At 41.7% G+C, this 234375-nt stretch overlaps 4 protein-coding genes across 9 annotated transcripts; 3 read left to right on the plus strand and 1 right to left on the minus strand.

Annotated features, from left to right (window-relative positions):
* The first annotated feature begins 42090 nt into the window (after positions 1–42090).
* On the plus strand, positions 42091–49421 carry PFN2 (profilin 2). Its single transcript, XM_077826352.1, has 3 exons — positions 42091–42391; positions 44881–45073; positions 47425–49421. The coding sequence occupies exons 1-3, from the start codon at positions 42260–42262 to the stop codon at positions 47520–47522; spliced, it is 423 nt and encodes a 140-aa protein (XP_077682478.1). The 5' UTR covers positions 42091–42259; the 3' UTR covers positions 47523–49421.
* An 11864-nt stretch (positions 49422–61285) lies between these two features.
* On the minus strand, positions 61286–165524 carry RNF13 (ring finger protein 13). 6 transcript variants are annotated; one of them, XM_077825702.1, is made up of 12 exons: positions 165447–165521; positions 164873–165152; positions 162200–162350; positions 155046–155173; positions 150927–151007; positions 135723–135848; positions 100314–100401; positions 97595–97685; positions 94544–94649; positions 86233–86326; positions 65529–65609; positions 61286–62759 (listed from the first exon to the last, which is right to left on the minus strand). In XM_077825702.1, exons 4-12 carry the CDS (start codon positions 155157–155159, stop codon positions 62395–62397), a joined length of 1146 nt encoding a protein of 381 aa, XP_077681828.1. In that variant the 5' UTR covers positions 155160–155173; positions 162200–162350; positions 164873–165152; positions 165447–165521; the 3' UTR covers positions 61286–62394. The 6 variants fall into 6 exon arrangements, with proteins under 6 accessions (XP_077681828.1, XP_077681829.1, XP_077681830.1 ...); XM_077825703.1 differs by having other exon boundaries at positions 164873–165015; positions 165447–165507; XM_077825704.1 differs by lacking the exon at positions 162200–162350.
* A 16900-nt stretch (positions 165525–182424) lies between these two features.
* On the plus strand, positions 182425–212174 carry ANKUB1 (ankyrin repeat and ubiquitin domain containing 1). Its single transcript, XM_077827285.1, has 6 exons — positions 182425–182532; positions 183395–183538; positions 192534–192750; positions 199412–199526; positions 201725–202654; positions 212090–212174. Exons 1-6 carry the CDS (start codon positions 182425–182427, stop codon positions 212172–212174), a joined length of 1599 nt encoding a protein of 532 aa, XP_077683411.1.
* Positions 212175–216401: 4227 nt separating this feature from the next.
* COMMD2 (COMM domain containing 2) lies at positions 216402–221722 on the plus strand. The gene is made up of 5 exons (XM_077826573.1): positions 216402–216564; positions 216994–217071; positions 218722–218804; positions 220359–220532; positions 221133–221722. The coding sequence occupies exons 1-5, from the start codon at positions 216498–216500 to the stop codon at positions 221328–221330; spliced, it is 600 nt and encodes a 199-aa protein (XP_077682699.1). The 5' UTR covers positions 216402–216497; the 3' UTR covers positions 221331–221722.
* Positions 221723–234375: the final 12653 nt, after the last annotated feature.

The following is a 234375-nucleotide window of genomic DNA, read 5'->3' on the forward strand; positions in this document are numbered from 1 at the left end:
CTGTTTTCCTTAATTGCTGGTGAAAGAACACCCTGGAAAGTGGGTAGAGGTGTGGGGAAGAATTCATAAACAAGCATCCATTTAATGTAAACAGATGTTATAAAAAAAGAGAGAGAGAGAGAAAAATATGCAGTGAATCAGCTTCATTGCTACATTATAGGTGCTTTTTTCAGTTATGCAAAATAGCCATAAACCCAGTTTAACTGGCCAGTTACCAATTGCAATTGTTGGAGATTCACAAGGTAGCTGGAGTGTACTCATGAATCTGGTCCTATATTTGCCAGACACTGATCTCACTTACATCAGTTTAATCAGGAGTAACTCCCAAGTTTTTCTTGCAAATGTTTTCCAACAGGTTGTGGTCTGTTCTTATTTTCTTTACCTATTGCTAAAGAAAGATGATGAACAAGTACTAACTCAAAATTAGGAAAGATATTGAAGGACTTCTGTACACTCAGAAGCAGCATAGTTTAACTCAAATTGATTTAAAATGGACTTTGTGCAACTGCTGTTTAAACCCCTGTATGGGCACACTTTTATCAGTTTAAGACTGGTTGTATCAGTTTACCTTGTGTGCTAAACCAAGTCAGATTTAAACAGACTTAAGAGTGCCTGGACACAAAGTTGTACCAGTTTAACTAAATCATTTTAAAACCACATTTCTCTTTTAAGCAACATAACATTGTGTGTAGACAAGGCCAGAGAGTAAGAGAGAGTGAGAAAGAGAGGAGAGGTATGGTCTAGTGACCTGAGCAGAGGACAAGTAACAGGTACTATTTAGACTTGATGAGCCATTATCTTCCACAGTCATGCAAATGTGCACACAGTGAGTGTGACGTGGGTGTAAAATGTTACCAGATCAGACTAATAGCGTTTTACACTCGTTTTGTACAGGTGTAAATACCTACCCAAGATGCAAGAAGCAGAGAACCAGGCTCCTCAGTGCTAATATTATCTAACATGGACACTGACTCCCTCTGAGCTTGCATAAATCACAGAGGCTGAAATTTTCAAAAGGTGTTAGGCACCCTAATCCTTTTGAAACTCAGTGGGAATCAGCAAAAAGAATGAGGAGTACTTGTGGCACCTTAGAGACTAACAAATTTATTTGGGCATAAGCTTTCTTGGGCTAAAACCCACTTCATCAGATGCATGGAGTGGAAAATACAGTAGGAAGATATATATATATACACAGAACATGAAAAGATGGGGGTTGCCTAACCAACTCTAATGAGACAAATCAATTAAAGTGGGCTATTATCAGCAGGAGGAAAAATCACTTTTATAGTGATAATCAGGATGGCTCATTTCAAACAGTTGACCAGAAGGTGTGAGTAAGAGTAGAGGGGGAAATTAGCATGGGGAAATAGTTTTTAGTTTGTGTAATGACCTATCCACTCCCAGTCTTTATTCAGGCCTAATTTGATGGTGTCCAGTTTGCAAATTAATTCCAGTCCTGCAGTTTCTCGTTGGAGTCTGTTTTTGAAGTTTTTTGTTGAAGAATTGCCAATTTTAATGTCCAGGGGGGTTGAAGTGTTCTCTTACTAGTTTTCTAATGTTATAATTCTTCACGTCTGATTTGTGTTCATATATACTTTTGCATAGAGACTGTCCAATTTGGCCAATGTACATGGGAGAGGGGCATTGCTGGCACATGATGGCATATATCACATTGGTAGATCTGCAGGTGAACGAGCCCCTGATGGTGTATAATTCCCTTTGGTCCATTTGAAAATCCCAACCTTGACCTTTTTGCCTCAATTGCTGCCTCAGTGCAGTGGGGATTCTCAGAACTCTTGCCTGTGTCGAGTTTGTAAAGATTTTTGCAGCTGGTTGTGTGTTCTGTGGTATCTTTATTTTTGTAAAACTAATTCTTCATCACCTTTATTCACTTGAATGAAAGACTGGAGTGCAGAATCCCAGCTATTATCTTTGAATTCCACTCACCCCCCACCTAGGCCATTGTCATATTTGATCTTTCAGTAACCTGGAAAGATTCCCTACCTCTTTTTTACTTTTTTCTTAAAAATTTCTTTAAAACAATTTTTAAAACTAAGTACCTATTTCAACACTGATAAACCACGAAGGAACATACTGGATGCACAAGAATATTTGTCACGTTTATCTGAATTTTATCCATTACACAGTAGGATGCTCTCATTCCTCTCTAATACCAAGTTGCACTGACAATAAACATGAGAATCATAAATTCCATATTGTGGAAAAAGATCTAAAGATTTGCTGCTCTAGTGTACAAATTTTCCACTGAGCCTACTATTCTTATTGAAATTGTCACTGGCATCTTTTTTGGTACAAACAGGGAATATGGTAATTGCTCTGCAACTAGTAACACCTGAGCTGGTTTTATATACACTGTCTGCAGCCACTATTGCAACCAGCAGAGTAATTTAAAAATATAATAACGAATGATGACTAAGCCATTAATGTATTTCTCCCTTAGGAATATTAACCCTTTGTGTTTTGCTTCTACTTCAGAACTTTTGTTGTTAGGTGCCTGGCAAAAAGATAAGTTCCTTTATGCTACAAAAACTAGGAATAGATCCAGTGTTTAGGGGAGGGGAAAGAGTAGGGACTGTAGCTATTTTCTAATATCTGTGACGTTCCCCAAACTGAAGTGAAAGGCACATCACATGCCAGCCTCTTTCAGTGTCAGGACACAGCCCTTATTATCATTTTAATGATCACCTCTACACAACCTTTTTAACCCTTTTTATTTTAAAGGCAAGACATTAATTTCTTAAAACCAAAACACGTTTTTTTTTCTTATTTCAGCCTCAAACCCTTGAGAAGGACATTACTTTTGATGGTTTTTCCTGCCCTTATAATAATATCAAACCCACTGAAATGACAGGCATACCAGATACAGTAGAACCTCAGAGTTACAAACACCAGAATTATGAACTGACTGGTCAGCCACGCACCTCACATTTGGAACCGGAAGTATGCAATCAGGCAGCAGCAGAGACAAAAAAAAAAAATTTTTTAAATGCAAATACAGTACAGTACTGTGTTCAAAATAAACTACTAAAAAAATAAAGGGAAAGTTTACAAAAATATTTGACAAGGTAAGGAAACTGTTTCTGTGCTTGTTTTGTTTAAATTAAGATGGTTAAAAGCAGCATTTTTCTTCTGCATAGTGAAGTTTCAAAGCTGTATTAAATCAAGATTCAGTTGTAAACTTTAGAAAGAACAACTATAATGTTTTATTCAGAATTACGAACATTTCAGAGTTACGAACAACCTCCATTCCGGAGGTGTTTGTAACTCTGAGGTTTTACGGTACTGGCTTCTTGGGGACAAATATTCAGCAATGACTTAATGAAACTGCTAAGATACAATAGCAGAAATGACTGTGAAAAAGAAAATCACAGAATGAGTGTGTTAGAGCAATAGTTTTTAATTTTTTTAATATTCTGTATCACTTCTTAAAATAGAGCCTAATTCAAAATACATTTAAATCAATTGGGTAATTTGCTAAAAGTCCACCAGTCTACTCAATTCAGATGTTCCTCCAGGGCTTGGTTACATATTTATGATTAGGACAGTATTCAGGAGACCAGGTAAAATTAACTCACTTTAATATATTTTTAAGTGTCCAGGTTTTGTTCTAAATTTAGACTGAATGTATTTCAAATGGGGTCTAAATTTGAACAAACAGGTTTGTCCCTTCCCATTCTACATTAATCGTGCCATTTTAAAACAGTTTTGTAAAAAGGAGCCCGGAAATCTATTTGGTCATGAGCAACTGCAACAGAAACAGATTGATTGCATTAGTGTAACCCATTTTTCAAAAAAACAACCCTCAGAGAAATCACCTGTTAGAAGGATTCTGCACTTGCTAACATGGACTAACAAAGTTCAGATTTTAAGTTTGTGTTAGTGATTTCTGCAAGCCCCTTGGTATTCTGTTTGTCCCTAATGGGGAGGTCACATAGGACATTATTAAAATACCATCTGTTACTAGTGTGCCCCTGAAACACTACTGCCTGTCAAAGATGAGTCACTAGATTGCTACAAGAGTGCTAATATGCTGCTATACCTACAATAATGACCATTCACAGCTCAACTGCATTTAACAGTATGGGTCACATTTTTCATATGGGACTCTGAGTTTCCTCTTGGCTTTGGTCACTCAAATTCTTGTGTGCCCCCAAATTCTGCTTTGCTTGCACAAACTATCGCTTCTGCAAATCTGAATATTTGAATGCACAAAATGTGAGCAAAAGCTGGGGCCCTGTAAAGAAGGGCAGTAGAAGAAGCCAGCATGTGGTAGGGCTTTCACAGTAGGAAAAGACATAAAATCCTGCATATTCGGTTGTGAAAACCTTAACTCCTTGATCACGGTATTGACTTTAAATAGCCTCTTTCCTCACTAGTTCCCTTCATGCTAAAGAACTAGAGGGCCTGACACTCTTTCCTCCTTCCCCAGTTTCAGGCTTAAAATTCCCACTAATGCCCCTAGTTGTCCAATACTACTACAATTGTGATCTGAAGTGTGGAGAAAATTTTCAGTGTCTTCCAGCCTCTGGGGGGGGGAAGGGAGAGGAAACGATACCTATGGACTCCATTAGAGTTTACATACCACTTGGAGGACAAATTCATACAGTAGCTGAAGGACAAATCAAAAGAAAAGAACAGGTGACCCAGAGAGAGTTGCCCATTGTCATTTTTTCCAAACCTGATTTCCCTTGTGCCAGATAAATGCACTACATGCCCCTTATTTTAAGAGAGATGACTTCAAAGTTTGAAACCAGATCTGAACTCCCCCAAAGCTTGGGGGTTTTGGATCTAGGGTTTTCATTCAGGTCCATTATAGAGAAGAGTTATCCCTAAGTTTGGATTCAGAGCTCTCCCCTAAATTCAGGGGTGCGTTAGCCCGCCTTTGGTTTTAATAAACAAAAATTATTTTTCTTTCAAAGCAAAATTTCAAAATTTAAAGCACTTGACCAGCAATCAGGTTTACGGTCTCTCCACTTCCTCTTTTTTCAAGCTTTTGGTAATATGAGTAAAGTATATGCCTCTATAAATAGGCTTGTAGCTTTGTTAGAACAGTAGTAAGGGGTCTTTAACTGGCACCCAGACAGTCATCAGTGATGGGCAGAAAGGAAGCCAGTTTCATGTCTCATCCAAATGAAATTCTCATCCAAAGGAGCATTTTGTCAGCAGAATGGGAAGCACATTCCTCCTCCTTCACATAGCCACAGCTATTAATCTGCACACTTGGCACGTGGTACAGAGGAACACACTGTGACAGCATATACCACAAACCATTCATTCTAATGACTCACAATATTGAAATAATATTTATTAAATGTCCAGAAATAACTTTTAACAAAGTTTTCACCAGCAGCATCAGGCATAAAAATGAAGCCCTTGGCACGTGTCCAGTGTAAGTGGGAACTTCATGGGCCAAATTCAGAATGTGTCCCCTTCTGTCATTTGGTTGTCAGAGCCCCTGTCATGTCTCTCATTCCCAGAAAGTAAGGGGTGAGGAATGTGGACCATTCTTGCTTGTGCTTTCCATGTACTTTGCATAGGGGTCTCAGCAATTCTCACTGAAGAGGTGACCACTGCTTCCTTAGGGGTGGTCTTCTTTTCAAGGGGCCTTTGTTGTTCCTATCACAAGATCAAATAGATCATCAGTTTTCAGTAACACTAAATGGGAGTTGAAAAAGAAGACGATAACCATAGCCCCAGAAGAGAGAGTTTCCTTCCCTACCTGATAGGATTAAACTGCTCCCACATGAAGTGTTCATAGAATATCAGGGTTGGAAAGGACCTCGGGAGGTCATCTAGTCCAACCCCCTGCTCAAAGCAGGACCAATCCCCAATTTTTGCCCCAGATCCCTAAATGGCCCCTTCAAGGATTGAACTCACAACCCTGGGTTTAGCAGGCCAATGCTCAAACCACTGAGCTATCCCTTCCCCCTTAATTTTTGACAGTGACGACCCCCTTTGTGGGGCAGGGCCGGGGACCAGAAACCCGCCTGCCTGGTCCTGGGCAGGTCTGTCACCCCTCGCAGTCTGGGAGCCTTCCCCGTGGCCCCCCAGCTTCTGCCTCCCCACTAAATCCCCTGACTAGCGCTGATCATAGAATCATAGAATATCAGGGTTGGAAGGGACCTCAGGAGGTCATCTAGTCCAACCCCCTGCTCAAAGCAGGGCCAATCCCTGCCCCGATCCCTAAATGGCCCCCTCACGGATTGAACTCACAACCCTGGGTTTAGCAGGCCAATGCTCAAACCACTGAGCTATCCCTGCCTCCCCCTTCAGTGTTACATCCTGAAGCACTGAGTCTCTGTTTTCACAAAAGAAGATGCTGTGAAGGAGGTGAGGTGAGATGATGGTTGTAGGCTCGTTCCAGTCAAGGCATGTGACTTCTCCAGTAAGGCAGACTGTCCTCTCAGTAGAGCGATTTCAAGTGACTCATTTCACAGTTGCCAACATATCCCAAAATGTTATTGGGATAATTCAGAGAAGAAGCCACGGTTCTGGGGCTCCCCAGGGAGGGGGATGTCATGTGTGCATATTAGGGAATTTTAGGTGATTGTTAGTGTGAATATCTCAGTTCCTTTGCAAGGTTTCATAACACTGGAAGTTCAGCTAAGCAGCCAGAGTCCATGGAGGCCACCATCTCTCCTCAAAAAACCTTCTACATCTTCACCAGAAATTAGGAGGCCCACTGGCTTGCAAATCAGGCATCCTCTCACCCAGTTCTTTAGAGAGTCATAGCAGACTTGTTCACCTCTCTGGCATCTTTGGAGTTATCTCACACTCTCTTTACACTGGATGGGTAAAGACGTGTGGGGCCTCTAGGCGGTGGGAAGTGGTATATCTCCCTACTTTCTCAATTGGGGGACTTACAGGCTTATGCCCTGTTAAATTTGTTAGTCTCTAAGGTGCCACAAGTACTCCTTTTCTTTTTGTCTGCGTTAGGATTTGTAGAGTTTCCCTTCATCCCTTAGTGTCTCTCCTGCATTTCTCCATCTCCCATTTAAAAAAAGATTGTGAGCAGTGCAAGACGGCACAGACAGGCTCCAGCTTCCTCCGGGTCCCGGGAGTGCTCAATCCACCACTCCGCTCCAGGCCTCCCACCCACACCCCTTCTCCCAAGCCCCCGCCACCTCTTCCTGCCCAATTCCACCCCTCCCCCGAGCACGCCCTGTCCCCGCTCTGCCCCCTCCCCCAGCTTCTCCTGCAAGCCACGGAATAGCTGATCGCAGCAGGTGGAAGACACTGGGAGGGAGAAGGAGGAGTTGATCGGCAGGGCCGTCAGTAGATGGGAGGCGCTGGGGGAATGTGGGGGAGCTGGCTACCAGTGGGTGTTCGGCTACCAGTGGGTGCATTAATTTTTTCTGTGGGTGTTCTAGCCCAAGTGCCGGCTCGCCCTGCTGCAGGGCTATGTGTGACCCACGACTGATAGACTCACCCCTGATAGAAAAAAGTTTCCCCATCCCTGCTCTAGTGAGCGCTCAGAGACATCCTCAAAATAACCACTTATGTAAATGTCAGGTCTGATTTTATGCACGAGTTTTCAGTCTCAATCGCTCTCTTTAGAGGGCAGGAAGAGATAGTGTTCTCTGCAGTTCTCCCATCTCTACTTACTTTCTGTGCCAGCATGACTCTCTCTCCCTTTGACCCTAGGAAGCCTGGACACTGTTCCCTCTAAAGGTCATCATTGCTGCTCCATGAATTAGCAGTGGAGTTGGTGGTCACTCAAGAGTAATGTGTGAGGTATTCCCCACCCTCTGGAGCAGAGGTGGGCAAACTACGGCCCACGAGCCACATCCGGCCCACAGGACCTTCCTACCTGGCCCCTGAGCTCCTGGCCCAGGAGGCTAGCCCCCAGCCCTTCCCCTGCTGTTCTCCCTCCCCCACAGCCTCAGCTCACTGCTCTGCTGGCACAATGCTCTGAGCGGCGGGGCTGTGAGCTCTTGCTGGGAGGTGGGGGGGCAGTCAGGAATGAGAGGAGGGGTTGAATGGGGTGGCGGGGGGCAGTCAGGAGACAGGGACGGGTGAATGGGGCAGGAGTCTCGGGGGGACCATCAGGGGACAGGGGAGGTTGGATGGGGCAGGAGTCCCGGGGGGCTGTCGGGGGCAAGAAGCAGGGGGGGTCGGATAGGGGTCGGGGGCCGGGCCACGCCTGGCTGTCTGGGGAGGCACAGCCTCCCCTAACCAGCCCTCCATACAATTTTGGAAACCAATGCGGCCCTCAGGCCAAAAAGTTTGCCCGCCCCTGCTCTGGAGACTCATACACACAGCTTCTGACAGTGCTCTCAGCTGCCTCCAGTGCAGCACTCTTGGGAATGCTTACACAGCCACGAGTTCATAAATATCTCTGTACTTCTCCACTGCCTAGAAGACTCAGCAAGAGAAAAAGAAAAAAAAAAGTGCCCACTTTTCAGAGGATTCTTGGGGAGAAAGAAAATGTGGGTTGATGGTCCAGTTGAGCTATTCACTGATACTAGATTTTAAAGTACAAAATTCCAGGTCTTTATTATCCAAAAGGTAATAGCTTTGAGAAGTCCTGAAAATGTGAAAGAGATCGAAGTGGAGGGATTGATTATGCATTTCTAATATCAAGCCAGTGTAACAAAGAAGCTGAATAGGCTGTTAAAAAAAACAAACCTAGGAGACAGGCTGCTGAAGAGACATGACTCATTGTTGATTCAGAAGCACTGTCATTAGCCTGGAGCGAAAAGAAATAAAATGAGGCGGTAGAGCACTTGGCGGAAAGAATATCCTCATTTGTTTAATTTGATATTTAAAAGATATTGCTACCTGCTAGTCTAATCTGTGGCAGCCTGGAGAATGTAAAGAATTGTGCTTTGAAAGTGTGGTTCAGTATGTTCAAATATGTGTATGGTTTTTATTCCTGGGTGTGTCATGGTCACTGCTTCAACTGATGTAAAACAAAGAGTTACAACCAGTTTTCTCATTAGGTAAGTGTAGATGAGTTACACTCGAGGATACACGTTGTTGACATATTTCAGAGTAACAGCCGTGTTAGTCTGTATTCGCAAAAAGAAAAGGAGTACCTGTGGCACCTTAGAGACTAACCAATTTATTTGAGCATGAGCTTTCGTGAGCTACAGCTCACTTCATCGGATGCATACCGTGGAAACTGCAGCAGAGTGTTGTTGACATATGTGATATCATAGCTTAGGAACGTCAGTGCTGCTAGCAGAATAAAGAGACATCTGTCACGTTTACATCTGGAAATGTTGGACGTACTATTGTTGTTCTCAGGTCTGCGTAAAAGACCCTTTAACAAACAGGCAAGCAGAAAATCTTTAAAATTTTTAAAGAAATTTTTCAATGAAGCAAATTCAGGAGATATTCTTTAAAAGTTGCTCTTTAAGGCCTGATTCTGCAAACAGTTACACACTGGCATATTTTTTCTCGTATGAGTAGTCTATTGATTTCATGGGAATAAGTGTTTGCAGCATCAGGCCTCAGTTATAACATAGCGTTTAAAATAAACCAAACACCTGGGCCATTAAAAGAACAAACTCTCACGTTGACCCTTTAAATATATTAGAACCTCCCTAATCTGCAATTCACTAATTTGCATACTACTGGGTGAAGATTTAATAGCAAATGCTATGGTAAAATCTTTTGTCATTAAAACATCATTATTTTCACAGAAATATGTTATAGTAAATTAACCAGCACATTATTAATTATTATAAATAATTAAAACTAACCTGCAAGTGTCAAAATCAGTGAAGCAAGAACATTTTGTAAACCATTATCCTTCTTATCCTACTTGCTAATTAGAGTAAAATATTGACTCAGAATCTGTTTAAATACAGTATGGAATTTGTGTATATTTTATTAATTTGGATAGCACCTCAACTGCAAAAATTTAAAACACAAATTACATATAGCACTCAAACAGTCAAATTTAAAACAAAACAATGACAGTCATTCAAATACTACACAAAATTAATGGGTCTGACATCATCCCCTGCAGATCTCAAAGGTGGAGACCCTTAAATGAGAATGTTCTGTTGCCAGTCATGGAATGTTCAGTCCTAAGAACTGAGAGTAAGAGCTTCCCAGCCACTCCTAACTGCTGCAACAAAATAAGGGGGTGAAGGGTGGTCTCTCTAGTAATCACACCCAAGACTCCTCAGTGCTTTAAGGATTAAAAGTGTATCACAGGTGAACGGGACCTTAGGCATGAAAATGTCTCCTTTAAAGCACTTTAGATGAGATACAGTGGCCAAGTGCAGAATAAGGAGAACTAATTTATGTTCTCGAATCTACCACTAATTTGCTGTGTGAACTTGGGCAAGTCACTTGGTATCTCTGTGCCTCACTTACTCCATCTGTAAATTGGGGATAATAATGGACGCCTGTTCTTTAAAAACACGTTAAGTCAAGATTTACCATCGTGACTAGCAATTTGGGGTGTCTCAATTTCTGGGTGTCCAATTTCACATACCTTAAAGGGGCCTGATTTTCAAAAAATTCTAAGCACCCACCCTCCAAAAATCAGGCCGCAAATCACTAGTGATTTTGGAATATCTTGACATTTGAGACTTACAGACGAAAAGAAATGTTCAGGTGAAACGTATTATGATTAATATCAACCAGCAACATAAATATTTAGTGGGTTTTTAAAAACATACCAAAGATGCAACCCATACTCCAGCTGTCTCTAAACCTCCAACGCCAGAAGTTGGGATTGGGCATGACATGATCACTCAAAATTCCCCTGGTCTGTTCATTCCCTCAGAAATATCTGGCATTGGCCACTGTTGGAAGACAGGATATTGGGCTAGATCAGTGGCCCTCAACCTTTCCAGATTACTGAACCCCTTTCAGGGGTCCGATTTGTCTTGTGTACCCTCAAGTTTCACCTCACTTAAAAACTACTTGCTTACAAAATCAGACATAAAAATACAAAAGTGTCACAGCACATTATTATTGAAAAATTGCTTACTTTCTCATTTTTACCATATAATTATAAAATCAATTGGAATATAAATGTTGTACTTACATTTAAGTGTGTAGTATATAGAGCAATATAAGCAAGTCATTGTCTATGAAATTTTAGTTTGCACTGACTTCACTAGTGCTTTTTATGTAGCCTGTTGTAAAACTAGGCAAAGATCTAGATGAGTTGATGTACCCCCTGGAAGATCTCTGTGTACCCCCAGAGGTACATGTACCCCTGGTTGAGAACCACTGGGCTGTATGGACCATTGGTCTGACCTAGTATGGCTGTTCTTATGGTTTTTATGCAGCCATTGTAAAGTCTGTTTGCTGTATTACTTCAATCAATAGTGTCAAATTGTTTTTGCAAGGTTGTTTTTTTTTTTTTAATATCTTCAGGTTCATTGGAAAAGCAGATTTTCTTTGTTTAGATAGACGTAATAAAGCATGATAAAAACTGCTGCTTCGTTATCTGCCAGGCTAATTCTGTATTCTGCTGCCTCACTTTTCTTATCTTGCTGGTCAGTCTTGTTGTAAGTGCCACTTCGTGCTTTTCACCTGCCATTCTTTTTTTCTTTTTCCTTTTTTTCTCCTTTGTAAGATTTTTATTTCCAGGAGGAAAAGCTCCAGCTACACTATAATGTTTTGTGATCCATCCCTCCCCTGTGGGAGGAGAGCACATCCCACTGCCAAGTTAGGGTCAAATGCTGCGCTCCTTATTTCTAGTGAAGCTACAAGGTAGTGAATTTCTTTGCCTAGAATCAGTGGTTCTCAAACTTTTCGGCATCACGCCCCCTTTTTAATATTCGAGAAATCCTTACGCCCCCCCCACCTCTCCTTTACCATCATCCAACACCCCCCCATCCTTGTTCCCTGACTGCCCCTTCCTGGAACCCTCTGCCCCTAACTGCCCCTCACCCCTGGGATCCCACTCCCTATCCAACCCGCCCTGCTCCTTGTCCCCTGATCGCCCCCCCTGGGATCCCACCCCCTATCCAACCCCCCAGCTCCCTGTCTCCTGACTGCCCCGACCCCTGTCCATACCCCCACCACCTGACAGGCCCCCCAGGACTCCCATGCCTATCCAACCCCCCCTGCTCCCTGTCTCCTGACTGCACCCCCAGGACCTCCTGCTCCTTATCCAACCCCCCTCCCCGCCCCCTTACTCAGAGCAGCAGGACTGGCTTATTGGAAAGCCTGGGAGGTGGGCAGGTGCAAGCCATGCTGTCCGCGTGGCGGCGTAACTGCAGAGGAGGGTGGACAGGAGGGGAAGGGCTGGGGGCTAGCCTCCCTGGCCGGGAGCTCAAGGGCCGGCAGCCTCGTACCTCCCTTGGAATTTCTTCACGCCCCCCCAGGGGGGTGCACACCCCCCACCCAGTTTGGCAACCAATTGCCTAGATCATCCCCTCTGTCACCCTGCCTCTGTGGGTCACAACTGAGAATACCAAATTCAGGACCAACTGCTGAGGAATAGGGCAGATACACCCCAAAACTGGTGGTTATTCTCCCTTAAGACAGAGGTTCTCAATCTTTTTCTTTCTGAGGCCCCTGAACATGCTATAAAAACTCCGTGGCCCACCTGTGCCACAGTAACTGGCTTTTTGCAAAAGCCAGGGTTGGCATTAGGGGCTAGCAAGCAGGGCAATTGCCGAGGGCCCCAATGCACAGGGGCCCCCAAGAAGCTACATTGTTCAGGCTTCAGCTTCAGCCTTGGGTAGCGGGGCTCAAGGACCTGGGCTTCAACCCCATGCGGTGAGGCTTTGACTCTCTGCTCTGGGCCCCGGCGAGTCTAATGCTGGCCGTGCTTGGAGGCCCCACTGAAACCTGCTTGAGGCCCTCTAGGGGGCCATAGACCCCTGGTTGAGAATCACTGCCTTAAGATATACCAAACCAGCAACAAAAGTAAACTTCTGTTTCACCACACTGGCTAACAAGAAGTCAGGAAAGCAAAAAGAACAGGAGTACTTGTGGCACCTTAGAGACTAACAAATTTATTAGAGCATAAACTTTGTATCACCACCAAAAACACCAGACTTAAAGATGAGTGGTTCTTTAAAACCAGTCTCATTAAACAAAATGTTCTTCTGATCCCAAAGGACCAGCCACACACCCAGGTCAATATATAACTCAGATCTTACCCAATAATCATGCTGTTGCCAATCCTTTAGTATCTAAAATCTAAAGGTTTATAGAAAGAAAGAAAGGTGAGAGCTGAAATTGATTAAAGGAAACAAATTCATACAATAAATGCAAAGTTCTTGAATCAGGCGTGTAGCAGTGATTGAATAAACTGTTGACTTGTTAAGTCTCTGGTTGCTTCCATATCATTGGAGGGTCCTCAGTCCGTTGGTTAGGATGCTCCCATTAGTATAAGTTCATAGTCCAGAGGTTTGAGTAGGAAAGAGGCAAAATGGAGATGTTTCCATGGCCTTTTAGAGCTTCTGCCATGTGGAAGGAAATCCATTGTTTGAAACAAAACCCTCAGTCAAATGTCCATGAATGACTTTGCTTACTCATAGCAGGAAGTCCATTAAGAGTAGATTGGCATCTTCCATTGTAAGTTAAGTGTCCTTGAATGGGCCATTCTACTTGAATAGGTTTCAGAGTAGCAGCCGTGTTAGTCTGTATTCGCAAAAAGAAAAGGAGGACTTGTGGCACCTTAGAGACTAACAAATTTATTTGAGCATAAACTTTCGTTCCTTCACAATGTGCTGACTAGACACCTTGTTGGTGCTACCCAGAAGCAAACACCTTAGAAATACAGGTACATAGTTAATATTCCTAACTTCAGCTAAAAAAATGATACATGCATACAAATAGCATAATCATATCCTTTCCATAGATATCTTACATGCCACATCTTGTGCAAGATTTGTTGCCATTATATAACAGTGGTAGCAACAATGATCTACATTGTCATAGTTTAATCAGATAATACCACATCCTCCCACTGAAAAACCAACAGGGGCGGATTCCTGGGGCAGGAAGTCTCTAAGAGGATTCCCTTGAAGAGATTCCCCCACATTGTCTGGTTATGGAGTTGGCTTTGACTCCCCACCTTCTCCAGAAAGGCCTGTGGACTTTGTTCCCAAATATGGTAGATCCCCACAGTTCTGTGTAAAAAGAAAAGGAGTACTTGTGGCACCTTAGAGACTAACCAATTTGTTTGAGCATGAGCTTTCGTGAGCTACAGCTCACTTCATCGGATGCCTACCGTGGAAACTGCAGAAGACACGGTATGCATCCGATGAAGTGAGCTGTAGCTCATGAAAGCTCATGCTCAAATAAATTGGTTAGTCTCTAAGGTGCCACAAGTACTCCTTTTCTTTTTGCGAATACAGACTAACACGGCTGTTACTCTGAAACCGTTCTGTGTGAGGCCAGAGCCATCAGCACAGAGCCCTCTACATTAGCTCTGGCTCCTGGTGGGCCCTCAAGCTCACCTGGGTTCTTGGCAGCATAGCAGCCACACTAGTGTGGCCCCTCCCTGGCCATGTTGGTGCCTATGAGTCCAAGGGGGAGCTATGTGGAGAAGAGAAAAGGATTAAACATTTCTATGGACAATTGAACAGTTACATTAGATTGAACAGAAATTACATGAGATGCAAACCCTCTTGTTTCATAGCATAAGCCAGCCACCAGCTGATGGGGGTTAGGGCATGAGCAGTGATAGAGAATGGCCTATGGGCAGGCTATGCCATAACTGTCTGATGCAGGATTTCTGGCACATTCCTCTGAAGCATTAGATGCTAGCCATTGTCAGAGACAGGATATTGGACTAGAAAGGCCACTGCTCTGATCTGGTACAGCAATGCCGATGCTTCCCTAATAGTGCCTTTAATTGGAAGGGAAGATGACTTACATTCTCCCTCCCCCACAGCCTGCCCACAACCCCTCTCATAGCACAGACCCCAGACTGCATGAAGAGATTTCTGTTATCTGGCTAGGGACAATGATGATGCGGGGAGGGGAGAGGCAGAGCTAAGCCCTTCTGGAAGTGAAGAGATCTGTACATGACTGGTTCCCTCCATCACTAAGTCACAGTCTGGGTCCACAGGTGTGGGCCCTTCAGTGAGAAAGCCTGGCCAGGGCGTGTTCAACTTCAGGAACTGACTGTAGAAGCATCCCACACCATCTGTGCCATCATGGGGTGAGAAGTCAGTGGAGCTGCAGTGGAGATAAGCCAGGTCAGCTTTTGGCACTCAACTGCTTATAATACTATTTGTTATTTCTTCAAAGGACAGGATTTATTGCTGAGTTAATTGCAGCTGGCTTGCTAAGATTCCTTCCCAACAAGCATCTGTACCCATCAGGAATTGTTAATCACATTAACTCCCTTGGAATGGTTTGCCCAAGGAACAGATTAAAAAAAGGAAGTGAGACCTACCTGCTATTTTAAAAATGTATTGTCATCAATTTAAAACTACTAAAGAAACAGTGGAATCCTTGGGGCCTTAAAGCTCCAATCACTGCTGAACTGAATGTGATGATTCAGCCCCAGTCCAACCCACCATGATGTCTTCTAAGGGAGGCCTTCAAAAAACCATAGCTACAGCTGAATTAGGTCAGATTTATCTAAACAGAGAAACAAAGACTTTTCAAAAAGGAGATAGATTCCAAGGCCAAAAGGGACCTTTGTGATAAGATATTTTAAATTGCAAAGAGGGCGGCTATATTCTGATGGTATGTCCTTTATCTATATCTAAGTGTTGACAACTGTGTACAGATGTTAGAGCCAGATTCTTTCTTGTTTGTCTAATGGTTAAAGCAGAAGACTGGGAGTAAGACATCTGAAGGATTACAGTTGAAATAAGTCTACTGAGAAGAGGGTGAGGCTTGTTGTCTCAGATCCAAGGGCATGGCCATGTGGGGGAGACCCATTTCTTCTTCCCACACCCCTAAAATGTAGTGCCGGCTGTGTTTTGGTTGGGTCTCTTCAGATGTTTGACTCCAAAATTCCAGCTGTGGTCACTAAACCATGGTCTTTCCTAGGACCACGAATAGAAAACAGTCCTCGGAGTTAACCTCTAGTTCACTCTCCCCTGAGTCCGCTCCCAAAACCCACCTGGACTAGACTGCATAAGCCATACTCTGCTCTAGTTGCTAGAGAACACACTCTCTCAGAGCTAGGAATAGAACCCACAAATCCTCAGTCCCAGTTCCCTTCGCTAATCACTTGTCTCTAGTTACTGTGTCACAACCTTAACAAGCAGCTGATGTGGTAAATCATTTATGCCCTGATTCATGTGTCAGTGCAGCAACAGAGGAGAGGCAGATTGCACCTCCCCAAGTCAGGTCTGTAGGGGCCATGCAGGTTAGGATTACCTAATTTATATCCCTGCTCTCCTGGTCTCTGCAGGAGTACAGAATTGCTGAGATATGGGTGTATCTTGGCCACACCCAATCCCACCTACACACTGAATTATCCCTCAGCCTCTCTGCCATGCTGCCTGCCCCATGGGCTCCTGAGGCATAAACATTCCCCGTGCTGAGGGCTATTCCCCAGTATGGGGGAGTTATGCCTATCTTACACCTAGGCTAGCACAAGGAAACATACAGGGGTGAAAGTAACTCCGAAGACTTACCGTAACGGGGGCCGGGACCAGCTCCGGCTCCCAGAAGGGGCGGGGCCTCAGGTGGAAGGGGCAGGCCTGGGGGGGGTCAGTGGTGATTTAAAGGGCCCGGGGCTCTGGCCGCTGCTGTAGTAGCGGCAGCGGTGGCCAGAGCCCTGGGCCCTTTTAAATCGCTGGCCCCGGGGCAGCTGCTCTCTTTGCTCCCCCTGCCCCCCCGTCAGTGGCGACTGACGGGGGGCACAGCAATGTTAAAGCGCTGCCATGGCAAAGGAGCCTCCTTAAAGCACTGCCCCTTTTGCCTCCCCTGTCAGTAAGGTCCGTACTGGCAGGGCCCCCGATGGGGAAGGGGCAGCAACGTTAAAGCTGCCCCTTTAAAGCAGCGCTTTAAGGACAGTCCTTTGCCAGGGCAGCACGTTAACATCGCTGCCCCTTCCCCTTTCTGTCAGTGGCCCTGCTGGTACGGACCCTACCGGCAGGGCCGCCGATGGGGGAGGCAAAAGGGGCAGCCATGGCAGCGCTTTAATGTGGGCTGCGTACAGGCGGTTACCGGCTTCTTACCGGTACGCTGTACCGGCCTATACCAGCTCACTTTTGCCCCTGGAAACATAAGGCAATAATGCATTGAGCCCTTTCAGCCTGGCAGTTATGCTAAAGCCCTGCCTACAGTAGATTCAGGTTAGCTGTTAGCTATACTGAATAAAAGACCGGTTTGACTCAACACAGCTTTAAGGCATTTTTCTGAAAGCATGGTAGACCACTGTAGGAAACCTAACCTTACAGTTTTTCATAGTGAGCAGGCTCCATGTCCTAAACCTGTGCTATACAGAACTCGTTTTCAAAAGTGGGATAGACTAATACAGGTTTCTTCTAGTGTAGATGGGACTTCAGATGCTTGGGTGTATGATGATGTAAAGGACCTGCCTTACTCAGGCAGATCTCCCACTGTCGATGGCCCTGGTTATCCTCACACCACTTTTATTCTGATATAGTTCCCCTGGTATCTGTGTAATGATTCCTGACTTACAGTGAGTGGAGTGAGAAGAAAATCAGGCCTCGTGGGAGTTTTGCCTAATAAGAAAGGAATAAGTAGTTCTCAGCTGGGCCCTAAAAGGGGAAACAGAAAACTACTTGCACTTGTCTCAAAAGAAGCAGCTTTGCTTCCTGAGCAAACAGCAGCTCTAAATAAGCCGCCTTGAGTAATTAACTGAATGTTCTTTGGACCACGCTTCCAAAAGGAGCTTATACACATTAAACCAAAAAAAGAAAGATCTACTGTCTGTAACTTGCACTTTACTAAGGAACAAAAAGCTTGGACTGCATCCATTTTAGGGCAAACTTTACAAGGGCTTACACTAAGTTATTCAATGGAAAGAGAGTTGAGCAGAGCCTTGGAGTGTCTGTTGGAGATTGATTACAAAAAGCAAGGAATTAAAAAAAAAAACAGGAAAAATAATCAAATACTCTCTCTTTGGCTTTGGCAGGAGGACAGGAAATAAGGCAATAAAAGGGCTGTTTCTGAAGGTCCAGCAGCAGCACTGTGCTATCCTACAGGAAACCGCTGGAGCTACAGATCCCTGGGCCTGGTGGGCTGCTGGGGGTGAGTGCGATAACAGCTATGGAAAGGGCTGGAATTGAAGGGGAGAAGAGGAGAATTTCTTATGAAAAGACAGGAGGACAAAGGGAGTTTGTTCTTTTAAGGGCTTGATCCTGTGGTGCTGAGTGTTGGAGTTGAGATAGCTCAGCACCCCACAAGATTCGCTCAGCGCCTTGCAAGATTGGGCCCTACACACTTACCTCTGATTATTGGGGTAATACTTTTTTTTCCTAGGGAAAGGTAAAAGCTACCCTATGAAGCAGGAATTATTATTAATAATAAACAATAACATATAGCACATTTCCTTCCAAAGGAAACCACAGTCATTGCTTTACAGTCTGGACAGGGGTAATCAAACAAGCCACTGAACTGCAGCCACCTCTGGGGTGGAAACATAGCAACCATTCAGCACTTACAGCACTACAAAATAGTCAGACCCTCTGTCCCTGTACTGACAACTACACCGGTGCAGGAATGAATCTGTCCCTAGGCATGGGGGGGATTGAAAGGAGAGACGGTAAGGGTCAAATCCTATAAATGCACAGTGTAGGCAGAAAACTTGCTTCCACTGCATTCAATAGGAAAACTCCCATTGATTTCACCAGGAACAGTATTTTGGCCCTTTAACTTGTCATATGGTCTTTATAAAAAGCCCCAGACAAAACCCTAGCCCTCCTGTTGCCTTTGCCCTGGATCTGATATTTCATTTATGCAGAGGTGAAGCCAAAGGGAGAGTCAGATGGCAGCATGTAGGATAGGGACGCTGCAGGCTGCAAGTGCTGTCAGTGGCCACAAATAAAAAAGGCAGCCTGACGCCTACAGAGAACAGAGGAGTACTGTTACACGGCACTGCCGACACGTGCTGAACACTACTTGGTTGGTTAGTTGCTAACTACTCCAAAAAGCTGTTGCATTCTCCTGATAGCCATAGGAAGCTTTGATGGTGTGACACTTTGGCTGAGTATAAAAGGTCAGACTGAGATTTATCCAGGACATATTCTGTATTCCTGACAGCTTGTTTCATGCCAGTTTTTGAAAGCAAGTTCAGTCAGAATGACCTGGTGATACAGACATTTTCACTAACAGGTTGTGAGAAACACGAAGGTCCAGGGGCTTGAGCAGACCCTGGGGGAGACATGAGTTCAATTCCTGCTACAAATACCCTGTGTGACCCCGAGCTAATCACTCCATTGTTCTGTGACTCAGTTCCCCTTCTGTCCAATGGGACAATGGTTTCCCTGTCTCACAGGGGTGGTGTGAGGATAAATACATTAGAAATTGTTAAGTACTTAGATGATGCAGTGATGGGGGCTGTATAAGTACTTAAGACAGATACAATTTAAGGCCCTGATCCTGCATATACTTATGTACCTGCTTAACTTTACACACTGTGGGCTTGATCCTGCTCCTGTTGAAGTCAGGAGCAGAACTCACTTTGATGTCGATAGGGCCCTAGTCCAGCAGTTCTCAAACTTCATTGCACCGCGACCCCCTTCTGACAACAAATTACTACATGACCCTGAGGGTGGGAGAGGAGGAGCCCCACATCCCTGGGTGTGGGGGAGAGGGGCCCAGAGCCTGAGGCCCGCCGCTCCAGATAGGGATGAAGCTCGGGCTTCCGCTTCAGCCCTGGGTCCCAGCATGTCTAGTGCTGGCCCTGGCAACCCCATTAAAATGGGGTTGCAGCCCACTTTGGGGTCCTGACCCACAGTTTGAGAACGGCTGCCCTTGTCTCACTAAAACACCATTGGGTGTGACTCCAGATTTACACTGGTGTAAGTATGATTAAAATACAGCTCCTACTTCATTATTATTAATATTTCAAATAATAATAGCAGCAATCTTTCTGTTTAATCAGGAGATAGCAGATCTTGTTTTAAAATCATGGATGTATTAATAACTATTATAAGCAACAAGGGCATGATCCTGTGAGTTTTTGAATGTGTTCAATCCCGTATTACTTACAATGAAAATCATTAAAAAGAGAGGTGAGTAAAGGACAATATCATAAGGTCTTTCTGCAATTTTTGCTGTGGAACCCAATCTTTTATTTAAAATAAAAATAAATTTCTTGCAGTCTTTCCTGTGGAGAAGAAATTGTAGCATGTAAATGGATGAGCTGATGCTCTGGTAAACCTGGCATGCAGAAAACTGTCTATTACAGAAAAGAGCAGTACTGAGAACTCCCTCAATGTGCTGTTAAAGGTGACCTGCAAAGGAAACAAAGGTTTCAGAGTAGCAGCCGTGTTAGTCTGTATTCGCAAAAAGAAAAGGAGTACTTGTGGCACCTTAGAGAAGAACAAATTTATTTGAGCATAAGCTTTCATGAGCTAGAGCTCACCTGTAGCTCATGAAAGCTTATGCTCAAATAAATTTGTTAGTCTCAAAGAAAACAAAGTAATTAGACTTGTGTCCTTATTTACTTCTTTGTGGTGCATAAAGATGGATTGAAGGGGCCATATACTTTCTTTTCAAAATTAAAAAGCCTTTTTCCCCGCTTACTTTTACATTAGAAATTGAAGTCTTGTTTAGGTTGGAAGACTCTATAATGGCTGGAGAACTAGTGAAATGGTGAAAGATTCAACTAAAGTGGGACAGCTCATGTGTGAGACCCTAAAAAGCCCTCTCCTAAATCTCAGATCAGACTTGACATTCCAGATATTTCTGAGAAAAATAAAAACAGACTTATTTTATTTAAAAAAAATCTTGTATGTCTTCTGTAACTGGGTGGTCTTCCCCTTTAAGGGCCAGAGACCTGGGGCCAGCTATCTTTAGTCAATTATCAGACCCAGCTGGGAAGGGATCAAGTGATTATAAAAGCCAGCAAGTGGCTGACTCAAGGAGGAGTTGTAGGAGAGAAATGGGTTTCTGTAGTAGGCAGGGGATTGAAGAGCGAGGAAATGTACATCCTCTTTTTAGCATTGAGAGAAACTAGGGAAAAAGCCTCTGGACAGAATTGCTTTGTTTTGCCTAAAGTTTTATGTTCAAAAAATAGAACTGTGCCTTGGAGGAGGGGCAGTTTTTTAAAATTTGCGCCAAGGCTGAGCCCCAGCACCTCTAGGTTTGGTTGCCCAGAGTCCCAGTACCTCTGGGCTTGCTGAATCAGTTATGAGTGTAAAAAATTAATTGAGCACTGGCACCTCTTTCATATTAAGCACTGAGGAGGGGGGTTTGAAAAGCATCTGGGTGCTGTTATACATTTTTTTTTCTTTTTTTTAAAGCCACACAGCCATTTGTAAAAATAGTTTGCTGGTCACCTGTAACTCCATACTCTAGTTGGGCCTATGAGTAAGCTGGTATTATTAATAATACTGCAAAAGTGGTGTGTTTCATGCATCTGTGACTGTCATTTTATGGTGGGGTGGAGGTGTTGCTTTGAAATGACTCACTTAAGAAGCATTTTCATAAACCTTACTGCCGTTTGATTTTACTGCTTTGAGCACAGCTTCTCTTCTGCTAGATGTTGGTACAACTACTAATGTTTGCCAGTGCAAAAAAGGTATTTCACTGGAAGATTACCACTTACCACTTGTTCTCAGGCAAAGCCCAGTGAAAAGAAATGGGTGGCACACCAGACTCTAAAGGTCAAGACTCAAGACCAGTTGAAGAAAAACATTTTTACTTATATTAATTCAAAATGGAGCATAAAAATTTGATAATGCTTCATCAGAATAAGTTCCCTTTTCTTAAACCACACCAGGGTTTTTTTTTGTGCATGTGTTTGTTTTTAAAACCTAGAATCACTGTAATGATAGAACAAAAAGTTTTTCCTCCTTGCCATTTAATTGTAACTTAGCTGGAAAGAGAACTGAAACACTAATATTCAAGGGAGCAAACTCAGTTTTCAGTTATGAGCTTCTTGCTGTGGCCTTTTGTTGCGGTTACTTTAGGCCCAATTCTACTCTGTCACACTGATGTGAATTTGGGGTACCTCTGCTGAAGTTACTGGAGTTACCTCAGTGTTAAACTGGTGCAAGATTAGAATTAGGCCCTAATTGTATGAGTAATACAGTAATAATAATATGAGTAATTGATCTTAATACATTTTTTCTGTTTCCATATTTCATCCATAACAGGGTCTTTATGCCAGACTGACAAAAAGCACCAATGAAAGGATTTAAGGGAAACATCTCCAGAAGTGTGGCTACCTAAGAAGTTCTATGTACCTCAGCTCTTTGAAGTGGCGGGTCAAGAAATGTCCAGTAAAAATGGTAAATAAAATATTACAAGGCTCAGTTCTTAAGCCAGCACTCAAGAAAAACATGGCACTCAAAGATAACTCAATGTTTTCTGTCACTTCTGTCTTCGGATATAATAATTAATTATGTTTAAGAATCCCAGTAAGAGAGTTAGAGCTTTCCCTATGAGAAAGGATGTTAACATGTACACCTGTCCAGAGTTACTCTATTCAGGTTAATGGATTATTTTGGATTTATACCAACATAACAGCAGAGTTTAACACAGTCACTTCTGCTACATTCCCCACTTGCTTGATCTCATTATCCTGATGATAAAGACTAGTGTGAATTATTCTGAATTAGATGAAACTCTGTAGTTTATTTTAACTTCTCTGGGTGGCCAGTTTAAATGTGTAAGATTAGTTTAAGTGATTTGTGCATGGTGACATGTTTTATATTTATGGAAGGATGGTAACATCCTTTAAAGCGAATCTTGACAGTTACACAGAAGTGCTCCCCTAAGTATTATGTGGAGAAAGATGGATTAATTGCTCTTCTAATCACTGATTTCATTTCAAACTTGTATAAGGAGGCATTTGAGCTCTTCAATTTAAGAGTTCTGTGGGGCAAAAGGGAAACATTGTGGCCCCATTTTATCAAGGGCAGTGGAGCTGCACCTGCTTCCACTACGGGTGAATTTGACCCTATGGTTCTCCTGCAGTTAGCTGAACTCCTTATCTCCATAAACACATCTGCACTACAGTTACAGCCTCAAAAGGAGAACCTCAGTACAATATTGTTCCAGTGTGTAGTGCACCCCAGAACTTAACTATACACCTGAACCAGGTTAGATTTGGTTGTCTAAACTTTTAACATGATGCAAGAATACCAATACACAGTTAAATCAGATGTACACTGCAAAATGGATCTCTGACGTAAGTGGGTCAACAGTACTGTAGGTGAGTTCTTAGCCATCGTTGTTAACATTATAGAGCCCAGTTCAAAGTCTCTTGAAGTCAACAGGAGTCCTTCCATTGACTTCAATGGGCTTTGACTCACCCACAGAGTGTATTGTGAAGCAGCGGGGCTGGCTGGCTAGGGAGCTGGACTGGGTTTTAGGAGACATGGGTGCTGTTCTTCTACTTGCTTTTTGATCTTTGGCAAGTCTTTTAATCTCTCTGTCTTGGTTTCCCCAATTATGAAATGGCTTTTGATTTACTCATCTTTGTAGAGTGCTTTGAGATCAACAAAGGATAACTGCCAAATATTATTAGATCAAAGAAATGTAGGACTGGAAGGGACCTCAATACGTCATGTTATCCAGTCCCGTGCACTGAGGCAGGACTAAATACTATCTAAAGGGGACACTTTATTTTGAATACAAACACATCTTGTGTGTATTACCAATATATTTTTATCTGGAAATATCTTGCATGCTTTAACATAGTTGAGATTACATTTAGATGGGACTGAGGGTAATTTGACACGAGGAAAAATACTGAGTCCTAGCATCTGGCGCAGAGGTTAGAAAACTTATTTTAATCAAGCCATTGTATAAGCACATGTAATTTTCCAACACAATACTGATCCTGTGCCCATGAAGCCAATGGGAATTTTGCCATGCTTCAAGGGGAGAATTGATCCTTCATACAAAGACCGCAGGAAAAAGCACCTCTTGCACTCTACGTACAGTAGCTTCTGTTTTATTTTATTGGTCATTCCAAGATCACAAAACAAAATTAGATGGCTCCCAAATATATGTTGTGGACATGCCTATAGCCAAAATGTTTACAAAGCTAAGGACAGGTCAAATATATTCTGCAGTGTGCCTGTCCTTAGTTCCTCTTTTCAGAATGATCCCCTCTCCTGACAGAGAGTTAGATGACCCTTAGCAGCAGTGGTATAACAGAGCACCTAAGATGTCACACCCCCTGGCTTAAAGTGGTTTCCATTATATGCAGGGTTTTCAGTTTGGTTCACGGCTCTCAGCTCCCCCATTATAAAAATTGTTCCAGGACCCCTGGATGTGGGGTTGTGCAGCAGGACTTCTCTTTGTTAAATACTGAGCTCTTCTGTTATGCCTTCTTCACTGGGCTAGATTATGGCACTAGCCACAGCGCACAGAATGTGGCAACGAGGCTCAGGAGGTACAATACGGTCTTCAGCTACTCAGCATGCAGGGGGAGTGTGTAATCTGCACTGTCCTTTCAGATGGTGCCTCTTGCTCCCCAAATCACATGCAGACATGATCATCTCTACTGTCCAGGATGAAGCAGATGCAAGTTGTACTTGTAGGAACAATTTGTGCTCATTGGCTGCACTGAGGTTCCCACAGGCCAGGGACTGCATTTGTCCCTGGCTCACCAGCAGGGTGTGTGAAGCAAGGAGGGAACAATGCTCCTTATGTTCTCCCCCATCACTAGTGCCCCCCAACCTATAGGCACTTGTACTAAATCCAGGGACAGGCTAGCTCGTAGTCTCTTCTGTCAGACACTCCATGCGTGTCATGGTCATTGAAGCTTTACAATATTCAGGCATCCTAGTGGACAAGAATCTTAATATGAGTTCCCAATATGATGCTGAGGCAGACAGTACTACTGAGATCCTTGGATGTATAAACAAGGGAGTAGTGAGTAGGAATAGGGAGTGATTTTTCTCCCTATGGATACAGCACTGGCGAAACTGATACTGAAATGCTTCATCCACTTCTGATGTCCACATTTTAGAAGGGATGTTGAAGAATTAACAAGGGTGTAGAAAAGAGCCACAAAAATTATTTGAGGGCTGGAGAAAATGCCTTATAGTGAGAGAATTAGAGTTCCAATGGCTTAGCTTATTAATAAAAAAAAAAAAATAAAAATAAAAGCGGTGACTTGATTACAAATGTATAAGGACCTTCACGGACAGAAAATAGCAGGTAGAAAGGGCCCTCTGTCCAGTGGAGAAAGGCAGAACAAGAACCAGTGTCTGGAAGCTGAAGCCAGACAAATTAAAATTAGACACAAATTCCTAATTGTAAGGTGAGAAACCATTGGAACAAAACTGCCAAGGGAAGAGGTGGAGTCTCCATCTCTTGGTGTCTTCACATCAAGACTGGAGGCCTTTCTGGAAGATCTGCTATAGTCAAACACACATTATTGGACTTAGTACAGGGGTAGCTGGGTAAAATTTAATTGCTCTTGATATACAGGTCAGATTAGGTGATCTAATCAACAAGGAGTCTAGTGGCACCTTAAAGACTAACAGATTTATTTGGGCATAAGCTTTCGTGGGTAAAAAAACCACTTCAGATGCAATTAGGTGACCTAATGTTCCCTTCCGGCCTTAAACTCTGAGTATGCTACACAGCAAAAAACAAACTATGGCTGAGAGTCTCGGAGCCTGAGTCAACTAAATATTTTTAGGCCTGTACTGTGAGACTGAATCAGGTGACCTAGGCTCCGAGGGGTTTGCTGCTGTGGGGTTTTGTGTGTGTGTTTTTGCAGTGTAGCTGTACCCTCTGAATCTATAAATCCTAACAGAGTAGGTAAATATTATCCTCGTGTCACAGATTGGAAAACTAAGGCACAGAGGGTTAGATTCAGATCTGACATAACCAGGGGCAACTCCAGTAGAATCTCACACACTTATATCAATGCTCTGAATTGGGCCCTGAGCGGTTACAGGCCTAACCCAACTTTTACTTCAGTCAAAAGGTGTCTTTCCATTGTCTTCAATGGTGCTAGATTGGGCCCTAAGTGGACTTGCCTTGATCCTTCAGTGTATGCTGTGAAAGCAGACCGGATTTGCATGGCACCCCACTGAAGTCAAGAGGGACTAATTGTAATCTGTTGCCGGGTTAGCGTCAGTGCTAGGATTAGAATCCAGTTTACATTCTGTCACCACAAATCCGTGCTCCCTCCCTATATTATTTTTTAAAATAGCTTTACTGTTGCATGTAAAATACATTAGCACAAGACAGTAATTCTTATGTAAGCACAGGACCAAATTCTATCCCCATTGAAGTCAGTGGGAACAGAAAGGGACCCTATTGTCACTATATTCTAAATTTCTGATAGACATATCAAACAACAAACAACCATGGTATTAGGTATCCTTTGATCCTTCTCTTTCCCTTATCAAAGAAATATTTAAACTTTTCAAAACTTTATTTTATGCACTAGAAAATAAAACCTGTATGTTTAGGATTTTTTAAGAGTTTTATTTGTGTATAGTAACTTGAATACATAAGTATTTCCAGTAACACACTGTAGAATTCGATATAGCAACTTACAACAGCCAGCCAGACCTAATGCTATAGGAAAATGACCTGAAGTGAAAGAATATAAAACTCAAACAGAAATGCTAACAGGGTTGCTTTTAATTGTATTGTTTTAGACTAACATTGGAGGGTGGGAGATGGTAGAGTAAAAACAAGCCTTTTTATCCCTTTGTTGGTGTTGCTAAACTACTCCAGCTTTGCCCTTTTAAAGAGCAGGAAATGGAAGTGGGCAGCAGGGGAGAATTTCCCTGTATAAAAATTTTGGGGAATGATTGGTCTTGGCATTATATTCTAAAGAATTAAGGGTCTTGACCTATTTTAAACACTGATTATAAATGAATGAACAATGGCAGCTGGAACCACTACTCAGTAACAGTATCAAATAGATCAGAATCAAATGAAGACCATTAACCATGTGTAAATAGCTTATAAAAGTGAATCCGTATCTGCAATTGTTAAATTAACTCTTCCCTTTGGCAGGACTCATGCCCTCCCACCCAAAATTGTCCTTAGCCCTTCTCCCACCCAATCTAATTGCCTCACTTTAGCACCTCTACTGCACGTTCAAATTCAGAAAGAATTTCTCCTCCACACAAATATCTCCCATCTCCGTTACCTTGATGAGAGTGGCCCAAGGTAGTTTAGTTAGAGGCATGCAATGAAATTAAGCAAAAGCAAAGGATGAATATCAGAAAAAAATTCATACCTAAGATCTAGTAGATTAAAGTAGTTTCTCAAGTGAAATGGTGGAAACCACATACTTGGGGCAATTACAATTGGACTGGGCAAAACAATGGAGAATACAGAACTATATTTCAATATCCGGTGTTGGTCCCTGAGTCATGTACTAAATGACTTAATACTTTTTTGTGCGTTAAACTTTTTTGCGACTGAAACTCCTGATCCCATTTATTTTCTCCTACCAGTAAGGGTATTGATTAATGATGGGCATACCTCAAAGGCCTCAACTGCTCATTTTAATGTTAAAATTAACTTGAATCCTAACCTCCACATTTAGAGTAAATTTTCAACTTTCTGTGGTCAGTGGGAATTATGTGGCTCTCTTTGAAAATGTCAGGTAAGTATCTTCTGGTCCATTTGCTAGATGAGATGAAGCATAGTCCAGCCACGGTAATTGGTATATGAGACCATAAGAGAACCTAAAAGAGAAAGTAAAAGAAAAGTTAGTTCACCAATTTACTGTACCATCATTTAAGTCTGAGTTGTTTGTTACGTGATATTTATGTAAGAATGTAAATTTTAAAGGGCAGATTATCAGATGGTGTAAAAGAGAGTAGCCCATTAATTTCAATGGAGTGATGCCCACGCACCTCAGAAGAGGATCTGTTCCAAGTGCTCGAGAGATGCTCAACGCATTGCATTTGTGCTTAATAGCTTCATAATATCTTTATAAATAGAAAAATATATAAATAAATGAAAATATACCCTTACTATATACCTTGTAGGTGGGGCATCTCCAAGTAGCCATGATTTCCTTACTGCTTCCCCCAAATCAAGCTGAGGATTTGAACCATGGCCCATTTCCATTTGCTTATTGCTTCTCACCACTCGAATGTGCGAGGGTGACATTTTAATTTGTTTGGAAGGGGAGACAAGATGCTTCTTTTAAAGCCAGTGCTAATGTCACTCGTGGATAGCAGATAGACAATATTCTCAAAATGGCCATGAAACTTTGGCCAAGGTTCCAAAGAAACCATGCTAGCATCTTTCTAGAATACAGTTCTGAAACAATCCTTCCTAGAAAGTTGCTTACACTGGTTCCTGAGATGGTACTGCCAACTCCTAACCATGCTATAAAACTGGTGTACAAATGATGCTTTCTGCAGTATTGTTTGTGCATTTTCTATACAATAACATGGTTTCTGGAAAAGTTTCACAGCACAGTAAAATCCTGCCTGTATGAGACAAAGAAACCATGATAGTACCTTTCTAGCAAGACCTGCATTTATGCGGTTTTCTAAAGAGATGCCTCATCCTGCAAGATGCTGAGTGGTCTCACCACCTGTTAAATTCAGTAGGGGCTGAGGATGCTCTGCACAGCAGAGATCTAACGTGATCTTTGTTGTTATGATCTGCTTTGCACTGGCTGCAGGATAATATGCCTTGTGGTTTCTCCCAAGTATAGATTTCCTGACTTACTATATTTAACTATTTAATAAAATGGTACAGAAGCACTATATGGAAGCAAATTAAACATTTCAATATGGACAGTGGTTTTGGCTAGACTACCTTCTATGTGCCTCAAGGAAACATAAGCAACAAAACACATCTTGTGATAAAAGGGTATGTCTACACTGCAGTGTAAGCCCAGGGTTTGAGCCCAGGCTCAATCCTAACCCCCTTTCCATCTACATGCAAATTGTCCTAACTCAGGGCTTGGCTCCCAGCACCCCACAGGGGTGGAAGATCTAAGGTGGGATCTAAGGTAGTCGAGGTGGGACCCCAGGTCCAAGCCCTCTTGCTTTGAAATGTAGACACAGCCCCACTGGACTCGTGCTCTGGGAGTCCAGCAAAAGTATCCCACAATTCTATGGGTCAACTTTTTGTCCTCTGGACAGTCAAAATTTCCCACATTGCCCCATGAACAAAGGGCTAGAGCCAGCCGCGTAGCCAGGTGGAGGGAACAGGGGGAGCGATCCAAAAAAAAAAAAAAAGCGCCACCTGCTGCCGTGCTTTTACTCACCCAGCGGCGCTCTGGCAGCCAGCCCTCACTCACTCCAGGCGTCTTCGGCACTGCAGGTCCCGCTGCCGAAGACCTGGAGCGAGTGAAGGTCCCGCCGCAGACCCGAAGCACCGCCGGGTGAGTAGAAACGCCGCAGCAGGGGGCGCCTTCTTTTCGGATCGCTCCCCCCATTCCCTCAATAGGGAAAAATGTAAAAGGCGCCCAAGAAATTGACAAGGCGCCATTTGTGCTCAGTGGGGGAGCGGCCGCTGCCCTGGTCCCCCCCTAGCTCCGCCACTGGCTAGAGAGGTCACAGTTTGGGAGGGCGCTAGGAAGTCTGGGATATGGGTGGTTGGACTCAGAAGCATATAATACAGTGTAGTACCTAGAGTCCCGTTGGGACCTAGGGTTCGACAATTCCTAACCTAGAGTTCATGCTCCTGGTGTACAGCCTGTTAAAGGATGCTGGCAAAGTGAAGAGTACAAAAACTATAAGCAGCTATAAAATTATGGCTTTTATCTATTGATCCATTGTTTCTAAGGCTAATGTACTCAAAGAAAATTAAATGACTGAGAGGCTAAGGCCAACGTTTTCAATGTTAATTTTAGGTGTCACACATGAGACATCTTAAGCCTCATTTTGAACACCTACAATTCCTACTGAAGTCAGTAAGAGCTAGACGTACTCTTAAAAATCAGGTCCTGTGTCTCCAGTTGAGCATCCAAAAATTTAAAATTAGTAGATACTTTTGGAACTTTGGGCTTGAGTGATTTGCCTAAAGTCACCATAGAAGACCAAAGCAAACAAAAGGGCGACACCCACAGAGTCTTTACCCAACAAAACTTCCTTTGCCACGAGTTAGCATAGCAACTCCACACAGTGGTTTACCATGCAGTCTTATCCCAAATCAAAATGAGAGGAGTGTCTGTAAATAAACAAGCCATAAAGAAACAAAAATAAACAAAGTATTTTAAGACCAAAGTATGTGAACATGTAATTAAAGCCTGCGTGATAGCTTGGGTATAATAAAGGTTGCACAGGCAACATTATTTCTTGCATTTCCTAACTTTTGAGTGTTGACTTTGCAATTTTAAACACTCTTTTAACAATTTTTTGTTGTTGTTTGTTTTTAATGCAGTAGTCTATAGAATACCAACGTGGCAACGATAAGGATTTCCCCCCCTGCAATTTGTGCTAGCTAAACCATCCTATCAATGCTCTAAGGCAGTGGTTCCCAAACTTGTTCTGCCGCTTGTGCAGGGAAAGCCCCTGGCGGGTTGGGCCAGTTTGTTTACCTGCTGCGTCCATGGGTTCGCAGGGGAAAAATGCCAGAATTCTGCTAGAAATATCCTGGTTTTATCACAATTCTAGCTAGTGTGGTTCTGATCCCAATGCTGGCAGGGCCTCTGTTGGGTCCTCAGTTCCTCTCATACACCTCTAGTGATGTCAGCGAGGTTGCAAGGGAAGAAATGAGAACAGGATCTGGCCCAAATCAAAGAACTCAGCACGATGAACGAATACACACGTGCACGTGTGCACACACACCCCTCTTCACATTGTTTGGTTAAAAATCCAAAGGTTTGGATATGATTATATGTGCACTTTATTTTCCCTTTTCTTTTAAAGGAAAGTATTTCAAGCTGCTAATTACAAAAAAAAGTAATTAAAATGGCTATTTTAGTTTTGAAAGGGATCTTGCAATTTTAAGTGTTTTATAATACATGCATACTGCCGAGCAAAAGGTATTGTGTTTACTACTGAAAATATTTCAATGGTAGACTTAATCATAGTTTTCAAAAATATAATTAAAAACATTATCTGGAAATGATCTTTGCACACTTCATAACACATTCCACATTTTTCTATACAAAGCCTTTGTTCTTTGAGATTTATTAAATAAAAAAAATTGGCAAAGAAGATAGCTTGGATCAGTTAATCTTAGTTAAAGCTCAAGCTGTTCCTTACGTATAAGTTAATCATTTATACAATGATTAACTCAGTTCGGGCATGGCTACACTTGCAGATGTAGAGCGCTTTGAGTTAAACTAGCCTTCATAGAGCGCAGTAGGGAGGGCGCTGCAATCTGTCCACACTGACAGCTTCAAGCGCACTGGCGTGGTCACATCTGCGGCACTTCCAGCGGCATTGGGAGCAGTGCATTATGGGCAGCTATCCCAGCATGCAAGTGGCTGCAACATGCTTTTCAAATGTGGGGGGGGAAATGGGGTGAAGTGTGACAGGGAGTGTGTTGTGTGTGTATGTGGGGGGGGAGAGTGGGTTTTTGTGGGGGCTGAGAGCATGTCAGCATGCTGTCTTGTAAGTTCAGACAGCAGCAGACCCCCCTCACCTCCCTCTCTCTCACACAGCATTCCAAACTAATGGCTTGCTTTGTCTCGGAGCAGATAAGCAGCTGGCTGTCAGAAACGGAGCTTTCAAAGGGCATTTCCGCATTCCTACAGCTGATTCCAAACAATGACAAGAGTGGCCACTTGACTTAAGGGGATTATGGGACATTTCTGGAGGCTGATCAGAGCGCAGTAAAGCAACACCTCGTTCACACTGGTGGCGCTCCAGCGAGGGCGCAGCAAATGTTATTCCACTCGCCGAGGTGGAGTACCAGCAGCGCTGTAGCTGCGGAGTCAGAGCGCTCTACATGCCTTCCCAGTGTGGAGGGGTAGTGAGCTAGTGCGCCTGGGGCTCCTTTATTGTGCTGTAACTCGCAAGTATAGCCAAGCCCTTAGTTATTAAAAATGAAATACCTCAAAAATGTGGAAATACCTCAAAAAGTACTATATATAGGTTTATTTATACCAAACACTTTCCTAAAATAATAGATTTCATAAAAGTTTGTACATGACTATTTTAAGTGGAAAAATGTTTTCCCAGACAGCAATTAATGGACGTCATTATTCTTTGACACCACTGTAAATCAGGAATGACTACCAAGGCCCATGGAGTTAAAAATCTTGCACCAGCTTGGAGAATGGGGTCCTATATGTTAATGATTCACACAACTAAATAACTTTTCCTTTAAAAATGTCTTATTTAATTGGAAGGTCACAGAAACACAAAAGAAGAGCAAAATTCCATGTTTGGGAGACAGGGAGATGTTATGGACAGAAGAAATAATGTGAGTGTGAAATGTGGTATTTCCTCAAATAAAACAGGATGAGGAGGGAATAGCTTTATAATTGACTAACATCTCAGAAAATCTCATGCCAATGTTTGATTTTGAGATACACCCCCACATTTGCCTACATGGTGCCTCCAGGCTATAGAATGTCAGTACAACGCTTCAATTGTCTTTCAGATCAAATGCTCGGGCAGTGCACACTCCAACCCACTCAACCAGTCTACACCTAGAAAATAGAATGTCAATTGTTTTTAAAGGATTAGGCCCTTGCTGTTTGCAACATTGCTCTATCCTGATTTCTATACAGTACAATTATCACTAAGATGGATATACTAGAATATATTTTAAAAGGAAAACTTAGCTTAATGTTACAGTGTAAGCCAATGTGCACAAAGCTAGGAGTTGCTTTCCTTATACTTCTAGTAACATTTGACTCAGATTATAAACAGTCAATAGAGTTTACCACTATTTTGCTTGATGGATGGCTATGGAAACTAGTGTACATAGAAACATCCAACTAGTGGCTTTGCTTCCTTCCCCCTCGAAGTTCTTCCAGTCCTAATCACTAAAAGTGTACCTGTTAGTGGCTTTACCACAGGAGACATGTTGGACATCACAGCCACCACAGCTCAAGTCTTCTGTTGCAGTAATGATAAAATTTGTATAACAGAAAACAGTTAAGATTCTAGTGGAAAAATAATATATATATGTCAGATATTCTTAAATAGACAAAAAAATGTGGACCCCATGCTCTACTCTGCAACTGAGTTCCTCTGGATTCTTTCAGCTCTGTACTGTTGAAACCCCATTTACAAGGACTTTCAAGGACAGCTGCAATAATGGGAATCCTAATAGCTGAGTTCAACAGGTGCACCCCTGTTCAAATTGTGCAGGAGCTGATGGAGTTAGGAAACACTGAAGGTAAATGATATCTGTATAGATACCCCTTGCTGCCTGAATTCCCCCCAAAATCAAAGGGGGCCTTGGGAAATTGGTGTGAAGAAGTGGAATCAGAACCTTCTTTCACAGGAGAGGCAAACTATGCCCTAATGAAAGAATGAGTAGGAAACTCCATTAGTTGAACCTAATGGTGTTTGCTTTGTTCCTTTTTTTTTTTTTAAAGCAGTGCTGAACAACAATGCAGAAAGCTGAAATTTAGCACAGAGATGGCCCTCATCAAGGAGAAATGCCTTTGAGCATTTCAATGACATTTGGTTTTGATATAAAGGAGTCAGGAGCTTTTGGTGTGTGTTTTAGCATTATTCAGAGCGAAGATAGGCTGCTGCAGATCCCTCCCTCATTCTCTGCACATCCAAACATGCACTGGAAAATACACGCTCTAGAAAGCGTATATTAGTTTAAATCACAAAAGTGCAAATGGACAGATGCAGACTTTATAAAGTGTGCAATGAAGGAGAAAGGATCCATAGGATTTAGATCTAAATAAAATCTGGTCACTCAGTGCACTTCAAATTTCTGGATGAAGAATTTAGGAGGAGGGATGGGAGTGTGAACAGAGCCATAACTAGAAGATTATTCTTATCATACAATAGTGCCCTGACAAGAGACCCCCAACTAGGACCATACCAGGTGGTACAAACAGAAGTAAACATGGTCCCTGCTTTGAGGGCTATACAACCTCAGGCCAGATCTACACTACAGACCTATATCAGCCTAACTACGTTGCTCAAGGGTGTAAAAATCCAGACCGCTGAGCAATGTAATTATACCGACCTAACCTCCCGTGTAGACAATGCTACCGCCTTTCAGGGAGGTGGATTAACTACACTGATGGGAGAAGCTCTCCCGTTGGCATAGTATTGTCCTCATTAAAGCAGCTACAGCACTTCTTCTTTACGTGAAGGCAAGGGCTAAGACTGTAAAAATCTCAGATTCTGCTAACCCTTGTTCATGTTGATTAATAATGTACTCTGTGATTAATGGGACAATCTGTGGGGGAAGATACTACTAAAATAAGTATCCGAGTACCTGAATCTGGGTCTAAGAAGAAATGTCTGTGAACGATAGGTACCAAGGTAGAATTACTTGATTAATCAATTATACTGTGTTGAAATACTTATCCATACATTTTTCTGTATGCTGTTTTTTCATTATGGATAATAGTTTTGTGAGGTTTAAATACGATAGAGAAAGTCTTCTGTTTCCTGAGTTTCAGTGGGACAGTACAAATAAAAATAACTAGAAAATATTATACAAGAAATGGACACTTCTCATTATGCCATTTTTTCCTCCTTTCTTCCATTCATCTTTTCCCTGTTCCTCTGTGTTTTTTACTGTTTCCTTTCATCCTCACCATTGTTGCTGCTACACTTCAATTCAGTAGTAGTAGAATTTAAAACTGACGCCTTTTCTAATGAGCATTCATTGTCTGATTTAATTTTTCTTTGTCCTTCTTTGGTGATTGTATGCAGATGATTCTAGACAGAACTGTTTTTCACTAATGGGTTCATCCCTCTTCTTAAGAGACCCTGCATTTGGCAGTGGTGGTAGAAATCATTCTTCCAGACTAAGTAGCCTTTTCAGTGTACCAAAATTTTGTTTGATATAAACTGCTGTACCAATCATGCTTTGCAGAGTGGGGCAGGCCATTCCACTACTAGACAGAGCTAGAACTTGATATTTTGGGACTAGAGAGTAATTTACTACTAAATGCCAAAAACTGACAGACTAAACATAGAAAAGAGAAGTGTGCAATATTTTCTGCTTCATTCTGAGAATACCATATGCTTGCAGCTGTATGGAGCAGAATTAAAGTTATGGTTGTTATTTGAGTTCAAGTTAGTGCTTTTGTTTGGGAATTAAATTTCCTGGATTTCTAAAATGCAACCTTAAATCCATCTTAAGACTTTTGCTTGGCAATTTTATAAAGAGATAAATATTGATATGGTTCTATAATCCAAAAATCCTATAACAATTTAACAAGTATTAAGAAGTGGCAGGACTAACAGCAGAATATTTTACTATCAGCAAAGGAAATGACCAAGACAGTCAGATTTTTAGATATTTTGGCTAAGAGATTTATTTAGAAAATAAAATGCAATAAAGTTCTAACAAAACTAAGTTCACTGGCAAGTTATCCAGCAGACGGTAAAAGAAATGAGCAGCAGCAAACAGTCTAATAATGATTACATAAAGTAAATGTCAGAAAGAAAAACATAAAGCCCTGCCAACTTAATAATAGGAACATGACATGACTCAGAAGACCAAAGCTGGACATAGACTATGACAAGCGTATGATCTGCCAGAAAGATGCTGCTGATATTTTGATCAGCATTAAACCTGGAAGAGTGACACAGTCACCTGATGATAGAGCACTGCACTCAGAATGTGATACTGTTTCCATTTACATATACCAAAGGGGCACAAAAACTGCAAAACATAATGGACCATTAGAAAGCTCCATTTAAAATGCCAGTGGACTTTCATAGAAAATGGAAATGAAGCCTTAGGCAAGTCAAAAACAGTTCTCTTTAAGTTCTCACTGATGTCAATGGGAGGCTTACACAAATAACAGAACTGTTAGTTATCAGTTAAGTCATGCTGAGCAACACTCAATGGAAAAATATGCTTCCATGGAAGACCCCTGCTCTGTCTGCCCTTCTGCATCTCCTTCTGTGTTCCATCCTCCTTCTCTATCTGTGTGTGTATCCTCGCTTCTTTCTCTGCATTTCCTTACCTGCAGCAGCTCACTTTTTACCCCAGAGATTCACTCTCACTGACTTCCCCATTCCATCCATTAAAATAATTTGTGATGAAATAGTGATGACATGTAAAGTCTCCCACAGATGGCTGATCAGAGTGGGGAAGTTCATACCTCAAAGTCATTGTTTCAGGCTCTCTGTAGACTCAGGAAGACATCTCTGCAGCGACTTTGTATTTGGAAGGTTAAATTCATAACCAAGAGGGCTAGAAATGTAGGGTTTGGTGGTGGCGGTGGGAAGGGAGGTTAAACAAAAGCTTAGGGTTTATCTACATGGTGGGGTAATTTATACTATGGGGTGTGATTTCTAAAGTGCACCAATATATTGTATGTTAATTGGTCCGTAGTGCACATTGCTACACTGTATAGACAAGCCCTTAGAATCTGGTGGCGTTTTTCTTGCTCCTGGGGTTTTATTCACCACAACTGAAACTGTTAATTCACAGAAGCGCTAAATCAGTTTCACCCTCTCTACTTCCGAAAGCACTTGTGGTAAAGCACACAGATTGTCACAGGAAACACGATGTGGTTTACAAAGGAAGTATCAAAAGTAACACATGAAATGACTAAGTTTAATTGCCAACTGGAAGAGAATAATGCATCAAACAAGATTTGTTGGTTTAAATGTGTTAAAATGAATAGCAATAGTCAAGGCACTAGAAATCCACAAGTGTGGGATTTCCCGCTTTCTGTAGTTTCAGGGTATCCCCATAGACTTCTTGTATCTGTGGTTTCTACAGAGTTTACGCTTTCATTTGCAAAATATAGGGGCACCATCAATTTGAAAATCATATTTCTATGTGAAAAGTCTGTACCTACTACAGTTACCTTAGATTACAAAAACTGAAAGAAACTGGGGGAAGGGGAAACATTTTGTTTCCTATTAATTTACTTTGTATATTTGACTGCACTTTGTGTATAGTCAGTGTCATTGTTTTGTTGATGTTCAGTTGCGCTCCCTCCTCATACACTGATACCACACTTGACTGTGATGACAACTGTTACAGGGCTTTGGAGAGCTAAGGTTCACGCTCTTCCCTGGACCTCCGTCAGCCTGGTATCTGAGCATCACTGTGGAATGTGGTGCTTTGAAAATATGAAGTGCTACATAAACAATAAGTAGTAGCCAAATTCTGCACTCGTTTACATCCCTATGTAACCCCACTGAAATAGTATTTGGTCCATCAATGAAGAAATACATGAAGTTACAAACAGCTAGTTTTAGTGACAAGATTGGTAATATTCTAATTGTCACTGGAATTTTAACATTCTCATGGTGGTCCAGTACTTATGGACATTAGGGGATGAGACAGACTGAGCTGTCAGTCACCAGGAGCCCCTCTGGACCTCAGCCACCGTGCGTCGTTGAGCCAATATGTCATGCCTCTAAGAGGAAGGGCAGTGAAGACTAAGTGCTTTCAGTGAGAGTCTCCTTCATGGACACACCAGCAGGGATTATACTTCTCGAATACCTCAAAAAATATAATGCCCTTTGAGAAAATACCGTATGTAGCCTTTTAGAGCAAAAATGTCAGTGTGGCTGAATTTCCCCATCTCTGGCCAAAGAGGCACCAAGATGGCTGCCAAAGTAGCAATGGCTCCCTTGAGCCCAACCTGTCTCCTAGCTGGCAATGACAGCTGAGCCTCTACATAGGCTGAACCACAAGAGGATGTTAGGTGCCACTGCTCTGGTTCAGACCACTGTGGAGATAAATTCAGCTGATAGAGTTCTTGGTCTTCCTGTTCAAGAGAAGTTCCTCTTAAACATATCTGGCCCTAATAAAGTGAGAGAGTTCCAGGTAGGAGGTTCATTCTGTAGTTCTTTACTAACACCCTTGGAATCTGAGGTTTCTATTCATACAACAACCACCCCAGTGTGTGCACCAGGCAACCCTCTATCCATGTGAAGCCCACCTCTAACCACTCAAAGGATGATGATGAGGTGTATCCCATTGAGAAGGTAAGTCAAAGCTTAGCCAATTTGGCCCTTTCCTGAAAGGGTAAGAAAATGTCCACTTCTGTGTTTAAATTGCTAAAAGGAAGCAATCTGGAATCTCATCTGCTTCTAGTCACCTGGGCTGCAGAAAAACACACCTTGGTCCAGCTCCAGAAAATGAGCCCAACAGCCCTAACATCAAGCACGAAAGACTTCAGCCTGGACAGGATGGGGCTCTGTTCCTGAATGACAGCTTCCAACTCTCAAAATTGAAGGATTCTATCAAACAGAAAAGACAGACCTTTCCCCTTCCTCCTTCCCCCAGGGCGGACTCAGGAATAAAAATCTAAACACCAACAAATAGCATAAATAAATTTAAAAAATCCAAAAGGAAATTTAGATCCCATCATTCATCAGAAAATGCAGGAACATGCAGGCATTTTTGGCTCCACAGCTGGTTTGAAAATACACAAGGCAAACAGCTCTCGGCTGAGGAAAATTCAGTGGGGAAAGATTGTTTAGAAATAAAATGGTTGTGATTTGAAATATAAGAAGCAAAATAAGCTCTCTCCATAAATGTCTAAAATGGAATGTAATCCATATGTTTACAACAAATCCAGAGCTCCTTTTCTTCCGCACAGCAACAAAAATTTCAGCTTCCATGGGATTTGCTATTGTTCAGGTTATCTATCACAGAGTGCATCAAGGTTTTGATCATTTTGGACAAGAGGGATTCAGTTATTACATTTTTGACCTTGATAAAGGTGAGTCAAAGAAGGAATATGAAAGAGGCTACAGCCAGCATAATCCCTGTTTTTGAGAATCACAGCTTCATAGTAAATTACATAAAAAGCAACCTCATACCCACTTAATCCCCATTACACCTAAAAGTCCTAACAAATACTAAAGAAGCAAAGTCATCCTATTTTAAGGGAAGCTCACCAAAATTAGAAATCTAAACCAGATGAAACAGTTGTTCAGTCCATCTCAACATTCCTGAAGTTTTTCAGGAACACATTGAAGAAACTGCTTCTCCAACAGAAACTCAGAAGGAACCTGAACTTGCCCTTTATAACATCACAAAGGGAAAATATTAAAAACAGATGTTAGTGTAACAAAATGGGGATCCCACCATTTTGATATATGGTCATGGTCAACACATAAATCTTACTATATCAACAGGAGATTAATCTGCCTTTGCTTGAGTTAACTCCACTAATCAGTGGCAAATATGTTGGCAAAGTTGGTTACTCCTGCTTGATGGGGCTCAGATGTCCTTTAGGATTCAGCTCAGCCATGATGTGTGTCTCAGGCATCCTCCTGGGTTCTGCTGTCTGTTTGGTGGGCTGTGGATTGCTGACTATGTGCTTCTGTCTGCTTTGCTGGGCACTCTTTAGCTGTTGCTGTGTTTCTGTCTCTGCCTACTGCCCTCTGTTTCCATCACCTCATCTAGGAAAACTGCAGAACTGAGCACCATCTCCATAGAAGAGCAATGCTGCATGTTTCACAAGGATAAAGTTGTCCTCAGCCTTCCACACTTTTCTACCAAAAGTATCAATAATATTCCACAGATCCTAGGAAGTCATCCTACCAACCCTTTGCCCATAATTTAGCTACCTGGAAAAAAAAGCATGGCATGTGTAGAATAACAAGAAAGAGTTAAGGTAATACATAGAGAGAACACAGACATACCAAAATCACAGTTCATGTTTGTAATTGCCACTCTTAGAGGAAAGAGAAAAAACTGCCAAGGACACTATTAAAAGATGAATATGAGACAGACTATATTGTGGAAGTAAATCAGAGAGGAGGACAATAACCCACCGCATTCCACAGTCATATCATATGTTGAGAAGGCTACTGCACTGGTCAAAGAAATATGCAAAGCTTCCACCAGGTCCTCTAGTATATTATTCTCATGCATGAGACTTTTTAGTTTTGAACTTTCTTCCATTTTGGATGCACCCTTTAGAAAGTGCTTTAATCGATGACAATGCAGCAATAAGTGTAAAAAAACCACCACCCAGCAACAAACAAAATTCACTTCAAATTCCAATGAACTGTAGTTCTGGGTTTTTTTTTTGTTTTTGTTTTACTATTCTAAACTTTGTCTTATACTCCTTGCTGTTTATAGTCCATAAGTAGTTTCTTCTTTTCCTCCTTTCTTGCTTCCCCCCATTCCTTCCCAAGTGTTACACCTTCCCTCCACTTCCATGCTCTTCCCCATTTCTCCACAAGATGTGAGTTCCTTAGGAAATCAACAGGAGGTACAGGAGCTAGCAGATGTGGGTGTGGGCATGTGGGGGGTTATAAAGGGCAGCATTGCAGGGATGCATCTTTTCTCCCCAAAAAGTCACACATGAAACCATTAAACTTACTTTTCTGTCTTCCGCTCTCCCTTATCAAAGTAAGATCTCACAAAAAAGTATTAGAGATGTCTTCTTTCTTGTCCTGTGACTTGACCTCAAACAGATTAGTTTAGTAAACTACATTTTTAGCTGCCCTTTTTTTTTGGGAGGGGGGGTCCCGTTTCCTCTTACCTATTTTTCAGTAAAAATGCAGCTTCACTAGTGCTACCAATGCTGCAAACTCTAGGGCAGACAGAGCATGGGCACCAGATGGGGGCACACCTGCATGGGGTGTACACTAGTTTACACCACTGGTACCACTATGCAGATGCATCTTTGGTGAATATCAGACAAGATTTTTTTTTTTAAGTTGAGACAAGTTAAAATAGCTATAATTCAGGAACCTCTTGCCTAATTCACTTCAAATTTGATAGAAAAATTGTACCTCTGCTCCAGATCTAACCTATAGATTGTAAAGGGACTACTACTTTATTTGGGGATGTCCCTTTATTTTGGGGGTGATAGCAAAAATTGAGCTTATAATACAAACTCAGTTGAAACCTTAACTCTGGAGTGGGTACACGACTCTATAATATGCATGTTTCCAAATAAAATGTTTCCTCAACGTTTCTTATGGCATAAAATATACTCTTTGAAATCTCACCTAGACTAAGAGTTGAGTTTTTCAAAAGACTTAAGATAAGAAACAAGCAACCTCAGATAAATATAACAAAATAAAAAGGTAATAATTTAGCTTTCATCATCCTTACATGTAATCCACTCACACATCCTTTGGTTTTGTGATAACAGGCAAAAGTTGAGATAGGTGAACTTCAAACCCCACATTTTATGTTAAAACCAGTGTACTCCGTAATAGGCAGAGATCATCACTGCAACTGTCTTGAGCTTGCAATTACTTCATTCACAGTTTAACTAATAATGATCTACTTTCCCTCAATGACTAAATATAGAGGTTAAATTATGCGCTGTTACACTGCTGTAAATCCACTGGGTTACTCATACGCACGAGGTTAACAGCTGAAACAAGAATCTGGTCCATAATCCCAAGAAGCATGTTTGGGATTCCAGGCAGGTTTGTTGTCCAGTCTGAAACAAAGATAACGCAAGACACACCGATCCCTGCTGCCCCCCGGGCAAGGCTCAGCTCTCCCCCAGAGAGAGACCTCAGAGCAACCCCCCAAGTACCGCAATCCGTGCCACAAAAAGGCTCTTCTCTCCTCCTTTGCCACCCGTTCGCAACCCGGGTGCCAGGCTCGCCATCCACCACCCCGCGCAGGGGGAAAGTGGAAACCACTGCCCGGGGAGGGGGGCGCTCCGAGCCACCAGCCGCAGTGACTCTCCTCCACGCCCCTGCAGGCTGGGCGGGCTGCTCAGGGGTCGTGTGAGCCGTGCCAGGCAGACCCCCCTGGCGAGCGCGCGGGGGGGATGGGCGCCCCCACTCCCGTGCTTTGCAGGCAGCTGCCACGAGTCGCCACCACCGCATCGCCCAGCGCAGCCGCTGCTGCCGCCGGCGCCAATCTCCCCGGCTCTGCGCATCAGCATTCTTCCCCAGCCGCACCAACATATCCCTCCGCCGGGGCCGTCGCGCGGCGGAGGGATCCGCGCAGCAGGTGCGCGTTCTCCCCCTACCCCTCCCCAGTCCGCTGCTCTTGCTGCGGCGGCTCGGAGCATCGCGGCTGAGGGGAGGGGGAGCAGCAGCAGCGCGGCGGAGGCGGCCCCACCCCCTCTCCTCTCCCCGTGGCCGGGCGCGCGCTGCTCGCTGCAGGGCTCGGCTGCCGCTTCGCGCGCGCCTGTGAGACCGCCGCCGCTCTCCGCTCCTCCGCCCGACTGCGCCAGGCGAAGACGATGGCCGGCTGGCAGAGCTACGTGGACAACCTGATGTGCGATGGCTGCTGCCAGGAGGCCGCCATCGTCGGCTACTGCGACGCCAAGTACGTCTGGGCCGCCACGGCCGGGGGCATCTTCCAGAACATCACGGTAAGGGCCGCGGCCCCCGCGCCGGCTGCGAGCCTCCCGCCCGGCCCGGCTCTAGCCCCTGCCCGGGGGCCGCGGAGCGAGAGCCGCTGGGGGAGGCGAGGGGAGGGGGTGATGCAGCAAAGAGCCGCCGCCGTGTGCTCCTGGCGCCCGCGGGCTGCAGCCCCGCGCCGCCAGTGGGGGTCCCGCCCCCGCCAGCGGTACCTGCAGCTCCCCCCTCCCCCCGGGGCGCCGTGTGGGGCGCAGCTCGGGCGGCGTGAGGGGCCCGGGCGCTCCCCAGGGCGCTGCTGGGTTTTGTCTGCCGCTTTCCCGGCCAGCGGGGACCGTTATGTGAGCGCTGGGCGAGGGCAGCGGAGCGGGCCCGGCTCTCGACGGCGGCTTGCGGCTCACCACCCCCGCCTGCTGCCCGGGCCCCCGGCGGCGTGCTGCGGGCACCTGCCCGTCGCGCGGGCTAAGCCGGAGCCGGCAATGCGGCGGAGGGAGGAGGAGAGAAAGGCCGGGCACAGGAGAGGCTTGGCGTAGGGTTCCCTGCGCCCAGGCGCGTTGCTGCGGACCGACTTACGTACCCGGCGTAGGAGGCTTTCGTGAATCCTCGCCCCTGGCTACATGTTTTTCATCTCCAAGATGGCGCACTGCCATTGATTCCCCCCCCCCCCTCCTCTCTGTCCTTTCCTCCCCGTCTGTCCTCCTCAGAGGTATTAATCATCCCCGTTCCTGCAGCACAGCCCCCTTCCCACCCACCGCTCAGATCTCCCAGGTAAAGGGCTCGGAAACCCTTTACGGATCAGGGAAGACTGACTTAGACTGGGAGCCCTTTTAGGCCATACCGATATTTGTGGGTGGTGGTGAAATTGCATGTTTTGATTATAACCTTGTGTCATGATGTGCATCAGTCTGCAGCAAAACGTGCCTTTCCCCTGCAAATCCATCCTCTAGATCTCTGTCTTCTGCACGGGAATTTGGGGTTACTGCTTTCTCTAGGGAGAGGAGGGCTTGGCTAAGTGGTGACGTCCTGTTGGATTTACCCCCCCCCCCGTGGCTCCTGTGCTTGCCAGTTCTCCTTTCTCTCCTTAGGCCCCTCTTTGCTGGTAGCCTTGGTATGCAAAGGCTGCTCTCCTGCATAAAAGCTTTCTCCCCGCACCTCCACAGTTAAGTGATCTCATTGCATGGCCACAGCAGTACCCCCTCCTCATCATACCCCTTCATAGGATGTGATGTCAGTGGGGAGTAGCCATACAGGCCGCGCTCGCTGGGGAAACCAGCCCTGCAACCAGCCTTGCCTTACCTGAAGATGGTTAAATAAGTGGTGCCCTGAGGATTTCCAGCTGCTGACTGAGTCTCCTCCCCTAGGTGTCTTTGTACCTTGTTAAGATGTGGCCTTGCAGAGTCCTGGTTTGTGATTGGAAATGGCCAGGGCCTGCTATGACTGTGCAGTTCTGGAGGGCAACGCCTTCCATCTCCTTACTTGCTTTCTTGCCGTTAGGAAGCATATTGCTCCTGTCTTGCCTTCACCCCACCCCCACCTTCTCCTCCATCCTGAAAGCAGTGCTGCAGAGAGACTCTCCTATGGAAGGGGGCACAGACTTTGTGGGCAAACAGCATGGGGGGCTAATGTAGTCTGACACCTTTCTAAATGTAACCTATCTTGGGCTCCTGTAGGGACTAGATAACACGATTTCCCTCTGCACAGAGGGGTCTCTTTAGCATTGTGATCCCCTCCCCCACTTTTTAGGGTACTGTGAGACCTATGCGTTTACTGGAGGTATGGCTTTATGTTTCTGAGTTTACTGTCTGAGTCATTGAAACTTAGGCATGATATTATGTAACATTCCTTGCCTAGAAAAGGGCACAGCTGAACATTGTTGTACATCATCAATTTGGCTACAGTTTGTATTAGAAACATAGTTGTTGTTTGGCCTTTCAGAGACCTGTGGCAGCTGACCTGGAAGGAGTTTAATATCCCACCAATTGTTGTTAAGGAGGCAAATGGCACTGGGGAACACCTGCATCATAGTTATCTGGATGCGGTCCTGAAGGCCTTTTTGGTACCTCATTATCAATTAACAAAAGTCTGATTCATTCACTTACTAAAATAAATGGCCATGTGGTTAGCAAAATGCCTGATGATATCACATTCCCTTCTTCAAAAAGAAGACTTACTGGAATCTAGCTTCTAGGCCTTATCAGTCTTGCAGACTTAATCTATAACTGTACAGTTAATATTTGAAATATCTCAAAGTAGCACTTGTGTTCACTTAAAATGGTACTAAATTAATTAAAATATATCTCTGAATAACAAAACACTCAATTCCAAAGTGTCTTGTCTTAGGAAAACTTGAGTGTCCCTTTCAAATCTTTTTGCTGGTGACAAGTCTCTTTTGAGTGGAAATTAACCTGTAAGCTACTTCATTTAAAGTACATGAAATCCAATGTCTTCTGTGAAAGGTAGTTGTGAGAGCTTGCTGTGTAACACTGAATTTCTTTTTTGACAGCCCATAGAAATAGATATGATTGTAGGAAAAGACCGAGAGGGTTTCTTCACCAATGGTCTGACTCTTGGTGCAAAGAAGTGCTCTGTGATCAGAGATAGCCTGTATGTTGATAGTGAGTGCACAATGGACATCAGGACAAAGAGTTATGGTGGCGAGCCAACATACAATGTTGCTGTAGGCAGAGCTGGTCGAGGTAAGCTGTAACCTTTTTTTTTTTTTCTTCAAAAAATTTAAATTTATCAAAACAAGAATGCAACCTTCAAAACTGAGCTCTAATCATTAAATTACTTACTTTAATCTGAATAAAAATATTTTTTTAAAATTTCCACAATGCAATCTTGGTGTAATTGTGGTCTATCTATTTTCCAGGACTAGATCCGTATCTAGCAGTCCTAGGTGAATGACCACAGTTAGGCACTTAATTGTCTTTACCAAATGGTTTCTTGTGCCTACAGATTTTAACAAGCTAGTGTAGCCTGTGTATCAGTTGGATTAAATGTAGTCTGTCGCTCATTTGCATTAGGTATATTGCAGTTAAAATGTTTGGAGTCCAAAGCATAGTGTCATCATGATGGTCGATGTTATTACATCCTACTGAAATATTTTGTTCAGCATAAATTTGCTCTAAAGTGACTTCTATTAAAATTTCTTCCACAAAGACTTCTTGTATGGAACTACCTAGTTTGAATCATAAGTTTTACACTAACTCTTAACAATTCTCTGAGAACCTTGGAAGTCTGATTCTGGGGCAATGAATGAACTCTGTCCAATTGGGTAGCTGCAGGCTATTTATATAAAGCTTGTCTAACTACTTGTGCATTTCATCTAAGCTTCTATAAAATACACCCTACTTGGAAGGAGCTGGACTCCATTCCAAAAGAAACTTCTCTCAAAACACTGGGTACAAGCAACATGAGGACATCCAAGACGTTATCTAGGCATTCTTTTGTTAGCTGTTGTAGACTGAGTATGTTAGGGACCAAGGTCAATGTATAAACAAAATATAGCTACAGAGACACTGCTGTATTGTGTATTTTTATGTAGGCTGTGGAGATGTTACATGTATTTTAACAATACGGTCAAATGGAATAGGTAAAGATTTCTGTGCTGCTTGGGCCGTGACTGTAACTAATTTTCTTCCTTTCCTTATAAGGAAAATAGTATCACTATTCTAGATAATTGCTTGCTATAGTTATTTTGAAGTTTACATTATTTAAGATACGTCCCCTTATGATCTGGTCTTTGTGATGTTCTGCTGTATACCCACACGTAGGCACAATGTATCTATATTACAGTGATTCCAGTCTCACCAGTCCTAATTCAAAGCACAATTAAGATGAGACAGTGTTCTTGTGAAGCAAAATTTGTAACATGTAGTTATGCTTGGCATAATTTGATTTTTATTTTTTATAATTTCAGTGTTTACTTTGAAGCATTTTTTTTCAATTATTGATTTAAATGTTCAGTTGTGTAAAATTATGGGAGGGTCACACAATGGGGGGAGACAGAATTATTTAATAGTAGATTCAAAAAATTAGTATTATAAATGTTAAAACAAATTGTCAACATCGCATCAAAATATACAAAGTAAATATTCTCATATCAAACTCTTAATTCATTGTCAAATAATATTTCTTGCTTTGTCCATCTGTAAATTTAATTTATTGATGGAAATAGTATTTCACTGGCTTTTGTGGATGGTGAAATAGATATTTACCAACATTTACTTAAAAAACATTTAATCCTTCCAAGTTTACATGTACTCTGTTCTAGTGACATCTGGTGGCAGTTACCATATAAAGCCTCATGGCATGTAATGTTCTGTTGACTATAGTTCTGTAGGAAACTCTTTCCAGTAAAGCAACATTATTATTTTTGTAGTCAGTTTACTGTGGGGGGGGGGGAAGGGGAAACTAGATTTAAAATCAGCTCAGAATTACTTTACTCCATACAAAAAGCTAATTGCACTATAACGGAAGGAGGGACTCAACATTTCCCCCAGAACTGCGTTGTTGCTTTACTTTACAGTAGTGTCATAAACACAGACTTCTACTTAAAAGTTACTTAAAGTTTACCAATAAACTTCCAAACAAAACACACTTGGTAAAGTTGCAATGTACACGTTACCACTTTGAACTTAATCTCTAGTCTAAAAATACTAGAATCTGCTATGTCTTTCTCCTTTTTAACATCTTCACATTGTCTACCTTATAAGATGTACCCAGGGTTTCCTGGTCAGAGAGGTCAGATGATAACATGCACCATGATACATTTTATCTTTTAAATAGCAGTTACATAATATGTTCAGGTTTTTTGCAAAGTCTTATGGCTAGCACACAACTTTTCCATCTCTGAAGTCAGAGGATTCTCTCCCCCAACCCTGTCTACATCTATACTTTAGAAAGCTCTTGTAAAGCCAACTTAATATCCAAATATTAAAACTTGAATTGGTGTACTTATTGCAATATCCGATTAAAACTTGCATTATTTCCTTGTCTAACACACTCCTTTAAAACCTCTTTTTTTTTTTCTTTTCTCTTTCAGTCTTGGTCTTTGTAATGGGCAAAGAAGGGGTCCATGGAGGCGGATTGAACAAGAAGGCATACTCAATGGCAAAATACTTGAGAGACTCTGGGTTCTAGTTGCTAGGCAGACTGTTAAGTATTAGGGGGAAATTGCTATTAAACTTTCCTGGCAGTGAGCTTTAAACCTTACATTCTGGAAACTTTATTAGCAATGCAGGATGATGGGGTATGAACCTGTGTCTCCTTTGTATCCCTTTGTTGGTGGGGAAAGGTGTTTTTTTCTTTAATTCTGTTCATTTCTGTTTTGTTTCATTGTGTACTCCAGCATTGGTTATAGTTATGGGAAAGGAAGGTGTCCATGGAGGGACACTGAACAAGAAAGCATATGAACTGGCTTTATACCTGAGGAGGTCTGACATCTAAGCAGCCTCTCCCCATCCATCTAGCAACTGTCTTCATCACCAACCAGTTATGTTCACAGTGCTACCAGACTGTAGATGGTAGTTGTTTTATGTTTTTTGTTTTTTTTATTTATCTGTTTTTTTTTCTAATATCATGATTCCAGTTACCCTCGTGTTCATTTGTATGTTAACCACTGTATGTAACCAAGTCCCATATCTGGCACCATTTTTGCAGCATAAAAATGTGCATGATACCTTGAAAAATGTTTTAGGAGGGGGAGAATGCCAAGTCTAGGCTTTGCTTTGTCTTAGCAATTAATACGATATTGACAACTAAAACAATTTAAACACTAAACACAAGGTGCCGATTGTACAATCTAATTTGATCAATGTCTCTTCAGCACTTTGAGCAATTACACAGCTCATTTAGTCTTCCTTTTGTAGAGCATGGTTGGGGGGGGGGGGGAGTGCATGCATATCTTTACTTCTCTCCCTGTCCACTCTTTCATCCACGTTTTGTTTGCTTCCACCTATTTTTATACAGTGCCTGGTTTGTTTAACCAATTTGCACTCAAAAGCTATTGTGTTTCATTAGTTTTGTTGTTGCACTTAACTGTAAACTTACAAAACTCTTCATAGTGTCTGAAGTACACGCTGCTTAATGGGTGCAACTGCAAAACTATCAAAAAGTGTAGATGCGTTTTCTTCACGATCTTACAACCGCTGTCCTTGAATGAATACCTAGGGACATTCCATCATTGCAATAGTTCAGGCACTTTTTTTTTTTTTTTTTTTGCCAGCTCCAGTTCTGTAGTTGAATTATAAAAAGCTGCCATTATGGACATTAGATATCCCAACATAACCATCTGGAGTGTGTCCGATTTCAGTTTTTCATAGGACCAATTTTTAATTTGCAGCTTGGGGTTTTATATGAAACTACAGGGTCATTGTGGAAAACTGCCACCTTCAGCTATATACTGGTAGCCTATACTCCAATCTTTCTGTCAGATTTAACTGATAATGTGAAGAAACATGCTGCTCTAATACCAATGTTTGTGTGAGGGGTGGTAGTTCATAAGCTTAAAATTGTTAAAATGATACCATTTCAAATTTGAAATAGTCATTTTGCCTGCCACGCTCTTGCTGCAGAAATTCTGGAGTAAACTGCCTCGTGCACTAGTCATCTAAAATGTGTAACCAGACGGTCCATTCAAGCACGGTACTAACTTGTATGTCCATTTAAAGAGAACTGCAGAACTCTGTATACAAAAGAATAAATGGGAGATGGTATTGGTTGGAATAACTGACTTGGCTGTCTTGTGATGAATTTTTTAATATGTATTCTGTGCCATACTATTGTTTAAAAAAAAAATGAACTGTTGCTATTGTGAGATGGATTTTAACTGACTATAAGGATTTCTTTTGAATGGCACTACTTTAGGGACATTCTAGTATTTGCTTCTATTATTTGGGCCTTGTGGATAATGTACAGATTTAAACAAATTCTTGTTGCTGATTTGTCCATTTCTTTCCCTGCACTTTTACATCTGGGATACAGTCTAACTCATCTGATTTAATATGCATTTCAAAAAATGCCATAACTATTAAACACCTTGTTTACAGACGAAATAAATTTATTCCAACCAAATAAAATCAGACTCTTGTAACTTTTTTATGCACCAGACTTTTCTGAAGCAATATACTTCATCGTGTAGCTTACTACACTAACTTCGTATTTGCGTGTGCCTCAAAATGTAATTCAGCTCTGCAGGGATTATAAACTTGTGGAACAGCATTACTGTACTGATGTACTAGTCCTTTTGCTGTAAAAATGACTGTTTAGAATACTAAACTGATTTAACTGCTTATCGAGCTTAAGTCATAGCAGGAGCTCTAATAGTCTTCATGTTTGCTTCTTTTAAGTCTTGTACGGCAGAAGGGGATACTTTTACTAAGGGAAACTAGTGTTATTGACTTCTCGAATCCAGCAAATCCCATGGCAGTTTCTCTTTACTGTTAGGGTTGCTGTTTAAACATTCTCTACCCAAGCCTCCTCAATGGTATGTGAATGCAATGAACACTTTTTGTAACCTACCCTCCTTTAAAACAGGCTGGATGTGACCAGTGCTGTACTAGTGTTTCCATTAGTATAAGAACTAACCCTCTTTGTACAAATCCACACTGCTCTTGGAGAAAACATGTCAAACGGTTTAGCATCCAGCTAGTTAACCAGCTTCAAACTCTGCAAGACTTTCAGATGGTCTTGACTGATGACCATGCACAAATTCTGCCAGCCAGTCCTCAGGACACCAGCTACATTGGTAACGGGCATGATGGCTACTTCTAAACATGGTGCACTTTGAGGATATAGGAATTGTCTCTGCAAGTTCACCTGAAACTTAACTTCTCCTTCACTAGGCTACACCTACCCAAGGAAGGAAACAAAGGCAGTCCATGAGACCCTAATCTTAACTCAGGGCTAGTCTAAAAACGGCAGCACTTTAACATGGCTTATGTGGTCTTGGCAGAGCGCTGGGAGAGAGCTCTCCCAGCACTCTTTTTTAAAAAAAAAAAACAAAACCATCTCCATGAGATGTGTAGCTACCAGTCCTGAGAGCAAGACTCCCAGCACTGGTGCTTTACAGCGCTGAAACTTGCGCTCAGAGGGGTGTTTTTTCACACCCTTGAGCGAGAAAGTTGCAGTGCTGTAAATTGCCAGTGTAGACAAGCCCTAAGATTCCAGATAACTCCTCTTAAACTGTGCTTGGAAAAATCTCATCCGTCTTGTCCCACTACTTGTCTTAAACGATCTTCCCCCTCCCTTCTGTTCTGTACGGGAGCGCTCCCGCAGCAACGCTTTGAAGTGCGAGTGTGGTCGTGCACCAGCGCTGGGAGAGTGCTCTCCCAGTACCCCACCTCCAGGAGGGATTAGCTTAGAGCGCTGGGAGCCATTCTGGGGCACTGTTTACATGGGTGCTTTACAGGCCTGTAACTTGCTGTGCTCAGGGGGGTGTTTTTTCACACCCCTAAGCGAGAAAGTTGCAGGGCTGTACAGTGCCAGTGTACCCATAGAGCCTGCTGCTGACACACCACGGGTACTCTCACCAGGTTAAGTAGTAACTTCCCCACGACTATCCTTAGTCAAAGGGGGCACTTATTTTTTCACTTTTATCTTTATCTCATGTCTACCTTTTGATTACTCCTTACTTTCAGCCCATTGTCTCCATTGAGACCTGTATCTTACTCCACCTGACAAAAATTTTGCATCTCTAACTGTTGCCTAACTTTTTTTCTTACCTTGCTAACATTGGTCTCTCCTTTCCTCCTAATTCAGCTCCACTTCCTCTTGTATCTGACAACTCCACTATGCTACAAAGACACCCTCTCCCCCACTTTTTAAGGATTTGAGTCTTGAATATTCCTTTAACACCAAAATAAGAAACAATCTGTTAGATCAGTCCTGTGATCTATCTATTGAAGCAACATATGTGACAGTAGCTACTATCAGATCTTTCAGAAGAAACCTTGCAATAGACAGGTAAGGAATAACCTAGTTGCAGGGAAAATCACTAAGACTGGTTTATGCCTCAAAGCTTGAGGGATTGTCTCCACCAGAATATTTTTTTTGTTTTGTTTTTGTTTTCCCTGTTGTAACTCTGGATGTTTCCATATACATGTTTAATCGTTGTTGTTTTAAAAATCTCCTAAGCTCTTGACGTCAGTGGTATCTTGTAGCAAAGGGTTCCACAGAATAACTCTTGCATTGTATGAATAATATTTTGTTCTGTTAAAATTTGCAGTCTCATTCACCCTCATAATACAAGAACACTATATGAAAGTGCTCCATCTACTACTTTCTCTATAACATTCATTTTTGTATACCTTTTACCGCATTCCCTCTTATTGCACTTCACTGGCAATCACTCTGCATAAGGAAGCTATTTCATGCTCAGTTTCATTGCTCGTCTGTGAACTCCAATTTCTGCTGTTTTTTGAGACAGGGTCACCAAAATGTAATATAGTGTTTCAGGTGAGGGAGTACCATTCATTTATATCGTAACCTATTTTTAGTATTCTTCATCCTATTCCTTATTATCCATTGTTTCCTTTTTTGACCCATGCTGAAATTTTAGCAGAGGTATTTGTGTTGTTCACATGCCTAGAATTTTTTTCTAGTATGTTAGTGTAGAACCTAGTAAGGAGTATATTTAGCGCAAATAATTCCTTTCATTGTGCATTGCTTTGCATTTGTCTCCAGTGAATTTCATGGGGTAATAGTGTCTTCCATCCTTCACTTTCTTAGGATTCCTCCAGAGTAGGTTGGTCTTGACTAACCTAAACTATCGTCTGCAAACCTTGCTGCTACTTTGTTTGCTCCTTTTTTCTGGATCATTAATAAATAGCTTAAATATCACTAGTCCTATACAGAACCTTATGACTTCCCCTTGCTTAAACTTTCATGATAAAAATTGACTAATTCTTTCTCTTTTCTGTCTCAGCCAGTTTCTTATCCATGTTAGTTCTTTGCCTCATCCCCCCATGAGTGCTTTAATTAATAACCACATGAGACATTTTGTGAAAGGCTGTCTGAAATTCTAAATGACCAGTCTTTATCCAGTTTATTGACCTGTTCAAAGAACATTTAGAAAGGAACAACTTCCCCTTATAAAAGCCTGCTACTTACTCCCTATCCTATCATAATAATCTAGGTGTTTTAATAGTTCTATTTATTACTGTTCCAACCATTATACCAAGTACAGAAATAAATCTTACTAACTTATAGCTCCCAGTCTTACCTTACCTTCAATAAAAAAAACACATGTAATTTTGTAGCATGCACATCTCTACTGTAGTTACTGATTTTAATGGGAAATTTCATAGTTTTATTAGTAGTTCAGCCAGCTCATTTATTACCAAAAAGGGTAGGTATCTTTTCAATATCCTCTGTAATGAAATTTAATGAACAGAAGGATGCTACAGAGAAGCTAAATGTGACTTATGCTCCTTACGTGCACACTTAATCCCTTGCTGTCCACCAGAACCATGGACTCCTACATCCTTCCTTCCATTGTTAAAAAATTTATTTGTTTTCATATCTTTAGCTATTTACTTTATAGATTCTGGTGTAGCCTTCCTAACTTCCTCCTTGCATGTTGCCTGCTTAATTTATACTCTTAATGTCTTTGCTAGGCATTGATTTCAATTTTCTGAAGGATCTCTCTTGAGTTTTCTGTTTAGCCATACTGGGTTACTACTTGCCTTGTTCAGAGGTATGCACGCCATCTGAGACTTTCCATTGTTTCCTTAAATCTGTTTCCCAAACTTTTGAAATCTGAACCCGCTCTCTTTTCTGGAAAAGTGAACCAGTTTTGTCGCTCCTCCCCTCCCTGTAATCCTACTAATGTATTGTTAAAGGCCTGCATATTTTAACTTACATGTGTGCACTACTCCTCAAATAATGCTATGCCTCTCCTGGGATGCGTTGAACAGTGAAATAATTAATGTTAACATTAAAGTATAAGTGGCATCTGAATTGGCACCCAGTGAAATGAATGGGGTAATTGTAGAGCCATTGTTTCAAGTTCTCTACAAACTCAGTCTGATTTCACTTGCTTCACTTTATTAATGTTTGCTTCCCTTTACTCCACCCTTTGGCTAGTCCTTCATGCCTCCTAAGGGTGCATGCTTCACACTTTGAGAAATGTTACCTTAAATAGTATCTAAGCCAAAAGGATTTGAATGTCTCTTTGCTTTTGACTTCAGTGCTATTTTTACAAGCTTCGAAATCCCCCTTTCTAAAACTCAATGTCACTGTACTAGGGTTTGGGGGTTTGTTTTTTTTGTAACTTTCCTCTCCTAAGGATGCTGCATTTTATTATATTGTCAATTACTTACTGTATCATCTACACTTATTTTTTGCAGTAACTTGTGTATTATTTAGGTCTAAATCCTATAGCAGAGGAGAGGAAGGGGGAGGCTATTTTTGACTAACTTGCTCTAAGGAGCAATTGATTACGGAATCAAGAAATTGCATTTAAAAACATTGTCCAACTTTTGACATTCCCCCAGCTTCTTTAAGGGTAGTTGAAGTCCCCCATTATTACAGTTCTATTAGATGGTACCCCTTTTGATCTCCTACCCTTGTGCGCTCCGTGTCCTTTCCCTGCCCTTTTCTCCCTATTAAAAATCTTCCTCCATAACTTGGTATCATCTCACCTTGATTATTGACTTGTCCAACGAAAACACTGTTGCTGTCTAAATCACTGGGTCTTCTGCCTGGATCCTTTTACTGGCTTCTAGTCTTTGATTGCATCAGATGAAAGTTTGACTTCCTGTTCAAGCCCTTACTTACATCTCCACTTTCCTCCTCTTCACGCTCCCTTTTGTTCCTACAATTGTACTTGTCTAAATTCTCTTTCTGTCCTCCTCCACGCGCATTTCTTTCATAAACCTTCCCTGCCCTTTGTTCACCAATAATCACTCCATATCCTTTGCCTGATCTCTCTTGTCTTTTTTTTTATTTAAGAGCGCAAGCTTTTAAAAAATGTCTACTGGAGTGCTCACTGCATGGAAGAAGGCAAGGACACATGGTATGGGTTTTAAGCAGGCCACAACTTCATTAGCCAAATTACATCCAAGGTTCTGTCTGGGTCAGCCCAGTACAGTCACTGGCATCCCATTGATCCTTTGCCATTTCTTACTGCTTCCAGTGCAGGGGAAGCCAATCATCATACTAGGACAGTCTCTGGGCACCTCCACTGGCATACCTCCCCCTTTCAGGAGTTGAGGCAAGAGGGGACTGTGACCCCTCAGTCAGCAATGCTATCAAGCACATTGGGAGTAGTACCCAGCCCCTGGTTTATATTTGCTCACAGGGAGTTAAACATGATTCCCTCCCTCCCATTTTGTAAGGAGGTGTCCTCAGGCTGCCCACTGTGTTACCATTTTGGATCTGGAGCCCAAGTCAGCGACTTCCTACTCTGGGCACCTGCCACAAAGAGATGCCAGCATCAGCTTGACTGCCTCCACCCCCACGGGCAACCTAGAAGTTCAGCCAATCCTGTTTCAGGGAAGTACACTCCTTCCTCTCAATAAAGTTCTGGGCTGATAACTGAGATACCGTGGGACTCCAGCCATATGAATTCTTTCCAGTTAGTCTTCCTTGGGGCTCTGTCCACCTTTTTTGTGGGTGGACTGCAGTTTGTTAAACCCTGTGAGCTAGTACCGTGCTATCTCCATGCCAGGAAACGTGCCCAGCAGCAGTCCAAGATCCTGCTTAGCCTTCCCAGGTCATTCTGCCCTCAGTGCGTAACAGTGATGTCAGGCATGTCCTCATGGGGTGCCAGCCCATGCAAGAGAGGTATGAGCTGGCCCCAGTGCATGCCCCATCTGCTGTGCCAAAACAAAATCGCTTCCAGCCTGAGGCTCAGGTGCAACGCCATTTTTGAATTACACACTCTCCTGTAACCCTAGTGCACAATGCTGTGCCCACATGCCAGCTGTAGGCATGCTATGATACATTCTGTATGATAGACCTGGGGAAGGAAGCAGACTTGGTTAAAACCTGTGGTCCTTATGGCTCACCATCTGTATCAGCCTCCTGTGAGGCAGCCACACACACAACTTATATGCCCTGGATCAACCTGCGCCCTATAACCTGGATCTCTCTATCCAAACCCAAATGGATAGCCCATAGCTGTGGCCCATATACAGAATTAGTGGGATCAATGCTTTCCTGGTGTCAAGCCCAAGAATGACAGCCCCTTCCTAAACACGCCCACAAGTGGAATTTGGTTCGGAAGGAATGGGACTTTCCCCAGGTGACCTCTGAGCCACATATGCCTGCAGCACCTGTAAGGACACAGATACCTGACAAAGCAGGGCAGAGCAACAGCCTCACCAACCCCAATTCGATTGGTTTTTGAGCTGTGGACCTGAGCCCTAGAAAGTCACCATCCCACTACATGTCCTGTAGTATGAAAGCCCACCCCAAAGAGTCTCCTTTGCTTGAAGGAAACAACTCACTGGCCCAGATGACCCCTGAAGAAAACTAACACAGCGACTTGCCTTGAAGAGTACAGCCTCATCCCCTGAAGGGTAGGCCTGAGGAAGAACCTCAATTAAGTGCCTCAGAACCTGCAAGGTCACTGGCTTTCTGATACTGCTCTGCATCCCAGCAGTCAGGCCCAACTCTCCCCCTTCCTGCAAACAATGAATCCCCAACAGGGAGTTCAGATGACCCCCAGACTTACAGTGAAAGGCCACCCTGGATAACCAGTTAGCTATAGCAAGACCACAAACCACCAGATTTGGGGGTCTGGTATAGGTAGACCCCCTCACTCCCCCCATAAACTCCTTATACACCATTGTGTAAGCTAAAAAAGTGTGCAGTGTAAGTGCTCCCTTGGCTGCTGATGCAGCTTCTAGCAACCAAGATTCCATAGGACTGTTGACATCTGTTCTGGCACTTCCTTGGCCTCCAGTGCTAGAGCTCTGAATCTGTTGACTTGCAATCCAGAGAGCATTAGCTATGCTGCTGTTAAGCCCAGGCACATTCTTGACTGTGAAATGAATATTGTGTGCAGATTTCTGTTTGGTTAGTGTTAATTATCGCTAGACAGAAGAGAAGGCCTTCGTCACATTAAGGATTCCATGCAGGTGAAGTCACTCCTTCCCCTTCCTGTAAAGGGCTGCTGTGCTCCATGCTAGGAAGGGAAATCTCTCTCTTCTACAGGGCAGTGGGTGAGACATGAGGCACAATAAGCCCTGGTGTCCTTCCCTTAACTCCACTCTTGCTAGAATGATTTAAGTGCATTCCATTTCCTGTCAGGGAGGACAGAGACATACAAGCCTATGTTCAGAGCACAATGCACCTTGCACAAGCATGGGCCATTTGGGGTAAGAGGGGCTCTGCTTAGCTCAGCACCTGAGCTGCACTCCCCATGCCCACTTGAGGGCACAGGGAGAGAGACATGGAAGAAATTCCAGTGTTGAGCCATTTCCCCCATTCAGGAATCTGGGAATTAATGTTCAGGTCTTCCAGCACATAAGTGGTGCATTCACACTGTAGTCAGTCTGTGGTTCCATGAAACATCCATGGAAGAATCCTGCACTGTCACTGATTGATGTGCTTGAGCAGGACTGGTATGCAAGCACAGAGATGGACATACTGTACGGCAGTGTAATAAGCGCAGTCAGAAAAGTAACTCAAATACTTTCCTGATGGACTGTTTTTTCTCTAAATGGACAACCTATCCTAAATTCTCAATTACTTAGGGACAATTTTCACTCATTGATATATTTTGCTTTCCGCCACCAACTCTCTGTTTAGCTTTTTTCATGAGTAATGTACCCGAATGCACGGAGGCTAAATATCTAAACTGTATTCTGAAATTCATTCACCTAAATTTGGGTTATTGCTGATTATGCACTATATGTATCTTATGAGTTTAAAAACAAACTTTGTATTTGCGGATAATCTCAGCACTATGCCCAGATGTACAGACAATCTTTTCTCAATCTATGTATTATATAATCTTTTTTAACATTGGCTTTAATAAAATGTTTAAATCCAGGCATTGGCTGGCAAAGAGGCTTAAGCTCCCACCTACACTACAGCCTTTTCTTAGAGCTCCAGTTAGGCCAGGGGGGTCAGCAGAGCTGCCATTGGATTCTCCCATTTAACAGACCAGACTGCCGCCATGCAAAGCTGAAGGCTGAATCCTGCGTTGGGGACATGGCACAGTTTCATGAGCACAGAGGGACAGAACATTGGGGCTACCCTGTTTATCCATATCCCCAACATGGCAGAGATTCTAGCAAAGAGGTGGCGCCTTACTTTACAAGCAGAGTTGCTTTAGCTCTGTAAGCAAGGGTACACTGGAGGGGAAAGTAAGGGAATGTTTCTGCTGAGACATTTCACACACTGAATTAAGCTAACAACCAGATCAGTTCTGCACAGCCTCACATAACCCTTCCCACATCTCATCCAGTGTTTGCTCAATGCATGGGTCACAGGGCTTTTCTAGATCTTTCACCAGATGATCTACTCCTACACCATTGTCTTGGCTTCCATTAGGAGGGGTGAGAGCTCAGCAAGGTGTGGTGGGAGTAGTCATTTGCCTTCCAATGGCAGAGGATTGTCTTCCTGCAGCTTATAAATTAGAATTTAAAAGGATGCATTCTCATGGACAAAGACTCTTGTACTCTTGCAGGAGGAGCAGAGATAAAGAGGAAACAGGCTCACTTTTTTGTTATTGTTGTTTGTTTGTGGGAGGGTGGGGACAGGGCAGGGGAGCAGCTTTTATAACCTTCATGCTGTAAGTGTTGCAGGAGTTATGGGAACGAACACCCAAGTTCACGAGAACTCAGTGGACTGTTATGAACACACTATGCTCTGCAGTCTAAGGGCCTAACTATCTTAAGGATGTTTGCCCTAATGTTGTAACTACATAAGTGTGTAAACCTCTAACTAAAGTGCATCAGTTTAAAGCAGACCTTTAACCCATTAAACTGCTGTAGGAAAGGATCTCAAGTCTATATTTCTAGTGGAAATGGAGAGTCCTCACTAAGCGTCTGATTGTATCAGTCTTGCTGGCTACAGCTCAGAGGGACCAAGTCACCAGCAGGACCAACCCTGGAAATACCAGCTATTGCCAGTGACTGGAGGTTTCCAACAGTGCCAGTTTCTATGTAAGTTAGATTTAGGCTGCAAGTATGGCTAGGGCCGCACAAGCGATTAAGGGGAGACCTTGAGTATGGGGAATGCTCACACAGAAAGGGGCTCTGTACCAGGAGCAAGGAACAAGCCAGGGCATGTTAGTCCCAGACCAGGATAATCAATCCATCCACCACTGCCCCACTGCAGCAGTAATGGGCCCAGGGTAAGAACCAACTAGATTAGAACAAAAAGGCAGAATAACCAGGTGAATTCCACCCTGCAGCCAGGAGGGCACATGGGACTCGCTCCTGGGGCAGCGTCCCGCTGGAGTGAAGCATACATCCAACAGCTGCTGCCGCCACCAATTCAAGTCCTGCAAGGCAGCAAACAGCCCCTCATGGGCATGGCCCACAGCCCGAGGTAGCCAGAATACCCCACCAGGGCTCCTAACTCCCACAGGGCCCAGAGGGGAGAGCAGGCAGCCCTTACCATGGCCCAGGACATGCCCCCTGAACAGCTCCACATGGGTAGTCTCAAAAGTTAATCACTTTAAGGTAAAGCCAGCCGGGATTGGTCCTGCCACCTCGCACAGCTGCTGGCCCATCTGCAGTAAGTAGAAGGAGGAAGTGCCAGACCCCACAGAGGCTACCCCAGATGAAGGGTGGATTGACTGCTGGAAACCAGCAAACAAGAAGGAAGTGGCTCTGAGCCTATGGCTCCAAATCTTGCACTTGTTCCTGCAAGATCTTATGGGTCCAAATTACATGCCAAATCCTACGAGACCTCAAGCTTACCCTATAAGTTCTGGGGGGACTGGAAATCTCATGGGACCTATCCCCTCCTGTCCTTTTGCTTTCTCTCATTCCAGGAGCCACCGAAACTAGGGTGACCAGATAGAAAGTGTGAAAAATCAGGACGGGGTGAGAGGTAATAGATGCCTATATAAGAAAAATTCCCAAATATCGGGACTGGCCCTATAAAATTGGGACATCTGGTCACCTTAACCGAAACAGACCCCTTGCTAGGCTTTTGTAAAGAGCTGTTTATACTTGGGCTACACAAATAGTTCTATTAATCTTCAGATAGTTGCAGAATATGCCTACACTATCTTGTGCTGAAACAGCTGCAAATGCTTTCGAATGTATGAACTTTACATGTACTTTACCACATTAACTTCAAGAATGACTTATGACTTCATGAAGGCTGACATGCTTTTTTAAACAAGTAGTCAAAATATAGCTATATCTTAAACCATTAACTTCTATTTTTTGAGGGCAACTGGAGCTGGCTTTGGATTTGATAGGCATAATTTAAACAAATGCTCATCAAAGATGGGAGCCAGCTGTACATGGTAGTATAAACAGAGTGGTAGAATTGTTTAGCTTCATGTATATCACATTTCAAAACTTTGAAGACAACTCTATACTTTTCCTTTGCTGTAGATTTGGATTGCTCTTACTTCTGAAGGGAGGAGGATCTATCAGTGAATGGGTATATCTACACTGGAGTTAACATTGGTCCTTACATGAGTTTAAGACAAAATTTCACTACCTTCCATCCAAAAAATATCCCTTTGCTCACATTTGGAGGTTCTATAAGCCTGGTCTAACTGGTGGGTGACTAGGACTCTGGTAGGTCATGGCCAGTGGTTACAACAGGAGTTGGCTGCCAGAGTCAAGGGTCAGAGCCAAAATTCAGGACTTGGCATAAGGCAAGGCAAGGCAAGGCAAGGCAGGAACAGGGCTGGGAACAACCAGCTACTATGCAACTGTAGTTAATTGCTTTGAGCAGCCAATTGAACTGCTGCTGAGCTAAGGAACCAGTGTGGTGACTCTTCCAACCAATCAGGTGGGGTAGCCAATCAGGCAGCCTACTACACGCCAGCTGTTTGAGGCAAGAGTTTGTTAAGCTCTTTTAAATTTTTTGCATGGAAAAAAGACAGTTCATTTTAAATTATATTTTTCCTGAACCTCTGTCTTCAAACGAGGCGTGTGCCTGGACTTTACTGAAGAATAACTGCACGGCTTACTTTGAAAGTGAAAATAACATTTACACTTAAAAATTGCATCTGGGTGAGTGCATGGTGATGATATACAGGATAAGCCTTACATTCTGCTTGACCTCACCAGGGATGCCTAGGGGTGTGAGGGACTGAGAGACACCATTGTTCATCTACAACTCCTCCCATGCCCCCACAACCTGTTAAGTCTGACTTCCTCCAGTAGTGTGCAGTAACCTTCCCTAACTACTAATACACCTCTCCAGCAGAAATGACTTCCTTTTCCAGGTGGTAGGCAAGGGAGGAGTGACTGCACTGTGCATCAAAGCTGTGAAAGCAGTGGGGCCTCACCAGGAATCTCTTCAATCCAGGCTTTGGGTATTTGGTTACCAATTCACAAATATAGACTCTGCTGGCTTTAAGGGGCCAGCCTGGGATGTAGGAGTGATTAATGGCATAGGCTTTCTTTTCTCCATCTTTTTTTTTTCCTGAAAATTACACAAATTACATGCCAAAAATCTACGTCGGTACAGCTTTAAGATCACAAATTTAAACAAGGGAGTGATACAAAAGTTAAAGTTCTCTATGAAACATTATCACACTTACAGTGCACATAATGTTGATCACTATACTGTTTTTTGTATCCTGTGCTATACCTTTGGTGCAATGTAGGTGAGTTAATGTTATGGGAACCCTAACATTTGCGTTTCCTGGTTCTTTTTAAGTACATAACCTTACCATCATTCTTTGGCCTTAATTATATTATAAATAAAAGGCAGCATGTATGCAATGTGACAGTTTAATAAATTCCTGCTAGTACTTAAAGTGGAAAACATGTTTATTAACATTCTTTCAAATCCCCCTTATACAAGGCCATATAAAAAATCTTTGCATTTTGATTATACACAGTTATAATGACATTATATATAATTTAGGTTTTCATGATACACTGGTAAGTACAGAGTTCTGTTAAATATTTATAACCACTCATTTTCAAATCAAATACTTGAAAAAACAATTTATCTATGTACATAGGTTAGCAGACTAATGCAGCATAAAATGCTCCTTATTTAGAGGTATATGATGTGAGGATCAATAGAACAGTTACTACAATTCAGTATTTCTATATACAGCTTTGCTTGCCTTGCTGTTTTGGTCACTCCCAGCCCCTGCATTATTGTTATAGAAAATTAGTTTAGCTGCTATCAGCAAATGGGGCCGATTAATAAGATGTTCATTATGAATCTTTTTGTGTGAGCTATTTTAAACCTAACTGATTCTGAAATTTCCTTCACAACCTTAAACTGCTCTTGCAAGCTCAACAGGATTACTTGGAAAAGTAGCAGAATCACTGCTGTCAAGATTAAAGCATCAGTTTCCCTGCTTTTTGATCTGCTTGCTAAAAGAATACTGAACTGTTCTACCTCTTTCTTTCAGTAGTGGTGGCAGTTTTGGGAAAACCCCAGAGACACAGGAACCATATACATTTTTGATTAGGTTCGAGGGGTAGCGCTTACCATATGTTTAATAAATATTGCTATCAGTATAAGCCAATCTTGCCTACAAGCTGTAATCGGGGAAAAAAATCTACTTTCTTGGCTATATCCCATTTCAACAAGATACTGACATTTAAAGTAGAGTCTCTGGTTTACTGTGATATCCCTACTGATGGAGACTCCTGGTATTATTCATTAGTATTGTGAAGTCCAGTTAAACTGTTCATTTTGAAAAGATAAATATGTGAATAACTGAACCAAAAAAATCTGTCTGTAATATGATCAAACCATAGAACACTACATGAAGAGCTGCATCTATTGAAGTAACCAAAGAGGCCACCAAATAGAATGTATTCCCTATATAAGTGTATGTAAAGTATAGCTTTATGAACAGTTTTGTTCTTATGAGATTGATCACTAGCAGTCTTGAAGCTCAAACTGTATTTGCCACCCTATGCTCCCTTTCATCATTGGGCTGTAGTTGAACCACTACGCTCTCTTCATTCATTCCATCCTCTGCATCACTACTATCAATATCCTCATTGTCGTCTTCCTCATATTCTGAAGATTCAGTCATGTTTTGATGGGAATGAGACTCTGATAAAGCCCCAAATGACTGAGTGCTAACTGAAGCTAATGGTCGAAGCAAAGGGGTGTTTTCAGAGACTTCATTCTCTTCTTGACTGCTGTCTGTTTCAGAGTCTGAATCCCCTTGAGAAGGGACCACTTTCTGCTTACACACAGGGCATGTTTTCTTGGTTTTAGTCAGCCATGGGTCCACACACTTGCAATGATATGCTGTCAGGAAACAAAACAGGTATGTCAGTTGCTAAGTAAAAATGACAGTCTGAGGTTACTCTTGTTAAGTTATAATTTTGTGTTACAGTTTTGTGTTAAACAATGCTGATTTTAAAAGACCTTGTGATTGGGTGTCAACCCCACACAATGCCTGACTGGGAAAAATGGGCCACTTAACTTTATAGGCTGCACCTGGAGGAGAGGCAGGGACTAATAAAGATTAACTGATGATGAAAGCCAGCTGGCTGGGGCAGGCTGAGCTTTTAAAAAGGCAGGAAGGGGCTGTTGGGAGGAGCTCTGCAGTCCCTCCCTAGAGAGAAGGGAAGGTGGCTGTGGCTAGGTACAAGGTGGAAGTGATCTAGGGGGAGAGTAGGCCATGGGATCCTGCCTTGGATTATAGACTCTGGCAAGAACTCCAGAAGGAGTGAAGTAGCCACAGGGAACAGAGGAAGCTCCAGTGGTGATGCAGAGGTGGGCTAGGAGATAAGGAAGGAAGGCAGGCAGAAAAGAGCCCAGAGAAACAGCAAGAGGGTCAGAGCTTAAGCAGACTGTGGTTGCTGGCCAGAGTGGAACCTGAATAGTGGGTAGTCCAGGTTCCCTTACCAGCCACTGGAAAAGCAGTACAAACTGGGTAGTGGATCAAAAGATTGCCTGAGGCAGTTTGTCCAGTGGGACTTTGATATCCTGGAAGGGGAGAATATAATGATCTAGCTCAGGGGTTCTCAAAGCTCAGGGGGTCATGAGGTTATTACATGGGGGCGGTCACGAGCTGTCAGCCTCCATCCCAAACTCCGCTTTGCTTCCAGCATTTAGAATGGTGTGTTATATATAAAAGTGGGTTTTTAATTTATGGGGGGGGGGTGCACTCAGAGGCTTGTTATGTGAAAGGGGTCACCAGTACAAAAGTTTCAGAACCACTCATCTAGCTGTAGGGAGCAACTGAGTCCAGATAGAGACCACAGGGCGAGCAAGCAAAGGAGGGGACACCTGACTGCTCAAGAGCTAATCTCCAGATGAGCCCCAAGGCGGTGCCACTTGCGGTGAGTGAAACTCTTCAGACCCTCTTCAGAGAACGTTGGTTACTATAAACCAGTTGGGATATGGGTCATGTCTACCTTTGGACAACACCTAGCACAGTGGGGTCCTGGATCCTAACAGGAGCCTCTGAACAATGAATAATAACAATGGTTATTATTATTTGTATTAAACTAGTGTATTTGTATAACCTATGGGCAGGGAGAGTATCCACTTCCCTCAAGTGAATAATGATTTGACCTTTACTCAAGAAGTTTCTGATACTGGAAATCTTTTTTTTCCTGAGAAGGTTGTGGCAAGGCTATTTTCACTGGAGTCCTCAAATCTCCTTGATCTTAGTCTGGTATTCGGGCTAGATTTAGTACAGCAACTGTACTGATCTCAATGGCCTTATCTAAACTGAGAAAATGATTCACGTTTGAAAATGTCTTAATTAACATGATCTTCAACACAACCTAGCACCAAGTGTGGACCAGGACAGGTGTTAGCTGGTTAAGAACTCTACGGTTAACCATGATCAACTAATATTTTTAAACATGGTGTATCCCTTTCTATACTATGTATAAAGTCATGTTTAACATATAGTAATTAACATGTTTTCCTAGGACAAGTGTTCATGATGATTTCTACATCTGTCAGTAACCTTTGACAGTAAGATTTGGTTAACTTTGTGGCCCTCATCTAGGGTAGATGCCATGTTTCTGTTCTTTCTTTCTGAGAAGTCCCAGTCATTTGTCTGTCTGTCTGCCCTCAAGGTTCTTTTGTATGGAATTCTACAAAACCCTATTTAGTCACACACTGAGCAGAATGGGTATGTGAGGCCACTATGTGAGACAGTGAGATGGTTTGAGCTTGCACTGTCATCAGATATCTCATTTTCATCTGACCTGATGGTACTCTTGCAGTGCCTGGTGAGGGTGTAACATTGAGAGCAGGCTGACTCTGGCTCAGTCCAGACAAGATGTGACGAGTGGACTGAAGGAAGGATCATAAGAGTATATAGTAGGGATGGTTCCTGACCCTTTTGTTAGAGGGTTTGTTCAACCTTTGTCCAAGATGTTAACAATTTGGGGGAGGTTTTGGGCCCCTGATTGCTCCTGGATTTCTAGTCGGTGTGGATAGCCAAAAATACCTATTTTTACCTGTGTCTGGTTAGACTTTGCAATCCTTTCGATTGGATTGCATAACATGGCTGGCTCAGTTAGGCAGAACTGGTCACAGGGAACCTATTACACCTTACATATTGCAGCTCTCCAAGCAGAGCACTGGCTTCCAGGTGCAAATTGGTTTATATCCAGGCTACTCATCAGACACACTCTCCAGGTTGCTGTGGCAGTAGAGATCAGCTGAGCTAACAGTCCTTAGATTTAAATGTCTGGGAACTGGTGGCAACATACTCTGGAATGCACTTTTCCACTGAACCGACACACAATCTGATCTTCAGGGCACCAGTGTCAGGCCCATATTTTCTCCTGGGCATTTGACTGAAGGAAGGTGGACTCATTGGTTGAATGATTAGTTGTGTTCTCATTATGATTATCCTTCTCTTGTTACTGTTTAGAAGCCAAAATTGTCTGTTTTTAATCCCATTGTAGACTCTGTATGTAGACTCTCGGCCATATTAGAGAGGCTACCTTTTATAAATCAGTAAATTCATTGCTGTTTTGGACACAAATATTTTCTTTAAATAACTCTTATAATTAAAATATTACAAACCAATATGCAGCTGCTTACCATGAGAGCATGGAAGGATTCTGAGCTTGTCTCCATCCTCATATTCATCCAGACAAATGGCACATATATCATACTCATCTCCTGCAGCAGAAAATTGTGAATCAATACTACATTAAAAGCTGTATCACAAGCTGTATAACCTTCAAACACATACAGATAAGTTCTTATGGATATTTTCTTTAATGTCCATAGGTCAACTCTGATCTTTTCTCATCCACAGCAATTTTTTTTTTGAAGCTGTATTGTCCCTTTCATTATACTTCTTATTTGAACTGTATGTTCATCTGCTCTCCCTTCAAGTGCAGGTTGATAAGTGGCCATATTTCCACAAGTTTGTGTGAAATCCCTTTTCTGTAATCTTATTTAAAAGTATTTAAAATATAAGTCTACATTATAATATAGATGTCAACTGTCAGTGGCGTATGTTAATTAAAAAGACAGTAGATGAAGAACAAGCAGAAGAATATTCATATGCCCCATTTTAATTTGACAAACTAGAATTTATTTTTTTGAGGCAGGAGGACTGGAGGAAATCAGAATAATCAACAAGGAGCTATTACTTACCTAGTCATAAGAGAAAGCAAAGGCACACTACTACATAATGTAAATCTTGTTTGGGAGGTTTGTATTATCGGTATGCTGCCCAGTATATAAACAATTTTCAACTGTCATATTCCTTTTACCACATGTTTTTGTTAAGAATTTGACTTGCTGCAGGAGGGTCTCTGCTTTGGTCTAGAGAATCATAGGGTGTCTTGCATGTATGCCAGCAGACCTTGGCCCAACGTAGGCCGTGGTCATGCTCTCAGATGCGAGGATGATGCAGACCAGCTGTAGTGCTAAAGCTGCAGACCTTTAACACAAGTGTGCTCTTGCCTCAATGAATATTTAGATTCACATATTCTGATGTTTGTTTTTCTATATACCTGCTGTGTATCCCTTCTAAACTTACCCAGAAACTTCTTGCTTACAGCGTCACCAGAAAGTGAGAACAGGCATTCGCATGGCTCTTTTGTAGCCGGCATCACAAGTTATTTATGTGCCAGATGCGCTAAAGATTCCTATGTCCCTTCATGCTTCAACCACCATTCCAGAGGACATGTGTCCATGCTGACGACTGGTTCTACTCGAGAACAATCCAAAGCAGTGTGAACCGATGCATGTTCACTTTTGTCATTTGAGTTGATGCCACCAGCAGAAGGTGGATTTTTCTTTTTTGGTGGTTCGGGTTCTGTAGTTTCCGAGCTGGACTGTTGCTCTTTTAAGACATCTGAAAGCATGCGCCACACCTCATAGCCCTCAGATTTTGGACGGCACTTCAGATTCTTAAACCTTGGGCCCAATGCTGTAGCAATCTTTAGAAATCTCACGTTGGTACCTTCTTTGCGTTTTGTCACATCTGCAGTGAAAGTGTTCTTAAAATGAACAACATGTGCTGGGTCATCATCCGAGACTGCTATAACATGAAATATATGGCAGAATGCGGGTAAAACAGAGGAGGAGGCATACAATTCTCCCCCCAGGAGTTCAGTCACAAATTTAATTAACGCATTATTTTTTTAACGAGCATCATTGGCATGGAAGCATGTCCTCTGGAATGGTGGCTGAAACATGAAGGGCCATATGAATGTTTAGCGCATCTGGCATGTAAATATCTTGCAATGCCAGCTACAAAAGCGCCATGCAAACTCCTGTTATCACTTTCTGGAGATGCTGTAAATAAGTGGGCAGCATTATCTCCCATAAATATAAACAAACTTTTTTGTCTTAACGATTGCTGAACAAGTAGGACTAAGTGGACTTGTAGGCTCTAAAGTTGTACATTGTTTTGTTTTTGAGTGCAGTTATGTGACAAAACTATATTTGTAAGTTGCACTTTCACGATAAAGAGATTAATTGAAAAATACTTTTCTTTTATTACAGATATTTGCACTGTAAAAATGAGTGAGTTACACTGTATTCTGTGTTGTAATTGAAATGAATATATTTGAAAATGTAGAAAAAAAATCCAAAAATACTAAATTTCAATTGGTATTCTACTCCTTAGCAGTGTGATTAAAACTGATTAATTGTGATTAATTTCTTTTTGAGTTAAGCGTGATTGACAGCCCTATCAGAAACCTCTTGTGTTAATGTACAGAGAATGTTGTGTCTATAGTGGTATTACTAGCTTTTGACACCTTAAACCTCTGACTTTTAGTCCCTTCCCTTAACCAGAGGATAATCCTCCCACCAAAAAAATTTCTATCTTTTCTTTTTCTCTATCTTTTTGAGCATTCTTGTTGAGGTGTTTCACAAACACATTATTCCTTATTGCCATTCCTTATACCCTCTCTCTGGTCTATATTTAAGACTATCTGAAAAAATTCAGAATATTTTTGCCTTTCCCACAACTGTTCATAAACTACTCTGCTTTCTGTGAAAGGGTTGTTTCCTCACCCTCTTCCTGATCCTTCCATTGCAACAACAGAGATACTGTCAAGCTGAGTAAAAGCTGAGAAGCTGCTTCTCAAAAAAGTTCTCCAGATGGACCAGTTATATCCTAACAGACTTCTAAGCAATAACTCACTTTCACACAAAATGAGAATGTGTATGGGAATTAAGCTGCACCTGTGGTGGTAAAAATGTAAGTGAAACTGATAATAAACAGTAGCTGGAGACACAACTCAGCAAACTCACAACCCCACAACTCAGCAAAGCTTTTCAGTTTAGGCCTTCTCTATTACATGGCTGTGAGAGACAATCTAGAGAATCTAGTCAAGCTTTTAAAGGAAGTTGTATCAAGAGAAAAATTTAGTCTAGGTGAAAAAGGCACGGGGAAGTCTGACATGTAACAGGGGAAGCTGTAGGGGATAGACACCATCTAAAGCACTGGCTCTCAACCTTTCCAGACTCTTTTCAGAGTAACAGCCGTGTTAGTCTGTATTCGCAAAAAGAAAAGGAGTACTTGTGGCACCTTAGAGACTAACCAATTTATTTGAGCATAAGCTTTCGTGAGCTACAGCTCACTTCATCGGATGCACACTGTGGAAAGTTTAGAAGATATTATACACACACAAAGCATGAAAAAATACCTCCTCCCACCCCACTCTCCTGCTGGTAATAGCTTATCTAAAGTGATCACTCTCCTTCCAACGTGTATGATAATCAAGTTGGGCCATAACCTGGATTTGTGCTGGAAATGGCCCAACTTGATTATCATACACGTTGGAAGGAGAGTGATCACTTTAGATAAGCTATTACCAGCAGGAGAGTGGGGTGGGAGGAGGTATTTTTTCATGCTTTGTGTGTGTATAATATCTTCTAAACTTTCCACAGTATGCATCCGATAAAGTGAGCTGTAGCTCACGAAAGCTTATGCTCAAATAAATTGGTTAGTCTCTACGGTGCCACAAGTACTCCTTTTCTTTTTCCAGACTCTGTCCCTTTCAGGAGTCCTATCTTTTTTTCATGTGTACCCCCAAGTTACACCTCACTTAAACTACTTTCTTATAAAATCAGACCTAAAAAGACACGTGTCACAGCACACTATTACTGAAAAATTGCTGACCCTCTCATTTTTACCATATAATGATAAAATAAATCAATTGGAGTATAAATATTATATTTACATTTCCGGTGTACTGTATGTAGAGCGGTATAAACAAGTCATGGTATGAAATTTTAGTTTGTACTGACTTTGCTAGTGCTTTTTATGTAGCCTGTTGTAAAACTAGGCAAATATCTAGATGAGTTGATGTACCCCCTGGGAGACCTCTGTGTACCCCCAGAGGTAACTGTTCCCCTGGTTGAGAATCACTGATCTGAAGTAAGCTGTGCCTGCTTTGCATCACTCTAGTAATGATGAGTATCCATAAACTCATCTTAACCACCTAGTTATGGAGTGGTACAAAGCAACCAGCACATACAGGTAATATGGGCCCTTTGTGCTTGAAATCAAAGCAAGTATAATGTAAAAATGTATTGGAGACCATAACTAAATGATAGGGCATTACAGAGAGGGTTCTGAGAATTGTGCATAAGAAATTGCTTGCCAGGGTGCCCCTGAACACAATGCCAGGCTACAGAAAAAAGAACACTAGATTCATAAGAGATTTGGATCCAATTTTCACAGTGAAAATATGGATAAGATCTATGCTCCGTGTATGTTTTGCACATTTATGAAACGGGGTAAGTCAGTGGGAAAACTGAGCTGTGAGAACATGACAGTCGCTGAGCTTTGTGGGGAAAGCATTAGAAATCTGTCAAATACTCAGTGAGACAGAAGCATTAAAACTGTCATTTCAAATTGTAAGTATTCTAAGCCTTCTAAGGAACTTTTTTAAAATTTTTTTTGGGGGGGGGGGAAGGAGGGAAGGGGAGGTAGTGAGAGGCAAAGGGAGAACAAAGGCTCACAGGCATCTTGGTTAACCATGTCCTCCTTCTCTGTTTAGATGACCCAGACTAGAAATGTAATAAACTGATTGATTGTTATATCTTTTAGCTGTATTAAATATACTGGTCAGGTGGCTTTTTAAGATTTGGGTTTTTTAAATTGCAGATTGTTACAGTTTTTGTTTTGCTCAATGCACATTGTTGGCAATAACGCACCTTTTGTTAGTCTTTATAAAAAAGAAAATGAAGCACTTAGTATATTTCCAACTTTTTTGATCTGCTTAGTTATTTTTCTATAACACCTTTTCCCAATTACTCTGTGCAGTCTTGTAACACACAGAGCATAACTCCTATTTAAATACCTTCCAGCTGATTCATAAAAGAAAGAAGCTTGGGAAAGTAGGGTAGCAATTTGATGCCATCCACATATTTACACAGAAATGAACTTGGTTTCAGCTTCCAACTCAGGGCTTAGCTTATACTTCACATTACCAAATAAGGATAGTCTAATTATTCCTCTTTTCTGCCCTGATGATTTAGGATTACTGCATACTCTTTTTAGGATGTTAACTAATATGAACTAAGAACTGAGCCACCTCATTAACAATAGGTCTAGTTTAATTAATCAGTCTACTGTTTCACCTGACTTTTATCAAGAAGCTTTTACACATTTCTCATTTTTTCCAATATTGAAATCTCTCACCTTGCAGTAAGAAAACAATCATTTCAGAAAAAAGAAAAGGAGGACTTGTAGCACCTTAGAGACTAACAAATTTATTTGAGCATAAGCTTTCGTGAGCTACATGCATCCGATGAAGTGAGCTGTAGCTCACGAAAGCTCATGCTCAAATAAATTTGTTAGTCTCTAAGGTGCTACAAGTCCTCCTTTTCTTTTTGCAGATAGACTACCACGGCTGCTACTCTGAAACCAGAGAGATACTTGTTCAGGTTATTAAAATAATAAATGTGGGAGGAGAAATGTACAGTGTTCTTTACAAACACATAGTAAGGAGCATTCTCCACCGTAGTGCTTTCAATATAAAATAAATTCAGGAAAATAGATAATACATTACACTTCAACAGCATCTATGAAAGGAGCTTAAAGTGCTTTGTAAAAACTCACAACATCTGGATGAGACAACATAATACTCCTTCTACAGAGGGAGAAAGTGAGATAAAGATGGGCTAGGACTTGAACAAGATCACTGGTGAATAAGTGGCAGAACTGAGAAAACACCACACTCTTGACTCTTAGCCTCCTGACTTAACCATGCTCCCAGTTCACTTGTCTGTATTTCTGAAAACACAAATCTACAGCACTTCAATACTTTAAAAGCATCATTCATTCACACAACGAAAGCTGTAAGTATATTAGTAATAAGTGACAATAGTTAAGAAACGTGCTGTACTCTAGTGAGGTCCTCTCACCAATATTTAAGCAATACTTCAGTATTCTGGGGAGAAAAAAACCCTACTTCTGTCTACTCCTGTCTCTCGTAAGACCTGATTCTGCAACCCGCATGCTCATAGTGATGCCAAGGAATGTAGTACCAGCCATACCACTTTATCAAAATATGGATTATACTTTACTCATCTCAAATTTTATACTGACTAAGATGAAGAGTAGATTACATTGATGATGTGTGTTTGGTATCTGCTATATGTATTTTCCAGCTACAGGGAAAACGGCAAAAAGTATAAAAGCAATGAGTCTTTCTGAATTCAGCATTGCATGTAAGATGAGAAGCCCAAGTACATGTTGTATTAAGATGGGGAGATATTGGTGGCTGGTGGATAACCCCACACATAGCAAAATTCAGTTTAAGATTTATGGTGTAAATCATTCAATAGCATTCTAACATTTACCCTAGTGCAGTAGGTTCTTCTGTTATATTTCACAGTTGGTGGGGGAAAAAAATCAATCTATTGCTTGACTTCTGCATTATGACAGACGCTACCAAATAAAACAAACCAACACCAGCCAAAACACTTTGCACAACAAAGCAAATTGGAAAAACTGGTTTGTTAAATATCAGCAGAGTAATAGCCATTGCGTTGGGATGCAAAAGGGTGAGGAGATGGAAGTTAAGATGAGTGAAATGTTATATAATAGACCATCAGAAAGAGTGTGCTGCAAATGTCTGCAGTGTGTTTGTGTCACCACTATTAATTCAAGGAGAAATCTATTATATAACCTATTAATTACACATTTTGGCAGCAGGTATGGCAATCTTAGTACATGCTGCTGCTAGTACTGTGTGATATTTATAAGGTGCTTCATATTTTAAAAGCTCTGCCCCAACATTAACTTTTTAATCCCCACAACAGCACTATGAAGTAGATAAGTATTATCATTCCCACTTTACAGATGGGGAAATGGGGGTGGGAGGGGAAAGGAGGCACAGGAGACTGGTGTGTTTTTGTTCTCTTCTTCCCCCGCACCGGCTACATAGTGAGTCAGTGACAGACCAGGGATTAAAATTCAGGATTTCTTTGTTCATGGCCCAGTGTTCAGGCTAACCGAACACCAATGCTATAGTAAAATTCTTTGCTGCCTCATCCGCCTTCCAAGTGGTAAGTCCTAGAAACTTCAGTGGTATTACAAGAAAATTCTGGAGTATGCTGCTCTTGAAGAATGCATTTCATTCCTCGGGGGAGGAATTCCTCCCCAACCCCAAATATGGTGATCAGTTAGACCTTGAGCATGGCGAGATGTACCAGCCAGACACCTGGGAAAGAATTCACTGTAGTTACTCAAAGCCTTCCCCCTCTAGTGTCCAATCTCTGGCTGTTGGAGATATTTACTACTAGCAATCACATATATGCCACTGTAGGCAATCTTATCATACCATCCCCTCCATAAATGTATTGAGCTCAGTCTTGAAACCAGTTTAGGTGTTTTGCCTCACTCCTCTCCTTGAAAGGCTGTTTCAGAACTTCAGTTCTCTGATGGTTAAAACTGTCATCTAATTTCTTGATCCTATTACTCAGTTACAATGTATTTAGTGATCCCTTCTAATTACAGAATAGTTGCAAAGTTCAACACAGATATCTGGGATTTTAACTGACAGTGACAGATAGGCAAGACAATGCATTAAAATACTGGATCGTTTCCTCTTCTCAAAAAGATGCTCCTTGAGAATCCTGAAATATGGCTGCACATTGTTCTTGAAAATACAGATTTGCCTGGTGTGGTTTGTTGGAAAGTGAATGGAGTCCTTAATATACAGTACTCATTCAGAAAGCTGCCCAGTGCTCAACCATCATACCCACCTTTAGACTGGAAAAACAACATTAAGCTTTATCAGTGAGGACTGTACAAGAACCGCAAAATTTAGCGGACAAGCAATATCTGATTGAAACAACAAACGTGTCTCAACTGCCCTTTAAGGTCACACCACACCTCACCCCACCCCAGCCTTGGCTCATCTCTAACATCCACTTCCTCAGCTCCCACTCTTGAACAACTGAGTCTCTATGGTGGAAGTCCTGCAGCCAAGGTGAGCTCCTCCACTGCAAGGTTGGTCTCTCCTACTTCTTCAATTCTACCATTTCCTTAGCAAAACAACTCTGATTTCCCATCCTGATAGAATCCAAGCCCATAATCCCAGCTGCCAAATTGGACACCCTTAGGCAGCTTTGAAACTATGTCTAAAATATGAGCTAGACGATGGCATACATAACACAAGTCATATCGCGCTCCTCCATTTCTTTTCCCATGGAGGGGATTAAAGAAGAAGGAAATCTGTTCCTTGGGCCTGAAATCTGTCCTAGGGAGGAAAGACTAGCTCAATATGCCTTCTTGCCCCTCCCTCCAATCTCATGAGCTCTGTGCTTCTGGAGCTTTTCTGTGTTTGGAGGTGGAGCATGATACTAGGAGAGCTACTCTTCACATCACTATCACTATCCCCAAAACAAACCTGTCTGGATTTTATTGGACAAACTGCATTATTTACATGGACTCTTTCACTTTTCTTTCAAACCCCACTGGGAAGGGGATCCATCCAGGTACAGGCAGGGGAGCAATAAGAGAAGATACTCAGGATGTACCAGTCTTTCAAAGGTGCCTTGGGGTTTGTGTGATCCCCTGTGGATCTCGGAAGATCTATGAATTAGTAGGAACATGTCCTGTTGGGTTCTTCTCAGATGGCCAAATCCTACCTCCCAGACCATACAGCACCTTGTCAACTCATACAGTTTAATTTTCCAGATGTTTTGCAGACATTCTCTTCCTCTACCCACTAAAAACAGCAAAAGACTACAAGGGATTTTAGAAATTATGAATAAAATATTTTACTTAAATGTGATGTGCAAAACCTCTTGTAAACATGCAATAATCTTTTAACCTATGGAGATACATAAATACACGTTAAACAGTTAACTCATTCATCTATCTATAGAACTTCAATATTTCTGGTACTTATTAAGAATGCAAGATGCAGAAATAAAATTGCCATGATTCTGGCAGACTTTGTGTGCCCCCCCCCCCGCCCCCCGAGACCTGCACAGTACTGTGCAGCCAGGCAGATGGGCTAATAAAGAACTGAAATTAGATCAGTGATAATCCCATTTGAAGGAATAAATCAATTTATAAATTCCTAGTAAATAGCAGGCCTATAATTACTACTATGTAATAATGTAAATGACATGTCACTAATCACTTTCTCTTTTGCAGCCCTTCATTTTGGAAGATTATAACTCATGAGGCACAATGGACTTGAGTATTTTTTGCAAAACTGAAATGTACAGGATGTTTTGATTTGTTCTTAGATTTCAACATGTGAACATATGGTGTCCACTCCTATCATCTACACTGACCTGAAAATAGTTACTTAGGCCTAGAGCCTCAAAGGTATTTAGGTGCCTGATTTTCATTAGGCTAGGCACATAATTACTTTTGAGGATCTCAACCTTAGCCTAATACCCATACTCTTACAGTGTAGTACATATCACATTTTTTAAATGTAAAGATTCAGTCCAAATTTTCAAATCTAAGCACTAGTTAGTTCTTAAATCCATATCTAGATACTTAAATAAAAGTCCGACTTTCAAACGTGCTAAGCAAGCCACAGCTCTGAACATCTTGGCACTGATGTCTAAGTATGGATTTAGGCCACTGGGTCTCAAACTTTTGTACTGGTGACCCCTTTGACATAGAAAGCCTCTGAGTGTGACCCCTCCTTATACATTAAAAACACTTTTTATATATTTAACACCATTATAAATGCTGGCGGCAAAGTGGGGTTTGGGGTGAAGGCTGACAGCTTGTGACCCCCCCATGTAAGAACCTTGTGACCCCCTGAGGGGTTCTGACCCCCAGTTTGAGAACCCTGATTTAGGCCCTAACATTAGGCACCCAAACTTGAAAATTTTGGCTTAATTCTTTTCTTTTCTCCCCACATACTTCATGTGCTTTGATCCCATCAAGGACAAGTTACATCTTTATTTTCCAATGTTAAAATATTTTGTTTTCTGTGTGATCATTTGAATACACCATTGTTCATTTGCTGTGCAAGATTTGAAATCTATTTGGTTTTGCCTTAAATTCCATGCTAGTGTAAACTGCATCTCCTTGCTAGCTTTTCTTTGTTACAATATAGCCCAATTCACACATTTTCTATTCTTCATACTGTTCAAATTTCATTATGGTCAAGCAGCACAGTAGATAGTTGAATTTGTCCTGTATTTGATAGCTAATTTTTGGTACAAATTAAACAGCAAAAAATATGAAATCCCACTGATTGTGTGCCCAAGATTTTGCCCATTCTTATTTGAATAACATTTTTATAACTTGAGAAATCAGGACACACACATTGTATTGAGAATCCTTAATTTAGTTAGCGAATCCTTACTTATGCTTTAGTTCTACATACCTCTGTTATGTGGGGTCAGTCAGAGAATAGGCATGTTAATAGGAAAGTGCCCAAAAGCCACCCCATACAAGGTGTCTTCCATTCCAGTTGCTAACCCTACTTACTAAGTAACTGTTGTAACTCTTTGGACACTGACAAAATATGTATCCCATTCTGTGTGTTTATCTGTCATGAATATTTATACAGTGGGCTTTGGATCATGGCTTGACTGAAGTCAAATTGGAAGATTCCTATTGACTTCAGTAGACTTTGGATCAGGCCCCATCTCAAGATAGCAAATCTGTGTGGTATCTTCTGTTTTATATTAACAGTTCTTTTTACAGATGGTAGAGTACCCTACCTCCACAGAGACCTATTTTGTCATGTAATCCTTTGCTTGCTATCCTATGTTATATCACAGAAGTGCACCTCATGTTACTAAAAGACGTTGGGCCTGATTTTCCTTTCATCCCAGTTTTACACTGATGTCAGGATATTCACTGAGCAGAATTACTCCTAATAACACTGGTGTAAGTATGAGAGCAGTCAGCCCCTATGTCATCCAGCATGCTCAAGAACCTGCTGGCACAGATTTAGAGAGAATTCAGTTAGGGAATGTTATGATTACTGTCCTGTTTTACAGCGTTAAACTACCTATAATCATCTAAGTGCAGAGATTTACACAAAGCTTTTGGGCAACCAGAGTGTTAAAGCTAAGAGGAAAACAAGCATTCCTAACACCAAAATTACAATCTTCTGCAGTGTTCTTCAGTGTCCCATCCAAACAAGTGAGGCAAGACCTAAAAGGCTGACCCTTTACCATTAACAGGGCACAAAATGTGGTTATGGGTGCTAATGGATTTTGCATTAGTGCCTTGGAAAATTTTATCTTCAACAGGGAGCATCAATCAACCTAATTTGATTCCTGTAATGCCAAGTTGATGTATAACAAATATTGAGCTAAATTTGTCCTAGGTGTAACATCAAGGATGAATTTGGTCCAAGCCGTCTAGACATCAATATGTTCACAGCGATCACTTTTTATTTAAAGGAGCTTTGTAGAATAATAAGGCTGAAGTCTTACGATGACCTATTTTTTCCCCCCCAATTTTAAGGGGGATCTATTTCTTTGTCTTGTCTGGTCTCTAAGAAATTATTACTGCTTACTAAGAATCATGAGGACCCTCCCTCCCAAAAAAAAAATTCATAGCAAGTCACTGATTTACCAGAGACCTTCCTGAAATTTTAGTATCAACAACTCAGCTAGATTATTGGAATGTTGCTTTGAAGCATATCCGCTAAAAGAAACCCAAACTAAGGGGCGACAGCATTGCATTTTCTTGCACATACCATACATTATATGCTTCACCTACCTCTACTAAGAATTACTATTTCCCACCAACCTAGTCTCAAACTGTCTTATTGCTCTCAAAATTGTCACTTATTGCCTTCTCTGCCCTCTCGTATGTGGAGATGGGAGTGATGGGTAAAGGAATGATACAGTGTGTGGACCTGGAGAATTAGTGTGTGCATGGAGTGGGAGTAGCTAAAGAGTAAGGGAAGAGTGTATTGACTGGATGATGAGAATGGAAGGAAGTCTGACTGTGGTGGTTAGGGGTGAGAATGGAGTCTGTTAGACCACAGATTGGAGACTAGGGCTGAGGCTCAGCATAACCACTGATCAGACAGCTAAGGATAGATGGTCCTATTCAGTTGTGTGCAGATTTAAGACTTTTTCAGGGGAGGGGAGGGTTTGAGAGTATAAAGAGTCTGAGGATAGGGGGATTAGACTATGGGTAGGGTTGTTTATGGGGGAGATTGAGAGAGAAATCAGGACTAGGGATGACAAAGGGACATAATGGGGAAGGACAGAGAAGGGAGGAGATATTAGAAGATTGAGTTTTACAAATGCTCAATGTCAGGATTTAACTAGCTTTTAGTGTTCACTAAACCCATCCAATTTTAAGTAAACAACGTCATCATCTCAGTGTAACAGAGGCTCATCTAGCTATTGATCTGATCTTGAATTGCTGGTAATTTTACCCACATGTAATATCAGAATTAACAGTTCTAAAAACAAATTCCACTTTAATACATTATTGATGTGAACTACCCCGTAACCACTCTTTCACTTCAACAAAGGCAACTTGATCAAATATTTATAACTTTTTCCCATTGTTTGTATATTTAAGCAATAATTTCAGAGACAGTGTTAAGTACAAATGGTTTAGAGTTGAAATACAACGCAATGGGCTTTAGGGTAATTAAACAACGCGATCTACAACCACAAAAATGAAGGCTGCTGTTCACAAGCCCCCAGGAATAACAAACAACATGGAAAATCAGCTTTAAAACTTCCTTTCAATAGCTCAAGTATTGCCTCTTTGCTGAGAGTCAGTAGAAAAGAATTCAAAATGTCTGCATTGCATAGTCAAGGCTAAATTGTGCCCTGGTCCTATGAGGTTGCATGGGGCCATAAGGAGAAGTAAGATCCCAGCCCTTTGTGCAGCAGCCTAGGACCTTCCTGCATTGTGGCTCTGAGCGCAGGAGGGAAAGTAGGGGCTGCATGCTCAATACCACACCCCACAAGCAAATGGGGAGAGGCCAGACTTATGATCCATATATCAGCCAGCAGGACAGGGAATAAGCTACACTCTCTCCTCCCTGGTGCATGAGGAGAGCCTGGAGAAGTACTGTGCTTTTTCTGAGACACAATTTCTTCCTGGAGCTCCTGAGTTAACACAGATATGCACTACCCAATACTCAGGGCTGAGACTAGAGCCTCCATCCACCCTTGAGCACACATCTCATTTATCGCCAAGTCAGTAGTTGGGATTAGACAGAAGGAAGACAAGGACTACAAGGTATGCATACATCAAGGAGCTATACAACAATAATGCCAAACTGAAATTTTGATATTAATCAGAATTAAATGGTAAGGGTCTGTGTGCTAGTTACGCTGAAGAATAACATTCATGTAAAGCTGAACAACCCTCTTGAGATCCATCTTTATATCCGTGTAACTGAAAGTAGAATTTGGAGCAACAAAGACTGCATCGGTATGACTAAACAAAATTTTACCCAACAATACCGCACTCGTATAATTGAGGAAAAATCTGGAGTATTAACTTCAGTCTCTGTAGACCTAATCACTTAGGTCCAAATGACTTAATCCGAGGACAAAATGTGGACCTCTAAGTTTGGTCAAGCAGGAACTCAAAAGGAATGTGGGCCAGATTAATCCCTGATGTAACTCCACTGACTTCTCATGATGTATCACATCAACATGAATTAAATTTAGAAAAGTTACAGGGTTGGTGAGGATGACTTTCAGCAATGTCAGTAGGGCCACTATTAGTCATATGAAAGGTCTTGGGAGGATTAGCTACTATTAAAAATATATATATATCTGTGTTGGAGTCTCTGGTGCTACTGTTTGTGATCATTGCTATTACAGGATGAGTACTTAATTCACTAACTTCTGTTTGTTGGGGGATAGAGTGAAGGGGAATTGCTTTTAATCAACTCTGATGGGACCTTTAATGTCAAGAACTGGTAGTTCTGAACACTTTGATAATGGAGACTCAGCATGGGATGCCCAGGACTACACTGAGACCCACTTGCTTAGAAAATTCTCAGTCTAAATGGCTACAGAGAAAAATGAGTATGGTGTGATAGGATTAAGTCACAAATTAAACGCTGGTGAAGCTCCATTAGATCAATAGTGTAGTTGCATCTGGGATGCATTTTCCCCTTTATAAAGGCTTCTGTTTCTCATGCAGGAAATGAAATAAGAACTAGCTCCACAATGTGAGAAACAGAGATATGTGGATCTGTTTCACAGCTATTCTTACAAAGACTATACTTTTTAAATTAAAAAAAAAAAACACTTACAACAATGGATCAGTTTAAAGAAAAAAACACCCAAAAACTGTCCTGCAAACTAAAATTAGCTGAGGATTTATGGGATGAGAGAACCCAGGTCCTTAATTAATACCTATCATTCTAAGGTTTTTTTAAAAAATATTTTTTTCCAGATACAGCTTTGTTATAGACAGAGCTGGCCAAAAGGTTTTACATTCAACTCTAATATGAGCTGGTAAATTTTAGATCAGTAGGGGGAAAAAGAAAAATAAACAGACTAAATTCTTCTTTGGTCTAACTCCATTGACTTCTATGGCATTACATGAGAGGGAGAGGGCAGAGCCTGAGGCCTGAGCAGCAATAGAAGGTTACTGACCTCTAGGTCTACTTTAAAACCTGAAAAATGTTATCAGCTAACAGCAGAAAGCTGACAGTACATTCTAGCCCTCTGCTATTCATTTTAATAAGATAGCTCAGTATGGCCCACTTCAGACTTACTGTATTCTAAATATTCAAACATAAAAGTTTTGCATTCTACAATACAATGACTGATTAACACTGATAATTAGTCATTCTAAGTCACATCATGCAGGGTGTGGAGAGTATCCTTGGTGGAGCACAGGGTTGGTTCCAGTTGCTTCAGGTATTGGTACTATCATTACTGAATGATCACATTTTTTGTATACAGTATCAGACCTAAAATAAAGTTGCTCTGATGGCTCAGTTGCAGGTTTGATCTCCGATTTTATCTAATAATACCGATTGGTATGGAAGGAAGGGAGCTATATAAAGAGTCCATAAGTTTGCCACAAGTGGCATTTTGCATTTTAAATGATCCACTGATGCTTGATTCATAGTTTTATAGAGCAAAGGGTTTAGTCTCCTCATAGCTTGCTGTCTGAGTACATTTGCTATAGATATGATAAAAGCTAATCAGAGAATGTCAAGGTCCTGCACTTCATTACCTTACTTAGAGGTCACAACAATATCTCCCCTAAATACAAGAGTGAGCTGACTAGACAGCCACAGGATGTTTTCTGGCTGGGAATGACATAGCGTGTGCTGCAGATGTGTGCAATATTCACACAGATACATACACTGAAAGAAACACTTGGTTTTTACAAATGGTGTATTTTCAAAATATTAAATAGTTTAAACTATGTATTGATCGTAACAAAGTGTGGTGAATCTATATTAAACACAGAGGAAAGTTGTTTTTTAAAAAGAATTTTGCTTTCACTTGTGTGTGTTTTACTCTTTCTATACTGCTCTGAAACCCCAGTTGTCTTGGATATTTTTGTCCTTATTTCCCTTATCTTCTCCCTCTAAACAATTCAAGGTTTCCTACTATGTTTTGACTTTTCCCTTTCTTCCCTGAAAAGTCTTTATTCAGAAAAGCTTCAAAGCAGCATAATTCAACATCCAAATTGGAACACTCCAAATCTGTACACTTTACAATCTTCAAATCTGCACAGAAAAACTGCATTTATACATGTAAAGCAGATTATCATTTGTAAGTGCAAAGAAAAGGTGACCCTTTTTTAGAGACAGGTTGAATGTCTCATCCTGGTGTCACCTGAAGCAGTTGCCATCCAGCTGAACAAGTAAAATCAATGAGTTTGTGTATAGATCATCCTCAGACCTCCCCCAATTAGACTTGTCATGATGCTATCGTGCCCTCCCAAGAGAGCTTTCAAGGAAGAGAGTCCCTTTCTTAAAAAGCTTGCAGTCCAAATTAAAACAATTAAACAAGAGGAAAGGGGAGGGAGAACAAGGCAAACCATGACAAGAGTGAGTAGGCTGTTACAAATAGATACTCTGGCGATAGGAGCTATGTGTACAATTGGGATGATACTGAGACATTACTCCTCCTCTCTCACTAAACACATACAATAAATAATTAACAGTAAACCCCATGAACTGACTTGCTTGAAGGAACACTAACTTATGTTTTCAATGGAAAATGCAAAAAAACCCAAGAAACCCCAACATGCTTAATATTTCTGGTTTTAATTAGGAATCCTTAACAGGGAGCAAAATTAATATTAGCCTTTTGGCTCTAGATCACTCCTTTGTAGCCAATTCTATCCCCAGAGAAATAGAATATTATAGCAAGGTTCAGTCAACCCTGTAAAGTGAAAAGCTTATTATTTTTTATAAGACCAACTTTGCACATGACACTGTACAAACTCTTAAACTAACATCTGCTTTGCAGGTAGTACCCTCGATGTTATTAATAATGCAGGAACGTTATCAGAGGCAGTGGAGAACTGCATATGGCTCTGTCCTTGAATGTAAACCAATCCCTAAAGCGATACTTTTGCACACTGAAATACATTGCACATTAACATGAACTTTGCAGTAGCCATTAATTTTTATGAGATTTTCTTCAATTTCTTTTTGTACCTACTACTAGCTTGTACAAATGAACTATTACGTGGCAAAATTGTAGCGTATGTGAAAGACCAAAAGTGAAGTGTGCAGTAGATACTCCTCTTCTGCGGAAGCAGACCAAAACATGCAGGACTTTTTGAAATGGCTGTTAAGAAAATAAGAACAGCCATACTGCACCAGACCAATGGTCCATCTAGCCCAGTATCCTGTTTGCTATCAGAGGCTGGTGCCAGATGCTTCGGAAGGTGTTAGGATATAGATATTCAGGCCTGTCTGTAAAGGCCTATACTCTAAGAATTTAGGTGTATTCTTATCACTTGGCTAGTGATAGAGGTATAAAAGAAAGAATCAAAACCACTGTCTGCCAGTGTAAGGGCCTTCTCTTACTGTGACAGTTTGTGGCCCTGTGCTTAGGCTCAGGCCTTTGGCTAAGCAGCAGAGGCAGCCATAAGCTGGGAAGCGAACGGTCACATCCTCACATTCCAAACTAGTCACATTGAAATAAGGTGCTATTGGGCTGTTAGGCACTATCAGGACAGGATTGTATTCCTATCACCTCCAGAGAAAGGGAAGTGCCTAGAAAATGTAAAAGGAAACTTAGTTTGATAGCATCCTGTCTGGCAAGAACTCACTTATCAATAGCTGGGATGTGAAATCCTCACTTCTGTATTGTTTTGTCATTATAGTTCCCACTTTGCTGTTGTTTGTCTGTATAATCTCTGTCTGGTTCTGTGATTGTTCCTGTCTGCTGTATAATTAATTTTGCTGGGTGTAAACTAATTGAGGTGGTGGGATATAATTGGTTACATAATCATGTTACAATATGTTAGGATTGGTTAGTTAAATTTCAGGAAAATGATTGGTTAAGGTATAGCTAAGCAGAACTCAAGTTTTACTATATAATCTGTAGTCAATGAGGAAGTGACTGGGTGTGGGTGTGGGTGGGGGTGAGCATGTGGGTGTGGGTGGGCATGTGGGTGTGTGAGATGGGAACAGGGAATGGGGGTAAGAAAATTGGAATCATGTTTTGCTAAAGGGGGAAATGGGAGAAGGGAATGGGAGTAAGGAAGTTGGAATCATGTTTGGCTAAGGGTAGGAATGGGAAAAGGGACACAGGTGTAAGGCTCTGTGGTGTCAGAGCTGGGAAGGAGGATACTAAGGAAGGAAACTGGAATCATGCTTGCTGGAAGTTCACCCCAATAAACATCGAATTGTTTGCACCTTTGGACTTCGGGTATTGTTGCTCTCTGTTCATGCGAGAAGGACCAGGGAAGTAAGTGGGTGAAGGAATAAGCCCTCTAACAGAAGGAGTGAACAGAACAGGGCAATTTATCGAGTGATCCATCCCATCATCCAATCCCAGCTTCTGGCAGTCAGAGGCTTAGGGACACTCAGAGCACAGGGTTGCATCCCTGACCATCTTGGCTAATAGACATTGCTAGATCTATCCTCCATGAACTTATCTAATTCTTTTTTGAACCCAGTTATGTTTTTGTCCCTCACAACATCCCTTAGGAATGACTATGCACTGTGAAATACTTCCTTATGTTTGTTTTTAAATTGGCTGCCTATTAATTGGTAACCCTTGTTTGTGTGTTATGTAGAGGGGTAAATTTAATACTTCCTTTTTCACTTTCACCATACTATTAATGATTTTATAGACCTCTATCATATCTCCCCTTAGTCTCTTATGCAATCTGAACAGTCCCAGTATTTTTAATCTTTCCTCATATAGAAGCTGTTCCATACCCCAATCATTTTAGATGCACATTTCTGTCATTTTTTTCCAATTCTAATACCTCTTTTTTGAGATGGGGCTACCCAAACTGTACACAGTATTCAAGGGATGGACGTACTATGGGTTTATATAGTGGTAATATATTATTTATCCCTTTCCTACTGGTTCCTAACATTGTTAGCTTTTTTGAGTGCTGCCACACATGGAGCAGATGTTTTCAGAGAGCTATCCATAATGACTCCACAATCTCTTTCTTGAGTGGTAACAGCTAATTAAGACCCCATAATTTTGTATGTATGTATTGGGATTATGGTTTTCCAGTGTACATTACTTTGCAGTTATCAATGCTGAATTTCATCTGCCATTTTGTCACCCAGTTTCGTGAGATCCCTTTGTAACTCTTCGCAGTCAGCTTTGGTCTTAACTACTATGAGTAATTTTGTATTGTTGGCACCTCACTGTTCATCCCCCTTTCAGATCACTTATGAAAACTTTGAACAGCACAGGTCCCAGTACAGATCTATGAGGGACCCAGCTATTCACCTCTCTCCATTGTGAAAACTGGCTCTATATTCCTACCCTTTGCTTCCTATTGTTTAACCAGTAACTGGTCCATGAGAGGACCATCCTCTTATCCCTGGCTGCCTACTTTGCTTAAGAGTCTTCGGTGAGGGACCTTGTCAAAGGCTTGTTCTATTGCACTGAATAAAAGAAATTATTGCCCTTTTAATTTCTCAGTGTGTGTTTAGTAATTTTGACTAACTTTTAGTGATTAACTCTATACAAAGTAAATATTTTGGAATTAAATTTTTAACTGATCACATCCCCTGGCTTCCTAGGAGCATTGGGTGAATGGAGGGAAAGCAGGACGCACTACAGAAAAGTGGGTAGATTATATCTGCAACACAGTTCAGCTGATGCAGAGCCTCTAAAACAGTGGGCAACTTACATGCCCCAAATACTTCTGTTTCCAGACACGACTAAATAAAACATCACACAGTCTTGTAGTCGCTGTTAATGCAGTGAGAAAAAACAGAAAGGGAGCCATAGGGGCGTGAAGGAGCTGACAGTTAAAATTTAGGACATAAGAAATAACCTTAGGTTTAGCATTGGCTTTTAAGGTTACTCCTGAGGGAATTCTGTGCCAAAAAAACAAAAATTCTGAGCACAATATTTTAAAATGCTGAAAAATTCTGCATATTTTATCTGTTAATAAATTAATGTGGAGGTTCCAGCATGGCAGTGGGAAGCACAGGCTATGGGCTGCAAGGAGGTGGGAGATCACCCTGCAGCCCTGCCCCTGGGACACAGACTGACACAGCACAAGAGCCGGGCCTGCCCCAGAAACCCTCCAGGGTCCTGCCTCTCCTCTCCATGTGCACCAAGATAGCGAGCGAGGGGGACAAAGTCTCGCAAGCACACCCAATCCTGGCCCCCAATCCAGGTGTGGGGCAAGCAGGCTCAGCTGGTAAGATCCAAGTGTGAAGGGGATTAGTATGGGGGAGATCCAGGTGTGGGAGATTCAACGGGGTAGTCAGGATGCTGAGGGAATGGGGCTTCGTGGAGTAGAGCTCTGGGTGCAGCTGGTTGGGACTCAGTGGGATGGGGATCTGGGTGGGGGGCTCATCAGTGTGGTTTAGGTGTAGGAAGGTGGGGGTTCAAGTGTGGGGCACTGCGGGAGATGGTCTGGATGCAGGGAGATGGGCTTGGTGGGAGGGGGTCTGGATGCAGGGGTGAGGCTCAGCAGGGGGTTTGGCAAATGGGAGGAGCAGCTCCCCATACAGTGATTCCTCCCACTGTGGCTGAGGTGTGATGGGGCAAGAAGCGGAGGAGGGGGTGTGGAGCTTCCTGCATCTGGGGGTGGGTCTGGCCCGGCTCCATCCATTCCTTGCAGGGGAAGAGGAAGTTCTGTCTTCCCCAGCCCAGCTGGTACCTAGCAGCTGAGCTTGGCGCATGGTAGAAGCCACAGGCTTAGGGCATCCCCAGCTGCCGTCCGCCCACCCCCCCAGCAGAGATTTACCTGTCTGGCAGCTGCTCCAGGCACCCGACACAATGCACCCGTGCTGCTGGGGAGGGGCGTGTGACCACTCTTGTGGCTTCCCTTTGCTTCCCTGTCATTTTCTGCAGGGAAGCAAAGAAATCTGCCAAGGACATGAATTCTGCACGTGCACAGTCGTGTAGAATTCCCGCAGGCGTATGAGGTGTATAAAATACCATAATAAACTCCTAAAGCACAACAGTACATGTGGGGCCTGCTCCCGCTCCCATGGAAGCAAATGTCAAAACTCCCTCTAATTCAGTGGGAGCAGGAGCAGGCCCAAGATGTCTGTTTTGTTACAATGTGCTTTCATTTCAAATGATACCGTCCAGTTTAAGTAGTCTCAGAATTGGTTTTCAAAGCTATAAAAAAATTCCATTTCGATATTAGTATTTATTTAAGACCAATGGAGTTGGATTATTTAGACAATCAAGATCCACTTGCCTTTCTTAAATTTATGTAGAGGAAGCTTCTTAAGCTGATCTTTTCGAAGTCGATTCCTTCTTGCTCTATGTCTGTCTTGCACAAATTTTGTGATCTGGAAAGAAGCAGACATAAATAAGAAGATGGAAACACAAAAGACAGCAAAAGAACAATGAAATAGCCAGTTTTGTTTTGTGAGCAACCATTCTAAGTTAGCCAAAGATGAACTGTCCTCAGGAGTGGGGTAACATACAGCCATCTTTGTCCCAGCTGGACTCAAGGGCAAAGACGTATACGTACAAACAGCAGCGAAGCAGGATAATTTTACACCAGTAAGATCTCTAGGTGACCATGATACTAAAAGTTGAATGTATATTACATTTATACAGAAAATAATTTAATAGGAAATAATGGAAAACTCCTTGCTGCATCCCGTACAACCCCACTGAAGCAACACCCTGGCTCAAGTCAATGGGGTAGAAGATGGTGTAGTCACAGCAGTATATGGCTCATTTGGCTTGATTCTGTTTTCATTTACAGTGGTTCTGTACCAGTGTAACTCCGCAAGCAGATTATTTCCTGCTTAGTAGGAATTTATTCGTAGCACCTAGCTTCAGTTTCCCTTTTGCTAACTTCAGGCTGTCTCCTATCTTGCTCCCTTTGATCATACAGAATAAATCATCCTTCTTTTTTTCTTACAGTCCCACAGATATTTTTAGTCTGTTACTATGTCCTGGCTTTATATGATGAGATTATTTTCATGGCCAAATTTAGAAAGAAAATGACGAGACAGCCTTAACTACAATGGTGCTAAAAGACAAACTGAACAATCCAACTTGGAAAATGGCAGAGCTCACCATTTTGATAACTGTAACAGTTATACAGCCAAAGCAGAAGAGACTCTACAGCTAGCTACCTTATGGTACAATAAACACTGTTGAATATTTGTATTATACACAATGTTAATTTTCCTTGCCGTCTGATAATCACTTAAGGAGTCGTTTTCACTTTCTGACCCCTGCTATTCTTGTAAAACTACCTCTTATCTCTTTTGTTTAATATAATGTAAGTATAAATGTAGGTATGAGTGATACAGAAGAAATACACAGCATGTTATAAACATGCTATCTCATGACAGTTTAGCTGAAATGTTGATATCAATGTAATTCTTCCCTGAGGAAAACCAACTTGCCATTTTTTTGCTTTGCATTTATAGCACATTTAGATTTCCCTGTTTCGGAGACTGAACTTCCAGGCATTTTTTTTTCCAGGTGTGAACTGTGTAGTAGTAGGATTTTATGTTTGTATTTTATATAATTTAAAATAAAAAATAAAGAATAATAATGTAGCATGTATTAAATGTGTAAGTGTATGATTTTATTATATTTTGCTAGCCCTTTTTTTTGAATAGCAGAAAGGAATGGCCTAATGGGCCATTGGTAAAGATGCATTAGCCAGAATTTGTGTTTGAAGCTCATTTTAAGGCAGTGACAGACCTTGAGGGTTACCCATTTTGTTGAAGGTTTAGCATTTTAAAATAAGTAAAAAAATGCAATGACTGGTTGGTTTTTTTGCATTGCAATTTGATGTTTTTGTTTAAATGTTTTGTGTAAATTAATTTTGTTTTGTGTGTGAACGAGGAATGTGTGTGTTAAAAAATAAGTGTGAGGCCATTACCGGACCAGATGTTTTAGGAAGGAATCAAGGACAAATGCAAGGGCACCAGGAGATTACAACATGCTCCTATAGAAATGTCAGAAAAGGGCAAATTAACAACTTTAAAAATAAAACAGGCACCTATCAATGGGAACAAAATAGCTGTAATTAAAACCAGCATGGGGTAACTCCCTAAAAAACTTAATAAAAAAACAAAATAAAAAAATCGATTTAAAAAAACAAGCACTCGTTAAACACCACTTGATTACAGCATGACGGTGCAAAACTCATTGGTCCCAAAGAAGGAAAATCACTACATAAACAGGGTGCCTTGCTATGAAACTTTGGGTTCGTCCTGCCAAGACTTCCCCGGAGCATTGTGTCGTGACCGATAGAACCCGACTCCTCCCTGCTCATGATCAACCTAGCTGGCCACTAGATTGATCTGGACTCTGGACTGGTAACTATAACATTGACTGGTCGGACAGTGTGTATGTGTGTGTGTGATTGCATGCATATGCTAAATTGTTGTATTTCCAATAAATGCAATGTATTGCCTTTTCCCCTGAAAAAGACCCCATGTGCTTCTTATAAGCATCACAACTGCAGTTAATCATCTGGGATTTAGATGCTAGACAGCCTCTTATTTATTTCCTATTTAAAACTTGAACTTCATGGGAAGAAGTGCTGGAGGACCAAATCCAACAAATCTTTTGGGAGACCATGTCTGGATTCTGTTTAGGGTTCAGTCCAGTGGCTGAAGCGAATGTCTGATTGGATATCTGAGTAACCTCTCATTCATGACTACAGAGAAAAAAAGAACAGGACGCAGATCAGATGTATTTCTGCCCTCAACTTGTTAGCAGTGTTGGACAAGTTTATAGCCACGCACTGCACTGAGGTGTAAAAATCCAAGGCGGTATTTTATTTGCAATTCAGAGAGTAGGAGATGTCCTGGAGATGAATGTATTTAAATAATCTGTGATGGCTCTATCATTATAGTATCTATCCTGGTATCTCTAGATTATGTTGGTTTAGACAACTGGTCCCCGGGGAGCAATGTACTGTGGCAGTGCTCTTTTGGGTCAGCTCAGTTGCTGTTGGTTTGTTGTTTTCTCTTGCTCTAGGAAGATAGAATTGAGGGAAATGAAAGAAGTGCAATTCTAAGGAGAAATGTCCTGGTCAATTCAACTGTAGATGGCCTGAACTGATGTAATAAACTTATATCATGAGAGGATTACCTTTCACCTTACGGCTTGTCTACACGGGCAATTTACAGAGCTGCAACCTTCTCGCTCGGGGGGTGTGTGTGTGAAAAAACACCCCCTCTGAGCGCAGCAAGTTTCAGCACCGTAAAGCACCGGTATAGATAGTGCACCAGCGCTGGTAACTACGCCCCTTGTGGAGGTGGGTTCTGCCGTGACCACACAAGCCACGTTAAAGCACTGCCGTGGCAGTGCTTTAGCGTTGTCAGAGCAGACTAGCCCTTAGAAACAGTTGCTTGTTTTGTTTCATTTTCTTCTATAAGTGGAATAAAGCTGAAGTACTGGTAACTGTTACATTTTTACCATTCACAGTCAATCTAAAAGACTTTTAGCAAAATGAAGTGGTGTAAACACAAAATCAATCATTTTACATTTTAAAATTCTGCTTGTAAACTTATATCCAACAGGCGGCAGTTATATGTTACACTGTTGATTTATGAGGCTCAGAATAGTTCTGATATTCCTGCCCTTCATTCAAAATGTTATACAGAGAAATCTGTCTTAAGCAACCACACAATGGATAAAAAATAGTTGCAGAGTGGAAGTGTGCTTTAAATTTAATTAAAGTCAAACAGAATTGTACTAAATTGCCTTTTTATGGCTGTATGTTCAGTGTATATATGGTGAATCTTTCCCTTTGCACTGTCTGTATAGGTACCCTCTTGTCTTAGATGTCCTTTTGTAAAGAATCAAAAAAAAAAAAAAAAAAAAAAAAAACAATTTAAGTACCACTAAACAAAATCAGGGCTTGCAATTCTTCAGCACACAATCTGACCTAGCAGACATCTGTCAGCATCCCACAGTTCACCTGGATATATTTATATCCCTCTCTTTATAGTTCCATATGAAAAATTAAAGTTAACATCATGAGAGTAATGGAAGCAGAGGAATCCAGACCTCTCAGAGGCATTGTTTCACGCTATCTGCAGACAAAGAAAGTAGTTTATACTTGGTTCACATTTGGAAGGTTAAATTTAGATGACTTTTAACACCAAGGAGGAGTTTACAGACCTACCCTTCTCCCCTGCTTCTCCCCTCTGACTCTACAAAATGTATCTTAAAGTTACCTGGGAGTGTCGCATGGCATTGAACCAACTATTTCTGTGCGCAAGTCTACATGTGTTGTCTACTATCAGAAAGGTCCAACCCACAGAATATATCTATGACCTTCTTGGCCTTCACTTTACTCCAATTGTCTCTATCTTGCTTGCTTTTAATCCGGGAAGTTGCACTATTACTTGGGAAACTGCCTTCTCTCTACCACTCTCATATGATGTTAGGAACATGCAGCGCTTACATAGCATTCTAAGTATCTAGTAAGAGCCCTGTACTACGGAGGGAGAAGCTCAGGAAGGGAAGCTAAGTGACTTAAGCAGGATCTCAGATCTGCCTTATCCAGAGAACTAGATGCCTTACACGGAAGGCCAAAAAGATTTTAAAAACTAGCTCCAGAACAGAGAGTTTTCTAACTGGCATTGGTGGAAAAAGTGGAACGTCTCAACCCCCCCCACAAGAATCCAGAACAGAAGCTGTAGCCCAAGAAGATTGTGTTGCAGAGCAGTTCGGCTATTCTGAGCAAGGGACTCAGAGGATGTAGTCACAGTGCCTCAGCTGTGCCTCGCTCCCCAAAAGTAATCCTGTCTAGCCCTTAAGGCTTGCACAGACAGTTGTTTGGTCCCAAAATCATGCAGGATAGGGCTTTCATTTCAGCAAGTGTCAGTTAGGCACCATCACAGTGCTGCTATCCCATTCAATTGTTATAAAACTGTGCTAATTCAGAGCATTGACCTTTTCTACATCGACATCAATAGGTCCTACACTTAAAGGGCAGACCTAAAAAGGACAAATTGTTCAACTTGTATGTATGGCCTTTGCTTGGATATTCTGCTGCCATCCCAAGAAAATTCCACATATATTTCCTGTAACACGGTTAATGTTATTTGTAATGCAGAAACCTGTCTTTTCTACTGTCAGGGTAATAGCTGCAATTCTAAGGAGATGTGGCCTTTTGATGAGTTCAGTCTGGTTTTTGTTATATCAGTCTTGTCCCTTGCTGATCTACATAAATCAGTCTATAAAGAAGTTAATTTCTTGCCCTGAAGAAGACTTCCCTGAAGTTCACAAGGAAGCTTTAGAGCTGTTCTAACACCAAGATGGAGTATGAGCAGCTGAATTGGTGGCAAAAGTCTACAAGAAGGCATGAAGAAGCACCTTTAAAGAAGAACGAATCTCTACTGATGAGGCATCCATGATGGAAACCTGGGGTGAAGTTCTCATTCTACTGAAATCAAGCTCATAATCTATTTTCTCTAGAGACCATTCATTACTTTATGTATTTTTCTCATATCCACTTATTCATCTCCTTTGAAAAGATTAGCATTATTTACCTTACAATCTTTCTTCATATGAGGATTTTTCCATGCCCTCTAATCTGAGATAGGGTGACCAGTATTGCACACAGTATTGTAGATGAAATGTAAATCTAGTACCACTGATTTACATAATAGTATTACAATAGTTTCTGTATTGTTCTCCATCTCATTCTTTATGCACCCTAACATCTTGGTTGCTTTTTCTGAACTTCAGCTTCACACTGAGCAGATGAACAGAGGTGCTGGAGTTGAAGCTGCAGCACTGACAATTTAAGAGAAAAGGCTGTTCATGGAGCATTCTCCATGAGGGCCATCATCCATGGAATTTATTAACCCCTTGGCTTGAAGTATCTGAATCTGCTGACCTTCAGGTCACACTGCATTATCTACTTACCCATGCTATTGGGGGAAGAACAACAAAATGAGGGCTGGTGTTTGTGGGTAAGGCAAGGTATTGTTTGGGCTTGAGGTAATCTCTGGTTGGTTATTTTCTTCTTCTCTGGATTTGGGAAGAGGAAAAGTTTTAATCTTTTATGTCACCGATGTTTTAATGGTGCCAAAGGTGCCTACAACCAAGGACAGGCACTTTTAAAATTATAATTTAATTTGAATTTATAATTCAAAATAACTAAAATAATCATCAATGTAACATGAGTCATCACTGAAAGAGTTGTAAAAATGCACCATAGTGCATCTGATGTGGAAGCTGCTTCTTATGGAAAAGGAGAATTATGAATGACCAGAGACTCTGATCAGAGAACAGTTGGGGAGCGAGTCTCTAAGTTACTCACCCAGTTGAAGGGCATGTCTACACTACAAAATTGTTAACCTAGCTGACACTGGTGTAAAGCCACTGCAGTAATTTCTTCCTTGCATTGGCAGTGCATATCCTCACCGGGAGCACTTGAGCTGATTGAACCGTTAATGTGGGGCATTGTAGCACAGCTTCTGAAAGGGAGCAACAATCTATGTAAGCAACGCAGTGTCTACATCACACTGCGTAAAACTAACTACCTTGACTATACCCCTCTCATGGAAGTGGAGTTAAGTTGTGTAGTGGGCAAGTTACATCGTCAGGAGTGAAATTTTAGCGTAGACACTTACATAGTTAGGTTGACGTAACATGCCTTGTGTTTACCTAACTCTGTATTGCAGACCAGGGTGAAAATTCCTGCTAAGCACTGGACTGAAAAGTTCAAATTCAAATCATAGGTAGCTTCCAGCTCAGTTCTTTGGGAGGAGCAGTGATCTACTTGAGGAGACTCTCGGGGTATGTTTACACTGCAGAGGGGAATGATCCTCCCAGCCTGGGTAGACAGACTTGTGTTAGTGGGGGGCTTGCGCTAGTGCACTAAACATAGCAGGGTGGACGTTAGGGCTTGGACTGCAGCTCAGGTCTCAAGATGGGGGTGGAGGGTGGGTTGCAGGGGCTTGAGAGTAGTCTGAGCTGCAATGTCCACACTGATGTTTTTAGCATGCCAGCTCAAGCCCCACAAGTGCAAGTCTGTCTGCTCAGGAGCTCCCAGCTGCAGTGTAGACATACCTTTAGGCGCTCTCAGCAGCCCCTTGTTAAAAATTTTCAGCCAAACTGACAGGAAGCTTGAGACGGTTTCCCTGCTTCTGATGGAGTTCACCCTCCCTCTCTGTATTCTACTAAATCATCCCTGCCACAGATGGCTTACCCCTGGGGCTCATGAATGTTTCTGAAGAGCAAGCCTTTTGTTTTTGCAATGTACCAGATTGCACCAGACGTCAGGTATTTTCCAAAAGTATTCACAGGGAAGGCTTCCCCACTCCCCCACCCCAGCTGTTCTAACAAGGTCTTTACCCCAAGCCCAAGGTTGAACACTCTGCTAGACTATTAATCAACTCAGGATACTTTTCAGGAACAAAATAAAAAATGTTCCCAGCATGAGGCACTTAGTATGCTTGGCACCTGGAGCTGTTCGTTATGGTTAGATACCACGACAGGCACATCAGAGAGAGAGAGAGGGGAAAGTATTTTATTTAAATGAATTGTCTCCCCAGTCCCTCTAGGGCAGGGATCAGCAACCTTTGGCACACGGCCCGTCAGGGAAATCCGCCAGTGGGCCGGGACGGTTTGTTTATCTGCAGCGACTGCAGGCTCGGCCGATCTCCGCTCCCACTGGCTGTGGTTTGCCCTTCTAGGCTAATGGGGGCTGCGGGAAGTGGTGGCCAGCATATACCTCGGCCCATGCCACTTCACACATGGCGAACCCCATTGGCCTGGAATGGCGAACTGCAACCAGTGGAAGCTATGATCGGCTGAACCTGCGGACGCTGCAGGTAAACAAACCGTCCTAGCCCGCCGGCGGATTTCCCTAACGGGCCGCATGGCAAAGGTTTCCAGTCCCTGCTCTAGGATGACCAAACAGCAAGAGTGAGAAATCGGGATTATTTTTTTTCAGGGGCAGGGGGTGTAGTTGTATATATAAGACAAATATCTATATAATATCTATATAACATATAATGTCCTATCTGTAACACATATACACTGTTGGGAGACACGTTCTATCACAAGGTTAAGGGGGAATATTTTTGTACAAGCTCCTTGTTAAAACATTTGCAGCACATCACTGGTCTCCAGTCAGGAGGAATTCAGTGGCGATATTCCCTGTGCAACTGGGTCCTAGGATGACACTAAACTTAGTATACTTGCTGGCTGCTGCAGCTCCTCTCATTCATTGAGCTAGAACAATACTTTAAAGAGAGCTAGCATGGAAGAGAAACTCCTTTTGTAGGGCAGTTGCTATGGCTTTGATTCCCTTTAAACAAAGAAGATTGCTGACTGACAAATAAAGAAAAGCAGGACTGTGGTATAGAGGGTGCTTCGAATTCTTACCATGAACTGAATGACACAAGTTTTGAAGGTGAGTACAATCTGTTTAAATACTACCTGAAACTTTATTTATTTATCTTTAAATAAGCATCCAGGGCCATACGCATTTCAATTGGCCACAGTCCTGTAATTTTTTGTTTTGTTTTATTGAAGGAAAAAGATTAAAGAGCAACACCTACCATAAATATGACAATGAGTATAAGGCAGATTCCCACTATAATTAGGAATGGAATTAAGTAGTACTCCAAAGGAAGACTGAACTCTGGGATTAACATAATATGGCCACTGTGGGGGAAAGAAAAACAATTTTAAAATGAATTAAACTTTAACAAACAGTGAAGCTTATAACAGAAATTCAAAAGGGTAAAGTCATCAAAAGAAAAATTAGCATCTTCGGGCACGTAAAAGGAGTATCTATAATATGAAAATACTTAGCCACTTTTTTTTAAAAGGTCAACACAGTCAGTGTAATACTAATGAAATAAATAGGTAAAACTGCAATCATTAGAATCAATATACTTATCAGGTTGAACTCCTGGCCCCAATGAAGTCAATTGGAATTTTGCCATTGGTTTAAATGGAGCCAGGGTTTTACCCCTAATGTGCATTCCAATTCACCATGAAGACATTCAGCTGAAAATAGACTCTGTATACCTGTTTTAGAATGAGTCAGTTTTAAATGTCATTGTCTCCTCATTAGTTAACGAAGTAGAACCTTGCTAATTTGCATGAATAACTGGGAGACCTATGCAGTCTTGTAACTGTTATCAGACCCAGAATACTAGACAAAGTGGGTGAAGATAGTATCTTTTATTGGACTGACTCTATTGGCTGTTGAATTTACACAGAGCTTTTCTTCAGGTCTGGGAAATTTTCTCTGAGGAACTGAACCTGGGCCTTGAGGTAAGGACTTTCTGAACTTGAAGGCTGCTCCTTTCCTGTGAATGTCTTAAAGGAGGGTAGGTGTGGGGAGAGACATATTTTGGTTGTGTTTTCGTTTCCCCTTTGTTGGATCCTTTCCAATCGTCAATATAACTGTTTACTATCCTGGGGTATATTTTGCTGGCATTTACAATCGTTTGACCTTACTGAAGACAATGACACTGCACAGTTAAAACGGATTGCAGAATTTGGCTCACAAAGTCTCAGATACTGGTCATAAGCAGGAAAGAACTCAGCCTGGCGGTTATATCCTATGCTGAGTTTGCAGAAATGGCAAGTAGGAAAAATCTTTTCATACGTGGACAGAGCATACTTGAAATAAAAATAACGGAGGGACAAAAACCACAGAACCCCAAGTGCAATTTTTAGTTGCTTTCCCAAGTTATACCATGTTTAAGTGACTCACCTAAGTTATACAACAAAAAAATAGATACACTGTAACTCACTCTCATATACCAGTCACTGGACTATGCAGCCTTCCAAGCTACTGAAAACTTGCCTAGTGTTGTGGAAAGGTTTGTAAACCTTAGTAATCTTGCCAAACTAAGCTCAAATTTTAGAGGCAAGCTTTGCACGTGTTTATTACAGCTGTATTAATTCAAAAATCTTTCTGTAGTAAAACTGCAAAGATACATAAGTATAAGAGAGAACCTATATTCCAGCATGATTTCATATAGTCCATCAATATTCAGTGACTGCAAACACTTGTTTCCCTTCCCATGAATGCCTTGAAATAACATAGAGCCATAAAACAATATCTGATGTGAAACAGTTAGCAGCATGGCTCATGTGTGCCATTCAATCAGACTGTAAGAGGACTCAACTGTAGAGTAATTCCCATAGTCTCTACAGTTCACATATAGATTTACTTTCATGCTGCTTCATTTTTGTGAGTTGCAGCCTCCAAGAACTGGCAAAGCCAATATCTTAATTTATGTTGCTATTCCATTTGCCTGATACTACCACCCCGACTTCCGTGGCACCTTTCCCTGTATCCTGGAGAGTAGAACAGACTTTCCTCTGACTTCAGTACTAACGTAGCTACAATAGCTAGAAGGGCTTAGCTAGACTAGGGTAGTTAGCATTCTACCCTACAAACTCGTATGTCACCTGCACTCCCACAGTCTATCCAGCAGAGTCCTGAGGTTGGGTCCTTACAAAGTTGAGTCTCTCATGTCAGCAGGACGTGCTGCTGCTGTGAAACCAGGAGGAAGAATTTTGTTTAGACTTGTGTTTTTGTAGCAACTATCCAACTGGGTGACTAAAATTCAGTTTAGGCCTATTTCTCTTAGGACAGCCTTGAAAAATGTTGCTTGTTCAGAGAAAATACTACTACTGGATGGGCATGTAACTTTTTAAATTTTCAGTCATCATGGTGAAGAGTGGGATTTTGGGCTTGGACTGGTGAATTTAATTACAGTTGTATAAGATTTTATATTAGGCTAATATTGGAAGATGTTTGGGGTTGGTATCTGTTTACCTTTGTATGATCTAAAAGTACAGCTGGAGGTTTCTAAGTTTTTCAGTTGACAGACCAACAGGGATGAAAAATGTGGGGGGGAGGGGGAGGGAAGCCAGCCTACCATCAGTATGAATAAGTGAGCATTTTTATCATAAATTCATAAATGTGTAACTTTATCAGTGATTACACCGTTATTTTAATTATAGTAAATACATTAAAGTTTGACAAACACATGAGTTTAGTTTTGAGTAAACATGCTGAATGTGAAATTTAGATGATGCTTCCCCTAAGATAATTTCTAATGTGCAATATCCTTTAAGAATGTGAAAGTGGCCACAAATATCTTATGAATCTCAAGAAGCCTGCCAAAGTACTAGTCAGGCTGACAGGTTCAATAAATAGTATTCAGTAAGCATTCTTCAAGGGAACTTAAAAACTTAAGAGCAACTACATCTTTGCTGCAGCCAGTCATAACAACTGTGGCCCTAAAGTAAAGAACTACTGAAAAGTCTGATTTTGTTTTTTATTTTCGCAATTTCAGATTCTTAGACTGGCCACTCTGTCAGAGCATCTATTTATTTAAAAGTACTTACCACATAATCTCATAGGGATCAAGCATCTACAGTCAATGTTTAAAGTATAGAGGGTGGAATCCTGGCCCCCAGTGAAGTCAATGGCAAGCCTTCCATTGACTTCAGTTTGGCTAGGTTTCATCCAGAAAAAAATTCTTGATCTTCAGTAAAGGTTAAACAGAGGTGATAACAGTCCAAGGAATGATGTTACTGCATATTAGGTTACATATTTAAAAAGGTAAATAATTACTTACCCCTTTTCATAAGTGAATTCATACTTCAGTGAATTAGCTGATGTCTCACCAATAAAGACAGATGGAATATCAATTTTCTTTAAAACTTCAACTGTTCATAAAAAGAACAAAAGACTAGCACTGACATACAGAACTCAGTCTTTATGGGCACACCAATAATTAAGATTGTCCTATAAAGAGCCATGAAGACTTCATGAGACAATCAGTGTGTGGAGACCTCTTCAAAGATAGACTTAGTATACAATATGCTATTAATACATTCTGTTAACTAAAGTGTCCATCTACAGAACGATATCCTGTGCTACTAGTAGTGGTATCTTAGAGACGCTGTCTGTGCAAACATCAACTGATAATTCTTCAAAAATATTTAAGATAACAAGAAATCCTTTGGTAAATTACAGTTTAACCAAAGCATTACTAATTATAGCCAGACCCCAGCTGGTATAAATTGGCATAACTTCATTGACTTCAAGGAGCTATGCTGACTTATACCAGCTGAGGATCTGGTCCTATATTTTCCACATTTTCATCTAAATGAAAGCAGTGGAGATGACTTTAGGCTGGAAAAAGTCCAAAAGTAGAAAGGAGGGAATGAGCAAGCCCAACCTCACTACTCATGTCTCACAAGAAATCTGACTGAAGGAAAGCAACATCCCCCTGCCCCCTGCCCCCTCCTCCCTCCCCTCCCCCCATCACAGAATGCAATCACAAAAACTTGCAACATTTCTCTTGACCTCAGGTGGGGAACTCTCTGTATTAAAAAAACCAAGTGAAAGAGAGGAAACAAAATTATAGATGCTCTACTAACTTACACTAGTTCATTTCAACAGTGCTTCATCTTATTTCAGAAAATATATAAATATTGGTCTTGAGTTAATACTATATTATAAGGTTTGAAATGGAAAGGGTTTCCACAGGCAGGTTTTAACTGTATAATATTCTTACACACTTTGAGGTGTCAATGGTGCATCTGAAATAGAAATAGCTTTGTAGTGCTCTACTAACTCAATAAATCCATATAATACATTTTGTGCTACTCTATGGTCCATCTCAATGTGTCTTACACATAGGAGGAACAACTCACCAAGCGGGTTCAATTTCACTAAAGTCAATGGAATGGCAACTACTTAAGTCAATAGTGAATTTGGCCCTGTGAGAAAGGGACATACCAGTCCCTACTTGACAGATGGAGATACAGAAGTGTAGAGAGGTTCAGGTCTAAATTTTCAAAAGCAGACTCCAGTTTTAGATCCTCAGTTTGACACTTCAGGCCTGAAGTGTCAGAGGTGACTCCCAGTCCTGTGCCATAACGATAACTACAGGCTGCCACTCAAGTAAATATATAAAGGTACATATTAAAAGAGAGGTGCAAAATGTAGGGCGGCTAACAAGGCAGGCTTCATTTATGTATTAAGTAAAGCTGTGTGAACTGTCTGGGTTTGCTTACTTGGTTTCAGTTCATGTGGATTTGCACCTGTGACTTTAAGTTTCAAGGTTGAATGAATCCAAAGTTCCAGTGAAATTTGGTTGACATCAAAGTGTTCAGGTTTCCCAGTATGGAATCATACTTTTCTGATTGCAATGCAAAAAACGTATAATGGCCTGTGGTCACTTGAAATTGTTTCAAAGGTTTCTTGCAAACCTCTCTTGCATTTTGAGTTTATAGCTAAACTTGAAACCAAGCAAGCATCACATGCTTGGGGATTTCACTTAGAACACTTCTTACAGCTTTCCCACAATTTAGTGTTTTGTCTGTTGAAAGTGAATTTCTCAGCTCACTGAAAGGTGTCTCTTTATCTGGAAATAGTGTTTGTTCACAGTTATGCTCCTGTTCAGTACTCAATCAGCTGAAGAAAAGTGAAGAAAAAGGATCAAAATATCACAGAAAATTAACAGCACTAAAGAGAGAAGCAATATTTTGGATCTATCCAAAATATGCAATAATAGAAATTGAATACTTTTTCCTTGGCAACAGTGGGATTATGTGGCAGTGTGCTACTTTAGAGATAAAGAATATTTTAAACCCTCAACAGTAAGTCACATGAACACTTTCTCATTAAACACTGAAATACATATCACGAGAGGAAGCTGACATATCAGCCACCTTGCAAATATGTTCTCAACTTACTACCTATTGAATGTATCATATCAAAACAGAATACACTGGAATCATACCTCTTGTATGCTGTGTTCTGGGGATACCTTCAGTTTTTCACTGGAATAAATGTACGTACCTGTCTAATCCTTTGGGGGTTATTTAGGTGAACAGACAGCTGTGCAAAGAACAGTGAGCATGGAAAAAGACTCCCCAGCCAAAAATTACAATATGTTTTGGATCCTCATCCCATGGAGCACCAGTAACTATTTTTGCTGTATTCCTACTTCAGTAATAACCAACGAGAACTGACATAATTCCAGCTATTTATTGGGCCAATCACACTCCTCTTGCTCATAAATTTTAACCACTTGACTTCCATGGAAAAGCTGAACCAAAATTTTAACAAGGAGAATAGACAGAACAATGCTTGCACAGAACAAAAACACCATAATTGTGCAAATACCATATATAAGCAGGCACATACGTTCACACACCAGCTTCTAAGATCTTAAATACATTAAAACAAGGGGGAATTCCTGATTATAATAAATTGAAGTTAATACCATATGCTATAGTGGGTGGAATAACTTTCAAAAGGAGAGAAGTGATACCTGTACTTACTGTCGTTGGATCCCATGCTAATTAGGTCATCAGAATCAACATTGTGAACTATAGCTGCCTTGTATCCAGCTCTCTGTGCATTTAAAACCTGTAAGTCGTATACAGTACTTGTTATATTAATATATCAGTCTTCTACAATAAAACAAAATACTAATTTACAACATTCTAGGAGTGCAAATGACTCCACTTTCATTTAGAAATAAGGCATTATTTTTTCAAACAAGCAGATATTCCTAAAATAGGATGCTACTCTACTCTTTCTAAGAATGTATAAAAATCACTTCTGTGCAGGCAGGTTTCATGTTTACATAATTAGTCCTAAAATCCTTCAACTTTAAGATAAAAAACCTTTGTCATTTCTGAAAATCAAGAGGGTAACTTATTTTGATTAACCAGTAGTTATCTTTAACATGACATTTAAGTCATAATCTTTGCCTTTAGATCATGCTTGGATCTCTTTAACTTGTCAGTTCACAATATCACTAATGTGTTATTATAGTAGTGCAGAATTAGGAATATGGACCAGATCCTAAGGTGCAGTGCAAAGCAGCTGCATTGCTGCCAGTGTAAGGGGTATCGTCATGGCATTGTAGCTCTGGCTATCCTATGCTTCACTGATATGTGGCTGCTAAAGGGCCCCTGGGGTCTGTAAACTGTCCTAAACTATGCCAAAAGATCAGCCAGAGACTGCAAAGGCTGTTTTTACACCCCTGTGTAGAATTGCACAGCGAACTCCTGAGCTGTAATTGAGTGATCTGAGCCCATATTTAGAAAAATATTTCTGATTGTCAGATCACTTGGGTTGGATATTCATTGGAGGCCCTTTACTTTATCCACCATTCAAGGTGACAGTGTTGTACTTTTATCTCTGAGTAATATCATCTGCAAGCATATATTAAACTGCCATCTTTATGCTGATACCTCAGATCTACCTCCCTACTCCAGGCCTGTTGTCTCCTGCCCAGACTAAAATCTTGTCCTGTCTCGGATATCTAGCCACCAGCTCAAGCTAAACATGGCTAAAACACAGCTCCTAATCTTCCTGCCCATGCCCTCCCTCCTACTCTTTTCTCAATCGCTCTGGACATCAGGCACCATCCTGCCTGTTCTTCAGGTACGCATCTGAGTATCATGTTCAAATTGGTGCTTACATCTGGTTTATATCTAAATCTTGCTCATTGTTTCTGTGTAACATCTAAGATGCAGAATACAAAGTACATCCATCTATGCAGCCAAAATTCTTGTCTCGTTTACTGCAACATCCTTCTCTCTGGACTTGACAAATGCAATCTTTCCCTACTTGTATCCATTCAGAATGTTGCTGCTAAGATCTCTGCCCCATGCCTGTCAATTGATCATGTCACCCCTCCCTTTGAATCCCTCCACTGGCTCCATATTCTTTATTAAATCAAACATAAGCTGCTTGTAGTTACTTTTAAGACCCTTCATAGTCAATCCCCATGCTATCAGTTGTCTCTTATTTACTATTGAGCTGTCAGTGCTCGCCTGCAATTGGCCCATGATGCTGTCCTTCACTGCCCACTTGTTAAATTTTCAAACACACACCTCAGTGCTTTTTCTCATGCTGCCCTTGCTATTGGGCAGTGTTCCACATAAATATCCGCAACTTTTATCCATTATTCAAATCTCTCTTCAAGTCTCCTTTTCTGTGATGCTAACAAAGCCCTTGACAAGTTAGGCTGCTAGTGTACAGAGACCATTGCCTATCATGAGGACCAATACTGTCTCATTGTTGTTATACTCCATCTATATCATCTGTCTCCTGTCTTATCATTAGATTGTAAGCCTCTTGGGATAGAAAGTCATCTTGGTCTGCATTTGTACAGCATCTAGCACAATGAGGTGAATGGGGCCCCTGGATGCTATGGTAATACAAATAATAAATCATCCTCCCAGTCATGAAGAGCTAGACATGTGGCTCCTTCTGGGAAGTGTGCCATCACCACTTTCAAGCTGGCTATAGGGGCCAACGGAGTAGCATCAGGTGCTCTCCACCTTCACATTGGACTGAGCTAGCATCTCACGTGGGAAATAATTATAATACAAACTTTTGGCCAGCCCACTATAATTTGTCAAGCAGGATTTAATATGAACACTTGTATTTATGTGATGGGTAAATGCAGTGGTACATCAATTTACCAGCAGTTACTGTCCCACACCATTGCTTTCCAGATACTCCTGTTGGTGCAGCCTGTCCCTGTACTCGCAACATCTCACATACTACGGTGTGATACCAGTTCTCATTAAAAAAGTCAATATTTGCCAACTACTGTTACACTTCTAAAATTCTATAAGCAGGCCTGCACATACATACATAGGAGATTTAATGGTTACTGTTTGATCCTCTAAAAGATTTCTAGTCAGATTTTAAACATAGTGGGCCAAATTCTTTAGTCCTTTCTCTTGTTATCTATCCATCTATCCACAACTGGCAACTGTGAATTACAGATCTACAGTTCCATCTCAGAGTTCTTCTGATTATGGCTTATGGTTCAAGCTACAAGAGCAAAGTTAAAGTGCTTTGGACAGTCATCACTCTGGAGATGGAATTAGTCCAATTTAAAGTTTGTAATTTTTTTTAATCACGATTAACTCAAAAAAATTAATCACGTGAGTCAACTGCAAGTAACTGACAGCCCTAACTATACTAATTTCACTTATAACAATAGAATACCAATTGAAATTTATTAAATATATTTGAATGTTTTTCTACATTTTCAATATTGATTTCAATTTCAACACAGAATACAAAGTGCACAGTGCTCACTTTATATTTTTGATTACAAATATATGCACTGTAAAAATGATAAACAAAAGAACTAGTCTTTTTCAATTCACCTCATACAAGTAATGAAGTGCAATCTCTTTATCGTGAAAGTGCAACTTACAAATGTAGGTTTTTGTTTGAGGTTTTTTTGGTTACAGAACTGCACTCAAAAACAAAACAGTCTAAAAATTTAGAGCCTACAAGTCCACTCAGTCCTACTTCTTTTTCTGCCAATTGCTATGACAAACTAGTTTGTTTACATGGACGGGAGATACTGCTGCCTGCTTCTTGTTTACAATGTCACCTGAAAGTGAGAACAGGCATTCACATGGCACTGTTGTAGCTGGCGTCGCAAGATATTTATGTGCCAGATGTGTTAAAGATTCCTATGTCCCTTCATGCTTCAACCACCATTCCAGAAGACACACTTCCATGGTGATGATGGGTTCTGCTTGATAACGATCCAAAGCAGTGCAGACTGACACATGTTCATTTTCATCATCTGAGTCAGATGCTACCAGCAGAAGGTTCGTTTTCTTTTCTGGGGGGGTTGGGTTCTGTAGTTTCCGCATCGGAGTGTTGCTCTTTAAGACTTCTAAAAGCATGCTCCACACCTTGTCTCTCTCAGATTTTGGACGGCAATTCAGATTCTTAAACCTTAGGTCAAGTGCTGTAGCTATTTTTAGAAATCTCTACATTGGTACTTGCTTTGCGTTTTGTCAAATCTGCTGTGAAAGTGTTCTTAAAACGAATATGTGCTGGGTCGTCACCCGAGACTGCTATAATATGAAATATATGAGAATGCACATAAAACAGAGCAGGGGATATACAATTCTCCCCCCAAGGAGTACAGGCACAAATTTAATTTGCACATTTTTTAACGGGCATCATCAGCATGGAAGCATGTCCTCTGGAATGGTGGCTGAAGCATGAAGGAGCATATGAATGTTTAGCACGTCTGGCACATAAATATCTTGCAAAACCAGCTACAAAAGTGCCATGTGAATGCCTGTTCTCACTTTCAGGTGACGCTGTAAATAAGACGCAGGCAGCAGTATCTCCCGTCAATGTAAACAAACTAGTTTGTCATAGTGATTGGCAGAAAAAGAAGTAGGACTGAGTGGACTTGTAGGCTCTAAAGTGTTACATTGTTTTATCTTTGAATGCAGGTTTTTTTTTACATAATTCTACATTTGTAATTTCAACTTTCATGATAGATTTCACTATAGTACTTGTATGAGGTGAATTACAAATATTCGCACTGTAAAAAACACATTTTTCAATCAAAAATAAATATAAAGTAAGCACTGTACGCTTTGTATTCTGTGTTGTGAAGGAAATTAATATATTTGAAAAGGTAGTAAATATCCAAAAATATTTAAAATAAATGGTATTCTATTGTTTAACCGCGCACTTAATCTTTTTAATCACTTGACAGCCTAAATATAATACATATAGTACTTGGATCCAAATTTTAAAAAATTGCTTGCTTGCTTCCTTCCCTTTCCGTTTTCCTGCCCAATGAAAAGCAGCCCCTTTTCGGCCACCAAGGAAGCAGTATTTTCCCTTGGGTTGCCAGAGTGGTGATAACTGCTCCCTAAGCTGCCATTGTGAAGCAATAGCTTCATTCAGTCATGACAGCAGCAATCTACTAGGGATGAGCAGCTTCTCGTTTGGTAGGATTTGATAATTCAGTGGTGTGAATTTGATCTCTTGCATCATCACTGTTTATTGCGTGGTTTCCAGTGTGTTCCATGCATCATCCTAGCTAAATATGGGCTTAATAAAAGTATATTGATGCTACATTCTTCATAAGGATGTAGCCTATGTATCCCATTGTCAGGTAATCCTTATGCTTATAAGATATATGCTGCCCAGTTAATGTTGAAGACAGGGACTTTTCCAGCAGACTAATAGCTGCTGCAGCAGCTACATACTGCATAGAGCTGTTCAAAGTTTTCTGTGTTTTTGAAGGAAGCACATTTGGTCTAGAGTCAAGTATCCTCAAAACTAGAAAAAAAATAGTCAGATTTCACATCCCAAGGGACTGAAATCATGGTGTGGAAGGTGTTAATGGTCTTAGAAGCTTTCCAATTTTACATTAGTACTTCTAAAAACCACAGTCCCCAGGTCAAGCTTGAAAACTGAGACCTTCATGGTATAGCTGTGCAATGGCCTTGTGGATAAAGTGACTTCAAAGTGAAGAACAAAATAAAGAGATGGAAAGGACGTTAAAAAAGACTTGCCAAAAACATCACTCACCAAAATGGCATAAAGGACAAAGCCAAAGAGGGAGTGTTCATCAAGTTATTTGCACTCTTTACTTTGTCTACGGTAGCACTTGTTCTCAATCTTGATCATCCACATGTCTCTATGATAAAAATGATTACATGGGGTGGGAGAGGCATCCTTTTATTGGACCAACCTCTGTTGCTGAGAGAAGCTTTTGAGCTCTGTATAAGCTCAAGCTTGTCTCCCTCAACAACAGAAGTTGGTCCAATAAAGATATTACCTCACCTACCTTGTGTCTCTAATATCCTGGTACTAACATTACTACAACACTGCATACAATTATCAGTTATTAGTCATCCATGGAGAAAAATTTCTTATTGTGAGACTTATACATTTCTTTAACATGCCGTATTGGAAAAAGTGGTCCACTACACAGAATATTTTCTTCAGCAAAGGTAGCAAATAAATTCACATCACACTAAATTTTTAATTCTTCATCTCTGTCCACGTGGCTAAAATTACATATCACTTTGAATAATTTTTGTAGACACTGTCAAACTGTTGGTTAAAACTTCAATTTTAATGCAAATTCCTCTTTTTAGATAAAAGCTTTAAAATTTTCAAAAGTATTGAGGGCACTTGGGGTCCTAAATCCTACTGACTTTCAGTAGAACTTAGCTCCTGAGTCAAACATACTTAAACATTTTACCCTAAATCTCTCAAAGGATGAATGTAGTTAGTGGCCATCCGATGTAAAATCAGAACCACCTTTTCAATGTTTTTTTACTTTGTTCTGTTCCAGTAAAATTTTAATTCCTAACTTATTGTCCAAACAAGGCAGTATTGAATAGCACAATGTAAAACAAGGCAGTATTGAATAGTACAATGTAAAGTGAAAATGAAATTGCCTAGTCTTTCTTTGTTGAAGCCAGGAAAAGTGCAAGAATTAAACAAAGCCACAAACACTAAAGTAAACTTTACGACGTTCTTTCAATTTTAATCTAAGCAGGAGTTCCCAAACTGTAGTACATCCACTGGTGATATATGAACTTGATGTTTCATCAATTCACTTCACAACAATTTAAAGGTGATAACGTGAACCAATAAAGTTTGGAAACTGCTGGAAGGTGTTATTTTCAACGTAGATGTGGACATTTGTCTCTTATTATAGGACTTTTAAGTACACAGCATTCCTTTAAAATCAAAGGTACATGTGTTTACAGAATCTTTAGCAGACAGCATAAAACTCAAGACATTCAGGAGTTTGATTAACATACAGACTACCCTACATGGGGAGTACAAAAAAGGAAAGCTCTCCCGTATTTGCAAACCAACCCACGTGTCAAAAAATTCTATTACAGTTTTAAAAAAGTAACAGCTGTTCTTTTTAAGATTACAAGTTGCCAATATAATCTAATTCTCTTTATAAGAGCTTTTTGTGAAAAGCTGCACACTTACAAAATGCACTACCACCAAACATATGGTTTGAAAGGACTCCCCTAGGAGAAGGAAGATTAATGAATAACAAAACATGCAAAGCAACCCACACCTAAAACAAGAAATACTATCTGGAAGAGGTGTGATTAAGAGTTTCTGAGCAATATGAATAAGCATAGCTTCGGGACTAGAACATATTCTTGACAAATGTTTCAAGGAAAACTGTGTTTGGAACTTAAAATCATATTCTATTTCTGATGACTTAGTCTTTTATTCTGCATATCCATCGAAAGCTCATTCTGTAACATATTCTCTATGCGCAAAGTGTATATATTGATGTTCAGATCAGTTGATATTTTGGGGAGAGTTCATATGGATGCCATTGAGGTAACTTGTTTCAAACCCTAGAGGATGAAGCTTGGCTTCTGATAACCTACAGAAGATATTACAAAAGTAGTGGATTAATTCAAATGAAACCAGTCAAAGTAATAAAGTACTCTCAAACCAGTCAAAGTAATAAAAATCAGCTCAATCAAATGCCAGAATGAATGAATAAATCTGAGCAAAATGACAGTTAAAACTAAGAATTTACTAGCAAATTTTATTGCTTCATTACACCTACAAGCTGTTGCGATTTCCTGAAACATTAATAACTTGTCTCTAAAATGAAGTTTAAAAAAAAGCAGATAATGAAAATTGGGTTTCAGGACTGAAGGATGTGGGATATGCATGAAGCAGTTATTCGATGTGCTTGCTTGTTGCACAGAAAAGAAGACCTAGAAGGGGAACCACATCATAATATTCATACTGGGCTTGATCCAAAGCGTACTCAAGTCAGAGGAAAGACTCCCATTGACTTCAATGGCTGTTGAATCCGGCTCACTGTACGTCAAAGTTAGAGCTGTCAAAGTAGCTTTTACACTTCTGTTAGGTGCCTTTTTAGCTTTCTTAATACATGGAGATGCTGACAAACTGCACTGCTGCAGAATGGTGGGAAGACAAAGGCTTACATTTCTTCCAAGTACTTTCACCAAGTAAGTGGTGCTCTTATTTGGTGCAAGTGCTTATAAGTACTGGGTATTTGGTGGAAGGAGCTGCTTTTACCATGGAAAGATAAGGTTGTTATGGCCTGCTCCTGAAAAGGGCTGAGCACCCTCCAACCCTCTTAAATCAATAAGAATTGAGGGTGCTTAGCGTCGCCTCAACTCTCTCTGACAACACTTCTAGTTTTCAAATTCACATGCAAATCTGAGCCTCCAGTTCTGAAATCCTACTCTGTCTGGATTACAGTCCTGTTCTTCGCTGGCATCAGTAGGTATCTCTGATGGTAACACAAATCAAAACAGTGGTCTGGAATATGCATTACTTTACTCTCTGACTGGGAATTCACTGTGAAGACCAGATAAATAGCATCTCTGAGAGCGCTATGCTTTTCATTGAGAAGGAGGCAAGCTGAACCCACATCAGCAGGAGGAAATTCCTGGAAAGGAACTGAGTGTTCTGATACTGTAAAAAATCCCACTGACGTCACAGGGCATAAAACAGCAGAATTTCTCCTACAAGGGGCTAAATTCTAACAGCAATTACACCTGTGCAAACTTGAAATAAGATCTCAATGGTGGTTTTATGGATCTTAACTGCTCTAACACACACAAATCTGGCCCTTACTCCTTAATTTGATCACTTTTCCACTGAAGTCATGGCTACTTACCTTAACAGAACTTAAATAATTCTTACTTAATTCTCTCATTTGATCATAATTACTGGGTGTATTAACCCTCACTAAAAGCTGTGTTAGGTTTTTAGAAGAAAATTCCTAGCAGGGATAGGGAACAAGTCCAGCAACATATTGGTGTGACCTGTGATGCCCAGGGCAGCCGCCACTGGAAATGCCAAGGTCAGGGCAGGCAGTGAAAGGGAGAGCAGATACCCACCAGTCTTGGGAGTAACACTAAAGTTATTCTCCTCAACCAGTCACAAACTCTGCTTCTGATCCCCCACACTTGTTATCAAGAAGCAAAAAAGAAATCACAGCCCCCTTTATGCATTCCAGTTCTCTGGCTCCCATCAGCACCTAAGTCCAGTACAGTGAGAAGTTATTTTAAACTCTGCTCACATATACAAAAATGTTCTTCTGACCCCAAAGGGTCAGCCATGTAACTAGGTCAGTATAGGTTTGGACTAGGATTACTATATATCCATATTTTCCCAGACATGTCTGGCTTTTTAGTTCTTGAATCGCCGTCCGGGAGGAATTTTTAAATATCTAAAAACGTCCAGGATTTCGCCACATTGGTCGGGATGCCCTTTGTCCTGATATCGGGGACCGCTCACCTCACCACGCGCACCAAAATCCTGGGGCTGGCGGCACTTCCTGGGGCAGCTCCCGGCGCCCGCCCGCTGGCAGAAGCTTGCAGTGTGGGCGGCCCCTGGGCACAGAGGCGGAGGGGGTCTCTGCATGCTGCACCAGCTCCCTCCTGCCCAATCAGAGCTGTGGGGGCGGGGTTTGCAGGCACTGGCAGCGGGCAGAGAGCCCTCCGCGTCCCCTACCCGACCTGACCCAACCCTAGGTAGGAGCCAGAGGGACCTGCCGGATGCTTCCTGGAAGCCACCCCAGGTAAGCACTGCCAGGATTCCCCACCTCGCCCCCCCGGCAGGTCCCTCTGGCTCTTAGGGTCAGGTCAGGGTGGAGGTTGGGGGTGGGGGGCTCTCTGCGCGTTGCTGGTGCATGCAAGCCCTGCTCTGTGGCTCCAGCAGCTCCCATTGGCGCTTTTCCCGGCCAATGGGAGCCACGGTCTTCGCGTTTGTGGCGGGCACAGCACGTAGACACCCCTCGGCTGCCCCTGATCCTAGGACCCAGAAGGACCTGCGGCAGGAGGGGTGAGTAGGCGAGTGGTGAGCCAGCAGAGGGTGTGGGGGGGCATGAAAAGGCCAGTGGCGGGCAGCAAGGGTTGAAGAGGTGAGCGGCGAGGGAGCCAGCAGCGGGCAGGACGGTGAGGAGGTGGGCAGCAGGCGGGGAGAGTGAGGCGGTGGGCGGCAAGCTAGAGGCAGGTGTTGAAAAGTGTTGAAAAGGCCAGCGGCAGACAGCGGGGGTTGAAGAGGTGAGCGAGTGAGCGGCGGGTGGGGGTGAGGAGGCAAGTGGCGAGCCAGCGGCAGGCGGGGTTCTTGGGGTGGGCATGGGGGTTTCTGGCAGGGGAGTGAGGAGATGAATGGCAGGTGGGATGAGGCGAATGGTGGGTGGAGGACAGAGGAGGGAGGCAGCAAGCCAGCGGCGAGCCAGGGGGTGAGGGGGGTGCAGTGGCGGGGCCGAGTGGGGAGGGGGCGGGACATGAGGCAGCATGGGGGTGGAGCGTGGGAGGAGTGGGAGTTGGGTCGAGAGCACCCCAATGTGTCCCGATATTTTACTGTTGTGATCTGGTCACCCTATATGTACATTCCCAGCCATGTCCCCTATATCAGCAGCCCAGAGTGGGGTGACTTAAGATCCACTCCCAGGACTCTGCCAGCCAAGGAAGAGGAATCCCTCAGCTGCTAAACTGGCTGCTTCACTAGCACAAAGTGGCCTGAACATGCAGCAGAATTAGGCCCCATATTTAAACATTGTTAAGTTGTCTCATTTTTCCATAGTGGCAATAGTGCAACGTCGACAATTTCAGTGTCTTTTCTGAGTTCGTATCATGCACGGTAGTGTTTCCTCAAGAGCTCTTTATTTAATATTTTATTTTACTACCCCCAAACACAACGCCAAAATGAAAGTGTAAATTCATGCAGAACTAAAGACAAAATTCCCGTGTTTTTGAAGTGGTAGAGAAGAATGGGAAGCTGAGTGCTTGGTATGTAGACCTGGTACTTACGTCTCTGTGAAAAATGAAGGTGCTAATGATTTAAAAACTCAGGTGGACTCAGACAAGCACAAAAAAGCAGTTCGAGGAGAGAGCTCATCAACAAAATTGACAGATTATTTTGTAAAACCAGGCAGCGAATCAGAGGATGCTGTGACTGCAGCAGAAGGTGCTTTTTGCATTCCACACTGTTAAGCATCATAATAGCTTTAAGTCAATGGATTGCACATCTGTCTTGTTGAAGACATTCCCTGATCCTGAAGTAGCACGGAAATTTTCAAGTGCTAGAACCAAGACAGAAGCAATTGTTATCTCTGTGCTTGCACTGCATTCTGTTGATGTTGTTCTGAAAACGTTTGAAGAAATTGACATAGTTTACTGTCGAGTTGCTACAGACGGAAGCAATCACGGTTCAGTGAAAATACTTCCAGTAATTATTCAGTATTTCGACTGGAAGAATGGGGGGTTTGCAGTCAAAATTGATTGAGGTCCAGAACACACCTAACGAGACTGCCGATACAATTGCTCATTATGTAAAAGAAATGCTTTAAAAAAATGGTTTGTTCGAGAAGTGTATTGCATTTACAGGTGACAACTGCAATACAATGTTTGGAGGACTCCGGCATGATGAAGATGGAAAGAATGTGTTTGCAAACTTAAAGAAGTTGTTGCAGAAGAGAACATTAATTGGTGTGGGTTGCCCAGCACACATTTTGAACAACTATGTTCACCATGCAGCAGAAACAATGAACGTTGACATTGAGAACATTATTTTTAAAATTTACCAGTACTTTCATATCTACACTGTCCGAACTGAGCGGCTGAAGGAGTACTGTGAGTTTCTTGATGTTGAATACAGAAAGCTGCTTTCTCATAGCAAGACAAGATGGCTGTCATTATCTCCAGGCATTACAAGGCTGATACAGATGTTTCCAGCCTTGAAGTCATTCTTTCCGTCACAGGACAAACCACCCACAGTGCTTAAGACTTTTTTTGAATATGAATTAAGTGAGATTTACCTCTGGCACATGCATTCACTCATGAGTGTATTCCAAATTTACATCCAAGAAATCGAAAGGGAAAGCAATTCTGTTGTGGAAGTGCTGAAAAGTTTGAACTCGGTTCACACTATCCTTCTTGAACGCAAGACTCACAACTTTATGTCCCTGAAAGTTAAGGGACTACTGGCACAAAAGCGCATGGAAGGAATTGATGAAGAGTGTGACAAATTCTGTGCTGAAGTAGATAATATGTACAGAAGATGCTTAGAATATTTGGAGAAATGGCTTAGACCCCTGGAAGACTTCTCTTGTTTCAAGTGGATTACCCTGAGTGAGACACTGAATTGGAGTGAACCTTGTATCAAGTACCTGATCGATAAGGTAGTACAAATTGATGATGTGAAGTGTTTTGATCAGGTCAGCAACCTGAAGAAGTTTACAGAAAGTTGCAACAGTGATGAAGAGTTCAGTAATTTGCTAGCACACCAGGAGTGGACCAAATATTTTGAGAAATCCAAAAACATTGAGTGTCATTCAGAACTGTTAAAGATTGCACAGTTCTTCTTTGCTATTCCTTCTCACAATGCAAATGTAGAGTGAATGTTTTCACTGACGCAAAGCCAGTGGACAAAGGAAAGGAACAACTTGAATGTTGAGTTGTTGAAAGGAATTCTACTTGTACAGTACAACTTTAGACAAACTTCTTGTAAAGACTTTCATGCCTTCTTAAAGAGCAATCAACCACTGCTGAGAAAAATGCGATCTACAGAGAAGTATGTGTGGGCACATGAGGAGAAAGAAAACGGAAGAACTGGTGAAAGGAAAGGACTCACTACATATAAAGAAGTACAGTAAACTTTAAATAATTAAACTTCACTTTTGAGGCCATATCACTTTTTCTTATATATACTCAATATAGACGACATGTAGTGCACAGCATATATAACAGTATAACACCACATTAATACAACACGAGTTGGTAGATACTAGTGCAAATATCCCTCCCCCCCCCCCCCCCGGTGGAGTGTCCTCTTTTTTGAATGTTCAAATATGGTAACCCTAGTTTGGACCTCACCCAAAATACCACACTGCCAGTCAATCAGTCAGTGTCTAAAACTAAAGGTTTATTATAAAGGAAAAGGAAAGAACAAGAAGAGAGATGGTAGAACAGTTACATCCATACATACAAAGACTTCAAAGTGCATATATCAGGTTCCTAGCAGTATTGGTGAGTTTGCTGACTTGAAAGTCCCTCTGGAATACATCCACAGCTTGGGTGGGTAATTCAGTCCTTTGTTCAGAGCTTCAGTTTGTAGCAAAGTTCCTCCAGAGGTAAGAAGCAGAACTGAAGACAAAATGGAGAAGATCCAGTTGTCTTTTATAGTCTTTTGCCATGCGGCCTATGCTTCCTTAGTTTGAAACACAAGCTGTCCAGCACATGGCTTGAAAGCCTCAGAGTTCTGTCCACAGGCATGTCCCTGCATGCCTTGCTGAGTCATTAGGTGTATCTGCCTTCTCTCAGTGGGTCAATTGTGTAGCTGATGGCTCTCGCTGGGCCATCAAGCAGGCTAGACAGTGCTGATGCCAAACTGTCTGGGGGTGTCACTCAGAAGCATAGCACAAGTTTTGAAACAGACATATATACATATCTCTGACCTATAATGCAAAGGTGATACAAACACATAAATGAGATTATCACATCTGGCAAATTAGGTCACGTAAGGTATCTGCAAAAATGTTATATCTGGCATAACTCATTACAATTTTACAATATTTATATTCATAATATCCTCAATTGTCCCCCAGATTCTATACAGCGTCACAGTTGGTATCTATTTTGGAGTATATAAAATAAGAGCACAGCCAGATTAGCAAAGGTTAGTGAATTTATCTCTTTAAACCACCTATCCCATAGTAATAGTTCACTCAATTCAATGATGCATTTAAATTTCTCTGATTTCAACAATCATGTTACTCTTCTTCTCAGCTATTCTACTGGCTCCAAGTACACCTTAAAATTAGGTTACAATGATTACTGCTGGCTTTTTAAAGCCCAGTAGAACCTCTTTAATTTGCACTGACTGGGAGACCCATTGCAAATGAGTGAATTGGGAAAATTAGTAAGGAAAAGAACCATGTAGTTTGACAACTGTAGTTTATTTTCACTTACTCATAATACCCAACATCCAGTTTAAACGTGTATTTTGTAAATAAATTTGATATACGAAACCATACGGCTGCCTCTGCTATGACACCTTTAAGAGGGGAAAGCCTGCCAATTTTTTTTTTAGCAGATTATAAAATACACAGATTACAGAAGCACTGCAGCCCTTCAGTTCCTTCATCATTCATGTTTGTTCCTTTCTTGCCCCCTCACTTGTCTTATTAGTAATAAAATATATCTGGAGGATGTCCCGGATATAAGAGGCTAAATACAGAGACTAATACACACAAGTGCAGAGGGAGTCAAAAATGGTCATTTCAATCTTCCATCCCTTTCCTGTGTATATATTTATGAATCCCTTAAATTTAGGCCGTTAGTATTTTAGGGACTTTTGCAGCAGGGTAGCTACGTCAATGTGGGGTAAACTGCACCAGTGCTAGCTCACTTTGCACCAATGCATCACATCTACAGGTATGTTTACACTGCCCACGTTACAGCCGCGGCAGCGCTGTGACGTGGGCAGTCTAGACGCGCTTTATCACCAGGGCAGAGCTCTCCTGGTGATTTAAAAAAAAACCCACCCCGAACAAACGGTGGTAGCTTTATTGCCTGGAGCGTGGCTCCTGGCAATAAAACGCTGTCTATACTGGTGCTTTTCAGCGCTAAAACGTTTGTTGCTCGGGGGGGGGGGGGGCGTTTTTCACACCCCTGAATGACTAAAGTTTTAGCGTTGAAAGTGGCAAAGTAGACCCAGCCTAAATTGGGGAGTTATACCAGCATAATTACACCAGTGCAAAAATCCCTATCATAAGAAAGGGCAGGCATGCCTACAACTCACAACCACTTACCAATACAGCAGTGTGCATGAAGGGGAAATGTATATGACAACTGTGCATGCACATGGGTTAACTCACCACTATAGCTTTTAGACATACATTTTTGAGCACTCAACTATCTACTGTGTATGAAATCTAAAATATGTTGAAATCTGTTTTACAACATCAATGTCAATACAAATTATGAAAAGTTTCAAGGATATTAACTGTAGCCAAGAGCAAATGAATTTATACTTCAATGAAAAATCCTGCCATTGACTCAGTATGTACTATTTAATATATTTTGCAATAAACTTGACACAAATTTGTTCCCATTTGATTTAATTTAATGAAGGAACTGTCCAAAATGTAAATGGAGCGGGGGGTGAGGGGGAGAAGAGGGCATTCTTTTTATTTTCTTTCCTAACTACCTGAGTAGTTATTGTGCATTACTAAACTGTTGCATATCATACCAAAGGTGGCTGCATTTCAGTGACAGAAGAATGAATCCATATGTATAATACATACTATACATTATTGACTTAAATCAAAGTGCTTTGGAAGCCTTGAGGATGCAGTATCATACCTAAAACTTTAGTCCTATATTCCTGTTATAAACAACTACAGCCTGAAAAGCACTGGAGATTGCTGAACACATGGTCAGTGCTGAAGAAATTAATAATGTTGTACTTCTAGAATTTAAAAAAGAGCATTCACAGACGCCTAGTTAACCCTGTCTACATACAGGTACAATTTTACAAGTCACTCGGAGGCATTAGGGCAGTTTTGCACTGTTCCAGTACTGTGAAGCTCCCATGAAGCTGCCTTACTTGGATACAAAACACCACCCCTGAGTAGAGACATCATGTGCTACACTGCCATTTTAGTAGCTCCTACACCACATCCCTTCTCCTTCCAGTCATCACTTAGGGTAGGTCTGGCAACCAAGGGCATGACTACTGTTCTCCTGTGAACAGCTGCTGGAACAATCCTTTGGGGCTGATGTCAGTCAGAACAAATTACAGTAGACAGGAGGCTTCTCTAATTTGTGTCTGCAGGCTGGACTGACAGAGAACAGCCCCAGAATTGGGGTCTTGTCAAACAAACACTGTTTTCTCCTCTTCTGCATGCTGCACCAAGCACTTCTTGGCCATGGTTGAGGATCTGGCCAGTACGTAGGTTTGACACTCTGAAGGACTTGAGTTCCATAAAACAATGAAACATTTATTTTCAACTACCTGTAGTTCTTCCTTTTGAATTATATACTTTAGTTAGAAATTATTCCAATTATAATTCAAGACAAATTACTAAGACATGAGAAATACCCTTCATTTTAATTATTTCAGAACTTCACAAACTGGAATACACAACTGAATGTGAAATGTTCATAAATATAGGCATTGGTAGGCGTTTACAGACACAATGATTTTTTGACCAGTGGCATGTCCTAGCCAGAAAGTCAGCTGGACATATCATTCAGCTCACATGTGTCACATAACGGTACAAACTGCTGCAGTATGTACTTGTAAGGCACGTTGCTGGACAGTATGTAATGTGTGCTGGCAGAAGTCATGACTGGTTAGGATGCAAGAAATGGAGGACAGATCCTCTGCTAGTGATTCTAGCCCTGTGTTTGTTTGTTACCAAACTACTGATCATGTTATCTGTGCTTGGTAAACAAATGTATACGAAATCCATTCTGCCATGGACATTAACAGCAAGCTACATGAGAGATTAAGTATATTTAAGGAGAAATTATAGAGGGGCAAGAATGGATTAAACACTGACCAAAGAAGTGATCCCTTTGTGTCAAACTTCCACTGACTGTGAGGAACTCACTGCTTCTGTTTGTTTTGACAAATGTGTGTGTGTAAGATTGTAACAGTTAACAGTCCTATGCTTTTGACTCGTAAACAACCTAGTTATGTGTGCCTTCTACATGCTGGAGTCCTATCTCTATTTGAAAGGTTTACTATAATTCATTAAGCTCTTACATCAACCTGGGTCAAATGTCAAAAGAGAAATGACATTGTTTAGCATCAAAGTTATGGGAAAGTTGAGATTTTGATGTGAAACCAGGTGAAATTCAGTGGTTTCAACTCTGCCGGACTGTGAAGTTGCTAGAAAGGGTACAAACCCAAGTTAATCAGAACAACCACAAGCACATACTTCTTTCTTTGTGTCTTAAGGCCTGGGTGGGGACTTAGAGCTGGGTTCAGTTCCCGACTCTGCCACAGACATGCCTCTGACTTTAGGTAAGGCACTTACCCTATCTGTGCCTGTTTTTTCCCCATCTGTAAAATGCTGATAGTAATATTTTTCCATTCTTCCCAATGATATTGAGGCTAAATTAAATGTATGTGAGGTGTTCAGGCACCATGGTGATGGGTGGGGCATGTAAGTACATAGGTACTTGTTAACTGTGGAGAGTTTTATCCATATCTTTCTGCTAGCATGTATGTAACATTATCTGTGAATGCATTACTTGCATAAGTACTTTATTTTTGTGTTGTGATAGGTGTGCAAATCTTGCTTGTGTAAAATTAAATTTTAAAAATGGATTGTTCACAAACAAGGGCAGTTTATTGCTCCAGGAGGGACAAATACATATACAAACATTTGAATACATAAATAGATCATATTTACCCTAGGATTCCTCTGGTCAACATCCTGATAGAGATCAGCCTTAGACTCAGATTCCTACTATTTGTTCCCACCCCTGAAATTGAATTTCAGCAACTTCAGGTCAAGAGCTCCTTGTACTCCAACAGCCTTTCCTGGTGTTCTTTAGACTGCATCTGGACAGCTGTTATAGTTCTGCAGAATTCCCAGCAGACTTATAGTCAGATAGCAGCTCTAGCCCTCCCACCTCCTCTTTCACAGTTGCTTTATGGTAGCTTAGCAACAAAGGCTTTTCCTGTGAAGGTCCTGAGAATGCTCCATGACTTTCCTGAATCCATCTGACCAGGTACATCTATATTAGGTTAAACTACAGAGAAGCTAGAATGTCATAGTAACTGTCATAACCTTTGATTCCATTACCTATTCAATGATAGGACACATTAAAAAAAAAACCTAAGTGTGAAATGCACAAATGTGTAGCATGAAAATTAAACATCAGTTAATTGAGTTTTTTGTCATATTGAAGGAAAGCAACTGGAATCTGCTAAAATACACTGTCAGCAAACTTGAGCCCAAACTATGGCTCCTAGAACTAGTGATGTGCTGGTGGGAGAGGTGACTGCCCATAGTATCCAAGTCACAGTGGAAGAAGGTATTATGCTTTAAACCACAGATGTGAGTAATACAAATACAGTACACTGCAAAACGATCTCCCCCCACATACACAATGCACTTTTTTTGTGACACTCCCCCTTCAGTCTGATCTTGTAATCAAAAACCACCCTCAATTATTCCAGTGAATTAGGCCCCAAACAGGAAGGCTCTAGTTATAAGTGACAGACAGCGAAGGTATTAGGGACTTAAAACAAAAGAGATTACATGTGTGTGGGCAGGACGCAGTATGGTTGGACACTGGACAGAAATCCATAAGGAAACTTGAAATGTCAACCTGCATCAAGATCAGAGTGTACTGTTACAGTAAACTGGCATTCTTTGGAAAACAAGAAAGAGAGGGGACTTTACTGCGGTATTAAACTCTTAAGAGGACAGAAGATGGATGTTCAAGGGCTATTTGAACAAGTGTTAAATACAAGAAAAAAAGGGATATTGCTAGGCACAAAACAAATTAAGATGGAATTCTTTACTCAGAGGAAACATAATGTATGAAATAAACTACCTTTATTAAGGCAAGGGGAAAGAGGTACTAATATGTTAGGCATTTGGCAATTACGAAATGTTTCACAGATTTGCTAGTGCAAAATCATAAAAAAGCAAAATGCATCAGAAATATAACAATTAGATCGTGTGGGAAGGCTGCAGGGGCTGTTGACTTCCGGAATATACATGATGGGCCGGTACGCTATGGTGAAGCACCAGACAGTCAGGAAAAGGAAGTGCTGCAGTACTTCTACCTTGATGATAGGTAGCATTGCATCCACCTCCTCAGTATGGCCTGACAGTGCATTAGTGGGTGTAGCAGACAGAGGCCAGGTTGTAAGTGAGAGGGGAGAGAGAAGCAGTGGGGAAGTAAGAGAAAAGGAGGACAAAAGGAAGAAAACGGGAAGTAAAAGAAGAAAGGGAAAGCACTATAACAATGGAGATTAAAATGCTTCCAGCCTGCATCTTTTTTCAAGAAGGATGCTGAGCAAATGATCAATCCTAGAAAGACCTGATTCATGCGGATTCCTCTTGAAGGCTCACTACAGTGAGGTATGCATACAGTGGGAAAGAAAGAGCAAAATGGCTGACCAGCAAAAAGACAAGGTGGGTGAGGTAATAGCTTTTACTGCAACAACTTCTGTTGGTGAGAGACAAGATTCTGAGCTTACACAGTATTCTGTAAACATAAAAGCTTGTCTTTCATTAACAGAAGTTGGTCCAGTAAAAGCTATTACCTCACCCACTTTCTCTCTAATATCATGGGACCAACACGGCTACAATAGTACTACAAAGAGCAAAATGGACTAGAAATAAAATGGAGGCTATATTAGTCTATATATTAATCACTCTTTACACACCAGCCTATCTGTATCTTGAATAATCATTTGCTTTTTATATTCCTGACTTAAACAATTATTAACCTAAATCTTGCCACACTGATTTCAATGATAGATTCTAAAACGCAGCAAGCAGCATAGAAATGTCAACACTTTGTATGAGTTTTTCTTTAGATGACTTATATTGTAGATGTTTAGTCCTACAGTAGATCAGGAATAATGCTTGTGATATGGGAATATACAGCAGTCACAATAATCACTTCTGCTATCATCAGATGCTTAATTTCATTTTGAAGGTAATCATCTGTAAAAGGCACCTAGGCCTTGGTGAAAACAGCAGTGATGTAGTGCATGTTATACTGGGTAACAAATGTGAAAAGTTTTGGAAGAGAAAGTATAGTGATGTGTTAATTTTCTTTGTAGTGTGTGACTCTTCTGCCAAATAAAGGGGGAAAATACCTCCAAGTACAAATAAGAGCAAAGAGTCAATCTGGACACACCCTCTTGGGAAATTAAAACTTTATCACCATGTCAAGAAACCTAGGCTTAATTTACATGCAAGAGTTTTGCCCGTTTAACTAAGATTATGTCTACACAGCAGCACAGCTACAATGCTGCAACTGTGCTACTGTAGCAACATAACAGACACCACCTATGTTGACTAAGGCTATGTCTACACTATGTACTTTACAACGGCATGGCTGTGTTGCCTCTTATATTCAGCTCATATTCAAAAGATAAGTTTGAAAGCGTGTCTGGACCAACTTCTGTTAGTCAGACACAAGATTTTGATCTTGTGTTCACCTCTTCTTCAGCCAATAAAAGATATTACCTTACCCACTTTTGTCTCTCTAATATCTTGGGTTCAAGAGGACTACAACACTGCATAAAACAACTGAAAACTTTTGACATTTTTGAATTAAAATTCTAGCTTCCATTTCAAAATTATTTACTTTAAATTGGCTAAAATTTTAAAACAAAAACAGTCAAAATGCAACATTTTGAAATTATCAAACAAAACATTTTGACTGACCAGAATGCACATTATTTCTTCAGTATGTCATTTAAATGAAAAATTGAGATTGACTTTTTGTCATGATTTGGGATAGAAAAATTTTCCCAAATCTCAAATATTTTCCCAGAACAGGAAACAATTTCCCACCCCACTCAACTTCTTAGCCTTTTACAAAAATAAATATTTAACAGCAATGACTAGATATGGCATTCATTTGAAGATTGAAACAATCAGGCTGATAAAGAGGTGTGAGCCAGGAGGAGACATATGCTGGATACTAAGTTAGAGTTCACCAACTAATACAAAACCAGTCTCTCTTTTAGTACGAAGCAAAGACAACTAGATGAAGTCAGATTTGCAGATACTGTACCCCTCCTGCAGTAAGGGGATTGCAAAATGCATATAATTTTCAGTGTTATAATCATGCAGTTATATGGATGCATGGAATATTAATCCAGGCTATTATTCATAGCAGCAGAGCATTATAGTTAAGGCCAGCCTCAAGAGGGAGACATGCTCATACCCACTGAGCTGTTTTTTTTTTTAAATTATAAATAAATAAGACTGTTCTTAATTTTGGCAGATTCCAAGGTACATCTGACAGTTGGGAAGTTGAATGTTTGAATTAATTCAAAAGATCTTGAGAATATACTGTTTTGACACAGTTAACAGCAAACAAATGTTTGCAAATAAATATAATTTTATTCTTTTAAAAAGATCAAGTGGGCATGCAAATTTGACATTTGAGAGCAGCTTAGAATCATAGAATATCAGGGTTGGAAGGGACCTCAGGAGGTCATCTAGTCCAACCCCCTGCTCAAAGCAGAACCAATCCCCAACTAAATCATCCTAGCCAGGGCTTTGTCAAGCCTGACCTTAAAAACCTCAAAGAAAGGAGATTCCACCACCTCCCTAGGTAATGCATTCCAGTGCTTCACCACTTCTCCTAGCGAAAAAGTTTTTCCAAATAGCCAACCTAAACCTCCCTCACTGCAACTTAAGACCATTACTCCTTGTTCTGTCATCTGCTACCACTGAGAACAGTCTAGAGCCATCCTCTTTGGAACCCCCTTTCAGGTAGTTGAAAGCAGCTATCAAATCCCCCTTCATTCTTCTCTTCTGCAGACTAAACAATCCCAGTTCCCTGAGCCTCTCCTCATAAGTCATGTGTTCCAGCCCCTAATAATTTTTGTTGCCCTCCGCTGGACGCTTTCCAATTTTTCCACATCCTTCTTGTAGTGTGGGGCCCAAAACTGGACACAGTTTTCCAGATGAGGCCTCACCAGTGTTGAATAGAGGGGAATGATCGCTTCCACATTCATAAATCAGATCCACAGTATACAGACTTACCTCATACTAAAACAGTGTTGGCAAAGATGGAAAATCCAAAATTTCTTTTGCTAACCTAATTTATTCCTACTAGAGGCCTTTGCCATGGCATATGTACAGAAGATACAGGCAGAAACAGAAGGGGACAGACCCTCCAGCTGGTGTAAATTGGTGCAGCTCCATTGAAGCCAATGGAACTATGCCAGTTTACAGTGAGGATCTGACTCACCCATAAAATCACAGAAATAGTTTTAACTGTTGACACAGATCAGTAACCGATAGGAATGTAAAACGCACAGAAGGAAAATCCATTCTGAAACTTAATAGCCTAATATTCAACTTGGCACTTCCCTTTCCTGGTACTTTTAATTGGAAATGCACTAACAATATCTAAGTGATCTACAACTGCCCAAGTGTGAACCCACTCTAATCAGTGAAATAATTTTAAAGTGCTTCAGTTGCACATTTTAATATAAATTGAGTCTCAAAAGCAATGGAATTTTCTAGAGAAGCATATTGCAACTGCTTTCTGACACAGTAGATCTGCCCCAGGATTCCATACCATACTTGGCAGAAAAAGCTACTTGGTAATACAGGCTAAGAAGGCTGCTCTTTATCTGGCCTCATCTCCAGTTTTGAGTAACATGTCAAAACATTCAAAGCCTGAACCTTTTAAAGTATTGAGTGCCTTCAAGGTACTCAGTTCTTCCAACTAACTCCCATTGATCTTCTGTTATTCAGGGTGCTCGAGATCCAGTACGAGGTCAATGGTAAGTTGAAGGAGACAAGTTCAATTTTCAGAAAACCGCAGAATCCTTTTCAAGAATAATGCTTTATTTATAAAATGCCATCCCCCTGAGAAAGCGAAAAGCCAAAATACAAAGCTAGGAATATGTACAGTTATTTATCATGTCTGTGCTCCCTTGTTATAGACATAAAATTAAAAAATGTGATTATCAGAATCTTAAAGTTTGAACTTTTTTTATATTACCAAGATCATGGAACAAATCTTTTTGTCATGCAGGTGGCATGTAAGACATTTCTTTAACCCCATCACTCTTGAAAACAGAGCACAAGCTTCTCTTCCCAAGAACACACAAGCCATAACTGAAGATTTTGAATTCCATTTTTAGCATTCATTCATCTCTAGAATAAATACAACTTACGAACTGAATACTGTAAATCATTCTGAAAATGCTCCCAAAACAGCTGCCAATATTCTTTGGCTATAGCTGCCCAGCAAATTCATAGAAATGCACAAAATTGTGTGTTAAGAAACGATATTGTACAAAGATTCTGAAGATAAAATGGGAAGACAGGCACACCATTATTAGTGTCCTGGAAGAGGCAAAGACCACCAGTATCGAGGCAATGATCATCCGTCAACAATTCCGCTGGACTGGTCACATTGTCCAAATGCCAGACCACTGCCTCCCAAAACAGGTCCTGTTCTCTCAGCTGAAAGAAGGGTACTGTCATGTGGGTGCACAACGGAAGCGTTATAAGAATTTACTGAAGGACAACCTAAAAAAGTGTAATATTGACATTGACACTTGGGAGACACTTGCCAAGGATTGCTTAAAATGAAGTGAAGTCCTACGTGATGGTCCCCTGCATTTTGAACTTGCTCGCAGACAAGCTGAAGAGGATAAGAGGCACAGAAGTGAGGAGAGACTGGCTTCCAGTCATGGTCAACAGACTTCTGCGGAGTCTGAAAACATCTGCCCTCACTGCACTAGAACTTGTGGTTCAAGGATTAGCCTTATTAGCCACCTGAGGACCCATAACTCCCATGGAAGATGATCATACTCGGTAACGAGTGATCACCCATCAAAATCAGTAATATTTCCTCATCAATAGCTGTTTCTATGTAATGTCTGAATGCCCTACACACAACTCCAGTGGACATTCTACATGCCCAAGTGCTGTATCAAACATTGCTGGTTGTTCCTGTCATTGCTGGTTAGCATGCAAAATGCACAAGGCTAGTTGTGTATTTCCAAAGCACACCTGGCCAAATTCTGCCCTGTTACCCCCAGGTAAATCCAGAATAATTCCACTGCAATAAATGGTATTCTGGATTTCCAATGTGTAACTGAAACTGACGGCAGAATATGGGCCAAATAGAGTGGGGGGTATAAAACCAAATCAGTGCCTCCTTCATTACAAGAGGATAACCTTACTGTACTATTTGTCATAACAATTATCTATCCTAAAGGAAACTGGCAATTGCATTTTTGCAGTCCTTGCTTCCATAGGCATCAAATCATTTGGGAGATTCACAGGCCATGATACTGGATTCCAAATAGAAAAACATCTTGTCACTTCCATTGCTAAAACTCTCTCTTCCCTCTTCAACACACTTACTAAGAAAAGGAAATGAGTAACAGCAATTTTCTTCCATTATTGCACACAACTGTGAAATTCTAAGATGAGACCTACACGATGCAGGGGCTGAAAAATCCCATATTTGTCACAGATTTTTTTGAATGTATATTTTGTTTTTAATTCATATCATATAATTTAATCTGAATTATGAGTATGCTTAAAGAAAAGACTCCTTTAAAACTATGAAGGTAGATCAAAACAAACCTATAAATAACTCTCTTTAAAAAACAAAAAAAAAATCCAACGCTGGACTCCTTAAAATTGGGATAAATTGTTTAAACTGAATTTAGATAATTTCAGATTAAAGATTATACTACTAATAAAATTGTATTATGTAGCGCCAATGTGTTAAGCACTTTGCAGATAAGTAATCAAACACGATTCCTGTCATAAAAAATTTGCAACGTACAGATAAAGGATTGGGGAAGGGATGCAATATAAAGCAAAAATGAATGAACAGTGAATTTTAGCATGTATCTGTAGGTTGTTTTTTATTGTTTATTTGCGGGGGTGGGGCTTAATTGTTCTGGAGTTTCTACTTTTTTTTTTAAAAAAGTACACTTTTGTCAGGGAGGGCTAGGTTTTATAGGCCTTTTAAAATAAGCGTAATTAAGGGAGGACTTGAAAGAGAGTTGGGAAGCATAGCAGACCAAGTCAGGGGAGGGCCCATGTCTATTGGATAGCTTGAACAAAGGAAATAAGATGAGATTGGAAGGACACAAGCGCTTTTTAAATATGGCTTAGGCAGAGCAAAGTATTATGGGTGGAATGGCATGTTAATTCTTGGCTCCTAATGTCAGTGAGCTAAAAACTCTCCCAAAGAATCTGTTTTAGGCTGAAATTTCTGAACCAGAAATGAATTAAAAAAATCTTTAAAGAAAATTCATTCAGACTTCTGCAGTAAGTAGAACATGAAAAATAGGGATTTTTAGCCATTAAAAATCTTGCTCAGATGTGTGATTTTATGTTGTAACCTGGAGTAAGTTTTAGTTTTTTAAATTTGGTGTGTACATAATCATAACAGCATAGGAATTAGCAGACTGGATCAGATCCAAGATCCAAATAGTCCAGTATCCACTCTCCTATAGTGGCCAGTATCCAGTGCTTCAGAGAAAGGTGTGAGAACCTTACAGCAGGCAGCTGTGGAATAATCTTCCCCTTCCACTAGGTCTCATTCTGATGTTTGTACCTAGCAAGTAAGTCATCATGCAGTTTGCACAGTAACCACATACCCATTGTCTATATTTCTGAACATCAACTCGCCACTCATTACAGCTTGTCTGTCTCTGTACTGTAATTCAATCCTCTGGAGCCACTGTGTGTGAGGAATTATCAGTCTTCACTAGCTCTGTCAGAAGGAAAGTCCTGTCTAAGAAGGTGTCTCTCTCCATTCCACATAGGTGCCCTTTCCAGCATGAGACTGGCTTTTTCAACTAGAGGATCTGAGAAGTCAATTTGTAGGTGGGCTTGCTCTAAACTATCTTTATAGGCTATATCTATGATGAATTGAGGGTTCTGTGTCTACCACTTCTGCATTTTGGAGGATTTTATGACAATTGTATCAGGAAATTACCATGTCATGGAAAGCTGTATATGCATGTGGATCCACCATGAGTTAGCAGGGATGTGTCATGGCTCTGCCAGGCCCTAGACAATGGTGAATGATCAGCACTTAAAGTAAAACACCCTGGGATAATAGTTTTGCTCTACCTGGATAAAGAGACTTCCCTCCTGTTGTCTATAGGGAGGGGAGTTTGGTAGTTTCCCATTTCTCCTAAAGGGCTGAGCAAAAGCAGCAAGAACCTACAAAAGGACTCACGGGAAGAGACTGGGACAGCTGTTTTTTGAACTAGATTAAGATGAGGGATGTGCTGTAGGGGCAGAGTAGGAATAAAGATAGAGGACCCTGTCTGCTTGCCAAAACACAGGTGACCCCTGCCCTCCTAAGGACTCCTCAGTGAAGAGTTAGCTAGTGATGGACATTGCATTTATCCGTTTTATTGTTTCTGTGATCTAAATTCTCCTGTCCTCTACATAATTAAATATAAATAGCACAAAGTTCTTTTTAAAAGGCTGAACAAAGTGTGTGTGTGTCTCCTGAGTGAGTTAAACTAAATCAAAAGCTTCTCACCTTTGGGGTGGAGTTCTAAGAAAGTGGTTTATCTGAGTACTGGGGCTTCCAAAGGGTCAGCACTGTGCCCATCTGGGGGTGGGGAGAGAGGAGGCAACTGGACAGTGGGTTCCAATACTCTGGAGAGGAGCTGCCAAATCTAGCGACCCCAAGCTTGGGGCACTTGCTGGACTCCATTCAGGCTCCAGAAGCATGAAACACTCCAGGGAATCCAGAGCACAGAAGCTTGGATTCTCCTCACAGCAGTCCTAGTGGGTGGCCCAGAAGGGCATTCACTAGGATCTGTCATGGTGTATAAACAGTTCAGTCCAATTCTGTGTCTTCAGTAACTTTGAACTCAAGATGCTGTACATGGGCACTGAGGGCTGTGATCTGCTTGCACCAGATGCATACGTACACCACTTCGCTGCAAAGCACCTAGTTGTACATTCTGTACACGACTCTGTACAACTCCAATCCCTAATTAACCTGCTGCTAGTCTTCCACCTTCATAATAAGACTGGTTTTTAACTCTGAGTAGACAGTTAACATTTTAAATTTTTGGTCTATTAATTTTTCAGGAAAAAACATTATTACTACTATAGAGGTTTTAGTTTGTCAGTCTAGCAACCTATTAACAATTACATTAAGAGCCTATACCTTCTCAGTGCCTAGCTCCACTCAGTTCAAATTCTCCTGTGCTGTCCCTATCTGTTACCTTCTCACTCAGTTTGGGGCCTTGTCACTTTCTCAGTGAGACAGGCAGGCTGTGCAGTCTTACAACAAGATGGTTGACAGGGAAGCTATCACAGTGAAATTAGTATTCCCTGCTGCTTGGAGGATCAATGCTTCACTGAATATCAACAACATTCCTTCACTGGAAGAACAGGGATCAAGCTTTGACAGATGCTCTAGCTAATGTGAGTCTAAAAGAGAGGTTCACAATAGAAAATTATCAACTTTGAAAATAAGGAGAATGAAACTCTATTACTACCCCATGGAACTAACCAAGGAAGCCAAATAATTACCTGAACTTAAAGGGGCTTATAAATAACAGTTCAGTCCTGCCAGATTCAGTAAGAAAATCATCAGACTTCCAAGTCTCAATACTGGAAAGATGATCATGCAGTTTAGTGGGAGCAGCTGCAGTCTGTTGGATCAACATACGTGTTTCGGTACCAGATATGGAAATATGACAATCCATTGATACTGCTCAGAGAAAGAATGTAAACAAAATATAAAAGATTCTGGGACCGATCCATGTGATCTTAAAGACAGTGGCCCCATCTCTCTGCAGTGCTAAGCCTCTATACCAATCTGGAAACAAAACAGGGTTTTTAAATCAGGGAGGAAACAGTTCCTGGGGAATATCTTCTGCATAAAGGGGCTTCCGTACAATGTAGGAGCTGCTGGAGCAGCTCTAAAGCAGGACCACTCCAACTACAGGAAGCATGTCAGGGATAGGGAAAGGAAAGGAGAGGAGGGGGGTGGGAGTACACTGTACTTTGAGTATTCTCTGCATTCTAGGGCCTATATATAAGATAGAGAAGCCCTCAGGTTGCTTTAATTGATATTGAAGTTCCAGAATGTGAGGACCACAGAGATGATTTAAAGAACAAAAACCACCTTTGCAGCCTCCCTGTTCCTGTTAAGCACCAGTGTGGAATAGCTGAGGATTAGGGCCAGTCTGAACACTGGAAACTTTAGGATCCCAGGTAATAAGATTGTACCAGATAGCAGGGTAAATAAATAAGTCTACCTATGTAAGTAACCATAACCGAAATAATACATACAATAAAATTAATAGCCAGTGGTGAGACAGATACAACTGTAGACTGGACTGTGTCTATATGTATACATACCAATGTAGATCCATACAAGATTAGCCCTGGTGTTTCAAACCAAATAAAACTTAGCATGGAATTTAAGTCATTGCACAGGACAGGTTACAGAAGTTAGTAAATCAGACTTTATTCTGGTTACTAGTACAATCTTCAGACAAGATGGCCACCTACACCTTAGCAAAAGAAACGGATGTTAAAAATAGCAAAGACTGAAGAATCCATTCCATGGGCAGCCAAATGTAAAAGGAATCTGAAAAGGTCAATGAACAAAACCTTTGACTGTAACCTTTATTGACCTCTTGAGGAGAATAGCTCTGAACAACTTCTTCAATATATTGTTTATAAGATTCTTGAAAGAAAACCAGACAACCTTTTAAAAACACAAAAATAAAGCAGCAGTAGGTAAGAGTATGGGGTGTGGAACTGCAAATGAATGCTACTATTTTTTTGCCAACAAAAATCTTAAGACATGCAGTAGCGTCTAAAGATTTCATTACTAAGACAAGATTATCTGTCAGAATCAAAATGCCACCTGTTCCGAAACAAGGCATGAGAGACACCTATCTACTGGTTGAAGATCATACTAGATTAGGTTACATGAAATTATTCCATCTCAAAGCATTCCTATAAGTGTTCCTTTAAAACTTCCATGACAAACTTTGATATTTCCATTGATCTATGACTTGCCATTTTGAAAGAGGCTTTTAAAAAAAAAGGAGAGTGGAAGGCAGAAAATATATTGACCGAGTACAATCTATCATAATGTTAATAATGTTCACCAACAAAAGCAAAGAGTGCAATTCAGTACCGCACTAAGGCACTGCAACTTTCTGAAAAAAAATTCTTTTGCCATGGAAGAACATTTTCCCTAAATGAAAGGTGGTCTCCTTCTGATTCATGTCTAAAATGTGAACACCAAAACAGGCCCAGGATGTACTGAATAGAGAACGTACACTTGTGTTTAAATATTGTATATCACATCACAAATTACACTTTTGCATCCATAATTACAGGTCAGAATGGGTGCTGTAAAGGAAAAGTTTAAAGTGTGGCATCTATGAAAACACATGCCACCAATCACTGTTATCTATAATGTTGTTCATGGTCCTGGGATATAGTGGAAGGCAACAGAATAACAGAACCACAGTAAATGTTTTATATCAAAAGATTTTAAAATAATCACTAACAGATTTTGCTATAATAGGGCTTCACATACCAGTACAATTAAGAAAAGGAGTACTTGTGGCACCTTAGAGACTAACAAATTTATTTGAGCATAAGCTTTCATGAGCTACAGCTCACTTCATCGCACGAAAGCTTATGCTCAAATAAATTTGTTAGTCTCTAAGGTGCCACAAGTACTTCTTTTCTTTTTGCGAATACAGACTAACATGGCTGCTACTCTGAAACCTGTCAGTACAATTAAGATGTTTTGGAGTGTTGGGGACACTGGGGCATGGCCACTAGGTAACTCGAGGGGTTGGAAGACCACGAGTATCGATGAAGCCTCCTCGCACTAGGCCCAAGTATCCTTGGGCCCCCCCCACCGCCTGGAGGCGCTCGCAGCAGCTCTGCATACTAGGCCCAAGTGTCCTTGGCCCCCCCGCCTGGAGGCACTCACAACAGTTATGCTGAGGATCTGCAACAATATGTTGCAGAGTCAGACTGCCTGAAACTAAACAAGGCCAAACAGGGCAGATATGGAAGAAAAATGCTGAATAAAGCAGCTTTATGTATAGTTTAACAAATGATACAAAAAACAAGGGAACTAGCTGGTAACTGGATTGGCTGGCTATATGGATACTTAGGGCAGCTTGCTATTGGATAAGTATGCTGAAGAAAGGATGTATAAAAGCCTGTGTAACTTCCTGCTCTGTGTACAGGATTTGAGATTCTATTCTCCCTGTACCTTTTCGAAGCTTCAAATAAACTTTTCTGCTTCTCCACCCCGTTGTGATTATTGGGTGAAGCACATCGGGTAGCGAACCAAACCCTGCTGTTGTTTTGCCTCTTGGCACTGGGTGCCGGCAACAGGAGGAATGAAGAGAAAAATCTTTGCCTTAATGAGCTCCTGAAAATGAACAAGTCAAACTTATCTGCAGATGACAAAGCAATCATTTTAACTGTAAACCACACAGTTTCAAAACGGAGTACATTAGTTGATTTCCACTAATGTTACACTGATGTATATTCATTTTCAAATATCTATTTAAAAGAAGTGCAGACACTTAGAGTTTTCAACAGTAAATGTTTGCAGATTTTGCCTTTCGTAAACTTAACAAGCTAAATTTTGAGCAGTGTAGTCCACAGCCGAAGTTGATGGGATTTGTGGGCTCTCTGCAGGTACTAAGCACTTTGTCTGACTCTGTGTACTAGCTCAGCTGCACTTTTAATGCTTTGACAATAGTTTTTACTATTACAATACAAATACCTAATGCAATTTTTTCTTTTTTAGTCCTCTCCATCATGATTGCATTGCACCAGCACTCAAAACTCTTCTCCTTGTGTTAGCTCTGAACCCCAGATTTTTTTCTGCCCAGGCAGAAAACAGTCTCCCTTGTTTATTATTCAAGGGCCGGATTCTGGTCCCACTGTAATCCCTGGGAGTTTTGCCACTGACTTTTGTGGCTACAGGATTTGGTCCTAACAGAATAAATCTGGGCCTTGTCATCCATGTATGCCAACTACTAGTCTGTGGCAATAAGCGTGAGTGGTAGTGGGAAAGGTGGAGACGCTCCTACTTCTGTATTTGGCACTGATGCAACTGTGGCTGGAATACTGTGTCCAGTTCTAATGTCCACAATTCAAGAAGGATGTTGATAAATTGGAAGCGGTTCACAGAAGAGCCACAAGAATAATTAAAGGGTTAGAAACCAGGCCTTATTGGACTCCTTGAGCGTCACAATCTATTTAGCTTAAAGAGAAGGTTAAGAAGTGACTTGATTACAGTCTATAACTATCTTTATGGGGAACTGTAATGAGCTGGAGTGGCCTCCCATGGACCTGGAGAGTGAGGAGTCCCTCATTGAACTCTGGTGGGTGAAGCCAGGCTGGATTTACCCCTCCCACCGGAAGTCATGGGAAGGACAGGAAGTATAAAAGGTGGGTCTGGGAGCTCAGTTGGGCTGCAGCTGCTGGAGGAGCCAGATGCCTCCTGCTTGCTCCTGGGCTGGGAGACTGCTGTGGAGCTGAGAACTGGCTGGAGCCATACGCCGACCTGTCTTTGGAGAAGTTATCAGGACTACCGCAGACCTTCTACCTGGACAATCTGGACAACCCTCTACAAACCCAGGTACAACCTGAAGGGGAGTTAGGATGTTGTCCAGGGACAGCTGTCCCTAGTCCAGCTGCGTTGTTGCCGTAAATCCAGTCAGTGTGTTGTGGTCAGGATCCCTGCTCACCCAGTAGCAGACCCCTCTTTCACTGTTTGGGCCCTGGGCTGAGACACAGTGGAGTGGGTGGGCCTATGTCCCCCCTGCCACCCCAATCCTGGGGTGGTGGTCTCCCCCTCTCTAGGCTGAGCAGCCAGTGTTTGTCAGCCATCCACTGGAGCTAGGATGCCTGAACCCGTTGCTGCTCAACCCAGAACACAGGCCTGAGCTGTAGACTCTCAGTGCCCCGTCCTGACTAAGAGCCTGGGCTCCCTGACTGTGTTTGTTGCTCAGCCCCTGACCACAGGCCCGCGCTATAGACCCAGCTGTAGACTACTGTCGCCCCATTAATTCCCCACAGTAGGCGATGAACAGAGGCGGAGTGGCCTTCTACGGACCTGGAGGGTGAGGAATCCCTGCTGATAAACCACTACAGGAACAAATATTTAATAATGGGTTTCTCTTCAATCTAGCAGAGAAAGGTATAACATGATCCAATGGGTGGAGGTTGAAGCTAGACAAATTCATATTGGAAATAAGGTGTAAATTTTTAGCAGTGAGAGTAACTAACCATTGGAACAATTTACCAAGGGTTGTGATGGAGTCTCAGTCACTGACAATTTTTTAAATGAAGATTGAATGTTTTTCTTAAAGACATATACTGTAGGAATTATTTTGGGGCAAGTTCTATAGTTTGTGTTATACAGAGGGCCAGATAAGACTCTCACAATGGTCCTGTTAGGGCTTGAAATCATCCATCCATCCATCCTCCTTTCTAAATCAAGCATAGCAAAGATTACCCTGCTACCTATCATTCTGCCTATGTTTACCTACACAAATAGAATGCTCCATACCACTTCTGCTGGGCTCCTGCAGCTTAACAACACCCTAATGCCCCAAAGGACTGGGAGGTGGGGAGAGGATGACACAACGTAGTTGCCAATTCCTGAAGTATATGGACTCTTGCTTGAGTATAGGCTTCTCAGTTTGCTGATCTGCAACCAATTCTGTGCACTCATTGTGGAGGAATTAAACCATTACTTAGGGCATTGCCATCCATGAACATTCTTCCTTAAAAAGAATTTTTGCTCCATTTTGTGTGAGATTAGAAATTATAGGCAACATATTTAAAAAATTGTGTTGGCTCTCATTGCATCTTCAGGATTGCAAAGAAGAGTTTGGAGTCCTGAAGAAGCAGCTGAAAACAAGTAGGCAGAGGCAATATTCCAATGCATTTCCCTATATTTACTATAGCAAATATCCTGAATACTGCAAATATTGGAGTAAAGTTATTTAGGTGTCAAAGATAATTGTCATGCAGTAGCAAATGAAGAGGTGGGTGGTCTGCACAATGGTGAACAGAAGGATGACTTGAGGTCGATGAGAAAATCTCTCTATTAAGACATGGTCCATACTATGAAAAAGTTTGGGAACGCCTGCACAAAAGGCTATAGTTATAACTAGCAAGATGACTCTTAGCAGTTGCTGTGTCTACTGGTGGCAAGAGAATAAGAGGGATGGGGAAGACATGGATTAAATGGAGAAAAAGTAACACACAATTTTTACCATCTGTCTGCAAATACAGAATAGCATTTTTTTTTAAAAAGGGCCATAAATTCACTGACTCGTTTCAACATTACATCCCAGTTGCAGTAGAATTACAGATTTCAACAATAACTGGCAAAATGTTCTGTTATTAATCTCTAGTTGTTTCTGCCATATCCTCAAATCTCCTGATAACTTTTTAGTAACTATGGAGCCCCCCTTATTGCCTCTAGGGTTTAGCACAGCGTATCTCAACACCAGTACAGAAATCCATTTAAATGAGGTTAGTTACTGCTTGTGAAAACACGTGATAATGAAACCACAATCAAGAACTCAATATAAATGTTGAAAAGTATCTGACTATCCTGCGATAAATACCTTCTCTTTGCTAAATACATACTTAAAGATTAGGTAGCAATTTTACCAGTGACATAAGTACAGTGGTACTTACAAGAACAAATTCTGCCCTATATATGCATGCAAAAACACTCACTTGACCAAATTATTATCATGTAGAACACAATGGCAAAACACACATGGACTCCAGTGGGACCAAGATCTGGCCCACTGACTGCAATGGAAGCTGCATACATGTAACCACAGAAAACAGTTTGCTCAACTAAATTTAGTAACAGTCTTAATGCACATTTTTACTTTTATTACACCAATAAAATGTAAAAGTCTTCTCATCAAAGCATCTTTTCAGACACAGAGCAGCATGATGTCACCATTCATTCCTGGTCATGGTTTATTCCTTCATTATACCCAGCCAGGTCATGTTCCTGTGTACGTCTCATTATCTAGTCAGTGATCAGCCTCTAGATCTGACTGTCTTGGTTGTTTTCACACAATCTCTTTTAATATCCTATCATCTGTTTGTCTTCTATAGCGTCCCCACTATTGTAATGTTTTTGAATGCAGTTAATCCCTTATGCTGACTTCACATCCTACTCTCCTTCTAACTTTGTCTTAAAATCATTCCGCTTTACACCTGACATCTTCTGAATAACTCTCATCTCTACTGCCTCCGGCCTTCTGATGTCTGTTTTCATTTAATGCAACTGCTTCTACACCACAGAGTAATACTGTTAGTACACTGGTTTGATAAATTTTCACTTTGATACCAAACGTGCTATTTTTATCAGCACATCTTCTTTTAACCACATTGTTGCTGGAACTATTGGCACTTATCAAGCTTCCTAGGTACACAAGATTTTACTTGTTCTGAGACTTCACTGTTGCATTTCAATACTTTATCTATTGTCCCTTTTCCAAGACAAAATAAATGCCAAGATGATGAAGTGGTTGTAAGTCCAAGCTGACTACACCAATTTACAGAGGTAGCGAAGAGTATCATTAATTCAAACATGTTTACCATTTATACAATGTCATCTGTGTAAGCTAAGGAGCTTCACTCCAGATCACCCAACATCACACCCTCCAACGCATAGGCGCAGACTTTCCATTGTGCCAGGGGGTGCTCGACCCCCTGCCCCCCTAGCCCCATTTCTTCCCGCCCTGTTCAGCCCCCACCCCCGAGCGCGCCACATCCTTGCTCCTCTCCCCTCTCCCCATTATCCTTTTGTACGCCACAAAAGAGCTGATTGCGGCGGGCAGGTGATGGGGGGTGATGGGGCTGCTGGTAGGGGGACTGCCAGTGGGTGCTCCAGCCCCCACCATTTTTCTCCAACTTGTTTGCCATTCTTAAGGTCCAATTTAAGAACATCATGATGCCCCTTTGTCTTACACCACACTTTAACCAGTTGCTTAATTTTTCACCAATTCTTACAGCATGTAAGAATGTAGGTATTAAGGACTAAATTCTGCTCTAACTCCTAGGAGTGATGTAAAGGCAAATGGCATGGTGGGTCTGATGATACATTCAGCACTAGAATCTTCTCTTCAGCTCAGGGCAGGATCACTCAGGGTGGCCAGGGGGAAAAATATGTTCTTGAGTGTCCTTGCTGCTGCTCCAAAAAGGAGTAGAACACATAAGCAGCTAGTACTGCATACTGCAGCATGCATCCAGGAACCTGGGGCCTGCCTTCCCCAAGCTAGCAGATCACATCCCCTTGAGGTTGTAACATACTAGTAAAAGCAGTAGCTTGTTCCCCCAATATAATGTTCTTGTAATCTTGTCCTGAAGCTGCATAGGGATGAGAAGGAAGTGGCTATATCTACCTTCTGCCCCTACTACAACATATACACAGAAGGGGGCAAGATTTTATATTAAACCTGTGAAGTTCTTGTGGAAGTCTCAGTCTGGTACAGAGCCAGGTTGCAAGACAGAAAGCCTGCCTCTATACTAGTAAATATAGGACCACAATTCATTGCCAGCACTAGCAACAGTGGAAACTATACTGTGGACAGAGTTCAGGAGTTTCAACTACTGTATCACATAACCATGCTCTGAACAAACCACATGGTGGTAAAAATGCCTGAACCCTGTTTTATCCTATGAAAATCAGTGGCAAATTACATGAACCATTTTTGGTAGGGCCGAGAAGGCCCAAGAGGCTAGCATGTCCTTGTTGCCCCATATAGTGGGCCCATTTTCACTCTATCAAAGTAATAAATATCAAAGCTAGATATTCACCAAAACAAATAATTCTAGTCTCTAACTTTCCAACCTCACAAATGGAGAGCCTTTCACTTTAGATTTGTCAATCCTTACTGGCTATAGATGTTACTTCCTGAACAAACGGTGCATAAAATAACATGAAGTTTAATATTATAAGTGAAAAGCCACAAATTAACCAACATCTATGATTACTGTAGCCTGCCTCTAGATTATGCGACTCTTTCATTTCATGTGTCAGGGAGAGCCCTTTTTGACATTAACTATGGCCATCATTCAGAAATACCAGCCGCTTTAAATTTTACAAACCTTTAAAATGAAAGAGGCCTACCTTAACATCAAAGTTGCAGTCAAGTCTTCTGATTAACACAATGAAAGCATGAGAGAAGTTGTCTTCCAGTGGTGGAGGTGCTATGGGTTCACATGCATTCTCTGGTTTTGAATTTATTAGGAAGCCCTGAAACAAAGTGACAGCATACTATCAGTTCTAGCTCTGTGTGACACAACACAAGTGCTAGGGAAAAATCATACTTTCAAAAGAAAGCCAAGCAAATTCCTGGAGCTCAATCTTGTATCACTGTGAATTTTACATTGTATATCATTTTATTTATTTACATAGGATCTTTAATATCAAAGTGCTGCTTGGGGTTACAGAGAAAACACAAAGTCAAACTGAATATATACATTAGTTGCCCTTAATTTTCCTGTTGGCTTACACTAGTTCCTAATGTCACTTCAGAATTTTCAGTATTTCTAGCGTATCTATAGTTCAGTATGGGAAACACTGCACATAGCACAGTAACATTATCAAGATGAATTTTTTAAGGCTGCTCACTGTAATTAACAGAACCACAGGCACACTAAGCCAACAAGCACTACCAAAGAGGGAAGGCGAGGAACATCTCTATACTTGTGAAAGTACTTACTAGATTTGCATTTACACGTGCAAGGTTTTTACAAGGTTTGCAGTGATAAGGGCCATAACATCCCCCACAAGAGGGAAAAATCATAAAAGGACCAGGAAATTCCATGAATGTTGACTCCTGGGGCATTTTTTCGATTGTCCCACCATAAGGTTGGGTTTGCACACCACCATGGGACATAGATTGGGTGTGACCCTCTTAATCTGCAGATGCTCTAAGATCCACTGAAAAATCCTGAAGTTTTTAGGACCTTGGCAAGGACAGAGACATGTTTATAGTGGTTGAATGTCCTGGCACTACTCCCTAATCCCTCTTTGAGCTGCCATGGTTCCATGTTGGCTGCTACCCAGAGACTATTACTTCATGAGAAGGTTTCACAATGCTGACAGGGAAGCAACATAAGATAATGGTGAAAGAAATGCTATGCATACCTCACACTGCAAGTCAGTCAAAGGTGGAAGATGTTCTGGAGAGCAACCTTAACCCTATCTCTGGCACTTTACTCTTAACATGGAGATTTGATCCCATGGAGTATCTGAAGAGGGTCTTCCCAAGTATCAGTGGAAGTGGGAATATACCTCAGAACTGCTTCAGCTCATTTGTGTGACCCATACACCATTTTCATCCACTTTAGGTCCCCTGAACTTATCAAGCAGAGAAAACAACTGGGCCCTAACAGATTTTTTTTCATTATACAATACAATATTTTGGCATTCCTGAACTTCTGGTATTTGAAAGGGTGGTGGAAAAAGTCAGTGGCACTGATGCCATCTGAGCTCTATCTAATTGGAGCTGTATCTTAATTTGATTTCCTTATAGGGAAAGTGTCAGGTTCAGAATCATAATCAACATTTTTCAAATGTGTTAAATAATCCAGAATTATTGTTGGGTGTTGAATTTGAAATGCTTCAGGATTGATTTTCAGAAGTGCTTAGTATTTACTGCTTCTCGACATCACTAGGAGTTGCAAGTACTTTGTACCTCTGAGGAAGCAGGTTGCTTATTTTGCTGCCTTAATACAGATTTAGGCACCTAATTTTAGACATGCAGGCTTGAATATGTTGTCCAAAACTTAAAAAAAAACTATTGTAAGATAATTTTTATATCAGATGTCAAAAATCAATTTTTTAAAAATTGTCTTTTTGCAGCCTTATATCCTAAATATGAAGGTTGAATGTCTCCTAATGGTAACAAGGAAGTTTAAGCCTGAAGCTTAGCAAGACATAATGAAAGTGCCTGGAATTGTTTGAAACATGAATAATTTGAACGTACTGAGTGGATTTTTTTTTTTTGTTATTCAATCCATGAATTGTCAAGACTACACCTTACTGGGCAAGCCAGTCTGACAATTTTTTTTAATTGGTTTTAATTAATAATGCTTCACCATATGATATGTACAAGATCATTAAAGCAGTATAAAATGTTGTTTGCCTGTTGGACAAGGCAGAAGAAGGGTAACACTAGGCAATCAATAGTAGAGCAATACCAGACAGTCAGCCAAGCTAATGCCTTTTTAGCATAGTGGAGATCTTGAATGTTAATATAAGGACATTAAAAGGTTCTACTTTACTTTCATTTTGTAACTTTCCATAGCTGCAGGCCTTCTGTTTCTAAGGGGGAAAGTAAGCTGCCTTTTGCCAACAAAACAGGAGAGGTGTACACACCACAAAACTACTTTTGGCGGCAAACCTCTGCTGTTTAGCCGACAAAATAAAACTACCTCAATGAGAGGCGTAAAGCTTTTTGCAACAAAGTTAAAGTGACAAAGCCTCAGTGTAGACACTGCTGTTCGTTTTGTCAACATAACTGGCTTCCACTACTATCCCACAATGCCTGCAGTGACTGCTCTGCTCACGGTTTTGACCTCTGCTGCCCTGCAGGCATGCATCCCTCCCCTTTCCAAGCTCCAGGAAGTATCTGACAGCTGAGTGTCCTGCTCCATTTGGGGAACAAAGAGCAAATCATTTACATGGAATGCTCCTGTTCTGCCCTGCACCAGGAACACAGCCACAGGCAGATTGCTGCTGGGGTACAGGAGGTCGAAGGGGTGGGAGCTGGGGGGGGGTAGAGACTGCTGTGCTGCTTTGACATTCGTCAGCACGGAGAGCTTACACAGTTGCTCAGGATGCCAATCCAGGCAGTTAAGGAGGCTGTGGGAGAACTTGGAGGGAATCTCAGAACCGTAGGTAGGCAGGCGGAGTCGGCTGCTTAGGGAGAGACTGCTGTGCGGAGCAGAGCCGAGCAGGAGGCCGATGTGTGTGTTGGGGGGGGTCCCCTTCCCCCAGGATAGGTCGGTCAGCCTGCGCTCTCTCTCCTGCCCCAGACACACCATTCTCCTCTCCCTGCCCCCCTCCACTTCAGTTGAAAAGCGACACAGACAGACAGACAGACAGACAGACAGACAGACAATCTAGTAGGATTATTAAAGGAATCGGCACCCAAAATTGCAAGCCCATTAGCAAGGATTTTTAATGAATCTGTAAACTCAGGGATTGTACTATATGATTGGAGAATTGCTAACATAGTTCCTATTTTTAAGAAAGGGGAAAAAAGTGATCCAGGTAACTACAGGCCAGTTAGTTTGACATCTGTAGTATGCAAGGTCTTGGAAAAAATTTTGAAGGAGAAAGTAGTTAAGGACATTGAAGTCAATGGTAAATGGGACAAAATACAACATGGTTTTACAAAACGCAGATCGTGCCAAACCAACCTGATCTCCTTCTTTGAGTAAGTAACAGATGTTTTAGATAAAGGAAACGCAGTGGATCTAATTTACCTAGATTTCAGTAAGGCGTTTGATACTGTGCCACATGGGGAATTATTAGTTAAATTGGAAAAGATGGAGATCAATATGAAAATTGAAAAGTGGATAAGGAATTGGTTAAAGGGGAGACTACAATGGGTCCTACTGAAAAATGAACTGTCAGGCTGGAGGGAGGTTACCAGTGGAGTTCCTCAAGGATCAGTTTTGGGACCAATCCTATTTAATCTTTTTTATTACTGACTTCAGCACAAAAAGTGGGAGTGTGCTAATAAAGTTTATGGATGATACAAAGCTGGGAGGTATTGCCAATTTAGAGAAGGACCGGGACAACGTACAGGAGGATCTGGATGGCCTTGTAAACTGGAGTAATAGTAATAGGATGAAATTTAATAGTGAGAAGTGTAAGGTTATGCATTTAGGGATTAATAACAAGAATTTTAGTTATAAGCTGCGGACACATCAATTAGAAGTAACGGAGGAGGAGACGGACCTTCAAGTATTGGTCAATCATAGGATGACTATGAGCCACCAATGTGATATGGCTGTGATAAAAGCTAATGCGATCTTGGGATGCATCAGGAGAGGTATTTCCAGTAGAGATAAGGAGGTTTTAGTACCGTTATACAAGACACTGGTGAGATCTCACCTGGAATACTATGTGCAGTTCTGTCTCCCATGTTTAAGAAGGATGAATTCAAACTGGAACAGGTACAGAGAAGGACTACTGGGATGATCCGAGGAATGGAAAACTTGTCTTAGGAAAGGAGACTCAAGAAGCTTGGCTTGTTTAGCCTAACTAAAAGAAGGTTGAGGGGAGATATGATTGCTCTCTATAAATATATCAGAGGGATAAATACTGGAGAGGGAGAGGAATTATTTAAGCTCAGTACCAGTGTGGACACAAGAACAAATGGATATAAACTGGCCACCAGGAAGTTTAGACTTGAAATTAGAAGAAGGTTTCTAACCATCAGAGGAGTGAAGTTTTGGAATAGCCTTCCAAGGGAAGCAGTAGGGGCAAAAGATCTATCTGGCTTTAAGATTAAACTCCATAAGTTTATGGAGGAGATGGTATGATGGGATAACATGATTGGTAATTAATTGATCTTTAAATATTCATGGTAAATGGGGTGGGATCTGAGTTACCCAGGAAAGAACTTTCTGTAGTATCTGGCTGGTGAATCTTGCCCATATGCTCAGGGTTTAGCTGATCGCCATATTTGGGGTCGGGAAGGAATTTTCCTCCAGGGCAGATAGGAAGAGGCCCTGGAGGTTTTTCGCCTTCCTCTGTAGCATGGGGCACTGGTCACTTGCTAGAGGATTCTCTGCTCCTTGAAGTCTTTAAGCCATGATTTGAGGACTTCAATAGCTACTCAGACATAGGTGAGAGGTTTTTTGCAGGAATGGGTGGGTAAGATTCTGTGGCCTGCGTTGTGCAGGAGGTCAGATTAGATGATCATAACGGTCCCTTCTGACCTTACTATCTATGAATCTAGGATGCTCCTGGAACCATGGGATTGAGAAACCTGCATCATGTGACATTGTACCAGCCCCATAAGGCATTGCAAACCCTTCCCAAAGCACCCTGTGGCCAGTTGTGCAGTGGGATAGCTACCACAGTGCACTGCTCTCTGTGTCCATGCAAGAGCTGTTAGGTGGATGCACTCTGACACAAGGAACTAATGTGGACATGCAAGAGTGGTTTTAATTAAAGCGGCCTAACTTTTGCCAACATAACTTTGTAGAGTAGACAAGGCCTAAGAGAGTAGGAAGGGAAGAGGAGAAACAGGAAAAGAATAAAAGCATTTACTCTTTTTCTCATGTACATGAAAATTATAGGAAGCTGTGCTGTTGTGGGTCAGAAAATTGAAGTTACAATGGTCAAGTTGTATTTTTACAGGTTATTAGGTTATTAGCATCATTCATACATGTTCCTTGGACTTCTCTCAATTTTCACAGAACTCTGTCCCTCTCCAGAAAGGGACTGTATTGTTTGTGGCTAAAATTAAAAAGTATAGTAAGTAACTCTTCAAAGTAATTGTCTAATCAACAACTACTGTTACTGATTGTTTATTTAACTTATCAAGAACTCATTTAATACAATGCAGGTTTCAAAAGTAATTCTCCAGAAATTCCATTTTAAGTCAACATTCATTAACATGTCATTATTTTAGAGTACTACAACCCAAATATTGCAGCACTGTTTTAATGTAGGCGCTCCACTAAGCAAAACAGACTGTAAACCAAAGCAAAATTTTTTTCATTGTCCAAGGAAAATGTAAAAAGAATGAAAAATAAATTTGATTTTTAAAATTCTTTAGATTTAATCCTAATTAGAGATAAGATATTTTGTTTTGAAAAATATATGATCTTTAAAATTAGTGTCCCTTTAAGCAATCGGGGCTTTGCTGAGTTTGTGGTGACAGACACATTGCACTGTCTGGAACTATTATCAGCAATATCCACTACAAATTCTGCATCATTGTGCAAGGAGCCAAGGTTGGGTTCCCCCAAGTTTACTGCAATGGATGGAAAGGTACTGACTCATACAGCAAGTATTATTGTTAGGTAATTGCTTATAAAAATATTCACTTTATTTTAACTAGAGTAATAAATCTGTGTCTTTAATCTCCTTTTAGAGAGAAGCTTTAGGCAAGTCATACCAGGCTACATTACAGAAAAATAGCTGCTAAAGTTAAGTACATGCAAATATAGAAATTGAAGGGTATGTTTCAAAAAACCAAAAATCTAACATGAAGAATGTTTAATGAAGGAGCTGTTATACAAGGGCTCTCAGCCAGAGAGGATTCCATATGAATGGACCATTGTAAGCAAAAGATGAATTTCCTACTTTTGTTATACTCTTTTCGGAACCAGCTATTTCAGTAGCTGATAATTATATTTACAAGCGGTAAATCAACTGACAAAGCCTGATCATAAGCATCAAATAATAATTACCACCATTTTGAATCTACTGCAGCAGCTATAACAGCATTTTTAATAATCTTAAACAGAAAAATGAAACTGTTTCAGTACTACTTTCAGGAATAAAGGATCAGGAGAGTTTACACCTATCACTCTTCTGCAACTGGCTTAAATAAATCAAGAGGAGCAGTCTGTCTAATGGTTAAAGGATCAAAAGTTAATAATCCTTATTTCTTTTTCATCTCTGCCACCGGCTCATTGTACGTCCTTGGGCAAATTAATTTCTCTGTATCTCCGGGCTGGTCTATACTGAACTTGCATCAGAATACCTATACCTCAGAGGGATGTAAAATCCACAACACTGAGAGATGTAGCTATGCCAGCCTAACCCTGGTGTAGACAGCAGAAGGTTGATGGAAGAATTTTTCTATTGACCTAGCTATCACCTCTTGGGGAGGTAGATTAGCTACAGCAATGGAAGAACTCCTCCTGTTGCTATAGTGATTGTCTACACTGAAGCGCAATGTATAGACATAATCTTAGTTTAAACACAACTAGTCCTGGTCACACCCTCCTAAAAGAAAATATGGGGCGGGGTGTGTGAATTTATAAAAGGTTCCTTTTGTAATATTTCTCTACAGTTGTTCCATTGAGACAGGGATGTTTCCCCACAAGGAAGATAACTCACCCACTCTAGAGATCCCTTGGAATTTGCACGGATACCCGGGAATCAATGAGAAGTCAAGCCCTGTGCCTACATGTCAGTTTTTGGTTTTGTTTCCACACCCCGGCATAAAGGCTCCTGAGAAGCAACGCAGACATGGCTTTTGCAACTGGCAGGTGTCTATACTACCACTTTCGTTGGTAAAGCATTTATCGGTGAGGGGTATGAGAAAAGCCACCCTTCTCACTGACACAAGTTTCAACGACAAAAGTGCTTGTGTGGACAGAGTTATGTCTGCAGGAGAGGCTCTCCTGCGGGCATAGCTAACGCTGCTCATTGGGAGGTGGTTTAATTATGCCGGCAGGAGAGCTCTCTCCTGCTAGCAAAGAGTGGCTAAATGGGAGACCTTACAATGGCACAGCTGTACCAGTACAGCTGTGAGGTTAGTAGTGTATGCATGGTCTGAGACCTTGCTTAAATGGTCTGACTGTATGACATTTCCTCCTTGAGCTCCAGGGGGATGGTGAGAGAAAAAACAATTCCTTCCCTGTTTCGAACCATTGGTTCCCTGGCCTGTCCACTACACAACACCTCCTATTTCTGTTGCAGTACATGCTACAGAGACTTCCCTCCCACTCCTGTACAGGGGCTTGACAAGGTATGTCTACACTGCAGTTAGACACCTGCAGCTGGCCCATACCTGCTGACTCAGGCTTGCAGGGCTTGGCTTAAGGGGCTGCTTAATTGTGATGCTGACATTAAAAGTATAACCTGTTTGTCTACCTGGAAATAGACTCATGATGAGACATGCTTATTTGACACTCTCTAATCTTTTTATTCATAAATCCACCCCTCCTCCATCACCCTTTTCCCACCTCCTCTGGAATCCATTTTGTTTCTCTTCTGTCTGTATGTTTTGCCTACATCCCAGGTATCGTCATACTGCAGCCTCAGAGAAAAGGATTACTCTCTCTGTTCCCCTGAATACATAGCACAAACCTGCAGTCGCGATTCTTGCTTCCTTAATTTGAAACAGATATTTAATGTATTTTCCCCAGAGGTATTATCTTGCATTATTCCAAGCTGATTTCCATTTTCTGTCCTTGTTAGTAACCTCTCTAGACCCCTTTGTATTTCTGTCATCTCCAGTATTTACAGCATTTCCCAATTTAGTATCTCATATATATTTCATTACCTTGCTCTTTCATTTTAACTTATTAAATAAGATGGGAGCAAGCATTAGTTCCTGCTGGACCCCATTACGTACCTCCCAGAAATGTGGCATGTTGCCCTTTATTAGTGCCCTGAGACTTCTGCCAGTTTTCAAGCCATTCCTATTCAAGTGAACATGAAGTAATTTGGAGTGTGAGTTTTATAGGCATTGTATCAGATGACTTACTAAAATCTATATCACACACACCTACTGCTTTTTTTTTCACCCATTGACTATAGGCTGAACTGTGATATTTAGTTTCAATGCAGTGTAGGGATGGGGCAGAGCAGATCCATGTGATGGAGGAAGTTCTTTACTGCCTAGTAGCGCCTTCCCACACTGTATAGCTCTATAAAGGCTAGCCACATTCTGGACTACAGTAATTAGGAGATTGGGGTTTTTCTTAATGTAATCAAGCGTGTACCCAGAAAGATAATGGAGCAAATAATTAAGCAATCAATTTGCTAACATCTAGAAAATAAGGTGATAAGTAACAGTCAGGATGGATTTGTCAAGAACAAATTGTGTCAAACCAACCTGATCACTTTCTTTGACAGGGTAACAAGCCTTGTGGATGGGGGGGAAGCAGAAGACATAGTATATCTTGACTTTAGTAAATCTTTTGATACTGTCTCACATGACCTTCCCATAAACAAACTAGGGAAATGCAACCTAGATTGAGCTACTGTCAGGTGGGTGCATAACTGGTTGGAAAACCTTCCCCAGAGAGTAATCATCAGTATTTCACAGTCATGCTGGAAGGGCATAACAAGCAGGGTCCCTCAGGGATCAGTTCTGGGTCCGGTTCTGTTCAATATCTTCATCAGTGATTTAGACAATGGCATAAAGAGTACACTTATAAGGTCTGCAAACAATACCAAGCTGGGAGGGATTGCAAGTACTTTGGAGGATAGGATTATAATTTAAAATGATCTGGACAAACTGGAGAAATGGTCTGAAGTAAATAGGATGAAACTGACAAATGCAAAGTACTCCACTTAAGAAGGAACAATCAGTTGCACGCATACAAAATGGGAAATGACTGCCTAGGAAAGAGTACTGCGGAAAGGGATCTGGGGCTTATAGTGGACCACAAACTAAATGAGTCAACAGTGTAATGCTGTTGCAAAAAAAGCAAATATCATTCTGGGATGTTTTAGCAGGAGTACTGTAAGCAAGATACAAGAAGTAATTCTGCTGCTCTACTTCATGCTGATTAGGCCTCAACTGGAGTATTCTCCAGTTCTGGGCACTACATTTCGGGAAAGATGTGGACAAACTGGAGAGAGTCCAGAGAAGAGCAACAAAAATGATTAAAGGTCTAGAAAACATGACCTGTGAGGGAAGATTGAAAAAACTGGGTTTGTTTAGTCTGGGAAAGAGAAGACTCAGAGGGGACATAATAGTTTTCAAGTACATAAAAGGTTGTTACAAGGAGGAGGGAGAAAAATTTCTGTTCTTGTACTGTCCTCAGTGGTTAAGAAGCAATGGGCTTAAAATGCAGCAAGGGAGGTTTAGGTTGGACATCAGGAAAAACTTCCTGTCAGGGTGGGTAAGCATTGGAATAAATTGCCTAGGGAGGTTGTGGAATCTCCATCATTGGAGATTTTTAAGAGCAGGATAGACAAACACCTGTCAGGGATGGTCTAGATCAGTGCTACTTGAAGTGGTGGTCTGCAGACTGGTGCTGGTCCACAAACCATCAGCTGCCGGTCTGCACGCACATTGGAAGAAAAAAATGCCAGTCCCCCACATCAGATGGCTTGAGAAGCATTGGTCTAGATAATACTTAGCCCTACCATGAGTGCAGGGGACAGGTCTAGATGACCTCTCGAGGTCCCTTCCAGTTCTACGATAAGTTTGTCTAACACCGGGCCCAATCCTGTATCTATTTAAATCCATGGGATGTTTGTCACTGACATCGGGGGAGCAGGAATGGACCCTAAGATTTATTTCTTATACCCTGTGGTGCTACTGCTCCTGGCTTGATTATCCTAGATCGGGGTGGGCAAACTTTTTGGCCTGAGGGCCACATCTTGGTATGGAAATTAGTGATTTCCCTTCCCCACCCACCACAAGATCAGATTACTATAATTCTCTTTTTGTAGGGCTTCCTCTCTGCTGTTCACAGGTTGTAACTCCTATCAGATGCTGCAGCTCAAATTTGCATGAGCAGTGGATTATCTCAGAATATTAGTCCTAAATTAATATCGTTACATTAGCTTCTCAAAAATCATATCAGTTTTTAAACTTCTATAAGAAGCTCTTAGTGGCCATGGTCCTGGATATTTTACTGAGTTATCATTCACACCACAGCATCTCTAGCATCACTCTGGTCTGAATAAGCAGTGCGCTCTAAATCCGACATTGAAACACAAGGAACTACAGTTTTCTGTAACTATGCTTCTAGGCTGTGGCAACAGCTCCCTGTTAATAATTCAGGGTCAGATTTTAAGTTAAGGTTAAAGAAGTCCAGTGTACTAATGCTTATTCTTGCTTTTAGGATTATTTCATATTGTGCCTTTGGACTTGTGAAGGATATTATGTATAATAGTATTATAGTAATACATTAGGTTTCAGAGTAACAGCCGTGTTAGTCTGTATTCGCAAAAAGAAAAGGAGTACTTGTGGCACCTTAGAGACTAACCAATTTATTTGAGCATAAGCTTTCGTGAGCTACAGCTCACTTCATCGTAGCTCACGAAAGCTTATGCTCAAATAAATTGGTTAGTCTCTAAGGTGCCACAAGTACTCCTTTACTTTTAGTAATACATTAGAACATCATACTAAAAATCTTGATCCAAATCTGCAAGTCCTTCAGTCAAACATCCCATTAAAATCAATGGGTGTTTAGCATAGAGAGGGCTTGCTTTCGTTTGTACTCTAGAACTACGGGGTATAATTTGTCACTAAGGAAAAATCTAGCAATATGTTAGCTGCTGCATATCGAAGCACAGTCTGCATACTGTACTTGATTGCATTAGGTTATTCACACAGACCTGCAAGATTTTACTCAGCACAATTTCTCTAGGTGTTCATTGCATCCTATTCTCTTACAGACTGGCAAAAACAAATCCTTTCTATCATCATCATAAAGAAACTTACTACAAAGAAATCTAGAGCCCTTTTAAGTGAAGGACCGAATACATTTATGGCCCTAACATAACATTGTTGAAGAAGCTACAGCTATGAGTTATATAGATGTTTGTTTCATTAATGCTAATTTATGTTAAAAGATAAACTGGAAAATAGCTAACAGGAAGACATGCTGCAATCCAATAGTAGGATTCAGACTCAAAAGATTCAGGAATCTCAGGAAATATTAAATTGTATTCGCATTTCATGATTACAGCACACACAAAGAATTCTTCTGCAAAAAAGGTCACCAAAATTTGCTTTTCGCAGTGATTGTGACTGCCCATTAAGCCTCTCTTCTGCGCTTTACCAGCTGTGACTATAGCACCCAAAAAAGGAAAGAAAAAGAAATCAGGTACAGCTTAGCATGACCTCAGGCACAGACAAAAAGCTGTGCCTTTGAGATGGCTTTTGGACAGTTAATTTATAAATTAGGTAGTACATTGCTAATTCTCTACCTAATGCAAAGCCACTGAAGTAGATGGAAAGATTCCCATTGACTTCAAGGGGCTGTAGATTTGGCCTTTGCTCAGGTAGGGACTTATATGTTCTTGTCCGTAAAGGGGCCAATTTCTCTAAAATCACTGGAGTTTCACCAAAGGTGTTTGTTTATATTTGTATTCATATCTCAGTACTAGTTTGGATTTTGGTGTTGGGCTTTGACCATTAACCCAGAGTTACCCAACACTAAGTTAAGTTGTTATACCACGTTAAAGCCAAAAGATGATGAAAAGGTCTGTGTTTACAGGATCCAGAATCTATATTGGTATGGCCTGAAAACTGTTCATTTTGGGATGAATCTTCAAAATGTAAATACCACAGTGTGAAGACACCGCAAAAAGGCAATAAACATTTAACAATACAAATTATTTGATCCACATTTTTATCAGCATCTCAGGTCTCAATTGTGCCTTTAAGGTGAAACCTGGTGTTGGGGTCAGTGGAGCTCTGTATTTACTCAGAAGGAGCTCCAAGACATGCTGTGCCTCAAGCTGGTGTAATATTCCCTTCTGTGTTCAATCCATAGAGGAGGCAAAGCTATTACAACTGTCAGTGTAACAACCTGGCTGTTTAGCTCAAGCTGTAGAGACTCATACTTTTGACTCTAGAGATCCCCAGTTCAATGCCTGGTGTCAGTCAAGGTGGTGGCCATCATACTGGCATAATGCCTCCAGGAACTCTGGAGAATGCAGATGAAGAGCAGCCATTATGCCACATTATTACAGGGAACAGTATGCACTCCCCCAGCAGAAGCAGAATAGAGATGGGCACATGGGTGATGCAGGCCCAGTCCCTTCTGAGGGAGTATTAACATTGCCATATATGCTTCCTCCTGCAGTTCTGAGCATCAAGACTTTCATTGTATCCAGGTACTATGTGGAGGTTCCCTTTACCCTCTTCTTTCCCTCCCCTCCTTTCTTCATTGTGTCCTCTTGCCTCCACTCTGGTTGCATACCTGCCCAGGGACCAAGTGCATTCTGCCCTATAATCTGCAACACTAAGTGACTTTATTAGTAGGACCCATACTTTGAATACTTCCGGTGAGATCACTTCCCCTTTCTCCTCAGTCAATTGCACACATACAAAATGGGAAATTATTGCCTAGGAAGGAGTACTGCGGAAAGGGATCTGGGGCTCATAGTGGATCACAAGCTAAATATGAGTCAACAGTGTAACGCTGTTGCAAAAAAAGCAAACATCATTCTGGGATGTATTAGCAGGAGTATTGTAAGCAAGACACGAGAAGTAATTCTTCCGCTCTACTCTGTGCTGATTAGGCCTCATCTGAAGTATTGTGCACAGTTCTGGAAAGATGTGGACAAATTTGGAGAAAGTCCAGAGAAGAGCAACAAAAATGATTAAAAGTCTGGAAGCACAGTCTATGAGGGAAGATTGAAAAAAATGGGTTTGTTTAGTCTGCAGAAGAGAAGACAGAGGGGACATAACAGTTTTCAAGTACCTAAAAGGTTGTTACAAGAAGGAGGGAGAAAAATTGTTGTTCTTAACCTCTGAGGATACGACAAGAAGCAATTGGCTTAAATTGCAGCAAGGGTGGTTTAGGTTGGATGTTAGGAAAAACTTCCTAACAGTCAGCGGTTAAGCACTGGAATAAATTGCCTAGGGAGGTTGTGGAATCTCCATCACTGGAGATTTTTAAGAGCAGGTTGGACGAACACATGTCAGGAATGGTATAGATAATACTTAGTCCTGCCTTGAGTGCAGGGGACTGGACTAGATGACCCCTCAAGGTCCCTTCCAGTTCTAGGATTCTATGATATACCAGGTGGAGGACATGAAAAGCCAGACTCTTCATGGAGCCTGTATGTATTTAGCAATATGCTCTTCATATATTCAGATTATGGAATGCATGCACTCAGAAGACATGCTAGTTCATAGCCTTATGGCCAACCCCTCTGCATCCTGTATTCAATCTTCCATCATCAGGTGTGGTTGCTCCCAAATTACACTTTTGTAGAAGGTAAAGTGTCTGTCAAATGTATTTTTCTTCAGGTTTAGTTGCAGGTGCACTCCTACAATAACCCATCTGCTAAGTTCATCATCAAGGTTTAGAAGAGTCTGCCTGAACTCATCTAGAAAGAACTGTCTCTCTGAAGATATTCTGTCTCTTTAAGGAAGTGGGTTGTCAGAGTCTGTTTGTGAACTCAGCTCCATAATTTCAGCCTTCATAACCTATAAAGATAATTTAATGCAGAGCTATGTAGCAGCAACCTTTTTCCTGCCCAGCTAAATTCAGTTATAATAAGCATTCAGTGATAGCATAGTGTAGTACAGAAATACAAGGATGCTCAAGTCATGTCTGCAAAGCTCATACACTTTAATCAGTGCACATCTGTTGCAGACATCCTTTAATATGTACCTCAGATAGGGACCAGTGCAATGAATGTTTGACTACAAGAAACTTACTTATCACTAAAATAAACATGAAAGGCTTTATCACAAAAACAAAGTAACTTAGTACAATGTAGCCACTCAGGCTGTTTTTTCTGACAACCACGTTTTCTATAGGCCAGGATAGTAGTTGAGCTCAATAACTTGCAAGATGGGGTCCATACTATATCCAAAAAAATCAGTGTGAACTGTAGGACTTTGCTATATGGTAGACCACCATACCATATTTTGTCTATATAAACAAGACTAACAGATGCATCCTGTCATGGGATGGCTGGCCCCTTTAAGGGGAGTCATGGCCCAGTCTACGCATGATGGGCTTCTTTAAGGAGAATAAACCCACCTGTAAGCAATTAACTGCCTAGTTGGCTGGTGGACAGCTTACTGAGTAATGAGCACCTGGACCTGAAAAGGCTACCAGGGCTCAGTTGAAGGATGTGCTCCCAGAGAAAGAAGGCTCCCAGGACATGGAGTGCCTAGAGATAAGGGCTGCCTAATGCAGGGCTAGAAGCTCTGAATGAACACAGGCCCAGGAGGACAGCTGTGGAACCGCTGGATGCAAGGAAGGTAAGTACACAGGCCCCTGGAGGAGGGCTGGAGGACTCCTGGGACTCTTGTTGTCATTAGCCCTAGAGTGAGAAGAAGTGTTGGACTTGAGGGGCTAAAAGGAGGATCCTTTGTACTCTAGAAAAGAAGTTAATAAATTGAACCCCCCCAAAGGACTTGTTCTCAGTATCTGGGTCAGATTAAATGATTGCAAGCACCAACAGGGAGCTGAGGGCTGTGTTCCTGCATGGACACAAGGAGGTGTGCTTGAGAATAGTACATCATCATACATCCTCTTTTAGTCCCCTATTAAAGTATATCTGTGAAAATTATAAATCTATCTTTAAGCTAGTGTTGACAAAGTTATTTTCAACATATTTACATAGCACACAAAATACATTCTAAGAATTTTCTTTTAGCTTATACTTTGTTTATTCAGAGATGCTGCTTCTTACCTTCAAGCCTTCAGTTGGCAGTCTGTAGCCAAACCTTGCTGGTAGATCATCAAATGTCTGAGTTACATTTTCAAAGTTATACTAAACATAAATATAAAAGAAAATCAGATCTATAACATTTATCAAATTGAAAACACAAGAAAAACCTCATTCTTTAGGGCAAAAATGTACTATACATAGTGCCTCCTAACACTATACTAATGAATCATAAACACTGCTGCTTCCAGTCCCTCCGGGTTTTCTGGTGGTGTCATCCACATATTGCCCAACCCAATCTGCTTTAGTATGTCAGATGGAGGAGCTTTATTCCATGTAATAAACTCAAAGTTCTCTAGAGTCTTCCTTTATTTGGAATGATTTAACAACAAGAAGAAAGTAACATGAATTCCACTAAATGTTGGGAAAACCTCTCCTTCAATTCAAGCACTAACGTTAACCCACTTTTGCAAAAAACTGGCTGTAGCCAAAGCGCACTTTGAGCAAAGGGTACATCTTGCTGTGCCTCATGAACATGCTTCTGAAGAGTGGATTTTCTTCACTTTGAAATTAACCAGCTTTTTAAAATGTCCCCAGGAGGCAATCCTTAACACCCTACAAAGATTTTAGGGAAGTGAGTAAAGATACTCAGTTTAAACAGTTAAGTTCTAAAATGTTTTTTTTTTTATGGAAGCTCATACACAACATTGCATAATGGCTCTAAAACTGCATAAGCCACATTTTCCTATTCCCTGTGACTCTTTTTCTATTGCCCTAGGCCACAGGTAGTGGGTGAGTACCATACAAGTCTCTAATAAACAGGGCAAAAACAGATCTTGGCAGATTTTCAGTTTTCTGCAGAAAACCCCAAACTTGTAAAAGTTCTTTATTGTAGCAAGAACGATTTTAAAATTTAAAAATAATTGAGGAATTTAAGTATCAGGGTGTAGCCATGATAGTCCGTATCCACAAAAAAAACAAGGAGTCTGGTGGCACCTTAAAGACTAATATATTTATTTGGGCATAAGCTTTTGTGGGTAAAAAACCCACTGGTCCATGCATCTGAAGAAGTGTTTTTTTTTAACCCACGAAACCTTATACCCAAATAAATGTTAGTCTTTAAGGTGCCACCAGACTCCTTGTTGTTTCTAAAGAATTTAAATAGTTTAAAAAGCTTTATTCATGCTGCCTACACCCCTGGATTGCCAAATGTAGTTCAAATGTTAAGATATGGTTATATTTACTGCATAAGGAAGAGACATCATCAGAGCAAAAGTCTGAGACAGAGCTCTCAAATTGTAGTTCTAGGACTAACACCAATGTACCTAATACAAGAAATCCCACTGACTGTCAAGACACACTTCTGAACTTAACTTGTTAAATAGAAATTTTTGCTTGCAAATATCTAAGTTTACTCTGAAGGATCTTTTGGGGCCCATCAAAGCAGGGCTCCCCTTCTGCAGCTTTAATAATTCCTTGCTCTTATATAGCACTCTTCATCAGTAGTACTTTACACAAGAGATCAGTAAGACTGATGGTGAGTGAGAATGGAGTTAAACTTAAGGGGGGGAAGGGGAAGCTTTCATCCACACTTTAAAACTTTAAGCACTTAAATGTCTAGATATAAAAATGTTAAGCGCTATATGAATAAGAACCTCGGTCTCTCCCTGATCTTCTCTACATACCCTCATCCCTGCTGCCCTCCACAGTTCATTGCATCACGCCAAGCATCCTTTTCTCCTGCCCTCCCCAGGCTCCCAGTATTAAGACCAGGTAGCACAGCTCTGTGCCAACCAGTCTCCTACTCCCCAGCCCACATCCCCTACAAACAACTGCCCCACCACTATGCCCCTCATGGACAATTCCCACACCATTTTCCCCCACATCACCTACCTACCCTCCAAACTATTCAAGGTGTCAGTAGCAAGTCCACTTATATTTATAAACTCTTAAAAGAAGTTTGAAGATGTTTTCTAGAAAAATAGCCCGGGCTGTTGCCACAGGTAAAGTCTGTATGCATCTGCAACACACATCCCTACACACCCACTCTATATCCTGCCACTTTAAAGCACACACTCCTCTATGCAAAGCACTTCCCCACCCTAGCCCCGTGCACAGGGGATCTTAAACATTCTTCAGCCCTGAGGGGAAAAAAACAAACAATCCTTAATTTACAAAATCTCTCAAGCTATCTACAGAGTTTCAATTTTCCAGTTCTGCATGGTGTGGCTGGGGAAGCATTCCTTTCCCACTGATGGCCCCTAACTCTCATTCCACTGTTTCCTTTGTATAACGCTGCTTTAATGAGACCCTTGCTAATCCCATCACTCCTTATTTTAGCATGAGGTATTGCAAGGGTTTTTTGTTTTGTTTTAAATAGAATACTTTGTAATTCCCCCACTAATCCTCCTAAAATATTACAAGACACTTCACAAAAAGGCCTTTGGTGATACAATGACACCCCTCTGTCACCCTGCCAAAAAACCCACAAAACTTCAAAAGTACATTTCAAGTAATTTTTCAAAACACTAACTTTAAAAAAAATTCATTTCTGAATTTTACCAAAACTTCCCCCCCCCCACACAAAAAATTATCCTAGCATGAAAAATGGCATGCAGAAAGATTCTCTTCTTTCTGGGAAAGGGCGATAGGAGGATTTTGGGGGGGGGGGGGGGAATAAGGCTTTTAATGGAAAGCCAGTTTCACACCTAGCTGTTCCATAATAAAGCAGTTCATATCTATCCATTTTTTTTTCTAAAATATCCAGCTAAAAAGATACTGAAAAGTGATAACAGTGACCTAGTAAAACCATCCTAAGTACAAAATAACACAATTCTATATTTGGCAACCTTGTATTACCACAAACTTGTGGGAACTTGTAACTTTATGCATTTTCATTTGATTACTTCATCATCCTGTTTGAGCCTCCCTCTCTCTCCTCAGTTTATCTTAATAATAATTTCCTTGGGTAACACAATAGTTGATTAGAGCTATGAAATTTTTTCAGTGGCTTGAACACCTGTCCCAAACAGAAAAAATGTAACTCCCTCATATAACTGTTATGCATAAATAGAGTAATAAGTGGTGAACCCCTTTTCTAACATTATACAGTACCCAACCATGAGATCATCTGAGATGATACCTACTTAACATTTAATTCTGCTGGGGATGGGGTGTGTGCATATGTGTGAGTGTGTATATGTTGACAACACTTAGGGATAACAGCTTGCTTTTTCTACTCCCAAATCAGGTCCCAATTGTCCAAGTACTTAAACACATGTTTAATGGGATTACCCCCCTATATGAAGTTGCAATCAGTGGGCCTGCTCACGTACATAAGTTAAGCATACATGTGTGTGTTTGCAGAATCAGGGCCTTATTCTGTTTTCTCATATACCAATAAAAACTCAGTCTGTATCCATTACTGTTCATACTAACACCAGTCAGTGTGAGTAGAGCACCTAACTCCCTTAGGGTCCCTTGAAAATTTCAGCCGGAAAATAGAAGACCATATCATGCCACAGATCTTTAAAAAGAACTTCCCACTAGTTTCTCTATTAATCACAATTGGGTGGAACACAACTTGCTATATCCAAATGGTATTCAACCCTTTCTAATATGTTATGCCATATCTTCATGACTACAGAATTCAATGTAAATAAATGAGGATCTGAGGGGACAATCTTCTTCTCACTGCCCATGAGCATATTGTAAATTACTCTGGACAGAATTCTCACATGCAAACACAAGTACAGGAGTTTTTAAAAGTCCATAGAAAGTATTATTGTCTGCTATCTACTTATTTTGACTATTAAATTAAATCAGCGGGGAGTTCTTTTTAAAGTTCTATGGCATGAGATGGTCCTACATATTTTGGCTGGGACTTTCAGGAGATCCTAAGGGAGTTAAATGCCTTACTCACACTGAATTTCAAAGAGATTCCAGCACTAAACTCTAACCCTAACTTTCTCTGAAAAGCCTACCCTTTATTTTTGAATAGGCTTCACGTAATTGGTAAAATATATAGGTCCTATTAACTTTGCACTGATAATGTTTTAAAATGTATCGCATGATGATTTATAAGTAGGAAAATCTGAAAGAAATTCCCATTCATTTGCATGTAAACACATTTATTACACTTACCGCTAAAATGTCTGCCTCCACAGGCAAAAGGTTTAGGAAAGCAAACAGTTGAACTGTCAGGATGGTGTAGATCTGAGTGGCAGACAACATTAACATTCCTATTGACAACAGCATTTTAAATTAAATATCTGTAAATAAAACAAAATAAAATAAATCATGTTATGTAGCAGATATTTTTTCCTTATTGGTTAGTCTCCTATTGATCAGAGCAAACTAATCAATAGCTATTTAGATTAGCTAAAAAGTTGTCTTTCAAAAGAATATTTTAAGAGATTTTATGGTTATTCTTAATTGATAAGAAACCTTTATTTGATATTATTTCACAATTAGGTACAGTTTTCCCAAAGAACGTAGCTTCCATGGCATTTGATGTCTAGATCACTAGAATGGTTAGATATTCAGCTGACAGGAACAATGAAAATATTTTACACAGACAATATGCAGCTATCCAAGCAACTAACTGTTGGCATTAAGCAGTGGACATGCATATTTTTACAGTAACTCCTTGCTTAATATTGTAGTTATGTTCCTGAAAAATGCTACTTTAAGTGAAATGATGTTAAGTGAATCCAGTTGCCCCATAAGAATTAATGTAAATGGGGAGGGGGGTTAGATTCCAGGGAAATTTTTTTTTTTACCAGACAAAACACTTTTATTTTTATATATAATACACACACACACACTATAAGTTTTAAACAAACAATTTAATACTGTACACAGCAATGATGATTGTGAAGCTTGGTTGAGGTGGTGAAGTCAGAGGGTGGGATATTTCCCAGGGAATGCCTTACTACTAAATGATGAACTAGCACTCCGCTGAGCCCTCAAGGGTTAACACGTTGTTAATGTAGCCTCACACTCTACAAGGCAACATGAATGGAGGGAGGGAAGACAGCATGGTAGAGAGAGAGACACACACAGCGTGCGTGAGAGAGAGATGCACATTGCCCCGTTAAGTACGCTGACCCCACTCTAAGTACACTGCCTTTTTAAGTAGATCAGCAAGTTGAGACAGTACCTACTGCTAGCAAGCTCCCTCCGTCCTGAGCCCTGTGGTGTGTCCTCTCACTCTGTGGAGAAGGGTAAAGGAGTGCGGGGCAGGAGCAGGGGAGAGGGGGACACCCTTACATTAGCATGCCTCTTTCCTCCACCCCACTTGCACAGCAAGCATGAGGCTCCAAGGTGGAGGGCAGGAGCAGCATCTGGCAGTTGAGGGAGGGAAAGCTGGACTGCCCAGCAATTGATAGCCTGCTGGGCAGCTGCTGCACAGGGAACTTAGGGGAGCTGATGGGGGGCTGCCAGCCGACCCTGGTTCCAAGCCCCCACCAGTTAGCTCCAACTGGCTGCTCTTTCTGCAAGCAGTGGACAAACAATGTTATAAGGGAGCATTGCTCAACTTTAAACGAGCATGTTCTCTAATTCAGTGGTTCTCAAACTAGGGCCACCGCTTGTTCAGGGAAAGCCCTTGGCGGGCCGGGCTGGTTTGTTTACCTGCCATGTCTGCAGGTTCAGCCGATTGCGGTTCCCACTGGCCGCAGTTCGCTGTTCAAGGCCAATGGGGGCTCCAGGAAAGGCAGCCTGCACATCCTTCAGCCCGTGCCGCTTCCCACAGCCCCCATTGGCTTGGAGTGGCGAACCACGGCCAGTGGGAGCCGCGATCAGCCGAACCTGCGGACGCTGCAGGTAAACAAACCAGCCTGGCCCGCCAGGGGCTTTCCCTGAACAAGCTGCGGCCCTAGTTTGAGAACCACTGCCTTACATGAACTTGATTTTCAGAATGTGCTGGGCAGCTGTCCTATAAAAATCTGATCTCCTTAAGGTGTCAAGTTGTGCACCCAAAACATCTAGTCACTCCTGAAAATCTTTGCCCTCACACACTGTAAGCTCTTTGGAGCAGGGACTGTCTTTGTGATGTGTTTGTACAATGGTGCCTTGTTCCATGACTGGGCCCATGGGTGCCACTATAATACAAATAATAAGTAATAGGGCATAATTATTCATATTGCTGTGCTATATCTGTGCAGCCCTATTGTCTTCAGGTTTGCACAAGTGTAACTGATTGGACCTATTACTTGTAACACTTGACCTAGATCCTCAGCGGCGTAAACATACATAGATCATTGTCTTTAATGGAGCTACACCAATTTACATAAGCTGTGAATCTGGCCCTTCCTAAACAATTCTGTAGATGTGCAAGAAGGAATAGATCTCAGCTCCCTCTTCCATAGTTGTGTTAATTCTACAAGGTTAAAAACCAGATTTAAACCACTAAAATTAACAACTTTTGTCTTTGAATAACCAGAGGGAGCAAGTCTGCTCTGCTGAATCACTTTTCAAAGAGTAACTGCCCTTTAAAATTCCTGATTCATTGTTTTGGGGGGCTTTTTTGGTTTGCTAGTCAATTGTTTTTAGGAATTCCTTCTCAGAAATGTTCAGAATACAAGGTAGGGGCCTGCAAGCCTCACTCACATGAATAATAATCCTTACTTGCATAGTCAGTCACACTTTCCCCCCCTCTCCAATAAATCCAATGGGGCTTTGAAAAGAAACTAACCCACCTGTTTCAAACCTGTTATGAGATTTATGGCTTTCATAAACTCATTTAACATGTCTTTAATGACTGTAATAGAGATGGAAAATTTTATGTACTTGCATAGTACGTATGATCAGTTCTGGTTAAATTTTTTTTCTTTTTTTCAATGGAATTAACATGACATTTGCCAAACATCTCTCTAGTAACTCTTTGCGTTACTTTCCTTTCTCTCAACCTCTGTCTGACTTACCTGTTTAGTCAAACTCTTCAGGGCAAACATAATTTCTTACTAAATGCTGGTACAGTACCTAATACAATGTGGTCCTAATCTGAGTTGGGGCCTCGAGTTGCTACTGTTATACAAATACTGAATAGGTGCATACATAAAAAGAATTATTTAGGTTGTAAACTCAGGAAATGCTAAATTTATGTTGCCCATGAAACATTAAATCTGTTTCCCTCTGCATTTAATAGGGAGTATCTTGTGGGGGGTGGGGAATGGCATGTAATTAAAAACTACCATAATGCATACACATAAGGAGGCCAAATTAAAAGTGGACAGGTAACCATAAATCTAACATTTCCTAACTTCTGAATGTTTGACTTTTAACAACCCTCAAACTACATTAAATTTTTTTTAAAAAGTACGAACAAATTTCATTATATGCAACTGTAACAATCCCCAATCATGTATAATCACCATGGTTTGAACACTGAACCTACCACTTGAGCTATGGAAGTCTGCTCTGCCTGCAAGGGGTGAGATGAGGAATGGGCCAAAGGCTGGACCCAAGGAATGATCAGGGAGCCTGGCCTGACTCTCCTCCCCCTACTAGATGTGGGGGGCACTGCCCCATGTCTGCCCCCAGAATAAGGGATGGGCTGTCGGTATACAAAAAATATTAGGTTCTGTACTCTTTTACTTACCTATGATTTATTTAAACACAGAATATATGCATGTCAATCCCACTGAATAACAAGATAAATAAAAACAAAACTAAATGGAAAGTAAACACTGAAGAAAAGAGGAAAATACAAAAATGAGAACAGAGGTGGTAGGGGAAGAGGAGTTGAAAACAGTTAGTAATTATGGAATGTCTTCTGGAGGACCCAAATAAAACAGGAAGTGTTCACAGTCTGTTCTGTTTATGTAAATCTAGAATCCCTTCCCTTCTGGATTATTCATGATGGACTTGAAAGAAAATTTATTTAATTTAGAGTCGCTCTCCATGACTCCTTGTATTAAGGATATTTTTTTAAACAGAATTCTCCACTGAAATCAGAGGGAGTTCTGCTTCAGAAAGGGTGATGTGATATAGCCCCATATTAACATTGTATGTTCCACAAAAATAACATCTAATTTTAATTTATCAGTGTCTTTAACCGAAGACACTTTTTGGGTATTTACATAATATTTTTACCCTGACTACTCCCGTTGATGTCACTCTAAAGTTCCTCCTTCTACTCCATAAAACTTTTAAAGGACAATAAACTATGCCATACCGCTAACGTTTGATTTACAGATCAGTTAATCAGCCTGCTCCTGCTCTCAGTTAGTCAGAGATCATGAATGGGCCACAAAAGCACTCCTCATTGTTTTTAAGGATACCAAGTGTGGTTTACTTACACTCAGTTGGATCCTAGACTTACTTTTTTTTTTTTTTAATTTCAGCAGCTAATAGATTGGTTAGATTGAGCAGTGAATTGGTTTTATACGTGGTCAAGTCTATAACAAGAGTAAAGAATTATCCTTTGTGGAGAAACTTTATTCCAGACTAAATTACCACATGTGTGAAAATACGTTAATACTTAAGACAAGTGCTTGCTTGTTTTTCATTAGACAAGACCATATGATCAAACACAAGATCATTCTTGAATATGACAGACAAAAATCCCTTCAAGGCTGGGATGGCAGATAATAATCACATAACAGCATTGGGCAAATTCTGCCATTCCTCCAGCTGGAGCTGGAGGATGCTGCTCCCATAGCAACCCTTTCCCAGTAGCCAGTTTAAGGACATGACCAGAAAGAGGTGTAGCCAGAATGTCACTAATTCCCAGAGGATCTCTGGCTCCTGGAATAGCCCCAGAAGGTGCTGATAGCCACCATAAATTAGAGTAGCCCTTACTCCAATCTAATTTGTATCAGCAGTCTAGCTCAGCTCACAATTTAAAGCCATCTTTGCACCTTCTACCCTGAACTACAGTAAAAGGTCCTTGGCTGAAGCCCAGGATCTAGACCTCTCTTTTAATAAAGGCCCACCCAACACAATTTAAATGTGTCCCTGTTGCAACTTGTACTCAGTTTTAAGAAAATTGCCTCTAACCAAAGGGTAACCCCCCACCCATTTACTTCATTAAGACATGAACTTCAAAGCCCAGTTTACATCAATACCAATATTAAGCACAGATAATCTTTGATTCTTTCCTTTTAAAATACAAGAACATTAAATGAAGAAGAAACTACATTAATGCAATAAGTAAGTAGAATTAAATATAAATAGGTTTGGCAAAATTCAATTTTTTATAATTTTGACATAGTGTCTTTTTAAAGCACTTTAAAACTTTAATTTTAAATTTTCACAGCTGAAATTACAGAGGCAGAGAAGGAAGGGGAGAGAATTATTTAATGACAAACATTGGGATTCAAAAAGTGAAAGCTTTAACTGGTGAAACCATAAATTGTATATTTCAACGTGTGATGCTGACAAAATAAATAGTCTTAAATCAAACACTAAGTTCTCAAGCAGCATTTTTCCTTCTTTGCTGTCTGTAAATTTTGATTACCAATGGAAATATGTTTTCCTGTTTGAGTACAGTGAAATTGATGTTTACTAACATTTATCAATTAAAAATCAAATTCTTCTAAGCCTGAATATAAACACGTCAGGAATTCCAAAAGTTAAGATCCCAACTGCAGCATTACTAGATGACACTGAACATGTATTTACTGTCATTTCTAGTTGTGTGTTAGGCTAATATTATGGTTTGATACATTGTATTTCTAGAACACCTTCTACAAGAGGATCTTGAGGTGTTTTATGAACCATGAACTGAACCTTACAACCTACCTGTAGGGTAGCTAATGGGACACAACCAACATATCTAGTCAATTTGAGTTAAAGTGAGTTGCAGGTTCCACACCTGCCTCTGACTCTCTAGCAATGTCCCTGGTTTTACAATTGCTTGCACGAACAGCAGAGGGAAAACTTACTGACTATATAGGGGAAGCAGTGAAACTAGTTATATATAAAATGGAATAATATAGCATAATTTCCTCCCAAACTCTTTCATTTACACTAGTGTTGGGTGTTACAACAATAGGTTAAAAAAATCAGACAAATGATTTTTTTTTACTTGAGTGCCTCATTTTACTGTTAATAATTTGCACTTATTTTCAGAGGATCTCAAAGCACTTAGTAAAAACTGAGTTAAACCTCATAATACTTTACTATCTCACAGGCATGTTATCAATCTGTAAAATTCTGTTAAAGAGGCACTCCACTGAGATGTGGGTACTCAGCTCCTCTGAATAAGTAGTCTTGTTCACGTGACTTCACAAGGATTTGTGCGCCTAATTTTAGGCACCCAGGATTGAAAATTGCGACCTTGATGACTTGACCAAGAGTCACAGACAAGACTACTACAGTCAGTACCAGAGCAGAGTACAAAACTCCTGACTCACAGTTCTATCCTCTAAACATTATACTAGCTTCTTCCTTATTGGAAGCCTCTTTTCAAATTACAATCAGGCCTGCTAAAAAGATTGTAAAATGTAAATCCATATACCCCCATCTAGCATGTACGAGGGGACTGAGTTAATGATGCTTTTGAAACTTTAACATTGCATTTCTTGATTTATTTTAATTTTAACTGACTAGCTGTAGAATTGCACTAATGTGTATATTTTTACATTTTATAACCTGCAGTCCTGCATCAAAATCACGGGGAGTTTTGCCTGAATAAGCTTCAAAAGTTGTATGTTCAGTGGAGCAGGTGTTTTCCCACATTTTTTTGAGGTTTCCATCTGCATTTTAGTGAACATTGAAAGGCGAGTCTTCTCTGGATACATTTGGCTTAAATTTAATCTAAATGAGAGAGTACTTCTAATTCATTATTAATGGGAGTTAAGGAAGAGCTGACATTTTAGAAGCAAGTAATTTTGTGACTCTGGCATAGCAATTTAGACCCATGAAGCTTTGTAATACTGTTGACTGACAGAGCAATAGAGGAAATTGAAGTCACACAAATCTGTCTCTAAAAAAAAAAAACCTTTTGTAATCCATGAATTTTTATTTTTTATATAAATACATAGAATTGTTACTGTTTAGTTTCTCTTACCATAATTTTATTAGTTCCCTCTTATCACAATTTGTCAGCTATAGTTTGAAGTACAGAAAATGCAGGGGCTATGACTATCCACCTGAAGAAAACTAGCTCTTCATAAGGGAGGAAAATTTGTGAATATGCAAACATTACGTCTACTGCAGTTATACAAATAATGATAAAACAACATTAAGGTTGAAAAGTCAAGCACCCTAAGTTAAGAAATACTAGAATTAAGGTTGTACAGACAACCTTAATTCAGCCCCACTGTGCATACATATTACAGTTGTCTTACCTAAAATCATGCAGCAAATCTGTGGCAGAGCAACGATCAGAGCCCAGTTCTCATGGGTCCCAGTACAGTGCCTCAAACACAAAAGAATATCTCTTCAATTCTCAAAATTCTGTGCCTCACTCATTGTCGATCCCTGCTCATTCGAATAAGGCTGGGGAGTTGCAGAACACATAATATATGATCACATAACAAAAGACTGCATCATACTATATATACACAAAGGGGCTGAATTAAGGTTACACAAGCAATGCCAATTCTGGCATTTCCTGGACTTCAAACTTTATTCCTTAAAGGTTCTTTTTATGTAATTTCCTAAGTGGTAGTGGTGTGTTTTGGGGTGCTTTTTTTAAAGAAGCAAATGGATTCCATCATGTTGGAACCCTATTCACCCCCAAAGGGATCATCTGCAGGGTTCTAGATTCAAAGCACAGATCTCTACCACTTTAAAAAGGAGCAACTGTTAGCAAGAGTATAGTATAATTCAGTATTCCAACTGCAAGAGGGGAATACAACACACAATTTGCAAGTGGCTTATATAATTTGCTAGATATCTGCGAAACTTTGGGAATGAGGATATCTGGTTTCTATTTCTAGCTCTGGAGTAGACTGTGACTGTAGACACAGCACAGATAAGCATGTAGATTGTTCTTTACACAGAAAGCGTTAAGTGTGACTGAATGAATAATACATGTCTCTCATACTAGATAGGGTTCTGTTCTCAACTCTGCCAGAAGCAACCATCTGAAACGTCTGTTACCCCAACTTTAGAATGGGAGGATTACTACTTAGCTGTTCCTTGATTTAGGAGTGTGAAACTTTAATGAAGACTATGAAGTACACATAATTAACACCATCAGTCAGCAGAAAGCATCCTCCTGCGCTCCCTTCCCAGCGGGCCTCCCCTGAGGTCAGAAGTGAGGGCATTGTTGCTACAGTGTCTATATCCTGTCGGAAACTCCAGCTCTGTGCCTGCCAAGCAGGAAGCTGAGTGGTCCTGAGACTATGATCAGTGCAGTTTACATGTAGGAATTCCCTAGAGCTAGAGAATGCTCAATGCAGAATGAACATAAAAACTTGGGCTGAGAATCTCTCCCACTGGACCAACTTCTGTTGGTGAAAAAGACATGCTTTTGAGCTACACAGAGCTATTCTTCACTATATATTTTGATAAAGAGTAAAAAGCACCTCCCTTCCCCCAAGCAACCCCCTGTCAAATGTCAAGTCCTGCTCCACTGCATGGAGATACAACCATTTATTTTATTGTGCTACAAATTTAGCATTAGAGAAAAAAATAGGTTGTTTTGCCAATCTTGTTCTCAGAAATGGCTAAGCCACTTTTGCTGTAACCTTCTTAAAAAAAAAATCAGTCTGAGGCAGAGATCTTGTATCAATTTTTTTTTTTTAATGTGAACAGTTAGTTTGGGAAAGATACAAAGCTACTGAAAATTGGGTCTTATGGGGGAAAATGTTAGACTAACTCCAGCTGTTGCTGTCAGTGCTCCCTATAACCAAGAAACTTCGTGGTGGGATAGAAAACAAAGTGAAGTTAGGCAAACCGCTTGCCCCTATGGTGAATGGAACTTCGGACCAATCACCCTTTACCGAACATAGAATACTGCAGCATTTACGGAAGGCATAATTGTATATTGGCTGTTCCCTGTTATCAGGGAATATTCATATAAATCAGTGTCCATAGGCCACTGGTGCTCCACAGACAGCATATTGTGGCTTGCAGAGAGCTATCTGGTTTTCTTATTCAAACCTACTAAATTACATTATAGATTATTACAAAATATTAAATATCTTCCTAATATGAATTTTCCATGTAAGCAATTGCTGTAGGTGCAACAGGAACTTATGTGGCTGAAGACAGGAGGGAAAGTCTGCACAGGCACCAATGGGAGGGGAGATGGTGCTGAATAATTGTCTGGGGAGAGGAGAGATTGGACCATGAGACTAACTGTCAAAAGTGTGGGCCACAGAATAAAAAGTCCCCATCCAAATGATAGTCCTTGCCCTATTACCTCAGATTATCCATCTTCCAGTGGCAAGGATACTTACATGTACACACATCATGTGAAATCGTCATGTGAACTGGCTAATATCTGACCAAATTCATCCCTGATGTAATTCAACTGAAGAAGCCTTATGCGAGGCTTGAATTTGTTCCATTGCCTATAGTTTTGTAATTCAGTTTGCATTTTGGTAAACTCTGCTGCTATTCATCATTGGCAAAGAAAACACTTAGAAATATTAATATCTGGATCACTCATTTCATTTACATTCTAATTTCTCTTAAAAAGTTCCAGGTGGTGCAGGGGAGGTTTGTTAGTTTCACAATTTCACAATTAGAGGACAACCCCCCCCTTAGCTGCTTAATGCTAATAATATTCTGTTGATACTCCCCCCAGCATTTCCGTGCATTGAGTTTCATCAGACCACACCAGATCTGAATCTGTATCATACCAGAATGGCCTTACCTCTGGGGCTGGGCTAGGACGGGTACCTGCGCAGAGAGTGAAAACTAAAAAGCACCAGGGGCATTACTGGTGAATAGCTATGAAGAATGGCAGACGGCACTGTATTCTCACTATCTCAGGATTTTGTTAACCAAAGCATGGATTGCGCTAGACAGTAAACAGAGTCTATACATCCCAAACAGTTTGTTTGTACCTCTTTATTAATAGTTGTGGCGGCATTAGGCTGCACTCTCCAGCCAGTACCTGCTCCCCCTTACACAGCTGCCAAACGTCGACAGGGAGAGCACAGATAATCACTACCTCATAAATATGGTCAGCATCCCCGGCCAGAGAGCTCTGGAGAAAAACCACACACAAGAAATACAGAAGTGAAACCCCAGCCCGGGCTGTAGCTGTAATCGGTGGTGCTTTGTCAGCATTTTGTTCTTCTCACTCGTTCTTCTCTCTTCTGCTTACCCTGAGCTCGCTGCAGGCTGGGGGAGGGAAGGGAAATGCCAGACTCAGCTGAAGTGAAAGTTAGCAACAGCTCCAGCGTTTGGGCTGCTAGCAACTCTGCTCCTGGGGAGACTTAGTTCGGCCTCAATGCGCAAAACCAGCTCACAGTCTTGGCCCCCCCAAGCCGGTGCAGCTCGGCTCGCCGGGGCGACTGATCCATTAGCCTCCCACAAGCCCTGGGGGCGGCAGCGTGACAGCAGCGACCCAGGCTGAGCTGGCCGGGAGGCCCGAGCGGAGCCCGCCCCCATCCCCGCAGCAAAGGCAGCTCTTACCTGGGGGCCGAGCGCCGGGACCAGCCTACAGCGACTCCATGACAAATGGGTTTGTCCCGTCAGCTGAGAGACGCGGAGCCAGAGCGCGGCGGAAATCCCGCCCCGGGCCCCCGCATAGGCTGAGAGGCCAGCCCAGGCGCCAGGAATTGCTCGCCCGGCTCGTCACTCACCGGCCGATCCGCCCCAGTTGGGCCGCACGTAGCCCGCCTACACGTGATGCTGGGGCCGGGCGAGGAGAGGGGGGAGTTGCAGGCTGAGGGCGGCTGCTGGGGCCGCGGGAGCGGGCAGAGGCCGCTGAGGAGACGAGCGAGATAGCGGAGGGAGGGAGGTTGGCGTGGGGAGGAGGCGGAGGGGGATGCAGGCGGGGGAAAGTGGAACGACCAACAGGGCCACCCAGGTGCGATCTGACGGCCGTTTGGTTCGTTGGCCTGATGGCAGTGACGTCACCTCGTGGGCCGGGACCCTCACCCACGTCGTGTCTGCCCAGCCCTCTCCTCTGCTTGGGACGGGGGCCGTGCCCGCCTGTGCGCGGGGCCCGGGCTCCCAGGGCCGTGGCTGGGCAGTTCCAGCCTTGTGAGTGGGCGGCCAGTGGAAATGCCTAGCACGCTGCGCACAACGCTCCGAGAGCGGGGTCCTTGCCCGCGCCGGGAGAGCACAGCGCGGGCACGGGCAGCATGGCTGGGAGGCCACGGGTTTGACCTCCCAACCTTGAAAGTGCCCCCCCCACCCCATTTAAAAGGACAACAGTAGAAAGGTTTCAGAGTAGCAGCCCTGTTAGTCTGTATTCGCAAAAAGAAAAGGAGAACTTGTGGCACCTTAGAGACTAACCAGTTTATTTGAACATGCATCGCAAGCTTATGCTCAAATAAATTGGTTAGTTTCTAAGGTGCCACAAGTACTCCTTTTCTTTTTGCGAACAGTAGAAAGAGTTGCCATAGATTAGGCTGAGCTCTTTTGATGTGGTCAGTTTCGGTTTGGGGTGGGTTCTCTTGTTTTCTCCAAATTTCATCTGTGCTGCTGCCTTTCAGTGAATTAGTGATGCTAGCTATCCCTACATATCCCTACCAATAACTTTCAGTTATTGCCGGCTCTAGGTTGTTCCTGACTAGATTTCAGATGTACCTACCACACAAGTTTCAGAGTAGCAGCTGTGTTAGTCTGTATTTGCAAAAAGAAAAGGAGTACTTGTGGCACCTTAGAGAATAACCAATTTATTTGGTCAGTCTCTAAGGTGCCACAAGTATTCCTTTTCTTTCTACCACACAAAGATTTTCTCTGAGAGAGACATTTCCTCTGAGGGAGAGAACTGTAGAAGAGGCCAGTAATATATAATCAGCCTTCTTACAAAAGAGGTGGTACCCTTGTAATAGAACACCTTTTTTAATTTGCAGATGCCTACACATTTTCAAATGGAGGTGTGGACCCCTTTGGAAATATTAGACCTAGGTTGCAGACCCTCAATGGTTCGTGGACCACAGATTGAAAACCATTGTTCTGTGGTAATAGCAACCTTTTGTGGACCCCTTAGTCATTGTCTGTGGACCCAGACCACAGTTTGAAAGCCCCTGGAATAAATTACCAAACATTTAGAATGAAAGGTACTAATGCTTGATAATGAGTTAGGTATAAGGTATGCTTTTAGAGGTGATTATGCATTATAAATATTTTGAGACAAATTCAGAGAGCGGTTGTAACCTACACACCCATGACAGCAGGAAAGGCAAATGTAAGATAAAATAGGACAAAGAGATTTACTTTACCCTACATTCTACTGCTAATTGCTATGTTAGGGATGACTCCTCTTTCTCCTGGTAAGGCTCCAGTGGCTTGTAAATTACTCCCACCATTCAATGTGTAATTTAGATCACTTCTGAATTTGTCCCTTTGTGTTTACCTCTTTTGCAACAAAGATTGACCTAAATAATACTTCCCAGCTAGCTTCTGACTCAATAGAATTCCATGTTATCCAGTTGTGCCCTTTGACTAAATTTGATGTTGCAAGAGAAATTCTGCAATTTCAGCCATCATCCTTCAACCTGAAGTCTGATGATCCTTATCTTACCCTGTATAACTCACTTTTCACTGAAAATCTGGGTTGTGGAGAGAAGAGCTTAGTGATCTAAGTATCATGGTTTGAATAGTGTACCTATATTCATTAGAACTATAGGCTTAAATCTTGTTAGACTCTGCTCCACCTTCATAGGTTAGAGGATGCACTTTACTCTTTTGTAGGTGAGTCAAGCAAGCTATCTGAGCAAACAAAGATGCTGTCTGTTTCATGTGGGTTTTAAGAGCCAAATTTTCAGAAACAAGAACAAAAACTATGGTTTCATGCACAGAGATTTGAAACAAGCATTTGCCATGATTGTGCAGGAAAACATGTTTGCACAGACAATTGGTCAGTTAGGTTTCTAAATGGTCAGTTGTGCATATGAATAAGTACCCCAAAACAGATTTTGCTCCGGATTCGGGACATAACACAGGATGAAAAAGAGAACACAGAATAGTTGGTAGAAAAGTATTTTTCTTTGTGTTTAGAGTAATGTAAGTTAAGGATTTTGATAGCAAATGTTACCTTAAAACAAAAAGCTTTTATTCAGGCAAAACACTCAGTGACTTCAGTGATATGTTTTTTGAGGTGCAAGACTGGACCTCGTATTTATTATGAAATTATTGAAGCATCAGCAATATCTGTTTTATTTCAGAACTGGCTGTAGCATAAATGATATTTATCTAACTATTCTTTATTGTTTCTTCTATGAATAATTATATAGTATTTAATGTATTTCTAAGGTGTTTATCACCATAGTGCTTGGGCATATTATCTGAGGATTCATTTATTCCCATAAAGGGATTTAAATGTATATTAGCCCTTTAACTTGTAGGTTTTACTAGAACAGCACCTGGTTGCTGAGAAGAAAGCGGATTCAGAGGAAGCATTCTGGGATTTGTAAAGAAACCCACACTGCTGACTAATTTTAGTGCTCTAGGCTGAAGTTCTATGGGTAGGGAGGATTGGAACTTGTATCTCCTCTGCTGCAGTGAGGGACCATGACTAACAAATAGTATTTCCCTCCCAGTCTTTCCGGGAAAGTAAGGGTACCAGGCTTGCTGGGAAATGTAGTCCCTCCTAGAGCCATGTTTGTAGTCCTGACAAAACCTGCTGGGGAGGATATATAATTAGCACCCTTCCCACAACCTAGAGGGAGACAGGTTTTGCTGATATACTTTTTTGGAGTGTGGAAGATTAGGCAAGTAAGCCTATTTTATGTCTTTATTTATTTTTAAGCCTATGTTTTGGCTGTGGAGAGGCATAAAAAACACAGGTAGAGGAATTTTTTAGTTTATATACTCCAAGGATGGCTGTACCTTTTTTCTGTTTTGGCCAGCCACAAGATTCCTGAGTGACTGCATAACTCTGCTAGGAAAGGGCCTGCAATAAATATTTTGTAGTGGTAGATTTTGTAGATTGCTAATGAAGTGAATTTCACACTCATGGGACCATAAGAAAGTCATACTCAGGGCTCCCACAAATTCCACATTCCATGTAGGTAGATAACATGCATTCCTTTTAGTTCACTGTTGCCATGTTTTTGTTGGATTTTTTTTTCTTTGAAACGTGTACGGTATAGTTCTTTGCACTTGTTTTAATAAACAAGCTGTCTTTTTGAAAGAATTGTGATTACAAGGTGTAGGGACAATAAATCGGTTGCTAGGTGGACACTTATCCAACTGTTGTTTTTCTCTTTTCTTCATGCCCATGTTTCTCTTTCCTCCCTGCTGTTTCTCTTTTCCCTTCCTTTCCCATCACTCCTTTTTGGCTTCTTCCACTCTTCCTTTTTCTGCTTTTTTTTTTTCGCTCCTCTTAATATACTTTCTTATTTCTTAACTGCCATGTCCCAAAAGCAGAGGAAAAATTTGAAAGGAAGGTGTAGACATAAAAATGCACAAATATGTAAAATTTATTTCTTTTAGGTAAATAACATGTTCTCTAGTATCAGCATTTCTTTTGTAAATAACTTGCAGTAATATGAAAGAGATCACAGCAGGTTTATGTGGGATGGAAGTAAAGATGTATATAAAATGTGGGACGGCCCTCATAAGACTCACTCCTACACTATTTTCTCAGGCAAAATACCCATTGAAGTCAGTCACCAGGTAGGGACTGATTTAGCAAGATATTCAATTAAGCACATGTCTGTCTTCAAGCATGTTGGTAATGCCACTGACTTCAGTGGGACTACTTGTGCTTAATTAGGCTGGGGCTTAATTAAGTACTTTGCTGAATTGGGACCATAATGAATATTTATCTATCATTGTCCATATGTGTATATATACAATTAAAGTTTCCCCTGAGTAGAGTAAGGAATATATAATTATAAGCAGGAAAACCAGGAAACTCCAAATTTTAGTACATATAATTTCCTGCAGTTAATTCAATCCAGGGATAAGTGGATTTGCCTTTCTGCAGCTACCCACCCTGAAGCAGGAATATGACAAGACCCACCAGACCCCTGAAAACCCATAAATGACCTGCCAAATCTTGGATGGCAAAGAAATTCCATGGATATCTTGGTAACTGCAAATCACAGGGGTACCTGCACAGAGAATTTGTGTTTCTTTATCAGGGGGTAGCCTTGTTAGTCTGTATCCACAAAAACTTGTTGCGTTTCTTTAGTCATCTCCATCACCCCTGGCAACACTGCTCCCTGTGGAACCTTGTTGCCATAGTCTTCCCACCAGCTGGTACTCCAACCAACTCTGAGGTAGTTTAGATGTTGGGTCCAAATTTCTACAGATCAGGTAGTTAAACACCTAAGTATTGTCATTTACACCCGCAATTAATTGTGGATGCAAAATGAGAGGCCAGGTTAAAAATATGTCCCTTTCAACAAAATACAGCAGAATTCTTAGAATTAAAATAGTCAGTTGCTGTGTTGTTTATAGTAGCTTTATGGGGAACAGCTTTTCCTAGAACCACCAGCTTTACTTTCTGTTGAGTCAGGAGACAGAAGGATAACTTTTGATTACACATTTTTCTAAATTTTCTTTCAAAATACAAAAAGCTGCACATCTCATTACAACGCAGAGATGATTTCTCTATGTGAGAAGCCTTTCAGGCTGAAAATAACAAAACCCTACAAAGAGTAAAAAATCTTGCAATAATAACTGCAAAGAATAGTAATCAATCAGCCAAACAAGCCATGTTAACTAGAACACCAGAAAAACATTTGGGGTGGAATCCATGAAGGGAGTTGTGTTGCAACACTGAGTGTCACAGTACTTCACATTTAGGTGCCTAAAACAATCATACAACAACACTGTAATACACAAGGTCGAGTTAGGTGTCTAGGTTCTGCCTTATACAATGAATGGGGAGAGAGAGTTGCCTTAAAATGTGATCAACAAAAGCCAACATGCTAAGCGCAGAGATGCTGATGACAGGGGTGTATGCTAACCCTTGCCTGTCTTTCAGAGATGGGCACCTAAGTCCGGGCTGCAGAGAGATGCCTATCTCTGCTTGCAATCCACAAATGGGAGCCTGACCCTGGAGAGTCAGACACCTTTGGTATGTAAGCTGCTTCTTGTGGGAATGACTTAGGCGCCTCACTCCACACAAAGCAAGACATAGGGGTTGCTACCGCCTTGCTTTGTATGGAGTGAGGCACCTAACCCACCCTATAACTTTTAGCCTAGTAGCTAGAGTATGTGCCTGGAATGTGGGAGACCCAGGTTCAGTTCCCCCTCTCTGTTAGGGGGAAAAAGAACTTATCAGGAGGATCTACCTCTCAGGAGAGTGCTCTGACACTGAGTTCTGAGATATTGTGATGTGAGGCTCCCTCAGGCTCTCCTGTTGAAGCTGTTCCACTCTGGATAAATAATGAGAGTGATTGGGAGAGTGGATGCCCCGGCCCAATCACTATTTAAGTATTTATCCACAGTGGAAGTGGAACAGTGACAACTGGGCGAGAGCGAGGAAATGACTCTGTGGTCCAGTGGCTGGGGCATCCACCTGGCAGTTGGAGACCCAGGGCTTGATCACCCTGCTCCAGTCATTTTTTCCACAGTGGAACACCTTCAACAGGAGAGATTAAAAGAAATCCACATCAGACTATCCCATAGTTCAGTGGTTAGAGCATTCTCCTGAGAAGTGAAAGACTCCAGTCTTCAAATCTTTTCTCCACGCTCTGGCAGAGAGGGAGGAATTGAACCTGGGTCTCCCACAGCCCAGGCAAATCCTCTCACTGCTGGGCTAAAAGCTACAGGGGCAGGGGTGCTAGCGCTGCCTCTCTCGCCCTCCCTGCTGAGTTTTGAACGGGACCTGATAGGTATGCTCAGAGGCCCTGCATGTGACTTAAGTGGCTTAATATCTGTCTTCACTCCAGTTCATGAGTCACTCTGGGATTTATGCAGGAGATATGTACCCAAGTGCCTAGAGCAAGGCAGCACTATGCATGCCCAAGTGTTTAAAACTCAGATGCCTAGGTCAGGTGCTAACTCTACACAGAGTTAGGCAGCCACCAAGTCGGAGTTTCATGGATTGCAGTGGTGGCTAACTTTGTGACTTTGTCCTTACCCATAACTATTTTACATTTGGGGACAATGTATACCTTCAAATCAGCGGCATTGCTACTATGGGTACGCGCATGGCCCCATAGTATGCCAACATTTTTATGGCTGACTTAGAACAACGCTTCTTCAGCTCTCGTCCCCTAACGCCCCTACTCTACTTGCGCTATATTGATGACATCTTCATCATCTGGACCCATGGAAAAGAAGCCCTTGAGGAATTCCACCATGATTTCAACAATTTCCATCCCACCATCAACCTCAGCCTGGGCCAGTCCACACAAGAGATCCACTTCCTGGACACTACAGTGCTAATAAACGATGGTCACATAAACACCACCCTATACCGGAAACTTACTAACCGCTATTCCTACCTCCATGCCTCCAGTTTTCACCCTGACCACGCCACACGATCCATTGTCTACAGCCAAGCTCTGCGATACAACTGCATTTGCTCCAACCCCTCAGACAGAGACAAACACCTACAAGATCTCTATCAAGCATTCTTACAACTACAATACCCACCTGCAGAAGTGAAGAAACAGATTGATAGAGCCAGAAGAGTTCCCAGAAGTCACCTACTACAGGATGGGCCCAACAAAGAAAATAACAGAACGCTACTAGCCGTCACCTTCAGCCCCCAACTAAAACCCCTCCAACGCATTATTAAGGATCTACAACCTATCCTGAAGGATGACCCAACACTCTCACAAATCTTGGGAGACAGGCCAGTCCTTGCCTACAGACAGGCCCCCAACCTGAAGCAAATGCTCACCAGCAACCACATACCACACAACAGAACCACTAACCAAGGACCCTATCCTTGCAACAAAGCCCGTTGCCAACTGTGCCCACATATCTATTCAGGGGTCACCATCACAGGGCCTAATAACATCAGCTACACTATCAGAGACTCGTTCACTTGCACATCCACCAATGTGATATATGCCATCATGTGCCAGCAATGCCCTTCTGCCATGTACATTGGTCAAACTGGACAGTCTCTATGTAAAAGAATAAATGGACACAAATCAGATGTCAAGAATTATAACATTCATAAACCAGTCGGCGAACACTTCAATCTCTCTGGTCATGCGATTACAGACATGAAAGTTGCAATATTACAACAAAAAAACTTCAAAACCAGACTCCAGCGAGAGACTGTTGAATTGGAATTCATTTGCAAATTGGATACAATTAACTTAGGCTTGAATAGAGACTGGGAGTGGCTAAGTCATTATGCAAGGTGACCTATTTCCCCTTGTTAAACCCTGGATTTGTGCTGGAAATGGCCCACCTTGATTATCATACACATTGTAAGGAGAGCGATCACTTTAGATAAGCTATTACCAGCAGGAGAGTGGGGTGGGGGGTGAGAAAACCGTTTGTAGTGGTAAACACCCATTTTTTCATGCTTTGTGTGTATAAAAGATCTTCTATACTTTCCACAGTATGCATCCGATGAAGTGAGCTGTAGCTCACGAAAGCTTATGCTCAAATAAATTGGTTAGTCTCTAAGGTGCCACAAGTACTCCTTTTCTTTATAAAAGGAAAGAGATTGTGCTACATTAGCAGTTTCTCTTGTAGCATATTGCAATACTGTATATTGCATTACAGAGGTAGAATGTTATCAGCAGTTATATGCGGGAGACAAAGTCAGGACTCCTGGTAGTACCACCAACTCACTGTGTAGCCCATGGTAAGTGACAGTCACTTCGTCTCTCTGTGCTTCAATTTACCTAGCTGTAAAATGAGCAGGGCCATTCTTACCCATACGCAAAGTATGCAGCTGCATAGGGCACCAAGAAATTTGGGGTACCAAATTGCTCCAGATTTCTTGGTGCCCTACGCATCTGCATGCTGCTCCGGGGGCCAGCCCAATCCCCCGGCTGGCTGAGCCGCCCAGGAAAGCTGCCCCTGCCCCTGCTCTGCCTCTTTCCCATGGCCCCCACCCCAGATCTGCCCCAGCCCCACCTCTTCCCACCCCTGCTCCACCCCAGCCCCACCCCCACTCCACCCCTTCCCTGAAGCACCAGTCCCTGCTCTATCCTGCCCCACCTCTTCCCACCCCTGCTCCACCCCAGCCCCGCTCCTGCTCCCACTCCACCCCTTCCCCTGAGCAATGTCCCAGGGGACTGCAGCAGGGGTCAGGCACGCGGTGCACTCACCACGTGGTGGGAAGTGGAGTGACCTGGCCCCAGCCAGCTCCACTCTGCTGGCTGCCAGTGAGTGCTGGGGACGGTTCCCTCCTACCCCCCAAGGCTGGGAGCCAGGGGAGCAGAGCGGGCTGGGCCTGGTCACTCCACTTCCCGCCACCCTTTGAGTGCGGGGTTGGGCCCACCCTGCAATCACCGGGGGGCAGGAAGTGGAGCGACCTGGCCCCAGCCCGCTCTGCCGGCTTGTGCTGGGGGGGCGGTTTCCCTCCTGCCCCCCCAAGCCTGCTCCTTCCCCCCCCCACCCCGTGGAGGCCTAGGGCCAGCCCCGCCCCACCCCGCAGAGGCCTGGGGCTGCCCCCCCACCCCACGGGGGGGCTGTGTAGGGCACCAAAATGTCTAGAGATGGCCCTGAAAATGAGGATAATAATATTTCCTACTTCACAGAGGTGTTATGATCATTTAGAAATAAAGTACTTATTTTTCCTCGGATAAAAGGTGCAATGAAAGCAACTTTTTATTATCCTTTATCTTTAAGAGACCTATACTGCTGAGAGGAGGGATTGTACATAGCAGGACAGGAAATTGGAGATTTCCTGGGAGTCTCATGCCTTCACTCGTTTCATCTGCTGTGCAAAAATGGGGCTGTAATGTGCACAGAGCCTGACAACGCTCCTATATATGGGCAAGGAGCTTCTGACAGGCCCTGATATCAGGGAGAGTAAGAGGACAGATGGAAAGATCATTAGTCAGTGCGGGAAATGGGGGCAGAGTATTGAGCTAGAATGGGTAAGTGGGAGCATGATTGGGAGAATAGGTGAGGAATAAGCAGCTCAGAAGGGTGGTTGGCTGAAATTGCTTATTAATTATTACTAAAGAAGCATCAGCAGTGAGTCATTTAAGCTTCATTACAATGAGGATAAAAAGACATTTTAGAAGGGTATAATGAAACATGGAATAAGAGTTCCTAGTTCATAAGGAAAACTGTTGCTGGGGGGGGGGAATGACTTCAAATGGGCAATAATAATACTCTGCCTGTGTCTTTCTGTACTATATCTCACTGTCAGTTACATTTTAATTGCATGGTCCTGTCTATATTATAAATTCTGTAGTGTATATTATGAGCTGATCTTGCAGTCCATACTAGGGCAAAATACTCTATGGGAAATCTGCCTGAGTAAAATTGCAGAATTGGGCTCCGTATATAATTCCATACAAAATGAATCGCTTCAGTGAGAGGAAAAAAACAAAACACCAGTAAATTCAATATTATTTGCCACTTCAGGTCCTATAAAGGACTGTGGTAAAAATATAAATTCTGTTTCATAAAATATCCCTAACATCTTCAGAGGCCCTTTGATGCTGGGGATTTTCTGAAAACTCTGGCATTTGTTACCAAGAGAACAGAGATTGACTAACCATTCTTAAAATAGGCAGAATTATCCTAGGATTAGGATTTATCCAGCGATCAAATTTCTGTTTTATTTTAGACACCATCATACAGTATTCAGAGTAGCAGCCGTGTTAGTCTGTATTCGCAAAAAGAAAAGGAGTACTTGTGGCACCTTAGAGACTAACCAATTATTTGAGCATAAGCTGTTGTGAACTACAGCTCACTTCATCAGATGCATTTCTTGCTCACTTCATCAGTTGCATTTGATGAAGTGAGCTGTAGCTCACAAAAGCTTATGCTCAAATAAATCAGAGTAGGTTCACTAGTCAGATACTAAGCCATGTTACTAAATTAAAATGCACTTAAGATTTTTGAATGCTGGTGTTAATATTTTCTAAAGAGTATTTAAGCATTAATTTGCAGTGAAAAAACACATCAAGCATTGCACTTTACAGACAGCAGACATGATCCTGCAAGGTGATAAGCAACCTGGAATCCTGGAATCACAAAGACGAGGGTGAGGGAAAGAGATCTGTAATCTACCAGCTTTGAAGTAAGTCAACACAGGATGCTTTTTTCTTTAGGTTACTGGTTCAGCTAGAACCCTGGTAAATAACTATTGCATTTTTTTCTCCTCTGATGGCTGTTAAGTTGTCTGTGTGAAACTAATGTGATGGTTTCAGTCAAGCTCCTAGAAAGAAAAGGAGTACTTGTGGCACCTTAGAGACTAACGAATTTATTTGAGCATGAGCTTTCGTGAGCTACAGCTCACTTCATCAGATGCATACCGTGGAAACTGCAGCAGACTCTATATATACACAGAGAATATGAAACAATACCTCCTCCCACCCCACTGTCCTGCTGGTAATAGCTTATCTAAAAGCCATTTCCAGCACAAATCCAGGTTTTCTCACCCTCCACCCCCCCACACAAATTCACTCTCCTGCTGGTGATAGCCCATCCAAAGTGACAACTCTTTACACAATGTGCATGATAATGAAGTTAGGCCATTTCCTGCACAAATCCAGGTTCTCTCACTCCCTCACCCCCCTCCAAAAACCCACCCCCATACACACACAAACTCACTCTCCTGTCAAGCTCCTAGTGGATAAATGTCAGTGTCATAAACTCCACTGCCCTAACTGGTGTCCAAGGAACAAACAGGCATTATTAGGCTATCATTGTACCACCCTTTCAGAGGTAATCCCTGCACATCAAGGATGAGACTCATTAAATGTTGTGATATAGGGAGGCTGGGCCTGTCATTATCTGTGCTGTGCATATTCCGTGGACAAACAGAGGCCTATCGTCTCCAGTACTCAGTCACTCTTCCTGAGTGCTAAATTCTCTGACATTCATACTCCCACTAATTTAGACACAAGGGAGAAATTCAGTATTAGGACAGGCATGTCATGAAGGAGGCACATGATCTCTTAAGCCTTGTCTACATTCCATTTTTTGTAAGAATTCCCATTACTGCTAATACTGATACAGCATGCATCCAGTTAAGTGAGCTGTAGCTCATGAAAACTTATGCTCAAATAAATTGGTTAGTCTCTAAGGTGCCACAAGTCCTCCTTTTCTTTTAGCTGCACTGATGTTAGCCAAGTTGGGATCTCCAGCATAGATGTCTCTCTAGCTCAAGCAGCCATTTTCAGCACCACCTGGCCAGTTAGTCTTGCAGGGCTGCTTGACATAATGCTGAAAATAGCTGCTGGAGAGAGATTTCCATTAGGGCTCCTCTCAACACTGGCACATCTGGGCAGGTGTTTACAAAAACTTCACTGGTAAGATTCCTATAGTAGACAAAACCATAAAGTCTGATTTAGCTACCTAACTCATAGTACTCCCATTGCTGACTCCTGCTAAGTGTGACTTCCCAGCACACATTTGCTCTGTGTGTTGGTGAGATCACATTTACCCCAGAAACTCTGCTGCAGCATGAAAGGCATCACATTGGATCACATATCTCCTTATTCCTTTTTTACAAGTTATTTTTTGTTTACAAAAGAAATCTCCAAAACCCAAAAATGAAATTTTAACTGTAAACCATACAAGAAGATGAGCCACATAGTAGTACTAAAATCAATCTCTTTAACCCATTCATCCCCAATTGTTTTTACTATCACATGCAAAACACCACAGAAGTGGCTCTTATGATTAAAGGATTGATCAATCTATTTTCCTCGTGCCAGGAATCCCCACCCTGCAAGAGTTAGGTAGTGGGGCTGATGATGTAGTCTTTATTCAACAATTAGTCCCAGCGAAGTCAGCAAGAATACTTAAATTGAGTAAGAGTTGCAGAATCTGGCTGTAGAGCAATGCCTTTTCTCCTTGAGTTAAAAAGGAATCTCCCATTACCAGCATTAATACCCTTCTAGCACAGGGTCTGTTTTCTAGTCCCTTGTTCCAGGAAGCATGCCAGACAAGAAATCTGACCCTGGGAGAAAGCCTTAGGAGCTCTGCTCCACAATTGGAAGCCGGGAGTGAACTCTGATGAGACCGACCTGGATTGGATATATGTGGGATCCAAAGGTTGGGTCCAGTTAACAATCTAGTGACTGTTCATGAGGAGGACTCAGCCAGGACTGTGATAACACTGTCACACAGACTCACACTTTGTTTTTATTGGAATGAAGGCAGTGTAGAGCCTTTGAAGAAAAGCTCTATTAATAGTTTTTTGTGATGGAGATTTTTTAGGGGCAGCTGTTGCAAACAGCAAAAGAGTTTGCTCTTAATTTCTCCATCTACTGCCTGCATGCTGTTTGTTCCCTGTTCCAAGACTGGTGTATATAGTTTATTTACACTAAAAAAAATAAAATAAAAAAAATCCAGACTTACTGATTTCTCCTCCAGTGAAAAGCCAGCCTGCAAGGCTCTGTCATGTATATCTCAGTAGAAGGCAACAATATTTTTGTTATATTCAAACAATACTAATCATGACTTTCAACCTGCTTTAGTAAATACATTTTGGCATAAACAACAAAAAATATAAACAGCAAAACTTGAAACAAAATTAAAGGGTTATATTTTGTGAATTGTTCCAAAGTTAGAAGCCCTTACTGCCACAAGCGGACAGAGCATCTCAGCTCATCTCAGTTGCCCAATGGAGTACAGAAATAAAATTATGAAAGAGGATGGGGATTTGGGAGAAAATGCAGACACACAAACACCAACTCCCTTCTGACATGCCATTCTCACCGTTCAACAGTACATTGCTCCAAGGATGGTAACAGCAGAGAGTGAAGTGAAGGAGCTGCATCTGTCACAATCCTACCATTCAACAATAAGCTATTCATGGGTGAGCACCAGAGGGAGATGGGAGGAGAGCAAAACCCTGGTTCTGATCCAAAGCCTAATGAAGTCCATGGAAAAACTCCCATTAGTCATTTTGAGAGAGTATGCCAGCTCAACTTCTCACTCAGTGTAGATAGCATTTTTAATCTGAAGAACTGAGAGCCACAGGGCAACTATATATTTCCTCTTAGTGGTTCAGCATAGGCACCACTCTCTGGCTTCTGGCTTCTTAGCCATTGCCTTTTCTCTCTCCCTCCTGACTGGGCTATCTCCAGCTTGAACAGTTGCCTGCCTTCTGTGTTAGTCCCAGCAAAAGACAGTCTGCCTAAACAGGCCTGTTTACTTTCTCTTCAGAAGCTAACAACAGAGTAGAATCTCAGAGTAACAAACACCTCAAGAATGGAGTTTGTTCATAACTCTGAACAAAATGTTATGGTGGTTCTTTCAAAAGTTTACAACTGAACATTGTCTTAGCAAAGTTTCAAAGCTATATTATGTAGAAGAAAAATGGTGTTTTTACCCATCCTCATTTCAATGAAACAAGCACAGAAACAGTTCCCTTACCTTGTCAATTTTTTTTTAAACTTTCCCTTATTATTTCAGTAGTTTGTGTTTAACACAGTACTGTGCTATATTTGCCCTTTTTTTTTTTTTTTTTTTTGCAGGGTGTGTGTATGTGTCTGCTGCTGCCTGATTGTGTACTTCTGGTTCCAAATGAGGTGGGTGGTTGACTAGTCAATTTACAAGACTAGGTCTACACTACAGCCAACATCAGTGCTCTGAGATCAGTCCATCAGCCGTCGATTTAGAGAGTCTAGTGAACACCCATCAAATCGACGGCAGATCACTCTCCAGTCAACCCCTGTACTCTATCCCAGATGAGAAGAGTAAGGCAAGTTGATAGGAGAGTTATTCACGTAGCTCGAGTTGAATAGCATAGGTTGACTTACTGCAGTAGTGTAGACATAGCCAAACTCTGGTGTTTGTAATTCTGAGGTTCTACTGTAATTGCCAACAGTTAAGTTACCACAGTTGTTTCTATGCAAGCATATTTTATTCTTAAACTAAAAGCACTACGGAGAAAACATATTCAAATCAATTAAAGAATCTACACACATGCTAAGAAGCTTACCAGAGATCACCTCCCAACACCCATTTCCACAAAGGTTCTGGCCAGTGTCAGTCCTTCCAACTTTTCCCTGAGTATGAGGCTCTCCATAGACCAGAGGTCCTACCTGTCTGCGGGATCAGAATGAAGGCCTGGGTGTAAACTGAGCCACAGAGAGACTGTGGTATGTCTAAGGTCAAAGAGTAAGTTAATGGCATGTGAAGGAGAACAAGGATGGTAGAACCAGGAGGGCAATGGGGGCTAATGCCCCCACAATAGAAATACTGTCAGAGCTAATTTATGTTTGCAATTTGGCTTTCCCATCCCGTCTGGTTCCACCCCACACTCCCCAGCTCCATTTACTGCCTCTCCATTGGCTGATTAGCTCTCAACTTCCAAACAATCAGGTTATGGCCAGCATCCCTACCCTCCAGCAGTGGGTGGGGGCAGGGTATCTTTCCGCACTCTGCTATTCAAGGTGCATGGCTGCTGCTTCTGGTGGAGAACTCAAGAATCCTAAAGCTTATTCCCATGTTCTAAACACTAGCTCACACACTGCAAACTACTGGCCTTTATATTTACTTTAAAATATATATATATAAGTAGCTAATGTTTTTCACAGTGGATTCAGAAGTGTAAATAGATGAATAAAGTTGTTATGGTAACATGAATAAATGTGGCTTAGACTTATTTACAAAACACTTTGCAGATGGCAATAAACAAACATTTCAGTTTAACAGCTGCCAAGGATCCTTGTTTGATGACTCTCAGTGTTTTAATCAGTAGCACTTTGACTAAGCAAAGTTACTAGCTTGCAGGGACAGTGGGTATGATGGTAGAAGTATGATTAGCTTGGATCCTGTATGTACATGTTTGAAACTTGTTCACACTTGCCTTAATCAATATGTGGTTTGTTGGTTTCACTAAACACATGGAGGGGGGGATTTTCCCCCCTAATTCAGCTGAGCTAGAGAAACACATTCATGACATTGTATCTCAGGGTCACTGCTGTCTGTTACGGCAGGGCTTTTTCTGGCAGGCGTTTGTTTTGAAGAGAAGAAACTCTTTGCATTTAGGCTGGATATTTGTAGTCTTCTCTGGCTTGTTGTGGTATGGATTTTGCTTTTTTGTTTTTGTCTTTTGTCATTAATTGTGGATATGAACTTGGCAAGGCATGTGTTTTGTTAGCTCAGGAAGGTCTCCTAGCAGTTTTTAGCAGCGTTTTACAAGATGAGGATTTTCATAGCTTTTGAAGGATTTTATGAATCTTTTGACATTTCATCAGACCAAACTGTGCAAGCTGTAAAACTGATGATAAAGGTAGGTGCTTAACTAATTATCAAGCTAATTATTTTAAATTTTGATATGTTTAACTTATGGTTTAAATACATGTATAATATAAATGTTACTGCATAGTATTCCCTATTCTAATGTAAGGGAGTTCATTTTATAGATCTTCTGGCTGTCTATCCCTGATTTCTGCATAAGGCTTCTGAGACTCTTACTGCCTGATTTTCAGATTTAGCCAAGCACTGCTTGTTGCAATATGAAAGATGGGGGCAGTAGGGAAAGCTGCTGTTATACTACCAGTATAATAGACAGGCTCCTGGTGAAAGTTAGAGCATTCTCGGGGCTACTTTAATTTGCATTTGGCGGCCAGCAGCCAACCCCAAGGGGTATTTCCCACAAGTGAGAATCCTCAAGAGTTCAGTAGCACACTGGATACACATCTCTTTCTCCCTGGTCCGTGTTCCTCACATAGACTCTATGGTACAGGTGGGATGGAATCCCTTCCTGATCAGAACTGCCAGCTTTATGGTCCCTCTATGCTACTAGAAAGGCATAAAAATCTGGCCCTTATTCTTTAACAGTGAAATATTCAGAAACAAACTTTTACCTTGTAAAAGTACAGGAGATAGATAACGTTCACTTCTTACATGTGTAACATACATAACATGTCTAGGCACTTCATCTTCTGGGGAAAGCAAGTGAGGGAGGGCTCACATCTGGTGCTGATACAATGTAGCATGTTCTGGAATCAGGACAGAAATATGAAAGTGGATACATAAATCTGAGTTTACTTTTGGGGGTTGTTCACTTTTCATGATGGTTTACAGGCTCAGTGGTATTGTGTCAGAGCAGATTCAGACAAGCATTGGTCTCTCTGCTAAGTCATCTTTTTGAACCACTGACAACAAGTGCCACAATTTTATGTGAAATCTGATTGTCTTCACCACCTGCAGCTCTGGGAAGGGTGTTCCAGTTCATGGGAGCAACCGGGACAGTGTTCAGAGCTGGCATGTGTGTTTGTGTAGATAGTCAAGGGAACAGTCAATGGAGATTTTCTCTTAAACAGGAGAAAGGAAGACTCTGTGAAATGCCCCAGTGAAGACTGGGATTAAAAGAGAGACCTGATTCCCCAGAGGTCTCAAATTGTCACCACCGAACTCCAGGCACATGTGGAGTATCTTGCACTCTACATTACATGGCATCAGAATGATCACAGTGACATTTCAACTTGCTTCTTGTGAGATTCCTGTGAGTCAGGAGTCCCTGTGGCTGCAGGTTTGGCTGCATTGTCTGAATTAACCCTATATTGTTTTATGCATTTACTTTGACACAGCCAGGAAAAGCACGGTTTATGTCACGTTCATCCTTTCAAGGAAAGAGTCCAGAGTTCTTGCACAAAGTCAGGCCCACACAATGGCTTCTAATTTTGGTGTCCTCAGGTTTTGTTGCCAGCTGTGAATATGTAGGGTGAGATTTTCAAAAACACTCAGTTTGGTTTAACTCTGCTCCCACTGAAGTCAATCGGAGTTTTTTTTACATGGGATCAGATAGGCCAATACTGAGCTCTTTAGAAAATCCCACCTGACATCTAATTCAGGTACTTAAATATTCATTTAGGTGCCTCATTTTAGGCACCAACGTTTGAAGCTGGTAGTCCAGGTGCCTAAAGTTGGGCACTCAAACATATGAGGTAACCAAAAGCAGAGGCCACTTGGGAAAATATGAGCTTTCATAAGTCCCCAGCGGGAAGATCACAGCCTCTGTATTTTTGTTTTAGCTTTGTGTCACTTGTAATGGATCAGATGTATTCATTTGTAGCAGCAAAACTTCATCACGTTCTTTAACCTCCTAGACACATAGAATTTTTGTAATTTATAAGCAAAAAATAAACCTAGCCTAAATCAAGGCTCTTAGATCTCAACACTATTTTCTTTTCAAAACAAAAAGGTATAAATCTTGTATCTAACAGTTGTATGTTCTTAGAACACTTTACTTGGACTGTAAGCCCTGAGGGGCAAAGGGCAGTTTCTAAGGCACTACTGTAATATACATAACACCAATAATGAATGCAGATTTGTTGTGGGTAGGAATCACTGCTGCATCAACATCCTTTTCACAGTTTATTATTCATTTTTAGGATTATTTCCACATTCCACTTTCTGAAGACAAAAAAGGCAGACAATATTTGGAGCTGATCTATGCAGGAGCAATACTGAAGGACAACTGGATCCTTGCTGACATAGGGATATCCGTTTCCTCGACTATTAAATGTGTTGTTAAGGTACAGTATGATTAAAAAAAACTGATAGTCTTAAATTGTCCAGAAATTCTGTTGTGTTTTTTGGTTCTCCTTCTAGACCTTGTGCTAAATTTAACAGCAGCAGTAAAAAGTATCTGACCTCAAGAGTAGCCACCCTGACGGTCAAAGAATGAGTGTAAAAAAGTTGTTATGGTAACACGAATGATGGGGCTTATATTTATTTACATGAAACTTTAAAGATTGTAAAAATAGGATCTCTACAGAAATTGGATTTGTGGAATGAAAGACCTTTACAAATAGGGAGAAAAAGCCTCTTCGATACAGCACTATACAGATTTCCCACTGTGGGAAATAGATTTAGGAGGATGTTGTCAGCCATATATTTCTGTCACCCCCAAAATCCATTCCTTCCCTCAGTATCTGTGATCACAAATTGACTTTAGGTCATGATCTGTCATTTTTCCTCTGTTGAATATATACCTTGGCAGTCAGTTGCTGCTGCTCCTTCATGAGATGCAGAAAAGCTAAAGTTGAATTGCATTAAATAGAAAAATAGCACTAGTCTCTCTACTCCCACTTGCACAGGCTTCCAGTAAGCTAAGTGCAGCGAGCACATAGTATAATACCATTTATGAGAATAGAGAGAGAGGCCACAACTGGAACCTTGAATTTGAACCCCTTCGAATTTCAGCGGGTGGAGATTATATCCTAATCCTTGGCTCCAATCCTACCCCACTGGTTTTGGTTCTGAATTGGATTCTAAACCAGAATGAACCATTTTTCCATTCATGGTTCAGCTGTGGCCAAACTCTTGTGAGAAATGCTCACCATTCAAAGGTCTAATCTTGCAAGTTGCCAGCATTCAAGATGACTAAAATCTCAAACTGCTGATCTCATGAGACTTTCACCATTTGGGGCTGAAATCTCAAAAACAACTATTGACATTTTGGGACCATTAAAAACAAAGATGAGCCCTGGCCGTTATTAGGCCTCTAAACTGAACCCTAAAGCCTAACCAAAACCTATCCTTATATCTAGTGAGAACCAAGATTTGTGAGTTAATTTTAGAGGCATTCTTCTAAGAAGAATTATCATTCATTATAATTTAGCATCATGGTTTGGCTCCCTCCTTGCCATGGAGAATACCATGGGAGAGGATCAGGGAACTGCAAGATTTCCTTGCAGAGTTTCATCTACATAATCCCTGAAAGGGAAAGGATCTGGGGGCAGGAAGGGTGGAGGCTTGGAGATCTGTGGAGTAAGGCCTCCTGACCCTGTGGTTCTGCAGGGAAGGTCTCTTCCCCATCCCCCTCTCTATAGAGGCAGGAACTCATCCATGTGGATGGCTCACCTTTTATTTGGTTCCATTGGCCTCCCTCTCCTCTAGTAACACAACTCCACCAGGAGACATGCTGTCACTGACTGGGTCCCTCTGTAGCTGCTTAGTAGCAGCTGCAGAGGACATGAGTGGGAGTTAACAGACCTCCCAGCTGTATAAATTTCCTGCTGAATTTTTGCATGGAAATCTGGTGTGGTAGGAGGGGACAGTGCCATAGAAAGTGGAAGCTGCCTTGCTTAGTCCCTGGCTCCAGCCTTAGTCCAACTCAAAATAAAACTGCATATCAGGAACTAGTTTATTTCAGTTTGTGTGTGAAATGTGAAAAAGGAAAAAAAATCAAACAGGTGCTCCCTGCCTTGTACTGTCTAAAAAGGCATGTATGATGCAAAAATCAGATCACCAAAAAATTACTTTGCAATTCTGCTGTAACTGGAAAATCTTTTCTTCCTTCATTCTCAGGAAGTAGAACACATGATTTCCTCTTGCTTTCTAAATGCATCCATATTGAAATAACCTGGGTTTTTCTTGTTGTGTAAGGTCACACTTTTGCTGGAATACATGAGAAGGAGTTAGAATTTCAGGGGAATAACTCATAGTTTTATATTACAGCTCTATGCCAACACTATTAAAGGAAATAAGCAATACAAAAAGATGTGACAAAATACAATAGCCTCTCATGCTGGTATGGTTTGGTAAAATAACTATACTATATCCTTAATATATAACTAAGGAAAACATGACATATATGATGTCTTTTGAGCATAATTTTCAGACCTGGTAGCCTAAATTTGGACACCTAGACCTGCATCTAGCTGTCTAAATCAGGGATCGGCAACCTTTGGCACCCAGCCCATCAGGGAAATCCACTGGCAGGCCAGGACGGTTTGTTTACCTGCAGGTTCGGCCGATCGCAGCTCCCACTGGCCACGGTTCGCTGTTCCAGGCCAATGGGGGCTGTGGGAAGTGGTGGCCAGCACATCCCTCAGCCCATGCTGTTTCCCGCAGCCCCCATTGGCCTGGAACAGCGAACCGCGGCCAGTGGGAGCTGCAGTCAGCCAAACCTGCAGATGCTGCAGGTAAACAAACCATCCTGGCCTGCCAGCAGATTTCCCTGATGGGCCGCATGTCAAAGGTTGCCGATCCCTGGTCTAAACTGTAGCCGTTTATATATACCTGGTTCAGACATATCAGTGATTATAAAGGCTATTAAAAGTATATTTAGACATCAAAATTGGGCTGCCTCGGGCAAATTCTGTCTTCACTTACAATCTGAAAGTCAATAAATAATACTTCTTACTTCTACAGTGCACACATCTGAGGATTTCAAACATTGTTTGAGCAATAATGAATTAAATCTCCTAGCACCCCTGTAAGTGAGGTATAATTAGTTATTACAAGTATTCTCTCCATATTACTTGTTGGGTAGCAGAGGCAAGGAAGTTAAGAGACATTTCCAGGGAATCTGGGTACAGCCAGGAATACAATCTAATTTGCCTGACTCTCAATACTGTGTTTTAACCAAAAGGTCCTCCTTTTTCAGTGCTGTTGCACACATGGACCTAAGGACAGAATATGGCATTTGGGGGCCAACTTTTAACCCATGTTCACTTAAAGTCTGTAATTCCAGGGAAGTGTACAACACAGCTGAGTGAGGCTTACACAAATTAAAATACATCTGATGACGTGAGCTATAGCTCACGAAAGCTCATGCTCAAATAAATTGGTTAGTCTCTAAGGTGCCACAAGTACTCCTTTTCTTTTTGCGAATACAGACTAACACGGCTGTTACTCTGAAACAAATTAAAATGAGATAATTACCAATTGCCATCACATAAATTTATTTTTAAACAATATTTTGACTGGATTGTTCCCAGTTACAAGAAAAACAGAAAGTACTTCAATCAAAAAAGGTGTAAAAAATTTTTTTTATACAGGGCTTTTCAGTGTCTGAATGACCCTTGTATCCTTTTTCTTGAGCCTTCTCCCTCTCCTAAATCCCATAACAGGTCATTTTCTTTAATTTTCTGAGGTGGCTGATTGCTGCCTTTATTTTAAAGAAAATACAACTCCTCCTCCTGGAGGATTTTCACTCTGGCTGGAAGGAGGAGGAGTTACCCTTTGCAGAAAACAGAAAAAGACTGTTTAATATGTCTGGTGACAGGCTTTGCACAAGACCTTTACGGCTGGTCTTAAATCTTAATCCAGAACAACTATTTCTGTCCCTCACAGTCAATGTCTGTAACAACCTTGGCTGTTTTCATCCATCATGAGGAACACTTTTATTCTCTCCAGGGTGGCATTTGTGTGGGTTTTGTGTCATGGGGCTCCTAACTACCCTTCTTGTCTATAAGCATATCAGATCTTCTCGGCTACTAAATTAGAGTACTCTGTGCACCTGCCATCCATACAAGTAATCCTGTCCATGTTACCACTGCTGTGGGGGTTACGCAAAAGTCATGCATTAATAAGACCAGATCCTTGGCCCTATTCCATTTCTTTGAACTGCCAATGCTGTCTTAAACAGATGTAGTGCCAGAGTAACTACCCCTACATCACCTTATTACAGCCTCCAGCGGACGCGGTGTGGCCACGCTGAGGGGGCAATAAACTCTTGGGGACCATTACCAGTCAGCACAATTTAGAGCAGCCCTGAGGATAAAACCAGACCCTGGCTAGCCTCAGGACTGAGGGATGTAATGTTGGTGTACAGCCACCTCTGATCACCACTATCCCAGGTCCTATGCCAAGGACAGTTCATCCACATCTGAGTTTCAGGGCCATAGGCTTCAGCTGATTTTTAGCAATGCTTCCTGCATGGGTGCTGGAAAGAGGGAGAACAGGATCACTGTGTTCTGTCCCCACAAGCTCATCTATGCAGGGCCACGCACAATTTGACCTTCAATTGTTTGTCACAAGGGAGAAAAGTGCTGAGGCTAAAACAATACAAGGCTAAACAAAGCATTGTAGAAACAGACATGATAAAAGTACACAACAGCACTGCAACCTAGATTTCTGTTTCATACACACAGGGAAGACTGTCTTTTAGAGTGTGCTTTTTTTTTGTTTTGTTTTGATTAGCTGCAAACTGCAAAGCCATGTGCAGTAATTAATGAGGTGGGCTGTTGCAAGGCAGCAGCTTCTGTGCACTAACAAGCCTGGCTTCTCGCCATGGTTGTTATATAAGCCGGAAAAGATCCTGAAGATAGCTTGGCTGTATGTAGGTCCCTCAGTCCATAAACAATAAAGAACATTTTTAGTCTTGCTTATTGCTCCACTCTCTGTCATAGGATTAGTTGGCCAGAATTATTGCTGCTCCTAGTACAGCAATCACTAGGGCTGCAGTGTATAAAAACAAGGAGTGGAACAGAAAAGGACTGCAGTGTTCAGATGTCTTTGAGAAACTTAGCAGCTTGTTTACTCCAAGTCTTCTGGTTCTAGCTTTGTTGTTGCTGTTTCCCTGGGGAGAAAGATAAATTTAATTTAATCAAGTCCTTGATCTGTATGCATGTTGCATGCTGTGTGTTTGCTTTTTCTTCAGAAGAGGCAGAGATTTGATGGTAGGAATTCTTTTTTAAATTGCCTCTTTAAACCCTGATATGCAGCCCCTACTTGGTAAATCTGTATAGTCACTGCCCATTCCTGCAAGGTAGTGACCGCCTCCAGAGGGTCAATAAATTGAGAGGCCACAGCATTTTGCTTGAGATGCTCAACACCTCTGGGGGGTAGGTCTTAAACATGTGGCTCTCTTTAGGATTGAGAATTTACATGCATTTCCGTAACACCTATCATAAAACACTAGACACAACAAGAATCAATACTTAAAAACACCATTTACAAAATATATGCAAAATGATGCAGCAACAACAATAATTGATTTATCAATTCACCAAAACTGAGACCCTCTCCACTAAATCCACCCCCTTAGAAAAAGCTTGCATAATAGAAAAGCTTTGCACGTGAAGGTCCACAAATTCTGGCTTTGTTGGAACAAAGGGTGACGTGAATTTCAGGAGGTGAAAGCATACATCCTATAATGTTCTGTCAGCAACCCCTAGACATGGAAATCTAGGCATTGTTAGACCAACTGTCCCAGCTGATATCAGTTGTTGGAATGGAATATAAGGAGAGAGCTGGTCTCATGAAGGTTGCCTTCACTAGCAAATGGTATGTGGTTTGAACATGACTGTGTAGAGTTGAGTCAGCTGACAAAATGCTGACCAAGACTGAATAACATTCAGATCCTTTTCCGCAGTACTCCTTCCTAGGCAGTCATTTCCCATGTTGTATGTCTGCAACTGATTATTCCTTCCTAAGTGGAGTACCTTCATTTGCCCTTATTGAATTTCATCCTATTTACTTCAGACCATTTGTCCAGATCATTTTGAATTTTAAACCTATCCTCCAAAGCACTTGCAACCCTTCCCAGCTTGGTATCACCCACAGATTTTATAAGTGTACTCTCTATGCCATTATCTTAAATCACTGATGAAGATATTGAACAGACCTAGACTCAGAACTGATCCTGCAAGACCCCACTTGACATGCCCTTCCAGTTTGACTCTGAACCACTGATATCTACTCTCTGGGAACGGTTTTCCAATGAGCGATGCATCTATCTTATAGTAGCTCCATCTAGGTTTATTTCCCTAGTTTGTTCATGAGACAGTCATATGAGACAGAAGCCTTACGAAAGTCAAGATATACCACCCCTATTTCATCTCCCCAATCCACAAGGCTTGTTACCCTGTCAAAGAAAGCTATTAGGTTGGTTTGATGTGATTTGTTCTTAACAAATCTATGCTGACTGTTACTTATTACCTTATTATCTTCTAGGTCAGTGTTTCTCAAACTTGGAACACCGTTTGTGCAGGGAAAGACCCTGGCGGGCCAGGTCGGTTTATTTACCTGCTGTGTCCGCAGGTTTGGCCAATCGTGGCTCCCACTGGCTGCGGTTCGCTGTGCCCAGCCAATGGGGGCTGTGGGAAGCGGCGGCCAGTACGTGCCTTGGCGCGGGCCACTTCCCACAGCCCCCATTGGCCAGGCACAGTGAACCGCAGCCAGTGGGAGCTGCGATCGGCTGAACCTGCGGGCGTGGCAGGTAAACAAACCAGCCGGGCCCACCAGAGGCTTTCCCTGCACAAGTGGCGTCCCAAGTTTAGGAAACACTGTTCTAGGTGTTTGCAAATAGATTCCTTAATTATTGGCTCCATTATCTTTCTGGGTACTGAAGATAAGCTGACTGGTCTGTAATTCCTCGGGTTGTTCTTATTTCCCTTTTCTAGTCCTCTGGAATCTCTCCCATCTTCCATGACTTTTCAAAGATAATCGCTAACCTAATGGCTCAGATATCTCCTCAGTCAGCTCCTTGAGTATTCTAGGATGTATTTCATCAGGCCCTGGTGACTTGAAGACATCTAACTTGTCTAAGTAATGTTTTAACTTGTTCTTTCCCTATTTTAGCCTCTGATCCCACCTCATTTTCACTGGCATTCACTATGTTAGAGGTCCATTCAAAACCTTTTTGGTGAAAACTGAAACAAAAAGGTCATTTAAGCACTTCTGCCATTTTCACATTTTCTGTTCGTGTTCTCCCCTCCCCCCACATTGAGTAATGGGCCTACCCTGTCCTTGGTCTTCCTCTTGCTTCTAATGTATTTGTAGAATGTTTTCTTGTTACCCTTTATGCCTCCAGCTAGTTTAATCTCATTTTGTGTCTTGGCCTTCCTAATTTTGTCCCTATATACTTGTGTTATTTGTTTATATTCATCTTTTTATCTTGATCTAGTTTCCACTTTTTGTAGGACTGTTTTTTGAGTTTCAGATAATTGAAGATATCCTGGTTAAGACAAGGTGGTCTCTTGCCATACTTCCTATCTTTCCTATGCTGTGAGATAGTTTGCTATTGTGCCCTTAATAATGTCTCTTTAAAAAACTGCCAACTGACTGAACTGTTTTTCCCCTTATACTTGCTTGCCATGGGATCTTACCTACCAACTCCCTGAGTTTCCTAAAGTCTGCCTTCTTGAAATCCATTATCTTTATTGTGCTTGTTTCCCTCCTACCATTCCTTAGAATCATGAACTCTACCATTTCATGTTCACTTTCACCTAAGCTGCCTTCCACTTTCAAATTCTCAACCAGTTCCTCCCTGTTTGTCAAAAATCAAATCTAGAACAGCCTCTACCGTAAGTGTCTAATGCTGTCATCTAATGCTACTCTTAACAGTCATGTCAAATACAATAACATTTTCTAGTGAAAACAAGTCCTAAGTGTCAAGCATGCTAGTGACACTACAGAAATAATAAGGGACACAAAACCCAAACTGTGTGAAGGGTTGAAATCTCATCAAGTGGGTAGCCAGCCTTATTCTGCTAGCTGAAATGTGAATTATCTTCAGCTAGTGGTACTTGGGAAACCCAAAAAATTTAACTGAAAATTTCAGACTCAGAAAATTTTGACTAACTTTATCATTGGGTATAGCACCACAAAGAACATATTGCAGTAAGCCAATCTGGAGAAGACAAAAGTACAGGCTTTTGACAAGGCCTGGATCTGATGGGAAAATCCTGTCACTACCACTTAGTCAAGCACAGAGATAACAAAAGCAACCATAATGGGGGGTGGGGCGGGGCTGCTATCTGAACATCCAGAAGCAGCCGAAGATCCTATTGGAACTCTAGATTATAAATTGTAAGATATCCTTTCTGCCGTCTCCTCTTATTAGTGAACTGCATCACCTGTGTCTTATCGAGATTAAGTTTCAGCCAGCTGTCTTTCATCTAAAACTCAATTATGGTCAGGCACTGAGAAAACCAAACTCCTTAGATCTGATGCAACAGGTGCAAAGCCAAATGTCATCGTTATCCATATCTTGATGGTTTTGCAACCTGCACCATCTCGCTATTTCTCCTAGTGGTCTTCTATATTCAATGAAATTCCTTGTGCTTTTCTGACTCCAGTGGGATATTCCTGAATTGCACCTCAGTGCAGTAACCTCTATTCATGCTAACAATCAACTAGTATTTTCATTAATAGAACCAAATTCTGCTCTAACTCACAGATGCTACTCAGCTGAAGTTAATGGGGTGCACTAATGTGCAGAATTAGGCTTACATTTTTAAGCAGTGACTGTGTGTTAATTGTTGTACAAGACGTAAAATATAGACAGACCTTACCTTGGAACTGTTATAAATGAAGTAAAAAATATATGCTCATGATTTTCATCCTTGCATCTGAAAGCATTTTACAAATCTGAAATAGCGAAGCCTCACAACATCCCTGTGAAATAAATATTATTCTATCTATTTCATAGATGAGTGAACTGGAACACAGAGGAGTTCAGGGCCCACTCCTCCAGGTGTCAAAAGCCCCTCTCAAGAGATGAGGAGTGCCCTAATGTCTCACTGATGTCAAAAGGCGCTTACATTTTTCAGCACCTCACAAGAGGCTCTCAATACCTTGTAGGTTTGGGCCCTTAATGACTGGAGAAGGTCAAGCAGCCAGTTTGAGGGATAACTGGTAATAGAACCTAGTCTCCTGCTCTGTCCACTTGACCACGCTCGAACAAAAAGGACGGTAGATCCTTAGATGTGTAAAAAGAGTGTACCTAAACTATAGGCACAATTTACAAGAGCATTGTTGCTGGAGTACTTATGTCATTATTATTTTTGCTTTTAGGAAGAAGACAAACCAGCCTTCTATGTGTACAATGCTGTAACCCAAGAGAAAGTGCCCATTAAGGGGAGTATTTATCTTCTTGCTACAAAAGTGTCCCTTTTGAAAACACTGGTAACCCTGAAATGTGGCTTTCCAAATAGTGTTTATTGTCTCAGGACTCCAGAGGGCAAGGAGATGTACGACTGCAACACACTGAACGATTACCAGTTAGATATAGGTATAAGATGGTTTTATTTTCACTACCTACTAAATAGAGCAATGGTGACCCAATATGTGTCTATAACGTGTCAGTTTTCTGTATTTAAGGAATATTTATCATTGTTTATATTTAGGGAAACCTGAAAAGCATTATTATTATTATTATTATTTATTAATACTTTTCTAATGCAGATCTCAGTATTAATAAAAAACCATTTTGGGTCAAATGATGCTCTTCAAAATAAAACAATGTGAAAGGCAGGTGGAGAGACAAAAATGAATGATGCACAAAAGGAACCCGTAATGCACTTCTGCATGCCCTTGTAATAACATTGGGCCTGCACTTGTACAATTGTAAGTTGGGACTTATACCAGTGCATCTCCAGTGAAATAAAACTGGTGTAAGGGAGAGAAGAATGAGGATTCTTATCAGACTAGGTGTTGCTTGTAAGATGGGAGAATACACAGAAAACTGCAGAAATCTTGCATACCAACATATAAAATTAATATTACCCCTACAAGCCCACTGTGCTATAGTCCCAGTCCACTTCCCAAAGGTGTTAATCTTGTCCTTACATCAGTGGTTCTCAACCAGAGGTCTGGGTCCCCCTGGGGGGCTGCGAGCAGGTTTCAGGGGGTCCGCCAAGCAGTGCCAGCATTAGACTTTCTGGAGCCCAGGGCAGAAAGCCAAAGCCCCACTGCATGGGGTTGAAGCCCGGGGCCCTGAGCCCCACCACTCGGGGTTGAAGCCGAAGCTTAAGAAATGTAGCTTTGCGAGGGCCCCTGTAGTATGGAGCCTCGGGCAGTTGCCCTGCGTGATATCCCCTAACGCTGGCTCTAGCTTTTATATGCAGAAAAACAGTTGTGACACAGGTGGGCTGTGGAGTTTTTATAGTATGTTGAGGGGGGCCTCAGAAAGAAAAAGGTTGAGAACCCCTGCATTACATTACTCCTTAGATGGCATACTGGCTTTGTATGTTACAGACAGCTGACCACAGTTTTGTCATTTTTAAATTTAAAAAATACAATAAAAGCTGTTTCAGAGTAACAGCCGTGTTAGTCTGTATTCGCAAAAAGAAAAGGAGTACTTGTGGCACCTTAGAGACTAACGAATTTATTTGAGCATGAGCTTTCGTGAGCTACAGCTCACTTCATCAGATGCATACCGTGGAAACTGCAGCAGACTCTATATATACACAGAGAATATGAAACAATACCTCCTCCCACCCCACTGTCCTGCTGGTAATAGCTTATCTAAAAGCCATTTCCAGCACAAATCCAGGTTTTCTCACCCTCCACCCCCCCACACAAATTCACTCTCCTGCTGGTGATAGCCTGTGTTATCCAGCACTTTACCAACTAGAAAGCTCTAGAAACTGGCATTTCTAATATCTCCCGATACAAATCTTCAATAGGGTTGCCAGGTGTCCAGTTGTCCCTCCTGTTCCTAGGCGCCATGCGCTGCCCCTGCCCAACCCCCAGCCCTCAATCCCCTCCTGCACCCAAACTCCCTCCCTCCATTGGTAAGTATAACTCTTAGTTAACAGGTTTCAGAGTAACAGCCGTGTTAGTCTGTAGCTCACGAAAGCTCATGCTCAAATAAATTGGTTAGTCTCTAAGGTGCCACAAGTACTCCTTTTCTTAGTTAACAGGAATTTTTGACTAACCTGCACCCCTCGTTCCCACAACATGTCGGATAACAAAGTTTTTACTGTAAATGAAAAAAATGACAGTGAAGTTTTCTGTTAGGTCACTGCTGGTGACCAACCTAACCAACAAACCAGTCTAAATGTAGGGTAAGATATGGCCCAGTGTGTTAGCCTCATGCCAGAATTAGATTTCATGGCTTCCTAGCTTCTGCTCTTTTGCTTAGTCCACTAGACCAGAGATACTCAAACTTCTTCCACCTTGTGTCCCCAAACCAGCAACAGTTTCTTGTAACAACCTAAAATCTCTCAATCTGCTGTGGTCAGAAAATATTGAAGGATTAATATCAAGGCAAGAAATCATGGCTGACTTTGGGTGCTGGGTGAGGAGTTTGTAGGTGCTGGACGAGAAGCATTTCGGGGATCTGGAGAGGGGTTGGGAGCTAGTAACTAGGGTGCACTGCCTCACTAGTGTGATTGGCTCATTCAGGGAGTGTTAATATTCTGTACCCCACCTGCTGAACTTATTAACTGTGGCATCATAAGAAAAGGTAGCTGTCACTTATATCTTTATCTATACTTCCTGTAGTTCTCAAAGGGGAATAATTTGATGCAAGCAGTTATCTTTGTGGGTTATCCCCCTCCTTCCCTCTGACTGTATCCCCTTTTGGCACTTTACAGGATGGGACTCTGTGGCCATTTTATCTTGTAACTACCCATAGCTGCTTTTAAAAAAAGCACACAGGATTTGCTACTTTTCTTGGTAGTATCTTATGACAACAGTGTTCATTCCGCACTGTATCCTGCTACCAATGGAAGAATAAGATCCTCATTGATTAATTAGGGCTAGATTGTGAACCCCTTAGTCCCACTCATGAGCAGTTACTCAGACAACGTGTCTATTGAAGTCTTTGGACTACTTATGAGTTAACATCTATACCCGAGTTAGCTAGCACAGGCCAGCTGGGGACTTCTAAGCGCAGCAGGGGAGAAATCTCCTATGTCATTGGTTCTACCAGCCTACAGCACTTTCTCTCCCACACATTGTTCTTCCTTCCTGGGCCTTTTTACCTTCTGATTTAATGAGGTAATTAGTTATTAACTTTTCCAGCCTATTGGTTTGGCTCAGTTCCCACATTCAGGTGTTTATAAGGCAACTAATTGAAGTTGCTATGGTCAGACTGCTGGATCAGGTGCTGTTGCTCGGCACTCTGTCACATGTATTAACAAGAGTGTTGTAAGCTAGGACATGAGAAGTATTTCTTCCACTCTACTCAGCTCTGATAAGGCCTCAATTAGAGAACTGTGTCCAATTGTGGGCACCACACTTGGGGAAGGATGTGGAGAAATTGGAGAAAGTCTAGAGGATAGCAACAAAAATGATTAAAGGTCTAAAAAACATGACATACAAGCATAAGCACCGACTCTGTGGGTGCTCCGGGGCTGGAGCACCCATGGGGAAAAATTAGTGGGTGCTCTGCACCCACTGGCAGCCAAGCTCCCCTCATGCCCCGCCCCACCTCCTCCTCCCCCCCTGAGCGCGCCATGTCCCCACTCCTCTGCCTACCTGCCAGCGCTTCCCGCAGGGTTGCTGGGGTGGGGCAGGGGAGGGGCCTCATGGAAAGGGTGGAGTGGGGGTGTGGGGGGGAGGTCGAGCACCCCAGGGAAAGGGGGGAAGTCGGCACTTATGCATACAAGGAAAGATTGAAAAAAATGGGTTTGTTTAGTCTGGAGAAGAGAAGACTGAGGAGGGACATAACCATCTTCAAGAATGTAAACGGTTGATAAAAAGAAGAGGGTGATAAATTGTTCTTCTTAGCCACTGAGGACAGGACTTAAATGGGCTTAAATTGCAGCAAGGGAGATTTAGGTTTGACATTAGGAAAAAAATTTCCTAAATGTCAGAGTAGCTAAGCACTGGAACAAATTACCTAGGGATGTAGTGGAATCTGCCACAGGAGGTTTTTAAGAACAAGGTTTTTAAGGAGGTTAGACAAACACCTGTCAGGGGTGGTCTAGTTAATGCTTACTATTGCCTCAAGCAGGGGATTGGAATAGATGACTTATCGAGGTCCCTTCCAATCCTACATTTCTGTGATTCAGTAATTCATAGTGTGCATGTACTTATGCCCAATTAGTTACAATATATTCTAATTACCTGCAGCATCTGCAGGTTTAGCCCATTGCAGCTCCCAGTGGCTACAGTTCGCCGTTCCAGGCCAGTAGGGGCTGCGGGAAGCAGCATGGGCCGAGGGATGTGCTGGCAGCTGCTTCGTGCAGCCCCCATTGGCCTGGAACAGTGAACCGCGGCCAGTGGGAGCTGCGATCGGATGAACCTGTGGACACTGCAGGTAAACAAACCGTCCTGGCCTGTCAGTGAATTTACCCGATGGGTCGCGTGCCAAAGGTTGCCAATCCCTGTTATATTCAGTTCTGATCAATCAATCTCAAAAAATATAGCAGAGAGGATTAAGAGAGAAGTGACAAAAATGGGATTGTGTATGGAGAGATTTCTGTAAGAGAGACTGAAAAGACAGGGACTGTTTAGTTTTGAGGGGAGACATAAGATGGGACTTGATATAGCTGTATGTAATAATGACTGCTGGAAAGATATTTAACAGGGCACCTTTATTTATATTTTCTCATAATAAGAACAAAGGGACATTCCATACAGCATGTAAATTATCTGTGGTACTCTGTGCCACAAGACATCACTGTGACTAAGAGTTTAGTAGCACTGAAAAAGGATTAGACATTTATGTGGCTAATGAGGACATCCACAGTTTTTGGTTTTGTTTTTAGAAGGCACATAGACCCCCCCCTTCCCCATACTCTGAGGCACTGGTGGTTAGACTGGTTGGTTGGAAGTCAGGACTCCTAGTCTTTATTTCTGGGTATGCCAACAAGCCACTATGAGACCTTGAGTATAGCACCTAGCCTCCCTGTACCTTGGTTTACCCACTGGTAAGAAAGAAAAAATAATAATGAAATTAATCACACAGGACATGTATAACTATGGATGACAACCAATAGTACAGATAAGGGCATAATTTCTTCCCTCATGTCTACTCCATATAAACCCATTCACTTTAGTGGAGGTGGATCAGGCTTCAATGGGACTACTCACTTGCTTAAAGTTAGGAATGTGTTTAAGTACCTTGCTGAATCGGTGCCTATGTAAAGGGAGAATTTATCCCACCATAACTTTTTGACTTCCGAAAAGCAGTAGGTTATCATACGGTTCATTTTTCCCTGAAGTAGAAAATGTAAGTTTGTGGATAAGTGTATGGAATAAACTAGCATGTTAATATAGACTTAAACATACCATTGTCCTAAGTCTGGAGAGTGAATATGAAATACAGACCAATTCTGCACCTTGTATAGTCAATTTATACCAGTATAAAATGAATGTAAAATACTACTATTATGATCTGACAATGCTTATTACCTACTCGAATTTGCATTAATGTGGATGACTACACAAGGTACAGGGCAGTGTTTGGTTTGGCCCCATAACCACAATATTTAGAAAGGGAATAAATATAAAATAACCCAGACAAATGCAAACTTACAACAAGCAAGTAATGGTTGGTTTCTAGGAGTATATTTACAAAAGATGGATAATTAAGTTGCTGGTCAAACATATATCTAATACCATGTATAGAGTATTACAAAAATAAACATTCACCAGCAGACAATCTAAATGTAAACTGCTTATAAAACTGTTCAGAAAAAAAGCCCAAGGACTTGGTCAACAGTATACATACAGAAACTGAACCACTGAAATCATGAGCTAGGTAATCTGATCTATAATTCTGCTATCTTGGGTGTGGATATTTGGTGCAGCGTCCTGAACCCAGTATATACACAGTAACATTCCAAACCAGAACAGAAACACTTTAGAGATCCAAAACTTAGAGGCCCAGTTTTGCAGTCCTGATGCATTCACAATTGCTGTTGCAATCATTACAGATGTGGGGGTTTGTGTGTGGGAGCTGTCCACACTCATGCTGATTTAACACCCACATAACTCCATGGAGTTTAAGTGTAAACATCAAATCAGCCTGCCAGTAACAGGCTCTAAAGGATCACATTTAGAATCTCACAGCCTTTCTGATATTTGCAATTTTAACACTGGGCCCACTTCTACCCCCAAAAACCAGTGGATGTTACAGCCATGAAAAAAAGATCAGGACTGAGACCAGAGTATTTTTAATGCCCTCTCATGGAAGTTTTAATTACAATACCTCCTAGAATAGGAAAATCCTGCTGAACTTCACTGTCCCAAATCTTTTACGGGAAGTTGGGTCTGTGACTATGTTTAAAATGTGAATATCAAATTATAGTGGATTGTTAGGAGCAACCCTCAAGGTCCTGTCTTACTTACCATTTATCTGTTTTTTTAATTTTGATTTAAATAATAAAAAAGACATCTGTACACAGGCTCTATGTGCCCTGACACTCAATCACATTTACAACATAATACTTCCAGTGGTATTAAAAAGCAAACCATCAGACAGGAACAATAGCACAACTCAACTAGCCAGCCAGCTACAGAAAGCTCCTTTCAGCCTCCTCGCATCCACCCATCATTCTGAGAACATATCCTCAATCCTCTCTAACACCCCTTCCAATAGACAGTTTTTGCTACATGCCTGGAAGGTCACAAATTCAGGCTATTTCAGACCAAGTAACCAATCAATATCTCATCTGTGTGCAATAGACTACAAACATCCCCTTTTTTTAATATAAACTAGCCAAAACTAACACCTTTTCAGATTGTTTGGTAGTTTGGTAAATTCACAGTGTTAGGGGGTTTATATTCTCTTTTCTGGCCAGCCACTAGAGGACAAGCTATTCGCAGGTGTGGCCTGACATTCCCTCCAGCAGAGGGTTCTGGTATGCACACACTTCAGCCAGTAGGTTGCAGACATATCTTTTATATGCAAACCAAGAGGTTTAGACATGTATAAATTGCAAAAATAACAAAGCTGGAAGCAAGCTAAGTGATTGCATCTCGCTCACTGTTGCTAGGCACAACACTTCGCCTGGATGTGTGGGATGGATGGAAAGAATTCCTGACTGGGTGCCTCTTAGGAAACAAGCATACAGTCCAACGCTTCCTTTCTGATGAAGAACCAGTACTCAAGTACGGTAACTAATTGCATTTGGTTTTTTGCCCATTTTAAAACTTCTCCAGTCTAAGCACCTCTGTTCCCTAACAATGTCTTTTGAAAATTGATTATGTTTTGGATTTAACTGCCAGTTTACTTTAGTATTTTAATGTAAGGAGCTATTCAAGCAATTGAAATATCTCCCAAAAGGAGTATAGCAAAAATATCCTCATAATATAAAAAATATACCAGCTCCCATTTTAGTAATTTGGAGCCTGATCTATATTGATTTCAGTTGATCATGCTCTTATTTTACAACAGAAGTGTATGTATTTTAAAAAGTCACTCTTATTTGGACATTTGGGAATTGTAATGACATTTCTGAAGGCTGCCATAAAGATCACCATTACTTCTTCACTATTGTTTTTAGTAAACTGTTCTTACAACCGAGCATTGTTTATACTAGCCTTGTAAAATTCTACTTGCCCACTCACCTGGAATGAGTTTTTCCTAGACAATTAGTTTTAAGTTGTTATGGTAAAGGGTAAAGACCAGGCAGATTTTGTGACTGTGCCAATACATTTTCGTGGAGATTTTGCAAGCCAATGCCATATTTAATGCCCCCTTAATAACTCTTAACACACATTCCTTACAGTATAGTTAAACTGTATTGCAGTGCGTAGCTTTGGTGAGAGATACAAAGGAGAGAAAGGATCCCAGATGTTATCAGTGCAAGGGAAAAGCATCCAATTACTGACCTAACTGGATAAAGAAGATCATTTGACAGTGAAAGATCTTCGGCATGACATAACACATTAAGATTTATTCTAAATGAAATACAGCATACCGGCCCTTTGCCCCTGTAAAAAATAACAGCACTGCATGATAGTGTGGCACCATGTTTAGAACATTGCTTCACACCTTGTGGAACTTGACCTTATCAACTTTTTTGTTTCCCCCATCCTGTGGGGTTACTACAGGAGTGGAGCACAAGATTCGCAATATTTAATTTACTAATTAAAAACCCAGAATGTAAAGTGTCATAAATATAAACAAATGGTGTCTTTTTACACTGGATGCTAGCTAACAAATGACTTGACGCTATAGATTTGGAAATAATTAATTAGTGCCTTCATACTATAGAATCTGTCCGGAGTTCAAATATCCTATTCCTGACAGGAAGAGTACATCACCCCATCAATTTTTTACAAGTCATACTACTTTCCAGAAAATGGCAATATCTCATCTGAATTCAATCTGTTTCCTTTAAATCTGGGCATTATAAACACAGTACCCCTTTGTGGTATCTAATTATGTATGCACTGTAGGATATAAAAGGGCAATGTATGAATAACTGACTTGAATGGAGTATTAAGCTAGAACAGAGTAGTTCTCTATCAGTGGAAATGTAATGAAAGATGCAATATAATTAAAATAATTGTCATATGGATTACAGTATATGAGATAGTAGCTCAGTGTCAATATTACTCCATACCTAGATTGTGGTGATAGTCTATGGTTTATTTTTCTATTTAGTGGCAGTGGCTTTGTATAGCAAGTGGTTTCTACTGTCTTTACCAAGAACAAGGACACACAGAACATAAGGAATTGTTAGATAAGAATTAGCTGGACAAGTCTACCCTCTTTACATGTATTTTAACCTTTGTCCCTTATTTTGTACCTGTATCATTTAATCACCTCCCCCACTTTTAAAATGTCCAACTATTTGTCTCTGAAATACTTGTACTCTTTTTTCACTGGCCTTTAAAGATCTCGTGTACTCATCTTCTCACATTTTTGAATGTCATGTGGATGTGAAACACCTTACCTTGTGTAAACTGTAAATCCTGTTTCACTTTATGAAACCCTTCTTCACTCGCGATACCTCTAGTGGGTCATCTTAAAATTTTCTCTCTTCAGATTATAAAATCAGCATATGCCGCTTTTTCATTTGTGGATAACAAATATGATCAACAGTGACTAAGCCCTTTTAACAAAGGTACAAATTACTTATTCATATGGGGACCATATTATCTAATCAGCCCATTAGAGCACAAAATCATGAGACTTAAAGACATATCTTGGCATATGTTTGGCTGAATATTTTTGTGCTGTCATTCTGCAAAGAAATACACATAATTTTGAAAGGTAGTTTTTTCTAATGCTTATGTTATGTTGGATTTCTTTAGTTTCTTCAGTTAATTTTTTTTTTTTGCATGTTTCTTTTTGTCAGATATCAAAAGAGGGTGGCTCTTTACATGGCAGCATTTTTTGGCCACCTTGAGCTCACGGCATGGATACTGAAACAGGGAGTGAGACCCAATGAGGCAGTGGGTGTTCATCCCTACCGAGAATGGTGTCAGGAAACACATCATCCAGATGTAACTAAATGTCCAGTTCATGCAGCTGCAGAAGCAGGCCAACTAATTATACTGAAGGCCTTTGTCAATTATAGTGTCTTGTGCGTAGAGTGCCAAAATCCAGCAGGGCAAATTCCTCTGAACATATGCATCAAACACAAACATAAGGATTGTGTGCTATATTTAGTTACCAAAATGTGGTCGGTGGTTTCTTATCCTAATTTTTCACTTCCCATGAAGATCTACATTAAATTAAAGCAGTGGCTGCTTAGGGCGCAGAGTCACATCCTTACCACGAAATGGCTTAACCAGGCTGTAGTCTTCAGAACACGAGTGGGGGACACTGTTATCGTGGATGGCTTCACAAAGCCGAAAATGACTTCCAAAGCCAGGATCAAGGCAGCAGGCAATAAGGACTATAAGTTACCAAACCTAACTGATCAAACTCCACATGAGAAAGATTCATGTTCCTTGACAGTTACAAAGGGGAACCAAACAGTAATAAAGCTCAAATTACCTCCATTGGAAGATGCAAATAAACTCCCTAACATACACAGACTTCACCAAAAGAAGAGTATTAGAAAGAAGGCTGCTCAGCCTAGAAAAGATGAAAGTATGGACCAAAATATGTGTTTAGCTAAAGTTCCTCTGCCCCCTATTTCAAGCCTCAGAAATTCACGCCCTCCTTTCTACTATTCAACACCTAATGCTAAATTGCTCTTAAATTCCTCCTCTGAGTGTTTCTCAGAACACAATGGAAGAACTCCAAGAGATAATGCAATCTACTGCTTAGCTATTGCCAGGTATGGTATTCTCTTTTGTTTTCCTTCTTTATTTATGTCCCTCCCAGGTGTTTATATTTTCTTCTTCGGGTGCTTGCTCATGTCCATTCCACACTGCACAGTCGGAGATTTTTCCTTCAGTGGTATCCGTTGAACCAGCTCTAGTGCCCTCTGATGCTACGCGCTCATGCATTGGTAGAAGGGCCACGGACAGCCCACACCCTCTCAGTTCCTTCTTACCGCCCTTGATGGTCACTGGAACAACTCCTCTTGCCTTGGCAAGCCTTTCATTTAATGGCTTTGTTATGCTCTTCTTTTTTCGCAAGTTTAGTTACCTTTAGTTTATTTCTCTTAGTAGTAGATATATAGTTAGACCTCACTGTTGCATAGAAGGACATGCCCCAGTCTCCAGACTTCAAACCCTGTGCCTCCTGTGGCAAGCCTATGCCAGTGAGCGACCCGGACTTCAGCTGTCTGAAGTGTCTGGGGGAGGCTCATGTGCAAGGTCTGCCACAGTCCATCTCCCTAGGAGATGAAGGGTGGGTTGTAGAATACATGTCTGCAGCCACATCTCAAAGAACAACTGTTACAACAGGTAAGAAACTGTATTTTCTAAGTATAATAACGTGATTTGATTTACAGTTCTGTTTTGCCCTCGTTATTAAAATGCATGAGAAAAGGAACCAAAATGTGTAGAAGCGGATCCAAAAACTATCTTGTTTTTTAAAGCTGTATTTTGTTTGTGTGACATTACAACTGGTCACTAAGGTTCTTCAGTAATGGACTGGTGAATTATAATTGGCACTTTCTTAGAAGTTACAAATAACCGATATTTGCAGAGACAAGGTGGATTAAGTAAATCTTTTATTGGACCAAACATCTGTTGGTGAGAGAGACGAGCTTTCGAGCCACACAGAACTCTTCCTCAAGTCTGGGAAAGGTACTAAGGTAAATGGTCCCTTAGAATATGTACTAACAACTTACGCTAAACTATCTGTTTGACCTTGTATTTAGCTGTGACACTCTGAATACCTTTCCCTGACTTGAGGAAGAGCTCTGTGTAGCTCGAAAGCTTGTCTCTTTCATCACCAGAAGCTGGTCCAATAAAAGAACGATCATTTTCCTTTTACTTCCCTTTTTCTTCCTTTACTGTAATTAATGAATCTGAGGTGTATAAAGGTCCTCACTCACCTTGTCTCTCTTATATCCTAGCACCCACGCGGCTACAACAACATTGTGGATAGATATTTGCAGGAAATTTTTGTAGGATATGTTTGATGAGGGATTACTGCCACCTACTGGTAGCAATTATTAGTGTACATATCAGTTACAATTGAGGCCTCGTACTGAGAATAATTGTTGATGGAAGAACATCTTTAGCTGACCAGAATCCTTGCACTTAGCCAATGCCCTTGAGTCTAGAAATATAAATAGGTAGCTTCAGAGAAGGCTGAAAAAATTCTTAAACAACAAACAGAAGAACTAGGTAACACAGTAATTTATGAGTGAGGAAGTACTACACATTCCCAGGAACATTAAACATGCACAATAAGAGGGGGGTTATGTAAATTATGCAGAAGAAGACACTTTTAAAGGAAAAGTAATTACCTTGTTGAATCTGCAACTAAGTGAAGACATCAGAATTTGGATCGATATGAAGGGAATTAAGTACATGCCTAATTTTAAGCACCATTGACTTCAAAGGCACTCCGCATAGACTTAAGTGTCTTGATGAATCAGGGTGTTAGTGTTTATTCAGTCAATGGCAATTTGTCTCAGTAAATGTTGAGTGAGGAGCTCAGGATCTGGCACATTTGTTATTGTTCCCTTTCATTTTAAAAATAAAACTGCTGGGAGGAGGGTGGACTCCTTCACCCTCAGGGGAAGAAAGAGGGTGTGAAACTATTAAAGGGCAGAAAAATGTCAAGAAAAACAGATAATTTTGAATTGCTGTTAGTAATAGGTGTCAGGAAGAATCTTTCAGATTTTTTTTTATGGCTAAAAGACAGGGAGAGGAGAAATGTAGAATTCCAAGGTGCAAATGGAAACACTGAAAAGTGTGAAGAGAGCCAGTGCTAAGTTTGAGTCTATTTCCACGAAGCGATAACTCAGAGGTTCCCAAACTTTTTGCTGGCATGACCCCATTTTAATGAATTATTTCCTCCTGAGACCCCAGACAGCATGGAGGATGCCATTTTGAAGAGCAAAATGGCATTCTCTGCACAGTGTGAACTTGCATCCCCCATACACGTGAGGTCATACTGCATGGAGGAAGCCATTTTTCTCTCCGCACAGTGTGACCTCGTACTTATGGCACATGCAAGGTCACACTGTGCAGAGGCAGGATGACCCACCTGTCCCTAATTGGGCAGGACAGTCCCAAATGTACATTTCAAGTTCAGGTCACCATTTGTCCCAAATTTCCTGCAGAACCACTCCGCGCCTGCCCGAGGCTCAGGGGTGATGCCAGCCTTTTCCTGGGGGGGGGGGGGCGGGGGCTGAGGTGGGCTTTAGCCACCCCCCTGGCCATGAAGCCATGTCCCCTGCTCCTCCTCTTCCCCCCAAAGCCCTGCCCCTGGCCAGGCCAGAAGCTGGAACCGGGCAGTAATAAGAGTCACCCAGGGAGCCTGAAATGCTGTGTGGAGCCATGGATGATCCCCCTACCCTGAGCGGCATACCCCAGGGGCAGGGAAACAGGCCAGGGACTCCTCTTGGGCACCCCAGCCTCCCACCCAGGGCAGGTGGAGGGTCCAATGCTCTCCACAGCAGCCCAGGCTCCCTAGGCAGCTCTTACCACTGTCCAGCTTTGTCTTCTGGCCTGGCCAGAGCCTTAGGGAGAAGTGGAGGGGCAGGGGGGCAGGCAGGGCTCCTGCATGTGTCCCATTTTTGCATGTTGAAAAGGTGGTCACCCTATGTGGAGGATGCCATTTTGTAGAGCAAAATGGCATCCTCCATGCACCGTGACCTCCTACGTACTGTACATGTGAAGTTGCACTGTGCAGAGCAAACTGGCATCCTCCACACACTAGGGATTGCTGCAACCCCATCTGCAATGGGGGTGCGACCCCCGGTTTGAGAACCTCTGTGATAATTAGACCCAGGCTGCGGGGCATCTCCTGGCTTTGAGTTGAGGGTGCTCAGCATCTATTAGTAGATGCCCAGCATCTTGCAGGCTCAGGTTCAATATATGTTCCGAAAAAAAGGTATTGCTTTTGGGTGGTAATTACAAATTACAAAGGATGAATATGAAAAAAACGACACAGGCATATAGGGACAAAATTAGAAAGACCAGCTCACAAAACCAGATGAAACTAGCTAGGAACATAAAGGGTAGAAAGAAAGTGTATTTATAAATACACGAGAAGCAAGAAGCAGACCAAGAACAGGGTTGGCTCCTCACTCAGTGATGAATTCAAAGGGAAAGCCAATAGAAAATGCAGCAATGACAAAAGTGTTAAATACCTTTTTTGTTCCAGTTTTCACCGAAGAAGTTAGCAGTGGCTGGACAACTAACAGAGTGAACATCTGTGTAAATGGAATAGGATCTGAGGCTCAAATAGGAAAAGAACAAGTTAAGAATTACTTAGATGTCTGCAAATCAGCAGGGCCTGATGAAATACATCCTAGAAGGAACTGGCTGAAGAGATCTCTGAACCATTAGCGATTATTTTTGAAAACTTGTGGAGGACAGGAGCAATCCCAGAGGACTGGAAAAGGGCAAATATAGTACCTATCTATAAAAAGGGGAATAAGGACAGCCCAGGGAATTATAGACCTGTCAGTTTAACTTCAGTACCTGAATTCAGATAATCAATTTGAATAAGATAAGAGTCAACATGGATTTTTCAAGAACAAATCAAGTCAAACAAACCTAATATCCTTCTCTGACGGGATAACAAGCCTTGTGGATAGGGGGAAAGCAGTAGATGGTGATGTATGTTGACTTTAGTAAGGCTTTTGATATTGATTTACGTGACCTCAGAAACAAACTAGAGACATATAGCCTAGATTAGCCTATTATAAGGTGGGTGCACAACTGGCTGGAAAACCATACTCAGAGAGTAGTTATCAGTGATTCACAATCAAGCTGGAAGAGCATATCAAGTGGTGTCCCCTGGGGATCTATCCTAGGTTCGGTTCTATTCAAATATCTTCATAAATGATTTGGATAATGGTATAGAGAGTTTTTAAGAACAGGTTAGACAAACACCTGTCAGCGATGGTCTGGTTAATACTTAGTCCTGCCTCAGTGCAGGGGACTGGACTAGATGACCTATTGAGGTCCCTTCCAGTCCCCCTACATTTCTATGGTTTTCTGATTCTAATTGCCATTCTTAAGTAGTAATGTGCACTTTATTGTCAGATCAACCTCCTTTCTCATGTTCTGGTGTCCCTAAACTTCTGACTACTAGAACCTGGGACTGGAACTCAGTAAATTGCCCTGTTCTGTTCACTCCCTCCGAAGCATCTGACACTAGCCACTGTCAGAAGACAGGATACTGGGCTAGATGGACCATTGGTCTGACCCAGTATGGCTGTTCTTATGTGGTACAACCAATGGTATGGGTATTGGAGGAGGAACACTCCACATGGAGTTCTTCAGAGTTCTCTATTAATTGTTGGAAGAGGGAGGGTAGGTTGCCTTGTCTTTGGAATGACTGGCTGCTCCACCTCCATATCCCTGCACAGAAGCCCTGCACCTCCCCATCGCTTCAGTGGAGATGCACAAACAAGACTTTTCCTGGCCCAGGTTGCCCCCAAGGATCCCCCCCGACACACACACATTGGCTGGGGATAGCGAACTGTGGCCACTTGGGAGCTCGGGGGGCTGTGCCTGCGGATGGTCAATGTCAGCAAAATGTCTCACAGCCCACAATCAGATTACCCTGATGGGCTGCATGTGGCCTGCAGGCCGCAGGTTGCCCACCACTGCTGCAGAGCCATCCCTGCTGCAGCTGCTGTCCCTAGCACCACACTGCACCACTGCCTTCCAGCCTGGCCTGCCCAGGTGCAATGTAAGTCCCCAACTCTGAGTTGGGACACAGAGTGCTGAAGCGGGGCGAGGCCAGACAGTTCCCCAGGAGCTCTTGTGCAGGAGGCAGTCCCACAGCAGCAGAGAAGAGGAGCAGAACTGGCCACCCCATTGCCCACTCAGGTTTGGCCCTACCACCAGCTCTCTGTCATGACAGGGAGGGGGATAAATGACAATGCAACCTGGTGCAGGGGAGTCACAGTGCCACTCAGGTTTGACACCGTGTCTCTTCCGTCATGACATGAGGTTAAACTTCAATAGTGCTGCAATGCCCACGCACCTGATCACAACACCACTCACTCAGTTTAATCCCAGTAGCACTCCCCGCTCTGCTGTTATGACCAAACCTGAATGGGCAGTGGAATGGCCAATGCTGTTCTCCCTCACTGCTCCCAGCAGTACACACCGTGCATAACAGGCATATAGCTGTAGGTGCCACGGATCCCTGCTCTAGCAGGGGAGACAGATGCTTGAATCTGAAGGACATGATCAGGGCCACAGACAGACACGTTCTATTACCACAACAGTAGTGTACGCATTGTGTAAATGAATCTGCTCATTCAGACTTTGGGCTTATGCACTATCAAAACTGCTTCTTTTTGGCAATAATTTTAAACAATCCTTGAGGATTTCAGTATAAAATATATTAACAGTAGTACTGGCAATATATGTATCTAGCTTAACAGAATGATGTGGTAATATGATAAAAATGCTTCAAAATATACTTTGTGAATGGGGTTTTTGGGGTTATCAAAATAATACTGGATGGATGGACACTGTAGATAAAAGATGCGTGAAAAATGGTTTTAATTTATCACTAGATAAAATCTATGATATTTGATCTTCACTGTTATTTCCCATACATTTACCTGATTTTCTGAATTTCCTGAGAGCAATTGAGTGTCTAATTTGTGCACACGACGACAGCAGTTCCAGTGTACACTCATATCAGGTTGCTGCTCCTGGCCTGTTTGTATCTAACCATATCATATGCACATTCAATGACTTTCAATCATGGAATTATATTTTTTCTCTCCTGCTGGTAATAGCTCACCTTACTTGATCACTCTCATTACAGTGTGTATGGTAACGCCCATTGTTTCATGTTCTCTGTGTATATAAAATCTCCCCACTGTATTTTCCACTGCATGCATCTGATGAAGTAAGCTGTAGCTCACAAAAGCTTATGCTCAAATAAATTGGTTAGTCTCTAAGGTGCCACAAGTACTCCTTTTCTTTTTGCGGATACAGACTAACACGGCTGCTACTCTGAAACCTGTCATAATGCAAGGCACTGAATTCAGCTGTATGGAGTGGAAATCCATCAAACTCGTACAGATACAGACAGACATCATCTTCCTTTCCAAATGCAAATGGATGGACATCATATCACAAGGACTGAAGATAAAAAATCCATTACAATCTACATACCACACAGACTATGCTGACAGATTGTGCCACACACTCTCAAAGAAACTGCGCAATCACCTGATCAACATCCTATACAGCAAACAGGAAAAGATTAAGAATGAGCTCTTAAAACTGGATACTCTCATAAAAAACCAGCCCTCCACACAAACTTCCTAGTGGCTGGACTTTACAAAAACTAAACAAGCCATTTACACCACACACTTTGCTTCTCTACAAAAGAAAAAGGACACTAAACTATCTAAACTACTACATGCCACAAGGGGCCACCACAGTGGTTCCCTTAATCTATCCAGCTATACTCTTAGCCCAGCAGAAGAATCTATCGTATCTCGGGGCCTCTCCTTCTGCCCTTCCACCCCCACGAACAAGATACAGGTCTGTGGTGACCTAAAATCCTATTTTTCGACGTCTCCAACTCAAGGAATATTTCCAACGCACCTCTGAACAGCATACTAACGCACAGAGACCTTCCTACCAACACTACAAAAAGAAGGATTCTGGGTGGACTCCTGAAGGTCGAAACAACAGACTGGACTTCTACACAGAGTGCTTCCGCCAGTGTGCATGGGCTGAAATTGTGGAAAAGCAGCATCACTTGCCCCATAACCTCAGCCATGCAGAACACAATGCCATCCACAGCCTCAGAAACAACTCTGACATCCTAATCAAAAAGGCTGACAAAGGAGGTGTTGTCGTCATCATGAATAGGTCGGAATATGAACAAGAGGCTGCTAGGCAGCTCTACAACACCACTTTCTACAAGCCATTACCCTCTGAGGGTTACCAAAAGAAACGACACCATCTGCTCAAGAAACTCCCTGAAAAAGCACAAGAACAAATCCGCACAGACACGCCCCTATACCCCTGGTCGGGATACTTCTATCTGCTACCCAAGATCCATAAACCTGGAAATCTTGGATGCCCCATCATCTCAGGCATTGGCACCCTGACAGCAGGATTGTCTGGCTATATAGACTCCCTCCTCAGGCCCTACGCTACCAGTACTCCTAGCTATCTTCAAGACACCACTGACTTCTTGAGGAAACTACAATCCGTCGGTGATCTTCCTGAAAACACCATCCTACCACCATGGATGTAGAAGCCCTCTACACCAACATTCCACACAAAGATGGACTATAAGCTGTCAGGAACAGTATCCCCAATAATGTCACGGCAAACCTGGTGGCTGGACTTTGTCCTCACCCATAACTATTTCACATTTGGGGACAATGTATACCTTCAAATCAGCGGCACTGCTATGGATACTCGCATGGCCCCACAGTATGCCAACATTTTTATGGCTGACTTAGAACAACGCTTCCTCAGCTCTCGTCCCCTAATGCCCCTACTCTACTTGTGCTACACTGATGACCTCTTCATCATCTGGACCCATGGAAAAGAAGCCCTTGAGGAATTCCACCATGATTTCAACAATTTCCATCGCACCATCAACCTAAGCCTGGACCAGCCACACAAGAGATCCACTTCCTGGACACTACAGTGCTAATAAGCGATGGTCACATAAACACCACCATATACCAGAAACCTACTAATTGCTATTACTTACCTACATGCCTCCAGCTTTCATCCAGACCACACCACACGATCCATTGTCTACAGCCAAGCTCTACGATACAACCCCTCAGACAGAGACAAACACCTACAAGTCTCTATCAAGCATTCTTACAACTACAGTACCCACCTGCTAAAGTGAAGAAACAGATTGACAGAGCCAGAAGAGTACGCAGACGTTACCTACTACAGGAAAGGCCCAACAGAGAAAATGACACAACTCCACTAGCCGTCACCTTCAGCCCCCAACTAAAACCTCTCCAGCACATCATCAAGGATCTACAACCTATCCTGAAAGACAACCCATCACTCTCACAAATCTTGGGAGACAGGCCAGTCCTTGCTTACAGACAGCCCCCCAACCTGAAGCAAATACTCACCAGCAACCACACAACAAAAACATTAACCCAGGAACCTACCCTTTCAACAAAGCGCGTTGCCAACTCTGTTCACATATCTATTCAGGGGACACCATCATAGGGCCTAATCACATCAGCCACACTATCAGAGGCTCGTTCACCTGCACATCTACCAATATGATATATGTCATCATGTGCCAGCAATGCCCCTCTGCCATGTACATTGGCCAAACCGGACAGTCTCTACGTAAAAGAATAAATGCACACAAATCAGATGTCAGGAATTATAACATTCAAAAACCAGTTGGAGAACACTTCAATCTCTCTGGTCACTCGATTACAGACCTAAAAGTTGCAATTCTTCAACAAAAAAACTTCAAAAACAGACTCCAACAAGAGACTGCTGAATTGGAATTAATTTGCAAACTCGACACCATTACATTAGGCTTAAATAAAGACTGGGAGTGGATGTGTCATTACACAAAGTAAAACTATTTCCCTATGTTTATTGCCCCCACCCCTTACTGTTCCTCACAGGTTCTTGTCAACTGCTGGAAATGGCCCACCTTGATTATCACTACAAAAGGTTTTTTTTTCCCCTCCCCACCGCTGGTAATAGCTTACCTTACCTGATCACTCTCGTTACAGTATGTATGGTAACACACATTTTTTCATGTTCTCTGTGTATATTAAATCTCCCTACTGTATTTTCCACTGCATGCATCTGATGAGGTGAGCTGTAGCTCACAAAAGCTTATGCTCAAATAAATTTGTTAGTCTCTAAGGTGCTACAAGTACTCCTTTTCTTTTTGCGGATACAGACTAACACGGCTGCTACTCTGAAACACATAAATTAGACAACTAATTGTGCATAGTCAGACTGATAGGCCATTAGTGAGAAGAATTGTATATTATGAACTTGATGTTGCATTGCTTACTTGGGCAAAATACACAGTCAAGTTAATGGAAGTTTTGCCTGTGCAAAAAGTGCAGGATATCTATCTATCTATATATATAGATATATATGGAAACAGTTAATTTGTCCTGTCATTTGTCTTGCAGTGCATTTAAAGAGAAACCATGGCTTCAACAACTGGGAATTGCAAGAACTCTAGCTAAGAAGAGTGTCTGCAAACCTGTATACTGATAAAGGCCTGATTTCATATTGAATGTTTCCAGGAACCTGTAGTTTGGGAAGAGAGCCTATGTTTGAATGCTCTAACAATATCAATGATGTCCTATTCAACATGCATCCTAAATTCAATTTTTTCCACTGACACAGTAAACGGATATGGTTAATGAAGGTATATTAATAATACATTACATGAAGATAATGTATAAATCATTAGTGGATGCTCTGGGCTTTGTCTGTAACAGATATTTAATCTCTGTACCTCTAAAGAGAATAAAGATTAAATCATGTGACAAAAATAATTCTGAAAAACTGAATGTAATGTGTAAGGGAAAAAGAACAACTCATTAGATTAGTGTGAACCAAAGATTTTCAGCATTGAATAGCACCACTGTGAGAGAAAAATTAGATCACCTAGGACTAAGCTTTAGTGTGCCAAGCAGAGCCTGTGAGAATCTCCCATTGAACCTCTAGTCATGCTAGCAGACTTCATCCTCCAGCACTCCCTCCAAGTTTAAAGACCTCCTGTCTCTAAAACAGTTTCAAAATGACTTTGATTAAAACCTTTTCTGCAGCTCCTGCTTTCCGGAACAGACTGCTCTGTGTCTCTCTACCTCATTGACTCTCTTGTCCCTTTTTAAGTCTCATCTGCAAATCTATCTTGCATAAATTTCTCTCTTGCATACTTTCTTTCTCTCTTCCATTGAGAGATTTATTATTTAGGGTCCTCGTTCTCCCAAGCCTTACTTGTGTGAGTAATCCTTACTTGTGCAGTCCCATTGAACCCAATGTGTGAGGAACAGGAGCATCTGCAAGGGCTTCTCTACATTTGAAATGCTAAGCAGCACAGCTGCAGCGCTTCAGTGTAGACATTAATTACAGTGATATGAAGAAAGAAAAGGAGGACTTGTGGCACCTTAGAGACTAACCAATTTATTTGAGCATAAGCTTTCGTGAGCTACAGCTCACTTCATCGGATGCACCGATGTAGCTCACGAAAGCTTATGTTCAGATAAATTGGTTAGTCTCTAAGGTGCCACAAGTCCTCCTTTTCTTTTTGCGAATACAGACTAACACGGCTGCTACTCTGAAACCAGTGATATGAAAGATTCTCTCCTTGGCATAGTTAATCCACCTCCCCAAGAGCCAATAGCTAGGTCACCAGAAGAATTCTTCCATCAATCCAGTGCTATCTACAGCGGGGGTTAGGTCAGCTTAACTACTTCACTCAGGAGTGTGGATTTTTCATTCTCCTGATTTAGGTGGACTGATTTAAATTTTGAGTGTAGACCTGGCCTAAGGGACTGGCCTTTATTGTCTCAGCCCAGTCATTTGGTATGGGAAAGGGTTAAAAAAAGTTAACACCCTTGTCACAGGACTGGGTGATTATCCACTGACTTGATCAGCTAATGTTACAATGAATAGGAGTACTTGTAGCACCTTAGAGACTAACCAATTTATTTGAGTGAATAAAGAATGAATGAGACTTAGAGAGAGTTAACATGATCAGGCTGTAACTGAGACTGTATTACTTGTCTCTGCAAAGCATTTTGGTGTAGAGCCTGACTTCCACAGAAATCATAGTTTCACCATTGACTTAAATAGGAGAACAAGGACCACAGTTAGTGTGAAATATTCTATTACATACTCTGTCTCATGAACTGAATTAGAAGTACTGTAAAATACACAAAGAAAAAGGGGTCACACATTTAAAATCCTGCCATTTCATAAAATGAAATCTCCTGCATTGGCAGGCATCTGGACAAGATCGCCTAATAAATCATTTCCATCTCTCAAAATGTCCCCAATATACAGGTAGCACTTTCAGATTGAAATTCTTTCCTGAAATATAAAATGATAAAATCATGTCTGAGGGCATGCCTACATTGCCTTGCCTGCCTCAGACTAAGGGGGTGTAAAGAGCAGTTCACACCAAAGTGCTGTGCTATAGCTCCCTCATGTGGATGCTGCAGGCACAAGCGAAAAGGTTTTTCATTTACATTAACGTAGTCCTCTTCAAACAGAACTATAGTAATGAGAACTGGGAATGAAGTGAGCTGTAGCTCACAAAAGCCTAAGCTCAAATAAATTGGTTAGTCTCTGAGGTACTCCTTTTCTCTTTGTGAAGACTAACACGGCTGCTACTCTGAAACTTGTTCCCACAGCATCCACACAGGAGAGTTACAGCACAGGACTTTGGTGTGCACTGCTGTTCACAGCCTCGTAGTGCGAACTGCAGGGCAGTGTAGATATGCCCTGAGATTGTACCTTCAGTGGTTCTGTGGGAAGCAAGAGTAACAATGAGTATGTGTCTTCCTGTGTGTTTCTCCTCTGCCTCTCTCACCCCTATGAGAGAAAAGTTGGGCAGGTGAGCTATTACATTAACTACTGGAATACATTTGTTGGTCTAGCAACTGATTGCACTGTATATTGCCTGTGATTTTGACTTCTCAGTATTCTTCTCAACCAATGTCAACATGAATCACACACCACACACAAAAGATTGTTTTTCTACAGAACTGTAAAAATAAAAATGATTACAATCTTTGTATTTCCATTTTTTTATATTCTTCTTTTGACAGGTATTAGCATATAATATCTTTATATTCAATGCTGCATTTATACCATACTTTTACATAAAACCTTTTAACTATGAATCTAGGATCTGCTCCTCCTCCCATTTAAATCTCTGGCAGTCTGTCCACTGTGGCATGAAACCAAGTATCAGGGGGTGTTAGTCTGTATCCACAAAAACAACGAGGAGTCCGTTTATTTGGGCATAAGCTTTCGTGGGTAAAAAACCCACTTCTTCCATGCATCTGAAGAAGTGGATTTTTTACTCATGAAAGCTTATGCCCAAATAAATGTTAGTCTTTAAGGTGCCACCAGACTCCTCCTTGTTTATGTGGCATGAAAGAATTGGTCCCATTGTGGTTGTATTACACTAGACTTCACTTTATAGGAATTACGTCATCAATAAACAAAAAGCCACAAAATTGCATAGTATCATTATAGCGCATTGATAAAATCAACATCTGATCTATTTTGCTTACATAATTGTTTTCAGATATCCACGATGAAACTATTATAGGATTTTTTACAGTTCCTACCCCTGTGTTAGATGACTGGTACTGTTTAAACAAAAACAAACACCTCTCCTACTCATCCCAGGCAGTCTCTCAGACCAGTTGGAAATATTTTCATTTGGAATATTTTGTTTATTAATATTTCCAATAGTTTAAAATTAGACAAAAGGAACAGGCAGATAAACACTTGATTGTTTTCCTCCTGCCCTTTTTGGAGGGGACAGTGGATTTAGGGATAAGCAAACCCTATGCCTTCACCAAATTTGTCAAAAACTCGGGGTGGGGGGGGAATGGATATCTATGAATGGGTGACTTTTAAACTAAATTTGTAAATATTTTACTCGGTATCCACAGGCCTTTTCCATTTCTAAATGAACTTCTTCCCAAATCAAATCTGCCAGTTGTGGGAATTTTAGTGTGCGCCACATGCAGAAGAGGAGGTACACAGGGCACCCACAAATAAGTATTAGCTGCTTTATTCTCTCCTTTCCCTTCTGAGTAATTTACAGTAAATTGAAAGCTAGAGGTGAAACACAGCTACATCCCCCCGCCCCCAATTATTAACAATGTTTGAAACTAATTGTTTAGCTCTTCACTAGTGAGGGCTTGTACAGCGCTTTGCACGGCTAAAAAGCACTGTGTGGACTCGATTAACCTCACGCTATGCGGGATCAAACCCTGAATGTGTGAAGTAACGAACTTATAAAACAGTAGCAGCACTGAAAGAGTTTCCCTAAAGTACTGCCGAGATGTTAATCCACGCTCTAGGTGGGCCGAATGCAGCGATAAATCTGACCCACCCTCGGGCGAGGAGACCCTCCTGCCGTTGCGGGGTTTGAAATCTGGATGCGGCTCTTAGCTGGGCCTGTGGCGCCGACACCGCGCGTCGCGTCCTAACGCGCTCTGGGGACCCTTAGGGCTCCTGGGCGGGACGCCGGCCGCGACCGTGGGACCCTTCCCGCTTGCCCTCGGGGGCGCCTGGGGCGAAGGGGCCAGGCCGCAGCAGAGGGCGGGGAAGGTGAACCGCCTCCGGCAGGCCCAGTCCCCGTTCCCTGCAGAGGAGCCGCCGGACGGGCCTCGCCCCCCGCCCGCGCCCGGCCTTCTGCCTGCCCCTGGGGCCCCGGAACCCGTGTGCCGGGCTGCGCTCACCGGCCGGAGCGCGCTGGCGCAGCCACCCTGACAGGAAGCGGCTCAGCTGTCGGCGGGGAGGCGCCCGGCCTAGGAGCGGAGCAGGCGAGCGGCCCCCGGGAAGATGCTGCTGGTGCTATCGGAAGAGCACAAGGAGCACCTGGGCTTCCTGACCCAGGTGGACAGCGCAGGTCCGGCTCGCCCGCCCCCGCTTCCCGGGCTGCCCCGCACCCTTCCTCCGCCCTGGGCGGGCTCCTTCAGCCCCACAGGCTCCAGCTCTCTCCCCGCAATCCCCCAGCACGAGCGCGGCCCTCCTGCTGGGGCCCCCGGGGCGGCGAAGTGGGATCTTTTGCCCGGAGAAACTGAAACAGGGCCCTGTGCCCTGCTCCCAAAGCGCCTGACAGTCACCCCCGTCTCCGGAGCCCGCTGGGGTTGAGAGGGCCCCTAAGAGCCCAAGGCCTTCTGCGGGGGCCACGGGTCAGCTCTGTTAATGAGGGAGACCTGGCCGAGGTGTGAAATGTGCCCCTGGCACTGCAAAACCAGTAACTGCCCGAGAGAGTTCCCCCCAGCGCAGGAGTCACCAGGCAGGTCCGCAGAGCCTTTCTCTCCTTTCGTTTCAGTTGTTGGTGAATTTGGCCGTATCGCAGTGGAGTTCTTAAGGAAAGGCACCAACCCGAAAATCTACGAAGGAGCCGCAAGTAAGAGTGAGAGAAGCGGGGCAGAAGGGTAATGCTGCCTAGGACCTTGCTGGACTGAAGGGGAATTGTTAAAACTGATTTAAAAAGAAAATACTAATTTTAAAAATTCGGTATTTTATTAATCAAAAACGTATGCCCTCCTCTAAGGAGTATTTTACCCTGAAAAGGGAGAATTGCCATAGACTCCATGAAGTCCACTAGGGACTTGGCTGTTGCTGATGATTTCATGCGGAAGGTGCTTAGATACTACAGCAGGTGTGGGTGAACTTTTTGGCCCGAGGGCTACATCTGGGTGAAGAAATTGCATGCAGGGCCATAAATGTAGGGCTGGGGCAGGGGGTTGGGGTGTGGGAGGGGGTGTGGTGTTAAGGTGCTCGGGGCAAGGGGTTGGGGTGTGGGGTGCAGGAGGGGACTCAGGGCAGGGGGTTGGGGTGCGGGGTGCAGGAGGGGTGCTGGCTCCAGCACGGCATCGTTTACCTTGAGTGGCTCTTAGGTGGCAGTGCCTCACAGTAGGGCTAAGGCAGGCTCCCTGCCTGCCCTGGCCCTGCGCTGCTCCCAGAAGTGGCCAGCATGTCCAGCGGTGACTGCTGGGGTGGGACAGGCAGCGCTGCTGTGCTCTGCCCTCACCTGTGGGTACCACCCTCGAAGCTCCCATTCACTGCGATTTCCCGTTCCCGGCCAAAGGGAGCTGTGGGGGACAGTGCCCGCAGGCGAGGGCAGCGCACAAAGCCCTCTGCACCCCTTCCCCCAGGGGCCGCAGGGACGTGGTGCCAGCTGTTTCTGGGAGCAGTGCGGGGCCAGAGCAGGCAGGGAGCCTGCCTTAGTCCTTCTGCGTCATAGGGCCGGCAATCCCGAGGGCCAGATTGAAAGCCATGACGGGCTGGATCCGGTCCGCAGGCTGTAGTTTGGCCTCCCTTGTACTACAGTGTTGAGCAACAATATAAAATCCAGAAATATATTTGGGACCGATATACATCATGACTTAAATGGATGTCATCAACTTGAAATATGCAATTAACAAAATACGTTTCTGGTGCTTCTGAATTTCTCTTCCAATTTTTGTTGTTTTACAGTAACACTTTCCTGGTTTTCAAAAAATATTTTTCTGTCTCCTGTTGCTTTGTGAAAGGCCCATCCAACTATCAGGGTAAAATTGTGTGTTTAGTGGATTATAGCTGGGAGATGGAGGAATGAAATTTGCTGTACCCAAAGGATTATCAAATGTATAAAGAAAACCAACTGAAAACACCACTTTTCTTTTTTAAATCTTTCATCTATAGCAATCATAAATTATACTTGTAACTGTGGTTTAAATAATTTAGGTGTGATTATGTATTTGTGTCCCTTTAATGCAATGCCTCCCTTTCCAAAGGGCAAAGTCTGAAAATTGGCAACTCTAGTACCAGTCTGGTCACCATTGGTTAGATTTAAAAAGTGATACACAAGTGAGCATATTATTTTATTAAATCATATCATAAACTCTAAAGTTCTTTCAGGCCCCATTGTGACTTACCATGCAGTGTATGCTTAAGTCCGTACTAGTTCTGCTGTGCTTTTTAAAATTATTTTATTTATTTATTTAGATGCCCTGTATGTTATAGCCTGGACAGATACACCTTACCTTGTCTTGAATATCTGTTTTGTTTTCAGGAAAACTTAATGTTAGTAGTGACATTATTCAGCATGGAGTTGAGGGATTAACATATCTTCTCACTGAGGGCTCCAAGCTCCTGGTAAGGATAATGTCGTGATAGTATATATCAGGGGTAAAAGTTTGAGAGAAGTCCTCCAGTTTCTTTATTGGAAAACAAAGGCTTCCACAATATGCCTACAATGCTGGAAACACTTAGACAAGGGACCAAGTCAGGTTTTCAAAATTTGACAACTTCTTGATGAGGGGAGAATGAAAGGGTATGTATAAAAGCAACACCATTTTTACATAGTATTGTAATATTAAGCATCCCAAAGCACTGTATATGTGACTCACTTCACTTTGCCTAGCATATGCATTTCAGTGGCTCTGGAGTTAAACTTTTTTAACAGCATATAGCAACAATACACAAGAGTAAAGAATAGAAAGTGAGGAATAATGCTTTAAAAAATAATAATGTTTTAAAAAATAAACTATCCAACTGTAAGTGAAGGGAAATCTATTTTTTGAGTTCTGTCACTGTTCAAATGCTGTACTGAATACAGACTAGATTAACTCCTCTTATTCGGGGTTCCTTGTAGCTACCTAGGCTACTACTGGCCTGATGCTGCTTAGATTGTGAGATTTTAACTAACTCACCATAAAAGGTAATAAGAATACAGGAAAATAGCAAAGAAAGAAAGGCACCTGGGTAATAAATTGTCTTCCCATTGGGAAGACTGTCCAAGAAGTAAGAGGATACTTGAATATTGCAAACTTATGAAATAAGTGGAGCAGTTGAGTGGTGGTCCTGAGTTAACTTCATTCACTTGTATTCTTCTGGTATTGCTTCCAGTTCTTGGAATAGAGTGAAATATCTTCTTTTGGAAAGTAGGGTGACCTGAAAAATGAAATAAATTCTCCTGGCATTTTGATGGGATAGAGCTTGCCATGCAACAGTTATAGTATGCGAAAGCTGTTGACAATAGTGCAAAAGGAAGACTCTTCTCTCAAGTACATGACTGCTTCCAGAATAACAGAAACTGAACCACACCATAAAATAAAACATACATGTAGAAAACCATTGATCTGGGACTGTCAAAGTACAAGGGCCATTCTAGATTAATATAATGTGAGTTCTGACCCAGCACTTACACACATAGGCATTTTAGAAATTTCAGAGTATGTTAAAATTTTAATAACGATGCTACACAATATGTTATAAATTGATCTGATATCTAGAAATGTACTAGAATCTGTCAAGGCCCAATAAGTCATTGTTATAAGCTCCTTCTATGGGTACACTATTTTGGTTCCTACTACTTTCAAATAGGTGTATCAAAATGATTAAATACAAAATGTTAAGCATTTTTTTTTTGCCCTCTTTAATTTACTTGAGTAGTTGCATTTGAATATTATTATTGAAGTTGTACCTTGGTAGCAATATCGTATCATCATTTATACACTAGTTAACATGTGACAGGTTTGATGGGTTCTAGATACGGAACTCCTCTCTTATATTTCTGCATGAAAGGGATTGTAACTAGGTAATGTGACTTTAGAAAATGTAATATATAGATTCTGGGGAGCAAGTAACATAGTAATAGCAACAACAGTTATGCAATTCCTGATTACATTCTAAATTGATGATTTCTAGATTTCTGAGATTGACTTCCAAGACTCCGTGCTTGTTCTGGGATTCTCAGAGGAATTGAACAAATTATTGCTTCAGCTTTACCTTGACAACAGAAGGGAGATCAGAAGCATTCTTAGTGAACTGGCACCAAAGCTCCACAGTTACCACAGCCTTGAATGGAGACTAGATGTGCAGGTAACATATCCTAGTCTTAGTAGATAATCTGAATTTCATTTTAGCACATTTTAGCAGAACAGGCTGTTGTGAAAAAATTAAGATTAATTCAGTGTTCTTAAAATGCTTGAGGCTGCAGTATTTGCATTTATATAAATATTTGCAGATGCTTATTTACTAGTCTGCATTGCAAGACAGTGGGCTTTAAGATAGATAAAGAGTATAGTTAATGTTGCAAAATTGATTTCATTGTTTTATGCTCTGTTACAATGTGGAGTTCAGTCAGAGATTTATATACTAGATTAAAGGATAACTTTATTTAGTCTTTTTTATTGTTTTTAAAGTCTTTGGTGTAATATATAATGAAGCGTTGTCAAATGACAGCATTATAAAAAACTGCATTTGATTAAACCAGAAACTGCAATCATTATCTAATAATGATAAAACTAGATATAGATGTAAAGAGTAAACTATGTGTCAGTCTATGAATAAAGTTGCATAAGAGTTGTGAGTTCCAAATGTGACACTTGGCTTCCTAACATATTTCTTTGTTTTAACTTGTAATGTTTCTTTTTTTCCCCTTACTTCCCCATTTCATCTCATTTGAACTTCTTCATACAGCTTGCCAGCAGAAGTCTGAGACAACAGATTAAACCAGCTGTCACTATAAAGCTACACCTTGATCAAAATGGAGATCAGACAACCAAAATATTACAAACTGACCCTGCTACTCTGCTCCACCTAATTCAGCAATTGGAACAAGCCTTGGGGGAAATGAAAACAAATCATTGTAGGCGAATAGTCCGCAACATCAAATAACATTAATTTGTGACTTATCTCATTAAGTAATTTGTGAAACAGTAGTAGAAAACAATGTTCACAAATATACATTTTGAGGAAAATAAACATCTGGATCAGATGAGATGCTTTCCTGTGCCAGGATCTTGAGCCAGTGGTTACAGGCTGAACTTCCTTTGTTGCTAACTACACAGCTGCCTGATGTGAGTTAGGATAATTGTTTTGTGCTTTAACTCCCTATATAGAAATTAGTCCGGGCAGCCCTACATTAGTTAACTCTCCTTGGTGAGCTTTTCTAATATTATATAGGGCTGCCTCAGTGTAATACAAAGTTGTATATTCATTGCTATGTTTATCAAGCAACGTTTATTCTCGTGTTCCTTCTTAAAATAAAAAAATACTTACGCTGAGAAGGAGTGATATTTTACCAAGATTGGTCTTCCATCTAAATTCTTATGCTTATAGAACGACTGAATTTAACTCTTAAAGTTTCCACTTCTTTTCCCTGTCATAACTTCTGTTACTGGCTGCTAAGATGCTTTTATGAAGTGGTGGCAACAAATTCTGTAATGCTGCATATATCATCAAAATCACATTACAGACAAATAGTAGGTTTGTTTTAGATATCGTTTCCTATGTTTCTGGCTAGACTTGCAAATAAGAGAGTCAGTCCACTTTTAAGTTATGTTAGCCAAAGCACTCTACTACTGTTTAACTTTCTGAAAAGATGTGTAATATGGTAGCACTTCCTTGACTGTAGCAGGGTGTGATGGGGTGGCTACCTCATGCAGGAGTGGAAGGGGTTAATGGAGGCCAGATGGGCCAATTAACCTTGTAAATTGGAGGCTAAGAAAGCCCTGATTACAGGAAAAGGCTGTGCAGGAACAGTTGGGGCCTGTATAAAGCCAGGTAGTGGGCCACAGATAGGTGGCTGTTCTGGGAAAGGCTGCTGCTGGGCAAGGGCAGTCCCTTCCTGCAAAGGGGGAGCAGTGTTTGGAGACTGCAGAGTGCATTGGATACAGTCACACCCTGGAAAGAGGGAGGACAGTTTTGGAATTGGTAGACTCCGAGAGAGAGAAGGGGAACCAATGGTAGGAAGCAGTACAGGGAATGAGGAGTGAGGGCTAGGAAAGGAAAGTCCAGGACTGCTGAGCTGAGGGTCCCTGGACTGGAACCCAGTATAGAGGGTGGGCCTGAGTTCCCCTCCCAGCCCCTGGGGAGTGGCCAGGGCATTGGAGATGCCAGCTAGACAGCAGGTCTGGAAAGACTCTGAATTCCCTGGAAGGGGAGGACCTTGGTGTCCTGGCCAGAGGGCCAAGCCACGAAGAGTAGGCTGCAGATTCAGGCGTGAGCGGGGCTGCAGACTGAGTGGTTGTCTGCACTTACCGGGGGATCGATGAGCTGCAATCAATAGATTGTTGGTCAATCTAGCGCAGAGGTAGGCAAACTATGGCCCGTGAGATCATCCTGTCCGGCCCTTGAGCTCCCGGCCAGGGAGGCTAGCCCCCGGCCCCTCCTCTGCTGTCCCCCCTCCCCTGCAGCCTCAGTGGTGGTGTGCGGCTGCTAGTCCTGCCGCTCTGAATGGCATGGTAAGGGGAGTGGGGGGGGGGGGTGGTTGGATAAGTGGCAGGAGGTCCCGGGGGGCAGTCAGGGAGCAGGGGGTGGTTGGATGGGGCGGAGGTTCGGGGGGGATTGGATAGGCATGGGAGTCCTGGGCAGCCTGTCAGGGGGTGGGGGTGTGGATAAGAGTGACGGGGGGAGCGGTCAGGGAGCGGGGGATTTGGATGGGGTGGGGTCCTGGGTGGGGGGTTGGGGCAGGGGGTCCCGGGGGGGGGGCGGTGGTCAGGGGACAAGGAGCAGGGGGGTTGAATGGGTCAGGGGTTCTGAGGGGGGAAGTCAGGGGGCAGGAAGTGGGGGGGCAGGTAGGGTTAGAGTTTGGGGAGGCACAGCCTTCCCTACCCAGCCCTCCATACAGTTTTGCAACCCCGATGTGGCCCTCGGGCCAAAAAGTTTGCCCACTCCTGATTTAGCGGGTCTAGTGAGGACCTGCTAAATTGGCCGCAGATCGCTCTCTCGTCTACTCCTGTACTCCACCGGATTGAGAAGAGCAGGGGGAGTCGATGGGACAGCATCTCCTGTCAACATCGCGTAGTGTGTTCCCCATGGTAAGTAGATCTAAGCTATGTCGATTTGAGTTATGCTATTCCCTGGATGGGGGGAAGACACACTGGAGGGAGAGGGCAAGCTGGCAGAGCTAATTCCCAGAACGGCCAGCAGGAGTCGTTGTGAGCAGTGAGCGCACCCTTTGACTCAGGGCTAGTAGTTACTACTGGCAGGTCCTGGCAACCAGCTAGTAATGGCTAGCTTAGACAATAGTTTGTACGTGCAAACCCCAGTGGTTCTGCATAAGTTCATACAGTAGAATCTCAGAGTTATGGATACCAGAGTTATGAACTCATCAGTCAACCACACACCTCATTTGGAACCGGAAGTATGCAATCAGGCAGCAGCAGAGACCCCCCCCCCCCAAAAAAAAAAAAAAAAAGGCAAATACAGTACAGTACTGTGTTGAACGTAAACTACTAAAAAAAGGGAAAGCGGCACTCTTCTTCCGCATAGTACAGTTTCAAAGCTGTATTAAGTCAATGTTCAGTTGTAAACTTTTGAAAGAACAACTGTAACATTTTGTTCAGAGGTACAAACATTTCAGAGTTACGAACAAACTCCATTCCTGCTGTGCTCATAACTCTGAGGTTCTACTGTAAATACAGGTGATCTGAACAGTAGCAAAAGCAATATTATGGGCTAAGCAGTGATCGTTTTTAAAGAAAGCTATTAGGAAAAAGCAAAAAAGTGCAACTGCTGCTTCATCTTTTTTTCAGTTTTGTTGATTAAAACATTTTATGGCTTGGATTTTTCTCTCTGACAGGTCAGTGGTAGCAAGTTTTCCAGCCTGTGGAAAGATGGGTTTATAATGGAAACATTGACTTAATTATTGCATGTGAATGTTACTTTAATTAAGAAATGTAAGTGGCTTTTAGCATCTAACACGGATGACCAAAAAAATGGGACTTCTAACATTTCATTCATGCTTTAGTATAACATTTTGTAGCTTCAGCGAATAGGATGTTGGTATCATTTGTTGTTACTGGTGGGAATACATTATACACCATGGGAACTGTAGTGAAGAGAGAACAGATAGTGAAGGGGAGTTTTGTACATGTGATTTGGCTTTGATTTGTGCTGTCTCCCCTCCTTCCATGTTGATGTTATAATAATGCTCCTTTGCTGCTGTTCAGGATTTATGGTTTAAAATACACTTTTTATTGCTAAATCTGTTGTAATTTTCTTAGTGTTTTGGGTTTTTGCTCCTTGTGGAAAGTAGCATTTAAAGCCAAAGATGGCAGAAGTGCATTAAACTGTAGCAGTTCTTACCATTTAAAAAGGGGCTCAATTTAGAAGTTTAAAGCTTAATTATTTTATTTTATTCTTTGATTTTTTGGGGGGGCGTGGCATAGGGCGGAATAGCCAATGTTCATGGTTCCCTCACACAATTGTTCACTCACACAATGGCTACTTAATGTCCTTTCCCATCTGCAACGGAGGCTTATATCAGTATTGTTTCCTATTTTAAAAAATCGCAGACCCTCTATGTGGAGTCTTGTTATTCAGTTTCATTACTTAAGAGCAGCTAGCAGGTTGTAGGAGGGTTACTGTATCTCATCTACGAAGATCAAAAAGGGTTTTGTTAAGCACATATGTTCCTCTGATGACAATTATTGACTAAATTTGATCCACTAGCCTCGTTCTGGGGCTCGGCTGCTGTTGCTATCATTTGATGCAGAAAAAGCGTTTGATTAGGTGCAGAGGATATATCTTTTGCAATAGTGGGATGTTCTCTGAATGGATTAAATTCAGAACACAAAGTTCTGTGCTAAAGTGGAGGTTGATAGAGTTGGCTTTGCATTAGTGAGGGATAGGGACCACTGCCTATTGCACGTTCATTTGAACCACTGCTTGGGAAGATTAGTGAAGAGCTAATGGGTGTTGTGTGAGTAGGAAATAAATGGTGTTTCCCTTTCCATGGATGCCAGTGTCATATTTGTTATGCCTCTGATCCATGAGAGGACTTGTTTACTATAGATTCTTTGGGATGCTTACGAACCACTATTTGCTAGTTTAGAAAATGGATGCAAAATGAGAGACCATATATAGCTTAGCCTTTGATTGTCAGAAGAGAAAGAATAGTCAAGCTTTTCTCAGTCTGTCATCCGTGTGTCCTTTGTGTGCGTTGCACATCACACATCTGGGGATTGTATAAAGTAGCGAACTACAATCAAACTGAGTTACTTGGTATCTCCATTGTTCTTTTCAGCGTCAGTGCTGGTCTTCCATATTTTTAGAGTAAGTGCAAGATTAGTTTGAGTAGCCAATTCATATTTTGCCCCACCTACCTCTCCTTCAGTTGGGCTCCATTCTAAAGCCCACTGAAATGAATGGGAGTCTCTCCATTACTTTAGTGGGATTTGGGTCAGATCCAAGAAGGCTCTCGTCATTCACTTCCTTATCCCCATGAGGGTCTAAGCATGCCTATCTTTTCCATCTTAAAGAAAACCTATTTTATTGCAGCTATTCCCAGCTACTGTGGACCAGTTGGTACCATGTGCAACTGTTTGTAATCTCTGTGACCATGTCTGGGGGGCATCATGGTAGGGTATGGGGGTATTTTTGTTGTCTTTCTACCACCAGATTCTGGATAGAATGGAGAGTTCTAACTGGACCTTGGGAATACAGAAAATTTGGGGATGATAATCAATACATATCCCACAGGCATACCTGTATGTCTCATGTGCTTATGCAGTTTCTCTCAGTGGTGCACAGGCAAATGCTATATTCTGCTATAGTCACTTGTTTTCAGCAAAGCTAATCGCTGCATGGTGGGCCTCTGTAAACGATCTCCACCAGTTCAGTGCTGGTGCAGATGGCTAGTGTTGGAGTAATAGTCCCTACGGTGAAAATAGTCCTCCTGACACCATTGCACTGTACAAGTCAACTGTACTCTACTATCCCAGGTTAAATTTTCCAGAAACCTTTATACCAAGTGCTGCACACACCGTTCATTTATTTGTATGCTATTTTGCCAGCCTCAACTTCTCCAGAAATGGTATTGTCCTGAGGTCCACTTCTTTATCAGGATGTCTAATGTCTTAGAAAAACACTTTATATGATTGTTGCCAGCTGGCAAGAGGCGGATGTGCAGGTACTCTGGCAAGGCAATCCAGTTGGAGCAGAACTTTGTGACTGGGTGCCTAAATGTCTTACCAAGCAGAGCGTTGCACAGAGTAGCACACAGTGCTATGAAAATATTAAAGGGCTGAAGTTGCAGTATAACAAGGTCCAAAGTAAAAGCTGGCATGGAAGCAAACCTGCCCAGTCTGATGCACTGAACCAAGTTCTTGCTGCTTGATAGTATGGAGGTACTCCATACTATGATGGTGAAGGACCAAGATGTGGAGGAGAAGAAAGAGAAGACCAGCTTCATGTCTTCAGCAGAGACCCAGGAGGAAGAGCTGGATTGGGAGATGCCCATGACTATGCTTGGAACCGAGGCCCAGTTTAGAGAGTCCCAAGCTTTGCAGGCTCAAGATGAGAAACTGGGAGACAAAGACCCCCTTGCACCAAGTATGTTGCTTTTTATTATTTGTATTATTGGGGCTGGTTTTGCAAGCAGACATGGGGGCTGCAGGGACAGTTTCTGGATTCTAATTAACGCAATCTGACTCTTAAATGGGTGGTTTCAGATTCAAATGAAGGCAAAAGTGGCCCTTTTCCCCAGTTGTGCAAATTCCTCCCTTTCCCTGCCTCTAGTTCAAAGTGGAAGCTTCAGCAACTGCAACAATGGAATAGAGTACCCGTGTGGAGGCAGGGTAAAACTGCATCTGAAACATATTGGCCAGTTTGGATGCACTGCAGCAGGGCCACTTACGCCAGTATAATTCCATTGATTGAATTACCAATGGTTCAGTTCTCTAGTGCAGATGTAACCCAAGGACCTGAACTAGCAACCCAGTCTCAGTACCCCTGAGCTGTGGTAAAGTTGAAATACAGATCTGGATCTGGAATTTTTACAGTGCTCATTTCAAATCTCACCCATTTCTGAAGCACACAGAATGAGAGTTCTTTTAAAGGAAATAAGTAAAAATTTCCTTCCTTCCTTCCTTATGACTTTCCTGTTGCTTTCCAGAATCAACCCTTCAAGTGTTGGAGAGCACATGGCCTTCTTCTCTTCTCATAAATTATTAAAAACACTGAGGTAATGTCCCTAACTCTAATCCAGTTAATTTTTAAATAGGCTACCTATTTATCAGCTCCATTTTCTGCCACTAAAAATAAAGAGCTGGTTCTGAGGTCACTTTCAGAACTTGAAAAAATAATAATGCACAGAGGAATAGGAAGTGGTCTTGTTTCTGCAAGAAGAGTAAAAGGTATCTTGAATATAAAAAAGGAAAAGAAAAACCACAGCACCGTTAAGAGATCTCTTGGTTGCCTCTCATTGTATGCAATCTGCTTGTGTGAATAAGGGAATAAGATTTATCCCTAAAATCTGTATGTTTAGGTTAATGCCAGATTTTGATTAGGAGCAACATTCAGTACCTTGCTCTATAGGTAAATACCATTAGTTTCAGTGGGACTTTTTGTGGAGAAGAGTGCTATTTAGTATCTGAATCTGGGCGATACTTGAGACTGCAACCATTCATAAAAATCAATTACAGTCCTTGGTCCTAATCCATTGATGCATTAGGGCAGCATTGTGCTGGTCAGCCTGTTCAAAGCTTCTATGGAGCCAGCTTAATTAGCCATGTATGGATTTCCCAGCAAAGAGAAAGATCAGCTGGTGTCGAGCCACCATAGCAACTCTTACATCACCACTATCATTGGTGCCTGCTATTCAGAGAGCATGGCCAGTGGGAAGGGACCATGCCTAGAACATCTCTGATTGTCTCGGGACCTTTGGCAGACGTCACAATTTAGAGCAGCCACCGGGCGTTCAGCTCTCTGGAGAGTAGACTTGCACATGACCAATGTCAGGATTGGGGGTGGCATACAATCTCTTTTGTGCCGTCTCCTCCTCAGCCACAGTTAAAGATCTGGCTCTTGGCTTGGCATCATTATGCAATGTTTTCAAGTCTAAAAAAATATTTTGGAAGGTGTAATACGCCATTGTTGGAGCTGTTGCTATGATGTATTTGTGTACCGTGTGTAATGAAATGAAGTTAGTTTTCCATTATTTGAACACAAAAAGCTACTGAATGACTAAAACGGGCTGTGGCTTTGTGTGACAAATTTCAAATAGGAAGTGTACATTGTTGCTGAATTTTAATTATAACTATTAAAAATGGAAGCCTATAGCAGGAACATGGACCCAATCTTTACAATTATATAATAGAATAATTATGATAATATGGCCTTTCATTCAAAGATCTTGGAGCAATTTGCAAACAGTAATTAATAAAGCCTGAGAATATTCTCTAAGGAAGTTAAGTATGACTATGATAAACATGTCAATCTTTAAAGCTATTAATCTGTTGCATTTACATTTCATGTTAAGGCGTGGTGCTACTCTGAACAATTATTTTAAAATGGCCTCTCTTTACCCAGCAGATCTGCTCCCTATGTGTATTCCAAGTCATAAATGTTGATTTTTTGCACTGATCCTCCAATTTGGTCTGCATGGGCATTGAAATATGTGTTAGTTCGTGAAGCTAAACAATCTGTTCTACCTCGTATTTAGCTGTGACATTCCAAGTAAGTTTCTGAGACCTGAAGAAGAGCTCTGTGTAGACTCAAAAGCTTCTCTCTCTCTCACCAACCCTGCCCCCACTCCACCCCTGCTCCGCCCCAGCCCCGCCCCCACTCCCCTGAGCACTGTAGCAGGGGTCAGGCCTGCATTCACCAGCAGTGATACGTGGAGCGACCTGGCCCCAGCCTGCTTCGCTCTGCCAGCTCCTAGCCACCCACTGGTGAGTGCTGGGGTGTGGTTCCCCCTACCCTCCAAAGCCGGGAACCAGGAGAGCAGAGTAGAGCGGGCTGAGGCCGGGTCACTCCACTTCCCACTGCCCCGTGAGTGTGGGGTCGGCCTGGCTGCCCTGCACTCACCGGGCGGCAGGAAGTGTAGTGACCCGGCCCCAGCCCGCTCCACTCCGCCTCCTCGTGCTGGGGGGTGGTTTCCCTCCTGCCCCCCCAGTCCCACCCCTGCGGAGGCCTGGGGCTGCATAGAGCATCAAAATGGCTAGGGACGGCCCTTGTCCCATACTGTATACACTGTACCTAGAAGACAGGAGACTTGGGTTTTATTCCTGGATCTGCCAGATTTCATTTAAAATGGTAATGACAAATCAAAATAGGGCACTGTTTGTATGAAATAATTGTTCACATACAGACTTGCACCAAAATAACTAAGGGTGTGAGAATTTATTTTGTTTCAGTTCCAGTTTGTATGTAGACAAGCCCCAAAGTCTTTTATATCTTGTAACCTTCCACTGATTGCAACAGGTGTTTTGTAGCAATGAAAAACTGAGATTAAACGTCATGCAAGATTATCTCTCTAGGTTAAATTATGCCTTTAACTCACGGGTTCTCAATCTGGGGGTTGGGACCCCTCAGTGGATCGTGAGGTTATTACATGGGGGGTCACGAACTGTCAAACTCCACCCCAAACCTCGCTTTCCCTCCAGCATTTATAATGGTGTTTAAATATATAAAAAAGTGTTTTTTTAATTTATAAGGGGAGGGTCGCGCTCAGAGGCTTGCTATGTGAAAGGGCTCACCAGTACAAAATTTTTCAGAAAGTGAGCTGTAGCTCACGAAAGCTTATGCTCAAATAAATTTGTTAGTCTCTAAGGTGCCACAAGTCCTTTTCTTTTTGCAGATACAGACTAACAAGGCTGCTACTCTGAAACCTACTTTAACTAGTTTATCAAAGGAAGAGGAAGTACATCTCCTATCACACCCTATTGGGTCTGGTGTGGAGCACAGCCCCCGCTCTGTGGAGACTCCACCCCCCTTTTAGGTTACATCCATGTTGTAAGATACTGGACCATAAAAGCTTTTTTTGGTTGAGGATTGAATATAGCACGTGAAAATTGTCCCAATATAATTTTAAATCCCTGCTTTTACCTGATCCATATTAGTGTGTGGTGGGAGTGCTGGGGACATTTTTACGGCAGATTTTGTGTTAAGTTGGTAGTTTGAAACCTGCTCAGAGGCTTCAAATATTACTAGCAGTCCTGTTGGAGATGGATTAGTGAGCAGACTACTAAGAGCAAAACAAATGCCATTTACATGATTTGTGTAATAAAGAATTTCAATTTGATTATCATGACTATCGACTGTATGAATTAGACACATACAGTAAATTATATCAATCCAATCAACCTTTCAGGCTATTTATCAAAGTGCAAGAAGCTCCTGTTTCAAGAAAAACAACATATATATATACACCCAATTTTACCTAAGTGAAAATAGCATTCAGGCTGAGATACAAACCACCATGACCAAGCATGCTTCAGAATATATGGAATACATTTCTGCCACACTTCAAATGGTGTAAGATCCCCCCCCACCACCACCACCACACACACACACTAGTTAGCCAACTCTGCTGTTTGTAAAACTTAATACACTTTCATTGGCAATAGCATAACAATTTTGGAATTTATGTACTTTAATTTATAAATATACAAATGAGCAAAAAGGAATTTACCTTGTTAATGACCGATCAGATGGCTAATACATCATGGATGCAAAAGTCAGGAAACATCTGCACAAGGCTAATGTTACTCCATGAACCTATGGCAAACAATGATAGCTTTAGTACAGAAAACTTTGCATATATGGTTTACATAAAAATGGTTTACATAAAAATGGCAATCAGGATAGCTTCTAATTATGCAAGTTCAAAGTACAGGCATCACTTAAACTAGTCCCTAAACATTTTTTATTCTAACAAATAAGATATATTTTGATTCAGTTGTTTGATTCACTTGTTGAGTTGTTTGCATTGCTATCATTCATATAATCTTTTGCTTAGCATTTTCACTCTCAATTTGACAGTTTGCCTTTTCTGCATATTCTGTCATCTTCATTGGCCCATCAGGATGTAGAAACATGGCAATTTCCATCCTCTGTCTGGTCAACATCTCTGATGGTGGTCAGTACTAGCTGTGTTAAAGAAACTTGGAAAAAATCCACAGTGGACAGATATGGAATAAACTGCCCATAGGGAAGATTTCTTCCTAAATCCAGGAATTAGTGGTTTGTTCATGTCCTGAAGTGAGAGGCTAAAGGCTAAGCCACCCTTATTTTACTCATCCTGATGTAACGTATCTGTTTTTTAAAATGTCTGGGTTTTACGTTGTAAAAAAGCTGAAATGTTGCAAGTTTGCCATTCCCTTCCGGAAACCATATAGCTGAATCACTTGATCCTATTCTCTCTCTGCTTCAGGGGATGGTGTAGGGGGGTCTCAGCTTGCAGTCTGAGTTACCTAGACTGTGTGAACCAAACGTTCAAATCCCAACAAGGCTGACTCAGACCTTCATCCATAAAATGTTAATACAGAGCTATCTGATCAGGTTTCTCAGAAGCGAAAGGAAAAATTTAGGTCCTGCCTGTGCCGTATGAACATTAAAGATTCCATAGTATTCTTTTCATAGACATTTACCTTGGTGTCCTTTGCAAAAATGTCATCTTTGCACAACTGTTGTGATGTCCCACATACTGATGAGTTTATCACCGGACACCCCCAATGATGACTGCATTTTAGATGTATTGGATGTATATAGTTTGTAAAGTTCTTTGGGAAGAAAGATGCTATGGAGTATAAATCAGTTATAAACCACATATCCTAGGGCCCAAATCTGGAAACCCTTAATTGCCTGAGTAAGGGTTAGCAGGATCAAGCCCTAATCCAAAGGATGATTCAGGAGAAAGCAATATATGTATTTTTAAAATAGGTATAAATTGTTTTAATTACTGTTTTAGATGAGTGATTAGCATTTTATATACTTAGATTTAAGAATTGGTTCGTTCTCATTTACAGGGGGAAAAAAGCTAAAAGTTGTGGTTTACTTTATGGTCCTTTGTATAATTTATTGAAAATCACAGCATCAAATCAGGTATAAATCAAAGTATGATTTGCTGGATAGTGTATTAGAAACAATCCTTTAATATTTATAGTGTAGCTTTTTACCCCAACAGTTACAAAGCACCTTACCAATTTTACTCACTCAATAGCTGCAGCTATTTCTGAGATGGACCATAACATCTGCTTAATGGTGCACAACATTACCCAACAGTTAAGGACAGGAAGTGAAGAAAATATTGCTGTATTCTGTTGGTTGACAACATATGTTTAGATTGTTCAGTTGTAACCAAAAATGTGCATTCTAGATGTTTTAGGAAATGTGATACTGCCACTGTTTATGACATCATGTTCCCAGCAACCCTAGTGGGCTTACAATACATATACAAAACAGGCCTGTGTGTCAGGATATCTGGCTCTACTCTTCATTCACGTGCTGATCTTGGGCAAGTCATATAACCTCCTTAAGGAGGGAGAGGAAGGAAATCCAAACTTGAGGAGCCTTCCTCAGGCACATTTGCAAATTGCGTCTTGCATCTATTGGTTTTTGAATCACAACCAGGTCTATACTAGAAGAGGTTTGCCATTATAGGTACAAGAGTATGGCTAATGTATGCATAGCTCAGACTAGCAAAGATGTCCTTTTGTTGATATAGCTTGTGCCAGTTTCCATGCAAAATAAGCTATACTAATACAAGCAGTTTTAAGCTGGTATGTCTGTGCCTATAGTAGGACTTTTGCTGGTATTAAAATGGTGCACTAAGAAAATCATACCCTAACTGACATTACTATACCAGCAAATTCTTTGAGGACCTTGTATACCCAAGTGAAATGTACTAGAATAGCTATGCCAGTCAAATTTAGGCCTTGTCCACACCACAAACGCTTTCCTGGTATAGCTATACTGGCAGAACCCCCTGGGCGTAGACACAATTTACACTACCCAAAGCAGTTTTTCTGTCAGCATAAGGCCACCACCATCCTGAACAACATTACCTATGCCACGAGAGGCACTCTTCTGTCAACGTAGTTGCATCCATGTGGTAGTGGGGAAGGGAAGAGGTTGCCCTTTGCTAGCTTAGCTATGTCTGCTAGAGAGTGTTTTTACATGGCTGTTATAATACTAAATAAACCACATCAGGGTGGGCAATAGTAGAACATTTGGGACACACCCTGGGTGTATTGTGAGGCACAAAGCCAAAGGCTGAATGTCTCTGACTACCTGTGAAATGTGCAAATAGCTCAGTAATGCACACCCTATCAGTGTATGCTTAAAAACTACAAAGACAAGCTAAAGCATCAAAAGTACCTCATGAATCTTCACTGGGAAAATAAGTGAGATTCTGCAAGGCCTGAAGGTAGTGGAACTGTATATGAATGATCTTTTAGTTTATAGGAAATCTGAGGAAAAAGTTCTGAAGGCAACTAGGCTACTGGATGTAAATTAAATGGAGCAAAATGTATTCTATGACAAACCTAACTAGTTGTTACTGTAGGATATATGTGCCTGATGAATAGAGGTAAGGACAGATCCAGAAGAATATCAGAGCTAGAGCTGAAATGTTACTACTTATGCATGTATCAGACTGAGGTGGGTCTATGATAAAATTTTAGAGAAAGTTCGGACCTGACCTGTCGTCATAAAGCCAACCTCTTTATAAACGGTTTAAAATAGATTCTGCGTGGCTATGGGACACAGTGAAGAGGAAATAACTAGAAACAGATACTTTGTGTCATTATGGATCTCAGCATCTCACTGCCATTCATTTCTATCTGTCTAGATTCCTATAGTGGCACCAGTCATCATAGCATCTCAGCTCTAAGCACACTATGCTAGGAAACTGCCATTAAAAATGGCTTCATCTAAGAAATGTTTTGCTCTGAGTGTTGAATCACACAGTTTTTGAACAGTCTTGAGAATTTTT

Source organism: Eretmochelys imbricata, chromosome 9 (genome assembly GCF_965152235.1).
Source record: "Eretmochelys imbricata isolate rEreImb1 chromosome 9, rEreImb1.hap1, whole genome shotgun sequence".
NCBI lineage: Eukaryota > Metazoa > Chordata > Testudines > Cheloniidae > Eretmochelys > Eretmochelys imbricata.

Bases quoted from the DNA above. Each gene is read 5' to 3' on its own strand.
- ANKUB1 (XM_077827285.1), top strand. From the start codon at position 182,425: ATGTGGAGTATCTTGCACTCTACATTACATGGCATCAGAATGATCACA. The intron at 182,533-183,394 runs GTTTGGCTGCAT...ATTCATTTTTAG, and splicing joins AGGAGTCCCTGTGGCTGCAG to GATTATTTCCACATTCCACT. The intron at 183,539-192,533 runs GTACAGTATGAT...TTTTGCTTTTAG, and splicing joins CTATTAAATGTGTTGTTAAG to GAAGAAGACAAACCAGCCTT.
- PFN2 (XM_077826352.1), top strand. From the start codon at position 42,260: ATGGCCGGCTGGCAGAGCTACGTGGACAACCTGATGTGCGATGGCTGC. The intron at 42,392-44,880 runs GTAAGGGCCGCG...CTTTTTTGACAG, and splicing joins GCATCTTCCAGAACATCACG to CCCATAGAAATAGATATGAT. The intron at 45,074-47,424 runs GTAAGCTGTAAC...TTTCTCTTTCAG, and splicing joins TGTAGGCAGAGCTGGTCGAG to TCTTGGTCTTTGTAATGGGC.
- RNF13 (XM_077825705.1), bottom strand. From the start codon at position 155,159: ATGCTGTTGTCAATAGGAATGTTAATGTTGTCTGCCACTCAGATCTAC. The intron at 135,849-150,926 runs GTAAGAAGCAGC...ACTTTGTTTCAG, and splicing joins TGCCAACTGAAGGCTTGAAG to GGCTTCCTAATAAATTCAAA. The intron at 65,610-86,232 runs GCAAGTGGATCT...TTTCTGCTGCAG, and splicing joins TCTACATAAATTTAAGAAAG to GAGATGAGTATGATATATGT.
- COMMD2 (XM_077826573.1), top strand. From the start codon at position 216,498: ATGCTGCTGGTGCTATCGGAAGAGCACAAGGAGCACCTGGGCTTCCTG. The intron at 216,565-216,993 runs GTCCGGCTCGCC...CTTTCGTTTCAG, and splicing joins GACCCAGGTGGACAGCGCAG to TTGTTGGTGAATTTGGCCGT. The intron at 220,533-221,132 runs GTAACATATCCT...TTCTTCATACAG, and splicing joins AATGGAGACTAGATGTGCAG to CTTGCCAGCAGAAGTCTGAG.